The 243,261-nt window shown below is 43.3% G+C and overlaps 3 protein-coding genes and 1 long non-coding RNA gene across 7 annotated transcripts in view; all 4 read right to left on the bottom strand.

Moving 5' to 3' along the window:
* Positions 1-77,677: 77,677 nt before the first annotated feature.
* Positions 77,678-82,371, bottom strand: lyve1a (lymphatic vessel endothelial hyaluronic receptor 1a). Its single transcript, XM_034190853.1, has 6 exons — positions 82,203-82,371; positions 81,885-82,068; positions 81,657-81,796; positions 78,819-78,998; positions 78,636-78,708; positions 77,678-78,488 (listed from the first exon to the last, which is right to left on the bottom strand). Exons 1-6 carry the CDS (start codon positions 82,282-82,284, stop codon positions 78,344-78,346), a joined length of 804 nt encoding a protein of 267 aa, XP_034046744.1. The 5' UTR covers positions 82,285-82,371; the 3' UTR covers positions 77,678-78,343.
* Positions 82,372-114,262: 31,891 nt separating this feature from the next.
* Positions 114,263-178,105, bottom strand: mrvi1 (murine retrovirus integration site 1 homolog). 3 transcript variants are annotated; one of them, XM_034190821.1, is made up of 21 exons: positions 177,967-178,105; positions 170,938-171,113; positions 162,521-162,627; positions 162,361-162,422; positions 157,250-157,423; positions 153,825-153,902; positions 153,668-153,717; positions 153,477-153,533; positions 147,530-147,994; positions 147,343-147,421; positions 146,857-146,977; positions 146,540-146,570; positions 144,856-144,996; positions 144,614-144,745; positions 137,224-137,377; positions 135,788-135,837; positions 135,456-135,608; positions 134,641-134,702; positions 129,487-129,618; positions 116,391-116,516; positions 114,263-114,472 (listed from the first exon to the last, which is right to left on the bottom strand). In XM_034190821.1, exons 2-21 carry the CDS (start codon positions 171,007-171,009, stop codon positions 114,313-114,315), a joined length of 2,406 nt encoding a protein of 801 aa, XP_034046712.1. In that variant the 5' UTR covers positions 171,010-171,113; positions 177,967-178,105; the 3' UTR covers positions 114,263-114,312. The 3 variants fall into 3 exon arrangements, with proteins under 3 accessions (XP_034046712.1, XP_034046717.1, XP_034046725.1); XM_034190826.1 differs by having other exon boundaries at positions 177,954-178,080; XM_034190834.1 differs by lacking the exon at positions 177,967-178,105 and adding an exon at positions 175,736-175,747 and having other exon boundaries at positions 170,938-171,088.
* LOC117503936 (myosin-9-like) lies at positions 172,249-236,510 on the bottom strand. Its single transcript, XM_034163243.1, has 4 exons — positions 236,380-236,510; positions 235,446-236,133; positions 233,427-233,568; positions 172,249-172,436 (listed from the first exon to the last, which is right to left on the bottom strand). The coding sequence occupies exons 1-4, from the start codon at positions 236,406-236,408 to the stop codon at positions 172,249-172,251; spliced, it is 1,047 nt and encodes a 348-aa protein (XP_034019134.1). The 5' UTR covers positions 236,409-236,510.
* Positions 236,511-242,868: 6,358 nt separating this feature from the next.
* LOC117502692 overlaps positions 242,869-243,261 on the bottom strand; it is an 11,661-nt gene continuing 11,268 nt past the window's right edge. For both annotated transcript variants that reach the window (XR_004558388.1, XR_004558387.1), the window contains 3 exons: positions 243,184-243,234; positions 243,022-243,099; positions 242,869-242,923 (listed from right to left, as the gene is read on the bottom strand). This is a non-coding gene — a long non-coding RNA (uncharacterized LOC117502692). The remainder of the gene's footprint in view (positions 242,924-243,021; positions 243,100-243,183; positions 243,235-243,261) is intronic.

The following is a 243,261-nucleotide window of genomic DNA, read 5'->3' as shown; positions in this document are numbered from 1 at the left end:
CTAGCAGCAGCATTCTGTACCAATTGAAGACCCCGAATGCTAGACTGCGGCAGACCAGAAAATAAAGCATTACAATAGTCCAGTCTGGAAGAAATAAACGCATGTATCAAAGTCTCAGCATCAGCCATAGACAGGATGGGACGAATCCTCGCCACATTTCTCAGATGGAAGAAGGCAGCCCTTGTTATGTCTCTAATGTGGGGGCCAAAAGAGAACGTAGGATCAAAAAGTACTCCAAGATTCCTCACTTTGTCCGTATGATGCTCAACACACAAACTCAAATTAAGCGCCAGCTGGTCAAATTGATGCCGATGGCTGGCTGGACCAAGAACCATCATTTCAGTGTTATCAGAATTCAAGAGTAGGAAATTACTAGACAACCAACTTCTTACAGATATAAGGCAATCTTCTAAGGCTTTTATATGGACAAGATTACCAGCAGTTACCGGCATGTACAATTGAGTATCATCAGCATAACAATGAAAGGCAATCCGGTAATGCCGCAGAATATGCCCAAGGGGCGCTATATAAAGTGAGAAAAGCAAGGGGCCTAACACAGACCCCTGTGGAACCCCAAATTTCATTTCACCAAGGCCAGAAGTAGTGTTATTATACACAACACAATAAAATTGACTGGACAAGTATGATGTCAACCAAGCAAGAACACTTCCAATAATCCCAAAGTAATTTTCCAGCCTATCAAGTAAAACACGATGATCCACAGTATCAAACGCAGCACTAAGATCTAAAAGCACTAAAACCATCGTGGTGTCCGAATCTATTGCACACAGAAAATCATTCACCACTCTGATGAGCGCTATCTCTGTGGAATGATGTTTTCTAAAAGCAGACTGAAGTGGCTCAGAAAGATCATTCTCAGTAAGATGGTCCACAAGCTGCCTTTTTTTTCCAGAATTTTAGAACAGAATGACAGATTTGATATCGGCCTATAATTACTCAATACACCAGGGTCAAGACCAGATTTTTTAAGCAATGGTTTAATCACTGCAGATTTAAAACACCCAGGAACAGAACCAGAGCTTAATGAAAGATTAACAATTTCCAGCACAGTCCGCCCAAGAACGGGCCACAGGTCCTTAAACAATTTTGTTGGTATAAGATCATACGTATATGCAGGTTGTGCTTTTTGTAGACATCACGAGCTTCTAGTGAAACAGTATCAAATTCTGTAAATCTAGGTGTCACTTCATTAATAAATATGTATGTGTTTTGCGATAACTTTTTCTTAGGTAGTATGCCACAAAAAAGGCTAAAGCTGACATTTTCAGATGTTATTCCCCCCCAAGAAAAAACAAAAACAAACAAACAAACCAACCCATAGATCATAGTATATAGAGGAACTGCACTTTCCACCAACACTCACTGTGCTGTTGTTGTTTAGACATCATAATCAAATCAAATCCTTTTTCTCTTATTCAGTATTTACTGTGTTTTTGGAGGTCTAAAGTGCAACTGCTTTCTAGTGACAGATAAACTGAACACAGCAGCTTTGCTCCTGATCACAACTCATTGTTAGACAAACACGCCCAGGGGTGAATGAGTGTGAGTGCATTTAGTGTAAGAGTAAAAATAATGGTGTTGGGCCCGACAACTGTGCCTGGTGGAAAGTTACATCATGCACTTGTTTGTGCAGGATAGAAGAATGAACCCAGTATGGCAGCACTGTCAACACATCTTCAAGGCTTCGATCATGAAGTTTGGAATGTGATGCAGATCATTGTTATGGGTCAGAGCCTTATGCTAAACTGGAAATTCTATCATGTTTAATTTGTGTTTTTAATAAAAGTTTCCAGATTAATTCATCCACGTATAACAATTTGTCATGAGTACTACCTTAAAATTTATTTCGAGAAAGGATTTATTCTCGATCCGTTTTTTTTTTTACATTTTTTTTCATCAAAAGAGAAAACATCTGCACTGTGGCGGTTCCACCCAGTGGCTTGTTTTTGAGTTTTTCTACATGTTTGGATTTTCTTCTGTCAACTTGTCTGGGTTGTCTCATGTCTCTTGTATGTGTGTGGATGTGTTTCTTCTGTGTGCACTAGCCCCTACCACTGGTGTACAGTAGTGTTCAGAATAATAGTAGTGCTATGTGACTAAAAAGATTAATCCAGGTTTTGAGTATATTTCTTATTGTTACATTGGAAACAAGGTACCAGTAGATTCAGTAGATTCTCACAAATCCAACAAGACCAAGCATTCATGATATGCACACTCTTAAGGCTATGAAATTGGGCTATTAGTAAAAAAAAGTAGAAAAGGGGGTGTTCACAATAATAGCAGCATCTGCTGTTGATGCTACAAACTCAAAACTATTATGTTCAAACTGCTTTTTTTTAGCAATCCTGTGAATCACTAAATTAGTATTTAGTTGTATAACCACAGTTTCTCATGATTTCTTCACATCTGCGAGGCATTAATTTTTTTTGGTTTGGAACCAAGATTTTGCTCGTTTGCTAGTGTGCTTGGGGTCATTGTCTTGTTGAAACACCCATTTCAAGGGCATGTCCTCTTCAGCATAAGGAAACATGACCTCTTCAAGTATTTTGACATATCCAAACTGATCCATAATACCTGGTATGTGATATATAGGCCCAACACCATAGTAGGAGAAACATGCCCATATCATGATGCTTGCACCACCATGCTTCACTGTCTTTACTGTGAACTGTGGCTTGAATTCAGCGTTTGGGGGTCGTCTGACAAACTGTCTGTGACCCTTGGACCCAAAAAGAACAATTTTACTCTCATCGGTCCACAAAATATTCCTCCATTTCTCTTTAGGCTAGTTGATTTGTTCTTTGGTAAATTGTAACCTCTTCTGCACGTCTTTTATTTAACAGAGGGACTTTGCGGGGGATTCTTGCAAATAAATTAGCTTCACACAGGCATCTTCTAACTGTCACAGCACTTACAGGTAACTCCAGACTGTCTTTGATCATCCTGGAGCTGATCAATGGGTGAGCCTTTGCCATTCTGGTTATTCTTCTCTCCATTTTAATGGTTGTTTTCCGTTTTCTTCCACGCGTCTGGTTTTTTTTTGTCCATTTTAAAGCATTGGAGATCATTGTAGATGAACAGCCTATAATTTTTTGCACCTGCGTTTAAGTTTTCCCCTCTCCAATCAACTTTTTAATCAAACTATGCTGTCCTTCTGAACAATGTCTTGAACGTCCCATTTTCCTCAGGCTTTCAAAGAGAAAAGCATGTTCAACAGGTGCTGGCTTCATCCTTACATAGGGGCCACCTGATTCGCACCTGTTTGTTCCACAAAATAGACAAACTCACTGACTGAATGCCACACTATTATTGTGAACACCCCCTTTTCTACTTTTTTTTACTAATAGCCCAATTTCATAGCCTTAAGAGTGTGCATATCATGAATGCTTGGTCTTGTTGGAATGTGAGAATCTACTGGTACCTTGTTTCCCATGTAACAATAGGAAATATACTCAAAGCCTGGATTAATCTTTTTAGTCACATAGCACTACTATTATTCTGAACACTACTGTATGTGTGTGTGTGTATAAAATGGGTTTGCGTCCCTCCTTGCCCCCTGCGTGTGAGTGCATATGTTAATCTCTTGCTTTATGTACTTTTCAGTGCCTGGGTTATGTGCACTGCTCATTCTTTGTTCCATGCCCTTTGTTATCATGTTTTCATTCTTTTGTTGTTATTATGATTATTATAAGTTCTTGCACCAGTTTTGGTGTGTTCAGTTATTTATCTCTCTGCACTACTTTGTTGTCCACGTGAGTCTTAGTTCTGTCTCCTCGTTTATCACCCACCTGTTGTTAATTCCACCTATTATTTAAGCACCTCCTTGCAGGGGTGGTGGCCAAGTGGTTAATGTGCTTGGTTTCAGTTCAGTATGCTCCGGGTTCAAATCCCACCCCTGCCACATTTCTCCATGCAATGTGGAGTTGCGTCAGGAAGGGTATCCGGCGTAAAACCTGTGCTAATTCAACATGCAGATCCACCTTGGATTTGCTGTGGCGACCCCGAGTGCAAACAAGGGAGCAGCCGAAGGGACTTACTTACTATTTAAGCACCTCCTTGTTTAACAGTCTTTGCTGGTTCATCTCTGTTTTGCTCTTGTCGTCACTCGCTCCTTATGGTTTCCTCCATGAATATGCCATATCTGGTTTTGTGACATTTTGTTTTTTGGATCTTGTTTGCATTTGCTCTGTAGATGTTTGTGGTGATCGGGATATGTTCACATTTAAGACTGTTTTGGATTTGTGGTATTTGGGGAACAAAATAAATCACCTTTGTTTTTGGCACCTTATCCTCTTGAGTTTTCTGCCTGTAAAATTGAGTTCACCTTGACTTTGTAAAAAACATAAAGTGCGCATCATTTACAAAGTGCAAACATAATGAAAGTGCAATCAAAGCACATAAATGTGCCACAACCCAAACCTCCATAATTACACGCCACAAATATACCAATCATAATACAAAATGGTTGGTATAATAATAATTAAAAATTCTCCCATGACATCACACATATCAGACACACTGGGATAAATTTAGGGTCATTTTGACTTTGATAAGTGCTGCCCATGTACTACTTTAAACTGAATAAGTGTAGTCTTGCACAAGATGATGATGTATGAATTCTATCAAAAGCTTAATCCAGAAAGTTCCCCAAACTCCAGACCCAACTTTTGTTCCCAATTACTGATAGTTTTATTGACTGGATGATTGTCCGTTGAAAGAACAAGATTATATATCCATGATGTAAGAGCGTTCTTATGGGATATAAGTTCAACGAGGTCCTCCCAAAGGTGTTTAGGGGGCTGATAGGACAACTCTGTAAAAATAACACATGTACAATGTCTAATTTCAAAAAAAAAAATTAAATAAATAAGATGAGGGGAAGCCATAAGGAAAACATATTGGTACTCAACAAAAATATAAACGCAACACTTTTGGTTTTGCTCCCATTTTGTATGAGATGAACTCAAAGATCTAAAACTTTTTCCACATACACAATATCACCATTTCCCTCAAATATTGTTCACAAACCAGTCGAAATCTGTGATAGTGAGCACTTCTCCTTCGCTGAGATAATCCATCCCACCTCACAGGTGTGCCATACCAAAATGCTGATTAGACACCATGATTAGTGCACAGGTGTGCCTTAGACTGCCCACAATAAAAGGCCACTCTGAAAGGTGCAGTTTTGTTTTATTGGGGGGGGGGGGGGGGGGATACCAGTCAGTATCTGGTGTGACCACCATTTGCCTCATGCAGCACAACACATCTCCTTCGCATCATCCGTGAAGAGAACACCTCTCCAACGTGCCAAATGCCAGCGAATGTGAGCATTTGCCCACTCAAATCGGTTACGACGACGAACTGGAGTCAGGTCGAGACTCCGATGAGGACGACAAGCATGCAGATGAGCTTCCCTGAGACGGTTTCTGACAGTTTGTGCAGAAATTCTTTGGTTATGCAAACCGATTGTTCCAGCAGCTGTCCGAGTGGCTGGTCTCAGACGATCTTGGAGGTGAACATGCTGGATGTGGAGGTCCTGGGCTGGTGTGGTTACACGTGGTCTGTGGTTGTGAGGCTGGTTGGATGTACTGCCAAATTCTCTGAAACGCCTTTGGAGATGGCTTATGGTAGAGAAATGAACTTTCAATACACGAGCAACAGCTCTGGTTGACATTCCTGCTGTCAGCATACCAATTGCACGCTCCCTCAAATCTTGCGACATCTGTGGCATTGTGCTGTGTGATAAAACTGCACCTTTCAGAGTGGCCTTTTATTGTGGACAGTCTAAGGCACACCTGTGCACTAATCATGGTGTCTAATCAGCATCTTGGTATGGCACACCTGTGAGGTGGGATGGATTATCTCAGAAAAGGAGAAGTGCTCACTATCACAGATTTAGACTGGTTTGTGAACAATATTTGAGAGACATGGTGATATTGTGTATGTGGAAAAAGTTTTAGATCTTTGAGTTCATCTCATACAAAATGGGAGCAAAACCAAAAGTGTTGCGTTTATATTTTTGTTGAGTATATTATCCCTAAAAAGATCACGGAAACATTTAGTGTCATTCTTATCCGACAGGTGAAATGCAGTCTATAAGATGGAGGGAGGAAAGAGGTGATTCTTACATAATGGGCCAAGAGCAGAAGCAGATACACATTTGAAGTGAAGTCAAAGTTGATACCATATTTTAAGAGAGGCAAGTGAGTCCATATTTTTTTCCCTCTGCTTGGTCTAAAAACATAACCGTTACTGACTGACACAATTTTTTTTCCTGATTTCTTATAGTGTTTCTTAAAGCCAGATAGTTGCCATTTGAAATGACTTTAGTTTTGTGTCGTGTCTGTGATCTGCTTTTTTTCTACAAAATTAAACAACTGAATGAACATCCTCCGAGGCCAATGATTCCATAATTTTTGCCAGGGGTTGTACATACAGAAGCTAGGTTGGAAGTATGCAAGAGACAAATCCAAGAAATAAATCTATCACCAAAAGTAAATTTCTTCAGGACTGCGACAAGGTACTCCCATTCCACTCTGTCAAATGCTTTTTCAGCATCCAATGAAATTACCACTTCAGGGAGATTACTATGGTGTTTGGAGTACAATATATTGAAAAGGTTGAGTATATTAACCCTCAAACGACGGAGTGAGGTCATTTATGACCCTGGCATATATTTTTATTCTCCATTTTTCTAATTTTAATCGCAATGAAGTGTCCTACCATGAATTTGTCAATCTATTTGTCCTGCATTTATTCATAGAATTTTGCAAGGATCGGCCGATCAGTGTAGCATATTTTATCCACATTTGTGTGGGGTACACTTATGACCCTGGGAAGATCTATGAGATTGTCAACATTATAGCTTAAGATGGTACTGTAATTTACCAACTCCAATAATTATATTTTACTGTTTTGCAAGGAAGCATGGCCAACAGGCCTAGAATTTCAAACTGAATTAGATTTAAAGAACTAGATTTAAAGCTACACAAGCACTGAGACTGAATCTTGATGCCCTGAGTGAGGATGAAAAGGATGGACAAATACGTACATATATTAAAGAGTGAAATAAATATGAAGAACCTTAAAACAATCATTTATATAGAAGTATTACAATTTAAAGTCAAAGGGACCATAAATAACCCCACTCGGTCATGTTAGTTGCTAAAATAGCTTCGTCGCTTGAGGGTTAACAAAGGAATGCCTTCCTGTGATAAAACCAGTCTGTTCATTTTATATAATAGAAGACAGCATTCAGTCTATACGGGATGCTTGAACAGTTTGGCCAAAAGTTTTCTATCTACATTAAGGTGTTACAGTTTGAAGCCAAACGGAATGGAGGACCCAAAATACGGGAGACAGAATGAGGAAAAAGGAACAGGATTTATATTGTACAATGAGATAAGGCAAATATGCCAACAGAATTTAGAAATCGGTAGAAAGTCTGTAGCATGGAAGTGCTGAAATGGGGTTTATACGAGGTCTGGTAGAAAACTATCCAAACTTTATATTTTTTTTAAAAACTATATGGATTTGAATCATGTGCGCTTGCATCAGCAAAGCTTGAACCTTCGTGCGCATGCGTGAGTTTTTTCACGCCTGAAGGTTGCGTCATTCGCCTGTGGGCAGGCTTTGAGTGAGCACTGGTCCAGCCCCCTCGTCGGATTTTCATTGTCAGGAAAATGGCTGAGCGATTGGAGCAGCGCTGAATCAAATTTTTCCAGAAACTGTGAGAGACAGCCAGGTGGAAACCATTCGGAAGATTCAGATGGCTTTCGGTGAAGATACTCTGGGCGTCACACAGATTAAGGATCATTACAACCGGATTAAAGACGGCCCACAGCGGCACAGGGCGCGCCGCGCTCCGAGTGGCCATCGACAGGCTGAAATGACCAGATCATTTCCAAAGTGAAGGCTGTGTTGAAGTCGTGCGGAGGAATTCGCGTGTCGGGACGGAGCCGCTCATGGTGCACAACAAAAAGCACGTCCGTGTTGGAAATCATTCGGAAGATTCAGACGGCTTTCAGTGGCTTTTCAGTCGAGTGAGTATCCAAGAAATTGTGTAACAGCTGGGCATGTCACAACTTGTCCTGTGAGACTTCCAACACGGAGGTGTTGTTTGTTGTGCGCCATGAGCGGCTCCGTCCCGACGCGGGAATTCCTCCGTACGTCTTTCATTACAAAATCTCCTGTAACAGTGGAATGTGCCGCAAAAGTGCTGATGTACACCTCTTCCACAATTTCTCTAGTAGTCAGACGACGTCCCGGATCAACACAGCCTTCACTTTGAAAATGATCTGGTTGTTTCAGCCTGTCGATGGCCGCTCAGAGCGCGGCGCGCCCTGCGCCGCTGTGGGCCGTCTTTAATCCGGTTGTAATGATCCTTAATCTGTGTGACGCCCAGAGTATCTTCACTGAAAGCCGTCTGAATCTTCCGAATGGTTTCCACCTGGCTGTCTCTCACAGTTTCTGGAAAAATTTGATTCAGCGCTGCTCCAATCGCTCAGCCATTTTCCTGACAATGAAAATCCGACGAGGGCGGGTGGACCAGTGCTCACTCAAAGCCTGCCCACAGGCGAATGACGCAACCGACAGGCGTGAAAAAACTCATGCATGCGCACGAAGGTTCAAGCTTGGCTGATGCAAGCGCACATGATTAAAATCCATATAGTTTTTAAAAAAAATAAAAAGGTCGGCTAATTTTCTAACAGACCTCGTATACTGCTGAGTTGATGAGCCACAGATGAGATGATCAGCTTTGTGGCACGCCACCTGGAAACACAGAGAGAAGAGGCAGGACCAAGCCAGAACCAAGGCAGTACACAACATAAGGAGACTAATGTGTCTATAAGAAACACAGGAAGTTGAATCTTTTCCTTTTTGGAACAGTAATGAGATGGAGGCATGTCTCAGCATTGTGGGGATACAGAGAAATTATACTTCTTAACTGGCTATTAACAGATGAGCAGCTGAATGGATGGACAAACAGACAAAAAAGAGAGACGTATAGAAATTCCAAAATAATCTTCACAAGCACATAATATAGTCTGAGAGCAAAATGTACACCTTTAAAATTAACTACAGTTATTATTTTGTAACAGTACAGCATATACAGGGGTGTCTAAATGTAGGTGGCGCCACCTGCCACCAGGGGGCACTTTCAGCCTGTCACTATGTCTTAATATATTCAGTAGGTCATGCTCTATTACAGGGGTGGCCAAGTTCGGTCCTCGAGAGCCACATTCCAGACACTCTTAGTTGTCTCCCTGCTCCAACACACCTGAATCCAATGAAAGACGAGCCTTTCATTGGATTCAGGTGTGTTGGAGCAGGGAGACAACTAAGAGTGTCTGGAATGTGGCTCTCGAGGACCGAACTTGGCCACCCCTGCTCTATTACCATGCCAAAGACCATGTATTCTGTCCTGGACAATACGTGAGCTGTATTTCATGACAGATAGCTAACAAGAAGACCCAGCAGGCTTGATTCCAGGTTGAATGATTTACTGAAATCCTCTGGTGCCTTTTTTGTGAAAACTGCAACACAATGAAATACAAACGTTACAATAAAAAAAAAATATGTGCAAAAATACCGACAATAACTTTTTTTCCTTCCTTTTCAGATTGTAAATCAGGTAAGTATAACACTGTTACCTAAACTAAACCTCTTCCCACAGTATCCTATGCTCATACAGGAAAGTCACATGAAACAGGTTTGACAATAAACAAATTATTCATAGCAGCTTAGCTAACAGCTTAGCTAGCATCTTGCTAACGATTAGCATAGCAACTTAGCATTAGCTGTATTGGCACAATTTATAACTTAAAAATAAATGTCTTGAACACCACAGTGCCATTAAGCAACTAACATAACCAACTGCATTCAAAACTCACTGTTGGTTCCGCTCCAAGGCTCAGACAACCAGCTCTCTGTGGAGGAATACTTGCACACAATGTCAGAGCACTGAGACTGCCTGGTAATTAAAGCCGCAGTAACTCAAACCACCACAAGAGAGAACCAAAACTCTTCTAATCACTGACAGGAGTCAGAACACTCCCGGCTTGGTATAAATGTGTTATACCACTATTTACTCTTTCTTCTGTGGCATAAGTAAAATAACATCAGTAATGGGCATATGGAACTCCTTAATTACCCCTTGACTAAGAGTCTTCACTATGACCTTACAAACATTGCTGTCCGAGCTAGCAATGGCCTTGACTATTCGTCCAAGAGGCCACACATCCCTGCTCCTGCAGGTAGTTCTTGATCTCAGGGTCATCTGTGTTAATTTGAAGTTCTCTACATGCACCAACAAAATTCGTGCCTCTGTTCGAACGCAGGTGTTTGATAGGCCCAAGTATGGAGAGAAAGCGCCTCAGGGCATTAATGAAGCTCGAGGTTGACATCGATTCAATAACTTCAAGATGCACGGCTCTTGTACTTAAACAAGCAAAAATGACTGCCCACCTCTTGCTTTCAATAGCTCCACCTCATGTCCGCTGAGTGGTAACACTCCACAGGCCAAAAACATCCAGCCCTACATGAGTAAAAGGTGGGTCCATTGCCAACCTGTCAGCGGGCAGATCAGACATCTTTTGAACCTCTTTCCTGCCTCTCAACTTTTTACAGGTGACACATTTGAATATGATGCTAGTGATGAGTCTCTTCCCTCCTACTATCCAGACACCGGCTGTGCGCAAAGCACCCTCGGTGAAGTGGCGACCTTGGTGGGCTACTTTATCATGAAAGTGTTGAACCAGAAGAGTAGTCACATGATGGCTGGCTGGTAGGATGAGCAGATGTTTCTCTTCGTCTTCCAAAGCTGCCCTGTGTATCCAACCTCCAACTCTTAGCAATCCGCTCTTGTCAATGAAGGGATCTAGCCTTGCAAGGGCACTTTGGCAGTACACTTCAGTACCCTGTGTTAAGCATTTTTTTTTCCAATATTTATTTCATTCATTTAAAAGAAAAACAGAAAAGCAGAAATTAATATATTACAAGACATTGAATGAAAAGGAGCAGAGGGAAGAACAAGTCTTATATTTTCTGCCCCTTTTTACAATATAGTCTTTCAATTTTAAGCATCATTATTCAACATTATCTAACAGATTACATTTTTTTGACTTTGTCACATGCCACTGACTTATTTCACAATTTTAGCCATTATTTAAAAGATTACATTTTTAACAGGATACATTTTAGACTTAAAACATTTTAGACATTATTAACAGATTACATTTTAGACTTTGTCACAACCCACTGAGTTATTTCATAGTTTCATACTTACTTAATACATCTAGTTTAATACGTTTTTTAAATAATTTAAGCAACCTTGATTCTTTGATTTCGTTGTTGAGGTTGATCCATTGTATGTCCATTCCATCTGTTTTTAATGACACATCATTTTTTTTCCACTCTGTCATTAAACAATATGAAATTTGTGTTATTAAGATTTAGTGACAGTCTGTTTATACATATCAAACCAATGTTTAACTTTTTCCAACTCTGTATTTATCACTTGTACTACTTGCTATGTGCCGACGCGGGTTGAGGAGCGGACCTGCGTCTGACTGAACCCAGCGCTAAATAACCAGAAAGCGGTTCCAAAAACAAAACAATTTTATTTTCCCCTCTTGTGCAATACTTGGTGTACAACATAAAAGTGCGTTTGTCTGGCGGAGTGAAGGACGGCGCGCTCTCCAGCGCCCAAAGGGATCGAAGCCCGGCGCTTCTGGACTCACATTCACTGCCAAACACCCCCCAGGTGGACACGACAAACTGACTCTGTGAAGGATAGAAGAGGTGAGGTAAGTCAACAGCTACAACTAATATCCTTCAAAGGCACACACTATCAGCAACACATTCAGGTCTGAATTTAAGCTTTATGTAAATGAGCAGCCTCTCACAACAGGTGGAGGATCATCAGTCCGCACGCCACGGCCGTGAGAAGCGAGCTGCACAATTCTTATCAATGTTCAAATGTACTGCGTAACAAAATACCAAATTACTATTAACACTTATTCAGACAATCAATCACCTCTGATGTGTGCTGACAGCATGTGTCCCTCACCCGTCCTCCTTCACAGGCACGATGTGTCAAACCCAGGCGCGGTCCTCAGCGTCTCACAAACGAACGTCACAAGGTCGAGTTCCCGGCAATTCTGCTCGAATCACTCATGGCTTAAATGCAGAACGCCAGCTGAAAGTCTTTAAGGTTGCACGTGAGCATCATCCACAGGTGCTGCAAATCATGCTGATGAGGGTGAAGGACTCTTCTGCCAGCACCTTCTCCACAGACAAAAAAACAGTTTGCATACCACCTGGAGAGCAAAGAAAAGAAAACAACACCAAAATGTCCAGCCAAACCCCCCAACACACAACACTACTTCCTGTATGTCTGATCCAGAGTAAAATCATGTTGTATCATCAGCAAATAATATGCTGCCAAGTACTTTAGATACATTCACAAAGTCATTGATAAACAAAATAAACAGTTTGGGTCCAAGTACCAACCCTTGTGGTACTCCATAAATAATGTTACACAATTCTGATTTAGTATTATTTATCTGAACAAACTGTTTTCTATTTTCTAAGTAGCTTTTTACCCACTGATGTGGAATACCTCTAATTCCATATTGTTGTAACTTGTGAGGCAACCTTGAGTGGTCGATAACATCTAAAGCTTTTTTCAGGTTGATAAAAATACTTACAAAATAATCCTTATTATCTATTGTTGTTGATATTTTCTCTGTTAATTCCATAATTGCCATAGCTGTCGAATGTTTTGTTCTGAATCCATACTGAGCATTATTTAAATATGATGTTTTTCAATGAATTTGTCCAACCTTGTCACAAAAACTTTTTCCATAATTTTAGAAAACTGTGGAAGCAATGACACTGGCCTGTAATTTGAAAAATTATGTTTGTCTCCATTTTTATATAATGGGACTACCTTGGCAATTTTCATTTCGTCTGGGAAAATTCCTGTTGACAGAGACAGATTATAAATGTAAGTGAATGGTTCAATAACAGTTTCTAATATACTTTTTACAGTCATCATGTCTAAATCTTCATAGTCAGTTGATCTTTTGCTTACACAGTTTTTTACAATATTTCTTATTTCATCTTTTTCCACATTGTCAAGGAAAATACTATTGACCGTATTTACAAGTGTATTTAATTTATCTTCTACTATTAGTTTATTTCCCACCAGACTTGATCCTACATTTGAAAAATAATCATTAAACTCATTTGCAACTTCTTTTATGTCATATATCTCTTTATTTTCCTTGACAAAGTAATTTGGAAAAGTTGATTTCGCTCCATCACTTTTAATCACACTATTTATAATTCCCCATGTTGCCTTTATATTATCTTTACTCTTATTTAATTGTTCACTATAATAATCTTGTTTTTGTTTCCTAATTATTGTCAATAGTTTATTTTTATATTTTTTTGTATCTGTGTTCTGTTTCCTTTGTTTGCATTTTTAAAAAGCACCTATATAGTTTTTCTTTACACAAGCATTTTTTATTCCCTTAGTCAGCCATGGTTTATTTACTCTTTTCTTACTAATTTTTATTAATTTACAGTTTATTATATGATTTCATCAGTATTTTCATAAATGAATTATATGCTACATTAACGTCGCCGACATAAACTTCTTCCCAATTTTGATTTTTAAGGTCATAATTTAATGCCTCTAAGGCTTTTACTGACTTATCTCTTTTAAAATTTATAACAGTTTTTTTCTTGTACCAATGTTTGTATTTAAATACTGAAAAAACTGGTAAATGATCACTAAGATCTGTCATCAAGATCCCATTCTTGATAATTTCATCTGTTCTATTTGTGAATATATTGTCAATTACAGTTGCACTTTGCGATGTAATTCTGGTTGGTTTTGTTATCAAGGGGAATAAACCCAAACTATACATTGAATTCACAAAATCACTTGTTCTTTGGCAACTGGAGCTTTCTATATTAATGTTAAAGTCTCCACACATAAAAAGCCTTTTGGTTTTGATTTGATGGAATAATTCTATTATTTTATCTATAAATTTCACAACACAAGAATCTGGTGCTCTGTATACACAACTGATTAGAATATTCTTAGATGTTTCATGTACAATTTCCACTGTTACAATTTCTATGACATCATCCATAATTGTCATTTCTTCTACAATTGTACATATCAGATCTGTTTTTGTGTACAAAGCAATACCTCCGCCTTTTTTTTTTATCTCTTCTGTTTACAAAATACAGCTCATATCCCTCCATTTGAACATCAGCCATGAGGTCATCTTTAAGCCAAGATTCTGTGATTGCAACAATGCTGAATCTATTTTTAAACTGATTTAAATAATCTTTTATTTTTGACATTTTACAGTACAAGCTTCGGCTGTTTATATGTATAAGTGACAGGGTATCTTCTGTAATTTTTTCACTGTTTAGCTGTTCTTCCATATAATACTCACAACCAATTGGTTTTAAGTCAAATATACTTTCATCAATGTTGGTGTCTATGTCATATATTTTATCATCTGTTTCCATATTTGATCTGATTTTGTTTTGGTCAAATTACCAACTGGCGTCATACTCAATTGTCTATTCAGGTCTGTATTTTGTAAGGTCATCCATGTTTTTGATTTGTATGCCATTTGTTCCTTCTTTCACACTAATCCACACCTTACAGTTCCAGACCCATGTAGCAACGTGTTTCTGTTTTTTTTAGTAGTCTTGCTTCCCTAGCAATATCTGCATTTTTTTTCGTTAGATGCGCATTTATATAGACAGTTGTTCCTTTCACATTCTTTGCTTGTCTTAATACTTCATTTTTGTATTTTCTGATTGTAATTCCTATAATAATGGTAGATAGTTTATTTTTACTATCTTTGGATGGAATAGTATGACAGTCTGATATAGTGTCTTGATGGATGACACCTTTTTGATATAAAAAAATTGTAACTTGTTGTTCCAATGTTTGAAGTTCTTCAGGTGGTGCATCCTCCCCATTGGCTCTACTAGAATCCACTACCCTTGCATAAGACCCATGTTTTGTTTCTAAACCAGATATTATAACATCGTCTTTTCTAGAGTATTGTTCAAGTTCATCCGCACATTGTTCAAGCTTCTTAATAATCTTGTCCTTCTCTTTAACAAGATTTTTGAGCTCTTTAATCTCCTCCGTCAACTTGTCTAGATTAGACATGTCTTTTGATATACGTTTAATGAGGTCTTTATCTCCTCTATGTCTTCCTCAAGTTTATCCATTTTCTTAGGTGGTGCCATGTTGACTATTGTGGTTTAGTACTGGCCACTATTAACTGTGAAACAATTCTCACTTATAGTCTCCACCACCACAGGTCCGGTCGCCGCACACCGCCCCACCCCGATGTTAGCCTCGGATATAGCCGCCACCAGCTTCGGTCGTAGCCGGCGTTAGCCTCGGATGTAGCCGCCGCCAACCTCAGATGTAGCCACCGGTAGCCTCAGATGTAGCCGCCGCCAGCCTCGGATGTAGCCGTCGCCAGCCTCGGATGTAGCCGCCGCCAGCCTCGGTTGTAGCGGCCGTTAGCCTCAGATGTAGCTGCCGCTAACCTCGGATGTAGCCGCTGCCAGCCTCGAATGTTGCGGCCGCTAGCCTCGGATGTAGCCGCCGCTAGCCTCGGATGTAGCCGCCGCCAGCCTCGGATGTAGCCTCCGCAAGCCTCGGATGTTGCGCCGCTAGCCTCGGATGTAGCCGCCGCTAACCTCAGATGTAGCCGCCGCTAGCCTCAGACGTAGCCGCCGCCAAACTCGGATGTAGCCGCCGCTAACCTCGGCTGTAGCGGCTGTTAGCCTCGGATGTAGCCACCGCTAGCCTATTTCAACTCCTCTTTATACACATCTTCCTGCACAGCCTTGAATATATCCAACTTTGCTTGGGAACGCTCTGTTGTGAGTAGCTGACAGCAGTGATGCCATCCCTTACAACCATAACTCTTCTCTCTTCTTGACAATGACTTGACTACATGAATAAGAACTGCCACACCCCTTACAAGACTCTTCCAAGTAGAGAAGCGTTTGAATCTCGATGAACCAAGAGACTGCTTTGTGACCTTGGTTACAAGACAGGTGACTTGGGGTCTCACTTCTTTGTCTTTGTCAACAAGCTTGAATGTTTCTGCTTCACCGTCTTCATCTGTGTTTGACTGACTCAAAAAAGGGGGGCCAAGCAATCAACTGGATGATCAATCAATCAATTTTCAATTTTTTTTTTGTATAGCGCCAAATCACAAAAAACAGTTGCCCCAAGGCGCTTTATATTGTAAGGCAAGGCCATACTGTTGTGTGGGCCGCCAGAAGAGGTACTGCTGGCCCACCACCAGAGGGCGCCCTGCCTGAAGTGCGGGCTTCAGGCACGAGAGGCCGCTGCCGCCACGGACTCAGCCGGGAGTGACAGCTGTTACTCATTACTTCCTGACAGCTGTCACTCATTCTTCATCATCTCACTCCATAAAACCCAGACGTCATCTCCACCTCATCGCCGAGATATCATACTTCATTGGAGGTAATATCCTCAGCCTTTTGTAAATCTGTTTATTGTGAGTGTTTGCAGGAATACCGGTCCTTTTTGTGGAGGCTGTGCAAGACGGCACTCTTTTTCCTCTGAGGGATCGCTGCAACATATTGAGTGAGAGGTGGAGGTGGCATTCCCACCGCTGTTGTTACTGGGTGTACACACACCCACACTTGACTGTCTTTGTTCTTCGCCAGCAGTACCAGATCCGACAGTTGGGGACGGTGATCACCTGGGAATTCGGGACTTGGCGGCTCCAGTATTCACCAGGTTCTGTGGCTGGCGGAAATCGTGTGGTTCCGGCTCTTCTCAGGACGGAAGTCTTCTATCCTCGAGCCTGCCCACACGTCACCTTTGTGGATTGACTGTAATGATATTCTGAGATTGTCTGTATGTTCGTTGTGCACAATTCACAACATTAAATTGTTACCTTTTGGCTCATCTATTGACCGTTCATTTGCGCCCCCTGTTGTGGGTCCGTGTCACTACACTTTCCCAACACACAATAATTATGTAAAACCCCAACGGTCAAAACGACCCCCTGTGAGCAAGCACTTGGCTACAGTGGGAAGGAAAAACTCCCTTTTAACAGGAAGAAACCTCCAGCAGAACCAGGCTCAGGGAGGGGCAGTTTTCTGCTGGGACTGGTTGGGGCTGAGGGAGAGAACCAGGAAAAAGACATGCTGTGGAGGGGAGCAGAGATCGATCACTAATGATTAAAAGCAGAGTGGTGCATACAGAGCAAAAAGAGAAAGAAACAGGGCATCATGGGAACCCCCCAGCAGTCTATGTCTATAGCAGCATAACTAAGGGATGGTTCAGAGTCACCCGATCCAGCCCTAACTATAAGCTTTAGCAAAAAGGAAAGTTTTAAGCCTAATCTTAAAAGTAGAGAGGGTGTCTGTCTCCCTGATCTGAATTGGGAGCTGGTTCCACAGGAGAGGAGCCTGAAAGCTGAAGGCTCTGCCTCCCATTCTACTCTTACAAACCCTAGGAACTACAAGTAAGCCTGCAGTCTGAGAGCGAAGCGCTCTATTGGGGTGATATGGTACTACGAGGTCCCTAAGATAAGATGGGACCTGATTATTCAAAACCTTATAAGTAAGAAGAAGAATTTTAAATTCTATTCTAGAATTAACAGGAAGCCAATGAAGAGAGGCCAATACGGGTGAGATATGCTCTCTCCTTCTAGTCCCCGTTAGTACTCTAGCTGCAGCATTTTGAATTAACTGAAGGCTTTTTAGGGAACTTTTAGGACAACCTGATAATAATGAATTACAATAGTCCAGCCTAGAGGAAATAAATGCATGAATTAGTTTTTCAGCATCACTCTGAGACAAGACCTTTCTAATTTTAGAGATATTGCGTAAATGCAAAAAAGCAGTCCTACATATTTGTTTAATATGCGCTTTGAATGACATATCCTGATCAAAAATGACTCCAAGATTTCTCACAGTGTTACTAGAGGTCAGGGTAATGCCATCCAGAGTAAGGATCTGGTTAGATACCATGTTTCTAAGATTTGTGGGGCCAAGTACAATAACTTCAGTTTTATCTGAGTTTAAAAGCAGGAAATTAGAGGTCATCCATGTCTTTATGTCTGTAAGACAATCCTGCAGTTTAGCTAATTGGTGTGTGTCCTCTGGCTTCATGGATAGATAAAGCTGGGTATCATCTGCGTAACAATGAAAATTTAAGCAATACCGTCTAATAATACTGCCTAAGGGAAGCATGTATAAAGTGAATAAAATTGGTCCTAGCACAGAACCTTGTGGAACTCCATAATTAACTTTAGTCTGTGAAGACGATTCCCCATTTACATGAACAAATTGTAATCTATTAGACAAATATGATTCAAACCACCGCAGCGCAGTGCCTTTAATACCTATGGCATGCTCTAATCTCTGTAATAAAATTTTATGGTCAACAGTATCAAAAGCAGCACTGAGGTCTAACAGAACAAGCACAGAGATGAGTCCACTGTCAGAGGCCATAAGAAGATCATTTGTAACCTTCACTAATGCTGTTTCTGTACTATGATGAATTCTAAAACCTGACTGAAACTCTTCAAATAGACCATTCCTCTGCAGATTCCTCTGAGAGAAAAGGAAGGTTGGAGATTGGCCTATAATTAGCTAAGATAGCTGGGTCAAGTGATGGCTTTTTAAGTAATGGTTTAATTACTGCCACCTTAAAAGCCTGTGGTACATAGCCAACTAACAAAGATAGATTGATCATATTTAAGATCGAAGCATTAAATAATGGTAGGGCTTCCTTGAGCAGCCTGGTAGGAATGGGGTCTAATAAACATATTGATGGTTTGGATGAAGTAACTAATGAAAATAACTCAGACAGAACAATCGGAGAGAAAGAGTCTAACCAAATACCGGCATCACTGAAAGCAGCCAAAGATAACGATATGTCTTTGGGATGGTTATGAGTAATTTTTTCTCTAATAGTTAAAATTTTGTTAGCAAAGAAAGTCATGAAGTCATTACTAGTTAAAGTTAATGGAATACTCAGCTCAATAGAGCTCTGACTCTTTGTCAGCCTGGCTACAGTGCTGAAAAGAAACCTGGGGTTGTTCTTATTTTCTTCAATTAGTGATGAGTAGAAAGATGTCCTAGCTTTACGGAGGGCTTTTTTATAGAGCAACAGACTCTTTTTCCAGGCTAAGTGAAGATCTTCTAAATTAGTGAGACACGATTTCCTCTCCAACTTACGGGTTATCTGCTTTAAGCTACGAGTTTGTGAGTTATACGGGTCCGTACTCCTCCCAGTCCACCAAATACTGGAAGCCCCGGCCCATCCTACGGACATCCAAGAGCCGGCGCACAGTCCAAGCCGGCTCACCATCGATGATCCGGGCAGGAGGCGGCGCCGGACCCGGAGCACAGAGGGGTGAGGTGTGATGCGGCTTTATCCGGGACACATGGAAAACAGGATGGATCCGCAGTGAGGCCGGAAGCTGAAGCCTCACTGCGGCTGGACTGATGACCTTAAGGATCCTGAAGGGACCGATGTAATGGTCCTGTAGTTTGGGGGAGTCCACTTTCAGGGGAATGTCCTTGGTGGACAACCACACCTCCTGCCCTGGCCGATACGCAGGGGCCGGGGTCCGCCGACGGTCTGCATGGGCTTTTGCCCTCGTCCGGGCCTTTAGCAAAGCCTGTGGTACATAGCCAACTAACAAAGATAGATTGATCATATTTAAGATCAAAGCATTAAATAATGGTAGGACTTCCTTGAGCAGCCTGGTAGGAATGGCGTCTCATAAACATGTTGATGGTTTGGATGAAGTAACTTATGAAAATAACTCAGACAGAACAATCGGAGAGAAAGAGTCTAACCAAATACCAGCATCACTGAAAGCAGCCAAAGATAACGATACGTCTTTGGGATGGTTATGAGTAATTTTTTCTGTAATAGTTAAAATTTTGTTAGCAAAGAAAGTCATGAAGTCATTACTAGTTAAAGTTAATGGAATACTCAGCTCAATAGAGCTCTGACTCTTTGTCAGCCTGGCTACAGTGCTGAAAAGAAACCTGGGGTTGTTCTTATTTTCTTCAATTAGTGATGAGTAGAAAGATGTCCTAGCTTTACGGAGGGCTTTTTTATAGAGCAACAGACTCTTTTTCCAGGCTAAGTGAAGATCTTCTAAATTAGTGAGACGCCATTTCCTCTCCAACTTACGGGTTATCTGCTTTAAGCTACGAGTTTGTGAGTTATACCACGGAGTCAGGCACTTCTGATTTAAAGCTCTCTTTTTCAGAGGAGCTACAGCATCCAAAGTTGTCTTCAATGAGGATGTAAAACTATTGATGAGATACTCTATCTCACTTACAGAGTTTAGGTAGCTACTCTGCACTGTGTTGGTATATGGCATTAGAGAACATAAAGAAGGAATCATATCCTTAAACCTAGTTACAGCGCTTTCTGAAAGACTTCTAGTGTAATGAAACTTATTCCCCACTGCTGGGTAGTCCATCAAAGTAAATGTAAATGTTATTAAGAAATGATCAGACAGAAGGGAGTTTTCAGGGAATACTGTTAAGTCTTCTATTTCCATACCATAAGTCAGAACAAGATCTAAGATATGATTAAAGTGGTGGGTGGACTCATTTACATTTTGAGCAAAGCCAATAGAGTCTAATAATAGATTAAATGCAGTGTTGAGGCTGTCATTCTCAGCATCTGTGTGGATGTTAAAATCGCCCACTATAATTATCTTATTTGAGCTAAGCACTAAGTCAGACAAAAGGTCTGAAAATTCACAGAGAAACTCACAGTAACGACCAGGTGGACGATAGATAATAACAAATAAAACTGGTTTTTGGGATTTCCAATTTGGATGGACAAGACTAAGAGTCAAGCTTTCAAATGAATTAAAGCTCTGTCTGGGTTTTTGATTAATTAATAAGCTGGAATGGAAGATTGCTGCTAATCCTCCTCCCCGGCCCGTGCTACGAGCATTCTGACAGTTAGTGTGACTCGGGGGTGTTGACTCATTTAAACTAACATATTCATCCTGCTGTAACCAGGTTTCTGTAAGGCAGAATAAATCAATATGTTGATCAATTATTATATCATTTACCAACAGGGACTTAGAAGAGAGAGACCTAATGTTTAATAGACCACATTTAACTGTTTTAGTCTGTGGTGCAGTTGAAGGTGCTATATTATTTTTTCTTTTTGAATTTTTATGCTTAAATAGATTTTTGCTGGTTAATTGTGGTCTGGGAGCATGTTGGAGTTATTCTGTAGATACACTGTTTTATTTTATCATGCATGTTTTGTGTTGTCTGCTCTGGTAGAATGTAGTTCTCTCTGCTCTGATAAAGTGTACTGTACTGATGTGATGGGTGAAGGTTACTTAAGATATGTGACATGAAGTGTTTCTGCAAGTTGTGGTATCTCTGTGTGCACGCTAAGCTCTTTTTCAGGATATGTGAAGATGACCCAGGCAGAATGCAGCCGTAAGCGGAGCAGTGAGATAAAGAATAGAGAATTGAATGTTCCAACCACAGTGTGATTATGATACATTAGTCCTTGTGTCAGAAGAAGTGTGATTAATCGATAGATGTCTTAAACACATCTTAATCGAGCCCAAGATTAAAAAGGTTCTGAACGTCCTGAATGTATTGTGCAATCAGCGGTTCTGCGGCAACAGCTCACGCGCTATCACTCCTCCCCTTAGGAGCTGTACCGCCCATGTATGTAGGGAAGTCCTTAATAAAAAGAGCGGGAGCGCAGGCCAGACTTTAGTGTAGCTTTGGTGTACAGCCTGACTGCACTCCTCGCGAGCTAAAATTGACATTCTGTCTCACTGGTGTTTCTTGACTCTGTTTGTCTTATCAAGGTTTTAAGAATGTTTGGAGGTGAAAATACCCAACATTGACTGGGGGCTCGTCCGGGATCTCAACAACACCGGAGGTGTCCGGCGGAGGTCGTCAAGTCCAGACGTAAATCCTTGGCCAAGGTCCGATCGATTGATCGTGTCTGCAATTGTCGACCGCCGTTGGCATCATCTGGTTGACGAGATTTTCCCGAAGAAGACAGGCAGGAAGTCGAGTCAGTGAGTAGAATTTCTTTGTAAAAAGTACTGAATGAGTGGTGATCAGATCACATAAAACAGTTAAACTCCGTAAGCGATGGCGTGGAATCGTCTGTTAATGTAACACAGTTAAACTCCGCGGGGAGGTCGGACTCCTCTACGGTAGCGAGGAACGCACGTAGTTAAATTCCGAAGGAGGGTACGGACTCCTCTGTTTTAATACGTAAAGGAAATACCGGTTAGAAATAAGTGCACAGTGAAAAGGCAGTTAAACCTCGCAGGGACGGTGGAGTCCCCTAATGCAGGACATTAGTTAAATTCCACGGGAGGGCGAGCTCCCCTGGCCTAAGAATACGCGTACGGTTATTAAAAGTGTTTCTATGTATTTGTGTAAATAAAATAACTGTGTGTGAGTGTAATAAAGGTGACTGAGTGAGAGTGTGGAGTCACTTCGACTCCCCTCTATGAAAATCTCACAGGAAAGTAAGTAGTAAGTTTTGAGAAGAAGCAAAGGCAAGGCCTTCCCGTGCCCTCCGGGGTGGCGAAAGGGAACGCACTTCTCAGAATAGTTGATTACTACCCTGTGATTGTAACAACACCAGTGGATTAGGACCCTGTAGGGGCAAAACCATCACTGGTCTAAAACGTTCTGAAAACACAAAATGGGAAAATCTAACAGTAAAAATGAGAGACCTAAGTCCCGGGACGATCTAAAAACAAAAGATTGGATATACATGAATAAAATTGATCCAAATTCAACAAAACACTTAGATAAGTGGATAAAAGATCATGGATTTGATGGACGCCTGCAGAAAGAGTCATTAACTAAACTAAAGAACAGTATTGAGAAAAAGTGTGGAACAAGTGGAAAAAAAAAAAAAAAAAAAGGGAAAAAAAAAGAAGGTCAAGGTGAAATTGTAGCATGGGAAAGAGAAGTTGAGAAACGAAAGAAGGGCCTTAGAGAAGCAAAGGAAAGACAGAAAGAAACAGTAAATGATAAGAAGGAGCAGGGGAACGTGATGTTTCACAGACAAGAAGATAATGAGACAGGGCCTGCGGCTCCAAAAGTAGAAATGGTAGTAAAATTGGATACTACAAAACACAGTTAGCCAGAAGCTGAAATAAAGGAGAATAAACTCTATCCAGATTTACCACAGGGACAACCCCCATCATATGTAGACCCTACACAACACGTCATGAGAACACGATCCAAAACACCAAAAGATGAAGAAAAACAACCTGGACCATCAGCCCCACCGGCTGATCAGGAACCAGGTGGATCAGGAGTCTATCCAATGATTCATGTGGCAAATCCACATACGTCAGGACCAAGAACTATTCTTGTGTACCGAACTTGGACACAAGCAGATGTTAAGGCAGCTGTGGAAGGTGTAACTCCCCCACGAGAAGATGTAGCCCAGTACATTATTGACGTAACCGCTTTGGTTAAATCCTACAATCTTAGAGGGGATGAAGTTCAACAAGTCATAATGGCAACTGTGACAAAGGATTGGGCTGATGTAAAAGGAGATTGGGATCCTGCAGAGGCAGACCACACTCCATTAGCCCATGATAGTCAGGAATTGGAAGATCGATTGGCCGCACTATTGCTGAGAATTAAGCAGAAATACCAGCAGAAGTCAAATTACACAGAAATAAATCGCACAAAACAGAAAGATGATGAACCATTCGAAGACTATCGACATCGAATGGAAAAAGTTTTTAAAGTGCACAGTGGTCTTCTACCACTGAAAAATGATAGCGTGTATGAACAACAATTGAAAAATGCACTCCATGCCAACTCCAGATCAGATATCCGAGCATGGGTAGACAAACACATGATAACGCTCCCAACAGCTGGGTTACAAGAGTATGTAGACCACGCCATACACGCAGAAAGAAATCTGAAAACAAAAAAGGCAGCCCGCTACTGTATATACAAATTTGGCCCAGGCCTGGCAGTACTCTTTGGATCTGTCGGAATTGAGACAAACTGAACAATTATTGGAGGAAGGTCTGATGACCTGTGAAAACAGTGAACATGTAGTAATGATGTCACCTAAAGATCTACACATAACTATGCTATTCACTCCACGAAAGGATGAAAGGCATGGAGCAGGATTTCTGAAAATTCCATCAGAATTACAGACAGCAGCACACCTATACACAGACAGAAAAACCACCTCTGTGTGTAGTGTAGTGCTGACCCAAAGTGCAGACAAATGGTACAGAGGAAAACCTGAGGCTGTGCCGCATATTTCACTGATAAGGGCAGACACTCAGTCCTGGAAGGACCTTGGAAGAATTGTTAAAATAGCTGAGGAAGCAACTGATTGGCATGAAGCAGATGCAATGTCGGTGTGGGATTTCAGTCCATCCACAGGCTTGTATCGGAAATACAAGTTTGTAAGTGCTTGGACGACACCGGTGATACATGAAGTAGATCTGGATGATTGAAATTTAACAACATCTGTGTTGTTGACACAGGAAGATGAGACTTTATTGGCCAAACTGCCTCCTCATCTCTGGGTGAAAGCACCCACAGATGTAGGACTGTTGAAAAATATTCCGCCAGTCAAAATTAAGCCACGATCTGATTGGAGACCACGGATCAAACAATATCCGTTAAAACCTGAAGCAGAAAAAGGAAATGATGACTTTTCTAGGTATCTGTAATTATTGCAGAGCCTGGATTCCATGTTATGCAGAGATGGTGCAGAAATTGCAGGATTTAATACACTCTATACCAATGGATATGACTGACAAAATACAGTGGAATAAAGAAGCTGAAGAACAGTTTACAGCTCTTAAACAAGAACTTGTGAGTTCCACAGTATTATCTCTGCCCAATTATGCCAAGCCATTCACTCTCATGGTGGACACAAAACGGGGATTCATGTGTGCAGTCTTGCTACAACAACATGGTAATAAAAATAAACCAGTTGGCTATTATTCCAAACGTTTGGATACATTCTTATCGCCTGCCAGACAGACAATGAACCATTAATAGATTCTGACCTTTTATTGGATATGCAAAAACAGGCACCAGCGCAGGAACGACATTTGTGGTTGAAAAATGGGGCAACCCCAAACCCCAAAGGACTTTATTGTATACATAACAAACCCATCCTACCCAAAAGCTTATTCAAAGCAGCTGCAATTGCGACACATGGGTGTGTCGACAGGGGGGATGGTATATATGGTAGACCAATACTTTACTACCTATGGATTTAATTTATATTCAAAAAATTTTTGTAAAGCCTGTGTTACCTGATTGAAACACAACCCACAGGGAAGTATAAGACCCCGGAGAGGGCAATTCCCAAAACCACAGTATCCTTTTCAAATTGTTCATATGGACTTTATTGAACTAAATCGATGTGGACCTTATCAATACTGTCTAGTATTAATTGATGCCTTTTCAAAATGGGTAGAAATTGTTCCATCACAAAAAGCAGATGCTTTAACAGTAGCAAAAGCACTGTGTAAGACAATTATTCTGTATTATGGAATACCAGAGACATTGTACAGTGATAATGGAACACATTTTGTAAATGAAGTTGTACAAAGAGTAGCAGAACACATGAAAAATAACACACCATCAGGTTTAACACCATTTGAGATACTTTATGGACGACCATATCGTCTACCAATTTTTGACATGGATACTAAAACAGCAGATGAGGAACAAACATTAGCAGATTTTATGAAAAAGACATTAACACAGAAAGAGATAACTTAAACACATTTACTGCCGAATAATTTTGATCTTCCACAGGACGGCCTTCCAGTAGTCCAGCCAGGAGACTGGGTGTTCATCAGATTAAGAGGAAGAACTGGTCCAGTCCTCGTTGGGAAGGTCCATACCAAGTGCTGTTAACAACACCAAGTGCAGTAAAGATAGCGGAGAGATCAACGTGGATACATCTAAGTCATTGTAAGATACAGCGTGTGTTGGCTGCCTCCACAGTGTAAGGGGAAGTCTGGCTACAAAGGGAGTCTATTTAATTAGCAATAGATTGTCTCAATGCCAGTGAAGCAGGGAGATCCTTGCACTATTAGGTGAGGTTGGTTAACAACACTGTATCCTAGCAATCATGACTGAACTACAGCAGACCCCGGAGCAGCGTGCTCAGCGCCGCCGCTGCCGGACTGCTGGTAGGGCAGCCGGTTGCGTTGTGATCTTAGTGTGTTTCGTGCTCCTCGGATTCCTGGCCTGGTGGTTGACCCAAGAATTGCAGCTCACTGTGGACCGAGCCAGAGAACAACGCAAGCAACGTCAGAAGAGGTTTATTCATAATGTGAATGAGACAGATGGACACCCTCATATATACCATACTAATTTGTGGTACAGAGATGTTCATTTATTGGCTATGGAATTACGTTACTAATTGTTATGTTTGTTCGCAAATGCCTATATCCTCAACACACCCAGCTCTGACGGCTAAACCGTACCCTGCTAGGGTGACAGAATGTCTTATCATACGGATGCATAATCAAACTGTATTTCGGGGGCAACAGTTCTCAGCAAATCTGACAAGACGTAACACCACTTGCCTCAGTGCAACCACTTATATGATAGGGATTTCAACAGAGGACGTACAAGCGTGCCCAAGTGCTGCTCCATTGACTAGACTGAAGGGAAATGCAAAAATATCATCACGTTAAATTGTCATCACAACGGCCATTCCCGATTTGCTTTTACAGGACAGGGAATAAAATTGTAGGTAAAATTAAGAAACGTCTGTGTACCCAAACGTATGTTTTATCAAATAATTTAAGCCTAACCAAAACATAATATGTGGATGGTACTTATCTTCATCACATTGGACGGGGATGTAATTATACAGGCTCCTGTCCATGGGGAACGGATGAATCATGTGCTTATGTTAGTAAGTTTTTGCTACCACCTGTAAATGGTACTCCGGTGTATGATGACATCTATTGGCTTTGTGGTTCCAGACTGTACATGAGTCTCCCACCAAATTGGGGTGGTGTGTGTGCACCTACCCAGGTGACTGACCATACATATGTGGTAGTGCCAAGGACCTCCACAGAGAAGAATGGCAGCACCAGACGGAGGAGATTGATATACCCAGATGTGTTACCACATGATCACATGTGGGGCTCGGATGTACCAAAGGATCAAAAATTGTGGTCTGTAGGAGATAAAATAGCACATTCATTGTTCCCCTGGATAGGAGTGGAAAAAAAAAATTCATTAATGATTGAAACTCTGAATTATTGATTGGGTCTGTTCATGAATGTAACTGAGAAAATAGTAGCAGCTCAAAACACTGAAATAGATGCTTTACGTACCATGGTGATGCAAAATCGCATGGTTTTAGACTTGCTTACTGGTTCACAGGGAGGAGTTTGTGTTCTGCTGAACACAACATGCTGTACTTTCATCCCAGACTCCATTCATTCAGTGGATGTGCAGGACGCATTGGAAGAGCTGAATAAACTTCGTGATGCAATGCATAATGACACCCTAGCCGTGAACCGGTGGAATCCCTGGTCCTGGTTGACTTCAGGACCATGGTGGCAGTTACTATTGAAAATGGTGACACCAGTTATTATAGTCCTAATTCTGATTGGACTTTGCATGTGTTGTGTGATCCCTTATATCAAAACAATGGTTGGCAAAATGGTGTCAAATACATTTGTACAGTGTAATCTGGCTTTCCAACAAACTATGCCAAAATATCAAGCATTGAAACAGTCAGACCTTAGTGGAGAAAACTATAATGACTGTGTTGAGAATTATGATGATATTGAAAAGCTCACAACTCCAGTTCAAGCTTGAACTGTTGACGTGATGAGTTAACACTCTTAGCCTATGAAGCTTTAGCTGAAAATGTAATAAGACAAGTGGTGTAGTCGAATAATACAGATAAACGGTTCATTTATACCAGTCAGCCGAAGTGATGTCCAGGTGGTGTGGAGATAATAGAATTTTTGACAGATTGCCTAGGAATGTGTCAGGCTACTGTGCTTTAGTGTCCCTACTCCTCCCAGTAAAAGCCATTCCCGTTTTAGCCAAGGACTTGTTGACGCACCTAAAGTCTGTGGTGCCTGAAAATTGCAGCTGAAAATCTGAATAAGAAGTGGTTGCTTAGTAACAATTGTTTACTTTTAGGTGAAGATGTAATACCGTTGGAATGCATGATAAACAGTGGGGAATGTTGGAGTTATTCTGTAGATACACTGTTTTATTTTATCATGCATGTTTTGTGTTGTCTGCTCTGGTAGAATGTAGTTCTCTCTGCTCTGATAAAGTGTACTGTACTGATGTGATGGGTGAAAGTTACTTAAGATATGTGACATGAAGTGTTTCTGCAAGTTGTGGTATCTCTGTGTGCACGCTAAGCTCTTTTTCAGGATATGTGAAGATGACCCAGGCAGAATGCAGCCGTAAGCGGAGCGGTGAGATAAAGAATAGAGAATTGAATGTTCCAACCACAGTGTGATTATGATACATTAGTCCTTGTGTCAGAAGAAGTGTGATTAATCGATAGATGTCTTAAACACATCTTAATCGAGCCCAAGATTAAAAAGGTTCTGAACGTCCTGAATGTATTGTGCAATCAGCGGTTCTGCGGCAACAGCTCACGCGCTATCACTCCTCCCCTTAGGAGCTGTACCGCCCATGTATGTAGGGAAGTCCTTAATAAAAAGAGCGGGAGCGCAGGCCAGACTTTAGTGTAGCTTTGGTGTATAGCCTGACTGCACTCCTCGCGAGCTAAAATTGACATTCTGTCTCACTGGTGTTTCTTGACTCTGTTTGTCTTATCAAGGTTTTAAGAATGTTTGGAGGCGAAAATACCCAACAGAGCAGACACCGTCTCTATGGGGATGGGGTAATGAGGGGATGGCAGGGGGAGAGAAGCTGCAGAGAGGTGTGTAAGACTACAACTCTGCTTTCTGGTCCCAACCCTGGATAGTCACAGTTTGGAGGATTTAAGAAAATTGGCCAGATTTCTAGAAATGAGAGCTGCTCCATCCAAAGTGGGATGGATGCCGTCTCTCCTAACAAGACCAGGTTTTCCCCAGAAGCTTTGCCAATTATCTATGAAGCCCACCTCATTTTTTGGACACCACTCAGACAGCCAGCAATTCAAGGAGAACATGCGGCTAAACATGTCACTCCCGGTCCGATTGGGGAGGGGCCCAGAGAAAACTACAGAGTCCGACATTGTTTTTGCAAAGTTACACACCGATTTAATGTTAATTTTAGTGACCTCCGATTGGCGTAACCGGGTGTCATTACTGCCGACGTGAATTACAATCTTACCAAATTTATGCTTAGCCTTAGCCAGCAGTTTCAAATTTCCTTCAATGTCGCCTGCTCTGGCCCCCAGAAGACAATTGACTATGGTTGCTGGTGTTGCTAACTTTACATTTCTCAAAACAGAGTCGCCAATAACCAGAGTTTGATCCTCGGCGGGTGTGTCGTCGAGTGGGGAAAAACGGTTAGAAATGTGAACGGGTTTGTTGTGAAAGTGTAGGAACATGGACCCACAACAGGGGGCGCAAATGAACGGACAATGGAGGTAGCCAAATAACAACACTTTACTGTTGTGACAAAAAGCACAACAAACACAATAGATTACAACAATAGACAAGAAGTCAATTCACACAATGTGTCACGTGGGCAGGCTCGAAGATAAGAGATGTCTGTCCAAAGCAGAACCGGAACCACATGATTTCCTCCGCCACCGAACCCCGGGAATACTGGAGCCGCCAAGTCCCGAACTCCCAGGTGGCCACTGCCTCCGTGTGTCGGATCTGGTACTGCTGGCGAGGAACAAAAACAGTTAAAGGTGGGTGCGTGTGCACCCAGCAACCCGTATGGCGGGAAAACCACCTCCTCCTCTCGTCGGAAGAATGTCTGCTATTTCACGCACAAAAGTAACAAAGTGTTAATGTTGACAAAAGACAACACAGTCGGCTGAGAACAGTACCTTCAAGGTAGAGCGATATCTCAGCAAAGAGGTGGAGATGTCGTCCTGCTGATATACCACTGCTGATCAGATGATTGGTGACAGCTGTCATAGGCGATAAGTGACAGCTGTCACCCCGGCTGCTCCTGTGAGGCGGCAGCGCCCTCTGGTGCCTGGAGCCCGCACTCCAGACAGGGCGCCCTCTGGTGGTGATGGGCCAGCAGTACCTCCTCTTCAGCGGCCCACACAACAGGGTTGGTGGTGTACAGGGGGCTTCTGTTTAGAACTACGCTTCCTCCTCACAGTCACCCAGTCGACCTGCTTTCCCGGCTGCTCGGGATCTGCCGGGAGGGAACTAACGGCGGCTAAGCTACCTTGGTCCGCACCGACTACAGGGGCCTGGCTAGCTGTAGAATTTTCCACGGTGCGGAGCCGAGTCTCCAATTCGCCCAGCCTGGCCTCCAAAGCTACGAATAAGCTACACTTATTACAAGTACCATTACTGCTAAAGGAGGCTGAGGAATAACTAAACATTTCACACCCAGAGCAGAAAAGTGCGGGAGAGACAGGAGAAGACGCCATGCTAAATCGGCTAAGAGCTAGTAGCTGCGCTAAGCTAGCGGATTCCTAAAAACACGCAAAGTGAATAATGTGTAAATAATTTAGAGGTGATTCAGCAGAAGGAGTGCTTTAGTTAAGGCACGTGAAGATTACACTGTGAAACAAATCGTTATCTAGTTAACTAGATCAATCTAACTGCGCAGATTAAACAGCTAACAGATACAGCAAAACACCGCTGTGCTCCGGAACAGGAAGTGATACAATACCGCAGTGAGAGCCAACCACCAGTAGAGGTGGTTGGCTCTCAGAGCTGATGAGAGGTAAGCTGCTGGAATTGGTCTGGTTCCCTGGTCTGCAGGGTTTTGGTCAGTCAGCACATAGTGCCACTGTTTTGGTTCAGTAGTGCTTCGAAAGCGAGCTACACGGTTAGCTACATAGGTGTAGAACCTTCGTGAACTGTTGTAGATGTAGCCCAGCACAATGTGACTATCTGTGAAGAACTTGATTGCTTGCATCTCCACATCTATTTCAGATTGGATCACTTCTGCCATTTCGACCACCAAGACTGCTGCGCACAACTCCAGGTGTGGTATGGTATGCATGGGGTAAGGAGCAAGCTTGGATTTTCCCATAACAAACCCGACATGCCATTTCCTTCAGAATCCAAAGCACACAAGTAGGCTACAGCCGCTATTGCCAAAGTCGAAGCATCTGCAAAAACACATTTTCTATCCATTTACAACATGACATAGAGACTGGAATGTATGTTCGATGAATGTAAAACTGTTCCAGCTCTGTTAAGTAGTTGGTCCATTCTTTCCACTGCAACACTTTCTCTGGTGGGAGAGGCATATCCCACTCATACTGTTCTAAGGAAACGTCTCTCACCAACGCTTTGCTTTGGACTGTGACAGGAGAAGCAAATCCAAGGGGATCATAAAGACTATTAACAGTGGACAGCATGCCTCTCTGAGTGAATGGTTTAATGTCTCTTGACACTCTGAAGATGAAACTGTCGATCTGGAATTCCCAGTTTAAACCCAAACTCCTCTGGAGGGGCAAGGGGTCTGCTCCCAAAACTAGATCTTTAAAGTCACTTGCTTGTTCATCCACAGGAAAAGCATCCATGACCCTTGGGCTATTTGAGGCAATCTTGTGAAGTCTTAAGTTGGACTCAGCAAGCAGGGCCTTAGTTCGTTGCAGGAGATCGATAGCCTCGTCCTCCTTGGCCACTGAGGCAAGTCCATTGTCAACATCAAAATTTCTGAAGACTGTCAGGTCCGTTGCCCTAACTGGACCTGGCACTTAAACTGTGCCTGAGATCGTATCCTGCAAAACACAGTTTCTCAAAGCACAATCAAATAAAAAGAGACAACATTAGACAGAGATCTCTTTTGTGAGCTTTGCGCAAAGGGGAGAAGCTTCGGAGAGAGCGTACAAACCTAAGACCAACCTTGCTTTTTCCTGCTCCTCTCCGCCGCCTCTCTGGCACTTTGCTCTTTTATTAGAAAAGAAAAAAATCATAAACAATACAACGTAGCATCAGGGTACATTGTGTTTGGGGAAGGGAGGGGTGAATGGTTGCTTGTGAGTTACGGTTTCCTGTGAAACATGCTCATTTCTTTCACCGAAAGAAGGGAGTAAGCAGTTATGTTTCGATGTCAACAGAGTCCTGAAGCAATCTTTAGTTCATCACTGTGGCTGAGCAATCATTTAGCTTAAGTGCAGCATATATGAATGGGTACATAATTATTATGATTAAATGAGTAAATGAAGTATAAAAGAATATAATTCAGACAATAATAAATGTAGAATCCTTTAACATGTCAGCTAAGACACATATTCTTTCAGTCTTGTGGCTGGTTTCACTCCCACATCACACAGATAGTTGATACAGTTCATTTCACAAGAAACAGAAACTTAACTCAGACTACTTTTGATTACATTGAATATCATGTAAGCAGGCAATGATTAATTAAAGAAATGATAACAACTCATGAATGTCCATCATTTCCCTCCTCTTTTACCATTTATTTGCAGTTAGCTAGAGTAAAAATAAATGTATTTACAGTGTATGACAATAATTCAGCATAATTTCACTCATCCATCATGAGCACTTGTTTACACATTTTCACTCATAACTTCATTACTTTACACTTTCAGTTATCATCATAAGTGTCTTGTCCTTAGTCCACATTATCACATCCTTCCTGGGGCTCCTCGAGGTTCAAAAGTGTACAGGTTGGTGTGTGAGCCAATTGTAATTGCACAAACAGCTTGGTTGCCAGCCTGGTAACCATTGCCTTAATACAGGGTATGGCACAGCAGGAGAAAACAATCAAAACTCCAATCAAAATCAGAACCGGTGTAAAGAAGTTTAGCAATATTTGCCACCAGGAGCCGGAGGTAAACCACCCCCACAGGCTCCATCGTGCTGCTGTTTCCTGAAACTCGGTGGTCATAGTAGTTTGCATTTTTTCCAGGACCCTCATCGCCTGTTGTGCCGAATCAGAATTTATCTCATCAGATATATATGTACAGCACGTGGCATTTATCATTCCACATACTCTGCCTTGTGCCGCTGTTAACAAATCTAACACTAATCGATTTTGGAGGACCATCGTACGGATTTCAGTCAACATTTTGTTTTGGGCTTTGTTGACTACGAGAGACTTGTTTAGGAATACAGCCAATCGATAATTTACTGTTTCTAATCGAAACTGTAAGTTTGGAATACCCAACCAGGGCAACACGGACAGACCACCCCTCTTCCAATCTTTCCAGATCTTAAACTCCTTGGGCACATCATCGCTCTGCCAGATGTGTTTTACCTGGTGAATCTCCACGTCGTCTAAATTCCGCCTCACCCTTTCTGGCCTTTTGGGCTCGGCCGCGATGACAAAGGTGTGATCTGACACCTGGGTAGGGGCGCAAATTCCATCCCATCCCGGTGGGAGATTCAGGTACAAGTGTGTACCACAAACCCAGAACACGTCATCCACTGGCCATGTTCTGTTCCGGGCCGGTAACCATAATTTCGCTATCCTGAAGCAATTGTGATCTGTTGGACAGGAGGGTCTGTCCTGAGCCCACTTTCCACAATATAGGGTTTCAGATTTGGTTGTGTTAACTTGAATACACTCTCCAACATTTAGACGAGTCTCTACACATCTCTTAGCAGTCAACCGTCCCACTGATACGTTCTCTTCCTGATAATAACAAATTGGAAATTTAATTCCGTGGGGTATTATAACAGTTTTGGCCACAAGTACAGATGCCTTAATCCTACTCAAGGTTACTAACTGACTACACGGGTCATAAATTTTCCCCCAATGAGATCCATTCCATCCGCTGTATGCTTTGGACATATATACGTGATCCTCACCAGTCATTGTTACGTACATAGCTTGAACAATACAGTCAGTGACGCCATAACTAAATGGTCGTGCCCATAAAGTTGGTTGTGTGCTGGATATTGGGATGTATGAACAGACATAACAGTTTGTCTCATTAACTGATTGAGCTACGATTGTTGCATAATTGTACAGAGTTTTGCTGTAATGGATTGTCTGTGGTATCGTTTTTTATCTCATCGAGTAGTGCTAGCATCTGTTTAGGTATGTATCTTTTATTGATTTTTGCGAACGCTTTGCTTTGTCTAGCTGTCCCTTGTAACCGGAAATGATGAAGTAAATATATTACCCCTGCTAACAGAATCAACATTATCATACAACAAAAACAAGAGCATTTTTTTCTGCTATGAACCTCTCGGATTTCTCCCTCACGTCGTTTAACTCTTTCTCTCCTCAGCAGGAGCTCTTCGTCCTTCATGTTGACTGGTACAGGCGTCATCTTTAGTGACAGTTCAAAAGGTGCAGTTTGTGTGGGCTTAGGGGCTGAAGGTGACAGTTCACAGTCTCAGTTCAGTTCAGCAAGGGACTGAGGGACTCTGGAACCATTTTTTTTTTATGTTATTTCCCTTCAGTTGTAGTGCATAAATCTGTACTATTATCAGTGTGTGTAAGGCATGTTGCAAGTGGACTTAAGATAATGTGTCATGTACTCTGTCCTGTGCCCTGTTCTTGACGTTTCTTTTAAACACAGGTGCACAGGATTAGAACAGGATCATCTTGTCTCCTGTTTTCAAAGATGCAGCTTTGTCTGCTTCTGTCTCCTGGTCTGGTCACGTCAGCTTCAGTGCTCTTATTTCAAGCTTGTAGTACGTCTGCTTCTGATCCTGGTCTGAGTTGACAGGCCTCTTCTTGGTCACAGCTGGTTGGTTACTCATCTGCTTCAGGACTCTGATATTTGCTTCAACCTTTGGTCTTTGTCTTTGTAGTGGGATAGATGCACCCAAGATGACCTTTTCCTATGGGCTGGATGCCTTTTCCTATGGGTTGGATGCCTTTTCCTCTGGGTTGTCCAGGAGTTTTACCAGCTTACAGTGACTTAGGTGGATCCAACTCGACCTCTCAGTGATTTTAACTGCAGTTGGTGTTGTTAGTAACACTTGGAATGGCCCTTCCCACTTTGGGCTGGACCAGGATTTCCTTTTGATTACTTTAATGTAGATCCGATCTCCAGGGTGTACTTCCAGAGTCTGAAAGTCTGTAGGAAGTAAAGAGTTTGATGGCAGTAAATGTGTCTTTTGTATTTGTTTTTCTTGCAGCAGTTCTTTCATATAGTCTGCTAGGTTCTTTTCTTCAGTCATAGTCTGAGCGTCTGGTAGCAAGTCCGGAAGTTTAAAACTTTGTCCATACAATATCTCAAATGGTGTGAGTCCTGCTTGTGTGGGTGTTATTCTCATGTACATTTTGACTAAATCCAAGCATTCTGGCCAGGGTCTTTTTGTGTCCTCCATGCATTTTCTGAGTCTGCTCTTAATTGTCCCATTTGTTCTTTCTACTAATCCTGCACTTTGTGGATGATAAGAACAGTGATTTTTGAGGGTCATCCCCACGTTTCGTGCTACTTTTGTGATCACCTCATTGACAAAATGTGTTCCATTATCACTATACAGCATCTCTGGGACACCATATGCTGGAATGATCATCTTGCAGATGGCTTTAGCAACAGTTAATGCATCAGCTTTTGCACTTGGAACAATCTCAACCCATTTTGAGAAGGCGTCAATCAACACCAAACAGTATTGGTAGGGTCCACTTTTATTCAACTCAATAAAATCCATGTGTACACTCTGGAAGGGTTACTGAGATGCAGGAAACTGTCCCCGCTTTGGCCTCAAATTTCCCTGTGGATTATGTCTTATACATGTAACACATGCTTTACAGAAGTTTTTTGCGTAGGAATTGAATCCAAATGTCGTAAAATGTTTGTTCAATAATGCCACCATACCCCCGGTTGACACATGACTCCATGTGTCATGATAGCAGCCATTTTGAACAAACTTTTAGGCAGGATGGGCTTTCCTCCAAATTAAAAAAATTTATCAGCCTTCTGGAGGGCACCTTGTGTCGACCAGAAGGCTTTTTCTCGACATGGGGAACTTTGTTGGGTGTCATAAAGAAGATCCAAGTCCAAAACCGAAGAGTCAGCCATGTAAATGTCAGACACACCGAGTTCGCCCAAAGCAGCAGTTTTGGTCTGCAAACCTGTTTCCTTCAGACACAAAATCGGAACACTTGGTGTGTGCGGCACATTTACATAGAGCTAGCTTAGCGGGAAGCGTAACAGACTGCAAAAGATCAAGCAGCAAGCTGTGGTGGGTAACGGGTTTACCAGTTGAGGTAATCATACCCCGCTGTTCCCACTGCTTAGCAAAGAACCAGACCGTAGAAAAAGCATACTGTGAGTCAGTGTAGATTGTCACAGTTTTCCCTTCTGCAAGACGGCAACCTCTAGTCAAGGCAATTAGCTCAGCAGCTTGAGCCGAATGCCTGGAGGACACTTGTTTGGCCTCGATAATCGTGCCAGGTAGCATTATGACTGCATAACCTGAACGTGTTCTTCCTTTATCATCTCTTGAACAGGAACCATCCACGAACCAGTAAAGTCCATCTTGGAATGATTCTGTTGTGTGGGCCACTGAAGAGGAGGTACTGCTGGCCCACCACCACCAGAGGGCGCCCTGCTTGAAGTGCGGGCTTCAAGCATGAGGGCGTCATAGCAACCGGGAGTGACAGCTGTCACCCGTCATCAGCACCAGCTGTCACTCATTCACATCATACCACCACCACCATAAAGGCCGGACTGCAACTCCACCTCCCCGCCGAGAAATCAGCTACCTTGGAGGTAACTTCTCTGCTGTATTCAACTCTGACAAATAGTCTGAACTCTTTTTGCAGCCATTTTCCTGTGGTGTTGCCTTATTTGGGGAATTGGGGTTTGGTGTGATCAGCGACGGCTTCGCTTCACACTCCAACCAGATAAGTGGTTAGACAGGAGCTGCACGAGTGTGTGATTGGAGGTGGAGGTGCTCCCTCCCTAAAGAACACAGACGGTGGAATTACTTAGTGTGCGAACTCACACTCATCTAAACTGTTTCTGTTCTCTGCCAGCAGTACCCGGTCTGACAGCGGGAGACGGTGGCCAGCTGGGGCTCCAGGACTTGGCGGCTCCGGTGTTCTTCAGATCCGTTGGCGGTGAGGGCTGTGTGGGATCCGGCTCGGTTCTAGACGGACGTCTCCTATCCTCAAGCCTGCCCACACATCACTCAACATTTAATTGTCTGTGGTACCAAAACTGTGTTTGTCTGTATTCCGTTGTGCACTTCACAACATTAAATTGTTACTGTTTGGCTTATCCATTGTCCGTCCATTTTAGCGCCCCCTGTTGTGGGTCTGTGTTCCTACACTTTCACAACAGGATTTCTCGGCCAGCGTCATGGATCCCGAGGGGCGTCAACCATCGCTTGAACAGCCAATGGAAGAGCGAGGTGAACAGGCGTCAGCAGGAGGCGTGTTAGGTGAGCTGCAGCAAATCTTGACCGCTTTCACTGCTCGGCTGGACCGAGCAGAATGTGATTCTCAATCGGAGGATGGAGGCTCTCACCGCCCGGGTGGAAGCGCAGGCTCAGGGTGCTGCAGCACCTCCTCCCGCTGACCGGAGGCCTGAGACAGACATTCCGCTGGTCGTTCAACGAACCCCCCCACCATCCCCTGAAGCTTACATAAGCCCTCGGGAGCCCCTGGGAGCAGAATTCACGGCTCCTAACGACGTATACTGGGTTTGTGAGGGAGTTCAAGCAGGTTTTTGATCACCCCCATAGAGGCGAATCCGCATCAAACGTGCTGCTGTCAATCAGACAGGGGCGTCGGAGTGCAGCGGAGTATGCAGTCGACTTATGCATCGCGGCTGCGAGGTCCAGCTGGAACAACGTTGCACTCTGCGCCGCCTTCATAAACGGACTGTCTCCGGTCCTGAAGGAGCATTTACTGGCTAAGGATGAACCGCGGGATTTCGATGGGCTTGTTGATCTGGTTATACGATTAGATAACCGATTAGAGGAATACCGTCGGGAGCAGGGAGGGGGGCGTGGCCGGGCACGAGCCGTCCCTCTTCCTTCCGGGTTCGAAAGGGTGCCGTCTTCCCCACGCTCCACAGCCTGTGACTCACGTGTGGCAACAGCTCCCCCTGCTGACGAAGCTATGGTCCGCGGGGAGTGTATTTTCTGTGGCTCGACTGAGCATCTACAGAGGAACTGCCCCAAACGGTTAAACGACAACGCCCGCCCTTAGAAGCTGGGCTAAGGGTGGGCCATAATACGCACGCGGGGAGACCCCGTAAATCTGCACGCATCCCAGTTACGATCCTGAGTGGGGATCTGACCCTTCATGCCCCAGCACTGGTAGACACGGGGTCGGAAGGGAATCTGCTGGACAGCAGATGGGCAAGGGAAGTCGGGCTCCCTCTAGTGGCTCTACCTTCGCCTTTGAAGGTACGGGCACTAGATGGCACCCTTCTTCCATTAATCACACACCATACACAGTCAGTGACACTGGTGGTGTCTGGTAATCACAGGGAGGAGATTGTGTTTTATGTAACACCTTCTACCTCCCGTGTGATTCTGGGCTATCCTTGGATGATAAAGCACAATCCCCGGATTGATTGGCCGTCTGGGGTTGTGGCTCAGTGGAGCGAAACCTGCCACCGGGAATTTCTCGGATCCTCGGTTCCGCCTGGTGTGACAGCTAGTGAGGAGGTCAAAGTCCCTCCCAATCTGATGGCGGTGCCAAGTGAGTACCACGATCTTGCTGACGTTTTCAGCAAAGATCTGGTGCTCACCCTTCCCCCCCACCATCCGTACGATTGTGCCATTGATTTGATCCCGGGCGTTGAGTACCCGTCCAGTAGGCTGTACAACCTCTCACATCCTGAATGCGAATCAATGGAGACCTACATCCGGGACTCATTAGCTGCCGGGCTGATCCGGAACTCCACCTCCCCGATGGGTGCTGGTTTCTTTTTTGTGGGGAAGAAAGACAGTGGACTACGTCCATGCATTGATTACAGGGGGCTGAACGAGATCACGGTTCACAACCGATACCCTCTGCCCCTGTTAGATTCAGTGTTCACGCCCCTGCATGGAGCCCAAATATTCACAAAACTGGATCTTAGGAATGCGTACCACCTGGTACGGATCCGGAAGGGAGACGAATGGAAGACAGCATTTAACACCCCGTTAGGTCACTTTGAGTACCTGGTCATGCCGTTCGGCCTCACAAACGCCCCCGCGACGTTCCAAGCCTTGGTAAATGATGTCTTGCGGGACTTCCTGCATCGGTTTGTCTTCGTATATCTAGACGATATACTCATCTTTTCCCCGGATCCTGAGACTCATGTTACGCATGTACGTCAGGTCCTGCAGCGGTTGTTGGAGAACCGGCTGTTTGTGAAGGGCGAGAAGTGCGAGTTCCACCGTTTTTCTTTGTCCTTCCTGGGGTTCATCATCTCCTCAAACTCCGACGCACCCGATCCGGCCAAGGTAGCGGTGGTGAGAGACTGGCCCCAACCAACAAACCGTAGGAAACTGCAACAGTTCCTCGGTTTTGCTAATTTTTACCGGAGGTTCATCAAGGGCTATAGTCAGGTGGTTAGTCCCCTGACAACCCTGACCTCCATAAAAGTCCCCTTCACCTGGTCGGATCAGTGCGAAGCCGCGTTTAGGGAGTTGAAACGCCGGTTCTCGACTGCGCCAGTTCTGGTGCAGCCCGATCCAAGTCACCTGTTTATAGTCGAAGTGGATGCCTCTGACTCAGGGATAGGAGCCGTGCTGTCCCAGAGCAGGGAGTCTGACAAGGTTCTCCACCCTTGTGCCTATTTTTCCCGCAGGTTGACCCTGGCTGAAAGGAACCGGCCCCAAGAACAGACTGTACATCCCACCAGAGGCCAGAGCTGCAGTCCTGGACTTCTGTCATGGTTCCAAGCTCTCCTGCCACCCAGGGGTGCGAAGAACCGTGGCGGTTGTCCGGCAGCGCTTCTGGTGGGCGTCTCTGGAAGCAGACATCCGGGAGTACGTCCAGGCCTGCACCACCTGCGCCAGGGGCAAAGTGGACCACCAAAGAACCCAGGGTCTCCTCCAGCCTTTGCCCGTGCCTCATCGCCCCTGGTCTCACATCACCCTGGACTTCGTCACGGGCCTCTCGCTGTCCCAGGGCAAGACAACCATCCTCACGATAGTGGACCGGTTCTCCAAGGCGGCCCACTTCGTGGCCCTCCCGAAGCTCCCGACGGCCCAGGAGACTGCAGACCTCCTGGTCCACCATGTCGTGCGTCTGCATGGGATTCCATCGGACATTGTCTCAGATCGTGGTCCCCAGTTCTCCTCCCAGGTCTGGAGGAGTTTCTGCAGGGAACTGGGGGCCACAGTAAGCCTCTCGTCCGGGTACCACCCCCAGACGAACGGGCAGGCAGAGCGGATGAATCAGGAGTTGGTTCAGGCCCTCCGCTGCGTGACCTCCGCGCACCAGACGGCCTGGAGTGACCATCTGGCCTGGATCGAGTACGCTCATAATAGCCAAGTGTCGTCTGCCAGCGGCCTCTCCCCATTTGAGATATGTTTGGGGTACCAGCCCCCATTATTTCCGTTGGTGGAGGGAGAGGTCGGGGTGCCCTCGGTCCAGGCCCATCTGAGAAGGTGCCGTCGGGTGTGGCGTATCTCCTGCTCTGCCGTGCTCAAAGCCCGGACGAGGGCCAAGGCCCATGCAGACCGCCGGCGTGCCACGGCCCCTACATATCAGCCCGGGCAGGCGGTTTGGCTATCCACTAAAGACATTCCCCTACAAGTGGAATCCCAAAAATCAAAGGACAGATATATCGGACCCTTCACCATCCTAAAAGTCCTCAGCCCAGCCGCAGTGAAGCTGGCAGCTTCAGCTTCACTGCGGATACATCTGGTTTTTCATGTGTCAAGGCTCAAACCCTGCCACTCCTCTCCCCTCTGTGCCCCCGGACCGGCGCCGCCGCCTGCCCGCATCATTGACGGGGAGCCGGCTTGGACTGTGCTCCGGCTTCTGGACGTCCGTCGGAAGGGCCGGGGGTTCCAGTATTTGGTGGACTGGGAGGGGTATGGACCCAAACAACGCTCCTGGGTGAAGAAGAGCTTCGCCCTGGACCCGGTCCTCCTGGCCGACTTCTACCGGCGGCACCCGTACAAGCCTGGTCGGGCGCCAGGAGGAGCCCGTTGAGGGGGGTCCTGTTGTGTGGGCCGCTGAAGAGGAGGTACTGCTGGCCCACCACCACCAGATGGCGCCCTGCTTGAAGTGCGGGCTTCAAGCACGAGGGCGTCATAGCAACCGGGAGCGACAGCTGTCACCCGTCATCAGCACCAGCTGTCACTCATTCACATCATACCACCACCACCATAAAGGCCGGACTGCAACTCCACCTCCCCGCCGAGAAATCAGCTACCTTGGAGGTAACTTCTCTGCTGTATTCAACTCTGACAAATAGTCTGAACTCTTTTTGCAGCCGTTTTCCTGTGGTGTTGCCTTATTTGGGGAATTGTTGTGCACTTCACAACATTAAATTGTTATTGTTTGGCTTATCCATTGTCCGTTCATTTTAGCGTCCCCTGTTGTGGGTCCGTGTTCCTACACTTTCACAATAGATTCATCTGACAAGTCTGGCCGTGGGAGCTGGAGATCATGTGTCACTTGTTCATAATCATGCGGTGTTCCACTATCCTGTGTTGGTAACAGTGTGGCTGGATTCAATGTGGTACACCTTTTAATAGTTATGTGTGGCTGCGACAACAACACAGCTGTATAAGCTATTTGTCTAGCAGGTGATAAGAACGCCATTTTGGATTGGAGCAGCAACACACTAACTGCATGTGGAACCATAACAGTCAGAGGGTGGAACAAAACTAAATTAGCAGTGGCCTCAACAGCCATGGCTGTAGCACAAACTGCTTGGACACACGGTGGGAGTCCACGGCTAACAGGATCCAGTCTTTTAGAAAAACAGCCAAGTGGCTTTAGCTTATCTCCATGTTGTTGTAGCAGTACAGCACACATAAAACCGTGTTTGCAATCTGTCATCAATGTAAAGGGTTTACTGTAGTTTGGTAATGACAACACTGTGGAATTGACAAGTTCAACTTTCAGTTTTGTGAATTGGACTTCTGCCTCATGAGTCCATGTGATGGGGTCAGAGAGAGCCATCGGAGTTGAATAAATTAGATCCAACAACAACTGTGTCTTTTCTGCATAGCATGGGATCCATGACCGGCAGTAATTACAAAGTCCAAGGAACGCCATCATGTCTTTCTTGAGCACAGGTTTTGTAGCTTTGAGGATGGTGTCCTTCCGAGTTGTTTGAATGCATAGGCCATCCTTAGACAGAGTATGTCCCAGATACATCACGGCTGTTTGAACATACTGCAATTTAGACATTTTGACTTTGTTGCCAGTCACAGCCAAGTGTTTCAAGTGCTTCTCTACAAGAGTCAAGACAGAAGTCAGACTACCACAGCAAGGAATTTTAGCTGAGGAAGCTTCTGTGATTTGAAGCGAAACGTCCTCACGTCAAGCAACCCAGTCCAGTCGAAGATTCAAGCTTCTCTACTATTTCTTTTTCCAGTCTTTACAGTACTGTGTGGATCCCGGGGAGACCCTTTCCATATATTTGGGGTCGCCCTCGAGTTTTAATGTACCCTGTGTGTTTCCCATTTTAGACCACTGAGGGGGTTAGGCCTAGGGCCATCTAAATCAGTGGTATTTCAAATCCCCTTTAATGACTCTGGCACGTCCACGAGGTGCCGACCAAGCTTCTACCAAATCCTTAGATTGGTCGACCTTGCCTCTGCTTCCTTGTGGTCGCTGTTGAGTTTTTGTGCGTATGAAATGTCACGCAAGCTACACTGCAACCGGAGTTACAGGAATTCGCTTACGATCGTTCCCAGTCATACATTCCATTCATTCATCATTCATTACCCCTTCAGATAAACTTGGGTTTTCAGTACTTTTTTAAAATGTCCAAATAGAATTTGTGAAATCATTTGGACAAAAAAACCAATCCTACACGTTGTCACAGTTGTCTCTCTTTGACGTAAATAACAGTCTTAGAATTGCCCTCCAGGTCAAGTGTTACTGTCTTCCTGTGGCAAACATCACATCGGGTCAAGAATAAATCTGTCTTCCCATCACAGGTCACGTGTTAAACGGTCTTCCTATGTTTTAGTCACAGGTCACGTATTAAACGGTCTTCCTGTGTTTTAATCACAGGTCACATGTTGAACGGTCTTCCTGTGTTTTAGTTACACTGCAGTGATTAACTTAAAGTCCACAATCTCACACAAAAGACTCCTTACCTACGTCAAAATTGTGATTCTAGTGGCCTCGTAGAGCGTTGTCAATCCCTCCTCCGAGCCACAAGTCGACTTCAGTCTAGAACGCCGGCCACGTTTGAAGTGGTGGTCTTTTCCTCCGTCTAATGGGGTTGCGGCGCGTCGTCTTCTGGTTACGGAGGAAGGATGTGTCGACGCCCCACATTGGGCACCAGGAAAATGTCAGGTCCGTTGCCCTAACTGGACCTGGCATTTAAACTGTGCCTGAGATCGTATCCTGCAAAACACAGTTTCTCAAAGCACAATCACATAAAAAGAGACAACATTAGACAGAGATCTCTTTTGTGAGCCCCTCCGGCGCTTTGCTCTTTAATTAGAAAAGAAAAAAATCATAAACAATACAACGTAGCATCAGGGTACATTGTGTTTGGAGAAGGGAGGGGTGAACGGTTGCTTGTGAGTTACGGTTTCCTGTGAAACATGCTTGTTTCTTTCACCGAAAGAAGGGAGTAAGTAGTTAAGTTTCGATGTCAACAGAGTCCTGAAGCAATCTTTAGTTCATCACTGTGGCTGAGCAATCATTTAGCTTAAGTGCAACATATATGAATGGGTACATAATTATTATGATTAATTGAGTAAATGAAGTATAAAAGAATATAATTCAGACAATAATAAATGTAGAATCCTTTAACATGTCAGCTAAGACACATATTCTTTCAGTCTTGTGGCTGGTTTCACTCCCACATCACACAGATAACAGATAGTTGATACAGTTTATTTCACAAGAAACAGAAACTTAACTCAGACTACTTTTGATTACATTGAATATCATGTAAGCAGGCAATGATTAATTAAATAAATGATAACAACTCATAAATCTTCATCAAGACGAACTGTTTTGCATCTCTACCGTGCTCAGCTTCTCCATGCTCGGCAGCTTTCCTCAGTCCATATGTTGCTACTGCTGGTGAAGGGCTGTTCCCGAACACGTGCACAGTCATCCAGTAGTCTATGATTTCCTTCTTTGGATCTTTATCTTTATACCACAGAAACCGAAGGAAATGGCGGTGGTCCTCTCTGACCTTGAACGCATAGAACATCTGCTCTACATCGGCCATAACAGCAATTTGCTCTCTTCAATCAATTTCAATCAATTTTATTTATATACCGCCAAATCACAACAAACAGTTGCCCCAAGGCGCTTTATATTGTAAGGCAAGGCCATACAATAATTACGTAAAAACCCCAACGGTCAAAACGACCCCCTGTGAGCAAGCACTTGGCGACAGTGGGAAGGAAAAACTCCCTTTTAACAGGAAGAAACCTCCAGCAGAACCAGGCTCAGGGAGGGGCAGTCTTCTGCTGGGACTGGTTGGGGCTGAGGGAGAGAACCAGGAAAAAGACATGCTGTGGAGGGGAGCAGAGATCAATCACTAATGATTAAATGCAGAGTGGTGCATACAGAGCAAAAAGAGAAAGAAACACTTGAAGAGAGGCCAATATGGGTGAGATATGCTCTCTCCTTGTAGTCCCCGTCAGTACTCTAGCTGCAGCATTTTGAATTAACTGAAGGCTTTTCAGGGAACTTTTAGGACAACCTGATAATAATGAATTACAATAGTCCAGCCTAGAGGAAATAAATGCATGAATTAGTTTTTCAGCATCACTCTGAGACAAGACCTTTCTAATTTTAGAGATATTGCGTAAATGCAAAAAAGCAGTCCTACATATTTGTTTAATATGCGCTTTGAATGACATATCCTGAACAAAAATGACTCCAAGATTTCTCACAGTATTACTAGAGGTCAGGGTAATGCCATCCAGAGTAAGGATCTGGTTAGACACTATGTTTCTAAGATTTGTGGGGCCAAGTACAATAACTTCAGTTTTATCTGAGTTTAAAAGCAGAAAATTAGAGGTCATCCATGTCTTTATGTCTGTAAGACAATCCTGCAGTTTAGCTAATTGGTGTGTGTCCTCTGGCTTCATGGATAGATAAAGCTGGGTATCATCTGCGTAACAATGAAAATTTAAGCAATGCCGTCTAATAATACTGCCTAAGGGAAGCATGTATAAAGTGAATAAAATTGGTCCTAGCACAGAACCTTGTGGAACTCCATAATTAACCTTAGTCTGTGAAGAAGATTCCCCATTTACATGAACAAATTGTAATCTATTAGATGAATATGATTCAAACCACCGCAACGCAGTGCCTTTAATACCTATGGCATGCTCTAATCTCTGTAATAAAATCTTATGGTCAACAGTATCAAAAGCAGCACTGAGGTCTAACAGAACAAGCACAGAGATGAGTCCACTGTCCGAGGCCATAAGAAGATCATTTGTAACCTTCACTAATGCTGTTTCTGTACTATGATGAATTCTAAAACCTGACTGAAACTCTTCAAATAGACCATTCCTCTGCAGATGATCAGTTAGCTGTTTTACAACTACCCTTTCAAGAATTTTTGAGAGAAAAGGAAGGTTGGAGATTGGCCTATAATTAGCTAAGATAGCTGGGTCAAGTGATGGCTTTTTAAGTAATGGTTTAATTACTGCCACCTTAAAAGCCTGTGGTACATAGCCAACTAATAAAGATAGATTGATCATATTTAAGATCGAAGCATTAAATAATGGTAGGGCTTCCTTGAGCAGCCTGGTAGGAATGGGGTCTAATAGACATGTTGATGGTATGGATGAAGTAACTAATGAAAATAACTCAGACAGAACAATCTGAGAGAAAGAGTCTAACCAAATACCGGCATCACTGAAAGCAGCCAAAGATAACGATACGTCTTTGGGATGGTTATGAGTAATTTTTTCTCTAATAGTTAAAATTTTATTAGCAAAGAAAGTCATGAAGTCATTACTAGTTAAAGTTAAAGGAATACTCGGCTCAATAGAGCTCTGACTCTTTGTCAGCCTGGCTACAGTGCTGAAAAGAAACCTGGGGTTGTTCTTATTTTCTTCAATTAGTGATGAGTAGTAAGATGTCCTAGCTTTATGGAGGGCTTTTTTTTTATAGAGCAACAGACTCTTTTTCCAGGCTAAGTGAAGATCTTCTAAATTAGTGAGACGCCATTTCCTCTCCAACTTACGGGTTATCTGCTTTAAGCTGTGAGTTTGTGAGTTATACCACGGAGTCAGGCACTTCTGATTTAAAGCTGTCTTTTTCAGAGGAGCTACAGCATCCAAAGTTGTCTTCAATCAGGATGTAAAACTATTGACGAGATACTCTATGTCACTTACAGAGTTTAGGTAGCTACTCTGCACTGTGTTGGTATATGGCATTAGAGAACATAAAGAAGGAATCATATCCTTAAACCTAGTTACAGCGCTTTCTGAAAGACTTCTAGTGTAATAAAACCTATTCCCCACTGCTGGGTAGTCCATCAGAGTAAATGTAAATGTTATTAAGAAGTGATCAGACAGAAGGGAGTTTTCAGGGAATACTGTTAAGTCTTCAATTTCCATACCATAAGTCAGAACAAGATCTAAGATATGATTAAAGTGGTGGGTGGACACATTTACATTTTGAGCAAAGCCAATAGAGTCTAATAATAGATTAAATGCAGTGTTGAGGCTGTCATTCTCAGCATCTGTGTGGATGTTAAAATCGCCCACTATAATTATCTTATCTGAGCTAAGCACTAAGTCAGACAAAAGGTCTGAAAATTCACAGAGAAACTCACAGTAACGACCAGGTGGACGATAGATAATAACAAATAAAACTGGTTTTTGGGACTTCCAATTTGGATGGACAAGACTAAGAGTCAAGCTTTCAAATGAATTAAAGCTCTGTCTGGGTTTTTGATTAATTAATAAGCTGGAATGAAAGATTACTGCTAATCCTCGGCCTCCGCCTCCGCCCGTGCTACGAGCATTCTGGCAGTTAGTGTGACTCGGGGGTGTTGACTCATTTAAACTAAAATATTCATCCTGCTGTAACCAGGTTTCTGTAAGGCAGAATAAATCAATATGTTGATCAATTATTATATCATTTACTAACAGGGACTTAGAAGAGAGAGACCTAATGTTTAATAGACCACATTTAACTGTTTTAGCCTGTGGTGCAGTTGAAGGTGCTATATTATTTTTTCTTTTTGAATTTTTATGCTTAAATAGATTTTTGCTGGTTATTGGTGGTCTGGGAGCAGGCACCGTCTCTACGGGGATGGGGTAATGAGGGGATGGCAGGGGGAGAGAAGCTGCAGAGAGGTGTGTAAGACTACAACTCTGCTTCCTGGTCCCAACCCTGGATAGTCACGGTTTGGAGGATTTAAGAAAATTGGCCAGATTTCTAGAAATGAGAGCTGCTCCATCCAAAGTGGGATGGATGCCGTCTCTCCTAACAAGACCAGGTTTTCCCCAGAAGCTTTGCCAATTATCTATGAAGCCCACCTCATTTTTTGGACACCACTCAGACAGCCAGCAATTCAAGGAGAACATGCGGCTAAACATGTCACTCCCGGTCCGATTGGGGAGGGGCCCAGAGAAAACTACAGAGTCCGACATTGTTTTTGCAAAGTTACACACCTGATTCAATGTTAATTTTAGTGACCTCCGATTGGCGTAACCGGGTGTCATTACTGCCAACGTGAATTACAATCTTACCAAATTTATGCTTAGCCTTAGCCAGCAGTTTCAAATTTCCTTCAATGTCGCCTGCTCTGGCCCCCGGAAGACAATTGACTATGGTTGCTGGTGTCGCTAACTTCACATTTCTCAAAACAGAGTCGCCAATAACCAGAGTTTGATCCTCGGCGGGTGTGTCGTCGAGTGGGGAAAAACGGTTAGAAATGTGAATGGGTTGGCGGTGTACACGGGGCTTCTGTTTAGAACTACGCTTCCTCCTCACAGTCACCCAGTCGGCCTGCTTTCCCGGCTGCTCGGGATCTGCCAGAGGGAAACTAACGGCGGCTAAGCTACATTGGTCTGCACCGACTACAGGGGCCTGGCTAGCTGTAGAATTTTCCACGGTGCGGAGCCGAGTCTCCAATTCGCCCAGCCTGGCCTCCAAAGCTACGAATAAGCTACACTTATTACAAGTACCATTACTGCTAAAGGAGGCCGAGGAATAACTAAACATTTCACACCCAGAGCAGAAAAGTGCGGGAGAGACAGGAGAAGCCGCCATGCTAAACCGGCTAAGAGCTAGTAGCTGCGCTACGCTAGCGGATTCCTAAAAACACACAAAGTGAATAATGTGTAAATAATTTAGAGGTGATTCAGCAGACGGAGTGCTTTAGTTAAGGCACGTGAAGATTACACTGTGAAACAAATCGTTATCTAGATAACTAGATCAATCTAACTGCGCAGATTAAACAGCTAACAGATACAGCAAAACACCGCTGTGCTCCGGAACAGGAAGTGATACAATACCGCAGTGAGAGCCAACCACCAGTAGAGGGAGCTGTTGTATGTATCTCTTCTGAACCTTAGTAGAACACCTATCAGTGTGTTGTTCAGATTGGGTCCACTGAGGAGCATATCATTCAATGATGTCCCCTTGTACTCAGCGCTGGAATCAAAAACAACTCTTTTTTTTTCCAGGCTTCTGGGGGTGGTAGACCCCAAAAGTTGGCAAATACCAACACTCCTGTCCTGGCTGTAGTTGAGGAGCTTGCTGTGCTTGGTGATTGTCAATGACCAAAGAAGTGCTGTTTCATGTCAGGTCGCTTTCTGAAAGAGCGCTGGAGAGAGAGGAGTCTCTGCAAGGCCTTTTCTCTGTTATTTGGTAGGGGCTTATGAGGTAAATGAAAGGGTAGTGGTGCCACCCAGTGGTTTTCATTGTCCATATACACTTCCTTTTCCATTATCCTCAGAAACTCATTATCATCCACCGACAAGGCTGGTTTGTCATCTTTAGGCTTTTTCTGAAACACACTTTCTCCCAGACCATCTCTACATGTCTCTTGGAAGAACTCACTGTGGGATGGCATCTGAAGACTGCACATAGTTGGACCTTTGAGCCTCTCCTTGATATGGATATTGTTAGTGCATGGCTTTAGGAAGGAGGAGCGTCCATTTTGAAGGACATGTGTCTTGTAGGCATTGACTTCCTCTGCCTTGTGAGCACCACCTACGCACAACTCCCCCACTATGACCCAACCAAGGTCAAGATGTTGAGCGTATGGTGTGTTGTGAGGGCCATTATGCTGCTCATGTACCTTGTGCAAGCTCAAAATATCCCTGCATAGCAGCAGCAGAATTGGTGCACTGCGGTCAAGCGGAGGGATCTTATCAGCCATTGGTCTAAGGTGAGGAAAATACTGGGTGCATTCAGGAGTTGGGATCTCTGATCGGTCGTCCGGCAGGTAGTTACATTCCAACAACGTGGGAATTGTGACCCTGGTTTTCCCATCAAGCGATTCTACAATGATGTTGCATGCTTTCCTCCCTGCAGTCTCCACTGTGCCAGAGCATGTTTTTAGAGTGTAGGGGGATGCACTGCTGTTAATGTTCAATAGAGTGAAAAACTCTGATTTCACTAAAGACCGGTTGCTTTGGTCATTGAGCACTGCGTACACTCTGTGAGACTTAGTTGGTTGATCGGCATGGAAAACCTTGACCAAGCAGATTTTTGAACAAGATCTGGGCCGAAGGACATCGCCACATATCTCAGTGCACTTGGAGGTAACAACAGGGGGTGCAAGATCTTCACTCTCCTCGCTTTGCTCGTTCCCAGGTGAGTTTCCAGCCTTCCCACCAAGTGACCATGGGGCAGGACCAGGATGCATCACTGAAATATGTTTGACACTTTCACACTCTGTACATTTAAGCGTGGTCTTACAATCTTTAGCCATATGCTCGGTGCTGGTACAACATCGAAAGCAGATTGAATTCTCCTTTAAGAATGTTTTTCTCTCATCAACATGTTTTCCTCGGAACCCACGGCATTTTGACAGCGGGTGAGGTTTGCTGTGTATAGGACATTCTTTGTCCGGTTCATTTTTCTTTTCTTTCTTTGCAGCTGTGCTTTCCAGAGGTGTGTTAACTCTGGCAGTGACGTTAGTTTTCTTAACTGTTACAGCTGACTTTTGGAAGTGTTTTTGTTCTCTTTCAACCTTGTATTGACTGGGAGTAGAGAACAGGTTAAATGCAAAACTGGGGTCATTGTAGGGTTGCCAACTCTCTGAAAAATAAATAAGGGACACCTCACTGGCAGGGCTGACCGGCCCATGGAAATATAGACTGGAATGGACGTGCGCGCCTCTATCTATTAGCGTCACTCAGGACAGGAAGGCGCCATTACTAAGGGTGGAAATGTGCAGCTCATCAATAATAAACTGACCGCTTTTTTTGCACTAGCGTCACTATTTCTTAATGGATTGTAATAAATGTAGGCTTGTTTCAAAGCCCTTTGAAAGCTCTTTCCAATGCACCTATGCATGTGTGGGTGAAAAAAAAAACTTTTATGTAAAATGCAGAAATTTGGGGAAATTACGACAAACCGTGCTGCTTTTCTCACTTTATTGTCGCTATTTGTTAACAGATTTTAATAAAACTAGGCTTGTTTTAAAGCCCTTTAATTGCTCTTTCTAATGAACCCATACATGTCTAGGTAGAAAAAATGTTTTATGTAAAGTGTGGAAATTTGTGGAAAATATTCCATTCTGTTCATTTACTGTGATTTTTTTTCCTGTCATCATAATTCTCGATGGATTTTTATAAATGACGCTTGTAAATTGTATTCATGCTAATTAAAAGGTCTAATGAACCCATACATGTCTGGATAAACAATCCTTATGTATTAAAATATAAATCTGAAGTATGCCTTGCCATTGTGCTCATTTACCTTGCTGCTTTTTCCACTGTAATATTACTGCTAGACCTTTAATGACAACAACATATATATGATTTTTATTAACATTTTATTACAAGTAGATATAAAGCCATTCCGAATTTATGAATTTTGACCCTCAGTCAGGATAAAAAGTACCTCCTCCATCCCCTCCAACCACACTGTTCAAATTTAAATGCCTCCTGTGACCACCATGTACATATCATATTAAACAACAGCTGCAAGTATATATACATAAATATATTTAAACATTTTTGTTTCCGCATGTGAACGCAGCTTAATGAAAAGAACTTATGGCGTTGAGTTATAGTCTCAGTATATTGACATTAAATTGCGGCATAACGACTTTAAAATAGACATTTGTTTTACATAATTACATTAAGGCTCTTGTACAGTTCATTTTAGCATTGGAGAATTTGTTTTCGTGGTTCGTGCAGTTGATGGTGAAACACTGGCTTCATATCGCTTCTGTTTAACAGGATCAAGGTCTCTCTCCACCCTCAGTAATGGTCGCCGTGCAGCACGCCGCTAGTCACGTGACGTCCATTCCAGTCTCTATTTCCATGGACCGGCCAACTGACCATTGCCTTCACCCTTCCCAGCGTGTGTGTGAAACGATTTTTAACCATTTGACTATTGACTTGACCCTGAATTTAAGTAGATGCACACGTGCATTTGTTATGATATGAACATGCGGAAAACAAATTATTATTTAGCAATTTATTTTTAGTGCAAAATAAATTTTCACTCACAATTTCAATATGAGCATCCTGTCCTGCTTCAAAGTATATAAAAAAATTTCTTTAAAAATAAATCTTTCTCTGTCGTGTTATTGCTTAACTTAAAAGTGTATAAATTAACAAAAAAAATATCATCCAAAACAATGTAACAGTGAAAGTCTGAAAAAGTAAAGAATACTTACAATACTTAAAGCTGTTGTCGCGCACCTTTTCCATCCAGCCATTTTCCTTTTCCCATTTGCCCATGTACTTTTGCTTTCTTTTTGTTTTGTTTTTTCGAGGAGGAGTAACGACATTACAGACGTTGCTGTTCGTAGGCGTGTCTGCAGTGCCAGTGTCGGTGTCTGTGTCGGTATCAGCCATGCTGCTATGGTCGTCCGACGACCGTCGTCGGCTCATGATTCTCGTCCGGGATCTTCTTGCGAGCAGATGTCCCTCAACCAATGAGATAAGAGTGATTCTGTATCATCAACTCGTGTCTGTCAGCTCATTGGTGAAGAGCAGGAGAAAGGCTGGGATCACATTTACCGTAAGTTTCCATATAAAGTGCCAGTCAATTCCATTGACATTTTACAGACTTTTGATTCTCACAGAAATACGGGACAAACTGCGTCCCGTTTCAGGTCAGTACAGAACGCACACTTTTATTTCCAAATAAGGGACGATTCCGTTTTTCAAGGGACGGTTGGCAGGTCATTGCGAGTCTTAGCCTGGGAACATACAAAGTCAACAAAAAAGTTGAATGGTGGGAAAGGCACATGATAATGCTCTTTATATCTGGATCCCTCCTTGATCCAGCGTTCCTGCAGTGACAAGAGAAGCTTTTCAGCGATTGGATTCACACCTCTAGCTGTGTCTAGATACATAAGTCCAGGCAAGAATCCCTCTGCCTTTGCAGCTTGCAGCTCTTTTAACAAGTCACCTAACTCTCTGAGCTTGTGGGTGTCTTTGTTAGCGATAACTGGGAAGGTATCTAGTTTTTTCAGTAGAGCATTTTCAATCACCTCTGGGCTTCCGTAGGTTTCCTCCAAGGGCTCTCATACCATAGAAACACCTGCTCTTGGATTGTTTACATGCACTGACCTTATCCGCATTGCTTGAGCTGATGATTTGGGCCCCAGCCATTTGACCAGTAGGTTGAGCTCTTCCTGTTCAGATAGGTTTAGCTCCCTTGTGGCTGCTAGGAACGAAGCTTTCCATGCCCAGTAATTTTCTGGGCAATCATCAAAGGCCAGGAGTCCAGAGCTCACCATCTCCTTTCTCATAAGATACTGGACTAAGACATGAGTTTGAGATGTTGGAGAGGCAGGAAGAGCAGATGCTGTATTTTTCCCTTTAGAGCCAGGATTAACAGCTGAATAGTTTTGCTTTGGCAAAAATACCTTTGGGGCTGGGGGAGAATAATGGCATTCAGTATTAATCGGTCTGTGTGCATTTTCCTCTGGAAAGGACTCATATAGTGAACCTTGTGCCTTGTAGCTAAAGGGTTGGGTATTCACTGTTTCATGATGAACAACTGGTGGCAGAGGCATAGCACCTTGAAACTCTTTTGGCGCATGAGTATCAAATGACTGTGTTTCTATATAGTCTTTGGTATGTTTCATTGGATCGTCAAGAGCTAAATCCTGCAAATCACCAAGAGAGGTGATTTCTTTACGCTCCAGTGCTGCTGCTGCTTCTTCGAATATATCTGCCTCTTTTGATGCTGCAGCAGCTTCTTTCTCTTGTTTTAACACATGAAGACTTGCCTCAATTGAAGCCTTTTCATTCGTCATAGCTGCCTCCTTTTCTGCAAAAGACACTTTAATTTTTGCTGCTTCAGCCTTAGCTCTGGCCCTCGTTACCGCTGCACTGACATGTCTGGGTTGATGCTTTGGAGGACTTGTGTGAAGTTGAGGCCCGAGATCTTATCTCTAGCTGAGACTCGCGCTCCTCTTGGCTGCTGCCGCTCATCTTGGGAAGTTTTTTTTGCGTGCTGTTCACAGTTGTTCAGCTGTCTTGAGTGGGCAACATTTTACTATTCTGTCCTGGACAATACGTGAGCTGTATTTCATGACAGATAGCTAACAAGAAGACCCAGCAGGCTTGATTCCAGGTTGAATGATTTAGTGAAATCCTCTGGATTCAGACTCCGCTTCAGACACACCCTCATTTTATCATCTACACTAACAATGTTTTAAAAGATAGTGTTGATTGTATTGTGATATGCCCTTTAATGTCTTAAATGTCAGTTATTAATGGCTGGTGCATCTATTAATCAATCAATGTGTTGTGTGGGCTGCTGAAGAGGAGGTACTGCTGGCCCACCACCACCAGTCGGCGCCCTGCTTGGAGTGCGGGCTTCAAGCATGAGAGGGCGCTGAGACAGAGAGTGACAGCTGTCACTCATTTACACCAGCTGTCACCAATCACCAGCGTCCCTACAAAAGCCAGATTATTACTCCACCTCCTCGCTGAGAAATCAGCTACCGTCTAAGGTAACCTTCTCTGCTGAATTATCGTTGTATCTAACATTGTTCTGTGTGCAGCCGTGTTCCTGCTGGTTCTGTCTGAAGCTGGATTGGTGGATAGTGGGAGGGCGACGTTCTTCGCCTCTCACTCCATCCAGGGACGAGACTAACAGGAGCTGCACGGGTGAAATTGTTTCTGGAGGTGGAGGTTTTCCCTCCTTGAAGATCTGTAGGTGAAGGAGTACTGGGTGTGTGGATACACACTCACCATTGACTGTTTTTCATCTTCTGCCAGCAGTACCAGGGTCTGCAACAGAAGACGGTGACCACCTGGGGACTCAGGACTTGGCGGCTCCGGTGTTCTTCAGGCCGTTGGTGGTGGAAGCTGTGTGGGTCCCGGCTCTTTGATCGCCAGAGGTCTCCTATCTTCGAGCCTGCCTGCACGTCACCTTGTGTTTAATTGGCATTGTATCTTTGTCTGTATCCAGTTGTGCGTTTCACAACAATAAATTGTTACTCTTTGTCTTATCCATTGTCCGTTCATTTGCGCCCCCTGTTGTGGGTCCGTGTTATGACACCTTCCCAACAGGATTTCTCGGCCATTCGTCATGGATCCCGAGGGGCGTCAACCACAGCTTGAACAGCCAATGGGAGAACAAGGAGCGCAGGCGTCAGCAGGAGGCGTGGTAAGTGATCTGCAGCAAATCCTTACCGCTTTCACCGCTCAGTTAAATCTGGTAGCCGAGCAGAATGCAGTCCTCAATCGGAGGGTAGAGGCTCTTACCGCCAGAGTGGAAGCGCGCGACTCAAGCACTGCTGCAGTGACTCCTCCTGCTGGCTCTGGGCCACAGACAGACGTTCCACTGGCCGTTCAACAAACCCCCCCACCGTCCCCTGAAGCTTACATAAGCCCTCCAGAACCGTACGGAGGCTGTGTCGAAACGTGCGCAGACTTCTTAATGCAGTGTTCACTCGTTTTTGCACAGCGTCCAGTTATGTACGCATCAGATGCCAGTCGGGTGGCTTTTGTGATTAATTTGCTTCGAGGTGAGACACGCGCCTGGGCTACGGCACTTTGGGAACAGAATTCGTGGCTCCTGACGTCATACGCTGGGTTTGTACGGGAATTCAAACAGGTGTTTGATCATCCCAACAGAGGCGAGACCGCCTCGAGCATGCTGCTGTCAATGAGACAGGGACGCCGGAGCGCAGCTGATTATGCAGTCGACTTCCGCATCGCGGCTGCGAGGTCCGGCTGGAATAATGTTGCGCTCCGCGCCGCCTTCATATACGGGCTGTCTCCGGTCCTGAAGGAGCATCTGCTGGCTAAGGAGGAACCGCAAGATTTCGACGGGCTTATCAATTTGGTTATACGCTTAGACGGTTGAATGAACACCGTCGGGAGCAGGCCGGGGGGCGTGGTCGGGCTCAAGCCGTCCCTCTTTCCTCTGGGTCCGAAAGGGTGTCGTCATCCCCACGTTCCACTGCCAGAGGGCTCCGTGTGGCAACAGCTCCCCCTGCTGACGAAGCTATGGACACGAGCAGGGCCAAATTAAAATCAAATATCAGACAAAGGAGGCTGGCCCGCGGGGAGTGTTTTTCTGTGGCTCTTGTGAGCACAGGTTAAAAGACTGCCCCAAACGATCAAACTCCAACGCCCATCCTTAGGAACTGGGTTAAGGGTGGGCCATAATATGTACACGGGGAAAACCCATAAATCAGCACGAATCCCAGTAACAATCCTGAGTGGGGATTTAACCCTTCACGCCCCAGCACTGGTAGACACGGGGTCAGAAGGGAATCTGCTGGATAGCAGATGGGCCAGGGAAGTAGGGCTTCCTCTGGTGGCTCTGCCTTCACCATTGAAGGTGTGAGCACTAGATGGCACTCTACTTCCGTTAATTACACATCAGACACAGCCCGTGACCTTGGTTGTGTCTGGGAATCACAGGGAGGAGATCGTGTTTTTTTGTGACACCTTCTACCTCCCGAGTGATTCTGGGATTTCCATGGATGGTGAAGCACAATCCCCGGATTGATTGGCCGTCTGGGGTGGTGATGCAGTGGAGCGAAACCTGCCACCGGGAGTGTCTTGGATCCTCGGTTCCACCCGGAATCACAGCTAAAGAGGAGGTCAAAGTCCCCCCCAATCTGACGGCGGTGCCCGAGGTGTACCACGATCTTGCTGACGTCTTCAGCAAAGATCTGGCACTCACTCTTCCCCCACACCGACCCTACGATTGTGCCATCGATTTGATCCCGGGCGCTGAGTACCCGTCCAGTAGATTGTACAACCTCTCACGTCTGGAACGCGAATCGATGGAGACCTACATCCAGGACTCCTTAGCTGCCGGGTTGATTCGGAACTCCACCTCCCGATGGGTGCGGGTTTCTTTTTTGTGGGTAAAAAAGACGGCGGACTCCGTCCATGCATTGACTACAGAGGGCTGAACGAGATTATGGTTCGCAATCGATACCCGTTGCCCCTGTTGGATTCGGTGTTCACGCCCCTGCATGGAGCCAAAATGTTCACCAAACTAGATCTTAGGAATGCGTACCACATGGTTCGGATCCGGAAGGGAGATGAATGGAAGATGGCATTTAACACCCCGTTAGGTCATTTTGAGTACCTGGTCATGCCGTTCGGCCTCACTAATGCCCCCGCGACGTTCCAAGCATTGGTTAATGATGTCTTGCAGGACTTCCTGCACCGGTTTGTCTTCATATATCTGGATGATATACTCATCTTTTCTCCGGACCCTGAGACTCATGTCCAGCATGTACGTCAGGTCCTGCAGCGGTTACTAGAAAACCGGTTGTTTGTGAAGGGCGAGAAGTGTGAGTTCCACCGCACTTCTTTGTCCTTCCTGGGGTTCATCATCTCCTCCAAATCCGTCGCCCCGGATCCGGCCAAGGTTGCGGCAGTGAGAGATTGGCCCAACCAACAAGCCGTAGGGAGCTGCAACAGTTCCTCGGCTTTGCAAATTTCTGCCGGAGGTTCATTAAAGGTTACAGTCAGGTTGTTAGCCCCCTGACTGCCCTGACCTCCACTAAAGTCCCCTTCACCTGATCGGATCGGTGCGAAGCCGTGTTTAGGGAGTTGAAACGCCGGTTTTCGTCTGCACCAGTTCTGGTGCAGCCTGATCCTACTCGCCAGTTCATAGTGGAGGTGGATGCCTCTGACTCAGGGATAGGAGCCGTTCTGTCCGAGAGCGGGGAGTCCAACAAGGTTCTCCATCCATGTGCCTACTTTTCCCGCAGGTTGACCCCCGCTGAACATAACTATGACGTGGGCAATCGGGAACTCCTCGCGGTGAAGGAGGCTCTTGAAGAGTGGAGACACCTGTTGGAGGGAGCTACGGTGCCTTTCACGGTTTTCACGGACCATCGGAACCTGGAGTACATCCGGACCGCCAAGCGGCATGAACCCCAGGCAAGCCCGCTGGTCCCTGTTCTTCAGACGCTTTGACTTCCGAATCACCTACCGTCCCGGGACTAGGAACCAATGATCTGACGCACTGTCCCGGGTGCACGAAGAGGAAGCCAAGGCCGAGTTGTCAGACCCCATCGAGACCATCGTTTCCGAGTCCACTGTCGTGGCCACCCTTACATGGGACGTGGAGAAGACCGTCCGAGAGGCCCTGGCAAGGAACCCGGACCCGGGAACGGTCCTAAGAACAGACTCTACGTCCCACCAGAAGCCAGGGCTGCTGTCTTGGACTTCTGCCACGGATCCAAGCTCTCCTGTCATCCCAGAGTGTGTAGGACCGTGGCAGTGGTCCAGCAGCGCTTCTGGTGGGTGTCACTGGAAGCCGACGTCTGGGACTATGTCCAGGCCTGTACCACCTGTGCTAGGGGCAAGGTGGATCATCATAAGATCAGGGGCCTCCTCCAGCCCCTGCCTGTGCCTCATCGCCCCTGGTCTCACATCGGCCTGGACTTCGTCACGGGCCTCCCGCCGTCCCAGGGCAACACCGTCATCCTCACGATAGTGGACCGGTTCTCCAAGGCGGCCCACTTCGTGGCCCTCCCGAAGCTCCCGACGGCCCAGGAGACAGCAGACCTCCTGGTCCACCACGTCGTGCGTCTGCATGGGATACCATCGGACATCGTTTCGGATCATGGTCCCCAGTTCTCCTCACAGGTCTGGAGGAGTTTTTGTAAGGAACTGGGGGCCACCGTGAGTCTCTCGTCCGGGTATCACCCACAGACGAACCAGGAGTTGGAACAGGCCCTCCGCTGCGTAACCTCCGCGCATCCGGCGGCTTGGAGTGACCATCTGGCCTGGATCGAGTACGCCCACAATAGCCAAGTCTCATCTGCTACCGGCCTCTCCCCTTTTGAGGCGTGTTTGGGGTATCAGCCCCCATTGTTCCCACTTGTGGAGGGAGAGGTCGGGGTCCCCTCGGTCCAGGCCCACCTGCGGAGGTGCCGCGGGTGTGGCGGACCGCCCGTTCTGCCCTGTTGCAGGCCCGGACGAGGGGTAAGGCCCATGCAGATCGCCGGCGTTCCCCGGCCCCTACATACCAGCCTGGGCAGGAGGTGTGGTTGTCAACTAAGGACATCCCACTGCAGGTTGAATCACAGAAACTCAAAGACCGGTTCATTGGACCTTTTCCTATAATCAAGATCCTCAGCCCGGCCGCAGGAAGCTGAAACTCCCAGCTCACTGCGGATTCATCCAGTGTTTCATGTCTCCAGATTAAAACCATACCACGCCTCACCACTCTGCACTCCTGGACCCGTACCACCTCCTGCCGTATCATCGACGGGGAGCCGGCATGGACTGTTCGTCGGCTCCTGGAACGTCCGTCGGAAGGGCCGGGGTTTTCAATATCTGGTGGACTGGGAGGGGTACGGACCCGAAGAATGCTCCTGGTGAAGAGGAGCTTCATCCTGGACCCGGCCCTCCCTCCTGTCACAATTGTGATTGTTTAAAGTTCTTCTTAAACATCATTTTGATGGTAGAATAACTATTGTCAAATACAGCATGTGTGAATCTGGAAATTTAGTTTTGAATGCAAATTTGTATATTTACCGTAAATAAACATAAAACTACTAAATTAGCCATCCTCACCAAGAAATAAATCTCTGGTGTCTCCACTGGACAAAATAATAATGTGGGCCGCATTTATTGATACACAGTATGACATATTGCTGGCCGCAAACAACTAACATGTGGGCCTTGTCTAGTCCCCTGGGGAGCTAGTTTGCCACATCTGGCCTATAGATTAAAGTTATGACGGGTCAGACATGCATATGTCCACCATTTGTACTGTTATATACGAGCTCTTCCATATAATGTTCTTGTATGGTTGTAAAAAGTCAACATTTCATGTGCTGTGTGTTTATTATATGAGGACACATTAAGTCATTTTAATATTCCTCGGCAGGAGCAGACCCAGGATATGTAACAGTGGGGGGGAGGGAGTATGCCCCCCACACACACACCACACCATTCCTGCATTTTGGTGCATATTTCAACACAAAAATGCAACCACAGAGAAAAAATGCTTTATAACCTGTTTTTTTTAATTAATTTGAACTTGTATGGTACATCTTGAATGAGATGCTATGATGTTATGATGACAAGTAACAGAAAACATTTGAACTGTCTTTGGCCAAAAAGGTGAACAATCATGGTCTGGTACAAATGTATCTAGCTGACCACACTTGTTGCTGAATAGAAACAGCATTCAGCAGGTTTTTTTGGTCCATGAAAGGGGGAACCCCCCCCCCCCGGATCTGCCCCTGCTCTGTCTGTCCACTAGTTAGAGTTATTTAAAGAGGTTTTCTACAAAGACATGCTGTTCTTTTCAGTAGATACACAACTGATGACATGCTGTGATGAAAAATATTTGTAAATGGGGTTTAAAAAAAAAAGTAACCCACACATATTTCCTCACATGTTAAGTCAACATCTAAAACAGCTGATAAAATATGATTCTTTAGTATTCAGGTGGTTCTGCAAACAAACATGAACAGGAAAGTCTTTAATGTTGTTGCAAGGGTTAGCAACACTATAAAAAGGTACTACAAACACTGCAAAAAAAATAAAAATAAATAAAATACACATAAGTAAACACAACATGACAAACATCAAATTGAATTAAAGTTAAAGAACAGGATGTTAAGAACACATTACCACTCTAGATGTAGGCATTACAATATATCAGAAATTCATGAACGCCCCAGTCTGTGTTTGTACAGATACACTGTTCACTGACGTACACACTGAAATAAATACAATCAGAAACCACTGAGTTTCATACATGTAGCATTTGTGCACAAAAGTCAAATTTAAGCACCCAGCAATGTTATTTAAATTTATCCGAATGAATGTCAACACAGACGATCAAATACGAGCCACCTCGCCCTCAGAATTCATAAATCACAAAGACTATGAAGGTTTAAAAAATTAGTAATGACAGCTGTCACTGAGTACTGATAGTCTGATAGTGTAAACATGTAACCTTGAATTGAAATAGTAACCTTGAAATCATAGTCGGTTTATAGTGTCCACAAGAGCTGTCTTGGCATCAGTTTGTGTCATGACTTTAGAGCGCGCTGATGAACACGTTTCCATGGAGTGTTTCTGCAAAGCATCGTGTCAGAGTGACGTTTAACTTGCATCGTTGCACACATCTATCTGGTCCTGTTCCTCAGGACGTTCTGTCGTTTCCTTTATGGTCTTCATACTCTTGCAGTCTTCTGTCTCCATGCACTCCTCCTGTTTCACATCAGAGCTCGGCCATCGTCTCTTCTTCCTTCTCACACACACACGGAATCAAAATCAGACACCACATGTCAGGAGCTGTACTGTACTCTATGAAGCCTCATTTAACAACACATCAGCAGCGAATCTGGTAATAAATGAAAGTATTTCACAGTATTTTAAAGCTGAAAATAACTCACAGCTTTATGTATGCAAGGATGACTAAAAATACAAGGAGCACGGCACAGGAACAGATGATGAGCACAGTCTTTGCTGGGAAAATGAGGCATGGGAAGGAACAGAGAGAAAGACACAAAATAATTCAGATGCTGATGATAAAAAAGTTTCTTCCCCCAAATGTATTGTGCGCAAACCTGTTGTACCTCTTGTGCTTTTTGCATTGTCCATGAGCTTTAATAGTATTGTGTGATTTGATGATGAATCGGGGATGAAAGGATCCATGTAGGACTGAGACGTAGAGTCTGTGTAGACTGTTGCCTCAGAAGGAATCAGAGTTTGACTCACAGGGCGATCAGTTATGTTCTCTAGTTGTGTCACCATAACTGCATGGAAACAAAGATATCAGATAATTTTTTTTTTAGTGTTATGCAAAGTGCATGCAAATGTATGTTGGTATACTGTAGTTCACATTATTATTTACACCTCCTTGTAAAATAGGCAAGACATGATTTCAGATATTGCCGTATTAAACAATACATTTTTTTTAAAATAGAAAACACAGTTGTGGTTCGGCACGCCTTTCTTTTCCCTGGCGGCCTCCTGGTTGCCCCCAGTTGTCTCTGTGCAGCTCCTGCTGCTTTCCAGACAACCCAGAGACGTCTCTGTCCTGCGATGGCTACCCCAATCTCTACCTTGCTGCAGCTCTCTGGCCACTCTCCAGATGTCTCTGCCCTGTTGTGGTTTCAAGGCCACTCAGGTGTTTCTTCCCTGTTGCAGATATGCGGTCAAGCTACAGAGCACAGTCAATACTATAGTTTACAGGGGGTCTCCAAATGTTCCAACCCTGCATTCATAGCCACGCTCCAGACATCTCATCCCTGTCAAAGCTACCCAGCCACCTTCCAGATGTTTTATCGACACAGTGGCCACCCTTCAGATGTTTGGCCTAACAGCAACTTCCTGCCAACCACTGAAAGATCTTAACCTCATTGCAGCTGCTGAGGCAACTTCCAAATATCCGGTCCATGCCCGAGCGGCACAACTACCTTCCAGATGTCCAGCCCCTACCATAGGTACCCAGCCATCCTCCGGACGTTCATTTCTCACCACGGACTACCAGCTGCTCTTTAGAACTTCAGTCCCTGTCACCACCTCTCAGCTACGCTCCAGACATCTTCCTATTCCAGCTGTACTTCAGTTGGCCCGGATATGTTGCACCTATCTGGAACCCTCCAAAGGTCCAGCACCTTCTGCCGCCTCAAAACTAACTGCCCTTAGTTAGTTTGTCTCCTGGTCACTCTCACACTGTCTCTGTTCATACCCTCACTCCGGCCCTCTCTGCCTGCCTGTTTGGTGTTGCTTCCTTTGGTATTCCTTCCTTCCTTTTTGCCTGCTTTCTGGCGCACTTCTCCCACCCTGTTTGTTGAGTAGGAATTGTAGTTCCCAAATTATATGCATTCCAACCAAGAAACAAACACTTGTCTTTTATCTAGATTTATTTATTTAGTTCAAAAAGTTCTAATCATGGGCAGCACGGTGGCTTAGTGGTTAGCACTGTTGCCTCACAGCGAGAATGTCATGGGTTCAATTCCCGTGGTCTTTCTGTGTGGAGTTTGCATGTTCTCCCCGTGTCTGTGGGTTTCCTCCGGGTGCTCCGGTTTCCTCCCACATCCAAAGACATGCGGGTTAGGTGGATTGGACTCTTTAAATTGTCCGTAGGTGTGTGTGTGTGTGGTGGGTGTGAGCACAGAGATGAGTCCACTGTCCGAGGCCATAAGAAGATCATTTGTAACCTTCACTAATGCTGTTTCTGTACTATGATGAATTCTAAAACCTGACTGAAACTCTTCAAATAGACCATTCCTCTGCAGATGATCAGTTAGCTGTTTTACAACTACCCTTTCAAGAATTTTGAGAGAAAAGGAAGGTTGGAGATTGGCCTATAATTAGCTAAGATAGCTGGGTCAAGTGATGGCTTTTTAAGTAATGGTTTAATTACTGCCACCTTAAAAGCCTGTGGTACATAGCCAACTAATAAAGATAGATTGATCATATTTAAGATCGAAGCATTAAATAATGGTAGGGCTTCCTTGAGCAGCCTGGTAGGAATGGGGTCTAATAGACATGTTGATGGTATGGATGAAGTAACTAATGAAAATAACTCAGACAGAACAATCTGAGAGAAAGAGTCTAACCAAATACCGGCATCACTGAAAGCAGCCAAAGATAACGATACGTCTTTGGGATGGTTATGAGTAATTTTTTCTCTAATAGTTAAAATTTTATTAGCAAAGAAAGTCATGAAGTCATTACTAGTTAAAGTTAAAGGAATACTCGGCTCAATAGAGCTCTGACTCTTTGTCAGCCTGGCTACAGTGCTGAAAAGAAACCTGGGGTTGTTCTTATTTTCTTCAATTAGTGATGAGTAGTAAGATGTCCTAGCTTTATGGAGGGCTTTTTTTTTATAGAGCAACAGACTCTTTTTCCAGGCTAAGTGAAGATCTTCTAAATTAGTGAGACGCCATTTCCTCTCCAACTTACGGGTTATCTGCTTTAAGCTGTGAGTTTGTGAGTTATACCACGGAGTCAGGCACTTCTGATTTAAAGCTGTCTTTTTCAGAGGAGCTACAGCATCCAAAGTTGTCTTCAATCAGGATGTAAAACATTGACGAGATACTCTATGTCACTTACAGAGTTTAGGTAGCTACTCTGCACTGTGTTGGTATATGGCATTAGAGAACATAAAGAAGGAATCATATCCTTAAACCTAGTTACAGCGCTTTCTGAAAGACTTCTAGTGTAATAAAACCTATTCCCCACTGCTGGGTAGTCCATCAGAGTAAATGTAAATGTTATTAAGAAGTGATCAGACAGAAGGGAGTTTTCAGGGAATACTGTTAAGTCTTCAATTTCCATACCATAAGTCAGAACAAGATCTAAGATATGATTAAAGTGGTGGGTGGACACATTTACATTTTGAGCAAAGCCAATAGAGTCTAATAATAGATTAAATGCAGTGTTGAGGCTGTCATTCTCAGCATCTGTGTGGATGTTAAAATCGCCCACTATAATATCTTATCTGAGCTAAGCACTAAGTCAGACAAAAGGTCTGAAAATTCACAGAGAAACTCACAGTAACGACCAGGTGGACGATAGATAATAACAAATAAAACTGGTTTTGGGACTTCCAATTTGGATGGACAAGACTAAGAGTCAAGCTTTCAAATGAATTAAAGCTCTGTCTGGGTTTTGATTAATTAATAAGCTGGAATGAAAGATTACTGCTAATCCTCGGCCTCCGCCTCCGCCCGTGCTACGAGCATTCTGGCAGTTAGTGTGACTCGGGGGTGTTGACTCATTTAAACTAAAATATTCATCCTGCTGTAACCAGGTTTCTGTAAGGCAGAATAAATCAATATGTTGATCAATTATTATATCATTACTAACAGGGACTTAGAGAGAGAGACCTAATGTTTAATAGACCACATTTAACTGTTTTAGCCTGTGGTGCAGTTGAAGGTGCTATATTATTTTTTCTTTTTGAATGTTTATGCTTAATAGATTTTGCTGGTTATTGGTGGTCTGGGAGCAGGCACCGTCTCTACGGGGATGGGGTAATGAGGGGATGGCAGGGGGCGAGAAGCTGCAGAGAGGTGTGTAAGACTACAACTCTGCTTCCTGGTCCCAACCCTGGATAGTCACGGTTTGGAGGATTTAAGAAAATTGGCCATATTTCTAGACATGAGAGCTGCTCCATCCAAAGTGGGATGGATGCCGTCTCTCCTAACAAGACCAGTTTTCCCCCAGAAGCTTTGCCAATTATCTATGAAGCCCACCTCATTTTTTTGGACACCACTCAGACAGCCAGCAATTCAAGGAGAACATGCGGCTAAACATGTCACTCCCGGTCCGATTGGGGAGGGGACCAGAGAAAACTACAGAGTCCGACATTGTTTTTTGCAAAGTTACACACCTGATTCAATGTTAATTTTAGTGACCTCCGATTGGCGTAACCGGTGTCATTACTGCCAACGTGAATTACAATCTTACCAAATTATGCTTAGCCTTAGCCAGCAGTTTCAAATTTCCCTCAATGTCGCCTGCTCTGGCCCCCGGAAGACCAATTGATATGGTTGCTGGTGTCGCTAACTTCACATTTCTCAAACACGAGTCGCCAATAACCAGATTGATCCTCGGCGGGCTGTTGTCGTCGCGTGGGACAAAAAACGGTTAGAAATGTGAATGGGTGGCGGTGTACACGGGGCTCTGTTTAGAACTACGCTTCCTCCTCACAGTCACCCAGTCGGCCTGCTTTCCGGCTGCTCGGGATCTGCCAGAGGGAAACTAACGGCGGCTAAGCTACATTGGTCTGCACCGGACTACAGGGGCCTGGCTAGCTGTAGAATTTTCCAACGGTGCGGAGCCGAGTCTCCAATTCGCCCAGCCGGCCTCCAAAGCTACGAATAAGCTACACTTATTACAAGTACCATTACTGCTAAAGGAGGCCGAGGAATAACTAAACATTTCACACCCAGAGCAGAAAAGTGCGGGAGAGACAGGAGAAGCCGCCATGCTAACCGGCTAAGAGCTAGTAGCTGCGCTACGGCTAGCGGATTCCTAAAAACACACAAAGTGAATAATGTGTAAATAATTTAGAGGTGATTCAGCAGACGGAGTGCTTTAGTTAAGGCACGTGAAGATTACACTGTGAAACAAATCGTTATCTAGATAACTAGATCAATCTAACTGCGCAGATTAAACAGCTAACAGATACAGCAAAACACCGCTGTGCTCCGGAACAGGAAGTGCTACAATACCGCAGTGAGAGCCAACCACCAGTAGAGGGAGCTGTTGTATGTATCTCTTCTGAACCTTAGATAGAACACCTATCAGTGTGTTGTTCAGATTGGGTCCACTGAGGAGCATATCATTCAATGATGTCCCCTTGTACTCAGCGCTGGAATCAAAAACAACTCTTTTTTTTTTTCCAGGCTTCTGGGGGTGGTAGACCCCAAAAGTTGGCAATACCAAACTCCTGTCCTGGCTGTAGTTGAGGAGCTTGCTGTGCTTGGTGATTGTCAATGACCAAAAGAAGTGCTGTTTCATGTCAGGTCGCTTTCTGAAAGAGCGCTGGAGAGAGAGGAGTCTCTGCAAGGCCTTTTCTCTGTTATTTGGTAGGGGCTTATGAGGTAAATGAAAGGGTAGTGGTGCCACCCAGTGGTTTTCATTGTCCATATACACTTCCTTTTCCATTATCCTCAGAAACTCATTATCATCCACCGACAAGGCTGGTTTGTCATCTTTAGGCTTTTTCTGAAACACACTTTCTCCCAGACCATCTCTACATGTCTCTTGGAAGAACTCACTGTGGGATGGCATCTGAAGACTGCACATAGTTGGACCTTTGAGCCTCTCCTTGATATGGATATTGTTAGTGCATGGCTTTAGGAAGGAGGAGCGTCCATTTTGAAGGACATGTGTCTTGTAGGCATGACTTTCCTCTGCCTTGTGAGCACCACCTACGCACAACTCCCCCACTATGACCCAACCAAGGTCAAGATGTGAGCGTATGGTGTGTTGTGAGGGCATTATGCTGCTCATGTACCTTGTGCAAGCTCAAAATATCCCTGCATAGCAGCAGCAGAATTGGTGCACTGCGGTCACAGCGGAGGGATCTTATCAGCCATTGGTCTAAGGTGAGGAAATACTGGGTGCATTCAGGAGTTGGGATCTCTGATCGGTCGTCCGGCAGGTAGTTACATTCCAACAACGTGGGAATTGTGACCCTGGTTTTCCCCATCAAGCGATTCTACAATGATGTGCATGCTTTCCTCCCCTGCAGTCTCCACTGTGCCAGAGCATGTTTTAGAGTGTAGGGGGATGCACTGCTGTTAATGTTCAATAGAGTGAAAACTCTGATTTCACTAAAGACCGGTTGCTTTGGTCATTGAGCACTGCGTACACTCTGTGAGACTAGTTGGTTGATCGGCATGGAAAACCTTGACCAAGCAGATTTTTGAACAAGATCTGGGCCGAAGGACATCGCCACATATCTCAGTGCACCTTGGAGGTAACAACAGGGGGTGCAAGATCTTCACTCTCCTCGCTTTGCTCGTTCCAGGTGAGTTTCCAGCCTTCCCACCAAGTGACCATGGGGCAGGACCAGGATGCTCACTGAAATATGTTTGACACTTTCCACTCTGTACATTTAAGCGTGGTCTTACAATCTTTAGCCATATGCTCGGTGCTGGTACAACATCGCAAGCAGATTGAATTCTCCTTTAAGAATGTTTTCTCTCATCAACATGTTTTCCTCGGAACCCACGGCATTTTTGACAGCGGGTGAGGTTTGCTGTGTATAGGACATTCTTTGTCGGTTCATTTTTCTTTCTTTCTTTGCAGCTGTGCTTTCCAGAGGTGTGTTAACTCTGGCAGTGACGTTAGTTTTCTTAACTGTTACAGCTGACTTTGGAAGTGTTTTTGTTCTCTTTCAACCTTGTATTGACTGGGAGTAGAGAACAGGTTAAATGCAAAACTGGGGTCATTGTAGGGTTGCCAACTCTCTGAAAAATAAATAAGGGACACCTCACTGGCAGGGCTGACCGGCCCATGGAAATATAGACTGGAATGGACGTGCGCGCCTCTATCTATTAGCGTCACTCAGGACAGGAAGGCGCCATTACTAAGGGTGGAAATGTGCAGCTCATCAATAATAAACTGACCGCTTTTTTTTGCACTAGCGTCACTATTTCTTAATGGATTGTATAAATGTAGGCTTGTTTCAAAGCCCTTTGAAAGCTCTTTCCAATGCACCTATGCATGTGTGGGTGAAAAAAAAAACTTTTATGTAAAATGCAGAAATTTGGGGAAATTACGACAAACCGTGCTGCTTTTTCTCACTTTATTGTCGCTATTTGTTAACAGATTTTAATAAACTAGGCTTGTTTTAAGCCCTTTATTGCTCTTTCTAATGAACCCATACATGTCTAGGTAGAAAAAATGTTTATGTAAAGTGTGGAAATTTGTGGAAAATATTCCATTCTGTTCATTTACTGTGATTTTTTTTCCTGTCATCATAATTCTCGATGGATTTTTATAAATGACGCTTGTAAATTGTATTCATGCTAATTAAAAGGTCTAATGAACCCATACATGTCTGGATAAACAATCCTTATGTATTAAAATATAAATCTGAAGTATGCCTTGCCATTGTGCTCATTTACCTTGCTGCTTTTTCCACTGTAATATTACTGCTAGACCTTTAATGACAACAACATATATATGATTTTTATTAACATTTTATTACAAGTAGATATAAAGCCATTCCGAATTTATGAATTTTGACCCTCAGTCAGGATAAAAAGTACCTCCTCCATCCCCTCCAACCACACTGTTCAAATTTAAATGCCTCCTGTGACCACCATGTACATATCATATTAAACAACAGCTGCAAGTATATATACATAAATATATTTAAACATTTTTGTTTCCGCATGTGAACGCAGCTTAATGAAAAGAACTTATGGCGTTGAGTTATAGTCTCAGTATATTGACATTAAATTGCGGCATAACGACTTTAAAATAGACATTTGTTTACATAATTACATTAAGGCTCTTGTACAGTTCATTTTAGCATTGGAGAATTTGTTTTCGTGGTTCGTGCAGTTGATGGTGAAACACTGGCTTCATATCGCTTCTGTTTAACAGGATCAAGGTCTCTCTCCACCCTCAGTAATGGTCGCCGTGCAGCACGCCGCTAGTCACGTGACGTCCATTCCAGTCTCTATTTCCATGGACCGGCCAACTGACCATTGCCTTCACCCTTCCCAGCGTGTGTGTGAAACGATTTTTAACCATTTGACTATTGACTTGACCCTGAATTTAAGTAGATGCACACGTGCATTTGTTATGATATGAACATGCGGAAAACAAATTATTATTTAGCAATTTATTTTTAGTGCAAAATAAATTTTCACTCACAATTCAATATGAGCATCCTGTCCTGCTTCAAAGTATATAAAAAAATTTCTTTAAAAATAAATCTTTCTCTGTCGTGTTATTGCTTAACTTAAAAGTGTATAAATTAACAAAAAAAATATCATCCAAAACAATGTAACAGTGAAAGTCTGAAAAAGTAAAGAATACTTACAATACTTAAAGCTGTTGTCGCGCACCTTTTCCATCCAGCCATTTTCCTTTTCCCATTTGCCCATGTACTTTTGCTTTCTTTTTTGTTTTGTTTTTTTCGAGGAGGAGTAACGACATTACAGACGTTGCTGTTCGTAGGCGTGTCTGCAGTGCCAGTGTCGGTGTCTGTGTCGGTATCAGCCATGCTGCTATGGTCGTCCGACGACCGTCGTCGGCTCATGATTCTCGTCCGGGATCTTCTTGCGAGCAGATGTCCCTCAACCAATGAGATAAGAGTGATTCTGTATCATCAACTCGTGTCTGTCAGCTCATTGGTGAAGAGCAGGAGAAAGGCTGGGATCACATTTACCGTAAGTTTCCATATAAAGTGCCAGTCAATTCCATTGACATTTTACAGACTTTTTGATTCTCACAGAAATACGGGACAAACTGCGTCCCGTTTCAGGTCAGTACAGAACGCACACTTTTATTTCCAAATAAGGGACGATTCCGTTTTTCAAGGGACGGTTGGCAGGTCATTGCGAGTCTTAGCCTGGGAACATACAAAGTCAACAAAAAAGTTGAATGGTGGGAAAGGCACATGATAATGCTCTTTATATCTGGATCCCTCCTTGATCCAGCGTTCCTGCAGTGACAAGAGAAGCTTTTCAGCGATTGGATTCACACCTCTAGCTGTGTCTAGATACATAAGTCCAGGCAAGAATCCCTCTGCCTTTGCAGCTTGCAGCTCTTTTAACAAGTCACCTAACTCTCTGAGCTTGTGGGTGTCTTTGTTAGCGATAACTGGGAAGGTATCTAGTTTTTTCAGTAGAGCATTTTCAATCACCTCTGGGCTTCCGTAGGTTTCCTCCAAGGGCTCTCATACCATAGAAACACCTGCTCTTGGATTGTTTACATGCACTGACCTTATCCGCATTGCTTGAGCTGATGATTTGGGCCCCAGCCATTGACCAGTAGGTTGAGCTCTTCCTGTTCAGATAGGTTTAGCTCCCTTGTGGCTGCTAGGAACGAAGCTTTCCATGCCCAGTAATTTTCTGGGCAATCATCAAAGGCCAGGAGTCCAGAGCTCACCATCTCCTTTCTCATAAGATACTGGACTAAGACATGAGTTTGAGATGTTGGAGAGGCAGGAAGAGCAGATGCTGTATTTTTCCCTTTAGAGCCAGGATTAACAGCTGAATAGTTTTGCTTTGGCAAAAATACCTTTGGGGCTGGGGGAGAATAATGGCATTCAGTATTAATCGGTCTGTGTGCATTTTCCTCTGGAAAGGACTCATATAGTGAACCTTGTGCCTTGTAGCTAAAGGGTTGGGTATTCACTGTTTCATGATGAACAACTGGTGGCAGAGGCATAGCACCTTGAAACTCTTTTGGCGCCATGAGTATCAAATGACTGTGTTTCTATATAGTCTTTGGTATGTTTCATTGGATCGTCAAGAGCTAAATCCTGCAAATCACCAAGAGAGGTGATTTCTTTACGCTCCAGTGCTGCTGCTGCTTCTTCGAATATATCTGCCTCTTTTGATGCTGCAGCAGCTTCTTTCTCTTGTTTTAACACATGAAGACTTGCCTCAATTGAAGCCTTTTCATTCGTCATAGCTGCCTCCTTTTCTGCAAAAGACACTTTAATTTTTGCTGCTTCAGCCTTAGCTCTGGCCCTCGTTACCGCTGCACTGACATGTCTGGGTTGATGCTTTGGAGGACTTGTGTGAAGTTGAGGCCCGAGATCTTATCTCTAGCTGAGACTCGCGCTCCTCTTGGCTGCTGCCGCTCATCTTGGGAAGTTTTTTTTGCGTGCTGTTCACAGTTGTTCAGCTGTCTTGAGTGGGCAACATTTTACTATTCTGTCCTGGACAATACGTGAGCTGTATTTCATGACAGATAGCTAACAAGAAGACCCAGCAGGCTTGATTCCAGGTTGAATGATTTAGTGAAATCCTCTGGATTCAGACTCCGCTTCAGACACACCCTCATTTATCATCTACACTAACAATGTTTTAAAAGATAGTGTTGATTGTATTGTGATATGCCCTTTAATGTCTTAAATGTCAGTTATTAATGGCTGGTGCATCTATTAATCAATCAATGTGTTGTGTGGGCTGCTGAAGAGGAGGTACTGCTGGCCCACCACCACCAGTCGGCGCCCTGCTTGGAGTGCGGGCTTCAAGCATGAGAGGGCGCTGAGACAGAGAGTGACAGCTGTCACTCATTTACACCAGCTGTCACCAATCACCAGCGTCCCTACAAAAGCCAGATTATTACTCCACCTCCTCGCTGAGAAATCAGCTACCGTCTAAGGTAACCTTCTCTGCTGAATTATCGTTGTATCTAACATTGTTCTGTGTGCAGCCGTGTTCCTGCTGGTTCTGTCTGAAGCTGGATGGTGGATAGTGGGAGGGCGACGTTCTTCGCCTCTCACTCCATCCAGGGACGAGACTAACAGGAGCTGCACGGGTGAAATTGTTTCTGGAGGTGGAGGTTTTCCCTCCTTGAAGATCTGTAGGTGAAGGAGTACTGGGTGTGTGGATACACACTCACCATTGACTGTTTTTCATCTTCTGCCAGCAGTACCAGGGTCTGCAACAGAAGACGGTGACCACCTGGGGACTCAGGACTTGGCGGCTCCGGTGTTCTTCAGGCCGTTGGTGGTGGAAGCTGTGTGGGTCCCGGCTCTTTGATCGCCAGAGGTCTCCTATCTTCGAGCCTGCCTGCACGTCACCTTGTGTTTAATTGGCATTGTATCTTTGTCTGTATCCAGTTGTGCGTTTCACAACAATAAATTGTTACTCTTTGTCTTATCCATTGTCCGTTCATTTGCGCCCCCTGTTGTGGGTCCGTGTTATGACACCTTCCCAACAGGATTTCTCGGCCATTCGTCATGGATCCCGAGGGGCGTCAACCACAGCTTGAACAGCCAATGGGAGAACAAGGAGCGCAGGCGTCAGCAGGAGGCGTGGTAAGTGATCTGCAGCAAATCCTTACCGCTTTCACCGCTCAGTTAAATCTGGTAGCCGAGCAGAATGCAGTCCTCAATCGGAGGGTAGAGGCTCTTACCGCCAGAGTGGAAGCGCGCGACTCAAGCACTGCTGCAGTGACTCCTCCTGCTGGCTCTGGGCCACAGACAGACGTTCCACTGGCCGTTCAACAAACCCCCCCACCGTCCCCTGAAGCTTACATAAGCCCTCCAGAACCGTACGGAGGCTGTGTCGAAACGTGCGCAGACTTCTTAATGCAGTGTTCACCTCGTTTTTGCACAGCGTCCAGTTATGTACGCATCAGATGCCAGTCGGGTGGCTTTTGTGATTAATTTGCTTCGAGGTGAGACACGCGCCTGGGCTACGGCACTTTGGGAACAGAATTCGTGGCTCCTGACGTCATACGCTGGGTTTGTACGGGAATTCAAACAGGTGTTTGATCATCCCAACAGAGGCGAGACCGCCTCGAGCATGCTGCTGTCAATGAGACAGGGACGCCGGAGCGCAGCTGATTATGCAGTCGACTTCCGCATCGCGGCTGCGAGGTCCGGCTGGAATAATGTTGCGCTCCGCGCCGCCTTCATATACGGGCTGTCTCCGGTCCTGAAGGAGCATCTGCTGGCTAAGGAGGAACCGCAAGATTTCGACGGGCTTATCAATTTGGTTATACGCTTAGACGGTTGAATGAACACCGTCGGGAGCAGGCCGGGGGGCGTGGTCGGGCTCAAGCCGTCCCTCTTTCCTCTGGGTCCGAAAGGGTGTCGTCATCCCCACGTTCCACTGCCAGAGGGCTCCGTGTGGCAACAGCTCCCCCTGCTGACGAAGCTATGGACACGAGCAGGGCCAAATTAAAATCAAATATCAGACAAAGGAGGCTGGCCCGCGGGGAGTGTTTTTTCTGTGGCTCTTGTGAGCACAGGTTAAAAGACTGCCCCAAACGATCAAACTCCAACGCCCATCCTTAGGAACTGGGTTAAGGGTGGGCCATAATATGTACACGGGGAAAACCCATAAATCAGCACGAATCCCAGTAACAATCCTGAGTGGGGATTTAACCCTTCACGCCCCAGCACTGGTAGACACGGGGTCAGAAGGGAATCTGCTGGATAGCAGATGGGCCAGGGAAGTAGGGCTTCCTCTGGTGGCTCTGCCTTCACCATTGAAGGTGTGAGCACTAGATGGCACTCTACTTCCGTTAATTACACATCAGACACAGCCCGTGACCTTGGTTGTGTCTGGGAATCACAGGGAGGAGATCGTGTTTTTTTGTGACACCTTCTACCTCCCGAGTGATTCTGGGATTTCCATGGATGGTGAAGCACAATCCCCGGATTGATTGGCCGTCTGGGGTGGTGATGCAGTGGAGCGAAACCTGCCACCGGGAGTGTCTTGGATCCTCGGTTCCACCCGGAATCACAGCTAAAGAGGAGGTCAAAGTCCCCCCCAATCTGACGGCGGTGCCCGAGGTGTACCACGATCTTGCTGACGTCTTCAGCAAAGATCTGGCACTCACTCTTCCCCCACACCGACCCTACGATTGTGCCATCGATTTGATCCCGGGCGCTGAGTACCCGTCCAGTAGATTGTACAACCTCTCACGTCTGGAACGCGAATCGATGGAGACCTACATCCAGGACTCCTTAGCTGCCGGGTTGATTCGGAACTCCACCTCCCCGATGGGTGCGGGTTTCTTTTTTGTGGGTAAAAAAGACGGCGGACTCCGTCCATGCATTGACTACAGAGGGCTGAACGAGATTATGGTTCGCAATCGATACCCGTTGCCCCTGTTGGATTCGGTGTTCACGCCCCTGCATGGAGCCAAAATGTTCACCAAACTAGATCTTAGGAATGCGTACCACATGGTTCGGATCCGGAAGGGAGATGAATGGAAGATGGCATTTAACACCCCGTTAGGTCATTTTGAGTACCTGGTCATGCCGTTCGGCCTCACTAATGCCCCCGCGACGTTCCAAGCATTGGTTAATGATGTCTTGCAGGACTTCCTGCACCGGTTTGTCTTCATATATCTGGATGATATACTCATCTTTTCTCCGGACCCTGAGACTCATGTCCAGCATGTACGTCAGGTCCTGCAGCGGTTACTAGAAAACCGGTTGTTTGTGAAGGGCGAGAAGTGTGAGTTCCACCGCACTTCTTTGTCCTTCCTGGGGTTCATCATCTCCTCCAAATCCGTCGCCCCGGATCCGGCCAAGGTTGCGGCAGTGAGAGATTGGCCCCAACCAACAAGCCGTAGGGAGCTGCAACAGTTCCTCGGCTTTGCAAATTTCTGCCGGAGGTTCATTAAAGGTTACAGTCAGGTTGTTAGCCCCCTGACTGCCCTGACCTCCACTAAAGTCCCCTTCACCTGATCGGATCGGTGCGAAGCCGTGTTTAGGGAGTTGAAACGCCGGTTTTCGTCTGCACCAGTTCTGGTGCAGCCTGATCCTACTCGCCAGTTCATAGTGGAGGTGGATGCCTCTGACTCAGGGATAGGAGCCGTTCTGTCCGAGAGCGGGGAGTCCAACAAGGTTCTCCATCCATGTGCCTACTTTTCCCGCAGGTTGACCCCCGCTGAACATAACTATGACGTGGGCAATCGGGAACTCCTCGCGGTGAAGGAGGCTCTTGAAGAGTGGAGACACCTGTTGGAGGGAGCTACGGTGCCTTTCACGGTTTTCACGGACCATCGGAACCTGGAGTACATCCGGACCGCCAAGCGGCTGAACCCCAGGCAAGCCCGCTGGTCCCTGTTCTTCAGACGCTTTGACTTCCGAATCACCTACCGTCCCGGGACTAGGAACCAATGATCTGACGCACTGTCCCGGGTGCACGAAGAGGAAGCCAAGGCCGAGTTGTCAGACCCCATCGAGACCATCGTTTCCGAGTCCACTGTCGTGGCCACCCTTACATGGGACGTGGAGAAGACCGTCCGAGAGGCCCTGGCAAGGAACCCGGACCCGGGGAACGGTCCTAAGAACAGACTCTACGTCCCACCAGAAGCCAGGGCTGCTGTCTTGGACTTCTGCCACGGATCCAAGCTCTCCTGTCATCCCAGAGTGTGTAGGACCGTGGCAGTGGTCCAGCAGCGCTTCTGGTGGGTGTCACTGGAAGCCGACGTCTGGGACTATGTCCAGGCCTGTACCACCTGTGCTAGGGGCAAGGTGGATCATCATAAGATCAGGGGCCTCCTCCAGCCCCTGCCTGTGCCTCATCGCCCCTGGTCTCACATCGGCCTGGACTTCGTCACGGGCCTCCCGCCGTCCCAGGGCAACACCGTCATCCTCACGATAGTGGACCGGTTCTCCAAGGCGGCCCACTTCGTGGCCCTCCCGAAGCTCCCGACGGCCCAGGAGACAGCAGACCTCCTGGTCCACCACGTTGTGCGTCTGCATGGGATACCATCGGACATCGTTTCGGATCATGGTCCCCAGTTCTCCTCACAGGTCTGGAGGAGTTTTTGTAAGGAACTGGGGGCCACCGTGAGTCTCTCGTCCGGGTATCACCCACAGACGAACCAGGAGTTGGAACAGGCCCTCCGCTGCGTAACCTCCGCGCATCCGGCGGCTTGGAGTGACCATCTGGCCTGGATCGAGTACGCCCACAATAGCCAAGTCTCATCTGCTACCGGCCTCTCCCCTTTTGAGGCGTGTTTGGGGTATCAGCCCCCATTGTTCCCACTTGTGGAGGGAGAGGTCGGGGTCCCCTCGGTCCAGGCCCACCTGCAGAGGTGCCGCCGGGTGTGGCGGACCGCCCGTTCTGCCCTGTTGCAGGCCCGGACGAGGGGTAAGGCCCATGCAGATCGCCGGCGTTCCCCGGCCCCTACATACCAGCCTGGGCAGGAGGTGTGGTTGTCAACTAAGGACATCCCACTGCAGGTTGAATCACAGAAACTCAAAGACCGGTTCATTGGACCTTTTCCTATAATCAAGATCCTCAGCCCGGCCGCAGTGAAGCTGAAACTCCCAGCTTCACTGCGGATTCATCCAGTGTTTCATGTCTCCAGATTAAAACCATACCACGCCTCACCACTCTGCACTCCTGGACCCGTACCACCTCCTGCCCGTATCATCGACGGGGAGCCGGCATGGACTGTTCGTCGGCTCCTGGACGTCCGTCGGAAGGGCCGGGGTTTTCAATATCTGGTGGACTGGGAGGGGTACGGACCCGAAGAATGCTCCTGGGTGAAGAGGAGCTTCATCCTGGACCCGGCCCTCCCTCCTGTCACAATTGTGATTGTTTAAAGTTCTTCTTAAACATCATTTTGATTGGTAGAATAATCTATTGTGCAATATACAGCATGTGTGAATCTGGAAATTTAGTTTTGAATGCAAATTTGTATATTTACCGTAAATAAAACATAAAACTACTAAATTAGCCATCCTCACCAAGAAATAAATCTCTGGTGTCTCCACTGGACAAAATAATAATGTGGGCCGCATTTATTGATACACAGTATGACATATTGCTGGCCGCAAACAACTAACATGTGGGCCTTGTCTAGTCCCTGGGGAGCTAGTTTGCCACATCTGGCCTATAGATTAAAGTTATGAAGGGTCAGACATGCATATGTCCACCATTTGTACTGTTATATACGAGCTCTTCCATATAATGTTCTTGTATGTTGTAAAAAGTCAACATTTTCATGTGCTGTGTGTTTATTATATGAGGACAACATTAAGTCATTTTAATATTTCCTCTGCAGGAGCAGACCCAGGATTATGTAAAGTGGGGGGGAGGGAGTATGCCCCCCCACACACACACACACCATTCCCTGCATTTTGGTGCATATTTCAACACAAAATGCAACCACAGAGAAAAAATGCTTTATAACCTGTTTTTTTTAATTAATTTGAACTTGTATGGTACAATCTTGAATGAGATGCTATGATGTTATGATGACAAGTAACAGAAAACATTTGAACTGTCTTTGGCCAAAAAGGTGAACAATCATGGTCTGGTACAAATGTATCTAGCTGACACACTTGTTGCTGAATAGAAACAGCATTCAGCAGGTTTTTTTGGTCCATGAAAGGGGGAACCCCCCCCCCCCCGGATCTGCCCCTGCTCTGTCTGTCCACTAGTTAGAGTTATTTAAAGAGGTTTTCTACAAAGACATGCTGTTCTTTTCAGTAGATACACAACTGATGACATGCTGTGATGAAAAATATTTGTAAATGGGGTTTTAAAAAAAAAAGTAACCCACACATATTTCCTCACATGTTAAGTCAACATCTAAAACAGCTGATAAAATATGATTCTTTAGTATTCAGGTGGTTCTGCAAACAAACATGAACAGGAAAGTCTTTAATGTTGTTGCAAGGGTTAGCAACACTATAAAAAGGTACTACAAACACTGCAAAAAAAATAAAAATAAAATAAAATAACACATAAGTAAACACAACATGACAAACATCAAATTGAATTAAAGTTAAAGAACAGGATGTTAAGAACACATTACCACTCTAGATGTAGGCATTACAAATATATCAGAAATTCATGAACGCCCCAGTCTGTGTTTGTACAGATACACTGTTCACTGACGTACACACTGAAATAAATACAATCAGAAACCACTGAGTTTCATACATGTAGCATTTGTGCACAAAAGTCAAATTTAAGCACCCAGCAATGTTATTTAAATTTATCCGAATGAATGTCAACACAGACGATCAAATACGAGCCACCTCGCCCTCAGAATTCATAAATCACAAAGACTATGAAGGTTTAAAAAATGATTAGTAATGACAGCTGTCACTGAGTACTGATAGTCTGATAGTGTAAACATGTAACCTTGAATTGAAATAGTAACCTTGAAATCATAGTCGGTTTATAGTGTCCACAAGAGCTGTCTTGGCATCAGTTTTGTGTCATGACTTTAGAGCGCGCTGATGAACACGTTTCCATGGAGTGTTTCTGCAAAGCATCGTGTCAGAGTGACGTTTAACTTGCATCGTTGCACACATCTATCTGGTCCTGTTCCTCAGGACGTTCTGTCGTTTCCTTTATGGTCTTCATACTCTTGCAGTCTTCTGTCTCCATGCACTCCTCCTGTTTCACATCAGAGCTCGGCCATCGTCTCTTCTTCCTTCTCACACACACACGGAATCAAATCAGACACCACATGTCAGGAGCTGTACTGTACTCTATGAAGCCTCATTTAACAACACATCAGCAGCGAATCTGGTAATAAATGAAAGTATTTCACAGTATTTTAAAGCTGAAAATAACTCACAGCTTTATGTATGCAAGGATGACTAAAAATACAAGGAGCACGGCACAGGAACAGATGATGAGCACAGTCTTTGCTGGGAAAATGAGGCATGGGAAGGAACAGAGAGAAAGACACAAAATAATTCAGATGCTGATGATAAAAAAGTTTCTTCCCCCAAATGTATTGTGCGCAAACCTGTTGTACCTCTTGTGCTTTTTGCATTGTCCATGAGCTTTAATAGTATTGTGTGATTTGATGATGAATCGGGGATGAAAGGATCCATGTAGGACTGAGACGTAGAGTCTGTGTAGACTGTTGCCTCAGAAGGAATCAGAGTTTGACTCACAGGGCGATCAGTTATGTTCTCTAGTTGTGTCACCATAACTGCATGGAAACAAAGATATCAGATAATTTTTTTTTTATGTGTTATGCAAAGTGCATGCAAATGTATGTTGGTATACTGTAGTTCACATTATTATTTACACCTCCTTGTAAAATAGGCAAGACATGATTTCAGATATTGCCGTATTAAACAATACATTTTTTTTAAAATAGAAAACACAGTTGTGGTTCGGCACGCCTTTCTTTTCCCTGGCGGCCTCCTGGTTGCCCCCAGTTGTCTCTGTGCAGCTCCTGCTGCTTTCCAGACAACCCAGAGACGTCTCTGTCCTGCGATGGCTACCCCAATCTCTACCTTGCTGCAGCTCTCTGGCCACTCTCCAGATGTCTCTGCCCTGTTGTGGTTTCAAGGCCACTCAGGTGTTTCTTCCCTGTTGCAGATATGCGGTCAAGCTACAGAGCACAGTCAATACTATAGTTTACAGGGGGGTCTCCAAATGTTCCAACCCTGCATTCATAGCCACGCTCCAGACATCTCATCCCTGTCAAAGCTACCCAGCCACCTTCCAGATGTTTTATCGACACAGTGGCCACCCCTTCAGATGTTTGGCCTAACAGCAACTTCCTGCCAACCACTGAAAGATCTTAACCTCATTGCAGCTGCTGAGGCAACTTCCAAATATCCGGTCCATGCCCGAGCGGCACAACTACCTTCCAGATGTCCAGCCCCTACCATAGGTACCCAGCCATCCTCCGGACGTTCATTTCTCACCACGGACTACCAGCTGCTCTTTAGAACTTCAGTCCCTGTCACCACCTCTCAGCTACGCTCCAGACATCTTCCTATTCCAGCTGTACTTCAGTTGGCCCGGCATATGTTGCACCTATCTGGAACCCTCCAAAGGTCCAGCACCTTCTGCCGCCTCAAAACTAACTGCCCTTAGTTAGTTTGTCTCCTGGTCACTCTCACACTGTCTCTGTTCATACCCTCACTCCGGCCCTCTCTGCCTGCCTGTTTGGTGTTGCTTCCTTTGGTATTCCTTCCTTCCTTTTTGCCTGCTTTCTGGCGCACTTCTCCCACCCTGTTTGTTGAGTAGGAATTGTAGTTCCCAAATTATATGCATTCCAACCAAGAAACAAACACTTGTCTTTTATCTAGATTTATTTATTTAGTTCAAAAAGTTCTAATCATGGGCAGCACGGTGGCTTAGTGGTTAGCACTGTTGCCTCACAGCGAGAATGTCATGGGTTCAATTCCCGTGGTCTTTCTGTGTGGAGTTTGCATGTTCTCCCCGTGTCTGTGTGGGTTTCCTCCGGGTGCTCCGGTTTCCTCCCACATCCAAAGACATGCGGGTTAGGTGGATTGGACTCTTTAAATTGTCCGTAGGTGTGTGTGTGGGTGTGTGGGTGTGTCTGTGTTTGTTTGTCTATTTGTGGCCCTGCGACAGACTGGCGTAATGTCCTGGGTGTACCCCGCCTCGCGCTTCATGGCTGCTGGGATAGGCTCCAGCCCCCGCGACCCTTAATTGGACTAAGCGGTAGAAGATGAATGAATGAATGAAGTTCTAATCATGTTAAATACAGAAGGTAAAACAATTATTGAAGATGCTATACAGTAAAATCACCAGTGTTAAATTAACACCATCAGTGTTAGTTTTACACTTGGGATTTTAGATTCTGTCATTAGTCAACATTTGTATAAAGTCATATTTTAAAAATACTGTAGGAATGTGCTACGACTATCAAACGTTGTTTCCTAATAGTGTGAAGGCATTTATTGTAAGTTTTCTTTAATTTATTTTTCATTGTATTGTTTCACGTTCTGTGTTGTATTGACTTACAATAATCTATGCCATAATTCTACACACTTAGATACAGTAGGTGGTGGTATGCACTTCTAAAGCTGGATTGTGATCTGCCGATAAACACAAAGAAGAACATGACATTTTATTTTTATTTATTTATAAGTGTTAAGTTTATTTTCAACCTGTGGCAGATGACATGACCAAGATGAGCACCTTAAATCAGTGATTCATGATGGATTTAATTCTTCACACATGTTGAAATTGACCTCATCATTTAGAAATTGCTAACATGATACAGTGACATGCTAGCAGCTAACAGTAATATGACAGAATGTCGCCTTTCTTGTGACTTTATTTATTTATTACAAATATCTGTAATAATAAGGCTTGCCAGCAGGTAATTAGCATAAATGATCATCGAAGAAGCATGTGCTCCCGTTTTTCCGTTGAGTAAGGTGGCGGTTTACGCGAATGCCTCCTTCATGATGGACACACACAGACGCACACACACACACACACATATATAGATACAATAGAGGTGAATGAAAATTCACTCAAAAATAAATTACAATAATTTTGCAGGTAAAATCACTTAAATATATCCAAGTAATCTTTATGATATCCTCTCAAAATGTTTTTTCAAAGGAACTGAAGACTGAAATCATATTTTTGTAATTCAAATGTATGTTAAATCCAAAAATGAAATATCATATAATTTATTGTGAAGGGCCCTGTGACAGACTGGCATCCTGTCCAGGGTGTACCCCGCCTCACGCCCTGTGACTGCTGGGATATGCTCCCCCCCCCCCCCCCCCCCCCCCCAATGGAGTAAGCAGGTATAGAAAATGGATATATGAGTGTATTGCAAAGGAAAATGTACATATGAAAGGTGTCATACCTGATTCATTAAAGCAGAAAACATCAAATTTTTGTGTGACAGAAGCTCGCCATGTCACCAAGCCTGTCTTATTCTGACCACAATTTGACGCAGCATTGATGCGAGGAATCACTGCAAAATGTTCATCAGTCCATCCGAACCTAAAAACCCCACACATGACAACAGGAGCTGTCAGGACATTTCCAGCCAGACGACATGTGTTTGTCTGAGGTGATCATGGGATCTTACCTGCATGTTTCTAAACCTCTCGTGAGAGCTTGCTGTACGTGAGATTTGGATGCAATGTTCACGCCAAGTGACTGACAAATTTCGCGAGCTTCAGAGGTGTCAAAGGCATACTGAAGCTGCTGGACGTCATTTATGTGGGAAACCATGAACACTCCGGCAATACTGCGGTTTGCTGCTGGGAAAACTGCAAGTAATAAAAATTTGCAGGTTTAGCTTCACTGTAGTTCATGTCAATCCAGTTAAATGGGTTTTAATTGGAAATTATCCTGAAAATTCTCAAAAAAATTTTTTTATCAGTAAATATGTGGAAGGACTTACCCCTGACACGGCTTGTGTCAATGCTTCCATCACACATAACTGGACCAGTTGACAACACCACCATGATGCAAAACCAGATCATATTCTCTGCTGGTGACAGGAGTGAGGGATGAATGTCGGAGGAGTATCGCGCAGTTTATGTGTCTGTGAGCAAACTGACAGGGTTAAATAGAGGTGATTATGTTCACCGGGGTGTGAGGAGAGTGAAGGGGAAAGGGAAGAGGGAAGTCCAGTTCACAGGTTAGATCAAGAGCCATCATCTGTTGTCCAAACACGCCCCGGAGAAAAGAGATAAAAAGTAATGTCATCAGCAGAGAGCGCTCAGGAAATGCTGCAAACATGCTCATTTCATGTTGCAGGAACAATCAGACTTCAAACCAAAGTGTCACTTGGGATTCATAAAAACTCTATTTGTTGGGTGCAGAAGAACTTGTAGCTCATAAAGCTGAGAAGAGAGTGAATAAAAAGCAGCATGAGACAATAAAGAAGCTATATGTGGGATTATCGTTATCACACCGTTGTTCCTGATATCTGACAGGGTGCATGCCGTCCTAATGACTTCCTCCCTCGGGCTGTTGCTCGGTCATGAAAGTCTTATGATCTCTGGTATCCTCTGATGAGACTTTGGCACAGCGACATTCCACTTCCACAAAAACATCTCTGCACAGCCCTCACTGATAGGAAATGACGCAAAGAGCGCTGACGAACGCACAGCTTTGTTTTTGTCAAATGTCAGAGGTTTAAGGCGTCACTTCTGGCAAATGGAAGATATAAAAATGACATTATTTTCTTTAAATGGTGATGTATCAGTCTATTATGAGTTAATATGGATAAGATTATTTTGAGAAATAAATAAGTTACTCGCTGTGCAAAATCTGAAGCGCATTAGTTTTTCTGTATAAATGTCTACTTCAATGTTTTTTCTCCTCTTATCTCAGTGGTAATAAAAAGTTGGCATTTCCAAATATGAATGATCAAAATAAATAAAACATTGTAGAGAATTTTTTTTTCAGGTGAGTAATAAACTCTTGGTTAGAGTCATGGTTAGGACTCATTCTGTTTGAGAACAGAGTGAATTCTTGTCCTATGGGATGTGCCTTTTGGTGTAGAACTAGAAGAATAAGTCCTAATAAATATGTTAGGGTTGACTCAGGAGTGGACAGATAGGGCCCAAAGTGCAACCACAACCTGGAAACAGAACGGCTTTTTTACACTTTATTTTGGGTGAGATGCAGGCAGGCGTAGCTGGAGTGGTCTGATAGCAGAAGACGGGAACAGCTGAGCAGGGCAGGCAGGGGAGTCAAATATAGGTGGATCGAATGTGGCAGATCTGAAGCACAGAAAAAACAGGTAAGCAGAAGTTTAAGTACCAACAATACAAAACACGAAAACCTCTTCAGAGATGAGGCCTAGATGTCAGTACCACAATGAAGACTGAAAGATCTGACAGCATCTGGATGGCTGAGCTGCAGTTAAATCCTGCAGAGGCTTGATTGCAGGTTGGTTGCAGGTGAACATACACAGGTGAGGATCAGATGGGCCTCTGAGCTATATGCAGTGGCATAACCAGTCATAAAAGCTCACTAATACAGGCATTAAAGCAAATAAATAAATAAATAATTAAATCTTCTGACTGATTTTTTTTTTCATGGCCAAATCATAAGCTGTTCAGCATCTACCATTTCATAGAAATCCTTTTGTGATTGCATCTTAGGATTTAAGGTAAAACAAAGTGTAGACCGCTAAGAAAACAGCAAAAATGTTTTCCTGCTGAACAAGATATTTCACTCACTAACCATTGCTTTCTAATGCAGCATCATATTATAGAAAGACTTTAGTCGACACATTGTTTAAATACTTCAGGATAAACACATGTTAAGGGGACAGCTTTTCTGGAGCTTTTAATTCAATACCAATCAGGCCTGCAGCCACGAATTGAAATGGGGGGGGGGGGTTCTTTTTTTTAAAGTCGACCTTTGTTGGCAGGGGGTTTGGGGTCCCCCAAATACTGTTGGTTTTTTGATGTCCAGGGGTGCATTCTGGAGGGTTTTTTGATAACTATTTTCTCACCCTGATCCCCCAATTTAGTTGTACTGCGTATAGTATTTGTATTTTCTTTTGCACATTTCTACCTCTTCTTTGTCTTTAACCAAAATTGAAATAACAACCTGCATGTTTGTTTGATAAGATTACTAACCACAAGAACCATAATCATTTTCCTATTTTTGGCTTCCCTCATCCTAACTAACCTGATTTTAAAACTAGAACCCCAAACAGACCCAGTAATGCTCAAGCTTAGACATTACATTAAAAGACATTGCTTCACATCCCACTTTAGTTATGCAGAAAAGTTAAATTAAGTAAACATATTTTATATGGCTCATCAATTAAACTTAGTCCAGAACTGGAGTCAAACTCAGGCCATATTACACATGCCTACCTCCCATTTGACTCACCAAATCCTTCACCATCAAGGAAAAAGGTTAGTACAGTTAACTATTGCAGAGAGAGACGTCTCCCTGTCCTGCTTGGTTGTGATGCCAATGCGCACCATGTAGGCTCGGGGAGCTTAAATACAAATCCTAGGGGTAGGGCCTTGCTAGAATTTCTGGTGGCCAATAATCTCTTTGTATTTAATCAGGGCAATGAACCTACTTTCTGTGTTTCTAACAAAGAGGAGGTCATTGATTTTATAGTAGGTTCTATGGACCTAATAGATATAGTCAGTAACTGGTCTGTTTCGAAGGAGGAGTCAACATCAGATCATCAACAACTCCACTTCATACTGAAGACAGGAATTACAGAACTAGTAACCCATAGAAACCCAAGGTCTGGGATCTTCATTATTAAGACCCTGGATCCCTCGTGTCAGTAGAATTGTCAGAATTAAAACTGTACAAGATATAAACACTATTGTCAGAATTAAAACTGTATAAGATATAAACACTTTAGATGGTTTTATTTGTGCGTTATACTGTTGTTTGTTCTGCTGTGTTCAGATATTTTCTTTTACTGATTAATCTACATTGTCTCTGCTTGTCTTTCTTGTCTTTTTTTTTTTGGTATTTGTTGTATGGGTGTACATATATGTGTATATAGCAACTGGTGAAAGGGGGCACATTTATAAGCTTTTGGTTAAGCCTTCACCCTTTCGGCCGCACAAAACTGGGAAATTGTTTGAGTTTTTGTTTTCTTTTGTTTTGTATTATGAAGATTCTTTTGTTAAGTACGGTGGGGCCAGAAAGTGTTTAGTCAGTCCCTAACTGTGCAAGTTCTCCTACTTAGAAAGATGAGAGAGGTCTGTAATTTTCATCATAGCTACACTTCAACTATGAGAGACAAAATGAGAAAAAAAATCCAGGAAATCACATTGTAGGATTTTTAAAGAATTTGTTTGTAAATTATGGTGGAAAACAAGTATTTGGTCAATAATAAAAGTTCAACTCAATACTTTGTAACATAATCATTGTTGGCAATGACAGAGGTCAAGCATTTCCTGTAAGTCTTCACCGGGTTTGCACACACTGTAGCTGGTATTTTGGCCCATTCCTCCATGCAGATCTCCTCTACAGCAGTGATGTTTTGGGGCTGTCGCTGGGCAACACGGACTTTCAACTCCCTCAACAAATTTTCTATGGGGTTGAGGTCTGGAGACTGGCTTGGCCACTCCAGGACCTTGAAATGCTTTTTACAGAGTCACTCCTTTGTTGCCCGAGCGGTGTGTTTTGGATCATTGTCATGCTGGAAGACCCAGCCACGTTGCATCTTCAATGCTGTCACTGAAGGAAGGAGGTTTTGGTTTAAAATCTCATGATACATGGCCCCATTCATTCTTCTCTTAACACAGATCACTCATCCTGTCCCCTTTGTAGAAAAACAGCCCCAAAGCATGATGTTTCCACCCCCATGCTTCACAGTAGGGATGGTGTTCTTGGGATGCAACTTAGCATTTGTCTTCCTCCAAACACGGCAAGTTGAGTTTTTACTAAAAAGTTCTATTTTGGTTTCATCTGACCACATGATATTCTCCCAGTCCTCTTCTGGACCATCCATATGCTCTCTGGCAAACTTCAGACGGGCCTGGACATGCACTGGCTTAAGCAGGGGGACACGCCTGGCACTGCAGGATTTGAGTTCCTCTCTGCATAGTGTGTAGCCTTTGCTACTTTGGTCCCAGCTCTCTGCAGGTCATTCATCAGGTCTGGGATTTTTGTTCAACATTCTCATTATCATTTTGACCCCACGGGGGTTGAGATCTTGCGTGGAGCTCCAGATTGAGGGAGATTATCAATGGTCTTGTATGTCTTCCATTTTCTTACAATTGCTCCCACAGTTGATTTATTCACACCAACCTGCTTGACTATTTATTGTAGATTCACTCTTCCCAGCCTGGTGCACATCTACAATTTTTTTCCTGGTGTCCTTTGACAGCTCTTTGGTCTTGGCCATGGTTGAGTTTGGAGTCTGACTGTTTGAGGCTGTGGATAGGTGTCTTTTATACAGATAACAAGTACCAACAGGTGCCATTAATACAGGTAACAGGTGGAGGACACAAGAGCTTCTTAAAGAAGAAGTTACAGATCTGTGAGAGCCAGAAATCTTGCTTGTTTGTTATTCACTAAATACTTATTTTCCACCATAATTTACAAATAAATTCTTTAAAAATCCTCCAGTGTGATTTTCTGGATTTTTTTTTTCTCATTTTATCTCTCATAGTTGAAGTGTACCTATGATGAAAATTACAGACCTCTCTCATCTTTCTAAGTAGGAGAACTTGCACAATCAGCGGCTGACTAAATACTTTTTGCCCCCACTGTATGTGTGTGTGCGCCAAATAAAATTCATTCATTCATTCATTCATTAATTCATTCATTCATTCATTCAGAAACTGACATTTCCAGTTTACAGGTGACTGTGTTGACAGCCAGCGAGAGGGCTTGTCTGCAGACCTGGAAACCTGGTAAGAAGCAATCATGGTGGACACCAGAAATACAGGACTTCAGCAAGAAGTCAGGGCCAAGTGGCACAGATATAGAAACAGCTCAAACATCTGGAAAAGGATGGAAGCAATATGTGAAGACTAGAAATAGTTACAAAGCAGCCATTGAGAAAGCCAAAAGACTTTCCTGGAGAACCTTCTGTGGAGAGCTGGAGGGACAAAGTGCCTTCTCCAAACTGTACATGTGATTTAATGATAAAAAACCCCCTAAAATTCATTTTGTTGCACATTTTTGCAAACTGAGTACTGTAATATAACCGGCAGGAGACCACTGATGTGTTCAGTGAATGTGGTGACACACACACACACACACACACCACACACACACACACACACACACACACACACACACACACACACACACCACACACACACACACACACACACACACACACACACACACACACAGACACACACACACACACTCATTTTTAACCGCTTAGTCCAATAAAGAGTCGCGGGGGGCTGGAGCCTATTTCAGCAGTCATAGAGCGCAAGGCGGGTTACACCCAGGACAGGATGCCAGTCTGTCGCAGGGCCATAAACAGACAAACAAACACATTCACACCCACACTCACACCTATGGACAATTTAAAGATTCCAGTCCACCTAACCTGCATGTCTTTTGATGTGGGAGGAAACTGGAGCACCTGGAGGAAACCCACGCAAACACGGGGAGAACATGCAAACTCCACACAGAAAGGCCAAATATAAGGGTGATTCTTTAACTACGGGCACTATTGGCCTTGTAAATGTAATTTCCACCACACCATTGCCTTACAATATAAAGCACCTTGGGGCAACTGTTTGTTGTGATTTGGCGCTATATACATGTGCTCTGATGTCACTGTTTATCTCCACAGAAACTACCCAAACAATCTTTCATACAAACTGTTTAAAGGGACATTACAGTGTTGTGGTGGAAATTACGGCAATAGTGTGGGACAACTACATTTTGTTTAAAAAAAATCACAACAGTTGTATGACATTGAATACCCCAATTATGTTTTGATTATTTTACTGATATTTTATTCAGAGATATTTTAAAACATTAGAAAAAATGTTTCTTTACCATTCATTTTTCTCATTGAAGATCAAAAGTCTGGGTGTGGGACAAGCACAAAACGGCAATATTTGCATATAATGATGCTGAAAATGTTGTGTGGGCCGCTGAAGAGGAGGTACTGCTGGCCCACCACCACCAGATGGCGCCCTGCTTGGAGTGCGTGCTCCAACAACGAGAGGGCGTTGGAGCCGCTGGGAGTGACAGCTGTCACCTATCAGCACCAGCTGTCACTCATCACCATCACTATAAAGGCCGGACTGCAACTCCACCTCCTCGCCGAGAAATCAGCTACCACTCGAGGTAACCTTCTCTGCGGTAATTTATTGTATCTAAACATTGTTCTGTGTGCAGCCGTTTTTCCTGCGGACTTAGTCTGAAGCTCCAACTTCCAGCCTCTGCCCGTGCCTCATCGCTCCTGGTCTCACATCGGCCTGGACTTCGTCACGGGCCTCCCGCCGTCCCAGTGCATGACTGCCATCCTCACGATAGTGGACCGGTTCCCCAAGGCGGCCCACTTCGTGGCCCTCCCGAAGCTCCCGACGGCCCAGGAGACAGCAGACCTCCTGGTCCACCATGTCGTGCGTCTGCATGGGATTCCATCAGACATTGTCTCAGATCGTGGTCCTCAGTTCTCCTCCCAGGTCTGGAGGAGTTTCTGCAGGGAACTGGGGGCCACCGTAAGTCTCTCGTCTGGGTACCACCCCCAGACGAACGGGCAGGCACAGCGGGCGAACCAGGAACTGGAGCAGGCCCTCCGCTGTGTGACCTCCGCGCACCCGACGGCCTGGAGCAACCATCTGGCCTGGATCGAGTACGCTCATAATAGCCAAGTTTCATCTGCCACCGGCCTCTCCCCATTTGAGGTATGTTTGGGGTACCAGCCCCCATTGTTTCCGCTAGTGGAGGGAGAGGTCGGGGTGCCCTCAGTCCAGGCCCATCTGAGGAGGTGCCGTCGGGTGTGGCGTACCGCCCGCTCTGCCCTGCTCAAAGCCCGGACGAGGGCCAAGGCCCATGCATACCGCTGGTGTGCCCCGGCCCCTACGTATCAGCCCGGGCAGGTGGTTTGGCTATCTACAAAGGACATTCCCCTGCAAGTGGAATCCCAGAAACTGAAGGACAGATTCATAGGACCCTTCACCATCACCAAAGTCCTCAGCCCAGCCGCAGTGAAGCTGGTAGCTTCAGCTTCACTGCGGATTCATCCGGTTTTTCATGTGTCACACCTCAAACCCTGCCATACCTCTCCGCTCTGTACCCCTGGACTGGTGCCGCCACCTGCCCGGATCATTGACGTCCGTCGGAAGGGCCAGGGGTTCCAGTACTTAGTGGACTGGGAGGGGTACGGACCCAAAGAACGCTCCTGGGTAAAGAGGAGCTTTATCCTGGACCCGGCCCTCCTGGCCGACTTCTACGCCCGGCACCCGGACAAGCCTGGTCGGGTGCCAGGAGGCGCCCGTTGAGGGGGAGGTTGTCCTGTTGTGTGGGCCGCTGAAGAGGAGGTACTGCTGGCCCACCACCACCAGATGGCGCCCTGCTTGGAGTGTGGGATCCAAGCACGAGAGGGCGTTGGAACCGCTGGGAGTGACAGCTGTCACCTGTCAGCACCAGCTGTCACTCATCACCATCACTATAAAGGCCGGACTGCAACTCCACCTCCTCGCCGAGAAATCAGCTACCACTTGAGGTAACCTTCTCTGTGGTAATTTATTGTATCTAAACATTGTTCTGTGTGCAGCCGTTTTTCCTGCGGACTTAGTCTGAAGCTGGATTGGCGGATAGTGGGAGTGCGACGTTCTTCGCCTCTCACTCCATCCAGGGAAGAGACTAACAGGAGCTGCACGGGTGAAACTGTTTCTGGAGGTGGAGGTTCTCCCTCCCGGAGGAACTGATCAAGGGACGATTACTGGGTGTGTCTTCACACACCCACCATTAACTGTTTCTGTTTCTGCCAGCAGTACCTGGTCTGACAGCTGGAGACGGTGGCCACCTGGGACTTGGGACTTGGCGGCGCCGGTGTTCTTCAGATCCGCTGACGGTGGAAGCCGTGTGGGATCCGGCTCTTCTCTGGACAGACGTCTTCTATCCTCAAGCCTGCCCACACGTCACCTTGTATACGATTGAATGTACTCCTCTATTGTTATTGTCTGTATTCCGTTGTGCAATTCACAACATTAAATTGTTACTTTTTGGCTCATCCATTGTCCGTTCATTAACGCTCCCTGTTGTGGGTCCGTGTCACTACACCTTCCCAACAGAAAAAAGGTGAAAAAGTCATCATAGACTACTAGAACAAATTTCTTAACACACTTTCATTGTAAAGATAACTATAAAAGTGTGAAATTTCCCCTTTTTTCTGTTTTTCATACAATATGATCAAAGGACATAATAAGTGCCCATAGTCTAAGAATCACCAATAAATCCTGTTGATTACATTAAAGGTTCATTTCCTTCTATGGTTGAATTTAAACGCACAAATTCCAATAAGGTTTGTGAAATCATTGCTGGTCTGCGTCCATCTGCAGCTGGCCATGATGGAATAAGGACAGTAGTGTTCAGAATAATAGTAGTGCTATGTGACTAAAAAGATTAATCCAGGTTTTGAGTATATTTCTTATTGTTACATGGGAAACAAGGTACCAGTAGATTCAGTAGGTTCTCACAAATCCAACAAGACCAAGCATTCACGATATGCACACTCTTAAGGCTATGAAATTGGGCTATTAGTAAAAATAAGTAGAAAAGGGGGTGTTCACAATAATAATAGCATCTGCTGTTGATGCTACAAACTCAAAACTATTATGTTCAAACTGCTTTTTTTTAGCAATCCTGTGAATCACTAAACTAGTATTTAGTTGTATAACCACAGTTTTTCGTGATTTCTTCACATCTGCGAGGCATTAATTTTGTTGGTTTGGAACCAAGATTTTGCTTGTTTACTACTGTGCTTGGGGTCATTGTCTTGTTGAAACGCCCATTTCAAGGGCATGTCCTCTTCAGCATAAGGCAACATGACCTCTTCAAGTATTGTGACATATCCAAACTGATCCATGATACCTGGTATGCGATATATAGGCCCAGCACCATAGTAGGAGAAACATGCCCATATCATGATGCTTGCATCACCATGCTTCACTGTCTTCACTGTGAACTGTGGCTTGAATTCAGAGTTTGGGGGTCGTCTCACAAACTGTCTGCGGGCCTTGGACCCAAAAAGAACAATTTTAATCTCATCAGTCCACAAAATATTCCTCCATTTCTCTTTAGGCCAGTTGATGTGTTCTTTGGCAAATTGTAACCTCTTCTGCACATGTCTTTTATTTAACAGAGGGACGTTGCGGGGGATTCTTGCAAATAAATTAGCTTCACACAGGCGTCTTCTAACTGTCACAGCACTTACAGGTAACTCCAGACTGTCTTTGATCATCCTGTAGCTGATCAATGGGTGAGCCTTTGCCATTCTGGTTATTCTTCTATCCATTTTGATGGTTGTTTTCCATTTTCTTCCACGCGTCTCTGTTTTTTTTGTCCATTTTAAAGCATTGGAGATCATTGTAGATGAAGAGCCTATAATTTTTTGCACCTGCGTATAGGTTTTCCCCTCTCCAATCAACTTTTTAATCAAACTGCACTGTTCTTCTGAACAATGGCTTGAACGTCCCATTTTCCTCAGGCTTTCAAAGAGAAAAGCATGTTCAACAGGTGCTGGCTTCATCCTTAAATAGGGGACACCTGATTCACACCTGTTTGTTCCACAAAATTGATGAACTCACTGACTAAATGCCACACTACTATTAATGTGAACACCCCATTTTCTGCTTTTTTTTTTAACTAATAACCCAATTTCATAGCCTTAAGAGTGTGCATATCATGAATGCTTGGTCTTGTTGGATTTGTGAGAATCTACTGAATCTATTGGTACCTTGTTTCCCATGTAACAATAAGAAATATATTCAAGACCTGGATTAATCTTTTTAGTCACATAGCACTACTATTATTCTGAACACTACTGTACATCTGTTGTTAAATTTGTTATATGTGAAATTTCTGAACCACTTACACATATTTTTTCTTTGTCTTTGAAAACGGGCATAGTACCTTCTGATTTAAAGATCGCTAAAATCATACCTCTGTTTAAAAAAGGTGATTCTGCATCTTTTTCAAATTATCGCCCTATCTCAGTCTTGCCATATTTTTCAAAGATCTTGGAGAAACTTGTTTATAACAGATTAAATAGTCATTTGCTTAAGAACTAAATTTTATATAATTATCAATATGGTTTTCAGAAACATCATTCAGCTTATATGGCTTTGATCAAATTATTGGATAGAATTCATTTAGCTTTGGAAAATAATGAGTTTGGTATTGGTGTGTTTTTAGATCTTTCAAAAGCATTTGATATGGTAAATCATGAAATTTTGCTTTCAAAGTTAAACAAATATGGATTTAAGGCAATTGTACACACATGGCTTAGTAATAATTTATCTGAAAGAAAACAGTATGTTTCTCGAAACCTGGACTCGGATATCAATTGTATAAAGTGTGGAGTACCTCAAGGTTCAATTCTGAGACCGTTATTGTTCATAATATATATTAATGATTTTGCATCTGTTTCTACTACTACATTCCCTTTGTTGTTCGCTGATGATACTACTCTTTTTATTTCCAGCAAAGATATTGATAGTTTGGTTAGTACTTTAAATGATGATCTTTGTAATTATTCAACCTGGTTCAAAGCCAATAGATTATCATTAAATATAAAAAAGTCTAATTTTATGTTATTTGCTGGCAATAAAAATGTAATCATGGTGTAATGAAAATTTGCATTGATAATGAAATAATATCAAGGGTCTCATCTATATGTTTTTTGGGTGTGTGGATAGATGAGAAACTGTCTTGGAGAGAACATATTGATCATGTTTGTAAAAAAATAACCAAGTCAATAGGAATTATAAGCAAAATAAGATATTTAATACATCACAGATATCTCTTAACATTATATTATAGTTTAGTTTATCCATATTTAAGTTATTGTAATACTGTATGGGGAAGTAACTTTGCAAACTATATATATTTCTTCTACAAAAAAAATTTGTTTGAATAGCTATTCGTTTGAAACCTTGTGCTCCAAGTGCACCTCTGTTTTTTAAATTGCAGCTCTTAAATATTTTCTATATAAATATTTTCTTGACTTGGTTTGTTTTCAGAGCTCTGTATGATATTAAGTGGCCTTCCTTCATTAAATATTATTTTGTGCATAACCATCAAATTCATAATTATCCGACCAGGCAGGCTGCACATTTGCATTTACCTTTGCATAGAGCGACTCATCAGCATCACATCAGATATCATGGCGTTAAATCTTGGAATGATAATGTACATCTTATGAATCCATCTATCACCTTATATACGTATAAAAGTAGTCTAAAAGCGAAGGTCCTGCAGGAGTATTTACAATGATTTGTTTTAATCTGGAATAAATGGTGTAATTCTTTTGTATTCTGTTATGTTTGCTTTATTGGGAGTGGACTCTTTATAAGCCTTTTGGCTTCCACCACTCCCTTGCACTTTATTTATATTATATTTTTTTTCTCTCTCCCTCTCTCTTTGGTTGTTTTATGTATATATGTGGTACATTATTTTGTGTGTTTTATTTTGTGCTAAATAAACAAATAATAATAATAAAAAAAATCGAATCATATTGGGGGGTTTTTTGATGACTATTTTCTCACCCTGATTCGCCAGTTTAGTTGTACTGCATAATGTGTATAGTATTTGTATTTTCTTTTGCACATTTCTATGTCTTCTTTGTCTTTAGCCAAAATTGAAATCACAACCTACATGTTTGTTTGATAAGATTACTAACCACAAGAACTGTAATCATTTTCCTATTTTTGGCTTCCCTCATCCTGACTAACCTGATTTTAAAACTAGAACCCCAAACAGACCCAGTAATGCTCAAGCGTAGACATTACATTAAAAAAAACATTGCTTCACATCCCACTTTAGTTATGCAGAAAAGTTAAATTCAGTAAACATATTTTATATGGCTCATCAATTAAACTTAGTCCAGAACTGGAGTCAAACTCAGGCCATATTACACATGCCTACCTCCCATTTGACTCACCAAATCCTTCACCATCAAGGCAAAAGGTTAGTACAGTTAACTATTGCAGAGAGAGACGTCTCCCTGTCCTGCTTGGTTGTGATGCCAATGCTCACCACATAGGGGTAGGTCCTTACTAGAATTTCTGGTGGCCAATAATCTCTTTGTATTTAATCAGGGCAATGGACCTACTTTCTGTGTTTCTAACAAAGAGGAGGTCATTGATTTTTTAGTAGGTTCTATGGACCTAATAGATATAGTCAGTAACTGGTCTGTTTCCAAGGAGGAGTCAACATCAGACCATCAACAACTCCACTTTATACTGAAGGCAGGAATTACAGAACTAGTAACCCATAGAAACCCAAGGGCTGGGATCTTCATTATTAAGACCCTGGCATCCCTCATGACAGTAGAATTGTCAGAATTAAAACTGTACACGATATAGACACTTTAGATGGTTTTATCTGTGCATTATACTGCTGTTTGTTCTGCTGTGTTCAGATATTTTCTTTTACTGATTAATCTATATTGTCTCTGCTTGTCTTTTTTTCTTTTTTGGTATTTGTTGTATGGGTGTACATATATGTGTATATAGCAGATGCTGAAAGGGGGGAGGGGGCGTTTATAAACTTTTGGTTCAGCCTTCACCCTTTTGGCCGCACAAAACTGGGAAATTGTTTGAGTTTTTGTTTTCTTTTGTTTTGTATTATGAGAGATTCTTTTTTTAAGTACGGTGGGGCCAAAAAGTATTTAGTCAGTCAGTCCCTGATTGTGCAAGTTCTCCTACTTAGAAAGATGAGAGAGGTCTGTAATTTTCAACATAGGTACACTTCAACTATGAGAGACAAAATGAGAAAAAAATCCATAAAATCACATTGTAGGATTTAAAAAAATGTATTTGTAAATTATGGTGGAAAATAAGTATTTGGTTAACAATAAAAGTTCAACTCAATACTTTGCAACATAATATTTATTGGCAATGACAGAGATCATATTGTGTGGGCCGCTGAAGAGGAGGTACTGCTGGCCCACCACCACCAGATGGCGCCCTGCTTGAAGTGCGGGCTTCAAGCACGAGAGGGCGTCGGAGCAACCGGGAGTGACAGCTGTCACTCATCATCAGCACCAGCTGTCACTCATCCACGGCTCATCACCACCACCATAAAGGCCGGACTGCAACTCCACCTTCCCGCCGAGAAATCAGCTACCATAGAGGTAATTTCTCTGCGGAATCTAAACTGAGTCATAGTCTGATCTCTTTTGCAGCCGTTTTCCTGTGGTGTTTCCTTGTCTGCTGGATTGGCGTTTGGTGTGAATAGCGATGGCTTCGCCTCACACCCCAACCAGATAAGTGGTTAAACAGGAGCTGCACGAGTGTGTTATTGGAGGTGGAGGTTCTCCCTTCCTAAGGAACACAGACTGAGGGATTACTGAGTGTGCGTACTCACACTCATCTGTACTGTTTCTGTTCTCTGCCAGCAGTACCTGGTCTGACAGCTGGAGACGGTGGCCACCTGGGGACCCAGGACTTGGCGGCTCTGGTGTTCTTCAGATCCATTGGCGGTGGAAGCCGTGTGGGATCCGGCTCGTTTCTGGACGGACGTCTCCTAGCCTCGAGCCTGCCCACACATCACTCAACGTATAATTGACTGTATTTCCAAACCTGTTATTGTCTGTATTCTGTTGTGCACGTCATAACATTAAATTGTTACTGTTTTGGCTTATCCATTGCCCGTTCATTTACGCCCCCTGTTGTGGGTCCGTGTTCCTACACTTTCACAACAGGATTTCTCGGCCGAGGGGCGTCAACCATCGCTTGAACAGCCAATGGAAGAGCAAGGTGCACAGGCGCCAGCAGGAGGCGTGTTAGGTGAGCTGCAGCACATCTTAACCGCTTTTACTGCTCGGTTGGACTTAGTTACCGAGCAGAACGTTATTCTCAATTGGATGATGGAGGCTCTCACCGCCCAGGTGGAAGCGCATGCTCAGGGCACTGCTGCAGCACCTCCTCCTGCTGACCGAGTGCCAGAGACAGACATTCCACTGGCCGTTCAACGAACCCCCCCACCATCCCCTGAAGCATACATAAGCCCTCCGGAGCCGTACGGAGGCTGTGTCGCGGACTTCTTGATGCAGTGCTCGCTCGTCTTTTCACAGCGTCCCGTCATGTCACGCGTCAGATGCTAGCCGGGTGGCTTACGTAATAAATTTGCTTCAAAGAGAGGCACGCGCCTGGGCTACGGCGCTCTGGGAGCAAAATTCATGGCTTCTAACGACATATACTGGGTTTGTGAGGGAGTTCAAACAGGTTTTTGATCACCCCAATAGAGGCGAGACTGCACCAAACGTGCTGCTGTCAATGAGACAGGGGCGTCGGAGTGCAGCGGAGTATGCAGTCGACTTCCGCATCGCGGCTGCGAGGTCTGGCTGGAATAACGTTGCACTCGACGCCGCCTTCGTAAACGGACTGTCTCCGGTCCTGAAGGAGCATCTACTGGCTAAGGATGAACCGCGGGATTTTGATGGGCTTGTTGATCTGGTTATATGATTAGATAACCGATTAGAGGAACATCGTCGGGAGCAGGGCGGGGGGCGTGGCCGGGCACGAGCCGTCCCTCTTCCTTCCGGGTCCGAAAGGGTGCCGCCGTCCCCACGCTCCACAGCCAGAGACTCCCGTGTGGCAACAGCTCCCCCTGCTGATGAAGCTATGGACACGAGCAAATGAAAATAAGTGTCATTAACAATCACTGATTGGAATATTTAGTATATACTATGTAAAAATATTATAATAGATATTATACTTAAATCTAATCAATATTATCATTATTAATATTTGTCAAGAATGAGAATGAGTTTGCTTTGTTGGTTTTTGCCAGAAAGCCATCTGCAGAACCTTTACAGTATGGTATAGGGGTCAGACGAAACTTCATCAGTTCTGAAATGTCAGGTTTTGATACTGTGGATCACACAGTACTTGATTCCTGGTTAGAACATTTCATTCGCATTCAGGGTACTGCACCTAAGTGGTTTAGATTGTATTTGGCTGAAAGGAGTTTTGTAGAATGGTTTCAGGCAATTCCAGATTGCCACTATCTCCATGAGACTTTGCATGCTTCATAAAGGTCTCCTCCATAGTTTTGTCTACATCTGATGTTATTGGACATGAAAATACTAGTCTGTGTGTCATATTTGATTAAAACATTGCCCCACAGTACATTTAGTAGATAAAAATACACAGTGCCATATATGAGTACTAGAGAGTGCAGTTCCAATGATGTCTACTAAACGTGAATGTCCCTTCATGGAGAGCGGCGTGCCACTTTGTAATTGATGAAGTGCCCGGATGTGACATGTTTTCATGTGCATTTTCAATGTGGATACACAAGTGAACACACATGGGAAAAAAGCTTGCAAAATATGTGTTAAAATACCATTCTGACCTGGATATCGAAACAATAAAATGAATTTACATTAAAATAAACTTACTCTGACACTCACACATTCTGAAATGTTAGTGTTGAAAGTTTACACAGATCCATTCTGTTCCAGCTGCAATCAGCAGCTTAGCTGAACTGAGACGTCTCACCTGCTGCTGCGTTCAACACAGCTCATCAATCCATTAGAGCATATATTATAAATAATTACCTTTGAGAGGATTCCAGATGTGTTCTCCACGCGCAACGTGGACGAGACAACCTGCAGCTGCAAACAATTTCTGATTATTTTATTTTATTTTAGTGTTGAAAGTTTACACAGATCTGTTGTGTTCCAACTTCTGCAGACATGAAGGCACAATATCACACAATTCAGACTGGGCACTCAGGGTGCATTAATTAATTCCCGATGGTCCGCATTAATTAAATCCATTTTTGTATCGTACTGAATAAATTCCGCTTTGAATAAAATTCCATTGAAGATGGTTTCTAAATCCTTAGATTTGGTACACAGACATGACACTTTGGAACATACACCAGATTATCAGCCAAAAGTCATGGAAAAGTAACAAGAATAAGTAAAACTACTTACTTATGGAAGGAAATGTTGTCTCCCTTTTTCCTCCGTTTGTGGTATTGCCAACATGTGCAGCTTTCTGGCATTTTCCATCTGTCTCTTGATGAGACTCTTTGACCATCTGTGTGTGCTGCCCACTGAGTTTCCCTCTTCCAAAATGGTGACCACGCCCCCTTGTCGGGATGCGTCTCAGTGCAACTGCGGACTGTAGTACTCATATACGGCTCTGTGTAAAAATATAACATGTTTTCTTTAAATTTTTACCCCTACCCATAAAGTGCCGCAACTGATGTGGTTTGACACGGTTTAGTTCACTCACTCATCTTCAACCGCTTACTCCAATTAAGGGTCATGGTGGGCTGGAGCCTATCCCAGCAGTCATAGAGCATGAGGCGGGGTACACCCTGGACAGGACGCCAGTCTGTCACAGTGATCTAGTTTTTGCCTCGAAAATGTGGATGGTGACTGTTTATTTGTTGGCAGCGTCTCTAAAGCTTTCATTTAGAATTTAAAGATTGGGAAAATCAAAGTGGCGATGGATTCTGAAGAGGGTGCATGGTAAGCCCTTCTGCCTCCCTGACTATTGGGATATGTGTCCACATATTTTGGCCAAAAGTATGTTTTTGACTCCACAAATTTCAGCTATGGAAACTTACCATGTTGAGTGACTTTGTTGAATCACTTCATCAATTGTGGAACAGTTACTCAAATGGGGGTCAAATTTAAAACTCCTGCAAATGCTATGGAAGCTGTTCTTGAGGAATAATGCATTTTGGGGTTATAAAAGGCACCAGTTCATGATCATAGATGCAAGACTGACTAGTGATGGTGAACTGACATAAGTTGACTGAGCAGGAGCGCCACCTAGATGTTGCCTTTAGACAAGTCGATGTTTGCCAATAAACTCAGTGTGTCTGAGTGTCATTACTGGGCTCATTACACGGCATTGGGACCCTGGACCGGTTGGTGAAAGGCCAAGAAGTGGTGTTCCACATGTCACAAAAGGTCTAACGACAATATTTGAGGACCTGTGCCCTGTGCAACAGGAATAGCAATGCAGCCCAACTCAAGAGGCATATGAGGTCTGTTAGGGCTACCCACGCTTCTATGCAGACCATCTGGAACAGGCTCCAGCATTATGTCACTTCACTTCATAAACTGAGGAGCAGAACACAAATCAAACCTAGCATCTCTAATTTTGAGTCGTATACTTTTTTAAAATCTATTATCAATTGCTAATTGATATGGATATGTTGAATATGTTAATTTCATTTGCTATTCAAGTTTGTGATTTATTTAAACTATGAAAGTTAATGTGTGGTTTATATATTTTCACAACACACCCACCTGTACATCCACAATATATGAAGGACTGAGCATGTGTTGACTGTGTGGCAGAATAAAAGCAATTAAGAAGTAATGCTGGTTTGTTCTTATTGGACAACTCTCAATGGACCTCTGGAATTCATGAGTAATCATCACCTCCAGTGTTCACTACAGAGGAAACTACATTAGTGACCCCATTTTTATCCAAGGCCATCAAATATGGCCATCAGGTATTGCAAAGACTTTGCATCCGTCTGTCTGTGCTCAGCATCTTCACATTCACAGGGAACATTCTTGGGACACAGACCTTGGACAAGTTCAGAGATGGCTAACGACTTATTTTAAGAGGTAGTTTAAGAGGTTAAAAAGTCAGATTCTGTTACATTCTCTTCCATTTTTATTAAAAGTGTGGGGGGGGGGGGGGGGGGAGGGGTGACAGCCAATCAGACTAAAGTGGCACTGTGATGTCAGTGGCTGGTCTAGGTAGCTGCAAACTCTGTTTTGTTTGTGTGTAAATGTATCCACTTTGTCATATATTATGTACAAGCTAATGACAAATAAACACTTTTAAAACTGAAAACACTGTTTTTTGAACCTGATAACACCCCTGAAGTGATTTACAAGACATTTCGTGGACGTTAGCATGATAATGTCACAGGCTGGACTAGTTAGCTGCAAATCTGTTTCATTTGTGTGTAAATATAATCTCGTTGTCATATATTATGTGAAAGCTTGCGAGAAACAAACACTTCTAAAAACAATTCTAAAACTGAAAACACTATTTTTGTAACCTAATTGCACCTCTGGAGTGATTTAATTGGCAGATAATTGGCAAAGCTTCTGGGAAAAACCTGGTCTTGTTAGGAGAGACGGCATCCATCCCACTTTGGATGGAGCAGCTCTCATTTCTAAAAATCTGGCCAATTTTCTTAAATCCTCCAAACCGTGACTATCCAGGGTTGGGACCAGGATGCAGAGTTGTAATCTTACACACCTCTCTGCAGCTTCTCTCCCCCTGCCATCCCCTCATTACCCCATCCCCGTAGAGACGGTGCCTGCTCCCAGACCACCAATAACCAGCAAAAATCTATTTAAGCATAAAAATTCAAAAAGAAAAAATAATATAGCACCTTCAACTGCACCACAGACTAAACAGTTAAATGTGGTCTATTAAACATTAGGTCTCTCTCTTCTAAGTCCCTGTTAGTAAATGATATAATAATTGATCAACATATTGATTTATTCTGCCTTACAGAAACCTGGTTACAGCAGGATGAATATTTTAGTTTAAATGAGTCAACACCCCCGAGTCACAATAACTGCCGGAATGCTCGTAGCACGGGCCGAGGCAGAGGATTAGCAGCAATCTTCCATTCCAGCTTATTAATTAATCAAAAACCCAGACAGAGCTTTAATTTGTTTGAAAGCTTGACTCTTAGTCTTGTCCATCCAAATTGGAAGTCCCAAAAAACAGTTTTATTTGTTGTTATCTATCGTCCTCCTGGTCGTTACTGTGAGTTTCTCTGTGAATTTTCAGACCTTTTGTCTGACTTAGTGCTTAGCTCAGATAAGATAATTATAGTGGGCGATTTTAACATCCACACAGATGCTGAGAATGACAGCCTCAACACTGCATTTAATCTATTATTAGACTCAATTGGCTTTGCTCAAAATGTAAATGAGTCCACCCACCACTTTAATCATATCTTAGATCTTGTTCTGACTTATGGTATGGAAATTGAAGACTTAAGAGTATTCCCTGAAAACTCCCTTCTGTCTGATCATTTCTTAACATTTACATTTACTCTGATGGACTACCCAGCAGTGGGGAATAAGTTTCATTACACTAGAAGTCTTTCAGAAAGCGCTGTAACTAGGTTTAAGGATATGATTCCTTCTTTATGTTCTCTAATGCCATATACCAACACAGTGCAGAGTAGCTACCTAAACTCTGTAAGTGAGATAGAGTATCTCGTCAACAGTTTTACATCCTCATTGAAGACAACTTTGGATGCTGTAGCTCCTCTGAAAAAGAGAGCTTTAAATCAGAAGTGCCTGACTCCGTGGTATAACTCACAAATTCGCAGCTTAAAGCAGATAACCCATAAGTTGGAGAGGAAATGACGTCTCACTAATTTAGAAGATCTTCACTTAGCCTGGAAAAAGAGTCTGTTGCTCTATAAAAAAGCCCTCCGTAAAGCTAGGACATCTTACTACTCATCACTAATTGAAGAAAATAAGAACAACCCCAGGTTTCTTTTCAGCACTGTAGCCAGGCTGACAAAGAGTCAGAGCTCTATTGAGCCGAGTATTCCTTTAACTTTAACTAGTAATGACTTCATGACTTTCTTTGCTAATAAAATTTTAACTATTAGAGAAAAAATGACTCATAACCATCCCAAAGACGTATCGTTTGTTGTGTGGGCCACCTGAAGAGGCGGTACTGCTGGCCCACCACCACCAGATGGCGCCCTGCCTGGAGTGCGGGCTTCAGGCACGAGAGGGCGCTGCCGCCATGGACACAGCCGGGGTGACAGCTGTCACTCATCATCTCATGACAGCTGTCACCCATCAACACTTCTTCATGCTGCTCCATAAAACCCGGACGTCATCTCCACCTCGTTGCCGAGATATCATCGACCTGTGAAGGTAACAATCTCAGCCGTATAAATAACTGTGTCTAGTAAACTCATTTTTTGCAGCTGTTTTGTCCTGTGGAGTGCACTATCTGGAGATTGGCGTGACCAGCGACAGCTTCGCTTTACACCCCACCAGATAAGTGCTGTGTGACAGGAGCTGCACGAGTGTGGATGAGAGGTGGAGGTGGAATCTCCACCATTGCTGTTACTGGGTGTGCACACACCCACATCTTGTTGTTTCTGCTTCTTGCCAGTAGTACCAGATCTGACATTCGGAGACGGTGGCCACCTGGGGACTCGGGACTTGGCAGCTCCAGTATTCTCCGGGTTCAGTGGCGGAGAAAATCGTGTGGTTCCGGTTCTTCTCAGGACAGACATCTTCTATCCTCGAGCCTGCCCACACGTCACCCTTGTGATTGACTGTTTGCAAAATTTCACATTCCTCTGTATTGTGGCTGTGCTCATTCACAACAGTAAAGTGTTCATATTCGACTCTTTCATTGTCCGTTCATTTACGCCCCCTGTTGTGGGTCCGTGTCACTACACTTTCCCCAACATCGTTATCTTTGGCTGCTTTCAGTGATGCTGGTATTTGGTTAGACTCTTTCTCTCAGATTGTTCTGTCTGAGTTATTTTCATTAGTTACTTCATCCAAACCATCAACATGTCTATTAGACCCCATTCCTACCAGGTTGCTCAAGGAAGCCCTACCATTATTTAATGCTTTGATCTTAAATATGATCAATCTATCTTTATTAGTTGGCTATGTACCACAGGCTTTTAAAGTGGCAGTAATTAAACCATTACTTAAAAAGCCATCGCTTGACCCAGCTATCTTAGCTAATTATAGGCCAATCTCCAACCTTCCTTTTCTCTCAAAAATTCTTGAAAGGGTAGTTGTAAAACAGCTAACTGATCATCTGCAGAGGAATGGTCTAATTGAAGAGTTTCAGTCAGGTTTTTGAATTCATCATAGTACAGAAACAGCATTAGTGAAGGTTACAAATGATCTTCTTATGGCCTCAGACAGTGGACTCATCTCTGTGCTTGTTCTGTTAGACCTCAGTGCTGCTTTTGATACTGTTGACCATAAAATTTTATTACAGAGATTAGAGCATGCCATAGGTATTAAAGGCACTGTGCTGCAGTGGTTTGAATCATATTTATCTAATAGATTGCAATTTATTCATGTAAATGGGGAATCTTCTTCACAGACTAAGGTTAGTTATAGAGTTCCACAAGGTTCTGTGCTAGGACCAATTTTATTCACTTTATACATGCTTCCCTTAGGCAGTATTATTAGACGGCATTGCTTAAATTTTCATTGTTACGCAGATGATACCCAGCTTTATCTATCCATGAAACCAGAGGACACACACCAATTAGCTAAACTGCAGGATTGTCTTACAGCCATAAAGACATGGATGACCCCTAATTTCCTGCTTTTAAACTCAGATAAAACTGAAGTTATTGTACTTGGCCCCACAAATCTTAGAAACATGGTGTCTAACCAGATCCTTACTCTGGATGGCATTACCCTGACCTCTAGTAATACTGTGAGAAATCCTGGAGTCATTTTTGATCAGGATATGTCATTCAAAGCGCATATTAAACAAATATGTAGCACTGCTTTTTTGCATTTACGCAATATCTCTAAAATTAGAAAGGTCTTGTCTCAGAGTGATGCTGAAAAACTAATTCATGCATTTATTTCCTCTAGGCTGGACAATTGTAATTCATTATTATCAGGTTGTCCTAAAAGTTCCCTGAAAAGCCTTCAGTTAATTCAAAATGCTGCAGCTAGAGTACTAACGGGGACTAGAAGGAGAGAGCATATCTCACCCATATTGGCCTCTCTTCATTGGCTTCCTGTTAATTCTAGAATAGAATTTAAAATTCTTCTTCTTACTTATAAGGTTTTGAATAATCAGGTCCCATCTTATCTTAGGGACCTCATAGTACCATATCACCCCAATAGAGCGCTTCGCTCTCAGACTGCAGGCTTACTTGTAGTTCCTAGGGTTTGTAAGAGTAGAATGGGAGGCAGAGCCTTCAGCTTTCAGGCTCCTCTCCTGTGGAACCAGCTCCCAATTCGGATCAGGGAGACAGACACCCTCTCTACTTTTAAGATTAGGCTTAAAACTTTCCTTTTTGCTAAAGCTTATAGTTAGGGCTGGATCAGGGGACCCTGAACCATCCCTTAGTTATGCTGCTATAGACTTAGACTGCTGGGGGGTTCCCATGATGCACTGAGTGTTTCTTTCTCTTTTTGCTCTGTATGCACCACTCTGCATTTAATCATTAGTGATTGATCTCTGCTCCCCTCCACAGCATGTCTTTTTCGTGGTTCTCTCCCTCAGCCCCAACCAGTCCCAGCAGAAGACTGCCCCTCCCTGAGCCTGGTTCTGCTGGAGATTTCTTCCTGTTAAAAGGGAGTTTTTCCTTCCCACTGTCGCCAAGTGCTTGCTCACAGGGGGTTGTTTTGACCGTTGGGGGTTTTAACGTAATTATTGTATGGCCTTGCCTTACAATATAAATCGCCTTGGGGCAACTGTTTGTTGTGATTTGGTGCTATATAAATAAAATTGATTGATTGATTGATTGATTTAATGACTGGCACCTCCCTACCTAGCTGACCTAATTAAACCTTACGTACCGGCCCGGGCTTTGCGTTCTCAGGGTGCAGGACTACTTAGTGTCCCTGGGGTGAATAAGAAGTCTGCGGGTCATAGAACTTTCTCTTTTTGTGCCCCTGTTCTGTGGAATGCTCTCCCCGCGTCAATAAAACAGTCAGATTCTGTGGAGACTTTCAAGTCCAGACTTAAGATGCACTTATTTTTCCTTTCGTATGGCTAGCATACTGGCGTAGTATACTTCTAAGCTTTTTAGTCTTTTAACTTTATTAGGAAATGGAGTGGGCCGCGGCTGCAACTTTACCTAAATTCTGGGTCTTTTAGTGAAGCTTAGGGCTAGTGGCCGGCGATCACTTTAGTATCCTGTTTTTCTTGTTTAATGCTGACAAATTATACAGTATTTTTTGTCTTTTTGATGCCTGATTCTGTTTTTTCTCTCTGTTTAAGGTGCAGCTCCATCCAGAGATGGGTGTGGTATTTGTGCTGAAAACCCTCCTGTCCTGTGCACCAACAACATTTCTTGTATATTTGTTTTTGTGAATTGTTCTGTAATTTGTGTCTGTAGCATGGCCCAAGCAGAGGGTCACCCCTTTGAGTCTGGTCTGCTTGAGGTTTCTTCCTCAGAGGGACTTTTTCCTTACCACTGCTGCTCTGGGGGTTGGTAAGGTTAGACCTTATTTGTGTGAAGCGCCTTGAGGCAACTCTGTTGTGATTTGGTGCTATATAAATGAAAATAAATTGAAAAATTGAAATTTATGAGACATTTTGCGGGCATGATTGTGCACTCTAACTTTTGCTAACTCAAAGATAACTTCCACTGTCGTCAAAAGATCATGTATGTGCACATGCATGCCTTCCTGCAGATACCGTTAAAATGTAAATATTGTTTATGTCTGATTGATTGATGGGCTTTATTGAACATGTACAAGTTGTACATAAGACAATCGGATCTTAATGGCTAATGTAAATAACAAATGAGGAATTGATTTTATACACACACACACACACACACACACACACACACACACACACACACACACACACACACACACACACACACACACACACACACACACACACACATATATATATATATATAGTCTTGTAATAGTTATGGATGAGGCTCTTTCGGCCACTGAATATGTCTTGGACTTTATTTACATAAGTTACAAAGAGATACAAACAATATGGCACTCTATGGTAAATCTGTGGAGTAGACAGTTCTCAAAAACTGAGTGACTATGCAAGAAGGAGAAGAGTGAGGAAAGCCACCAAGACACCCAGACAACCCAGAAGACCTGTCAAGGTGCACATTGCCTCTCCGTTTAGCATTTCTGGAAGTGTTCAATATTTGACATTTCCTGTTTCACTGTGGCCTCAAAATTTGGCACTTCCTGTTTCAGTGTCAACTTTGCCACTGAACTGCTATGAGATCCCACAAGATCTCCTCTATAATCCAGGAAATGTCGATCCAGGAAGTGGTCAACATTTGACATTTCCTGTTTCACTGTGGACTCAAAATTTGGCAATTCCTGTTTGGGACTCCCTGTACCATGAGCGAAGTCGTGCCACTTGCGCGGCACTTCGCATGTATTATTTTTACTTGTTATTCCTCATTTGCTTACCTCATCTATTTGTATTGCAAAAAAAAACAAAACAAAAAAAAAACAAAAAACAACACCCATTGTTCTCAAGATCTCAATGGTTCAGGGGGCCAATCTTGAAATGGTCACATTTAGAATCATACTCGATCAGAACTTGTCATTCCATTTGCATATTGAAAATCTTGTCTCAAAGTTGAAAGTTAAATCGGGTTTCTTCTTTAGAACCAAATCCTGTTCTTCCTTGAATGCAAGGAAACACTTGATCGCTGCAACATTTCTTCCTTTGTTGGTTTCTGTGGTGAACTCTTATGAGTGCATCTGATGAGTGTCTATAGATGTTGGATACTGTGTACCATTGTGCTCCATGTTTCATTATCAGTCTTCGAAATCATGGACACCACTGTGCTTTGTATGCTGATGCTGCTTTGCCTGCTCCGTATGTTTTTAGATTTAGTCATTGGATGACCTTTGTCTATAAATCTCTCCTTGGTTTGATACCTTCATGCCTGTGTTTATACATGGTTTGCAACCTAAATCCTCATGACCTGTGCTGATATTGCTCCCTTCTCTTGGAATAACTTACAGAAGGAGCTGAAAGAAACTGTCAGAGTTGATCACAATGGGGGATTTCAATAAATAAAAACAAAAATGGAGAAAAAAAAACCCCCACACTTGGTCAATGTACATGTATGTTTTTCATTTTTCTTTTAATCACTTTTAAAACTGTGCCTCCCAAACTTAAAAAAAATCTTGATCTCTTATTGTATATTAACTGGATATTTGACTCTAAATTGGCCGTAGGTGTGCGTGTGTGTTAATGTGTTTGCTCATCTATATGTGGCCCTGTGACAGACATCCTGTCCAGAGTGTACCCCGCCTCACGCATAGGCTCCAGCCAAACATCCTCCCTCCCGGTGACCTTTGATTGTAGTACAGGCATAGAAAATGAATGAATGAACAGGATATTTGTTTTTACTCTTTCTGGTGTTTATTTATTTTATGTATGTTGTAATTATTGTTATGATCCAGTATGGATCTGCATGTTGATTTTGCATGTGCTATGCTTGATGCCATGCCTAACTCAGCGCCACATTACATGATGAACGGGCACAGGCGATCTTGAAACAGGAACCTTTTGTTTCAGAAGCAATTGCACTGACCACTTGGCCACCACACTACCTACTGACATTAAGGTGGATTGGTTATTCATTTTTATTCTGTTGTTTATGTGAGCTCCAGGCTGATAGTGATGGTGTGACCATGACTGTTGCTCTCTTGCTGGATGGTGCTGATGTCCCACATGGGACATGTTGGACCCTGTGGGTGTACACTGGAGCCTTATTGGAACTTCAGAAATGCTTTACCTTTGGCTTTGTTGCATAACAGCTATTGATGAATGTGAGTGTTAACAGCTGGGGACGGGCTGAATATGACATTGAATCTAAATATTGAATACATACATAAATACGAATACTTATGAGATGAACTCATGGTTAACCCATTCACAAGTGGTTGGAAAATTAGTCAGTGTATGTATGTGGTCTACATTGAAACTTTTGAACACAGGAACTTATATATTGCTGGATCATGGGGAAATTTGGTTCCTGGTTTGAGTAACCTGTGTGGAGATCTCTTTTCTCACTGACTGGTCTGGCATCAGTACATTCGCTGACTTAACGCAGTGCATTTCTAATCTCTAATTCTTGGAAGTTCTGATCTACACCCTATTGTTGTCTTTTAGGTTATCCTGTCATTGAGAAGACTGGACTGTGTGGTTGATAAACTGCAACATTTTTGTCAATCTTGCATTGCATTTTTATTTCTTAGTATGGCCATAGCAGATGGCCATACTGAGTCTAGTCTGCTTAAGGTTTCTTCTTTTAATCAAAAAATGCTGAAGGAGATTCTTCCTGTTACTGTCAGCAGTGTGGTCGCTCATGAAGTGGGTAAGGTCTAGACCTTACTTATGTATAGTCCTTAGACTTAAGTCATGAATGTATAAATAAACTGAATTGAATTTGAGAATTTTAAACTCAAAACCACATACATATTCAACTGTTAAAGGTAGAGGCAAAGAGTTTTCCACAATACAGCCCTTCAACCAGTGGTGTGCACAGGTCCGCTAATCCGCTAATTAGTGAAGCTAATTTAGCAGATTATCTTTTCAGATAACTTCAAAAACCATCAGCGGACCAATTAGCTTCCGATAAATTTAGTTCCAATAACTTTTAGACTGCTAACGTTTCTTTACATAGTAACAGTGAAAAACATTTTGCAGCAGCAAGGAAGCTGAGAGGAGCTGAACTCAACTCTACCTCAGCAGAAAGAACCTGGCTGCCATGCTGCCACAAAAACAAAAGTCATTTTCCTTGACAGCATACAGTGATACAGCCATGAGGCAGACATCTTGAAAAGGAAAGCAGGTTTGACTTATGGTTTTGATTTTTAAATCAAATTAATCCAGATAGAATAACTACATTAGTGCCAACTCTGTCATTTGTACAAAGTGAAAATATAATGCATATCTTTTAATTTTAAAATAATGCACTAATTCTAAAGTTTTGAACATTTAGCACACACAGATGCCCAAAGGGATTATGGGTAAACGGAGCTGTTTCCCAATGCCTCCAGTAGGTGGGTCAAAATGCATAGGACACTGCCATCTACTGGCAGCCGGTTATATCACACTGTTTTCAAATCATAATATAACAGACTTTTCAGTTTTGCAAATGCCTTTTTTACAGATGAAAAAATTACATATTTTACAAAAGCACATTTATTTATACACACCAACACACGATACATTAACTTGTGTTGGTTTTTACATAGAATGAATGAGTCAACCAATCAGTGTGAGAGGAGGCTCAGTTTACCCATAATCCCTTTGGGCATCTGAATCAGAATCAGAATTCTTTATTTGTCATTGTTCCTCAAGGGCTCAACGAAATTCAAAAGCAGCTCTGAGAAAAACAGTGCAACAAATAATGCATAATGCATATAAAAGTTATAAAAAGACATAAAAAATGTTAAGTTATAAAAAGACTATTACAGTAGGGTTGAGGCGTTCAGGGCAACAACAGCTCTTGGAAAGAAGCTGTTTTTCAATCTGTTTGTTTTACTCATTATTGTTCTAAAACGCCTCCCAGAAGGTAAGAGTTCAAATAGATAGTGACCGGGGTGTGAGGAGTCCCTGACAATGCTGCGGGCTCCCCTGAGACAGCGGGTATGGTGAATCTCCTCCAGAGATGGGAGAGTGCAGCCAATCAGTCTCTGGGTGGTGTTAATGACCCGCTGAAGCTGCTTCCTCTCTACTGCAGTGCAGACTCCACAGAGCAGTGATAGAAGGACAGCAGAAGCTCAGATCTCAAATTATTCTTCCTGAGAGTCCTCAGGAAGTAGAGTCTCTGCTGCGCCTTCTTCAGGATCGCTGTGGAGATAATAGTCCACGTCAGATCCTCACTGATGTAGGTGCCCAGGAACCTGAAGTCTTGTACCATCTCCACCCTATCCCCATTGATGGTGATGGGCTGAATGTCTGGTTTACACTTCCTAAAGTCAACGATAAGCTCCTTTGACTTGGAGGTGTTCAGGGTAAGATTATTATCCGTACACCAGACAGACAGACGCTCCACCTCCACCCTGTAGGCAGTCTCATCTCCTTCTGAGATGAGCCCCACCACTGTGGTGTCGTCCGCAAACTTAATGATGGTGTTGCTCGGGTGGGTGGGGATGCAGTTATGGGTGCAGAGGGTGTAGAGCAGGGGGCTTAGCACACAGCCCTGAGGAGAGCCGGTGCTGGTTCTCAGTGATGAGGACAAGTGGTGGCCTACTCTCACCCTCTGGGAGCGGTCCGTCAGGAAGTCCATAATCCAAAAACAGGTGCTGTCGGGGAGACCCAGGTTCCTCAGTTTGCTCACCAGCCTGCACGGGATAATGGTGTTAAAGGCAGAGCTGAAGTCCAGGAAGAGCAGCCTAGCGTAGCTCCCCCGCTGCTCCACATCTGTGTGTACTAAATGGTCAAAACCTCGGAATTAGTGCATTATTTTAAAATTAAATGATATGTGTTATATTTTCACTTTGTACAAATGACAGAGTTGACATTAATGTAGTTATTCTACAAGCCAGTCTCACGGATTGTCATGATTCAGCAGCACAAAATACACATTAATCTATTGGTTCATCATATTGTCACAAAAAGTGCACAATTTTCGTCATGACAGCACAAATTCATTCTAATTAATTCCGTGATTGCTGCACGTAATTAAAAGTGCAGCGGGGGAGGGGAGGTCAGGGCTGGTTATGGTTAGGGCTAGGGGAAGGAGTAGGGTAAGGTTATGGTTAAGGTTAGGGTTGGGGGTAGGAGTAGGGTTAGTAATAGTGAGTTAAAAAACCCCATCACGAAAATTTGAATCATTTTGTGAAGGGAGGATGAAAAAAAAACCTGAGACTGAGCTGTTATTCTATCTGGATAAATTTGATTTATAAATCAAAACCATAAGTCAAACCTGCTTTCCTTTTCAAGACATCTGCCTCACAGCTGGACCACTGTATGCTGTCAAGGTAAATGACGCTTCCCTACAGCAGTGAGCAGGGCGCACAAAGACAGAAGTGCTAACTCATTGGCTGTGTTTGGGTTTGTGATCGAAGTGTTGGCGGTGTTTAAACTCAAAATCAGCTTGTTAATAGCTGAGAGTGTACCGGAGACAATACTGAAAGTTATCGGTTAGCGATAGCTTCCGATAATTTTTTTGGTGGTTTAACGGTTTAGCGTTATAAAAGATAACTTTTCAGTTAGCTGATTAGCGGTTATAGAAGCTAACTTTTTGGTTAGCTGTGCCCACCACTGCCTTCAACTGATGTCAGTTACGGAATGTAACTGTACGAGGTCTGTCAATAAAGCAACGGCCCTTTTTATTTTTTTCAAAAACTATATGGATTTCATTCATATGTTTTTACGTCAGACATGCTTGAACCCTCGTGCGCATGCGTGAGTTTTTCCACGCCTATAGGTGACGTCATTCGCCTGTGAGCACTCCTTGTGGGAGGAGTCATCCAGCCCCTCGTCGGAATTCCTTTGTCTGAGAAGTTGCTGAGAGACTGGCGCGTTGTTTGATCAAAATTTTTTCTAAACCTGTGAGACACATCGAAGTGGACACGGTTCGAAAAATTAAGCTGGTTTTCAGTGAAAATTTTAACGGCTGATGAGAGATTTTGAGGTGATTCTGTCGCTTTAAGGACTTCCCACGGTGGACGTCGCTCAGCGCTCTCAGGCGCCGTCGTCAGCCTGTTCAAGCTGAAAACCTCCACATTTCAGGCTCTATTGATCCAGGACGTCGTGAGAGAACAGAGAAGTTTCAGAAGAAGTCGGTTTCAGCATTTTATCCGGATATTCCACTGTTAAAGGAGATTTTTTTAATGAAAGATGTGCGGACGGGTCCGCGCGTCGGGACGCAACCGACGCGGTGCGGCGGCACAGGAAAAACACCTCCGTGTTGATAACCATTTGTAAAATCCAGGCGGCTTTTGATGGCTTTCAGTGGAGTGAGTATATGAGAAATTGTTTAACAGCAGGACATGTTCCAACTTGTCCTTAAGGCTTTCAACAGAGGTGTTTTTCCTGTGGCGGAGCGGACCCGTCCGCACGTCTTTCATTAAAAAAAATCTCCTTTAACAGTGGAATATCTGGATAAAATGCTGAAACCGACTTCTTCTGAAACTTCTCTGTTCTCTCACGATATCCTGGATCAATAGAGCCTGAAATGTGGAGGTTTTCAGCTTGAACAGGCTGACGACGGCGGCTGAGAGCGCAGCGCGACGTCTCGCACCGTGGGAAGTCCTTAAAGCGACAGAATCGCCTCAAAATCTCTCATCAGCCGTTAAAATTTTCACTGAAAACCAGCTTAATTTTTCGAACCGTGTCCACTTCGATGTGTCTCACAGGTTTAGAAAAAATTTTGATCAAACAAAGCGCCAGTCTCAGCAACTTCTCAGACAAAGGAATTCCGACGAGGGGCTGGACGACTCCTCCCACAAGGAGTGCTCACAGGCGAATGACGTCACCGACAGGCGTGGAAAAACTCACGCATGCGCACGAGGGTTCAAGCATGTCTGACGTAAAAACATATGAATGAAATCCATATAGTTTTTGAAAAAAATAAAAAGGACCGTTACTTTATTGACAGCCCTCGTATATGTTGTGAGAAAACATTTTGCGCAACCTATAATATACATAATTAATAAAAAATGTCAGCTATTTTCAGGCACCTTTATTAAAGGTGAAGTGGAACAGCATAAAATCCACAACCAGCACAGGTACCTGGATGTGTGGCAACAAATAAATAAATAAAAAATAAAAATAAGAAGTGCCATCAATAGAGTTTACATAACACGTTTCAGTGCTGCAAAAACCCAATCCAAAATGGCACAAGCACAAATCATAAAATGGAAACTATTGCACATAACTATGTTACAATGTGCTCATAATTTAATGATCAACCACATGTTTATATATAATAGAATTAAAAGTATAATTTTTTTTTAAACATCAGGGAATCTCTTATCTATAGAGGGTTTTCATGTGACGTATCGGTCACGTCATTTTGTGTCCCGTGGCCATTCTGGATTACGATGCAGTGGCCGCTGTGATACGCTACGTGCATTTGGTGAATAATTGCAGAAGCTTCAGCGTCGGTGTGAAGAACCTCACGGCACTGTGGCGCTGAGAGAGATCCGTCGCTACCAGAAATCCGCTCCCAGAATTTTATTTTATTTTATTTGGCAAGAAAATTATATAAGAAAACATAAAAATACTGCAGAGGATAACACAAGAACGCTTCCAATACGGATGCTTATTTACATTGTGGTCCTTGAGCACCGAGCTGCTGATCCTCAAGCTGCCCTTCTAGCGCCTGGTGAGAGAAATCGCTCAGGACTTCAAGACGACCTCCGCTTTCAGAGCTCCGCTGTGATGCTCTGCAGGAGGCCGGCGAGGCTGACCTGGTCGGCAGCTTCCTAGTTCACAATATCGCGGTGTGACACTGTCAGCCAGTTTGTTACATCACCACTAAATTCACTATCTGGTATAAGATACGGATCCACTGAACCAGCTGCTACACATCTATCACGATAATTAGCTTCATCTCAAGGATTCAAAGCATCGTAATAACTGTACATTCTCTCCATTTTTCTATCACGCACCAGGCTCCTTGTAATCCAGAATGGAGACGGCACCTGTCCTGCAGCAAATCGGTCACGTGATTGAAAACCCTCTATTGGACCTGAAATAATTCAAAGTATACTTTAACTTCTGCTTGCTCTGACTTTTGATGGAAAGTGTTATATTATTAAAAAGCATCACAAAATAACAATACAATTAAATATACAACTTAAATATATGCTAATATCATCACACTATGTAATTGGTCCCTAAACATAAATTATCTTTTCTTCTCAATGTAACAAGAAATCTGTCAACTTTTCAACTTTCAACAAAGAAAGAAAGAAAGAAAATAAAAAACAACAACCCAAGAACAAAACAAAAATAAATCAAAACAGACTGAAAAAAAAGCATTTGTATCCATGAACCGTCCTTGATCTTCTACGGTTACGATCGTGTATTCATGTGAATCCTTGTGAATCCTTGAGTCCACTGGTAAAATATCAGAACAACTGGACTCTTCTTTGGTTGTTCAAATATCTTCTCCTTTCTTTGGACAAAGCATTTTTCTGCCTACGTGTCCTCATGGCTGCTGTAGTCACTGAAGTATGTATAAATGCTAACAAGAACAAAAATCACCAGCAACAAGGTCAAAGTGATCCTGAGAAGTCGACTGCTCCAGGAAATCTCAGGACAATTCTGGTTAAGGAGAGCCAGGACCTTCTCCAACCTCCTGCAGAAAAAAATGACAGCACACAGGACAGAGTTGATCTTTATGTGTTTGGTGTCTGTACTTGTAATCCATCATCAGTCGGTGCAGGGCCTGAACATGTACTAGCACTAGGCATGTGACCCTTTAGTTGTTACAGTTCTGCACATCACCCTTATTCTTAAAAATCAATACAAGTACACTCCTCCACTCCTGAGGCATCCCCTCTCTTGGAAAGTGAGAGGATGCCTATCTAATTAACAAGCAGTAGTAACCACCAGGACAAGCAATGAGACTTCACAAGCCTAAACCTGTCTGCCCTTATTCTAATGTGCATGTTAGAACAAAAAAAAGGAGGGTTCACTGGTAATCACCTATACCTGTCTATGGGAGCTTAAAATGTCAGAGCTGAATTTGAGTTACTGATGAAAATTTTGTAGGACTGTCGTCTCAGGGCCTGACAGACTCCATCAATCCTATCACAGGGAAAAACACCACCATCTTTCCTAAACCTCTCCAAGCCTCTGCTGGTATATCATCAAGACCAACTGCCTTTCCACTTAACTGCTTCATAGGGGTCTTCATGTCCTTCTTACTAAGGGCCCTGTCCCACTGGCGTTTAGGAGGATTTGCGTATGGATTGCGCACAAAATTGGCTCATATTCGCTTAACATCCGCAATATGCGTGAAACATGCTTGTATGCGTCGGCCGACACCAGCACACATCCGCAATTATCCGCAGAGGCATGTTTTTCCGTTGCCAGGATTTTTGAGCTGCACAAAATTTTGGCTGTGGATGACATCCGCCTTACATATGCAATACATACTCAATCTATGCACTGTATATTCGCTGTCATCTGCTGATATCCGCAACTGACAGGGATTTGCGGCTTGAGAGCGGACTGGGACAGTGTGTAAAACAGATATTTTGCATGCCCATCATGTCCACATCACAAACTAAAATAAGTTGTAGCGACTGCATACAGACTGGCCATGGATAAAGCGTTTTTATTATGTCTGCTTTGCATCTGATTTGCTGCGGATGCAAATCAGATGTGCTGTGTTCACAGCTGGACGCCGTTCTTTGTTCTACCGGCTACCACCCGCTCTGAGTTGGATGCTGCATATATAAAATCATTACAGTATTTCGTGGTGGATTAATCATTTTATTCTGCAAATTGGCTGTTGAAAATGGCTCTAATCAGAGAAAGCTGCAGAAAGCATTTTGAGCCATCTAAAAAGGTAATTATTTGACTTGTTTACATTGTCAAGTCTTGATAAAACAGCTGCGTATTTTACCTTCTTGTCTGCAGCTGTTACAGTATTTATTCCTATGTTTATAACAGATTTAACTTCTTGTTATAATCGTTCAGACAAGCTGCGCTCTGATGTGATCCGCTGACGTCACCACTCGCCCTGTTCACTGCTTGTTTACTCCAGTCAACTTGTCCAAGTCCAGCAATTGCTCCAGAGGCTGTATTGTTGGTGTGAATAGTGATGCCGACGGCCCGAGTGCGCTTCTTTTATGACCGCAATGCAGATGCCGTGCACGCACAACACGTGCGCGATGCATTCATAATACACCCGAAATACTGCCATGATAATCGCAATGCATCAGATCCATTTCCTCACTACATGCGTTATACAACCGTGATTGTTCATTATATATTCGCTATACATTATTAATCTATCCATAATTCATTTGTCATTTTTGGCCATTTTTGTTGTGGATGACAACGAATGCCCGTACTTTGTATACTCAATTCATGTGCAATTAATCCCCTCCCCAGTGGGACCGGGCCCTAATCTGTTGCATTCACTGATTCACTTTCTCCACATCATCCAACATTCATTCCAGCTCATTTTCTTGATTCATCAGCTACTCAAAGTACTCCCTCCACCCTTGTCAGCATAGATAGATAGATAGATAGATTCAATGTACCTGCTAATCCTCTTCTTTCCACTCTCTTCGTCCATATTTTTGGATTCCACAGATATGTCTGCATTAGCCCCCTCTTCATTCTTCTCTTCCTGGATTGCTTTGCACTGCTTTAGTCCATCTTGGAGGCTGGATAAGAAATACTCACATTTAGTTTGTATCTAAAAATCTAAGAACACACTGTAAAAAAATGACTCACAGTACTGATGTCATGTAATCCTGTAATATAAAGCGCCTAACGCGGGGCGGGCAATGAGGGCTGAGACACTGCAGGTATTCCTTGCAACCCATCACTTCAGCAGGTGGGTTTGCTGATGAGCTTCTCCCCTGAACATAAACACCTGATCATTCATGAAATTACCTACTGAGGTGATGGGTGGCAAGGAAATCCTGCAGTGTCTCAGCCCTTCATGGCACATGATTGCCCACCCCTGGAACGTGTGTATTTGTGACTCTGTGTCTGTAGATCCAAACATACAGTATATGGGTATCGAGGCGGAGCTTGGGTGAGATCGTGGATGACCCGGGATGGGTACCAACACCAGGTATTAAATGGCCTCTGGGGCAAGATTATTACTATTTGTCTGTCTGTCTATCTCTCTTGGAGTCTGTCAGCTGACAGCCTTCTCACACATAGAGAGCCAATGATGGCGGAGAGAATTAAAGTCTCTAAAGTGTGCTTGCACTTCATCATTTGTTAAATGTCTATAGAAGTAACTTCCTGTAATGGCCGCCTTGGATAGCCACGCTAATCCAAGCTTCGATATTTTCTGTACAATAAACCTGTTTTGGACCGTGGACTTGATATTTAGGAGCACAAACAATACTGTTTTAAGGAGAGAAAATGCCAGGATCTACGAAAAATAGCAAGGATAAAGCAAAACTGGGTAGGCAAACGAAACTTTCTGACTTTGGAAGATGTTTGGAGCAGAGACCGAGCACTGTTAGCTCCATAGACGAAGCTAGCAAGAGCGTTAACAATGAGGCTAGCACAGAGATGGCTGAAATGCTCACTGAAACCTCTGGGGTACATGGTAACAGCGAACTCATGCTTGTGAAGGAAGAGATTCTGAAGGTGGTGGGTGATCTCCGGTCTGAGGTTACAGGCAAATTGAATGGTATACGGAGAGCATCGGAAGAAACAACAAAACACTAATCATGAAACAGAAGACGGCTGTGATTAATGCCGCAAAGCAGAAGAAAAATATTCTGTACAAGAATGTTCGCGTTCAGCTTCACTATGACTTGGCTACAGAGGTGCACAAACAGCGGAAGCAATACGACATGGTGCGTAAACAACTTTGGGAGCTGGGACTGAGACACAGAATAAGATCGCCTGCTACAATGTTGGTAACGTACAAAGACAAGACTCTGACATTTGATAAACCCGCGGAGGTGGAGGAGTTCATATACAAGGTCAAAGAAGAGAGATGATTCAGATCAACAATAGTTTTTATTGTAAAGTTAAAAAAAATGAGCTAAACAGTCGTGCTATTTTACGTTAATTTGAGTTAAACAAATCTGCGTCATGACTTGATGCAAATTCCAGAAATTGTTTTTTTTTTTTTTTTTATCTCTTTCTTTCTTTTCTCTCCAATAAGGTAAACAGGTCAATAACGTTGTACAATATTATATCCTCTCCACCACAGGTGGGACTGGAGTTTCAAATGGCTTGCAATTCCTATTGTTATTATTAAAATATACATTCTTTTTTCTTCTTCCCTATTTCCCTTAATTTTTATTTTATTTAATTCTTCATTATTACTTTTTATTTTTTATTTTAATATTATGTTCTCTTAGCCTTGCTTAGTTTAATTATGTTTATTATCTTCGTGATATTGTGTTCACCATGAGAATGTGCACATTGACTTGCTAAACAGGTTTTTTTTTTTTTTTAATATCTGATTCGGAGCAGGAGAGCTTGGACTTTACTTTTCTGTGTATTGTTAAACCGAGAGGATTGATTTTGAATGTATCCCTAAAGGTTAGAGGAAGTCAACATTACTCAGATCAATAGCCAGCTGAAGTTATTTTTCTTTTTAAATGGCACAAAAGGTAAATCTTAAATGTATGTCCTGGAATTGCAGAGGTTTACAGAAAAAAAAAAACAAGTTATGAATAAACTTAGGGATTCAGGTTCAAAAATTATATTTTTACAGGAGACGCATACAGTTGATGAAGACCATATAAAAATAAGTAGAAGATGGCAAGGAGCTATGTATGCAGCCTCATTTAATTCACAGGCAAGGGGAGTCATGACCCTTATTCATAGCTCAATCCCCTTTCAAGTTTCCATACTCAAAGATAAATCTGGCAGGTATTTAATTATCCAAGGCTCATTACTTGCAACTAGATTGAACCTTGTGAATGTTTACGGTCCGAATGTGGACGATTCCAGTTTCTTTACTGATTTTTTATTTATTTTTTATTTTTTTACTCTTTCAAAGTGACAAAGTGACAAAGTTTTTTTATTCGGCACACAAAATATTCAAATAGAAAAAAATGAACAATTCCACAAACAAACACAGACAAAACTAGTGAGTCTGAAAGGGTGTGGGCTGAAGCAAAGCTTATTAGCACCCACCCCTGCTAGTACAAGTCCAACAATTCTAATCAGTCATATTTACATAAATACAAATTCACTACTACATGTCGACACACAGACATACACATCAATATACTATTCACTTATAATTATATTTATATAGTACCAGATCACAAGAAAGTCAAATCAAGGCACTTTACGCCAGTAAGGACTAACCTTACCAACCCCCAGAGCAAGCACTAGGCAACTGTGGTGAGGAAAAACTCCCTATAAGGAAGAAACCTCAAGCAGACCAGGCTCTTGGGGGTGACCCTCTGCTTGGGCTGTGCCATATATACCTATATACATACGTATATACTTTACAAACATAAATATATATACATATACACAGTCACTTATATACATATACACCTACCCATATCTATATATCTACATACGCATATACATACCCACACATTCAAATATACAATAAGTCCCACTTATAAATTGAACATTCCATATAAATCAAATTATATTTGCTTCTTTATGATACTTAGACATAATGTTCTTTTTGAGTAGTTTCTTAAATCTTACTAAGGTACTACTCATTCTAACCTCTGTTGAACATTTGTTCCATTTCCTCACCCCAACCACAGACACACAAAAACCCTTTACATTTGTTCTTACTGGTGGTTTCATAAAAATTGCACAACCTCTTAAACTATATCTGGATTCCCTCAATCGGAACAGACTCTGGACATGTCTCGGTAAGGCTTGGTTTTTCGCTCGAAATAAAGTTTGAATTGTAATGTAATCGACCAAATCTATGAATTTTAATAAATTTAAAGACACAAATAGAGAATGAGTTGGTTCACAATATTGTTTATTGCAGATGATTTGTATGGCTCGTTTTTGCAAAAGGAATATTGGATTGGTATTTGATTTGTAAGTGTTTCCCCATGACTCAACACAATATGTCATATATGGTACCATCAGAGAATGATATAAAGTAAGTAACCCTTCTTGCGGCAGTAGGTCTTTGGCTTTATACAAAATGGCTATAGTTTTTGACAATTTTGATTTCACATAATTTATATGTGGTTTCCAGCTAAGTTTATTATCAATTATAACACCTAAAAATTTATTCTCTGTTACTAACTCAATTTCCTTATTGTTTATAGTTAAATTTTTACATTTGGGTGCCTGTTTATTTCCAAATATAATACATTTAGTTTTCCCAAGGTTGAGTGACAACTTATTAGCGTCAAACCAAACCTTAAATTTTTCCAGTTCTTTCTCCACTATGTCCAGAAGCTGTTCAAGATTTTCACCGCTACAGAACACAGTTGTATCATCCGAAAAAGGACACATCTCAGTGAACTCCACACCCAACTTATATCATTTATATAGATTATAAACAACAAAGGACCCAGCACTGAGCCCTGCGGCACCCTACATGTGACATCCCTGAGTTCAGAATTTGTATTATTGAATTGAACATACTGAAATCTGCCTTGTAAATAACTAGCTATCCATTCATATGCCAGACCTCTGATTCCATATTTCTGCAGTTTAATTAATAGTATTCCATGGTTAATTGTGTCAAACGCTTTCTGTAAATAAAAAAAAAACACCTATTGTGTATTGTTTATTGTCAATTGCAGTTGCTATACTTTCCACAAAGTCCATCAAAGCATGTGATGTAGTTCGAGACCTTCTGAATCCATATTGTTCTTCACAAATGATGTTATGCTTCAGTAAATAATCATATAATCTTTTAGCAAATATTTTTTCCAAAATTTTGGAAAATTGTGGCAGGAGTGATATAGGTCTATAATTAGAAAATGTGTGTTTGTCACCAGTTTTAAACAGAGGAATTACTTTGGCTATTTTCATTTGAGAAGGAAATTTACCAGTACTTAGTGACATATTGCAAATATAATTGAACAGTTTTACTATACAATCAATAACTTTTTTTTAATAAAGCCATATCCAAATTATTAAAATCAGTCGATTTCTTACTTTTTGAACCATGAACCAGATCAAGTATTTCCCTTTCATGAGTACCACCAATGAACATTGAAACAGATTTGTTAAACGTTGAATTATTTACCCAGAAGTTATTAGTTGATGAGTCAGTTTTACTGGCAAGATTTTTACCCACATTAACGAAGTATTCATTAAAGTGTTCAGCAATAGACTCGTCATTATCAATCGTGATGTAGTTGTTACTCTGAAAAAATGAAGGATAATCTCTAGTTACTCTATTCTTTTTTACTATTTCATTTAATATGTTCCATGTGTTTTTGATGTTATTTCTATTTTTGATAAGTAACTCATTATAATATATTTTTTTACTGAGTCTCATGATATTGATTAACTTATTCTTATATGTTTTATACTTACTTTCAGCTTCCTTAGTTCGTAGTTTTATGAATTGTTTATATAGTACGTTTTTCTTTTTACATGCCCTCTGAAGCCCCTTAGTTATCCATGGTTTGTTGCTATATTGATTTCTATATATTTTGTCAACAAATGGACAGTGTTTATTATACAAACTGGAAAAAATGGAAATGAAAGCATCATATGACCTGTCAACATCATCAACAAAAACATCTGACCAATTCTGACTTGATAAATCCTCCCTTAAATTATCAATTGTTTCAGGTGTTACTTTTCTACTCATGAATTTGATATTGCTTCGATACATACAACAACCCTCCAATGCAAAGACTGAGAAAACTGGCAAGTGATCACTGATATCACTGACCAGTAGTCCCCCACTAAGATTACCGGATATAACGTTAGTTAAAATATTGTCAATGAGAGTTGTTGTATCCATAGTTATTCTGCTAGGATGAATGATGGTTGGAAACAGTCCTAAACAGTACAAGGTGTTTATAAATGAGGTAATTTGTGGATGATTGTGAGGGTTTAAAAAATCTATATTGAAATCTCCACAGACAAATAAATGCTTATTTCTGTTGATTTTGTTGTACATTCCTAAGATAATGTCTTCAAAGGTGTCAATATTTGTCCCAGGAGCTCTGTAAATGCAACTAACATGTTGTGTGGGCCGCTGAAGAGGAGGTACTGCTGGCCCACCACCACCAGAGGGAGCCCTGCCTGGAGTGCGGGCTCCAGGCACCAGAGGGCGCCGCCGCCCCACAGGAGCAGCCTCGGTAACAGCTGTCACCCATCACCTGAGACAGCTGACGGCAATCATCAGTGGGGTATATCAGCAGGACGGCATCTCCACCTCATCGCCGAGATATCGTTTCTACCGGAGAGGTAACATATCGAAGCAAACAGAGTACATATTGTTTGACTGAGCTAGTTTATTGGATTACTGTTCCAACGAGAGGTGGAGGTACCTTTCCTGCCGTTCGGAGTTCTGGGTGCAAACGCGCCCCCATCTAACTGTTCTTTGTTCCTCGCCAGCAGTACCAGGTCCGACACGCGGAGGCAGTGGCCACCTGGGAGTTCGGGACTTGGCGGCTCCAGTATTCCCGGGGTCCTGTGGCGGAGGAAGCCGTGTGGTTCCGGTCTTACCTTGGAGAGGCGTCTCCTATCTTCGAGCCTGCCCACACGACACTTTTGTGAATTGACTGTTGTCCATTTCTGTAATTGGTTGTATTCGTTGTGCACATTCACAACAGTAAAGCGTTGTTATTTTGGCTTACTCCATTGTCCGTTCATTTGCGCCCCCTGTTGTGGGTCCGTGTTCCTACACTTTCCCAACATAACAACTATGTTTTTGGAGTTTATAGATGTAATTTCTATGGTAACACATTCCATGATGTTGTCCACTGTAAATGACATGTTGTTAACGAGTTTACAGTTATAATCTGACCTTACAAACAATGAAACGCCTCCGCCCCTTCTCATCTGCCTATTAACCAGGAACAATTCATAACCATCAAGATATACCAGATCTTTATTATCCTCATTTAACCATGTTTCTGAAATTGCAATAACTGAAAAACGTTTTTTGGATGTTTTCAAACAATCATTAATAGTGGACAGATTACGAGAAAGACTTCTGCTGTTGAAATGTATAATTGAAAAATCTTCATCATTGATTTTATAATTTTTGAATTGTTCTTCTGTAAAATATTTGCACTGTCTCACAATATTCTCACTGAAAAAGGTATCAGGATCATTTTCAGATTCGAAGGGGTGGTTAGCAGAGTTATTATAATTAAATGTATCTAGACAGAGCTCCTGGGCAGAAATAAACGGATCATTATCCTTAGTCATTATGTCTCTCTTGTCTCCGGGTGTAGATGATGTGGATGAGTGGGTTGCTCCAGTCTGCATCATGGTGCTGTGATGTGTTTGAGTCCTCATACCTATTGTTCATATTTGTCCAGCTCCTCGATGTTCCTTATTGCCACAACCTTTGCTTGTTCTGGTGATCCATTCAGTTTGATGAATATTTTACAGTTTGAAGTCCATGTGTGCTGGATTTTTCCCTGTTTCTTTAAGAAGCGTGCTTTCCTGGCGATGTCGGCATTCCGTTTGGTGAGATGTTCATTGATGAATACGTTTGTCCCTTTCAGTTTTCTTCCTTGTTTTAACAGTGCTGTTTTGTGTTTTCTGTTGATGAATCTCATGATGACGGTTCATTTATCACCGTCATTTCTCCGGGGCAGAGGGTGGCATGCTTCAATGTTATTTAAATCCATTTCTATACCTTTAGATAGGAGGAAATCAACAACCTGTTTTTCCACAGAGCTGACCTCCTGTTCACTGGGATCCCCTCCGCTCTCATCTGTTACCGCCCGTGTGTAGGACCGTGGTTTGACGTGAAGACCTGTGATGATGACGTCGTTAATTCTGGTGTACTGCTACAATTCAGCCACTCTATTTTCCAGCTGCACCAGATGCCGGTCTTTCGCGGCGTTCTGGAGCCGTAATGCCTTCACCAGATCCATGATTGATTTCTGTTGTTGCTTCACAACAGAAATCTCCTCTGATAGAAAGTCCAGAGATTTTTTAATATCGTCACCTTCCTCTGCTGTCAGAACCTTCTTAGGCCCCATGATCGGCTTATGGGCAGCTTGACGATCGCCGATGTTAACAGCCTGCGTTGTTTGTCACCGGGATGGATCTGCACTGCGGTGGTGCCGCGCGGCCTCGGTGTTTCCGCGCTGATGGATCCGCGATGGCTGCACGAGGCCTCGGGGAAGCGACACTCGTGACGCGCGGCTTTAATGATGCAGCGCGCGGCCTCAGTGAATTCACCACGTTGGGCGGGCCTCGGACGTTGTTGCTGTCCAGTCGCGGGGCTAAGTTGCCGGTTGAGGTGGTATTCCCCCTGTCCGGCTTGGCAAACACCGGCGTGGCAGATGGCAACTACAAACACCACCTCTGAAAACTCGTACAAAGTTTTTGCAGCTCGCTCTGACGACACGCAGCTCTCTAGTGGTTTAAACAGCTGTATCTGTCGCCTTACCATTGTGCACTTTCTTCACTTCCAGTCTCATATATAATAGCAGTGGACTGGAATTGCATGTTATGTGTCGGACGCAGCTCGGAGAACCGACCAGCGTTTGAAGGACCCAGTATGAAATAAGCAGAGCACGGTACAAAGGCTAACTGAATTTAATACATAACAGTGATAATACAGAAAGGTGCGGTCTGGCGTGGTGCGCTCCCAGCAGCGCTAACGGTCCGGAGCCAGAAGCTGTTTCGGACCCAAGGACCCCGCCGACACCCCCCAGGTGGCCGCAACAACCGAGTCTGTGAAAGAAGGAACCATTATGTGAGTCCACACTCTACACACAGAACACTTAAAGGTGTACAAACAGCAAACACTTCCTGGCTTGATTGCTGATCAGCTTCCAACCTGCAGGCATGGAACATCCAGTTCACAAAACTCCACCGCAGTGGAAGCTGATACATGACTAACAAACAGCTCAATACAATAAGGTGTGAGGGACACCACATTTACTGACTGTATAACTGTTAGTCACAAAATCTAACGTACCTCAGGAAGTGTGCTGACGAGCGTGAGACCTCACCCCCTCCTCTTTCACAGACTGTGCATCAAACCTGGACGTTTCTCAGCATCCGCTGCTGATGAGATGGCTCCCGAGACGACGATCTCACCCGTCTGGTCACAAGGTCGAGTCTCTGGCAAATACACACTGTGCACTCCAGTCTTAAATGCCAACATGCTCCAATCCATCCAGATGCACCTCAGCTGTGAGTCCTGACGAGTCGCAGGTGATCAGGGTGAGGTCCTAACAGCCTCAGCAACACAGCCACTCAGTCCCAAATGCACGCCACCTGGGAGGAAAACAAAAAGACAAACAAACCGGCAGCCAGGCCCCCCCAGCCATATAACATTGCACTCTAGACCCAGTTGTGGAGCGTTCCACAGGAGTTGACCAAACACATAAATAAAAGTAGGGCAACTATTAAACATTTCATTAGAGAACTGAACCTTATTGATGTATGGAGGTATTTTAAACCTGATGAAAAGGCATATTCTTGTTATTCTGAACTGAAACAACTGCTGCAATTAGGTGGGACGCCTTTAAGGCTGTTCTGTGTGGAGGTATAATAAGCTATACCTCATGGAAAACAAGCGATTTCCACAAAAGAAGATTACAATTAGAGGCAAAAATAAAAACTGTTCAGAATCTTGTTATTAATAATTACTCAAACAGTGTAGAAAAAGAATGACTAATTTTAAAAGCAGAATATAACAAAATGGCTGTAGACAGGGCAGCCGCTGATATCATTAGGCTAAATCAAATGTTTTATGAACAGAGTGAAAAATCTGGAAAATTATTAGCATGGCAAATCAAACACTTGGAAACAAGAAAAGCAATCACTTCAATTAGAAGAAGTAATGGAGACATAGTAACTGATCCAGTTATATAAACAGTGAATTTAAGAACTTTTCTGAAAACGTGTATGACTGTCAAATACCAAATGATCCAAGTACTCAAAATGCATTTCTAGACAGTTTGGAAATTCCACAAGTACCAAATAAGTTTGAGGAACTTTTGGAAGCGGTGGCATGATTGCAGGCAAGACACCAGGTCCTGATGGACTCCAGATAGACCTTTACAAAAAATATAAATCTAAATTACTTAAACCTCTTGTGGATATGTTTTTAGAAGCATTTCAGTGTGGGAGTCTACCAACATCAATGACTGCTGCATTAATAACATTATTGCCAAAACCTGGAAAGCCAAGTGACTCTTGTGGAAATATGAGACCAATAAGCCCATTGAATGCTGATTTAAAAATTCTTTGTAAAGTCTTGGCAAGGTGACTTCAAGAAACATTACCTTATGTAATACACAGAGATAAAAATGGATTCATACTTGGACGGCAGGGTTTCCACAATGTTAGGTGCATCCTTAATATTATTGAAGGTCTAGAGGAAACAGGCAAAGCTCTCTTATCTCTGGATGCTGAGAAGGCGTTTGATGAAGTTGAATGGCCTTATCTTTTTAATGTCATGAAAAAGTTTGGATATGGGAACAGATTCTTAAAATGGGTTCAATTATTGTACTTAAACTCAACAGCAAAAATAATTACAAACAAAAACATTTTTGCAATCAATTATAATAAAAAGAGGATGTCGTCAGGGCTGCCCTCTCTTGCCTCTATTGTTTACCTTAGCAATAGAACCTGTGGCAATTGCTATAAGGAAAAATACTGAAACAGGTGGAATAAGTCTTTACAATACTGAACACAAAATTGCACTTTATGCAGACGACATTATTCTGTTTATTTCAAACATGCACTGAAAAAAGAGCATGTTTGAACCAACAATTTGTCAGTACTCAGTTTAGATTCCTCCAATATAAGTGGCTCATGAGAACCTATGTGACACCACAAAAATTGAACAAGTTTAATCCAAACATACCTGATGCGGGTGCAAAATGTAACAATGCTAAAGGAACTTTGTTCCATTGTGTGTGGCAATGTCCTGAGGTTGGACTTTTTTGGGATGAGGTCAAAAGAGCCGCAGAGACTATAATCCAAAAAGACATTCCAAAAGATCCTTTATTTTAGGCATTTATTCTGAAAAAAGCAAATTCACGAAGATTGGGCAAATGTTAATCAAAATGTTTCTTACAAGCAAAAAGATCAATTGCTCTATACTGGAAAAAATAACAGGCCCAAGCTGGCACATTGGGTAAAACAAATGCTAGCAGTGTTTCCTCTGGAAAGAATAAGTTGTTTTAAAAAAGGGAAGCTGTTGCTTTTTTTTTAAAAAAAAATCTTTGGACCATTTAAAAACTTTGTGGATAATTTAAATATACCAATAGGCAATGAAAATGAATGAGTAATGTATCACTGTAAACCTAGGTGCGTATAAGATTTCCTGGATTCATGACAGTTTGTGAACAGAATGTATAACTGGGAAGGTTTTCCTCATTTTTTTTATGTATTGTTTTTTTGTTGTTGCTTTTTTGCATGTTTTGTTCAGGTTCCATGCAATAAGCACAAGAATGTGTTTTTCTTTTTTTTTCCTTACTTTTGAAATGTATAATGTGACAGGATAGTCTGTACTTTTCACATTGAAAGAAAAAGTCAAACACATTGTTAAAAAAAGTCTATAGAAATAAACCATTGTTAATTCTATTCTTAATTAGATTTTTTTCTCCCAAATATACCAATAAAAATACCTTTAACGAACCAGATTGAAAAGCAGTATTGCTAAGAATAGCAGTACTGTTAAAATCTTAACGATACCCATCCCTAGGCAGGACACATTAAGGCCAAACATTACCCCTTTTACAGATTATCAAAAGCTCAGTTAACATATTAACCTCTGAATGTGGGTCTCATAATGGTTTTGCTTTGATGTGCGCATTACAAATTACGACAATTATTTTTTCAGTAATCGTGGATTAACAACTTGTACTAAAACCACAGATAGCTGCTAACAGTGCAAACACTATTACCATCTTACCAACAAAGTCAACTAACATGCTAACTTCAGTTTTGGTGTTTTTTAAATAATACTTTCGGGGGCTGAGTGGTGGTTCTCAACAGTTTTGCTTTGGTGTGGGCATTAAAAATTATGACCTGTTTATTTCCTCAGTAATCGTGGATTAATGACTTAACGTCATAAAGCTACAGATATCTGCTAAAAATGCTAATGCTGTTAGCATCCAACATTACACCACACAATACTTTCACTCGATGCAAATACTGGCACAAACAGGTCATAGATGATCTGTTTGGAGAATCAGCCACACAACATGCCACATTATTACAGATAATTGTAAAAAAAAAATAAAAAATAAAAAGGAAAATGCTCAAAAAAGACTCTTTCACAGTAGCATTCGCAGCTAGCAGCCTCTGACCAACCATTGCTCTGAGCTCAGCTCAGTGGTCACTCAAAGCAGCCAAACTGGGCTTTGTTACATAGTGAACATGACAGTGAACAGGATGATATCTGTGAGACAATAAATACATATTTAAAGTATACCACTGGCTGAGGTGTTACATGTACTTTGATCTAAGTTGTTTATTTGGCTATCACTGAAAGCATGTGCCATGACGCGCCACATCGAATGTGTTGGACTTGCACATGACACTAAACAGCTGCTGAAGTAATTACAACCCGATTATTGTTATGACGACAACCGATAGCATTAACTAACTGAAAAACTGTAACCATGTCAGACAAAATGAGCTAAATATTCAATTAATCCTTTTCTACACTCTCTATACAGTGCGGGCTCGTTGTGTTTTTATCTTGTGCGCGCATGTTCGTGCACGAACATTTTTCCATTATTGTGCTGTCAGTGATAGACACGGGCGGTGCACATCTAAATCAGCAGAAAAATGACAACACTGGATAATTAACTCCTTTCACTGAGACTTGCAGGTCATGCAGGTACTGTCAGGTGCACAGCAGAGGAAACAAAAAACACACAAACACAAGAGATAAATCCAAACTGAATGTGTACTGTATAGAGTGTGGAAAAGGATTTATTGAATATTTAGCTCTTTTTGTCTGCCATGGTGTCAGCTTGTTAGTTAGTTAAGGCTAGGGGTGAATTCCTCACATTCACCCCAATCTCAGGATGCTGCCATGCAAGGCGCCCAGTACACACCGGGAGCAACTAGGGGATTAAGGACCTTGCCCAAGGGCCCTTAGTGATTTTCTGGTCAAGCTGGGATTTGAACCGAGGTTTCTCTGGTTTCAAGCCCAACGCTTAACCACTAGACCATTACCTCCCCTAAGGAGGTGATGGTCTAGTGGTCTTGCACAACAGTACATTCAAAGACAATGTCAATAAGTATTGTTTTCCCACAAAAATGACAGCACTCATGGTCAGTTGTTTTCAAACAGTTGATTGTCAAACCAATATATACGGTCACTGCTTTTTGTTTTTTTGTTTTTTGTTTTTTTGCATTATGCATTCCAACCAATCGGTATTTCTGCGACTCTGTCAAATACATAATTAAAGTATAATTCCTCATCGCTGCAATTGTTTCTGCTAAGAAATTATTTATTACACAAATGTTATTTCAGTGTTTTTATGGTGTTTTTCATTGTGGGCAGATGACATGGAGGAAAGAAGGTCTCACCCTTTATTGTATGCCTCCTCCTCGATCTTTGCCTTGATCTCGGCTCTGATCTCAGCTCTGATCTCCTCTAATTTGGCTGAAGTCTTGGCTGGTGCAGATGTTTCGCTTTCCTGCTCAGACATGTTCTTTCCACTGTATTGTTTCAGAGAGGAAAGAACAATCAGACTTGGCCACCAGAACTATCAAAGTAGATTTTATGTGAATGAGAAAATTGTGCATTTGCATTCCATCACAACACCGTGGCCTTGTTTTTACGGACAAGCATTAGGACTAGCTGAGTGGGAACATGCACAAGACGCCATCACAAAGCTGGCCAAGTCCAAGAAAAATAAGCACAGGCACTTTAAACATTTGTTACTAGAAAAGCAGGGAGGACATGTAGCGCAGACACTTCAGAGCTCAGTTCAGGCTCACTTTAAACCCAGGATGGAGTCCTGTGCCTGGACTTTATCAGACTTTTTCAAAAACTGTTTACATTAAAATCCATAAAAGCACATTCCCCAAATGCAGCAGTTTAAAAAAAAAAAATCATTGGTGCTCTTTGTATCCTGTAAAACAGTGTCTTTCAAACCAGGGGTAGTGCAGAAGGTTTGTGGTTCAAACCCCACCCCTGCCACATTTCTCTATGTAATGTGGAGTTGCATCAGGAAGGGCGTCCGGCGTAAAACTTGTACATGCAGATCCACTGCTGATGGGACTTACGAAAACAGGGTTATCCAAAATGAGGAGGCGGTCCCTTAGGATGTGCACAACCACTCTATGGGCATGTGTATGTATCAGAGGGGCAAGGAAATGACAGAATTTAATATGATTTCTGTTAGAACAATAATCAAGATGGATCTGATGTGAGGTTCTGAGAATCAGAAAAGCACAGTTTTTAAGAAAGAAAATGACATGCAAAGCAGCAGGAGTTTTTGAGAAAATGAATAAAAAACAGGTGATGATCGTCATGGTAACATGTCAGTTAATACCAAAATAGGATGTAATTATGTTCATTGTTTGCTGTTGCTTGTGTGAGAACCTTATTTGCTTTTCTGCCAAAAAAAAAAAAAAAATCTGCCAGTTTTGATACCTTTGAAATTTTAATGTTTAACAGTAATTTGTACATGGTAAAAACAGTTATCAAGGATATATGGGTGATGAAGTAACTTCAACAAAATTAAACCTGTATGGTGTAAAACATAACATTTTGATCTACACTCATAAATAAACCAAGAACTGGTGTTTTAATTGCTAATTGATCACATATAGAAATGTATGCCCTTTTACAGCTATTACTAATGGAAACACACCTTCAGATTCTGATACAGTCATCCAGAAAGTATTCACAGGGTTTCAATTTTTTCACATTTTTTTTATGTTACAGCCTTATTCCAAAATGCATGAAATTTCATTTTGTCCTTAAAATTCAACATAGAATACCCAGCCCTGTCTCCGTTTTTTCGTGCTCCCGTCAAGAAATGAGTTAAATTTTCGTGACAGGGTTTTTTGTTAACTCACTATTACTAACCCTATTCCTACCCCCAACCCAAACCATAACCATAACCTAATCCTACTCCTTCCCCCAACCCTAACCATAACCACCCCGACCCCCCCATACAATGCAGCTCCTTCTCACCTTCTCTACACTTCTCCATCAGCACTCTCAGAGCAAACATTGCATCTGTAGTGCTTTTTTTTGGCATGCTTACAGATTTTCACCTATTTTCTCAGCCTAGCTTCTACTACTCTTTCCCATAACTTCATGCTGTGGCTGAACAATGTTATACCTCTCTAATTACTGCAGCTCTGCACCTCACCCTTGCTCCTGAAAAATACACTGGTATCCTCTCACTTTCCAAGATTTTATTAAACAGTCTGGTTAGAAACTTCACTGGCATCTCTCCTAAACATTTCCATGCATCCACTGGAATATCACCTGGACCGACTGCTTTCTACTCTTCATCCTCCTCATAGCTGTCTTCACTTCATCCTTACTAACTCCTTGCACTTCCTGATTTATTCACCACATCATTCAACCTTCTCTCTCTCATTTTCTTCATTCATCAGCTCCTAAAAATAATCCCTCCACCTTCTCAACACTCTCCTTGCTTGTCAGAACATTACCTTCTGCATCTTTTACCACCCTAACCTGTTGCATATAATTTCCAGTTCTGTCCCTTTGGCCAATCAGTACAAGGCATTTTCTCCTTCCTTACTATTCAACTTTATGTACAGCTCACTATATGCTCTTACCTTAGCCCTTCCCAGTTCTCTTTTCACCTTACACTGTATCTCCTTTCATTTTTGTCTACTTTCATCCTGTGTGACTATCCCAAATCTTTTTCACCAACCTTTCTCTTTATACTTTCCTGAACATCTTCATTCAACCATTAAGTCTCCTTGTCTTCCATCATCTGTTCAGATGTTGTAAATTGTGTCACTAGCATGGCCCAAGCAGAGGGTTACCTCCTTGAGTCTGGTCTGCTTGAGGTTTCTTCCTCAACTCATCAGAGGGAGTTTTTCCCTTACCACTGTCGCCTGTGTGCTTGCTCTAGGGTTGGTAAGGGTTAGACCTTACTTGTGTGAAGCACCTTGAGGCAACTTTGATGTGATTTATGACTATATAAATGAAAATAAATTGAAAAATTGCTTCCTGTGTTATTGTTGTATGGCTGGTGTGCCTGGCTGCCTTTTGTTTCTGTCTTCTGTTCTGTCTTTTGTTTTTCCTTCCAGGTGGCATGCGTTCAGGACTGAGTGGATGTGTGGCTGAGTTATTAGGACTTCACCCTGATCACCTGAAGCTTGTCATGTGCAGCTCGTCAGGACTCACAGCTGTGGTGCATCTTTATGGATTGGGGCATGGTTGCATTTAAGTCTGGAGTACACAGTGTGTATTTGCCAGAGACTCGACCTTGTGACCAGACGGGTGAGATCGTTGTCTAGAGAGCCATCTCATCATCATGGATGCAGAGACCGTACCAGGTTTGATGCCATGGTCTGTGAAAGAGGAGGGGGTGAGGTCTCACGCTCGTCAGCACACTTCCTGAGGTACTTTAGGTTTTGTGACTAACATGAGTACAGTCAGTAAATGTGGTGTCCCTCACACCTTATTATATTGAGCTGTTATGTTAGTCGTTTAAATCAGGCTTCCACTGCAGTGGAGAAAGTGAACTGGGTGTTCCATGCCTGGAGGGTGGGAAGCTGATTGGTGATTAAGCCAGGAAGTGTTTGCTGTTTGTGTACACCTTTGAGTGGTCTCTCTGTGTGTGGAGTGGTGGACTCACATGATGGTTTTTCCTTTCACAGACTCGGTTGGTCGCGGCCACCTGGGGGGGTGTCGGCAGGGTCCTTGGGTCCGAACTGTTCTGGCTCCGGACCGTTTGTGCTGCTGGGAGCGCACCCTCTCTCCACCTCGCCAGACCGCGCACTCATTTGTTATTATTGAGCACTCACTGTTATGTTATTAAATTCTGTTATCCTTTGTACCGTGCTCTGCTTATTTTATGCTTGGGTCCTTCAAACGCTGGTCGGTTCTCCGCCTGCGTCCGACACATAACAGTTATGGTCACATTAGCTGCAAACAACCGAGAAAAACAGCTGGCTATGTCACTTGATGGGCATTCCCAGGACATGCCCACTACATCGCCATAAGATGTCTTGTAAATCACTTCAGAGATGTTATCTGGTTACTATAACAGTGTTTTTTTAAGATTCAGAAGTGTTTCTTTCTTGCTAACTTTTACAAAATATATGAGAAACATATTAGATTGATACAGAACCGCAGCTGTTTCAGAGCATTTTCCGCCATCTTGGACAAATTTGTTCGAGGGAACAACCAGCTGACGTAATCCTGCAGATTCACTGGGATTGGCAGCTGGCGTGTCACATTGCTCAGTATTTGCATAAAATAGACTTCAAGTCTATTTTGGCCCCACCTAGCTGGCAGCAGAGCAACTGTTTCTTTCTGCTACAAAATGCCCACTCTCATTGAAATGATGGTAGTTGCTGCTTGGCCTCTGTTGCTTGCTGTCGCTTGTAGCTAAAGTGGCCGTGCCTTACATGTTTCTCTGTAAAGGCACGGAGGCCGCCTTCTTAAAATAAGTATTCCTTCTTCTTATATTCAAGACAGCCATTTCCATCCTTTTGGCAACATCTAACACAATCTGCCCTTCCACATTACCCCCCCGATCCCATATTTCACCTACCCATTTCTTCCTTATTGCCTCTATTGCCTTGACCAACATGTCCATTGATGTCTGCTCAAATCTCCACTCTTTCATCCTTGAGTACACTACCACCTCATCTAACACACTCCAGCTGTCTTTCTCCTTCATCTCACAAACTACCTGTGGAACATATGCACTGATGACATTGATCATCACCCCTTCAATTTAATTTTCACTCTCATCACCCTTTCAGACTCTCACTTAATCTCAAGACACTATTATATTTTTCATTTAGAATGACCCCACAACCATTTCTCCTCCCATCCACATCATAAGACAGCAATTTCAGCCCACCTCTGATGCTCCTGGCTTTGCTTCCCTTCTATTTGGTCTCTTGCACACACAGTATATCTGACTTTCTCCTTTTCATCATACCAGCCAGCTCTCTCCCTTTACTTGTCATACTGTCAACATTCAATGTACCAAATGTTACTTACAGTACACATTTATTTGAACTACACTATACAAGGAGTAGTTCATGTTGATCTCTGCAAAGGCCATACAGAAAACAATGGCAGGTCCACCTTCACAACCCATCTCGTTAAGTATCATATGCAGTCACAATTACACCTTTATGTTACATTTTTATTTTTCCTTGAGGAAGTAAGAAACTCAGAGTTTTAACGTCAAGTCAGATATGCTATAATGGGTGCGTACGGAAGAAAAAGCATCCCACTGCGGCAGAAAATGCCTTTGATAAGCATGATTAGGTTTTTTTTGGCTTAGGGTAACCATGAGAATGAAGCTGTGCTACAGAATGTAAATACAGAATGTGCAAAAATGTGTTTGTGGGTGTTTGTGTGCAAGCCAAAGCATGTACATACAGAATGTACAGAAATGAGTGTGTGCATGTTTGTGCATGGATTAAAGTATGTATCTATGGTATGTGCAGTAATGTGTAAGTGTGTGCTTGTGTGTAATTTAAACACTGTTAAAAGTAACATACCATTCTGTTGCTGGTGGTGGTATCTCTCCTGAAGTGTTGCCTTTCCCATCACTTGCTTCACACTATACAAGACACACACACACACACACACACACACACACACACACACACACACACAACACACACACACACACACACACACACACACACACACACACACACACACACACACACACACACACACACACACACACACACACACACACACACACACACACAGAGACAACGCAGCAATAATTTGCTGACATAAATTATAAACCTTTCAACTTTAAATTTTTAGAGCAAAACTACCACTATTCTATTCACTCAAATCCTCATTTTAAAAAGTTCATGCCAATTTATCAGGCAATAATTAAAACATCACAACCCAGGCATGGTAACTTAGTGGTTAGCACTGCTGCCTCACAGCAAGAAGGTCTTAGGATCACTTCCTGCCTGGGCCTTTCTGTGTGAAGTTATCATGTTCCCCCTGTGTTTGCATGGGTTTCATCACACAATCAAAAAATTATTTAGAGTTTGCTCCTTTCTCTGCCCCTGACCAGGCAGCGTCTCTACATCTGGAGTTGGTACCCTAGTGGATAGATTGTGTGTAACTGTAATTAGGATGGGTTAAATGCGGACAAATTTCATTGTATGTACAATAAAGGCCCTTGGTCTTGTGTCCGCATTGAAAACATCACATGATGATGCTGAGTTTCTTTGGAAACCTAAAACCTTGCATAGTTTTCATTTTGCAAGAAATATGAGACCGTATATGATGTTTCCATATCTTATTTTGGAAAATTTGCAGTTCTTCACAGGAAAGAAAGACCTACTAGAACAGGAAGAGCAGCACTGCTGGGTGGTCCCACGTGGGGGCCCGGGCCTGTGTTGGGGCCTGGTCCAGCCGTGGCTGGGGTCTGACCTGGGATGTTGAGAAGGTTAAACTTAGGCACCACCGCGACACTCACTCTGCGCCTTGGCAGAGCCTGTGCAGGAAAAAGAGAAAGAACATCCAGCACTAGTGAACAGAATGAGTAAGAAACGATGAGTCACTTACATAAACAGAAGGGTGTGATGATGGCACTGAAAGAAGGAACTATTACATAAGATGAAACAACGCAAAGGTTATCCAAACAGTACTTTATGCCGTAATGCAGCGTGTTACCTTTCCGAGGGTCAGTGACATCGATCTTGACGGCCGTGGAACTCCATCATCTTTTATACCAACAAAGAAACAGAACATATCATTGTGGAACCACCAAGATCAGCATTTTTAGGCAACTACTGTTGCTTTCTCTGAAGCGAAACTGCTCGTATGAGCTGATTATATTGGATATGAATGAAACCATAGGTAGTAGACCCTTGCCCTGCTGACCTTCAGACAGATGAAGTATGTTGCTCTATTTGAATGCTACAAATTGATCTGTAAGACACTTGTAAAAACTCAGTCCTGCAGATCCAGCTGCATGATTTAGAATCATTTAATGCAGAACACCAGATATCAGTATGAACCTCTTATTTAAAGGCCAGTGTCATGCCTGTAACTGGAGACAGAAAAAGCCTCAAAAATTATTCTACCTCTAAAAACAGTGATAAAATCCGAACTTACATCCTGATAATCAACAACGCTACTCGACCTCATTGAAAACTCTCAGATGAGTCAGATCGATCAATTTTAAATACATGTAAAATTACAAAGCAGGGGTAGTGCTGAAATGGTTTGTGCTGTATGGCATCAAATTATAATTTGAGACACATTCATTTGTGTGTGTGCGTGAGTACATGCATGTGCGTGTGTAAGCATGTGTTCCACTACTCTTCCAAGGGCCAATATCTTTGGCCAATTTCCATCAAACCTGCTGTGTGCAGGTATTTAGAACCCAAAGTTGCCTTTAGGGGTTTGTATTGTCAAAGATCGGGGACAGTGGGGTTGATAAAAACTTTCATTTATCTATCTGTTTTTTCACCAAATCCTCCCAACTCCTTTGGCTGATTTCCACCAAACTTGATGTGTGGATAACAGTCAACCCCACAATTGCCCTTAAGGGGTTTGTTTTTGCATAGGTGAAGGTATTTGGGGATAAAGGTCAAAAAAAGATTTATTTTTTCATTCTGATGTCCACAAAATTTGGCACACAAAAGTAGGATGGGTTCTGAAATTGCTCAGGAGACATCTACTTCAAAGGTCAATCACTGAGGTCAAGGTCATTGTGGTTAAAGGTCCAAATTTATGATTTTCATTCTGATTTACATCAAATGTGGCCCACATATGGTGGTTGATCCTGGAATTGCCCAGCAAGGTCAAATTTGCCAAAGGTCAATCACTGAGGGTCAAGATCATCTATGTCTGTCTGTTTGTTTGTTTGCCTGCTCCTCCCAGATCCTTTTGCTGATTTCTAATTAACTTTGTATGTCAATGAAAACTGACACCGAAATTGTCGTTAAAAATGAATTTTGGCAAAAAAATTTTTGGCAAACTCATTCCTGGCCAAGGGTACCATACCCAGTAAAGTATAAAGTGCTTTGTATTTATTGTATTGAAACCTGTCAGCACGAGATGTGACATGAAGCTCTGCACAGTGTGATCATCCATAGTTTTACCTCCAGTGTCTACAGAAGTGCCATAACAGCGGTTTGAATTCTGGTTGGCCAGTTTCTTAAACTCCATCAACTCAGCGTGATCCTTCTCATAGGTCCGCTTCAGGTTTTCCACATATTGCATCATGACCTCAGTGGCCTTGTTCATACGCTTCTCCTGTTGTACAGAGGAACTAAAATCAATACGAGCACTGAAGCAGTCAATGCTAAAGGGTCACAAATATCCGTTTTACTCAATTTCTGACCATAAAAACCAGCATGAACATCTGCAAATCAGACACAGCAGGGTTATTCCCTAATTTAAACTATTTAAAAAATTTAAAGCATTTTCAGCATTAAAGGTGTTGAGAAACTTACAACCCCAAATGCAATGAAGTTGGGATGTTGTGTAAAATGTAAATAAAAACAGAATACAATGATTTGCAAATCCTCTTCAACCTATATTCAATTGCATACACCAAAATGACAAGATATTTAATATTCAAACTGATAAACTTTACTGTTTTTGTGCAAATATTTGCACATTTTGAAATGGATGCCTGCAACACATTTCAAAAAAGCTGGGACAGTGGTATGTTTACCACTGTGTTACATCACCTTTCCTTCTTACAACACTCAATAAGCGTTTGGGAACTGAGGACACTAATTGTTGAAGCTTTGAAGGTGGAATTCTTTCCCATTCTTGCTTGATGTATGACTTCAGTTCAACAGTCCAGGGTCTCCATTGTTGTACTTTGTGCCTCATAATGTGCCACACATTTTCAATGGGCAACAGGTCTGGACTGCAGGCAGGCCAGTCTAGTACCCGCACTCTTTTACTACAAAGCCACGCTGTTGTAACACGTGCAGATTGTGGCTTGGCATTGTCTTGCTGAAATAAGGGATGTCCCTGAAAAAGACATTGCTTGGATGGCAGCATGTGTTGCTCCAAAACCTGGATGTACCTTTCAGCACTGATGGTGCCATCATAGATGTGTAAGTTGCCCATGCCATGGGCACTAACACACCCCCATACCATCACAGATGCTGGCTTTTGAACTTTGTGCTGGTAACAATCTGGATGGCCTTTTCCCCTTTTTGTCCGGAGGACACGATGTCCATGATTTCCAAAAACAATGTGAAATGTGGACTCATCAGACCACAGAACACTTTTACACTTTGCATCTGTCCATTTCAAATGAGCCCGGGCCCAGAGAAGGCGGTGGCGCTTCTGGATGTTGTTGATGTATGGCTTTCGCTTTGCATGGTAGAGTTTTAATTTGCACTTTTAGATGTTGCGACAAACTGTGTTACCTGACAATGGTTTTCTGAAGTGTTCCTGAGCCCACGCCGTAAGAGCCTTTACGCACTAATGTCGGTTTTTAATGCAGTCCCGCCTGAGGGATCGAAGGTCACGGCCATTCAGTGTTGGTTTTTGACCTTGTCGCTTACTTGTAGAAAGTTCTCCAGATTCTCTGAATCTTCTGATTATATTATGGACTGTAGATGATGGAATCCCCAAATTCCTTGCAATTGAACATTGAGAAACATTGTTCTTAACCCTCTGGGGTCGGCGCTGTGCAGGTTTTACTCAATGATACGCCATTTTTAATGACATTAGATATAAACTTATTCTTTTTTTTTGCTGAAAAGTACACTCCTCAGACTTTCAGTTCAGCCGTCCACCATGCTTGTAGTCCTAATAGAAGCTGTGTGATGACGTGTGCAATGTGAGTGTCCATTTGGAATTGGTTCACCGTCACATAGTTTTCCAATATCCAATTGTAGGGCAGAGCAGTCTCACATGGTAGGCCAAAGATTGTTAGGAGCAGCGATGTGTTACTCTTTGGCATGTGAATGCTGTTTGAATAGCCCTCTGGCTGCTGGCTCCATGCGTAAAAGTGCAGCGTTGCGCATATGAATGGAAGTGATCAGCGTAAGAGGGCCTCATACAACCTCACGTGGTGGAGTGTCACTGGAACAAATGATTCACTACTTGGCCAGTGAATATTGTTGAATAAGCCTCTCTCGCTCTCACTTTAAAGTGCTGTTTACGCATATGAATGAAGGGGGGGAGGGGTGTTAACAGGGCCTCAAACTGTGTAGATAGGTTGTTTACAGTGCAAGAACACATTCCAAGAGGGAGTCAATGCCACTGAAATAAAAAGTTTGTGTTGTAAGCCTTTGTGTAACAGCAGATAGAAATTGCTTTGAGATGTGGCATAAAGACAAACAAAGTGCATAGACCATTTTGTATATAATGTTCAAAATGTGCATGTGTTTATTGTTAGAACCTTTATTTTGTACATTCTTTTGTACAAGAACCCAAACTACCTTTATAAAGTGTCAAAATAGTTGTTTATTATAGTTTGCTGGGTGTTTTGAATAAATGTGTTAGAAAATTATTTTCCGCTTTATTTCTTCCTTTCTTATTTATGATTGCAAACCTTTATTACACTTATAAAACACAACTACAGCATATATATTCTAAAAGTACAGGCTGGCCTGAAAAAAAGAGACATACAAGGTCTGTTAGAAAAGTATCGGACCTTTTTATTTTTTGCAAAAACCATATGGATTTGAATCACGTGTGATTGCATCAGCCAAGTTTGAACCTGCCTGTCGGTTGCATCATTCACCTGTGAGCAGGCTTTGTGTGAGCAGTGGTCCACCCCTCTCATCGGATTTTTATTGCGAATAAAATGTCTGAACAATTTGGAGCTTTTTCCAGAAACTGTGAGAGAAACTGTGAGAGAACTCCAGGTGGACACCATTCAGAAAATTCAGATGGCTTTCAGCGATGATTTTATGGGGATTACACAGATTAAGGAGTGCTCCAGCCGGTTTAAAGACCCACAGTGTCTGAGAGTGGGGCGCGCTCCAGCGCCGATCGACAGGCTGAAAACCCGTTCAAACAACCAGAATCATTTCCAACGTGAAGCTTTGTTGACCCGGGACGTCGTCTGACTTCCACAAAAAAAGGCAGGAAAGCGTTGGACATCAGCACTTTTTCAGCACATTCCACTGTTACAGGAGTTTTTTTCATGGAAAGAGGAGCGGAGGAATGCGCCACCGTGCTGCTCATGGCGCGGCAAAAACCACCTCCGTGTTGGTCTCACGGACGGCTTTCAGATGGCTTTCAGACGGCTTTCGGTGGCTCTTTTCAGTCGTGTGACTATCCGAGAAATTGTGGATGACCTGGACATGCCAGAAATGTCTGTGAGGCTTCATCACAGCGTTGGCTTTGAGCATGCGGAAACGTCACGAATTCCTCCGCACGTCTGTCTCAATGTGCCGAAAAAGTGCTGATGTCTACGTCTTCCGCAATTTCTGTGTCAGTCAGACGACGTCCCAAATCAACAGTGTCCGGTTTGGAAATGAACGGCACATTCCACTGTTACAGGAGTTTTTGTCATGGAAAGAGGAGCGGAGGAATTCCACGCGTCGCCGCGGAGCCACATGGCGCAAAGGACCAACAATCCACAGGCCACAATCAACAATCTGATTGACTATGCGAAGGAGATGTGTTGTACTGCATGAGGCAGGTGGTCACACCAGACACTGACTGTTTTTCTGACACCCCCCCCCACCCCCCAATAAAGCAAAATGCACATTTCAGTGCGGCTTTTTATTGTGGCCAGCCTAAGGCACACCTGTGCAATAATCATGCTGTCTAATCAGCATTTTGATATCTGTGAGGTGGGATGGATTATCTCAGCAATGGAGAAGTGCTCACTAACACAGATTTAGACAGATTTGTGAACAATATTTGAACGAAACAGGTCTTTTGTGTATATAGAAAATGTTTTAGATCTTTCAGTTCAGCTCATGAAAATGGGAACAAAAACAAAAGTACTGCATTTACATTTTTGTTCAGTATATAAGTTAAACTGGAGGCAGAGAAAAGGCATGATTGTCCAAAAAAAAAAAAGAGAAGAAATGTGGATTAATCCTCTGTTTGTTTTTCTTCAATTTCCTAATGAGAAGACGCAGACAGACATACAACCCCAATTCCAATGAAGTTGGGACTTTGTGTAAAATGTAAATAAAAACAGAATACAATGATTTGCAAATCTTCTTCAACCTATATTCAGTTGAATACACCACAAAGACAAGATATTTAATGTTCACACTGATAGACTTTTTTGTTTTTGTGCAAATATTTGCTCATTTTGAAATGGATGCCTGCAACGCATTTCAAAAAAGCTGGGACAGGAGCAATAAAAGACTGGGGAAGTTGATGAATGCTCATAGAACACCTGTTTGGAACATTCCACAGATGAACAGGTTAAGCAAGAATGGGAAATAATTCCACCTACAAAGCTTCAACAATTAGTGTCCTCATTTCCCAAACGCTTATTGAGTGTTGTTAGAAGGAAAGGTGATGTAACACAGTGGTAAACGTACCACTGTCACACACAAACTTACATCTATAAAATTTGAAAGAAAAAAAAAATCTTTGCAGCAAATAACATGCATTAAATCTACAACCCCTGGCAATAATTATGGAATCACTGGCCTCGGAGGATGTTCATTCAGTTGTTTAATTTTGTAGAAAAAAAGCAGATCACAGACATGACACAAAACTAAAGTCATTTCAATGGCAACTTTCTGGCTTTAAGAAACACTATAAGAAATCAAGAAAAAAAAATTGTGGCAGTCAGTAATGGTTACTTTTTTAGACCAGCAGAGGGAAAAAAATATGGACTCAACTCAATTCTGAGGAATAAATTATGGAATCACCCTGTAAATTTTCATCCCCAAAAACTAACACCTGCATCAAATCAGATCTGCTCGTTAGTCAGCATCTAAAAAGGAGAGATCACACCTTGGAGAGCTGTTGCACCAAGTGGACTGACATGAATTATGGCTCCAACACGAGAGATGTCACTTGAACCAAAGGAGAGGATTATTAAACTCTTAAAAGAGGGTAAATCATAAACAATGTTGCAAAAGACGTGGTTGTTCACAGTCAGCTGTGTCTAAACTCTGGACCAAATACAAACAACATGGGAAGGTTGTTAAAGGCAAACATACTGGTAGACCAAGGAAGACATCAAAGCGAAGACAGAAAACTTAAAGCAATATGTCTCGAAAATCAAAAATGCACAACAAAACAAATGAGGAACGAATGGGAGGAAACTGGAGTCAATGTCTGTGGACGAACTATAAGAACACCGCCTAAAGGAAATGGATTTACATACAGAAAAGCTAACCGAAAAGCCATCATTAACACCTAAACAGAAAAAAACACAAGGTTACAATGGGCTAAGGAAACGCAATCGTGGACTGTGGATGACTGGATGAAAGTCATATTCAGTGATGAATCTCGAATCTGCATTGGGCAAGGTGATGATGCTGGAACTTTTGTTTGGTGCCGTTCCAATGAGATTTATAAGGATGACTGCCTGAAGAGAACGTAAATTTCCACACTCATTGATGATATGGGGCTGCATGTCAGGTAAAGGCACTGGGGAGATGGCTGTCATTACATCATCAATAATGCACAAGTTTACGTTGATATTTTGGACACTTTTCTTATCCATCAATTGAAGGATGTTTGGGGATGATGAAATCATTTTTCAAGATGATAATGCATCTTGCCATAGAGCAAAAACTGTGAAAACATTGCTTGCAAAAAGACACATAGGGTCAATGTCATGGCCTGCAAATAGTCTGGATCTTAATCCAATTGAAAATCTTTGGTGGAAGTTGAAGAAAATGGTCCATGACAAGGCTCCAACCTGCAAAGCTGATGTGGCCACCAGCAATCAGGAAAGTTGGAAGCCAGATTGATGAAGAGTACTGTTTGTCACTCATTAAGTCCATGCCTCAGAGACTGCAAGCTGTTATAAAAGCCAGCGGTGCTGCAACAAAATACTAGTGATGTGTTGGAGCGTTCTTTTGTTTTTCCTGATTCCATAATTTTTTCCTCAGAATTGAGTGATTCCATATTTTTTTCCCTCTGCTTGGTCTAAAAAAAGTAACCGTTTACTGACTGCCACCAATTTTTTTTCCTGATTTCTTACAGTGTTTCTTAAAGCCAGAAAGTTGCCATTTGAAATGACTTTAGTTCTGTGTCATGTCTGTGATCTGCTTTTCTCCTACAAAATTAAACAACTGAATGAACATCCTCCGAGGCCGGTGATTCCATAATTTTTGCCAGGGGTTGTAGTAATTAACAAAGAAAGTTCCCAAATTTCTATGAACGGGGATAGCTTGATATGGGGATAACCAACCTGGTCTCATGGCTTGTCGTGATTCAGCAGCACAAAATATACATTAATCTATTGGTTCGTGATATTGTGACGAAAAGTGCCTCATTTTCATCACGGCAGCACTAATTCATTCTAATTCATTCCGTGATGGCTGCACGAAATTAAAAGTGAAGCAGGGGAGTCGGGGTGATTATGGTTAGGGTTGGGGGAAGGAGTACGGTTAGGTTATGGTTAAGGTTAGGGTTGGGGGTAGGAGCAGGGTTAGTCATAGTGAGTTAAAAAAAAACCCGTCACGAAATGATTTAAATTTTCATGACGGGGAGCACTAAATAAAAACACGAGACTGGGCTAGGATAACTTGATCTGTAAAATCATGGGCCATGTCGAACCCTGGCCAAATGGCACACAATCAAGCCAGCCTCCACACCAGTGGCCGAATGACGGCAAGTGGCAGGCGAGTACTGATTCAACCCACTCTCGGCCAGAGTCCAGCTGCCACTCACGAACATCCAAGACCACTCATGGTGAACCCAGAAAAAGTGGGGACATTTGCACGGCCAGCATGAATGCAGAGCGCAGGCACCACTTTCGAGCAGCTTTCCAGGTGGTGAAAGCTGAAAGGGTGGTCAGTGTGTCGTGTTCCCCCCCGAGCAACACGATCCAACATTGTTGAGGTGTGGCTGAGGTGCCGAAAGCTCAAGCGGCAGCTGGAGTGCAGTGCGATCACTGTCTAGCACAGCGCGCACATCTGGACGGCTGTCATATCTATGATGGAACAGCTGACAGCTGTGGAACACCCATCATGGCATATCCAGCATGTCCTGCTGGAGATGGAATCACCAGCCAGCAGTGTGCCAACATCACCACAACAGAGATAAAAAATAAAAACTCAGCTGCTCCAGCTGCATGTCACAGCGCCAGTGTGCCTTCTGACCAGACAGCCATGTCATGTGACACGCGATTGCTGATGATCACGGCCCAGGTGCGCCCACCAAAGCAATCAGATGATGCCAGCGTACACAGTGCTACCACCCTAATCATGATAAGGTCTATCGGCCTGTATAGGACTTCCTTCCACATTATCACTGTTGATGCTGCTATGTTTTATGGAAATCAGATCAAATTCTCGCTCTGTCCTTCTACCGTCCTGTGGAGTCTAACTTGAAGTGTCCACATGTGTGTTTGTGTAACTGTACCTGTCGAACTGCTCCGACTATTTCAGCTCTGCTGGACAGCCTTGTGGCCAGTCGGTGGAGCACTGCTACCGTCTCTATGAGGCGCTGGTAGGCCTCACGCTGCTCCAAGTTCTGCCACTGAGGTGCCGTCTTCTGCATCAACAGATCGGATAAATCCTCAATATGAATCAGGCACAAGAAGGAAATAAGTAATTTCTCACAAATTTATCTAAATCAGCTGATTGTCTTTTTTGCACCCTGACCTTCAGTGCACCTTTGAACTCTTCCAGCTCTTTTTCAGTGTCCTCCTCGGTGAGGTTCCGTTCCCTCTCTGCTTGTTTGAGACGGGTCTCCAGAGTGTAGTTGTCATTTCGAAATGCCAGTGACAGCTGGACAAATGCGTTCTGTGGGGACGATGCATCATAGCACATGAAATACACATCATCTGCTCATGAAGACAAAACAACAACTGTCCATAGCAACAGCTCACATAGCACGACCCACACAGCACGACCCACACAAACAGACTCAGCGAGAGTTAGGGGGTTTGTTTATTGGCGACTAGACTAACACACACTTTTATCTGCGATGAGCCTGGGGATCTGGTCTTGCCCTGCTGACTTCCTGATGATCAAAGCCAGTTTGCACTGAACTCTAAATGCTGTCTGAAGATGCTTGGGCCACAGCTGAGAGGAAACACGTGACCTATGGCTGTCCTAATCCAGACACATCCCCGTGGGAGCAGTATAAGGGCCTACAGTCTGAGCTCAACAGTGTCACTAATGTGTGCTTTTTCTCTACAGGAAGATATTGGTACAGTCCTGATCAGGAAAAGAAAACCGTTTTCCTGAGGGCAGAATACCTCCAAATCCAGAGAGATTGTTTTTACAACTTTGTAATTACCTGCTCTGGTAAACAGAAGCCATTATTATACGTAAACTCAGGGCACTGATTGCACAACAAACGAATGTACTACTTAGAGTCATACGAGTAACACTGGCAGTAATGTTCACACCTTTTTCCATGATGAATATGCAGTAAATCACATTGCTGAACCACATTCTGTATATGGAGCATAGTGGTTTACCAAAGGACATTCCCTATAGAATTCACATCTGGAAGGTGAACAACTGGTCATCCACAATTATGTTCCAAACATGAGAGAACAATAGATTGGAAGGCACTAGACTAGAACCTCGTAGCTGAGGGGCAAGATAAATGGATTCAGACTGCAGAAGACAAATGTGCACAAAGAAATTAATGCAACAACTCCAACAGACCAGAGAGTAATCACAGATGTGACCTCTGAACTAGCCACCGTCTGTTCATCTACAAATGCTGCTGCTCCAGCCAAACAACAACTATGTAGGATGTCTTATGAGTGGTCAACCCTGGCCAATCCACCTAATCTACTACAAAGTAGATAAATACCGGGGTATGTGGTCCTGGTCAAAATTATCGGCAATTCTGGTGTTTAAGAAATAAACGCAAAAGACTCAGTTTTGCACAATCAGAATATTTACGAAAATGCACTTTTTTATTGTGAAATAAAAAACGTTTTTTCAAAAAATGGGGAAAAACAAACTTGATTTTTTTTTTTGTACGTGTAGTGATAATGACAGCACAGAGATCATTTCCTGATGAAATTATAAATAAATGATATAATTTTATCATGTATAAAATACGAGGGTAGGCTGAAAAGTTCTAAGGCTCCCCATGAAGGAGTAATGCATTAACTGCATTATAGTGAGCCTTAGAACTTTTCAGCGTACCCTCGTATGTAGTTTTAAGATTTTACTATTTATATTTATTTCTAAATAATAGATCTTTAGAAGCTTTCATTATGTTTTGGCACATTAAGCAAAATTAAAACATTTACACAATATTGTACAGTGTCAATAAACAAACAAAAAGCCATTCAACAACTTGCACAGATCCAGTACCCACCTCAACTTCTTTTTCCGTAAGAGGTAGCGCACTGGAAATAAAACCAAAGACAAACTGTCATTCCTGTAAGCAATGTGAGTTTTTGTACACAGTCTAATTCAAATGTATAAAGGCTAATCAGGTTACAGACTTATGTACAGTAGGCATTTAGAAAGAAATAGACAATCAGGAAGAGCATAGGTGTCAAAAAATTAATTTAGTAGTGCCTGTATGCACGTGAGCTGTTCTGGACGTCTGGATGGTCTCAGGTAAATCACAGGCACTACACCTGCCATGAAAATGAGAGAACAAGTAAGAAGATGTGGTTTGTTACGCACCAGCCTGGTAGACCCCGGTGAAGTTTGAGTTTTCTAAGCATCACATCTGAAATGTTTGGCATGGCATCAGACTTTTCCTTACACTCCTCACCATCAGCTGGTGCTGAAAACGATGCAGCACCTGCACACACATGGCTGCATGTGAGTCAAAAAATACCCTGAACTGTTCTCTTAACCAAAGATGAAGGTACTGACTGGCATTGGCTTAGATGGAAAAGTGCTGTAGAAATACAGTCCTTCTTCCTTCTGAAATTCATTTGAACATTTTTTTTTCTTTGGCAGAGTGAGACACACACTCTTAACAATCATGCCATCTGCTGATGGTGAGTTAGAACAGCAGGTTGTGAGTAAATGGGTGGCACACAGGGGGAAAATTAAACAGTTCAACATCATTCAGCGCCTGGAACAGATGTTCCTTCAGACAGGAAGTGCACACCCTCAGTCACACACTGGACTGTACACACGAGGGCAAACAAGGCCTCCTACCTTTGTCCTGTTCAGCAGTTTCACTCAAGTCCGGTAGCTTGGATCCCACTATGCTCTGATTCCGTATCAGCTTGTGCTCCTACACACACACACACACACACACACACACACACAGTGCAGAGAATTTCCTTTCTGACTGCATTTCAACAAAAGTCGAAATGTTGCTACCGACGTGTTGCTTCTCTACCTCTCTCAGCTTAGAAAGTTTCTGCGCACTGCTTGGCTGTCCTGAAAGGTCCTTATAGAATGAAGACTTGAAGACACCATCCCTGAGCTTGTCTGAGGAGACGTCATCAGCTGTAGGAGGGAAACTAGTGCTGCCATTTCGAGAGTTATGGCTACCTACAGCGTCCCAGGAAACAGCTCTCATAAGCGGAGGGAAGGCCCCAATGGTCTTGATCTCAGCTGTACAGGGGGCCTGTTGAGTCGGAGGGCGGGGAACAGGCTTGGCCACCCCTGTGGCCGGGGTCTGGTTGGTATTTCGACCTAGACCTGCTCCTTCATCTGTTTTATTGGTTACTAGAGGAGCAGGACTCTTATTAGGCACACAAGGATCACAGTTCTCCTTTTGAACTGCAAAACGGGGTGTTAAAATTCCAGAGGACACTTTCCTTTTCTCACTGGGCTTCCAATCCACCAATAGTTTGTTGCCCTAAAAGTCACAAGAAAATTAATTCTACTTCTACTGTATGAATAAACTTAACCATATAATTGTGTATGTACATTTTAGTCTGTATGTCAGTATTTCTGATGACATTGTCCAGGTTTTGTCATTTTAGGTTTATATTAAAGTGCATTACCGCTGAAATCAAGTATAAAATATTATCTCAGTGTATATTATCAGCTGTAATTTGAAGGTAATTAGTTCAAAATTTTGTGAATGGTGTCAGAATTACTGTGCTTTTTGTGTTAAACCTCCCATTTTATGTAACCAAAAGTAATAGGGCAGTTAGGTGTGTCTTCATCCCTCATTATTTCATTGACAGCACTCTAATAAATTAAATATTATATAAAACTGTTGCAATTAACTGCATATTATGTTTCCATAATTTTGGTTTTAGATTGAAGTCAGCAAATAAAAGGTCCAACCTTGCAGTCCAATTAAAGCCGATCACAAAGAAAGAGTATGACACAGATACCACAAACGTAGAATAAAGAGTCCTCAAATACAGACGGAGAGTCATTAGGGAAGCCACCAAAACACCATGACAACTCTGAAAGAGTTACAGGCTTCACTAGCTGTGATTATAGAGCTCAGGCTCTGGGAATATTTGCTTGTCACCACATCCTTCACAGTATGGCATCACCCATTGTCCCGGATTGCAACGAGGCAAACAACTGGCCCATCCCATACTTCTTGATAGTAGCTATCTATCTGCCACATCCAGGTACTAAGGGATGGAATTTCTTGATCTTTACCAGCTGCTAGAGTCCTCAAAATTGAATTACCTATTTGCTGAATCATGCCCAGACAAGTGCGCAACATGGCCAAATGAAAGTACAATGAAAGTAGTACGCTTCATCTGAGTCCCCTGAGTACAAACTGTTCATTTCATTTGACACAAAGGGATCAAAGGATCCTTGGAAGAGACCTGCTGTAGTAACAAAGGCATCCAGTCATTGCCTTAAGTTGCTGATTACTGGACGAATCTCACAACCATACACTAATTGAGGAAGCACCAGGACCCTGAATTGACTATACTCTTCTACGTTCTCCTGCAAAGATATCACCATCACCAAAGACCTCTGTCCAGGGACCTCATGACTCCAGAAGCTCTTCCAAGATGTTTCTTGATGTCAGAGACCATGGACCCAGAGACATGTCTGGAAAGTATTCATAGCACTTCACTTTTTCCAAATTTTGTTATGTTATAGCCTTATTCCAAAATGGACAAAATTAATTTTTTCCCCTCAAACTTCTACTCACAAGACCCCATAATGACAACATGAAATAAGTTTTCTTTTAAATTTTTTGCAAATGTATTAAAAAAACAAATGCAGGGTGGTGGCCAAGTGGTTAATGCACTTGGTTTCAGTGCAGAAGGTTCCGGGTTCAAATCCCACCCCTGCCACATTTCTCTATGTAATGTGGAGTTGTGTCAGGAAGGGCATCTGGCGTAAAACCTGTGCCAATTCAACATGCAGATCCACCTTGGATTTGCTGTGGCGACCCCGAGTGCAAACAAGGGAGCAGCCGAAGGGACTTACTATACTATTAAAAAAACAAACAAACAAACAAAAAACCCAAGAAATCACACGTAGATAAGAATTCACACACTTTGCTCAGTACTTTGTTGATGTACCTTTGTCAGCAATTACAGCCTCAGGTCTTCTTGAATATGATGCCACAAACTTGGTGCACCTATCTTTGGGCAGCTTTGCCCATTCCTCTTTGCAGCCTATCTCAAGCTCCATCAGGTTGGATGGGAAGCATTGGTGCACAGCCATTTTCTGATCTCCCAGAGATGTTCCATCAAATTCAGGTCTAGGCAGGCCCTGGCTGGGCCACTCAAGGACATTCAGACTTGTCCTGAAGCCACTCCTTTGATATCTTGGCTATGTGCTTAGGTCATTGTCCTGCTGAATGATGAACTGTTGCCCCAGTCTGAGGTCAAGAGTGCTCTGGAGCAGGTTTTCATCCAGGATGTCTCTGTGCTTTGCTGTATTCATCTTTCCCTCAATCCTGACTAGTTTCCCAGTTCCTGCGGCTGAAACCGATCCCCACAGCATGATGCTGCCACCATGATGCTTCACTGTAGGGATGGTGCCTGGTTTCTTCCAAATATGATGCCTGGCATTCACGCCAACAAGTTCAATCTTTGTCTCATCAGACTAGCGAATTTTGTTTCTCATGGTCTGAGGTCCTTCAAGTGCCTTTTGTCAAACTCCAGGCGGGCTGCCATGTGCCTAAGGAGTGGCTTCTGTCTGGCCACTCTACCATACAGGCCTGATTGGTGGATTGCTGCAGAGATGGTTGTCCTTCTGGAAGGTTCTCCTCTCTCCACAGAGGAATGCTGGAGCTCTGACAGAGTGATCATCGGGTCCTTGGTCACCTTCCTGACTAAGGCCCTTCTCCCCAATTGCTCAGTATAACTGGGCAGCCAGCACTAGGAAGAGTCCTGGTGGATCCGAACTACTTCCATTTATGGATGATTGAGGTCCCTCTGGCTCATTGTGACAGTCAAAGAAGCAGAAATATTTCTGCACCCTTCCCAAGATTTGTGCCTCAAGACAATCCAGTCTCAGAGGTTTACAGACAATTCCTGTGACTTCATGCTTGGTTTGTGCTCTGACATGCATTGCCAACTGTGGGACCTTATTGTAGACAGGTGCGTCTTTCCAAATCATATCCAGTCAACTGAATTTACCCCAGGTGGACTCCAATTGTAGAAACATATTAAGGATAAACAGTGGAAACTCAGCTCAGTGCACCTGAGCTCAATGTTGAGCTTCATGGCAAAGGCTGTGAATACTTACGAGGTCTATTAGATAAGAAACCGACACTTTTATTTTTTTTGTTTAACTATATGGATTTGAATGACGTGCGATTACACCAATCATGCTTGAACCCTCGTGCACATGCGTGAGTTTTTTCAGGCATGTCAGTGACATCGTTTCCCTGTGGGCAGGCCTTGAGTGAGATGTGGTCCAGCCCTCTCAGCTGAATTCCTTTGTTTCACACGCTGCTCGAGACGGCGCGCGTTGCTTTATCAAAATTTTTTCTGGACCTGTGAGGAATATCCGAGTGGACACTATTCGAGAAATTTAGCTGGTTTTCGGTGAAAAGTTAACGGCTGATGAGAGGTTATGGGGTGTTTCTGTCGCTGTAAGGACTTCCTATGGAGCGGGACGTCGCGCAGCGCTTCCAGGCGCCGTTGGCGGCCTGTTTCGACCTGACAACATCCTAATTTAAGGCTTAATTCACCCAGGACGTCGTGAGAGAACAGAGAAGATTCAGAAGAGGCCGGCATGAGGACTTTATGCGGACATTCCACTGTTTAAGGACATTTTTTAATGAAAGACGTGCGCGCAAATTCGCCGAGTCGTCACGGAAACGTCACGGAAATCTGTGTGCGCCGCGACAGGAAACACCTCCGTATTGAAAACCATTTGTAAAATTCAGGCGGCTTTTGATGGCTTTCAACAAGTGAGTAACTGAGAAATTGTTTAACAGCTTGGGCATGTTCCAACTTGTCCATTAAGGTTTCCAACGGAGGTGTTTTTCCTGTAGCGACCCCCCGCGGTCTGGTCCGGCCCGACATGCAACTCTTCCCGCACTTTCTTTCATTACAAAATGTCCGTTAACAATGGAATGTCCGAATAAACTCCTCATGCTGACTTCTTCTGAAAGTTCTCTGTTCTCTGACGACTTACTGGGTCAACAGAGCCTGAAATGTGGAAGTTTTCAACTTGAAACGGCGAGACGCTGCTGCCTCGAAGCGCAGATCGCCGTCAGGCGCCGTGGGCTGTCCTTAAAGCGACACTACCAGACCAAAATCTCTCATCAGCCGTTAAAATTTTTACCGAAAACCAGCTGAATTTATCGAATGGTGTCCACTCAGTTGTACCTTACAGTTTTGAAAAAATTTTGATCAAACAAAGCAGCAGTCTCTGAGCCATTCCTAAACAATGAAAAAAATCGACGAGAGGGGGGGCCACTCCTCACTCAAAGACTGCCCACAGGCGAATGACATAACCGGCAGGCGTGAAAAAACTTTCGCATGCCCACGAGGGTTCAAGCATGTCTGATGTAATCACACGTGATTCAAATCCATATGGTTTTTGAAAAAAATAATAAGGTCGGATACTTTTCTAACGGACCTCGTATGTACATGCGATTTCTTAGTTAAATTTACTTCTTAAAAAGAAACTTTTATCATGTTGTCATTTTGGGGTATTGTGTGTAGAAATTTGAGGGACAAAAAAGGAATTCCATCTATTTTGGAATAAGGCTGCAACATAATAAAATGTGGAAAAAGTGAAGTGCTGTGAATATTCCAAATTCCAGATGCACTGTATGTCAGTGCGGACTGAGGACAAGTGAATCTGTCTGCATGTTTAACACTTTCACTTTCATTCCAGAGACTGTACATAGAGTTGCTTTACCAGGCACAACTTTATGAATGGGGCAGCACAGTGGCTTAGTGGTTAGCACTGTTGCCTCACAGTGAGAAGGTCGTGGGTTCAATTCCTGTGGTCTTTCTGTGTGGAGTTTGCATGTTCTCCCCTTGTTTGCGTGGGTTTCCTCCGGGTGCTCCGGTTTCCTCCCACTTCCAAAGACATGTGGGTTAAGTGGATTGGAATCTTTAAATTGTCTGTAGGTGTGTGTGTGGGTGTGTCTGTGTTTGTTTGTCTGTTTGTGGCCCTGCGACAGACTGGCGCCCTGTCCTGCGTGTACCCCGTCTCACGCTCTATGGCTGCTGGGATAGGCTCCAGCCCCCCGCGACCTTTAATTGGACTAAGCGGTAGAAGATGAATGAATGAATAAACTTTATGAAAGATGACATATAATGATCACTGTTTTTTTTTTTTTTAAAAAAAGGACAGGACATACAAAACCCAGGCCTAGCTTTCACAATTTCTTTCCAACGGTCCAACATAAAGCTGTGACTAGTGAAGCAGCAGGATAACCACAGTCTCTCTAAACACAGCCACTGATGCTTGTATCTCCTTCTGAGTTGCCATGGTGGCTTTGCCTCCTTCATACATGATCACTCAGTTTTTGAGGATGACCTACTCTGCATACAGTAACATGCCAATTGTTTTTTAATGACTCATTTAAAATGCAACAAGATAAATAACACAAAACATTTGATTTGCTGACATGCCAGTGAAAAGAATGAGTGAATAATAGACAGCTGGATGTGACAGAGTGCATTAATAATTGTCCAGTTACTTTTAGGGGCCACATATAAAATCAGTTCTAATTTGTAACTGCTCGATCTATTTTATTATAATTCCCTTCATAGCTGATTCTACACTATGAGCTGAAATCCATTATATATATATATATATATATATATATATATATATATATATATATATATATATATATATATATATATATATAAACCTTACTGTACAATGATAGAAGGATTTGCAGTGAGAGTATGTGGTGTCTGAGAAAGTCTTACCTCCTGATCTTGGGTCATTTCAACAGACTGCTCCCTCCCCGATGGAAGTTCCAGGTGCTATAAGAGATGACATTGCCGGGGGTGTAGGTTTGTTAGGAAGTGATAACTGGACTCATAACTGTTTGAGTGGTTGATGTTTTTCGAAATCAAGCACAGCGTATTGGTCTGTCAGTGTCTATCAATAACAATACCTCCTTTGTGTGACCAGCAGACTGTGAACTGATGTAGTCTGACTCCACAGCTGAAACAGCACAAACCAACAAACACAATGATTCATGTGGTAAGAAGCTACTGATCTGTAGTGGTTTACAACACTGTCGAGGAATACAAATACAGGGCAAAACCTACGACTCGGAGGGGCCACAGTCAGAGAGCTGCTTCTGGATGAACATGGTGAGGATGACGGAGTGAGAGTTGGAGAAAGACCTGTGGATAAAATACAGTACACTTTGTTAACCACTGTTAAAGTACCAAATACAAAGGGTGTGAATTCACTGGAACATCCTCAGAAAGCAACCTAACCCCAAAATTTTAAATACTAAGCAAAAAGATTAAGACAATGTCATTCCTGTTGCATCAGATCTGCAACTACTCACTGAATGTAAGCACAAATATCAGCAGTGCTTCTTTATTGCCTGTGTTCATTTCCACAAAGTGTTTAATGCAGATGACCGGGCTGTTCTCTGGGACATCATGAGAATTTGTGGGACATCAAGATGTTGCTGGACCAGCCTATATACAAGAATGATAAATGCTGTGCGGATCAAGGGCAGAACAGTTTTCCCAGTGAAACCTAGGGTTCCTCAGGGATGGGTTCTGGCTCTTAATACCCGCATGGACTGGATGTTGGCTAGGGCTGTGGAAACTAGTGTTTTAAGTGCATCTATTGGTGAAGAAAGGTTTTCTGAGCTTGACTTTGCAGATGATGGTGTGATCTCTTTGGAATCAATAGATACCCTGACTGCAGTTCTTGAGAAGCTGACTGAAGAATTGGAGTGCCTGGGTGTGTGATTGTCCTGGAAAAAGACCCAATCTCATCTTGAAAGGCCCAATCTCAATTCTCTTTTGTACCCCTTCCCCTTCCCCTTGGCCCTACCCCTACCCCTACGCCTACCCCGTTAAAAGTTTCTGTGTAGGCTCTCAGTTGTCCAGGTGGTATCCATAGTAGAGAAGCTTGAATCTTCAACTGGACTGGGTTGCTTGACGCGAGGACGTTTCGCTTCAAATCGCAGAAGCTTCCTCAGCTAAAATTCTTGCTCTGGAAGTCTGACTTCTGTCTGACTCTTGTAGAGAAGAATAAAACAGAAGCCAACAAAAGCTGGAGTTTTAAACCTAACCAGACCCCTCCTACTGAGAGGCAGACTGCTATAGGCTAGTGACTAAACAATAGCTCTAATTAGCAACTATTGTGCTGTAGTTAGCACACCTAATGGCAGGACAGCTGTCCATCCCATCATTAGATGGGAAGTCAGACTTCCAGAGCAAGAATTTTAGCTGAGGAAGCTTCTGCGATTTGAAGCGAAACGTCCTCGCGTCAAGCAACCCAGTCCAGTCGAAGATTCAAGCTTCTCTACTACGCCGTTAAAACAAAGAGTAAGGCAAAGGGGTATGCCTCTAGCCCTATGAATTGAGACACCCCTCCGCCTTAGAGAGAAAAAACTGCCCGTCTCAAACTGCCGTCTTCACTGTTTGTCACCATGGGAACCGAAGCGAAACTTGTTGCAGTAGCCTGTTTGCTCTTTTTTATTTTCTCGCCTTTCTGCGTAAATGCAAAGAAATAGAAGTTGCAGATTTCTTTGACACATCGCAATCATGTTGGAGAATTTTGTGGTATTACTAATTAATTCAATTAATTTGTAATTTATAATAATAATTAATAGCATTAATAATTAATTAATTAGTAATTAATTAATGTTAATACTGATAATAATTAGTCATTAATAATAGTAATAAGTAATATTGTTAATTGATTAATTATTAATTGATTGATTAGTAATTAATTAATGAATTAATTAGTAATTAAAAATAAACAAACACTTGAAATATATGAGTCTGTGTGGAATGAATGTATACATTATACAAGTTTCACTTTTTGAATGGAATTACTGAAATAAATCAACTTTTTCATGATATTATAATTATATGACCAGCACCTCTATATATGTATGTTATGCAGGGGTGGTGGCCAAGTGGTTAATGCGATCTCCGAGTTCAAATCCCACCCCTGCCACATTTCTCCATGTAATGTGGAGTTGCGTCAGGAAGGGCATCCGGCGTAAAACCTGTGCCAATTCAACATGCAGATCCAACTTGGATTTGTTGTGGTGACCCCGAGTGCAAACAAGGGAGCAGCCGAAGGGACTTACTTTTACCTGTATGTATGTTATGGGCTGCATCTATTTCTGTTAACCTTATATTTCTTTTTTAAATTCTCCCATTTTTTTGCATCCAGCCCTATTTCCTTTATAAATTTCCTTGACAAATAATAGCAGTCTATTAGGACGTCAGGTTATGTGTTAAACATATACGTGTACATGTGTGTATATATTTTCCAACTTACTCCCATTGATGAAACTTCTCATTTTCTGCTCGAAAGCTTATTAGGAGACGAGTGTGCTCAGGGCTCCCTGTTTGTTTCCAAAGTACACACGTGTTACAGACCTTGAAATCCAACAGCAGGAATCGCTATTATCCAAAGATTTATGAACATACATATTAATGTGCTTATCCTTTATCACGATTTTCTCCATTGTGAGATATAAAAGTGTCTTATCGTAGTGTTCATATGTATATGCATTATAACGCCTCAGCGCACAAGCAAAGTTACGATATTCTTCAGAACCACAATATAAGCCAACATGCTTCCCCTCCGCCTCGCTCCAAAAAGAGAATTGAGACACCCCTCTGTCTCTCGTGCCCGCGCAAAACGGAGGGGAAGGGGTAAGGGGTAAGGGGTAGAATTGAGATTTAGACTAAGATTCAGGCTTACAATGACTCCCTGTACTCAGCCATCAGAAGTATATTTGTATGCAGTGAAAGTATCAAGCTTGTCTTGACATTCAATTATCTTACCACTGATATCCATATCTGCCAGTTGCTGGCCTTTGAGACTGGGAAATACCTGGGAAGAGCTTATGGAGTCATGAAGCTGCTGGACAGAGGTGTTTGGCACTGTCAGCATCTTTGCAGGAGAATGCAGGGCCAAAGCTTTAGGGTCCTGGTGCTTCCTGTGAGACCTGATTGCTAACCGGTGACTTAAGGCAACAGCTAGATGTCTATTGTATTAGGTTTCTTCAGGTTTATCCTTGGGTACCACTGAAATTAATTATTTATTGTGTTAAATGAATGGTTACTTAGGGAGACTAAGATTAGAAGGATCACTTGCATTGTGAGGGTACATCAGCTGTAAAACTCCGGCCATGTGGTTCATTTCTCTGTTGCCTCAGTGTTGAGAACACCAGTAGCTGAAGAAGGCCAAGGGGACACCCATATTTCACCTAGCTACTGCAGGTAAATGGCTACTTGTGAGACATGGGGATGGACCGGTTGTCTGCCTAGGTGTCTGCCATCCAGCACTAAAGCCAGCTCTGCTGTGCGGTGGATTCGGCCACACAGGGCAACAGCTCCCAAACTAGACTTGACCTGAAAGCCTTTTGCATCAGCTTTACTGAACCTTTAATGTCCTAATGACACTTACTGTATAAAATACTACAGTAATATCTTTACAGGGCTGTTTTAATATGTGTGTCTATGGGTGTTTATGTGTGGACTACCTGTGGGTGATTCATTAAGGCTGCTGGTGGACCTACGTCCACGGCGTGTCAGGAAGCGATCGCTGACCTTCTTGGCTTGTTCCAGCAGGTCCAGATTCTTCTGTCGATCCTCTTCAGAGAGCTGCAATTCTGGAAGCTGATCCTTCACTAGATCGATTACATTGCCTGTGGTGTCTGAGAAAGGCAGCACACACTTCAACACATACTGAAGACAGCAGAAGTGTAATATCACCAGCACAATATCATGTGAATGATTCAAGACTATCATCTCTCAGTAATTACATTATCTCTAAGCCTGATAGAATGATTACTCTTATGAACAATTAAAAACAAATACCCGACTAGTTTGGAAATATATTCCCCCCAAATAGAAACTCAGTGCAACAAAAGTCATTTAAAGCTTATCATTCAACACATCTACATAATCATCTTTACAAGTTTTTTAGCCAGAGAATGTTTATGTTTATTCACCTTTGTCTTTAGTTAGCGTTATAGTTATGTCATTTTTTAGTCAGCTAACTGTATGTTCAGCTGTTTTTGTATTTTGTTGGCTTCTTAGTAACTTCATACTTCATTTGGTTAGGTTTATAGTGAATTAGCTTTAATTATGTTCAGTTTTATATCCAGCTAGCTCCTAGATCCAGGCTCCTAGCTTCATGGTGATGTATCTTTAATTGGCTTTGTAGTTAGGCTACTTCATTTTTTAAAATTCAGTGTCAATTAGCTATGAGTTGGCTTGATGTTGAATGTGAACAGAAATGATCATAAATCTGTGATTTTGAATTTTTCAACATTGCCGTGGCAACAAGGCTCCTCCCAGTATGCTCCCAGAGCCATTGCTGGTGTCCTGCGACCCTCTGAATGTACTGCTGTGTTTCCTAATGCCTGGTTTACACGGTAAGATTTTAAAATTGTCAGTAGGTTTTCAATACCTGAGAGTTTTGGTCCTACAGTGTGTGGTGTGCAGCCACATGGCAAAGTTTGTGTGTGGTGTGTTGCACACCACACACAAACAGATTTCACTCATGAACCTCTCGAGATTTCGGCATAAACAAACACGGTGAAGGAGGAAGAAGCTATGTCAGTAGTTTATGGACTATTTCTAACAGGAAAAAAAAAAAACGATACAACAAGAAAAAGAAAAGGTGATGGTTAAAGGGGGTGAAACAGCATGAGCACCAGAGTTTCTGATGCGCAAGAGGCCAAGACAATCCAACATGTTGAATATTCACGATTTTAGGGCTGACATCCAGCATCCTACCGAGCAGTCTAGAGCAGGGATGGGCAATCATGTGCCATGAAGGGTCGAAGCACTGCAGGTTTTCCTTGCTACCAATCACCTCAGCAGGTCATTTCATTAATGTTCAGGTGTTTCAGCAGGTAATTTCATTGATGACCAGGTGTTAATGTTCAAGGGAGAAGCTCATCAGCAACCCACGTGCTGAGGTGATTGATTGCAAGACTGGTCTAGAGTGCTCTTAACACACCACACACAGCAGGAATATCTAAGATTATCTTTAGAGCTATCACGATAGTCGGGGCGTCCTTAAGATTGTTGGAAGGGGAAGATCAGGTCCGCAATCAGCATATTATCTTGAACCAGGCATAACATGGTCATGATCCCTGTCTGTGTCTGTCTTTGACCTCTGGCTCCCCCTTGTGACTGTTCCTAGTGTTGGTATTGTTTGGGGTCCCTGTTGGTTTTCATGTCTGTGTGCTGTCTTTATCCTTGTATGTCTTTGGTGTTTATTTAAATGTTCTGCAGTTTAGTTCCTGAGTTATTGTAGTCTAGTTTTATTCTGTATTCCATTCCTGGGTTTATTTTGTCATGGCTTTGTTTCTGTATATACTGTAGTTAGTTCTTCCTGTTTTGTTTTGGTAGTCTTGGTTTCCTTGTGTGTATTATTATCTTACTCCCCGTGTCTCTCCCCAGATTGTTTCTCTCGTTTTTGAACCATTCTCTGCCTCCCTGACCTCTCGCCTGCCAATTCCCTAATGGACACTGTTGCCAGTTTAGGACTCCTCTGCCTGAGTGAGTCACTAAAAACTGTGTTTCTGCTCTTGCTGGTGGTCTGAATCCATCCACTGGTGACCTTTCATTCAGGCCGAACTAAGACCCAGCAGAGCACCAGTAGGACAAAGTGATAAAAATGAATCCAGTAGGTGCTACCTAAGCCTTTCCATAGATCAAGAGGATTTTCAGCAAACTGAAATCTTTTTTTCTTTCATGCTATCACACCTCTAGCCTTGCTCTACGTGCTCTGGGTGATGCTTGGTCCCGCTTTGATAACAATCAGCAGCTGGCTGTTTTTTCTCTGGATTTCAGGACCTGGACTATCTGTTTAGCCAGAGCACCCTTCCTGTGTGGACCCATGATCCAGAGCTTATGTTTATTGCCCGCTCAATTGGTAGTAGATCTATGGCAACTTAATGGCTTTGGCCACTCTGTAACCTCCTTAAACACCCATATCTGTGTACTCTTATTCCTGAACTTGCTAGAATAAGGATAATTACCTCACAGAGAGGTGTCCCCTTGCAGGTTGAGGACCCAGACAATGTCTTAGGACCTTATTTTTCAGACTCTCCTGTTGCAGTTCCTGGGTCTATCCCAAAGGCCACACTGGAGTTTTCCATTTCCCCATTGACAATTGCTTGTCTGTCTCCAGTGCAATCTTCATTTCAGTCTCCAGCACAGATGTCTCTTTAGTCTTCAACGGCGCCTTTGACTCCAGAGTCTCCAGAGTCTTCAGTTGCGCCTTCACCTCAAGAGTCTTCAGAGGTGCCTTCTCCTCCAGAGGCACCTTCTGCGGCACCTACATCTCCAGAGTCTTCAGTGTTGCCTCCAGAGTTTTCAGCAGTGCCTACTTCTCCAGAGTCCTCAGCAGCACCTCCACAGTCTTCAGCAGCACCATCAGCGGTGCTCATGTCTCCAGAGTCTTCTGTGGGACTTTCAGTGGTGCTTTCAGCAGCACCCATGTCCCCTCCTTCAGAGTCCTCAGCAGGTGCCCAAATCTCCTCCAAAGAGTGCCTTCTGTTGTGTCTCGTGCTTATGTTACTTTGTTGCTTTCCATGCCTTTTGTGTTATTCTGGGAAGTGGTATGGTTCCTCGTGTCGTCATCGTCATCATCCTTTTGTTGGGTTATCTGTCCCTTGTTGCCCCCACTATTGTTGTTGTTCAATTGGTCCATTTGCTTTTTGTCTCCCCGATCTCCTTTCTTGGTGTCTGTCCTTTATCTGTGTCTGTCTACAACCCCCAGTTCTGCTGTCCTCTCTGTTTCCTCTCCTGTTTCATATGTGGATTCCTTGTTGTTTTCTCCCCTGTCAGTGTTCCACGTAACTGTCTGTTAGTGTATGTCCATTGGTTTCCCCGCAGTCTGTCCTCTGTTTTGTCTGTCCTGTGCCACCCTCACTGCTGCTCCTCTGACCTTCTGTGTCTCTGCTGTTGTCTGCATTGCTGACCACCTGATGTTCGCCCTGTCCTCTGTCATCTCTGTTATACGTCCACTGTTTGTTTGTCTGTCTCCTCATAGGCATCCTCCTGAGGGTCTGGTTGCCCCCTGTCGGCCACATGGCAGGCCCCCGGATCAATCAATCAATCAATCAATTTTTTTTATATAGCGCCAAATCACAACAAACAGTTGCCCCAAGGCGCTTTATATTGTAAGGCAAGGCCATACAATAATTATGTAAAACCCCAACGGTCAAAACGACCCCCTGTGAGCAAGCACTTGGCTACAGTGGGAAGGAAAAACTCCCTTTTAACAGGAAGAAACCTCCAGCAGAACCAGGCTCAGGGAGGGGCAGTCTTCTGCTGGGACTGGTTGGGGCTGAGGGAGAGAACCAGGAAAAAGACATGCTGTGGAGGGGAGCAGAGATCGATCACTAATGATTAAATGCAGAGTGGTGCATACAGAGCAAAAAGAGAAAGAAACAGTGCATCATGGGAACCCCCCAGCAGTCTACGTCTATAGCAGCATAACTAAGGGATGGTTCAGGGTCACCTGATCCAGCCCTAACTATAAGCTTTAGCAAAAAGGAAGTTTTAAGCCTAATCTTAAAAGTAGAGAGGGTGTCTGTCTCCCTGATCTGAATTGGGAGCTGGTTCCACAGGAGAGGAGCCTGAAAGCTGAAGGCTCTGCCTCCCATTCTACTCTTACAAACCCTAGGAACTACAAGTAAGCCTGCAGTCTGAGAGCGAAGCGCTCTATTGGGGTGATATGGTACTACGAGGTCCCTAAGATAAGATGGGACCTGATTATTCAAAACCTTATAAGTAAGAAGAAGAATTTTAAATTCTATTCTAGAATTAACAGGAAGCCAATGAAGAGAGGCCAATATAGGTGAGATATGCTCTCTCCTTCTAGTCCCCGTCAGTACTCTAGCTGCAGCATTTTGAATTAACTGAAGGCTTTTTAGGGAACTTTTAGGACAACCTGATAATAATGAATTACAATAGTCCAGCCTAGAGGAAATAAATGCATGAATTAGTTTTTCAGCATCACTCTGAGACAAGACCTTTCTGATTTTAGAGATATTGCGTAAATGCAATAAAGCAGTCCTACATATTTGTTTAATATGCGCTTTGAATGACATATCCTGATCAAAAATGACTCCAAGATTTCTCACAGTATTACTAGAGGTCAGGGTAATGCCATCCAGAGTAAGGATCTGGTTAGACACCATGTTTCTAAGATTTGTGGGGCCAAGTACAATAACTTCAGTTTTATCTGAGTTTAAAAGCAGGAAATTAGAGGTCATCCATGTCTTTATGTCTGTAAGACAATCCTGCAGTTTAGCTAATTGCTTTTTGTTTGTCCCATCTCCTTGCCCATCCCGCTTGTTGTTTTGGTGTGCATTCGTGGTCCTTTTGTTTTTGTGTGTGTGAACCTGCAAATTTGTTGGCTAAACAAGCCACTTTCACATTTTGCACATTGGACCATATGGGAAAAGTTCATATCTGCATGTTGAACACTACCGTAGGTCTGATTCAATTTATTTAAATTTATTTTAATGGTGCTGCTCAAAATTTGATGATGCAGCTCCCATGATGTTGTAGTTATTTCTAGATAATTCCAGTTGCAATGTTGTGTCAGTATTCATGTTCTACCCACCCACTGTGGTGATGGGTCCTCCACAGGAGTTTCTGGCCAGGCGAGCTCTGGGACTGTGTGGCCTAAAAGAGGGGACAGTCATGACACAGGAACCCTGACCATGTTTACAGCCAAAAGTAAAGAACACAAGACTCCTGTGTTCTGTACATGAGAGGATTACCTGGTCTGCTCTACTGAATGTCCATCTTGTTGGATAATAGTTGCCTGCTGTGGATAGATGATTGTGGGGGCAGTCAAGACAACAGCTCGACTTTCATATTGTCCAGACTGAAAAAACAAACAAAAAATCAAATCCACAAATAAAAAATAAATGTTTCTCTAAAAATGGCTTCTTTATAGTGCACACCATGTTTTCAGTCAGTGGTAACTGCATGGTTCTATGAGAGTTTGTGTCTTACAGAATGGCCCCCTCATCTGCCTCAGCGGAAGTGAAAGCTAAGGTAAGTGTCTAATTTTAATAAAAGCAAGTAAGCCCCTTTGGCTTCTCCCTTGTTCATCCAGGGACACCCTAGCAGATCCAACGCCAGATGGCCTTCCTTCTCCACATTACATGGACAATGGGCAGGGGTGGCCTTGAAGACTGGAAACAAACGCACTCTGTCGCTTGGCCAACACCCCGCCCCCTTAATTATATGTATCATTTTAAAATGTTTATTTACATTTACATTAGTGAGGTAATCATGCACACATTTACTTCCATAGTGATCCTCTCCATGCTACCAGGTACTTTTAATGATGTTTTTACTTGTTTGAGGGAACAAGATGCAGTTTACGTTGAGTGTTTTGGTTTATGCCTTATAGCTGGTTTTGTTTGATGAATCAATACAGTGCCAATTAAATTCATTTTCATCCAGAGTGAAATGATGACACACAAAACATCTAAAAATATAGCCTAGGTTGAAAAATGTTGGAGTTCCCCCTTAAAGAACCTTAAAACCCATCATGGGAGTGCTTTTCAGGTGTGTCCAATTACACGTTACTATTTACAGGGCACATAATCTGTGTGTTTTTGGCACAACATAAAATCCAACAATTATATTGTCATTTGTCTATTTTTTCAGTGGTGACGTACGAGGTCTATTAGAAAAGTATCCGACCTTATTATTTTTTCAAAAACCATATGGATTTGAATCACGTGTGATTACATCAGACATGCTTGAACCCTCGTGGGCATGCGAGAGTTTTTTCACGCCTGTCGGTTACGTCATTCGCCTGTGGGCAGTCTTTGAGTGAGGAGTCGTCCACCCGCTCGTCGATTTTTTTCATTGTTTAGGAATGGCTCAGAGACTGTTGCTTTGTTTGATAAAAATTTTTTCAAAACTGTAAGGCACAACTGAGTGGACACCATTCAATAAATTCAGCTGGTTTTCGGTAAAAATTTTAACGGCTGATGAGAGATTTTGGTCTGGTAGTGTCGCTTTAAGGACGGTCCACGGCGCCTGACGGCGATCTGCGCTTCGAGGCGGCAGCGTCTCGCCGTTTCAAGTTGAAAACTTCCACATTTCAGGCTCTGTTGACCCAGTAAGTCGTCAGAGAACAGAGAACTTTCAGAAGAAGTCGGCATGAGGAGTTTACTCGGACATTCCATTGTTAACGGTCATTTTGTAATGAAAGAACGTACGGGCAGAGTCGCATGTCGGGCTGGACCCGACCACGGGGGGTCGCGGCAGGAAAAACACCTCCGTTGGAAACCTTAACGGACAAGTTGGAACATGCCCAAGCTGTTAAACAATTTCTCAGTTACTCACTTGTTGAAAGCCATTAAAAGCCGCCTGAATTCTACAAATGGTTTTCAACACGGAGGTGTTTTTCCTGTCGCGGCGCACACAGATTTGCCGAGTCGTCACGGAAACGACTCGGCGAATTTGCGCGTACGTCTTTCATTAAAAAAATGTCCTTAAACAGTGGAATGTCCGCATAAATTCCTCATGCCGGCCTCTTCTGAATCTTCTCTGTTCTCTCACGATGTCCTGGGTGAATTAAGCCTTAAATTGGGATGTTTTAAGCTCGAAACAGGCCGACGACAGCGCCTGGAAGCGCTGCAGGACTTCCCGCCTTACACCGACAGAAACACCCCATAATCTCTCATCAGCCGTTAAACTTTTCACAGAAAAACAGCTTAATTTCTCGAATAGTGTCCACTCGGATATTCCTCACAGGTCCAGAAAAAATTTTGATAAAGCAACGCGCTCCGTCTCGAGCAGCGTGTGAAACAAAGGAATTCAGCCGAGAGGGCGGACCACATCTCACTCAAGGCCTGCCCACAGGGAAATGACGTCACCGACACGCGTGAAAAAACTCACGCATGCGCACGAGGGTTCAAGCATGATTGGTGTAATCGCATGTCATTCAAATCCATATAGTTAAAAAAATAAATAAAAGGGTCAGTTTATTATCTAAGAGACCTCGTATGCTGGAACCTTGCTCACTGTTATTTTGACACTGGACTCAAGTGAGAGGTTTTCTGGCTAGTTGATGATCCTGCACACAATGTGGCACAGAGGGTGAGTGGAGAGCAGCCACCAAACCTCCCTGAGGTGAAGCAGTGATGCAGTAATGTGACGTTTTGTATTTATCCATTAGTTTAATTTTAATTAGTTAAATGACTGCTTTTAATTCAATTTAGTTGTGTGTACATGCAGAGTGCCCACACATCTTCAACCTGCCTATGCAAAGTGTATCTGAATATTACACCATATGAATAGTAAAACACACGGCAGCACGGCAGTGCAAGTATGAAACTGAAACTTGCCTCCTAATGGGAAGGTCCCCAGTTAAAGGTCACCCATGCGCCATTGTATTTGCACATCTCCAGTTATTGTATGGCAGAAAGGGCATCTGGTGTAAAACCTGCGCCAAAGCAACATGTGGATCCATACTGGATGTGCTGTTGCAAAAATGGTAGAAGCCACAATAAATTTTTTGGCAAAAAGAGCATAAAACCTCCACTTTAGACCAGGTTTTTGTTGTTCCATTGTGCAAGCATGATCTACTGCCACACAAACAGCGACGCACCAACAATAAGCTGCATTTACATGTCGGGTGTAAGGGGAAGATGGTAAACTGGATGTTCCATTGTTTTCAATGAAACCTTGAGATAAAAATCCCACCACCTCTGGCAGTGAGTGCAATAGCTGCGCACCGGGAGGGCATTTATCGTCAAAAGTTATTTTCACAGCAAAAGGACAAACAGGATTATGTTTTATCTTTAATGAGGAAGAAAAATGGACACCAACAGATGGAATATTTAGGTGCAGAGTGTTAAGCAGTTTTAATCAGGTAAATGTGAATAATTTGTGATAATTTGAGGAATTAATCTCTAACCTCACAAATACATAACTTTATAAACTGCCATCAGAGTCAGGGCTTCCTATTTAATAAGCTGTGCCAAAACACTAAAAGCTCTGTTGTATCTTTCAGTGAAGTAAATTATTGTCCATGTGGTTAGCACAGAAATAAATGATGGTGCATCATGTTATCACCTACAGTCTGCCACAGATGACAGATGATGAAAATGACAGGAATTCTACTGTGATGGTTTTCCTGCCACCGACATGTGAATGCAATTTAAGTGTGATCACCCCTCATTTAAGACCAGCATGCCAATGGGCACACAAACAAGCACACTTGCACTCGTTGCTTGCTTGCAGGTGTCCATTGATGTTTTTGATGGCATCTCTCTCTCCGGGAAATTCAGAAAGCTAAGGAGGAAGGGGATATCTTTGGTGTCTTCTTTGATGGCTTAGGAGCCCAAAATTGGAAACACAGCGTTTCCTACAGGTGAGGCATGGCATACCCTCCCCGGGAGGGAGAGACCAGTGTTCAAATGCTCGTGACTGCGTTGTTTTTCTTGATGTTGAGTGCGGTTGACCTCACAGATCTGAACAGCTCTGTGGCATAGTAAGCACCATTCGGCTCATTTAACTGGTGAGTCGCTCCAGGTTAGAGGGAGGGATGGCACACTTCTTTAAAGTCGCCTTGAGGTGATCTTTGAAGCACTTTTTCTGCGATGACTGATGGCGAGTTCACCAAAGACCAGTTTTCGGGGCAGGCGATCCTCAGGTATTTGACTGATGTGACCTACCCAGCGAAACTGCTGTTGGACGATGTGGACCTCTATGATCATACAACCTGCAGACTTGAGGATTGTCACACGAGGAACCTGATTGGGCCAAGTGATGCCTAGGATCTGTTGCAAGCAACGGATATGAAAGGCCTCAAGACTCCTGATAAAGGCCCAGTAGATGGTTTAGGCCTCACAGCCATAGAGCAGTGTGGAGATGCAGATGGCTTTATAGACTGAGACCATGGTGGATATATAATAGTGAGGCCATGACTGAGAAATACATGATGTGAGAGGTGGCACTTGTAATTTAAAATTTGTGAGTGCTGGGTGTGAAAATGACAAGCACATTGGTTGGAAAGTAGCAACTTGCGTGCACTGTGTGCTGCTTTGTGCCGGGTAGCAAATAATGCCAAATATGCAAAAGATTTCAAAACCAAGTTGTTGTGTGATTGTTTTCTTCCAGAAAAGTCCAACATGCTATAGTTCTATTTGAACATGATCTTAAATTTTCATGTTCAACAACACAATTGCTTTAAAACTGAGACATGAACTTAAAAAAACAAACAAACCTGAATGTCAGCAAATAAAGACATTTGGCAGACAACAGTAATGGGTTACATAAAAAAAAAAAAATAACTGAAACATGAGTGGGTGAAAACATGAACTTAATTTTTGTAAGGTCTACTGAGAATTGTATGTCTTCTTTCAGTAATTTATCTGTGGTCCTATTACAGCTGATTTACTGTAACAGTTGAGCAAAGGGGCCTTTAGTGATTCAGAGTACATCCTCAAATCAGATTATTATGTTTGTAGAGTCCTTTACAAATATTTATTAATATTTATAAGAGAGCCAAAAAGTTAAATGTATCCTCAGAATATCTTGAATCCATGCTCACCATATTTTGTGGAGCATATGAGGGCTGTCAATAAAGTATAGGTCCTTTTTATTTTTTTCAAAAACTATATGGATTTCATTCATATGTTTTACGTCAGACATGTTTTAACCCTCGTGCGCATGCATGAGTTTTTCCACGCCTGTCGGTGACGTCATTCGCCTGTGAGCACTCCTTGTGGGAGGAGTCGTCCAGCCCCTCGTCGGAATTCCTTTGTCTGAGAAGTTGCCTGAGAGCGCTGCGCGACGTCTCGCACCGTGGGAAGTCCTTAAAGCGACAGTATCACCTCAAAATCTCTCATCAGCCGTTAAAATTTTCACCAAAAACCAGCTTAATTTTTCGAACCGTGTCCACTTCGATGTGTCTCACAGGTTTAGAAAAAATTTTGATCAAACAAAGCGCCAGTCTTTCAGCAACTTCTCAGACAAAGCAATTCCGACGAGGGGCTGGACGACTCCTCCCACAAGGAGTGCTCACAGGCGAATGTCGTCACCGACAGGCATGGAAAAACTCACGCATGCGCATGAGGGTTCAAGCATGTCTGACGTAAAAACATATGAATGAAATCCATATAGTTTTTGAAAAAAATAAAAAGGACCTATACTTTATTGACAGACCTCGTACGTTGTTCTTTATTGTTTGTTTTGTTTTACTAGTTTGGGAGATCCTGTGATTTATACTCTGGTGTGAATTTATACCGGAAAATCATGTCAGATTTTTAATAATAATTAGAATAACTACACTAAAGAAAGTAATCCCACACTAAAACAAGGCACAAAAACCCAAAATTAATGTTTTAAGATTTAAGTTATAAAAAAGAATTATCTTTGGTACCACTGTAATTTTATTGCTTAGCATTTAAATAAGGGATTCATATTATGATATTGTCAGTATGATCAAAATTCTTGCTGTCTGGAAAAAAATTTAGAATTCTCCCCCTGAAGGGGTCTTTTAGTGAAGCTTAGGGCTAGGGGCCGGCGATCACCTTAGTATTTCTTCTGTTTTTCTTGTTGCTTAATACTGACAAATTATACCATATTTGTTGTCTTTCTGCCGCCTGATTCTGTTTTTTTTTCTCTCTGTTTGAGGTGCGGCTCCATCCGGAGGTGGGAGTGGTTGTCTTCTTTTGCAAGCCTCCCATCCTGTACAGCAGCTTGGACTCCCAAAATTTCCTGTATACAGTATTTGTATTGTCAATTGTGTCAGTAGCATGGCCCAAGCAGAGAGTCACCCCTCTGAGTCTGGTCTGCTTGAAGTTTCTTCCTCAAATCATCAGAGGGTGTTTTTCCTTACCATTGTCGCCTGTGTGCGTGCTAGGTTAGATCTTACTCGTGTGAAGCGCCTTGAGGCAGCTTTGTTGTGATTTGGCGCTAAATTAAATAAACTGAATTGAAGCTAAACATGTTTTTGAAACCAGATAACATCTCTGAAGTGATTTACAAGACATCTTAAGGATGTTAGTGTGCATGCACCAGGAACTCGCATCAAGCAAGTGGGTCAGGTCATAGGTAATCTCAAAACCTCACGCATGCACACACGCGCTTCCTCCTACAGTTAGTCTGCACAAAAAGACAATATTCAGTGTATTCAGTGTGCAATTCGCCTCAGGTAAAAATGTTCTGTTCATTAAAATGAGCTATACTGTTGCAACATGTTACAAAAATAAACCTATATTATGATGCTTGGATTTTGGTAGAAGCCAAATTTTGTCAGTTTTGTGAAATTTTAAAGGGCTGTATTATCAGCTTTAAAGAGCTTGTTAATACAAAACCAACAACAAAAGTGACTGTTTTTTTTCCTCTTCAAGAGGCTTTTTTTTGACAAGCTAAACTGAGCATTTGCAAAAGGAGAAACCAGAATTGTTTAAAAAAAGCAAAATAGTAGGAGGAAAAAAAGTAGCATAATTTTCTGATCAGGATCATATACACTCAACAAAAATATAAACGCAACACTTTTGGTTTTGCTCCCATTTTGTATGAGATGAACTCAAGATCTAAAACTTTTTCCACATACACAATATCACCATTTCCCTCAAATATTGTTCACAAACCAGTCTAAATCTGTGATAGTGAGCACTTCTCTTTTGCTGAGATAATCCATCCCACCTCACAGGTGTGCTATATCAAGATGCTGATTAGACACCATGATTAGTGCACAGGTGTGCCTTAGACTGCCCACATAAAGGCCACTCTGAAAGGTGCAGTTTTATCACACAGCACAATGCCACAGATGTCGCAAGATTTGAGGGAGCGTGCAATTGGCATGCTGACAGCAGGAATGTCAACCAGAGCTGTTTGCTCGTGTATTGAATGTTCATTTCTCTACCATAAGCCGTCTCCAAAGGCGTTTCAGAGAATTTGGCAGTACATCCAACCAGCTTCACAACCGCAGACCACATGTAACCACACCAGCCCAGGACCTCCACATCCAGCATGTTCACCTCCAAGATCATCTGAGACAGCCACTCGGACAGCTGCTGAAACAATCGGTTTGCATAACCAAAGAATTTCTGCACAAACTGTCAGAAACCGTCTCAGGGAAGCTCATCTGCATGCTCGTCATCCTCATCTGGGTCTCGACCTGACTCCAGTTCGTTGTCGTAACTGACTTGAGTGGGCAAATGCTCACAATCGCTGGCGTTTGACACATTGGAGAGGTGTTCTCTTCACGGATGAATCCTGGTTTACACTGTTCAGGGCAGATGGCAGACAGCGTGTGTGGGTGAGCGGTTTTCTGATGTCAATGTTGTGGATCGAGTGGCCCCTGGTGGCGGTGGGGTTATGGTATGGGCAGGCGTCTGTTTATGGACGAAGAACACAGGTGCATTTTATTGATGGCATTTTGAATGCACAGAGATACCGTGACGAGATCCTGAGGCCCATTGTGTGCCATACATCCAAGAACATCACCTCATGTTGCAGCAGGATAATGCACGGCCCCATGGTTGCAAGGATCTGTACACAATTCTTGGAAGCTGAAAATGTCCCAGTTCTTGCATGGCCGGCATACTCACCAGACATGTCACCCACTGAGCATGTTTGGGATGCTCTGGGCCGGCGTATACGACAGCGTGTACCAGTTCCTGCCATATCCAGCAACTTCGCACAGCCATTGAAGAGGAGTGGACCACATTCCACAGGCCACAATTGACAACCTGATCAACTCTATGCGAAGGAGATGTGTTGTACTGCATGACGGCAAATGGTGGTCACACCAGATACTGACTGGTATCCCCCCCCCAATAAAACAAACTGCACCTTTCAGAGTGGCCTTTTATGTGGGCAGTCTAAGGCACACCTGTGCACTAATCATGGTGTCTAATCAGCATCTTGGTATGGCACACCTGTGAGGTGGGATGGATTATCTCAGCAAAGGAGAAGTGCTCACTATCACAGATTTAGACTGGTTTGTGAACAAGATTTGAGGGAAATGGTGATATTGTGTATGTGGAAAAAGTTTTAGATCTTTGAGTTCATCTCATACAAAATGGGAACAAAAACCAAAAGTGTTGCGTTTATATTTTTGTTGAGTGTAGATTACTTCACTGCTAACTACTGTTTCTTGCAAAAAATAAACAAACAAAAAAGTGCCAAGTAACTCAACTTAATGTTACTTAACTGTACTGGGAGAACTGGAGGAGCTGTCCATCTCCTCAGGGGAGTCTTCCTCCTCCTCAGGCAGCGTGGGCATGGCAGGTAGCAGCGGGGGCCGTGAGCGAGTGTGGGGGAAATAAAGGGCCTCTCTGCAGTTTGTTCACTGGAAGTCTTCTCTAGTAAGTTCTTCTCTTCTAGTCTCTAAACATGTGGAGACACATCAGCATGACCAGACACACAGGTCCAGTGGCAGAGCATAGCTAGGTGAGGTTGAAATTCACAGAAAATAACTGTGGTTTTAATACTCATCTAATTTAGTTAAGTGAATTGGTGACACTAATAACCACACATGAAAGTGTGAGTAAGCTGGTGGACAGTCCAGGGTACACCCGGCATCTTGTCCATTCCACCACCACCACCCTACCCCGCGTGACCCTCAACTGGAAATATGCGGTTTAGAAAATGGATAGATGGTATACTGTGGATTCATGTCACTTCAAGGTCTGCTGCAGGAGGTGATTCAGTTAAAAATATAATTGCCTTCAAATCCAATGAAGTTGGATTTGATGGCAACTGAATAAATGGAAGAAATCTATCATTTACACTCACTCTGCATGACCTTCGGTCCAAAAACCACAGCATGTGCAAGGCCTTTGCAATCTTTGTCTATCGCTGCCTTGCGAGAGTAGTCAGTATGGGATTTTTAGGGTATGATGACAGATAAAACAATAACATGCTATTATGGTATTGCACACCTAAATCAGCATGATGCTATTTTATTGGACAATATGTTGCTTGAGAAATAATTCTGCAAAGCGGTGATATTCATGGACAGGATATTGAGGGCGTAGTCGGTGGGGTGGTTCCAGTTTTGTGGGCTCAGGGTCTCATCACTGCTTTTTGCAGATGATGTGGTCCTGTTGGCTTCATCGCCGTGACCTCCAACACTCACTGGATTAGTTTATAGCCGAGTGTGAAGTGGCTGGGATAGGATCATCACCTCTAAATCTGAGGCCATGGTTTTCAGCAGGAAACTGATGGATTGCCTATACTCCGCGTAGGGAATACGGCCTTGCCCCAAGTGAAGGAGTTCAAGTACCTCAGGGTTCTTCTTCTCGAGTGAGGGACAATGGAGCCTGAGATTGGCTGAGAATCGGTGCAGCAGGGGCGGTATTGCATTCACTCTATCATACTGTTGTGATGAAAGCGAGCTGAGCCAAAAAGTGAAGCTCTCAATTTACTGGTAAATCTTCATTCCAGTCTCACCTATGGTCATGAGGTTGGTCATGACCGAAAGAACGAGAATTGCCAGTACAAGCAACCAAAATGGGCTTCCTTAGGAGGGTGGTGGTGTCTCCCTTTGAGACAGGGTGAGAAACTCGGTCATCCGTGAAGAGCTCAGAGTAGAGCCGCTGTTTCGTTCGCGTTGAAAGAGCCGCTGAGGTGGTTTGGGAATCTGGCAAGGATGCCCCATGGGCGCCTCCCATGGGATGGTGTTCCCACGTCCATCTTTGGAGGAGCCCCCTGGGAAGACCCAGGACTAGGTGGAGAGATTATATCTCCACACTGGTCTGGGAACAGCCTCGGGACCCTCCAATCACAGGTGTCAATGTGGCACAGGAAAGAGAAGTCTGGGGTCCCCAATGAAGCTGTTTGCCCCTGCGACCTGATCCCAGATAAGTAGTTGAAGATGAGTGAGTGATGAGTGTTATTGACATTTTATTCAACAAATAATGTAATTCTTAAGAATATTCAAACATTAGAATTGGTATGCTGAAAATATTATTAAAATATCCCAAATAAATCAAGCAAGACTGGCGTCCTATCCAGGGTGCACCCTGCTTCATGACTGCTCCCTGCTTTATGACTGCTGGGATATACTCCAGCCCCAGTGATCCCAAACACACAGCCAAGGAAACTCTCAGTTGGTTTTAGCGAATGAAAATAAAGCTGCTAGAATGGCTCAGCCAATCACCTGACTTGAATCCAATAGAAAATCAATGGAAAGAACAAAAGATCAGAGTTCAAACAAGAGGTCCACAGAGCCTTCAAGATTTGAAAACCGTTTGTGTGAAACAATGGGCCAAAATCTCACCTGAGCAATGCATGCGACTAGTTTCTGCATACAGGGGTCATCTTGAAGGTGTCGTTACCAACAAAGGCCTTTGTATGAAATATTAAATAAATTTCAGCAAGTGTGTTCAATACTTTTGCCTGTGTCATTTCACATTATTACACATAACTTAATTTTTGGACTTATTTGCTTTGGTTTCTTTGCATGTGTGGATTACTTTGGTTGTTATCAACATCTGGTGAAAATTTCATGTTGATAGGACCTTTGGAGATATATGTACTGAGAAAAATGGTGACGTGTTAGATACTTATTTTACCTGCTGTAAATAAACAAAAAGTAAAATGTGCTCTCAGGCTTTTTTAACAAAAATCACGTCAATTACACTCAAATAAAAAGGGGGCTTTAAATTCACAATCATAGTAATGTGTTCTGTTTTCTCATTGGGCTTAACCCTAAAGTGTTTCCACAGCGGAGAACTGTGGATTGCAACTTTGAAATCAGCTTCATTTGGACCAATTCTTGTTGTTATGTTCTATCCTGACTTTTCATTCCAAACATTTGTGACCCTAAACATGTTTACTCTGTTGGAGTGATAAGACAGAAGCGGACAAGAGCAGTGAGTGCCATCCAGAACAGTGAAAAGCAAACAAACCAATTATACTATGGATGGAACACAAAACATATGTAGAATGATCAGCCAGTCCATAAATGATCCAACTCAGCCATCACTACACACATTTGCCATAATTCTACATAGTGAATATTTTCTCAAATACTCGTAAACCATAACACGTTTAATAGGCTGCTGTGCCAATCTAGTAATATTATTTAATTGGATCAAATTCATGTGTCTGAGCATGCCAACAATGTGGCTGAGCACAGCAACAGTGTGAGTGAGCATAACAACAACGTGACTCAGCATAACAACAACGTGAGTGATCATAGCAACAACGCGAGTGATCATAGCAACAACGTGACAGAGCATAGCAACAACATGTCTATGCATAGCATCAATGTGACTGAGCATAACAACAGCGTGACTGAGCAAAGCAACAACGTGACTGATCATATCGACAATGTGACTAAGCATAACAACAATGGGTGAGCATAACAACAACGTGACTGAGCATAGCAACATGACTGAACATAACAACAACGTGATTGAGCATAACGACAATGCGACTGAGCATAGCGACAATGCGACTGAGCAAAGCAACAACATGACTGAGCATAGCAACAATGTGACTGAACATAGCAACAATGTGATTGAGCATAACAACGTGTCTATGCATAGCATCAACGTGACTGAGCATAACAACGTGTCTATGCATAGCATCAATGTGACTGAACATAACAACAATGTGACTGAGCATAACAACAGAAGTGAGCATAACAATGTGACTGATCATATCGATGTGACTAAGCATAACAACAACGTGATTGAGCATAACGACAATGTGACTGAGCATAACGATAATGCGACTGAGCATAGCAACAATGAGACTGCGCATAGCAACAACGTGACTGAGCATAACAACATGACTGAGCATAACAACAACGTGACTGAGCAAAGCAACAATGTGACTGAGCATAACAACAGGAGTGAGCATAACAACGTGACTGAGCATAACAATGTTGTTGAGCATAGTAACATTGTGGCTGAGCACAGCACTGTGATTTGAATTAATAATGACAGAAACAAGAAACCGGCAATGGAATATACAGTATAAAACAATTTTTAAAATGTTTCAAAAGAAATGCTATAGAAGTTCAGAGTTCTTGCTGAATTGAATAACAGTGTAACACACATCATTATGAAAAGTTTATTAAAGAGGCGCACAAGCTGTCCATGTGGAGAGTTAGACTGGCCACTGATTACAAAGTATGGGTAATGTACAAAGCCATTATAGGGATCATATGCAAAATGCAACAAACCTTAAATGTATGTTTTGTGTTGCCAAAAAGATGCTCACTCACTCTGTAAATGGACTGATTGGGGGGGGGCCTGTCAATCTAACCATCTTTAATGTATAATATACAAAATAACATCTATAGCATCTGAATTTGAGTTACAACAAACAACAAATGCTATAACCATTCTTTACCAGACCCATCTGGAAACGGAGCTGGGAGTTGGAATTATTAACAATTTTAAAGCAGGTTTTAGCTGTGAAACCAATTAATACAACTGACAAATCAGCAAAACTAACAAAGATTAAAAACCTCTCTTGCTGCTGTAACAGAGGCTGAGAGTGCTCATATATTCTAATCATTAAACTGGGGAGGAGACACTGGATTTCATTTTAGCAAATGTTTTGTGAGTGTATTGTGTTTGAAGCATTGTTCCTGCCCTCGTCAGCAGGAAATATATGCAAATCTGATTACAGTGTGAGTGTGACCCTCTGAAGAAGCACAGTCCATGTTCAGACTGCACCAAAATACTGTACCTCGCTTTATTTAGTCTTATGTAAAAAGAGTTTAATAGAATCAACAAGACCAACACAGGGATTAACTGTTTTTTGGGGGAGAAGGGGGGGTCTGACAGCACTTGCAGTCACATTATTCTCTGACAACACAAATAAAGGTGAACAAAGGCAGCGTGCTGTACAGTGTCATGACAAACATGACAACGTTCTGGGAACATACAGGAAGAGAACAGCTGGGAATCACTGGGGAGGAAGTGGGTTGTTTAACTGTCTCTCAGTCAGCTCGCAGCATATTTCCTGACTACAGAAATACTGAAATTCACTTTTCCTTTTCCATCATAATCTGCTATACTTTTCAACTCTTGTGTTGCTGTTGGGCTAAGTTATCACAGAAGCAGCATTAAAGCTCTTTCTTTCCTTCATACTTTACCATATGTTTCCTTGTCTGTAGCAGAACCTTTTTGTTTGTTTGCTTGTTCTTTTTTTACACTTGGTGGAAACATTGGTAGTTGTAAAAATGCACTAAATGTTGATATTAATGCATTTGTAGTTACACCAGTTTAACAAGAGGACACTCGGAGAGCACATCCGTCTACCAAAGCAGAACGGCCCTCTGTTTACAGATCCTTCACCTAGCAGATAGACAACCAAACCAACCAAGCTTAACTAATGATCCAATCTCTCATCAGTGATATTTACTACTTTATATACCTTATAACTTTCTATGTACAGTTAGTTAAGTTCACAGCAACGCACACCAGCAAAAGTGTTTCTTTTAGCCCAAAAGATAATTGCAGCCTCGCTCTACTGTGACAGGCTAAGTAGTTTATCCATATGTCTCTCATAAACACACATTTTCTAGACGTAGGGATGTTTTTTATGTTTCCGAGCTTCCAAGGGTTTTTGAGTGCAGCATTAAGCATGGCATTGTTAGAAGGAAGCAGTAGTGACTTTGACAATGCCAAGCAGGGTGACTGTTAGTTAATTTCTATCTTCTGCCTTAAACTACAATTAAACTAATTAACTTTAGCTAGCTAAAGTTAACATTTGACAATGCTAAGCAGGGCTAATGTTAGCTTATTTCTAACTTTTGCCTTTAAACTACAATTGAACTAATTATCATTAGCTAGCTAAAACTAACACGACAATTCCAAGCGGGTCTAATTTTAGCTAATTTCTATCTTCTGACTTAAGCTACAGTTTAACAAATTAACTTTAGCTAGCTAAAGCTAACATTCGACAATGCTAAGCAGGGCTAATACTAGCTCATTTCTATCTTCTGCCTTAAGCTACAATTTAACTATTTAACTTTAGTTAGCTAAAAAAACAAACAAAAAAAACTTTAGCTAACTAAGTTAACATTTGACAACACCGGGTAGGGCTAATGTTAACTAAGTTCTAACTTCTGCTTTCAGCTACAGTTTAACTACTAACTACAGCTAAAGCTATATATGTGCTTGACCTAACACTACCTAAATAATATTAGGTAAGGACCCCCCCCCCACACACACACACACAACAGACTGTCATTGTATAATTCAAATTTTGTGTCTATCTGTTCACTTACTGTATTTTAGAACGCACACACCTAGGCTTTTCCAAAGCAGAGGAATTTATTTACACATTTGTTTATCTCAAACAATACCGCAAAACATGAATAAAATCATATCAATCTGCACTTCTTGTATTTGACATGACTGTGTGTTTTTTTTTAACCAAAGCCATGAAACACCTCGTGACTGCATCTCTTGTTAAGAAACATCTTGTGATTGTTCTACTTTCTGGTAAAGTACATGGAGCCAGAATACGTCAAAGTGCTGACATAAGCTTTCGAGACTGACACGGCCTTAACCTGCACTACAGGATGCTTTGTGGCACAGTGTTTCGCGGGCACACCGGGAGACTGAGATAAATACTGCAGAGTAATTGAATCACTCAGATTATTTCCTGCGAGGGAACAGAATGCACTGTCTTCAAGTACAGACAGACAGCAGCTCTTCCAAGATGCTGTTTGAGTCTTGTTCCTGCACACACAAACCCGCCCTCTGAAGTAAAATTTAGATGGTGACAAGCAGCATTCCTTCTCACCCCTGCACTGTTGTCCTCCTAAAAGGGAGGTGAGGGGAACCAACATGTCCTCTCTCTCTTCTCTTACATAAGCCTACTTGCCTCCTGCAAAAATTGTTTAAAGTTTGGTTGCGTGAAAGAGTGCAGGGCCAGCATAGGAAGCAGCTTCAGTGTACGATAACGGGACAGAGGAAGTGTGAGAAGGAAACAAGATAGATAGAGACATCTATACTTATCAGAGAAAAGTGACTTAAAAAGGACATTATTTTTTCTTAAAGTACACAAATGAAAGGAAACAAAGGAACACTATAATGCACACTCATCACAGCATTTGCAAAGCAGAGGAATAACAGTCGTACAACCAAACTCTGGGCTCGACACCTCACTGTGCAGTGCACTGACAGAGGCCCGACAGCTCAACCTGCACCTCGTCCAGAGAAACCTTCAGTCCCCCACAAAGCCAGTCATCCAAACCTGTTCACGTTACCTGAGTCCACTGCTGTCAGGATGCACACTCTTTCCCCAGTCGCACCCTCAGCCTTTTCCTCAGAAAACTCTCCTATCCTCGAGCTTCTCCTTCCCTCTCCCGTCTCTGCTGTCTTTTTTCAGCAGCAACTTCTCTTTCACTCCTGGGAGCTTTGACCATTTAAGGAGAAAGGCTCTGTGTTGCTGTGCAGTGTGTGTGTGTGTGTGTGTGTGCGCGCGCGTGTCTGTTTTAGGCTGCTGCTCCACTGATCATCCCTCAAAGTAAAACAAATCCCAGAGAAAGTTAGTCAGTGTGATTAAACATGGAATGACGTTTGGGCACATGGAACCTGTTTGCGTGTTTGCAGGTGACAGGACACTTGAAGAAGATGGATCTGCAAATGCAATCTATGTTTATGCTGCCGGCTAAGAGGCAGACACAGGCCCACTTCTGAGCTCTTGAAGTTCATTATTATTTGGTAAACGGTATTGTCAAACCTTGCCCTGCTTGTACTGGGTCTTATTGGTACAAGATCTCAGACTTTATTGGTGCAGCTACCCTGAGGTTTTTTGTGATGGTGGTAGTGGGGGTTACAAATCACAATTTAACATCACACCATGATGTTGTTCATTAGTTCAGAGCCAACTTAAGGCTTTCTTTTGTGGAGATTCATTTTAGGCTGTTAAAGGCTGTCTAAAGTGATTCACAGCCTCATACACACTAAGGGGTTAGGTTCCTAATATGTAGACCTGGTTTCGATTCTCAGTCATGCCACCTGTCTGCGTCCTTGGACAACACACTTCATCTGCATTGTCTCGGCACCACCCAGATTTAAATGGGATGGTGAATTAACCTGGGTTAGACTGGCATCGCCTCCAGGTGGACTCATAGACTCTCATCCACTTCATTATATTGTGGGCAGAGATAATTTCAATTTATTTTCATTTATCCATCCATCCATCCATTTTCTTCCGCTTCATCTGGGGTCAGGTCACGGAGGCAGCAGCTCAAGCAAAGCCGCCCAGACCTCCCGATCCACACACACCTCCCCCAGCTCCTCCGGGGGAACTCCGAGGCATTCCCAAGCCAGCTGAGAGACGTAGTCCCTCCAGCGTGTCCTGGGTCTTCCCCAGGCCTCTGCCAGCGAGGCGTCCAGGGGGCATCCGGAAAAGATGCCCGAGCCACTTCAACTGGCTCCTTTCGATGTGGAGGAGCAGCGGTTCGACTCCGAGCTCCTCCCGAGTGACCAAGCTCCTCACCCTATCTCTAAGGAAGCGCCCAGCCACCTTGCGGAGGAAACTCATCTCGGCCGCTTGTACTCGGGATCTTGTTCTTTCGGTCATGAGCCAAATCTCATGACCATAGGTGAGGGTCGGAACGTAGATCGATTGGTAAATCAAGAGCTTTGCCCCCCTGCTCAGCTCTCTCTTCACCACGACGGTCCGATACGCGACCGCATCACTGCAGACGCTGCCACCGATCTGTCTGTCGATTTCACGCTCTGTCCGTCCCTCATTCGTGAACAAGACCCCGAGATACTTAAACTCCAAGATATATATATATATGTATACGAGGGCTGTCAATAAAGTATAGGTCCTTTTTATTTTTTTCAAAAACTATATGGATTTCATTCATATGTTTTTACGTCAGACATGCTTGAACCCTCGTGCGCATGCGTGAGTTTTTCCACGCCTGTCAGTGACGTCATTCACCTGTGAGCACTCCTTGTGGGAGGAGTCGTCCAGCCCCTTGTCGGAATTCCTTTGTCTGAGAAGTTGCTGAGAGACTGGCGCTTTGTTTGATCAAAATTTTTTCTAAACCTGTGAGACACATCGAAGTGGACACGGTTTGAAAAATTAAGCTGGTTTTCGGTGAAAATTTTAACGGCTGATGAGAGATTTTGAGGTGATACTGTCGCTTTAAGGACTTCCCACGGAGCGAGACGTCGTGCAGCACTCCCAGGCGCCGTCGTCAGCCTGTTTCAAGCTAAAAACCTCCACATTTCAGGCTCTATTGATCCAGGACATCGTGAGAGAACAGAGAAGTTTCAGAAGAAGTCGGTTTCAGCATTTTATCCGGATATTCCACTGTTAAAGGAAATTTTTTTAATGAAAGACATGCGGATGGGTCCGCGCGTCGGGACGCAGCCGACATGGTGCGGCGGCACAGGAAAAACACCTCCGTGTTGATAACCATTTGTAAAATCCAGGCGGCTTTTGATGGCTTTCAGTGGAGTGAGTATATGAGAAATTGTTTAACAACTGGACATGTTCCAACTTGTCCTTAAGGCTTCCAACGGAGGTGTTTTTCCTGTGGCGGAGCGCCGCCGCGGCTGCGAGCCGACGCTGCAATCTGCCAGCACGTCTTTCATTAAAAAAAATCTCCTTTAACAGTGGAATATCCGGATAAAATGCTGAAACCGACTTCTTCTGAAACTTCTCTGTTCTCTCACGACGTCCTGGATCAATAAAGCCTGAAATGTGGAGGTTTTAAGCTTGAAACAGGCTGAAAACGGCGCCTGAGAGCGCTGAGCGACGTCTCGCACCGTGAAAAGTCCTTAAAGCGACAGAATCACCTCAAAATCTCTCATCAGCTGTTAAATTTTCACTGAAAACCAGCTTAATTTTTTGAACCATGTCCACTTCGATGTGTCTCACAGGTTTAGAAAAAATTTTGATCAAACAAAGCGCCAGTCTCTCAGCAACTTCTCAGACAAAGGAATTCCGACGAGGGGCTGGACGACTCCTCCCACAAGGAGTGCTCACAGGCGAATGACGTCACCGACAGGCGTGGAAAAACTCACGCATGCGCACGAGGGTTCAAGCATGTCTGACGTAAAACATATGAATGAAATCCATATAGTTTTTGAAAAAAATAAAAAGGACCTATACTTTACGGACAGCCCTCGTACTATGCCAGTATGTTAGCCATACGAAAGGGAAAATAAGTGCGTCTTAAGTCTGGACTTGAAAATCTCTACAGAATCTGACTGTTTTATTGATGTAGGGAGATCATTCCACAGAACAGGGGCACGATAAGAGAAAGCTCTGTGATAAGCACCAGAACCAACAGGCCTCAGGTCTATATAGAGACTTATAGGGAGGTGGTGGTGCAATGATTTGCATGTTGGACTGCGATGCCAGAGATCCGGGTTCGCTTCCAGATTGCAGCCACACTCCCAACTGCCACTTTCAACAGGAGTGCCAGGGAGGAGTGAGAGACACGTGCCGTGGACCCTTCTGGAAACAAGCTTGGGGCTTTCGTTGGCGACCCACGTTAAATAAGAACCTCTTCTTCTACTTCATGCATACTACATATCCAAATAGGCTAAAGAGAAGAGGACTCAGCTTTAAAAGGTCGACTGCACTAGTGAGGCTGAGAGGAAGTGGGAGATCTCAACCAGGCATTTCATTTTGTTTAATTTTTCTCTCTAAATATTGGCACATACAATGCAGTCATTTCAGTCTGTTCCTTGTTGCATCAGTTTTGTTAGAGTAAAAAATATCTTCATGTTGATGCACCTGAAAGATCATCATCTGTAGGACATCCACACAAAAATAATATTTCCCACATACCAGTTTAGACACAGAAAGAATAATTTAAATGTTTTGTTTGAAAGTGACTAAGTCTGTCTTACCTTCCTGCAGCTGCCTTGTTCTGTGTGACCTGCTGGAAGGAGAGCACAAACAGAATACTGTTGATTTGCATTTAACAGGAAAGCATGTGCAATGCAAATGTCTTCGAAATGTTAAAAAAATGAGAGAGAGAGAGAGAGAGAGAGAGAGAGAGAGAGAAGAGAAAGAGCGTAAACAGGGTTTGCTGTCCTGTGAAGCATGATATTTATCTCAGTGGTGGAACTAACTCTTGTTTCAAACCCCATCTCTCCCACCGCTGCCCTACACCACCTTCTCTCCAACCACCACCTATATAACTACACAGTAAAATCACCAGTGTAAAACTAACACTGACACTAACATGGCAACCTCGTCTAACTCGGGCGAATATCTGTCATTTTGGGTGACTGGTCATGAACGTCGGGCCTCTGAAAATGCATACCGCCCTCCAAAAGCATGTTATTGTATTAATACCCCTTGGTAAAAAGTAAAAGATCTTGTATGATCTGTTTTAGACATTTTTAGAAAAAAAAAAAAGTCAATAATACGCGCTCTTATGGTAGACAAAGGCACAAACCGGAAATGGCACAAAACAATCTGGAAATGGCACAAAAAAATCTTCCCATAGGGGAAAAAGCCACAAACTGTACAACATTGTCATAAAAAGCCATAATGGCTCCGCTTTGAAGCTTGGACCAACGAAGCAGTGCTCCAACCCGCTGCTTCGTTAGTTCTCTTCTTCATTGCTTTTCAGAAGCGGCAAGTCCGCTTCTTAACCCCCCTCAAAGCCATTTAAAGATGTCAATCATGAGTCACTTTTGTGCGGATTAAAGTCACTCTTGTCTTGTTGCAGGCAAGAAACAAGAATCGCCCTCCGTTCCATTCGCACAGTTCCAAACACTACGCCGCTCTGTGCCGAGTCAAGTTAGTCAACCCGGAATTAATCATTTCAAAGTGAATCACCATTTTAAATGAAATGACACCTCTTTCCAAATGCTGTAATACAAACAATAAACTACAATCAACCAAAATGTTTTTTCCTCCCAAAATGAGACGTCATCTGTTCCTTATGAATTACGTTGATGATGATGTGCAGCGCAGCCGGCTGAGCTCAGCTCAGAGGTATGGAGTGACATTTATGCCATTAATGTCTAAAAGAGAGTATAGCATAGAGGGTGAAGGGCTAAAAACTTCTTTCTTTACATTATTACAATATTGTCATAAGAAAAAGAATCGTAACGAGACTTGTGAAGTAGCCTATTATTATTTTGAGGTTCTGCAACCATTATTCAATTTTAAACATTGTTTGATGATATATACACATATAGTGAAGAGCTTCACTCATTAATGTCAGCGACATAGAACATATTATTATGACACCAAGCAAAAGGCTGAACACCACAGACTGTACATATATGGGACAAACCATGATGTCACCCAAAGGTTGCCTGAAGAGCAGTTTTCAAACTCAAATAGTACAGCTCTGGGTGCCATCATCTTGGCAGTATTTATTCTGCCTAAGTCCTGGACAACCCATAAACACGTATGTAAAGATGTGGAGTATGGGCAAGTTCAAGGATGACCTGAGCAAGACAGATGAGGCGTGAACACACCTCCATTTTAGAATTACCAAACAAGCTAAAGCTAAGAGGCTAAAGAGTGGTTTGGGTGATTTAATAATACATGTTTTTGTGGACTTGGTTTTCATAATAGGTGGTTTAGGTGTGGGCATTAAAAATTATGACCGACGTATTGCCTCAGTAACTGGAGCAAATGTGATGAAGCTACTGACACCTGCTAACTATGCTAACAGTGCTAATGCACAAACTAAATAACATGAAAATTTCACTGCCTGGAAATACTGGAGCACAGACTTCTTAGATGGCACCACTGCCAGTCTGACAGAGGCCAGCAGGAGTTGCTGTGCATGTGCTAGTCAGTAGGCCTCACTCCTCCAACAGTTAAAGGATTCTATGGCCACTCAGGTCAGAGCCCGGGTCTTAGACTGGACAGAGCGTCTGCCTCTCATGTCAGAGAATGTGAGTTGGTGATGTCCTGAGGGGTGCGAGTGAGAGGAATCAAAAACACAACACAGATGAGAGAGAGTACAGACACTACACCAGCCATTTAAAGAACAAGATTGTGATACCAGCAATGCAGGGTACTGTGGCCTTTTTGTTCACACAAGCTATACCATAATGACAGCACTACTGGAGGTAAATGTTGCTATTGGGTTACAAAGTTGACTTTTCAAAACTGATAACTTGTCAGAATGGTGAACTTTTTTGAAATGCCACGACTGTTCGCATGAGGAAAGGAGTTAGATTTTACAGTTTTTCTGCTTGGAAATGACACCGAGGAGCACAGCTCATTGAGCTAGCAAACAGGAGTAGAAACAAAGAAATGACAGAAAAATAAGAACATTATGAACAAGTCACTTTGTTGTGTTTAAAGTGGTTACAACAATAACATGTTTGTGTGTGCCAGTGAGAGACAGAGAGTGACTGGTGACCTGTGTTTGTCTACACGATGGTCTTGTAGTTGCTGTATTTAAAATTTGCAGAGCCTGCGCCCAGCCCACTGGTGAATCAAACGACGATTTATAATTCCAAAACTGCTTGTATGTGTAAGCGCAGGCACCAGAAACAACATAGAAGAAAACGTCGGGTAACAGTAGCATTGGTAGCTCGTCAAAATCAGCAGATCACTCCATGTTTATACATCTCAACTCCTCATATGGCTCTATTTTGGCCAAATAATGCTCTTTTGCCTTCTTGTTGAGCTTCTTCTGTAATGTAACTTGCTGTGGATTTTCTCACCCAACACTGCTGGGTTTTGTTTCTGTTCATCACCTGTCGTTTTTTTATTCACCTGTTTTTATTTCATCACCTGTTTTTTTTATTTTTTTTTTTAGTGTGTGTATATAACTATTCAATGTTCACCACATGGAAATACAGCGCACAAAAACACAGAACTAAAGAAGTAATAACATAAACATGTGAAAAACACACACCCAGCCACTGCAGGTTGTTTTGGTGAACATGACTGTGGACATGGCACCATCAATCCCAGAATACAATGCGTCGTGACATCGTTGCCCATTCTCTATTTGTAATTAAATGCTCAGAAAGGACAGACCAGGTTGACCCACCACAACTAGCAGCCTGTTCTAGCGGGGCTCTGGACTTTGCTCAGTGGCACATACAGCCATCACTCAAAGCAACCACACCCCTAATTATTCATACCTTTATAACTTAAAATACCTTAAACTGATGATTTAATACAAGTGAAGCGACGCGCAGCGGTGCAAGGCTCACTCATGGTACAGGGAGTCCCAAACAGGAAGTACCAAATTTTGAGTCCACAGTGAAACAGGAAATGTCAAATGTAAACCACTTCCTGGATTGAGAGGCGAGATCTCATGGAATCAAACGGGAATGTCACGGCAATGCATGTCTGGTTGAAAAGAACTACCTTTTGAAATCAGTGAGTCATATTGACTGCTAGGTTCCTCCTGTCCAGTAGGTGGTGCTGTGTACCACAAAAAGTTCTAATCCACCTTAGTAGAAGAAGAAAAATGTTTGCCTCAGATTTGAGCTGAGCACGTCCTTTGAACCATGGACTAATAATGACACCAAAGTTACACTCAACAAAAATATAAACGCAACACTTTTGGTTTTGCTCCCATTTTGTATGAGATGAACTCAAAGATCTAAAACTTTTTCCACATACACAATATCACCATTTCGCTCAAATATTGTTCACAAACCAGTCTAAATCTGTGATAGTGAGCACTTCTCCTTTGCTGAGATAATCCATCCCACCTCACAGGTATGCCATATCAAGATGCTGATTAGACACCATGATTAGTGCACAGGTGTGCCTTAGACTGTCCACAATAAAAGGCCACTCTGAAAGGTGCAGTTTTATCACACAGCACAATGCCACAGATGTTGCAAGATTTGAGGGAGCGTGCAATTGGCATGCTGACAGCAGGAATGTCAACCAGAGCTGTTGCTCGTGTATTGAATGTTCATTTCTCTACCATAAGCCGTCTCCAAAGGCGTTTCAGAGAATTTGGCAGTACATCCAACCAGCCTCACAACCGCAGACCACGTGTAACCACACCAGCCCAGGACCTCCACATCCAACATGTTCACCTCCAACATCGTCTGAGACCAGCCACTCGGACAGCTGCTGAAACAATCGGTTTGCATAACCAAAGAATTTCTGCACAAGCTGTCAGAAACCATCTCACGGAAGCTCATCTGCATGCTCGTCGTCCTCATCGGGGTCTCGACCTGACTCCAGTTCGTCGTCGTAACCGACTTGAGTGGGCAAATGCTCACATTCGCTGGCGTTTGGCACATTGGAGAGGTGTTCTCTTCACGGATGAATCCCGGTTCACACTGTTCAGGGCAGATGGCAGACAGCGTGTGTGGCGTCGTGTGGGTGAGCGGTTTTCTGATGTCAATGTTGTGGATCGAGTGGCCCATGGTGGCGGTGGGGTTATGGTATGGGCAGGCGTCTGTTATGGATGAAGAACACAGGTGCATTTTATTGATGGCATTTTGAATGCACAGAGATACTGTGACGAGATCCTGAGGCTCATTGTCGTGCCATACATCCAAGAACATCACCTCATGTTGCAGCAGGATAATGCACGGCCCCATGTTGCAAGGATCTGTACACAATTCTTGGAAGCTGAAAATGTCCCAGTTCTTGCATGGCCTGCATACTCACCGGACATGTCACCCATTGAGCATGTTTGGGATGCTCTGGACCGGCGTATAAGACAGCGTGTACCAGTTCCTGCCAATATCCAGCAACTTCACACAGCCATTGAAGAGGAGTGGACCAACATTCCACAGGCCACAATTGATAACCTGATCAACTCTATGCGAAGGAGATGTGTTGCACTGCATGAGGCAAATGGTGGTCACACGAGATACTGACTGGTATCCCCCCCCAATAAAACAAAACTGCACCTTTCAGAGTGGCCTTTTATTGTGGACAGTCTAAGGCACACCTGTGCACTAATCACGGTGTCTAATCAGCATCTTGATATGGCACACCTGTGAGGTGGGATGGATTATCTCAGCAAAGGAGAAGTGCTCACTATCACAGATTTAGACTGGTTTGTGAACAATATTTGAGGGAAATGGTGATATTGTGTATGTGGACAAAGTTTTAGATCTTTGAGTTCATCTCATACAAAATGGGAGCAAAACCAAAAGTGTTGCGTTTATATTTCTGTTGAGTGTATATGGCTTTGATTGAATTATTGGATAGAATTCATTTAGCTTTGAGAAATAATGAGTTTGGTATTGGTGTGTTTTTAGATCTTTCAAAAGTGTTTGATACAGTAAATCATGAAATCTTGCTCTTAAAGTTAAACAAATATGGATTTAAGGCAACTGTACATACATGGCTTAGTAATTATTTATCTGAGAGAAAACAATATGTTTCTCTAAACCTGAACTCCATCCATCCATCCATCCATTTTCTTCCGCTTTATCCGGAGTCGGGTCGCGGGGGCAGCAGCTCAAGCAAAGCCGCCCAGACCTCCCGATCCACACACACCTGCCCCAGCTCCTCCGGAGGAACCCCAAGGCATTCCCAAGCCAGCCGAGAGATGTAATCCTTCCAGTGTGTCCTGGGTCTTCCCCGGGGCCTCCTCCCAATGGGACGTGCCCAGAACACCTCTCCAGCGAGGCGTCCAGGGGGCATCCGGAAAAGATGCCCGAGCCACCTCAACTGACTCCTTTCGACATGGAGGAACAGCGGCTCGACTCCGAGCTCCTCCCGAGTGACCAAGCTCCTCACCCTATCTCTAAGGGAGTGCCCAGCCACCCTGCGGAGGAAACTCATCTTGGCCGCTTGTACCCGCGATCTCGTTCTTTCGGTCATGAGCCAAATCTCATGATCATAGGTGAGGATCGGAAGGTAGATTGATCGGTAAATCGAGAGCTTTGCCCCCCTACTCAGCTCTCTCTTCACCACGACGGTCCGATACAGCGACTGCATCACTGCAGATGCTGCACCGATCCGTCTATCGATCTCACGCTCCATCCGTCCCTCACTCGTGAATAAGACCCTGAGATACTTAAACTCCTCCACTTGAGGCAAGGACACTCCACCGACCTGAAGAGGGCAAAGCACCTTTTTCCGGTCGAGAACCATGGCCTCGGATTTGGAGGTGCTGATTTTCATGCCGGACGCCTCACACTCGGCTGCAAACCACCCCAGTGCACGCTGAAGGTCCTGATTTGACGAAGCCAACAGAACCACATTGTCCGCAAACAGCAGAGACGAGATTCTGTGGTTCCCAACCCAGACCCCCTCTACACCCTGGCTGCGCCTAGAAATTCTGTCCATAAAAATAATGAACAGAACCGGTGACAAAGGGCAGCCCTGGCGGAGGCCAACGTGCACTGGAAACAGGTTTGACTTACTACCAGCAATGCGAACCAAGCTCCTGCTGCGGTTGTACAGGGACCGGATAGCCCTTAGCAAAGGACCCCGGACCCCATACTCCCGGAGCACTCCCCACAGGGTGCCCCGAGGGACACAGTCGAACGCCTTCTCCAGATCCACAAAACACATGTGGACTGGTTGGGCGAACTCCCATGAACCCTCGAGCACCTGATGGAGCGTGTAGAGCTGGTCCAGTATGCTGCGACCAGGACGAAAACCACAATGCTCCTCCTGAATCTGAGGTTCGACCATTGGTCGAATTCTCCTCTCCAGTACTCTGGAATAGACCTTACTGGGGAGGCTGAGGAGTGTGATCCCCCTGTAGTTGGAACACACCCTCCGGTCCCCCTTCTTAAACAGAGGGACCACCACCCCGGCCTGCCAATCCAGAGGCACTGTCCCCGATTGCCATGCGATGTTGCAGAGGCGTGTCAGCCAAGACAGTCCCACAACATCCAGAGACTTAAGGTACTCAGGACGGATTTCATCCACCCCAGGATCCTTGCCACCGAGGAGCTTTCCAACCACCTCGGTGACTTCTGCCTGGGTAATGGATGAGTCCGCCTCTGGGTCCCCAGTCTCTGCCTCCTCTTCGGAAGATGTGACGATGGGATTGAGGAGATCCTTGAAGTACTCCTTCCACCGCCCAACAACATCCCCAGTCAGAGACAACAGCTCCCCACCCACTGTAAACAGTGCCGGTGGAGAGCTGCTTCCGCCTCCTGAGGCGTCGGACGGTTTGCCAGAATCTCTTCGAGGCCGACCGATAGTCCTCCTCCATAGCCTCCCCAAACTCCTCCCAGACCAGAGTTTTTGCCTCTGCGACCGCACGGGCTGTGGCACGCTTGGCCTGCCGGTACCTGTCAGCTGCCTCTGGGGTCCCACCTACCAACAAAGATAAGTAGGACTCCTTCTTCAGCTTGACGGCATCCCTTACTTCCGGTGTCCACCACCGGGTTCGGGGATTGCTGCCGCGACAAGCACCAGAGACCTTGCGACCACAGCTACGAGCGGCCGCATCAGCAATGGAGGTGGAGAACATGGTCCACTCGGACTCCATGTCTCCAACCTCCCCCCAGATCTGGGAGAAGCTCTCCCGGAGGTGGGAGTTGAAGACCTCCCTGACAGAGGGTTCCGCCAGTCATTCCCAGCAGACCCTCACGATACGTTTGGGCCTGCCAGGTCTGATCGGCTTCCTCCCCTCCCAGCAGATCCAACTCACCACCAGGTGGTGATCGGTCAACAGCTCTGCCCCTCTCTTTACTCGAGTGTCTGAGACACGTGGCCGAAGGTCAGATGATACGACTACAAAGTCGATCATCGACCTCCGGCTCAGGGTGTCCTGGTGCCACATGCACTTATGGACACCCTTGTGCTCGAACATGGTGTTCGTGATGGACAAACTGTGACTAGCACAGAAGTCCAACAACTGAACACCAACGCCACTCAGGTTCAGATCGGGGAGGCCGTGCTTCCCGATCACCCCCCTCCAGGTCTCACTGTCGCTGCCCACGTGGGCGTTGAAATCCCCCAGGAGAACAATGGAGTCCCCAGTCGGAGCGCTATCTAGTACCCCTCACAGGGACTCCAGGAAGGTTGGGTACTCTGCACTGCCGCTCAGCCCGTAGGCCGAGACAACGGTGAGAAACCTGTCCCCGACCCGAAGGCGTAGGGACGCTCTCGTTCACCGGAGTGAACTCCAACACAAGGCGATTGAACTGGGGAGCAATAAGCAATGCAACCCCAGGTCTCAACCTCTCCCCGTGGGCAACGCCAGAAAAATGAAGTGTCCAGCCCCTCTCCAGGAGTTGGGTACCAGAGCCCATGTTGTGCGTGGAGGTGAGCCCGACTATCTCTAGTCGGTATCTGTCAACCTCCCGCACAAGCTCAGGCTCCTTGCCCCCCAGCGAGGTGACATTCCACATCCCAACAGCCAGGGGCTGTGAGCATGGACCGGGCCGCCGGGCCACCCGCCCTCGACCGCCACCCAATCCTCTCTGCACCCGACCCCCATGGCCCCCTCTGCAGGTGGTGAACCCACAGGAGGGCGGGCCCACGTTGCTCCTTCAGGCTGAGCCCGGCCGGGCCCCATGGGCTAAGACCCGACCACCAGGTGCTCGCGCGCGAGCCCCAACCCTAGGACTGGCTCCAGGGTGGGACCCCGGCTCAACCATACCGGGCGACGTCTCGGTCCTTGATCTTTCACTGGTCATGGAGGTTCTGAGCTGCCCCTAGTCTGACCTGTCACCTAGGACCTGTGTGCCTTGGGAGACCCTACAGGGAGCACAAAGCCCCCGACAACATAGCTCCTAGGATCATCCGGGTACGCAAACTCCCCCACCACGATAAGGTGGCAGCCAGAGGGGGAGTAAATCTGAACTCAGATATCAATTATATAGAGTGTGGAGTACCTCAAGGTTCAAGTTTGGGACTGTTATTGTTTACAATATATATTAATGATTTGGCATCTATTTCTACTACTACATTCCCTTTGTTGTTTGCTGATGATACTAATCTTTTAATTTCCAGCAAAGATATTGATAGTTTGGTCAGTACTTTAAATGATGATCTTTGTTATGTGTCGACGCGGGTTGAGGAGCGGACCTGCGTCAGACGGAACCCAGCGCTACAAATAACCAGAAAAGCGGTTCCAAAAACAATATATTTTTTTCACCCGCTGCATAAAAAGTGTAAAAACAAAAATAGCGTCCTTCTGGTGGAGTGACTGTTGGCACGCTCTCCAGCGCCCGCAAGGATCAAAGCCCGACACTCCTGGACCCACTACCACCGCCAAACACCCCCCAGGTGGACACGACAAACTGACTCTCTGTGAAGCAAAGAAGAGATGAGGTAAGTCAGCAGTTCAACAATATCTTTCAAAAGACACACGCTATCAGCAACACATTCAGGTCTGTATCTTTTTTAACTTTATGCAAATGAGCAGCTTCTCACAACAGGTGGAGGATCACTTATCCGCACGCCACAGCAGTGATAAGCAAGCTGCACAATTCTCATCACAATTCAAGTATACTGTGTAACAAAACACCAAGTTACTATCAACAATTAATCAAACACTTAATTACCTTTAATGTGTGCTGACAGCATGTGTCCCTCACCCTTCCTTGCTTCACGGGCTCGATGTGTCAAACCCAGGCGCGGTCCTCAGCGTCTCACAAACGAACATCACAAGGTCGAGTTCCCGGCAGTTCTGCTTGAATCACACATGACTTAAATGCAGAACGCCATCCAATTATCTGCTTCAGCTGAAAGTCTTTAAGGTTGCATGTGAGCACCAGTCACAGGTGCTACACATGATGTTGATGAGGGTGAGGACTCTTCAGCCAGCACCTTCTCCACAGACAAATCAGTTTCCATGCCACCTGAAGAGCAAAGAAAAGAAAAGAACACCAAAATATCCAGCCACACCCCCCAACACACAACAATCTTTTGAATTATTCAACCTGGTTCAAAGCCAATAGATTATTGTTAAATATAAAAAAGTCTAATTTTATGTTATTTGCTGGCAATAAAAAATGTAATTGTGGTTTAATTAAAATTTACATTGATAATGAAATAATATCAAGGGTCTCATCTACATGTTTTTTTGGGTGTGTGGATAGATGAGAAACTGTCTTGGAGAGAACATATTGATCATGTTTGTAAAAACAAATTATCCAAGTCAATAGGAATTATAAGCAAAATAAGATATTTAGTACATCACAAATGTCTTTTAACATTATATTATAGCTTAGTTTATCCATATTTAAGTTACTGTAATATTGTATGGGGACGTACCTTTGCAACTTATATAAACAAAATATTTCTTCTACAGAAAAAATCTGTTCGAATAGCTACTCATTTGAAACCTTGTGCACCAAGTGCACCTCTGTTTTTTAAATTGCAGCTCTTAAATCTCTTCCATATAAATATCTTCTTGACCTGCATGTTTGTTTTCAGAGCTCACTATGATATTAAGTGGCCTTCCTTCATTAAATATTATTTTGTGCATAACCATCAAATTCATAATTATCCGACCAGGCAGGCTGCACATTTGCATTTAACTTGGCATAGAGCGACTCGTTATCAGCATCACATCAGTTATCATGGCGTTAAATCTTGGAATGATAAGGTACATCATGTAAATCCATCTATCACCTTATATACATATAAAAGTGGACAAAAAGCAAAGATCCTGCAGGAGTATTTACAATGGCTTGTTATAATCAGGACAAAATGGTGTAATTCTGTTGTATTCTATTGTTATGTTTGCTTTGTTCGGGAGTGGATTCTTTAAGCCTTTTTGGCTTCCACCACTCCCTTGCACATCACCTATATTGTATTTTCTTTTTTTCTCTCTCTCTTTATTGTTTTATGTATATACATTATTTTTGTATGAGTTTTATTTTGTGCTAAATAAATAAATCAGAGAGTCAATGTGGCTTCAGAGCCAACAGAGGCACAACAGAGATGGTGCTTATATTCTGTCAACTCCAGGAGAAGTGCCATGAACAAAATAACAAAAGGTTTTGACACTGTTAGCAAGAAAGGTCCATGGCAGATTCTTGAGCGCCTTGGCTGTCCCGGAAGGTTATTCAACATGGGGATTCAAATGCATGAAGTCCAATGCAGCCAAATCAGACTCAATGGAGACCTGTCAAAGCCCTTCCCCATCTTCAATGGCGTGAGGCACAGTTGTGTCCTGGTGTCAAACCTCTTCAGCATCTTTTTCAACATGATGCTTAAGCAAGCCATTGAAGATCTGGATGATCAGGACGGCGTGTGCGTCAGGTACTGCTGGATGTACCTGGATTTCAATTCAATTTATTTCATTTATATAGCACCAAATGACAACAAAGTTGTCTCAAGGCACTTCATACAAGTAAGGTCTAACCTTACAAACCCCCAGAGCAAGCACACAGGTGACAGTGGTAAGGAAAAACTCCCTCTAATGATTTGAGGAAGAAACCTCAAGCAGACCAGACTCAAAGGGGTGACCCTCTGCCCGGGCTATGCTACTGACACAACTGACAATACAAATATACATGAAATTTTGGGAGTCCTGCAGAAGAAGACACAGACTCACATCTCTGGATGGAGCTGCACCTCAAACAGAGAGAAAAAACAGAATCAGGCATCAGAAAGACAACAGGCATGAAGCAACAAGAAAAACAGAAGGTGATCGTCTGCCACTAGCTCAGACTTTAGATAACACTGAGGCCGCGGCCCGCTCTGTTTACAAATAAAATGAATTTAAAGGGTACAATGCATAGTAACATACTACACAAGTATGCTAGTCATACAAAAGGGAAAATAAGTATGTCTTAAGTCTGGACCTAAAATTCTCTACAGAATCTGACTGTTTTATTGATGCAATGAGATCATTCCACAAAGCAGGTGCATGATAACAGAAGGCTCTGTGACCCGAAGACTTTTTATTCGCCCTAGGGACAAAAGTCTGGCAGTAGTATTTTGAACCAATTGGAGACCTGTAATGCTGGACTGTGGTAAACCAGAAAATAGAACATTGCAGTAGTCCAATCGAGAAGGGATGAATGCATGAATCAGGGTCTCAGCATCAGCCATAGACAGGATGGGACAAATCTTCATGATATCATAACATCTCTAATGTGGAGGTCAAAGGACAATGTAGGATCAAAAATTATCCCAAGGTTCCTCACTTTGTCAATGTGATGTATGACACACAAGCCTAGGCTAAGCGTTAGCTGATCAAATTGATGCTGATGTCTCACTGGACCAAGAGCCATCATTTTAGTCTTGTCAGAGTTTAAAAGTGGGAAATTGCTAGACATCCAGCTTTTCAGTGATGCAAGGCAATCCTCTAAGGATTTTATGTTGATGAGATTATCAGCAGTTATCGGCATGTATAACTGAGTATCATCAGCATAGCATACCATATCATACCATACCAACTTTATTTATAAAGCACCTTAAAACAGCCAGCGCTGACACAAGGTGGTATATACTACAAACATAAGACAAATTAAAATACAAAAAGTTAAAAAGAACCACTAAAATGCAATTTAAAACATTATCAAACTAAGCCTCATTTGTGTCAAAAGCCAAGGAAAAAGATACGGTTTTAAATTAACTTTAACAATGACCAATGAGGGTGCCTCCGTAACACCCAGAGGTAAGCTGTTCCACAGTTTGGGAGCAACAGCAGAAAAAGTCATATCTACCTTGAGCTTTTGCTTCAGCCTAAGCACTTGCAGGAACAGCTGGTCAGCCGACCTGAGAGACAGACTAGGTGCATAAGGCTGAAGACGCCCAGAGAGATACAATGGAGCTAGACCATGGAGGGACTTGAAAACAAACATAAGAATTTTAAAATGGACCCTAAAATGAATAGGTAGCCAGTGAAGTACGGCCAGGACAGGAGTCATATGCTCCCTCCTCCGAGCCCCTATCAAAAGCCATGCTGCAGCATTCTGGACCAACTGCAGATGGGAGAGAAGTGCCTGATTTGCTCCCAACATAGAGCAAATTGCAGCAATCCAGACGAGATGATAAAAATGCATGAAGAACCAACTCAAAATGTTGCCTGGAAAAAGAAGGTTTCAGTGTTGCCAAATGCTGCAAATGACAAAAACCAGATTTCACCACTGCTGTAATTTGACTGTCTAATTTAAGATTACCATCCATCTTAAAGCCAAGATTAAGAATAACTGGTTTAAAATATGCTTCCAGGGCTCCCAAATCGACAGAGGAGGACTCACAAAGACTACTAGGTCCAAAAACTGCCACCCCTGTTTTCTTTTCATTAAAATGTAGAATATTCAGGGCAAGCCAGGCTTTAATATCTTCTAAACATGCCAGGAGCCGTTTCAATGACTGACCATCCCTCTGAGTCACAGGCAAATAAATCTGGCAATCATCTGCATAGCAGTGGAATACAATCACATGACTTCTAAAAATAGTCCCTAGAGGCAATAAATATAGAGAGAACAACAGAAAATAGAGCCCTGTGGGACACCACATGTCAAAGGGACTCCAAAAGATTTGAAGCCACCAGCATTCACAGAAAATGTCCTGTCTGTCAAATAGGACTGGAACCACTCAAGCACAGTACCACCAATGCCCACCAAGTGATGCAGTCGAGATAGTAAAATACAGTGGTCAACCATATTGAAAGTAGCCGTTAAATAGAACAAAACCAAGATAAGAGTTCCCAGTGTCATATGCGAGAAAAATGTCATTAAAAACCTTAAGTAACGCAGACTCTGTGCTATGAAATGGCTTAAAACCTGACTGAAACGCTCCCAAAATCCCATTTTCATTCAAAAAAATTCCTTAATTGACAAAAACATTTTTTCTAAAACCTTAGACAGAAAAGGTACTTTAGAAATGGGCCTAAAATTTGCCAAAACCATGTGATCGAGACTGTGTTTTTAAAGCAAAGGCTGGACCACTGCGTGTTTAAATTTTGCCGGAACCACCCCAGAAGACAAACTATGATTCAGCAATAAAAAGTATTCCCAAAGGGTGAAAAGCAGACGGACCACTGTGGAACCCCATATTTCATATCACTATGGTTAGAGGTCGTGTTATTGTACAAAACACAGTGAGAACAACTGGTCAGGTATGTTGTCAACCATGCAAGGACATTCCCAGTAATCCTAAAATAATTCTCCAGCCTATCGAGTAGAATATGGTGATCCACAGTATCAAACGCAGCACTAAGATCGAAAACCACCAGAACCGTAGTGGTGTCTGAATCCATTGCAAGCAGAAGATCATTCACCACTTTAATGAGAGCTGTCTCTGTGGAATGATATTTTCTAAATGCAGACTGCAGTGGCTCAAAAAGATTATTCGCAGTAAGATAGTCCACGAGCTGCTGTGAAACCCCCTTTTCCAGAATTTTAGAGCACAATGATAGATTTGATATGGGCCTATAGTTTTTCAATATACTAGGGTCAAGATTTGATTTCTTAAGTAATGGTTTAATCACTGCAGATTTGAAACATACAGATCCAGAGGCTAATGAGAGATTAATCATTTCTAGCACAGTTGGCCCAAGAGTGGGCCACAGGTCCTTAAACAGTTTTTGTTGGTATCGGATCAAATAAGCAGGTTGTGCTTTTTGTAGACGTTACAAGTTTCATCAGCACACCCAGTGAGATACTATCAAAGTCTGTATATCTAGATAATACCTCAGTAATGGCACCCACCTCAATAGCAGGGTGTAGTGGCTGGATTAAGGCATGCTGGGATATGTTTAACCTAATGTTGTCTATTTTCTTCTCTAAGTAATCTAAGGGCCCTGTCCCACTGGCGTGTAGGAGGATTTGCGCATGAAATGAGGAGACAAAAGCAAGAGCGTCCGCAACAAAGGTGGGCGGAAATGACAAATGTCCCGGGGTGGATCAGCGAATACATGAGGAAGAAAAGCGGATATAACAGGGAACAGAAGCGAACGCGACTTCGGAGGCGCCCCCATGAGGGGCACAGCGGCTGTGATGCACTCGCTTCATCCGTGCCCACTCTGTCTGCATGTGCGACATACCATTTGTGACCGTGATGTGGCCGTGCTGGGCACGCATCAAATCTGTTTTGCATGCTGTCCCGGTCTGCCGCCAAGCCGCGCCAACCCGTCGGTTGCGGATATCAGCGGATGACAGGGGATTTGCGGCGTGTTGGTTGTGTATGTCCTGCGTATGTCTTCGGTATGTGTTCAGGCAGTGATGCGGATCTCATCCGCAGCAGGATTTTTGAGCCACTCAAAAATCCTGGCTGCGGACATGCGTGCCTCTGCGGATGATCACGGACGTGTTCGGATGGTGGCCAACTCATACAGGAATATTACACGGTTATTGCGGTTGTTTGGCGGATGTGGGCCACTTTTGTGCGCATTCCATCCGCAAATCCTCCTAAACGCCAGTGGGACAGGGCCCTAAGAAATCTTGTGCTGTAAAAGAACAGAGACTTACAGGTGGTTATCTATGAATAAGTGTTCCCACTATGTCAAACAAGAACTTTAACTTATAAAAAAGTGTTACAATTTGCAAAAACCTGAATGAATTATGTTGTTTGAACTTAAGTTTGTAAGTTAGAGTTCATTTAACTTTCAAACTTAAGTTCAAACAACTTCATTCAGGTTTTTACAAATTGTAACACTTTTTTAAGTTGATTAAAACATTCTCTTTTTTCAGTGCAGTTACTCAGAGTTATGTCCAGTATTGTTGAACATCTTGTGCAAATGTCTAAAAATGCACAATTGAAAAGAGTTATTTAGTTACTCAGTTATGTGCAATATTGTTGAACATTTTGTACAAATGTCTTAAAAAATTAAAACATTGCTCACTGTTTACTGTTACTGTTTCAGTACTCTGGCAAAATAATTTCTTTCGGGATAAATAAAGTTGATCTTATTCTTATTTTTATTCTAATATTCATATTATCATATCTTTCAAGTTGGACCGATTTCACCAGAGTTACGAGTATGTATGTATTCGTTTGTCCTTTATTAACAAATCTAGACTCCATCAGTTTCATCAGTGGGTGCCTCAGTTCTGAAATCAACTCCTCTCACATTTTTAATGGGAATTTTGGGAAACTGTACTCCTTGTTATAGGTTGGTAATACGCATATTGTAATATTGTACAAGTTGGGCCCATTTTACCAGAGTTACTGCCCTTGATTAACAAATCTAGACTCCGTCAGTTTCATGAGTTGGTGTCTGCATTCTGAAATCAACTATCACATACCTTGTAATGTTATCAGAATGTGGCAAGGACTTGTACCAAAGCAACATTTGCCAGTAGGGGATATTGTCATCTGCTTCAGCCTGGAAGTGTTCAACCTGACCATTTATTTTATCAACTACTTATCTTCCTTTTGGGTTTCTCTCATTTATGGAGATCCCTGTTAAAGAGAATCTTGTTTCCAGTGAGGAATACAAACATTCATCGCATACACACAAAAGCATAAGGAATGCATTTGGATGTTAACTCATCAGAACCACACACGATGAGCATTACCTGTCTGAAAGACCAACATAAAACATCTGATGAAGTGTTATTCCTTTGTAATTTTATGGTTGCATGCCCATGGTACTTTTATTGCTTTTTATTAATGATTTACTGCTCTAAGGTTCACAGCAAAGTAATATTAAAAAGCTTTAAAAGCTTTATTGAAAGCAGATGGATCTTCTGAACTAAAGATTATGTTAACACACTGGCATTGGTCAGGGTGCTGCAACCATGCCATGCATTTATGGTGTATAATTACAGTTTATGCTCAATGGCTCAGGTGTATGTTTGATACCAGTGTTGACAAGTCAATCAACATGTTACTTTGTGCCGGAAAATGCCACATAAAATGCAGCTCTCAGTTACTTCAGATCCAGAGTGCAGGCTAAGGACCTGATTTAAAAACAGTTTATGTGTGTAAAATCCTGCTCAAACACCATTGCACTTACAAACAATATGAAAAATAATGTATGGTGTCCATTTCTTGGTGGAATACAGTATTGCATTCTCACAAAATGATCATCAAATAGGTGTAAAGCCCTCAGTGGTTTGATTTCTAGGTATGTTTTAATATGACAAAAATGTAAAAAAGAAAAAAGTTATCTTATCTTTAATGTGTCCATGTGTTTTTATTTTATTAACTGCAGTACACAAACTATCAGTACGCCCGTCTGTGTGAATGAATTCCCTCTTCATAAATATGAACAATGACTGATCTGTATTAAATAAAGAAATAAATAAAAATCCTTGACTTCAGTTGCTTGTTACTGAGTGGTGCACCTTTGGTAAGTAAACTAATCATACCCATTTGGTAAGCAAATAATACAAGCTAACACTGTCATATTGTGCAGTGTGTTCTTTATAGAAGGTGATACTTTCCAGCTAAACTGTTGACCAAACAGTAAAAGGGGAGAAAATAAATCGTCTGTTTAGGATTCCCTAGGAATCACCCCCCACAGACGACCAAAATGGGGAATACACAATCGTGTTGCTATTGTTGCACAAAAAACAATTTACCTGAAGGTGATGTCAAATTTATGATAAAATGCGATCCAGAAGGACAGAAATATGTGGAAAAATGGAAGAGAAAACACGACTTCAAGGGCAAACTGTGTCGGAGTGTGAGACACTATCTGACAAAATAACTGCGGAGGCAGCAAGAAAGAAGGAGGGGGTGAGAAGAGACAGAAAGCTGACAGAATTAAAAAGCACCAAGAAGTGGTTAGAGCAAGCTAACAAATGACAGGATGCAATTAAAAACAAAAGACTTAAAAGAAAAACAGACACTTTATTTGTGAGACCAGAAGACAATGAGACTGTGGTCCCTCCAAGACAACAACAACAACAAGCAGGTCAGGTCCTCCCACCGCCGCTGGACCTGCCTGATCAACAGGGCCAGGCTGCAGGCGGAGACAGCCAACCGCCACCTCAGGGAGGCCCTTCACAACACACGAGGCTCAAAAAGAAACAGGACACAAAGCAAGAAAGTGAAAACATGTATCATGGGCATGGTAGGGTCCCAGAACAAGGTCGACCAGGTTATACAGAATACATATCACCACCGGGCCCGAATTCAAATTTGTATCCATCATTAAAAGGCATGTACCCCATGGTTCAAGTACCAAATCCCCATGGGACAGCAGGAAATCCATTCACATATGTCTTTCGTCCTTGGACAAAAGACGAAGCCCATAAGGCTACCAGTTCCCTCATTGACCCAAGCGTCGATGTGGACGAATGGATCGCCCAATTCAACGATCTGGTTCGAAGCTACCGATTAAATGGACAAGAAATTGGGGAAGCCCTTCAATGTGCTCTTGGACGGAATTGGGTGCATGTCCGAGGTACATACACAGGCCGCGATGCTCAGGGCACTGTATGTCAATATACTGACGACATGGCTGAACCACTAAAGGCTCAATTTGACGCAGTCATGGCCAACATGAAGACAAAATTCAAGCCAAAAGCAAATTATGAAAAAATAACTGCAGCAAAACAGAAATCTGATGAGGACATAGATGATTTTCTAGTCCGATTAGAAAAAGTGTTCAGAGTCCACAGCGGCATTCCACACTCAGATGATGCAGATGGGCCATATTAGAATCAATTGAAGCAAGTTCTGATACGAAATTTTAGTCCCGCCATCAGCTCCTACATTACTAAACATTGTGTGAAAATGGACTCAAAGAATGTTTCAGGAATTATGGATTGGGCACGACATGCTGAAAAATTATACAAAACCAAGAAATTGAAAAATACTCCTCCTGTTACTGTATTCTACAGCAAAGATGACATGTCAATCAAATCAGATAGTAACAGTGAGATCTACTTCCAAGGAGGCTTCACTCCTGGACGTGGACGTGGTCGTCTCCGCGAGAGGTCGGGGTACATCAGCACCACCCCCGGACACCTCCAGAACATACAAACCAAATGATGTATGTTACAATTTTGGAGAACCAGGTCACTGGGCACGGGATTGTCCCAAGCCACTACGTGCAGGCAAGCGTGGTCCAGCCCGTCCTTCAGCACCTCCATACCCACAATGACTAGAAGGTCCTGTAGAGGCTTCAGTGGATCACCAAAATGACAACCAATCACAGCATAATCCTACTAACATATGTGGTGCCTTCTCTCTCCTGGGCCTGAAATTTAAACCAATGATTACTCTGACTCTAAATGGCACAAACATGGAGTTCCTTTGTGACACAGGGGCATGCCGCACAGTTGTCAATTCAATGCCCCATAAAGGAACATATTTGGACAAAACCATCTGGGTAAAATCTGCTGATGGGTTAGTGAAAGAATAAAAAATTCTAAAACCTGTGCACATCGTGGACCCAATAACACATCAGGAGCTGTTCAAACCAGTAGTTTATGCTCCCACATGCCCAACCATTTTGTTAGGAAGAGATTTGATGCAAAGTTTGAAAATTGGAGTGCTACCCACGACAGATGGCATGAAGGTGGTCCATGTGATCCCTCCTCATGTTCTAGCAACCTCACCTGTTACTTTGCGATATTCTCTGGATCTTGCTGATCCAGAACAACAGGAATGGTTAACTGACAAGGCAGAGGCCCATGTGACAGAAGAAACACCGCATGATTCCATGCTAGCACCTGATTTGCACATCACAATGAATTACACTGACTCTGATGATCCCAGATATGATTCTGACTTTATAAACATGACACTTGGACCACAGAACATTCACCGATTCTACACTGATCGGTCTGCCACTGCTGTGTGTGCAGTTGATTTGTTACCAACCGCCTTTAAAATGTTTAGGGGTCATTATCCCCCACACATCTCGTGCAAACCACCTGGGGCTGAGTGGCAGGATTTGGGACTGATTGTCCTGAATCTGCAATTGGCCACAGATTGGGAAACTGCGGGTCCACAATGGGATTTCAGTCCATCTACAGGCTTTTACAGACAGCTGTTAAACACTGCAGTATCAGTCCATCCAGTTGTGCATGAAACTGGTTCTGAAAAGACTTGACTAAATCCTTCTCCTCTTTTCCTCTCGGAAACTGAGGAAAAAGCATTGCTCTCCAAAGTATCACCACAACTTTGGGTACACTCACCCACAGATGTGGGGCTACTTGATTGTATAGATCCTGTTCAGATCACACCAAAATCTCAGTGGAGACCCTGTATTAAACAGTATCCACTGAAACCAGAAGCAGAAGCAGGAATTAGGCCTGTGATTGAAGAATTATTGCAAGCTGGAGTGATAGTGGAATGCCCTGATTCCCTATGTAACACTCCTGTTTTCCCGGTGAAAAAGCAGACGGGGTGAATTGGCGAATGATACAGTGGAAAACCGAGCCCCATGGTTCCGGATCCACATACGCTGCTGAATTCTTTATGCCCTAATAACACATTCTTTTCTGTGATTGACATAAGTAATGCTTTCTTTTCTGTTCCAATACACAAAGACAGTCAATTTTGGTTTGCATTCACCTTCCAGGGAAAAAAGTACACCTACACACGCCTTCCACAGGGATACGCTGACAGCCCCACTATTTTCACTCAGGCTATCTATCACTCGTTGTTTGTCATCCTTTGATCCACCGCCTGACTCACAGATCCTTGTTTACGTAGATGACATCCTGGTTGCAGGGAAAACGTGGATTGCATGTGAACAAGCCACTTTATTGCTTTTGCAGCACTTGGCTAAAACAGGGAACAAGGTCAAACAATCAAAACTGCAGCTTATCTCACCACAACTGAACTATTTGGGTCACACACTGTCTGCAGAGGGACAACGGTTGCAAGACACACGTAAACAAGCCATAAAACAGGCTCCCAAACCAGTGACGAAGAAACAAATGATGTCTTTTTTGGGTTTATGTAATTATTGCCATTCGTGGATTCCATGTTACGCTGAAAAAACACAACTCCTGCAAGATCTGATTTACTCAACCCCCATGGCAATGACTGATACTATCATTTGGACCTTGGAAGCCGAAGCCCAATTCGAATGTTTGAAACAAGAACTAATGGATTCCACCGTTCTCTCTCTGTCGGACTATGCTAAATCTTTCACCCTTATGGTGGATTCTTTAAATGGTTTTATGTCTGCCGTCCTGCTACAAACACATGGAGGCAAATACAAGCCTGTGGGCTATTAATCCTGCCGTTTGGACCCTGTAGCCCGAGCTTTGCCTCCATGTGTACAAGCCATTTGCGCAGCTGCTATGGCAGTCACAGTAACTGCAGACATTGGGCCTCATGTATCAACGTTGCGTACGACGATATTTGAGCATATATGGGGTGTATGCCAAAACGGCTGCGCTACTTGGCATTTATCAATGTGGTCGTTGGCGTACGCTGCGCTGAAAATATACACCAGGTCGAGAGGTGGCGTAAATTATACACCAAAATGAACCAGCGCTGGAATCCACATAGAAATGAAGATGATCAACATGATAAACAGTGCCATTATACAAATCAATGCATATGTTACATAAATAACACTTTCCTGATTATACTACATAATAATCAATACAAATCCCGCTGTTGCGGGATTGTTATGGAGCACGATCCATGGCTACAGCACTGACAGGAAGGAAAGCGCTGCTTGCCTTTTTCTCCAGATGTCAAGCCTGGAGCCAGAGCAGCACTGAGCTTAACTTTATGTGGTGTGATTGTTTTAGACTATGAAATTGATAATTACAACTGTACTGATGTCATTCCCTTAATTCGCCCGTGCTGCAATCAGGTTTTGTCGTCTCCATTCGTTTGTCACAATACAATAAATAAAGAGGTACATTTTAAAAATAAAGAAATCTGACAAATTAGGCGTGTCTTATTAATTGAGCGAGCAAATATCCACATGTCAAGAATTATTGACATGTGAAAAGAGAATACAGTGGTCCCTCGCTATAACGCGGCCTCGCAGTCCCGCGGAGTATTTAGTCCAATTTTGCATGCTATTAATTTTTTTACAGTGTTCTGTGTTCTGCGTGTCTGTTTATAAGAATCCTCTCACCCAGACGAAGAAAGAGCGCCAACAACTAGGCCTACTCATAACTGTGTTTCTCACACGGAAACAGCACCTGCTGCAGTGAGATGTGAGTGGAAAAGGCGCGGTACCAGGACGCAGGCCCGATCTGTGGAATACTGGTCAGTCACTATTAATAATTTCTTATGTGTCCAACCTCGTTCATTGATTGTTATAATTAAATTTGTTAGTTCTAAATGCCATCATAATTATTTATAGGAAAACGTTCTATTTTTATTTCTCAAACAAATGTTTGGGCCTGAAAACAGTTTGGTTTTATTTTCCTACTAAGGTTTGAACTTTGAGAGTGTTTACACACAAGAGAAAAGTGAGAAAATGTTCATGCCTGATTGTGAAAGTGTATAATGTGGGTTTACAGCGGTTTTGCAGCTTTGAAACGTCTATAATACACTCAACAAAAATATAAACGCAACACTTTTGGTTTTATCACACAGCACAATGCCACAGATGTCGCAAGATTTGAGGGAGCGTGCAATTGGCATGCTGACAGCAGGAATGTCAACCAGAGCTGTTGCTCGTGTATTGAATGTTCATTTCTCTACCATAAGCCGTCTCCAAAGGCGTTTCAGAGAATTTGGCAGTACATCCAACCAGCCTCACAACCGCAGACCACATGTAACCACACCAGCCCAGGACCTCCACATCCAGCATGTTCACCTCCAACATCGTCTGAGACCAGCCACTCGGACAGCTGCTGAAACAATCGGTTTGCATAACCAAAGAATTTCTGCACAAACTGTCAGAAACTGTCTCAGGGAAGCTCATCTGCATGCTCGTTGTCCTCATCGGGGTCTCGACCTGACTCCAGTTCGTCATCGTAACCAATTTGAGTGGGCAAATGCTCACATTCGCAGGCGTTTGGCATGTTGGAGAGGTGTTCTCTTCACGGATGAATCCCGGTTCACACTGTTCAGGGCAGATGGCAGACAGCGTGTGTGGCGTCGTGTGGGTGAGCGGTTTTCTGATGTCAATGTTGTGGATCAAGTGGCCCATGGTGGCGGTGGGGTTATGGTATGGGCAGGCGTCTGTTATGGATGAAGAACACAGGTGCATTTTATTGATGGCATTTTGAATGCACAGAGATACCGTGACAAGATCCTGAGGCCCATTGTTGTGCCATCCAAGAACATCACCTCATGTTGCAGCAGGATAATGCACGGCCCCATGTTGCAAGGATCTGTACACAATTCTTGGAAGCTGAAAATGTCCCAGTTCTTGCATGGCCAGCATACTCACCGGACATGTCACCCATTGAGCATGTTTGGGATGCTCTGGACCGGCGTATACGACAGCGTGTACCAGTTCCTGCCAATATCCAGCAACTTCGCACAGCCATTGAAGAGGAGTGGACCAACATTCCACAGGCCACAATTGACAACCTGATCAACTCTATGCGAAGGAGATGTGTTGCACTGCATGAGGCAAATGGTGGTCACACCAGATACTGACTGGTATCCCCCCCAATAAAACAAAACTGCACCTTTCAGAGTGGCCTTTTATTGTGGGCAGTCTAAGGCACACCTGTGCACTAATCATGGTGTCTAATCAGCATCTTGATATGGCACACCTGTGAGGTGGGATGGATTATCTCAGCAAAGGAGAAGTGCTCACTATCACAGATTTAGACTGGTTTGTGAACAATATTTGAGGGAAATGGTGATATTGTGTATGTGGAAAAAGTTTTAGATCTTTGAGTTCATCTCATACAAAATGGGAGCAAAACCAAAAGTGTTGCGTTTATATTTTTGTTGAGTGTAATTGTAAAAAATAACGCTGACTACGTCGCAGTTTCGCGTATTATGGGCTATTTTTAGAACGTAACTCCTGCGATAAACGAGGGACCACTGTAACACTTTATTGATTATATACTACAAAACAATTGATACGACGGCCACTTTCGGTGCTCTATTGGCACACATCGTGATTGGTGGAGTTCTTTTTCATTGCCGTCTTCCTGGCTTCCATGTCGTAAAACGAGGGTGTGTCTGAAGCAGAGTCTGAATATTTATGGGCGTGTTCCACCCGCCGCATTTATCAAGATCACGTCAGGCGTACGCCAGAAATGAGCAGGTGCGCACTGCTTGATACATGTCACGGCAACGTTGGTGTATTTCAAGTTTACTTACAAGAGCCTGCACACTTGCACAAGGACAACCAGTCACTATTTACACTGACAGTCAGTATGCTTTCTCTACTGTACATTTCTTTGCTAAGCAATGGGAACGCCGTGGTATGGTTACCTCCACAGGCAAGCCCGTCACACATGCCAAACTTTTAACTGATTTGCTGCATGCGATCAATCTGCCTTCTGCTCTTGGACTTTGCAAATGTGCAGCTCACACTAAAGGTACTGATTATGTTTCCAATGGCAACCGCTTAGCTGACTTTGTTGCAAAAGAAGCTGCTACTGGCCATCATGGTGTTTCTAACATCTACTCTAGTACCCTAACATCCACACCATTCACTGACATTGATGTACTCAAATCATGCCAACATGACGCCTCACACAATGAAAAACATTCATGGTTGACAAAAGGTGCTCTCTTTCGTGATGATTTGTACATTTACCAGGACAAACCTATCCTGCCAAAATCCTTGTTTGATACCGCTGCTATGGTTACACATGGGCAGAGCCATGTGTCAACGGCAGGGATGGTATCACAAGTAAATCGTGTTTTTTCAACTTTTGGATTCAATGTTTATGCACAAACATACTGCAAGAAATGTTTGAGCTGCATAAAAAACAACCCACAAGGCACCTGAGACCAAAACGGGGCCGTTTTCCTATGCCTCAATACCCATTCCAGGTAGTACACATGGACTTCATTGAGCTGAATCAGAGTGGTCCATACAAATACTGCCTGGTTTTGATTGATGCATTCTCCAAATGGGTTGAAATTGTTCCTGCAAAACATGCAGATGCCCTGACAGTTGCAAAGGCACTGTGTAAAGTGATTATTCCTGCATATGGAATACCTGAAAAAATTTACAGCGACAATGGAGCACACTTTGTCAACACCATGATACAACACCTGACACAAACATTGGGCATTCAGTTAAAACATCATTATGCATATCACCCACAAAGTGCAGGACTCGTGGAACAAACTAATGGGACTATCAAGTCCAGGCTCAGGAAAACCATGGCCGAAACAAAACGACCCTGGCCTGAATGTCTGGACCTGGTAAAATTATATATGCACATCACACCCACGCCACAAGGGCCGTCACCTTTTGAGATTTTGCATGGTAGACCTTATCGCCTCCCACTCTTTGGATCAGATTTACAAAAGGCAGATCACGAATTGACCTTAGCAGATTTTATGAAAAAGATACTCTAGGAAAAGGATGTGTTAAAAGCACAGTTACTGCCGACTGATTCTCTGTCTCCACAGGATACCAAAACGGTGAAGCCAGGAGACTACGTGTTTATCAAGGTCATAAAAAGGAAAAACTGGTCCAGCTTACGGTGGGAAAGCCCGTTCCAAGTATTGCTGACCACACCAACAGCCATGAAGATCGCTAAAGACCATCATGGATACATCTAAGTCACTGTAAGCTGCAGTGTGTGCCTATTACCACAAACAAGTAAGGGGAAGTCTGACTACAAAGGGGATTCACCGTATAGTGGTGTCTCGTCTCAACGTCAGTGAAGCAGGGAGATCCTTACTCACTTAGAGTGGTCTATAGGTGGCGCTGTGGCCTAGCACCAATGACTGATCCGCAGAGTACACCCAACCCACGTGCCAGGCGCCGCGGCTGTGGGCGAGTCTGGCAGACAGTCTGGTGTGTTGTGATCTTAGCATGTTTCTGTCTACTGGGATACCTACTGTGGCAGACGTGGGAACAACCTCCCCCGTCTGAAACTGCTCTCGATGAATCAACCCCTGTTCAACGTCTCACCCGGAGGGAAATACGATACATCAACCACCCTGATGAACCACAACATCCTTACCACACCAACATGTGGTGGCGCTACGTGAATTACACTTCACATCTAGTGAACCGTACCAACTGTTATGTCTGTACACATATGCCTGTTTCCACCATACATAATGGACTACATGCTACTCCAACGTCTCAAGCTAATACTGATTGTTTGATAGGCCTGTCAACCTACCCAGGAAATTATTCTGTACCTCTGAACAAAACCACTGCATCTCCCTTGGAGGGAAAGAACTGTACCGGTTCTGGTTTACCTCCTATGTTATCATAGCCCCAGGTGCAGGACCCCCTACTGATAATTGATTTAACGCCTTATCACAGCTTTGATTATTGCGTAATTGGGAATGGCTCAAACCTGCTTGGGTGGCTTCCACCTCACTCCTGCAATTTTACTTACACCTTCTGTGATTATGTAAATCGAACAGCAAAAAATGAATGCGACAGAAATAAAACCTGTAAACAGGATAAGACCCAGTGGAACAAGGCCCACCTCGTCAGGGACGCAGACCGTTTCTGGTGTAACACCACCCAGGCCCCTTACATTAAGCGATGTTACTGTGCAGCCATAGCACCAACTCAGAAGGGATTATTATTGGCTATGCGGGACCAACGTTTACGCTCACCTTCCTCCCAATTGGGGTGGAAGATGTGGAATGATTAATTTACATGAACCAGTAGTACATATTCCTAAAGATCAATGGTCCAAAGCCACCATCAAGTTCCATGAACCACATAATGTTTGCATTAAACGAGAACTGGCTGATACCAGCCATATACCTAGTGATAAAAGAATATTCAACCAGGGATGGAGGTCACTATTCGGCATACTTCCACATGTTGGGGTCAACCTCGTAGCTCTAGAAGTTGAGTTCACCCGCTGGAAGTTTCTGCAGTTCATGAACTCCACACTTGAGATGGCCAACGCAACCACCGAGGAAATTAGGGCCCTGCGACTGATGGTACTACAAAACCGTATGGTTCTTGATCAGCTGACTGCACCCTCCGGTGGAGTGTGTGCTTTGGTGGGCACAGCGTGCTGCACCTTTATCCCGGACAACACAGCTAACGGAGGTGCCATCACCCGAGCCCTACAAGAGATGACAGAGGTCCGTGACTCTGTCCAAGCAACAATGTCATCGCCTAGCTGGGGTTTCTGGTCGTGGTTTACATCAGGAAGTTGGTGGTAACTTCTGCTACGAGCTTTGACCCCATTATTGATCATTGTTGCAGTTTTTGCACTCTTATTTTGCTGCATAGTGCCTTGCCTCGTTCCATGATTGTAAAATTAGTCTCCAACGCCTTTGTCCAATGTAATGTCGTACCGCGAGTCCTCCATCGAGAAACTACCCACTTCCAACCATTGTCGACCGATGATATTGAACAGGAACCAGAGTATGATGTCTGCTAATTGCCATATGCAGATGCCCAGCCTATCAACCACCTGATTACGAGGTCGATATTCCTCAGTGTTTTGACACCGCCCTGGAAACAATCAAAGACACCACATAAATGATTTAAATTCTTTATCATTGGTTCACTGTCATTTTGTCTTCCTGTTTTTGGTTACTATATTCATCTCCGCATTCGTCTATGATGTTACAACTGAAAATGTTCTTAACAAGTGGTTGTGATTAATGTATTAGATGTGGTTGAGATGTAATAAAGGATAAAACAGGAGGGATATGTTAGATAAATTATACTGTAAAAACATGTTTATCATTTATTATCATCTATTACGTCTGCTCATTTTAAATTGTTCTTTCTGTATCTTAAAATCTGCAAACTGTTTCTCTCAGATATTCACAGCTGCAGCCTGTTTATAGTTTTTTAGCAAGCTTCAGCAAAATCGCTCACTCTGTACCTAAGATTGGAATGATTCAGTTGTTTGCAAACGTATCTGCACATGACTAATAGCACATGTTGCAACCATGGACTCATGTAGCCACACTTATCTTTTGTTTTCTTTACACAATAAAAGGGCCTGGCGAGGACGTCACAGTTAGAGAACTGCACGAAGCTGCCAGCCTCTGCTGTCTCTCCTTTGCAAAGCTCACTAAAGACATCTCAACTCTCTGAGTTATTTCTTGTATGTCTAGGCGAGGTCAAACCTGACAGAAGGCTAAACACACGGAGGCAGAAAGACAGCACACACTCACTGAGACAACCTCAGCACTGTCCATGTAACAAAACACACAAATCTTTACAGATATATTGACCTGAAACTAAAGCTTCATAATTTTTAATCTCATAACAGGTGGTCATAATCTTTGTATGACAATCTTTAACAATTTTTTTTTTTTTTGGAAACAGTCTCATATCCCTACATTGGTGTACCAAATGTGAGCTATTGCACGGATGGACCCTGCACTGACTGACTATAGTCAGCACATTATTTACAAAGGCTACAGCCTTTGAAAAAAAAAATTAACTTTTACTTATTTTTCCATTGGTATGTAATACAGGATTATTAACCAAGCAAGTGAGGCTAATAATTTGTTTATTATATGTCTATTATATATATATAAACACACAGACTTACAGTATTGTCCAAATATGAAAGGTTCTGATGGTTTTGGGCTCGTAATCAGACCTGTTCACGTCCATGAAGAACTTGCTAACAGATGGTTCAGTCGTTAGCTGGTAAGCTTTCAATCTGTGTGGTTTTTCTGATGAAAATGTTCTGTATGTCTTCAGGCTCTGGTGAGATTATTTGGCTCCTTCTTATCTCAACCCACAAAGACAATAAACTGTCAGGAAAGATGACTTTAAGCTTGCTTTCAGCTTGTTTTCATCTTGGAATATAATACGTGCCATGGGATTAATATACATGCTGTTGGATTAAACTGCACAGTGTTTGGTACCTTACAGGAGTAAGTGAGCTCATACCGGACTTTTCCATTGCAAATGGGGAGGCCCACGGAATGAACTCAGTAGTGAAGACGATGGAATATGTCTAAGAATGATTCTAACATGACAAGTATGATCAAATGAAGTATTAATGTGTTAAAATTAAGAGTTGATTAGAAAAAGTATGTTACAAATAAGTGAAATGAATGATTATATGAGTTGCTTTTCATAAAGAGTGCAGAGTCAGAGAAAAAAGAGGAAGTGAAGATGATGTCGCAAGCAGGGCAAGAAAAGCTGATGTTAAACAACTGATAAAATGATTAAGATGTTGGTAAAATATGAAATGAATAATAAGGAATGAAAATGTTTGTATATGATCATATGAATTGTTTTTATGTGAAAGAGAGTTGTAATGAAATGATTGAATATGATTGATGTGATTCTAAAGAAATGATTTAAAAGAATGAATTCTCAGAAAAGCTGAAGTGTTAACAAAAAAGAGGAACTTGAGAAATAAGTTACTGGTAACAGCTGAAGAAATTTCCAGTAAGTGGAAGGAGAAGGGAGGAGGTTTTGAGTCAACAGCGTCCCCATGGTAACTGTGAAACACCAGGAAACGGGGTTATTCTTCCAGGGAGAGGTGCTGTTGCCACTTCTCCCCTGCTACGAGGAGATCACAAGACTTGACCATCTTGTGAGCATCAATTGGAATTGTGGAGTGAGAGGATTGGAGCCATAAAGATCGTTTGAGAGAGTTTGCAACTCCCACTCAGGCCGTCCAGTCACAGAGTAGCAGAACATTGGAGAATAATCACTGGCCTTAAGTCTGAGTGGGGAATGTTCAACGATTTCTCTCTCAAGGAACATCACTGCATACCAGAATGGATTAGATCAACTTTTGGTTGATTGAAGATGGAATAAACTCTTATGTGGACTAACTTCCCGAAGGATTATAACATCACACAAGGATCGTGGTCAGCTAACGATTAATAGCTGATGAAGAGGAAATCAAATTCATCGAGTTGGGGACCCTAACCTCAAAAACCTTCTTCCCTCACTCATAGAAAAATTGTTAAGAAGTCAATCCAGTCCCAGTCAAAGTAAGATCAGACAGAATTATTGAATCAAAAACAAAAATCTCTGCCAATCATTATTCTAATTATACTTGAATTACTGTTGTGAAATTATCACCATATAATCTGTGTTAATTATGTTATTGGCACTTACAAAACCTGCAATAAATTTCCAAGCATGCAGTTAAAGTGTTAAGGCTCGGACATTGGATTATTGATGCTTCTTAAGGTGTAAAAGTTAAAGTTTATTGGGTGTACAACATCAAAAAAGGCTCTAAAAGGTTAGTCTGGTTTTTTAATGAAAATAACACATCCTGGGGACTCGCTGTACGAGTCACTAAATTCAAAATCTAGCAACATTCCAAGAGCCCTGATCCATAAGAGGAGAGCTGCCGTTAACGGGCGTGGCCGGTTCGTATCCTGGTTCCTGAGAAGGCTATTCGACCGGGGTGCGAGATCAGCTTCAGCGGGGTGGACGTCCGGATGGAGGCAGTGAGCAGCTAGACGAATCTCCTCGCCACCAGCTTGAACAGCCTTTGTGCAGCCCTGCCGGGTAATACCCGTGGAGACACGAAAGTCGGACCCCAGAGACGGAGAGCTGGTTTTGTACACAAACACACTCATAGGAGGGTGAGCGTGTGCCGTGTATCTAAAAAAAAGCGGGATCTGACACGTGGCGCCTGAACAGGGACCTGATGAAGTGTAGTCGGGTCCAAGGAAGAATCCTGGCCAAAGGAGAGTCTTTGCCATTGCGTAGGTGGGAAGCCCCTGAGTGGATCACCAAAGGAGACAGTGTTGTGGAGAGTGTCGGCTGATGGCCTGTATAGGTCCAGTAACGGCTTGAAACATATCTGTTTTCCAGAGGTGTGAAAATTTGGAGGCGACCACCAGAAGGACGAAGTAAAGACAACAGGAGTAAGTATCCCAGGGAGCTGGGATCAAGGACGAGAAGCAGACGTGTCACTGCTGGATCGCCTGGACTGGGACGAGAAGCAGACGGGGATAGCCTGCTGGATCGTCACGAAATGACGAGGAAGGGAAGCAGGCGAGGGAGCCTGCTGGATCGGATCATCAAGAGAGCAGGTATGAGAGTATACCGTGCAAAATGGTGATCTACAAGAGAGAATAGGATCATCAACCTGTGAGGTTCCTGAGGGGAGAAGCGGGAAAAGGAGCAGCTGATTTGGAATTAACCTCTGGAATTAGCACTGAATAGCCAAGTAGTCTGTCATTCATCCCTGACTCAAGGCGCCAAGAGAGGCTTTAAGGGGCAGAAGACTCGAGACGACAAGGACCATAGCTGAAGTCAAGGAGACGACAGTGGTGGAATCGACAATCTCAGCAACCGAGAGAATAAAGGGAGGACAATTATTACGAAACAGTAAGGTTAGTATTAAAAATAAGCAGTGAAAATATGGCTGAAGAAGAGCCAGGACCCGTAGCAAACCCTGAATCCGAACATGAAGGGGGAAAAGAAGTGGATTTTCGGCCACACAGAGTGGTATTGTATGGACGAGGATATGATACTTGGGCAGAAACGGTTCAAAAATATGTCATAGATCAAAGTGTGGAAACCGATGAAGAATGTTTCAAAGAAGATATGGCAGGAACTATACGTACATTAGGGATATATTATCCAGGTAAGCATAAGGAGGGGCAGATCCTGGCCGTTTTGAGGAGCCCACCAGTCCCAAAGGACAAGATGGGGACCAGAGAGTGGCTTGAATGGTGGTCCAAACTTCTCAGAGAAGAGTGGAAAAGAGGACAAATCACTACCTTAATAAGTCTTGAGAAAAGTTATGACTCAGTAGTAAAAATGACAGCTGGGTTGTTGGGAGTAGAGACGGTCCTGGTTGATGTTAAAGCAAAATCAGCGTCCGTATATGCTGAGTTTAAGTCCATAGCAGAACGGCTAAAAGGGTTAGGAAGAATGCTTAAGGAACAATATCCTATAATGGAAGATATGAGTGGAAGTCAGATCCTCGATAATGAAGACGAAGGCAAGATAGACTCCCAGGCCGAATCTGAACAAAGTGATGAGGAAAACAAGCCAGAGGGAAGTGAAGATGAATCGATATCCCCGGGAGGTCCTAATTCTGGGGGAAATGGTCAAGAATATAAAAGCCCGGACCAGCTCCACACAAGCTTTGACCCAGTGTGGCAAAATTTGCCCTTGGGAAGTGTGAGAGGAACAACCTCAACAGTTAAAAAACAGACAGAACGCCTGGTTGAGCAGGATAAAAGACGAAGAAGTCTTCAGGGAGTGTCTGGACAGATATTCCATCAATCGCCGGAATGTGGGCCCAGAAGCTTGGGACAGCTTAAAGCTGAAGAATGTGTTGCCGGACCGAGTTACCATATTAAAGAGGAAGGGCGTTCGCAGGAGATCTTTAGAAAATCTAAAGCAAAAACCCACCATGTATACATTGAATCTGACTACATGGAACTAAAAAAACTAAACTAAAAAAATGGTGACCCAAGATGGAAGACGGGCATATCATTATTTTGGCAGTCCTTGGGATATAGATGGAGATAGTCTCATTGTCTTCACAAATCCCAGACTGAAAATTGCCAACCGAAAATTCTGAGCAAATCTCAAGGAGCGGGCAGGCAGAGAATACCAAGAAGAGCTTAAGAGTATAAAAGGGAAAGATCTGGACAGAAAATCGATGGTGATAACAAGCGCACCACAAATGGCTTATCATGCACTCATACATGTGCCCTTTGAAAGCTACCCAGGGAGAGAAAATTCAATTGAATACATGGAGGAAATGCTGAAAACTCTGGGAACAGCTATTGATTTGGCTAAAGAACGCCAGCATCGGCGGGTAGTGATATGTGTGGACGGATTACGATCTGGACATATGACATGGGAAGAGGCAGAAAAGGTTGCCATGGCAGCTGTGAACCTACACATGCGTACCCCAGGAGTATGGGGATCAATGAGAGAAATTGTGGTGGTCACTAGCAATGAGCAGGAGCAAGATCGAGTGAGAAGGGCACTTGAAGCGGTGAACCTAGGACCAAATAGAGCAGGTCCAAAGAAGGGTGCAGTTGGAGCTAGTGGAGTGGCAACTAGTCCCCCGCTAGTGATGCAGTCCATCCCCACGGCGACAAGTGATAAAAGATCAGTTCATGCTGTGGGAGTGCAGCAATTAAGGATTAAAACCCCACGACCAACCTTAAAACGAGTTACAAGTGGGCTCCAGACTATCATACATCCCACAAGCTCCCAATCTCGGATGAGAGAGCCTTTCCAGGCTCCTCCACTGGATAATGGAGAAGAGGATCCTATACTCATTCCTCTACCTGTCGGAAATACCGAAGCAACCGGTTCACCCCGAAGGTCAGAACAAAACGGGGACCCACAATCACAAGACCCACGTCCTTCCCATGAATCTGATATGGATGAGGACCAGGAAAGAGAGTCTGAAGAGGAGATCAATCCACCAGACTCGGAAGAGGATGAACCGCTATCTGTGGTAGGGGAAAGAGAAGTCTCACGCCCAGAACTACGAACTGGACGCTACAGAGGACGAAAGAAAGACGTTGGGGTGTATACTGTGCGTGTAGCCTCAGAGAGAATTGCAAGAGATGTCAGGGTCAACCCAGTGGAGACCCGAGATAAGCGACAAACCTATGCTCCAGAAGTTGGACAAACTGGGTATGACATCCCAGAAGAGTGGATTGAGCGACAAGATGAAAAGAAAACTCTCGAAGTAACAGCTACTGTTGGAGAGTGGGCTAATATACTAATGTGGCCCTTCTATCCTACACTGACTGCCTGTAAAGAGTTAACAAATAACTTCAGAGTCGCCTATTTAGGCGTTGCCCATGATGTGATGTTGAGAAAACTAAAAACAGCAGCTTTACGCTGGTCACGGCAAGTGTTGAGAGAAACCAATGAAGAAAATCTGGATGATGAGGGAGAAACAATTCCACCATCGTCAGGATTACAAGCGAGCCTCCCAAATCAGGACTTTCCTGCTGGATCTAGAGAACAAAGTCTGCCAGCAATTCAAGCTGAAATTCAAGCAGACGGCAGGGAATTCCATGAATTCAAGAAATTAAAGATGCTGGTGAGAGAGAAAGAACCAAATGAAGACCTAAAGGACTATTTGAAAGAAGTGTGGCCCCTTATTGACAGAGCTTCTAACAGCGAAGAGGGTAAATCTATGTGGCTGGCCCAAGTTACCAGTCAACCCATCAGTCGGGGTGAACCAGCATGAAACCATTATGCCAGGTTAGTGTTGGAAGATCCCAATGATGAAGATTCGTATATTGCTCGAGCTAAAGCTGGACTAGACAAAGGTCAAACATTAGTTCAAGTTTGGCATGGGCTGAAACAGACGATTTTGCCACAACGCTATGTTAGGGCACTGAGAGAGGTCACTAAAGGAAGAAGAGGGGAGATAACCTTTGTGAAAATGCCCATAGACGGCACTACAGTTCCACAAATGGACGCGGTGGTAAAGAGCTGAGATTTGGAGCAGCAGTTCTATGAGGAAAAGAGAAAGAAGGAGAGCACACCGAGATCAGGACAAAAACTGGTGGGAGTGGAGAAAAGAAATTCAGTGCCAAAACCACCACCTCCTCAGCCGCATCAAACACCTCAGAGGAATAATCAAAGGCCTCCAGTTGGACAATGGAGCTCTCGACAGAGAGGTCCACCACCTCCACCACCACAACCGCGACCTACACCTGCACCTCGTAGTGGTGGCTATCTCCCTAAAGAGGAGTACGACAAATTAACTCCAGAACAAAGGAAAGCCCTCCAGGAAGTCCGCCAAGCCTCAGCGGCGGCTGGAGGGCAGAAGAAGTAATGGCTTCGGAGGCGCGGGTCACGCTAGACCATGCCTACTGGGAGGGGGACAATATCTACATTGATGTGGATGGAGAACCGTACCTGGTGGACACGGGAGCAGAGGTGTCCATGACCTGCAGAAGCCTCGAGACCAAGGGATACCTACTGATCCAGTATGCAAATGCGGCAACGGAGAAAAGACCATTTGGAATATGGAAAGGGGTAGTTTGGATAAAAGGCCCCTTTAATTTGATAACAGTCAAGGATTTGAGAGAATTGCATCGGCCCAAAAGGCTTCGAACTCTAATAAGATGACGAGTGAAAAAATTACAAGCAAGAGTTGTACGTATGGATATGACTCCAACTGGAAAGAGTCCAGTAAGCTGGTACAAAGAAGTGGATGTACCAGCTGTCACAGAAGAAAAGATTGAAGAAAGTGATTTCTCTGAAGCAGGGAAAGAAAAATTGAGGGAAATTATCTCCGAAGCTAAAGTAGCACGATTTAAAAAAATGATTGTGGAGATTTGGGGGCTAAATACATTCATGTCATCGAAGGAGGAGTACATCCACCGGTGCGACAATATCCCTTGAACCCTGGAGCGGTTGAGGAAATGGATAAAATAGTGAAAGAATTGGAAGTTTTGGGGATTATTCTAGTGGAATTGAATCCGATTACTAACAGCCCCATCCAAGCAGTTAAGAAGCCAGAGTCGGCAGGAGGAGGCTGGAGACCAGTAATCAACTTCAAGGCTCTCAATCGACGAACAATAGCCAATAGAGCGAGCTTGATAAATCCCCAAGGAGCACTGAAAACGCTCCAAATTAATAAATACAAATCATGCATTGATCTGGCAAATGGATTCTTTTCCCTGCGATTAGCAAAACAGTCACAAGGGAAAACAGCATTCACACATAAGGGGAAAAGTTATGTGTGGCAACGACTCCCGCAGGGATACAGAAATTCACCAAATGTGTTCCAAGCAGCAGTAATGGAAATATTAAAAGATCTGGGAGTAACAGTCTACATCGATGATGTGTTTATCGCAGATGATGATGAAAATGAACACCTAATGCGGCTGCAAAAGGTGATTCAGAAGCTCACAGAAGCTAGATTAAAACTTAACCCGAGGAAATGTCAGTTTGGACAATTCAAGGTTAACTATTTGGGATTCCAGGTATCATCAGACCTGGGACTCTCAGAAGTATACCGAGAAAAATTGAGTCAGATTAAACCACCGCAATCTGAGAATGACCTACAGAAAATATTGGGATTGTGTAACTATGTGAGAGATCACGTTCCACACTATCAGAGATACGCAAAGCCCCTTTATGCTCGTCTCAAGAAGAAACCTAATGGACAAGAGCAAAAGCAATGGATTTGGACAACTACAGATCAGGATTGCTTGGAAAAGCTAAAGAAAGCCATTCAAGACGCAGTTAGGTTGGAGCCGCGTAGTCTGACTACTCGTCTGCTAGCCGAAATAAGCTGTGAAGAAGAGGATTCGGTGGTAAAAGTGAGCAACGAAGGAGGGGGTATGGTAACTTTGTGGAGCTATACTCTGTCTTCGATTGAGAGAAAATATCCACCGGAAGAAAAAGAACTAGCAGTCCTGGCTAGATATTGGAGTGCATTAAAAGAACTTGCACAAGGTCAGGGAATAAAAGTTATCACTCAAAGCCAAGTCCACCGGTTTCTAAGGAAAGGAACTATTGAGAGTACTAAAGCCACAAATGCCAGATGGGGAAGGTGGGAGGACATCCTGCTAGACCCTGACCTGGAAATTGGGCCAAAACAGTCGGCGACAAAAAAGTTGCCGAAGGAGAGGCAACTCCCTATGGAGCCATACGACTGGACTATGTACACTGATGGGTCAAAGAAGGGTACAGACAATATAGCTTATTGGGGCTATATTCTGAAGTATCAAGATAAGGAGAAATATCGTCAAAAAGGTCAAACGCCAGGGAGTGCCCAAGCCGGAGAAGTTACAGCAATACTGGAAGGACTCTTGGAGTTAAACAAGAGGATAGTAAAAAGGGCTAAAGTGATTACAGACAGTCATTACTGCGCACAAGCCCTGAAAGAGGACTTATCCATTTGGGAAGAAAATGGATTCGAGGGAGCTAAGGGGAAGCCTGTAGCTCATATGGACTTGTGGAGGAAAATAGCCAAGTTGAGGCTAACAATGGACTTAGATGTGGTTCATCAGAAGGCCCATGTAAAAGAAGGAGCACATTGGAGCGGGAACGAAGAAGTGGACCGCTATGTGCAGCTGAGAAAAGTCGCCGTTGTCGGGATCGAGAAGTGGGAACAGACACCCAAGGGAAGGGTAGTTCCAAAAGAGTCCGTAAAAGAGGTGGTGCTGGCCGTACATGAAGTGCTTGGCCATGCAGGCACCATTCCCACATGGAAGGAGCTGGAGAAGCTGCAACTTTGGATTCCGAGAAACCAAGTCTGCCGAGTCCTCAAAGACTGTGAAGTATGTGGTCGATACAATGCAGGACGATGAGGACAAAGGGTGGATGGTTTCACCATAAAGAGTACTGTTCCATGGGGATCAGTATGCATGGATGTTGCCGGGCCCATGGGGGTGACCGGTAAGAAAGGAGAAAAGTATCTGTTTAGTGCTTGTGGACTCTATGTCAGGCTATGTGACTGTTAAGCCTGTGAGAAAAGCCAATGGCAGCAGTGTGATCAGCATGTTGGATCAAGTGTGTTCAAATCTGGGGATACCTAGGGAGCTGAGAACGGAAAATGGGACACATTTCCGTAATGCTCAGGTCGACCAGTGGTGCCAGAAAAATGGAGTAATGAGAATTTACTCGCCCCCATACACCCCACAAGCAAATGGAGTTGTGGAAAGGGCTACTGGACTGGTGAAAAACTGGATTGGAAAAAATGCTAACACGAAGGAATAGAGTACTAAGGCCCTGGAAATTGGACAGGCCCTGAATGACCGCCATCGTGCCGGCAGGCCCACCCCTTCGCAAGAACTAAACCAACGCCCATTTTCGACACCGGAAGTGGGGCGGAGTCAGACTAAAAGGGACAGAGAACCAGAACCAAAGATCCCATTTAAGGTTGGGCAGAAGGTGTGGGTGAGAGCTCGAGATCACCTAACCAACACTGCTGTTAAACCTAAGTATGAGACCACAGATACAGTAGTGAAGATACTGGACAGCAACACAGTAGAATTGAAGAAGAAGGGAATCCAAGGAGTGGAGCAGCTGAAGCCAACTCCTAACTAGATGAAACCAGGAGCTAAACATGGCCAAAAATACCCAAGATCTTCCACCCTTCGTCAGAATGGCCACTGTCAATGGGGTGGTTGCCTTAAGAAGAACAATAAATGACCTCTGGGCAGGCAGAGCCCTGAGGAAACTATATCATGCAAAGAAAGGTGTGCCTGGTGTGTAAAGCAAGAACTCATATGGGAAGACTACTGCATGTGGCAAGAGCAGAAGGATGGCAAGTGAGAAGGTTTTTGGACCCCCTGAGGACCTTTCACACCGATGAAGCCTGCTGGGCTAATCCTGCAGCAACAGTTGCACTTGATCAAGCAGAAGGGAATCAAGGCAGCGGTGACGTGAGTCCAATGGCACCAAGTGTCTATTTGATGTTAGAAACAACTAGAGCAGGAGGAAGTGACCAAGCTGCAGGAGGTGGTGAGCGAAAGCCGTCTTTATTGCATGAAGCTATACATCAAAGTTGGTCCCATGGTTCGGAGTATGGGCAAACTTATGACCCTCCAATAGACACAGTGCAAATTCCACTGGTGTTCAGAGTGTATAGAGATCCGGAGCGACCCGGATATACAGACATGATGGGAGGACTGACCGATGATCAACAGCAAAAAGCCCAAGAAGAAGGATGGATCGGCCCTTGGGAATTGACAACTTGGGCCAAATTGATAGAAGTTCTAAAAAACCCAGAAGTTCTACTGGAAGATGCAGAAGAGGTGCCACAAGAAAAAGGGGGCAGAGAAACCCTCATGCATTATTTTACCACTGGACTAGACGCCTGGGGAAATAAAGCAGCAAAACCGAAGAAGAAGTCAGCCGAGTACCACGTGACACCCGAAGAATGGGTGAGAAAGAGGAGGATACAATCTATGGGGGGAGTGGCTAGCAGAGCAGACACTCCTAGTAGGCCGGACCAAACGATTAAGGTGCGGCTCACAGTACTGATGGTGTTGGTCCCCTATGTGGGGGTTTATTCTGTCGGAGCACATGTTGACCTTCTGGAGGAACAGCAGCAGTCATTACACCAACCGACTCAAGGTGAAGAAAAATCAGGAAAGCCTCGGAGTCGCTGGATGTTTCCATTTTCCGTGGGACAAGGAAGAAGTAAAAAGAAGCGGCTGTTTGCAAAATGTCGCAAGGACCAGATGTAAATAGAGTACCCATTATTAATAATCGAGGAAGACTTGGACCCTACATACAATGTGGCCTTGGTGCTGAGAAACTATACTTAAATTGGCCAGAAAAAGATTTTGAAGAAGACTGGGAACTAGCATCTAAAGGATATTATGTCTCAAATTATGAATATAAAAGACATTCCGACTTAACAGAGACAACAGGACAAAAATTACTTGCTGAACGAGTGCTGAGTGAGGAAAGTCTGCAGCATTGGTACATAAATGGACGCCGAAGAATACCCCAATCGGTTCCAAGATGTCCAGATACCTACCCCTGGATATTAAAAGTGGTTTACCTACAACTCAACGGCCTGAGATTCACATTGAGATGGGGGATTAATTACGTTGAGCCACTCCAAGGAGTCTATGTTGAAATATACCTTAACCAGTGCTTGATCTGGACGACAAGCCCCAACATGCGACGTCAATTGAACAGACGACTGCAAGACCCAAGATATTACGTTTTAGATAACCAGACATTAAATTTGAGAGTTACTGATCAACCCCTGGCCTGTATGAGCTGCCTACCCCCAACCATACCAACGATTTTTGTAAATCAAGACTTCTTCTACCTGTACAAAAGAGGAGTCTGGAACTGTTGTCAAGCAAGAAAAATTCAGCTTCAAATTGAGCCTAAGGATCAAGAAGAGAAGCCTATAGTTCCCCTTTATCTAGCCTTATCACAGACCAGGTATTCTGGAAAAGAGTTTTGGCAGCATTGGCAAGATCTATGGAACTATGTACCCCCACATCAGGTACAGAGGATCCCTGAGGGACCCCTCCCTAAACCTGACAGAATAATTGTTACGATGTGGAAGTGGGCGTGGAAAGGAATGGATTCAGAACTTAAGCACCCATCTCCCATCTACACTCATCTCTTTAAGAGACAACGACTGTTCCCTATGGTGGTGCATCTTGGCAGAAAGAGAAGGAGACCGATGGCGGAGTGACAACTCACTCTGAATCATGCTGCGGACCTTCAAACTGGATGAAAATAATGTAAATAGTCTACGATCCGGGCCTGGAGGACTTACCCCATACTTGGAATTACCCTACAAGAAAATATGTTTAAGTTGGCCACAAAAGGATTACAAAGAAAAAAGGATGGTTGCTGGGAACAGGAGGATACTTTGTAGATAATGACTCATATAAAAGGACTGCTGACTTTGCAGAGCCTGGAATATACACTCCTCTGGAAGCTATCGTGAACAAAGTTGGACAACACTGGAATTGCCCTGGGGTCGGATGGAAGTTTTACCCAATTCCCCGGTGTCCAGACTCATACCCCTGCATCTTGAATGTATTGTATGTACAGAGAAGGGGCTACAGATTTAAAATAAGGTGGGGACCTAATTATGTTGATCCTGTTGTGTGGGCCGCCAGAAGAGGAGGTACTGTTGGCCCACCACCAGAGGGTGCCCTGCCTGAAGTGCGGGCTTCAGGCACGAGAGGGCGCTGCCGCCACGGACACAGCCGGGAGTGACAGCTGTTACTCCTTACTTCCTGACAGCTGTCACTCATTCTTCATCACCTCACTCCATAAAACCCAGACGTCATCTCCACCTCATCGCCGAGATATCGTACTTCATTGAAGGTAATATCCTCAGCCGTTTGTTTTGCAATATATCTGTATATTGTGAGTGTTTGCAGGAGTACCGGTTCCTCTTTCTGTGGAAGCTGAGTGAGTGCAGGACGGCACTCTTTTCCCCTGAGGAATCACTGCGGTACTCATCACATATTGAGTGAGAGGTGGAGGTGGCATTCCCACCGTTGTTGTTACTGGGTGTACACACACCCACACTTGACTGTCTTTGTTCTCGCCAGCAGTACCAGATCCGACAGTCGGAGACGGTGATCACCTGGGAATTTGGGACTTGGCGGCTCCAGTATTCACCAGGTTCGGTGGTGGCAGAAATCATGTGGTTCCGGCCCTTCTCAGGACAGACATCTTCTATCCTCGAGCCTGCCCACACGTCACCTTTGTAATTTGACTGTAATCATATTCTGAGATTGTCTGTATATTCGTTGTGCACATTTCACAACATTAAATTGTTACTTTTTGGCTCATCTATTGACCGTTCATTTGCGCCCCCTGTTGTGGGTCCGTGTCACTACACTTTCACAACAGATCCATTACAGGGAATGTATGTGGATATTTGGCTTGGATCTTTCCAGATCTGGACCAGTAGTCCCTATATGTTTAAAAGACTTCAACTACAAGAGGCACGTTCAACTTTTTATTTGATTGAAAACCAAACTTTTCCAATATGCACGACAGTACAGTACCTTGACATCGAAAAAGGCGGAAGTCTCCCACCTATTAGAAGTGGATGGCGAACCAGAGTACTAGTGGGGCTTTGGCAACCCCCAAGGGCTATACTGATACGACTTAGCATAAAGTCGGGAAGAGGACTATTTCGGAGATCGACTCCTCTGTACTCTGTGATGGCGCAGTATGTCTAAAGTGGAACGGCATATTGGGACGCCTATGAGGACATCTTGCACCTACGTAGAGAATTGAATACTGCATCTTCACAGTGTTTCTACACACCCCAGGGACCACCGCCTGAAATGAAGGAGGTGACAGTTGTCACTTGGAAATGGGCGTGGCGAGGACTAGATATTAGACTCCCATGGCCATCTCCTTTGTTAGTCACTCTTCTTCAGCAACGAGCATCAAGCGTCTCTGTTGGGAGCACGAAACAAACAACAGCACCTAAGATCATCTATCTCCGAGATGGAAGAACCACGGGAAGACAGCGTGATCACCACGCAACCTCAAATAATCAACGAAAGACCAAGAGAAGGGGAGTTTGGCATAGAAATGCCACTACTGCAACAACCCCAAAAGATGGAGCCGCTGCCACCAGTACCAAGTGAATTCTACTACGAAAATGTTGGAAGAAAGCAGCAGCAACAAAGCCAGCCGCAAAAGAAAAAGTGCCTCCAATGTTGGAGTTGGATGGCCAGAATTACAGCATTATTAGTCAGCGTTGCTGTACTTCTAGCTATCCTGTACCACTATGGTAGTACGCCCTGGACCTTAACCCATATCAGGGTCCAGTACGCAACAACTAAAACGTTCCAACAGACATGTTGGGGAGTTGAATCAAGAAACACATACATGATATGGGACCAGAATTCTACAGAGAAATGGGCAAAGATGAAGAACCTAACCCAGCAAATGCTAAAGAATAAGTGGCTGCAATATTTGAACGACAGTGGGGAATTTCCAACCGTCACCACCAATTACAACCTGACCACCGGAACAGACATCCTTCAAAACTTACAAGTGAGGGATCAGGAGATTATCGTGGCAACCATCTTACGGTTAAAACAAAGAGAGCGAAGAGAAGTAGGCTGCACTTGGATAAGACCTGAACCTGGTGAGCCAGCCTGGTATTGCTCATGGGGATGCAGAGTACTGCTGGGCCATCGAGCAGGATATTGGGAAAAAGAAGCTGTTTTTCCAGCATCACCAAGACATGATGTTTGCAGAATGATAATGCCTACCTGGAAACATTGGGGTAATTATAACCTCACCTGTGACAACACCCGCAGCAGAGTGCCAAAAGTGGATATTACATCTACAATGGTCCCTCCGTTGAACAACGCTACCGACATGGGAACAGGAATACCATATTCCAAACCAACCGCCATCTCACCAGTAGCATTGGTGGGATCCACAAAGATATCACCAACACAGGGAAAAACCAAACCACTCCCTACATCGCCAACACAAGATACCCAGCAAGTATTAGAACCAAAAGTTAAAAGTATTGATAACGCGGCTAAAAATAGAAGGAAGAAGGTTCATGATTATTGTGTAAAAGAAAAAGTAGCAAAATTAGATAGATGTTATTGGAATCGATGTAAATCGATGTAAATCTCAAAATTACATGGTGCTTGCACCAGTCACCGATTTGATAGACAGGATTACTTGGTAACAAAAACAGGAGGCAAAATATGATGAATGGCTTAACGACACCTTTCCGTGGGTCTGGAGCATTCCACTGATACATTTTGAGGGGAATTTTCCAAGGGGATACACGTGGACTGGGCATAGTTTGCGGGGTCCACATAAAGCAAAATTCTATGTGCAAAAACTACCAAAGCCTGATGAGCTAAGGTCAGTACCTCAGGAACACTTTAGCAAAATTGATCAATGCGTGGCGAATAAAATCTATGGAAGCTTACATGAGACAGAATACCATAATAATTTGGCTGAAGGTTCTGGTAAATCCCCCCGATGTCCCATAGACCAAATTAAGACAGGGAATTGGCTGAGATGGGTATATAACTGTACGCGGTTATTACAGATTCCAACCATTAAGGGGACCCTTCAAGCATGGCAGGAAGGAGTTAGATGTAGTAAGGACGTCACCTGGTGGGGAATGGAGAAATATGAAGTTGAAGATTGGGTATTCCCCTGTTTGGATCAAAGTAATAATTATTGGGTTAAATATCAATACATCGCCACGGTCTACTCCAGAGACAGAGCTACTTGGTCCAGTGTACTCTGGAGACCAAACCCTTATGTTACGCCACGGCCCTGGAAAATGATTTGTAATAGACTTAATACCACATGCACGATAAGCCTTGCCCGCCAAAATTGTAGAAATGTTCCTGACTGGGAAGAGTATTGTGACGCTTAATATGACGGCGAGTATGACACTTACGGCCATCAAACAGTTTGGGAGAAGAACAGTGCTGGCACATGGATAAGAGCTTTTCCACCCAACGTTGGATGTGCCAAGGCTGTCCTGGGACATGGAATGTCAAAAAGGAAGCAGGTCCTAGGCCACATAGTGCCATTTGTTGGTGATGCCTTGATAATGCTTGAGGAAGGATACGCCTTCAAGAAAAGTCTATGTGAAGGACGAGAAATTGTCGGTTACGAATGGTTGGGACCCAATCGGATTTACAATAATGGCACATGTGAATCGCCTGCAGAACATTGGTTGAGCTGTGGAAAAGGAAGAGGTCGGCATGAATGTTCTTGGTGGGAAAGAACGCAAATAATAGCTGGAGGAATCATCACCACTTTCGCTGCAGAGACCGGAGAAGTCATTAAAGAAGGTCTCGAAGTGGTGACTGGTTGGATTGGACATTTGTTTGGATATCTTTGGCCCTATCTGTTAATCATAATAGGACTTATTATTGCTGCAGTGATTGGATATGTTTTGTTAAAAGGAAGTTTCGCAGCCGCCCTGCGCTTGTGTGGGAGGAGCACACAACGCAGTGATATGGAGCCCCTCCTCTGTTAGGGGAGGAGCGATGAAGCCTACAAAGCCTGACGCCGAGACACACCCTGTTCATTCTGACTTGGGGGAGTGAAGGAAGAGGAAGCATCTACATAACAGCGTACAAACTTAAGGAGATAAGTAAAAAGAATAAGAGAGCACAATGTCCAACAATACTGGCGGCATAAATGACACCATCTTCAAAGTGAGTAGAGTGGAGTTTATTGCACTACTGTTAATATGGCTGCTATACTGCTGTGTCGGCCGTTGGGACTTACGACAACCACTGTGCAAAGTAACGCTACTACATGGATGTGTCAGATTGGCAATTATCAATCTGCACTACGGTCAGAGTGACTTAGGGTTGTCTTTATTCATCACTCACGTCCTCGGTCGCTTTACTCTCCAGTTTGACTGTTGGGGAATATGGCAGTACACATCAATTACAATTTGGATGGTGATAGATATGGCAGCAATCTTTTACGCCCCGGCAGTGATAGCTGACATTGTGTGCGAAGCTGTGATGGCCTTGACCCTATTGCCGTACATAGCTACGTTAACTGGAGCCACACAACGCAGGAAACCCTGGCTCTACAAACTTGGACTTATAATTTGGGCCTTAGGATAGGGAATGTTATCAGCTTTATACTGGCTGTCCATGGTTAGTCAACTACTCCTGCTGTTATGGTTTACGACCTATGATGCTTGCTTCCCGCGTACGGCTCCTTCAGCTACAGCAGGAATATCAACGTCACCACAGTCCCACTCTCCTACGGTGATCATGAGGCGTCTCTGGCGTACATCTGAATAATCCCGACGAACACTTTCGCTTGCTTACAATATAATAGTTAAAAGACTAATGTTTCCTCTTACACTATAGGGGGATATAAGATGTATTCATTGTTAAGCCACCCTGGAACAAGCGCTCTACTTCTGGGAGATAACACCGACTCTGTGGTGCCCGACGTGTTACGGCAACAACTTCCCTGTTCAAGTGGCACGGGGAATAGTGGGACGGAAGGATACTTCTTTTCTGCCCCAGGTACCAACAGAAGCATACCTAAAAATTGAGGTCGAGGCAGACATGATTTGGCATTCACTTTTGGGTGATCAAATACGAGCTGACACTGTAGTGTCTCCAGAGGGATATATGTATTGCCCCGTGTTTACCAAAATGTGGATGTACCCTACGGGAATAAGATTCTCCACAGCTCATCTTGCCGATGGCCGGATCGTAGCTATTGGTCCTTCATTACCACCAGTTCCACGTTCATCTCCACAGCGCACTGCGGCGGTTGGGGTGCAAACCGAGGATATGAACTGGTGTTTGGAGGCCCTCACGCAGGTGTTCCTGGATGAACACATTCAACAGCCCGAGCCTGAGGATATTCTCGCTGAAGCTTCACCTCAAACGAAGGTTACATCACCGCGGCCATCTACACCAGTTACATCGTGTTATACACCCGTCACCCCCACTTCACCATGCGCACCATCGTTCCCTGACGGAGTATCATCTCAGGAATATGAGGCAACTCTGTCTCCATTGGGATTACCATCACAATCACCACAACTGGACGAGCAGCCTCCTGACGGCGACGACAATATACAGGTGGGCGAAGAGGAGTACGTGGTGCTGGATGAGTGTCGTTCAACTCCAGCTCCTCCTGTTCTGTCTCCGATGGTGGATGAAAAAGAAGTGCTCACCCTTCATCCTGTCGACGATGACGAGGATGTTTTTATGGAAGTATAGAGAGATCAGCGGAGCTTCAAGTCATGGAGGGGGTGTCAGGAAAGATGACTTTAAGCTTGCTTTCAGCTTGTTTTCATCTTGGAATATAATACGTGCCATGGGATTAATATACATGCTGTTGGATTAAACTGCACAGTGTTTGGTACCTTACAGGAGTAAGTGAGCTCATACCAGACTTTTCCATTGCAAATGGGGAGGCCCACGGAATGAACTCAGTGGTGAAGACGATGGAATATGTCTAAGAATGATTCTAACATGACAAGTATGATCAAATGAAGTATTAATGTGTTAAAATTAAGAGTTGATTAGAAAAAGTATGTTACAAATAAGTGAAATGAATGATTATATGAGTTGTTTTTCATAAAGAGTGCAGAGTCAGAGAAAAAAGAGGAAGCGAAGATGATGTCGCAAGCAGGGCAAGAAAAGCTGATGTTAAACAACTGATAAAATGATTAAGATGTTGGTAAAATATGAAATGAATAATAAGGAATGAAAATGTTTGTATATGATCATATGAATTGTTTTTATGTGAAAGAGAGTTGTAATGAAATGATTGAATATGATTGATGTGATTCTAAAGAAATGATTTAAAAGAATGAATTCTCAGAAAAGCTGAAGTGTTAACAGAAAAGAGGAACTTGAGAAATAAGTTACTGGTAACAGCTGCAGAAATTTCCAGTAAGTGGAAGGAGAAGGGACGAGGTTTTGAGTCAACAGCGTCCCCATGGTAACCAAGATCATCTGAAGACAACAAGAGTCAAGCACATATATAAACTGTGAAACACCAGGAAACGGGGTTATTCTTCCAGGGAGAGGTGCTGTTGCAAGACTTGACCATCTTGTGAGCATCAATTGGAATCGTGGAGTGAGAGGATTGGAGCCATAAAGATCGTTTGAGAGAGTTTTCAACTCCCACTCAGGCCGTCCAGTCACGGAGTAGCAGAACATTGGAGAATAATCACTGGCCTTAAGTCTGAGTGGGGAATGTTCAACGATTTCTCTCTCAAGGAACATCACCGCTGAAGATGGAATAAACTCTTATGTGGATTAACTTCCCGAAGGATTATAACATCACACAAGGATCGTGGTCAGCTAACGATTAATAGCTGATGAAGAGGAAATCAAATTCATCGAGTTGGGGACCCTAACCTCAAAAACCTCCTTCCCTCACTCCTAGAAAAATTGTTAAGAAATCAATCCAGTCCCAGTCAAAGTAAGATCAGACAGAATTATTGAATCAAAAACAAAAATCTCTGCCAATCATTATTCTAATTATACTTGAATTACTGTTGTGAAATTATCACCATATAATCTATGTTAATTATGTTATTGGCACTTGCAAAACCTGCAATAAATTTCCAAGCATGCAGTTAAAGTGTTAAGGCTCGGACATTGGATTATTGATGCTTCTTAAGGTGTAAAAGTTAAAGTTTATTGGGTGTACAACATCAAAAAAGGCTCTAAAAGGTTAGTCTGTTTTTTTAATGAAAATAACACATCCTGGGGACTCGCTGTACGAGTCACTAAATTCAAAATCTAGCAACATTCCAAGAGCCCTGATCCATAAGAGGAGAGCTGCCGTTAACGGGCGTGGCCGGTTCGTATCCTGGTTCCTGAGAAGGCTATTCGACCGGGGTGCGAGATCAGCTTCAGCGGGGTGGACGTCCGGATGGAGGCAGTGAGCAGCTAGACGAATCTCCTCGCCACCAGCTTGAACAGCCTTTGTGCAGCCCTGCCGGGTAATACCCGTGGAGACACGAAGGTTGGACCCCAGAGACGGAGAGCTGGTTTTGTACACAAACACACTCATAGGAGGGTGAGCGTGTGCCATGTATCTAAAAAAGCGGGATCTGACAAAACTGACAGACTTACACATGGACAAGACTGAAGCATGCTCCATTTTCCCTTTACCTCCCTTCCTGCTCCCCCATCACTCACCCCAGCCCGGCCACCACTCACGCCACCCCTTCCCCCTCCGGGGGCTGCGCAGTTTTTAGCTGCGGCAGGTCCCCATTCCCCCTCAAGCTAGCGGCGGCGCAACTCCAGTTGCAGCGGCCTTCACCCACTTTACCTCAATTCAGATGACGGACTGCTTCAAGTTTAGTACACATAAACAATGTCAAATGTATATGTGTTGTCTCTAATTTTGATGTGTGCCATTATTACGGTAAACAAGTAATAATTGTGGATTAATTGCTGTATCTTGTCTGAGGTAATTGGAGTGTAAACGTAATTGCCCTTTTTTGGGATCAATAAAGTTGTCTGAAGCCTCTGAAGTATCCTGTTGACTATATGTGATCACTATATGAGAATTTATCTCCACTGGGAAAAAAGGAAATTAGTTAAAGTAGTCATGGTAATCAGTCTGATATGGGAAAGTATTGGACTGGAAATCAGCCAATCAGAGCGCGTGCAACATCAGAGCCATATAATAAGTACTGTTTATGAATCAAAATATTGCAATCTTAGTTCAGTCACTTGTGTTGTATTGTGTTTCAACAGCAGGGGGAAAATCAACTAGAAAATTTCAAAGTATTTGTTTTGAAACAGTTGGTAATGTAATGAGGGCCCCATTTAACTTAGCACGTAATGTCTTCCTTTTGTTACAGATTTCAGAACAATACTTCTAAACACATATTGCAAAGATTTTGACAGTTCTGAGCAGTATTTTGATTTCCCATCACTAATTTGCAGTACTGACAAAGGGTCTGCAGAGATTAGTAGTCATCCAGATCATGAAATCCAAGTAGGGTGAGTCAGGCCAACTGACTCACCCTACTTGGATACTAATGAAAAGTATGTACATGTAACCATTCTTTAATTCCGGTTTTGGTTTCTTCCTTCTGTGGCATCATCTTTGTCCCAGCAGTTGCTAGTTTGTTAGCTTATGTTCATGTAAAGGTAGGCAGCTGTGTCTAGTTTTCCATAATCCATCTAGTGTTATGTTTCGGATGCGGTCGGAGGACCGACCCAGCGTTTGAAAGGAGCCAGCATAAAATAAGCAGAGCACGGTTCAAAAGATAACAGAATTTAATAAACATAACAGTGTAGTGATGCTAAACAACTAAACAGTCCACGGTCTGGTGAGGTGAAAACACGGCGCGCTCTCAGCAGCGCAAACGGTCTGGAGCCAGGGACCCCGCCGACACCCCCCAGGTGGCCGCGACAAACCAAGTCTGTGAAGAAAAAAAACATGAGGTGAGTCCAACTCCACACAGAGAGACACAGCTCAAAGGTGCACGCAATCAGCAAACACTTCCTGGCTTAAATCTATACATCAGCTTCTCACCCTGCAGGCACGGAACAACTCAGTTCAAATCTCCACTGCAGCAGAAGCTGATTAGACAATTAGCATAACGTGACAGCTCACTAACACAAGGTGTGAGGGACACCTAATCCACTGTCATTACTTCATAAAAGTCACCAAAACCAAATTACCTCAGGAAGTGTGCTGAAGAGCGTGAGACCTCACCCAATCCTCCTTCACAGACTGTGGCGTCAAACCTGGAGCGGTCTCTGCGTCCGTGATGGTGAGATTGTTCTCCTGACGTCGATCTCACACGTCTGCTCACAAGGTCGAGTCTCTGGCAATCACACACTGTGCATTCAAGGTTTAAATGCAGCAATCTCTGATTAAGACAAAATACAACACAGCTGTGAGTCCTGATGACCTGCACGTGATAACAAGCCTCAGGTGTTCAGGGTGAGGTCCTGATGCTCAGCCACTCAGTCCTGAATGCATACCACCTAGTGGGAGAAACAGAAAACAAAAACCAAGCCAGCCAAACACCCCAGCCCACAACAGTACCCCACCCTCACGGGAAGCCTCCTGGCGACCACACGGTCCTGGGCCAGGAACAACAAAGCCCCCCTCCAGGGACCATGGCTGGAATGCTGGCTGGGAACAAAAAACGCCTCCTGTAGCTTCAGCTCCCCGTGCTGACGATCCAGCTGGGAAAGGCCCGTCTCCAGGAGCTGTGCGTTACTGTGCTCTGACGACAGCTCCATCATCAGCTGCTCCACCTGCAACGTTAATCTCTTCATGCAGTCATTGATCATCTCAATGTTGAGCCTCTCCAGCTCTTCCCTCAGCTGGATAACGCACGCTCCCAGCCGCCTCTTCTCTGTCAACAGGGAACTCCGTGTCGAGACCATCACTCTCATCCTGGAGCCCATCCTTTCCCATCCTGAGCCTGTCTGCAGCAGACTGCTCCGCAGCTGACACTCCAGTGCTGAGACATCCTTTGTTGACTTGAATGGTCTTGCCCTCTGTTTCGTTTAGCAAACCTATTAGAGTCTCCACCTTTGCGTTCATTCCTGTCGACTCTTGCTTTAGTTCACTTTGCATAAGTTTGGCCAGGAGTTCTTAAACCTGTGTATTCAGCCTTCTTCCGACTATGTGTTAAAGTCTGCTTAGTCATAAACAAAAAAAAAGACAAACACAAACAACCATACCAACCCCCCCTCCCCAGAGGACCGTTCCATCAAACCCCGGGTAGAGGAGAAAAGAAAAAACACAACCCAAACTTAAGCTTGCAAACACACACACACACACCCCCCCCCCGGACGACATGTAGGGACCAACACCCCCCAGAGGACATCCCGCCAGCTCCAGGAGTAATAACCACAGCCGAGGTCCCTCTGGGATCCAAAGTCACCCACGGGGACTCCCAGCGCCTCCCAGAGGACCGTTCCATCAAACCCCAGGAGACGCCCCCCCTCATGACTAACAGACCCAGCCCCAGCCATCTACGGCTAGATGGACCCACAGTCCTTTCCCCCCCAGAGGACACCACAGTCACACCCTGAGGGCGGAAACTGGGGGAAAAACAAAAAAAAACATACAAACAAAACAACAACCCCACCCCCTCAGTGCAGTGGAAACTGGAAATATGTCCAGTGTCACCAACCATGACTATACCCCAAAAGTCAACCGGGAGGAGTGGAACAGCGGTAATGGCATACGGCACAAGAAGGCGCCACCCCTCTGACTTTTAAACCAGCCACCAGCTGCGGGTATATTCCACTGCTCCAAACCTCAGCTACGCCGATGGCGTACGGCTCAAAGGCGCGCTGAAGCCGGAGGTGAAACAGGGAAGTAACAAAAAAAAACCCTAACCCCCCCCCCACCCGGGTGCAGAGGTTACCTGGGAAACGCCCAGCATAACCGAACTGCACCACCCCAGCAACGCCAATGGAAAACGGCACAGAGGCGCGCCAAGGCTGGAGGTTGCAAAGGGAATTAAAATCCCAGTGCTGGTGACAGCATTAGGGCAGTTATTCTGAAGGAGGCTACAGCAACAGAAATGTTGTCAATATCCAGATATATCTAAACGTAACTGTATCTTGTGTATCTGCAGTTTATTGGGTTTAGGTTTTCGACAATGACTTTGGATGAAGTTTCTCAAAATCATGTATAAAATGAGCTCTTCTCAGGCGGAAAGGAAAGGCTAGTGTAGTGATTTTGTACTAAAATGTAACTTGCCAATCAATTAACTACTGCATGTAGTTAGAAATACTTGACCCTGCCAGGATTTACTGAAATAAATCATTTAGACCTCCCCTTAATTTTCCCTGTGCCCCTGTCACAAATAGCTTCCACTCCCTAGAGTTTTCTTTTTTCCTCCTCACTGTACCAGCTGACTGTAGAATGTAAATATCAAGAGTCTATTCTCAGACATCCCCAGGGATTACCATTAGAAAAAGATGGTTTAATTCATCTCTGTCTCACAACATGGACAAAAATCACAACTTCACTGTAGCTGTAGTAGTGCTGTCATGATGCCATCATACCACTCATGGGTGACTGTGGATGCTCAGTGGCTTCCAGGATCACAGGACATGGGGTTTTCTCCACTCTGTCCCCAACTTTCAGCTCACTGTCCAAATGTATCGCCTCTGCTCCTGGATCACATGACTGTCTGGGATCTGGAGACTTCAGAGATGCAGAGAGAAATAAAATCAACCAGCTCCATCTCATGTGTTGCATTACTACGAGCACTACTACTACTACTACTACTACTACTACTACTACTACTACTACTACTACTACTACTACTACTACAACAATGTATGAACATTAACTGTCATGAGTTAAAAAGTTCTGTATCCTATTGTCTATAGGTGATCACTATATGAGAATTTAACTCCACTGAAAAAAAAAGGAAATTAGCTAAATATGCAAATTAGTTGCACATATCCAAATAATGTAAGTTTCTTGTGTTTCTTATGCTATTTGGACACATTCTGATCAGATCAGATATACATATTTAAATCATGTAAATACAACAGATTTTTTTTTACAGTATACCCATCTGTAAGAGCAAAACTTTAGGTTTTGCAGACTACCAAGTATGACAGTGATTTAACTGATTATAAAAGCAGCAAGTGGTTGTTATAGTTCAAAAATTACACATCTGTTGTGCAATATTTCTGCAGACTGACACAAGGCAGTAGTAGTACAAAATGCACATTTGCACAGTTCTTCATTGATGGAAGTAAACATTTGCTTACTGTGTGGAAAGTTTGCTGTTAGGTTTTAAAGCAGTGGCTCTCAGACACTTTTCTTTCATAACCTTCTTACCAATATATTGATTTAATTGTCAAATATGCCCTGTGCTGGTAACAGCTGAGAGGTTATATAACAAAAACATAGATGAGTGGCTGTGTGGGTGACAGAGTGAGTGGGATAGTCCATTCAATCAGCTTGTGTAGGCACTACCTCAAAAAAAAAAAAAAAAAAGGTCATCTTGTACCTCACCAAATTAAAAGAGCACACAATGAGACAACATTATGGGGCAGTAACGTTGATGCACCAGACTTTGGTTTGCCTATATAATATCCCATAAACATGTATGTCACCTGCTGGATGTGGCGCCTACCTTTATGTGTACATACGCAAACACGTTAAGCTAACAGCCATGGAGAGAAACATGTTGCCAAATACAGGATGAAATATACAACAGAATGTGAAAGTAAAACCAGAATGAAAGAATGCATAGAACGTGTGGCTAGGGATGATACAAAAACTTTTCATCTGTACTACAAATTAGTGATAGCACAGTCGAGACGCTGTTATGCAACGTTTCAAAGCTTTTGTAACACTGTATCGAAATGAAGACATGCTGAACATTGCCACCAGCTAGATTTACATATCAATGAGGATACTGCTGGGATAGGATCGGGCAACACCCCCCCGTGAACCTTAACTGAAAAGTACAGGTACAGAAAATGGATGGATGGCTGGATCAGTGAGGACAACGTCATTACACAGTGGTTAATTATTAGCCCAAGACTTTGTTTTGCTGATGTAATATCCCTTAGAAATTACACATATTACAGTCTGCCACCTGCTGCATCATCTAACAAGTTACAAGAGAATTAGACATTTTTTTTGTTAATTGTGCCCACATGAATCTGTTTCATTTAACAGATTCAAGTTTTCTGCACCTGTTCTATAGTTTGAGAATCAATTCTTTTTTTAGAAACAGGGACCACACAGTGGCACAATTGAAAAACTATTTGTTTGCACAATGCAACCTCCCGCCCCCCAAAAAATTATTTGACAAGTAGTGTGATACACTATCTCAATACCAAATTCCTTAGGTTATTAAGAAAAATGTGTTCATATTCACATAAATTTTGCCTATTATACCGAATTGGCCCATATAAAGATGGACCTGATTATAAGAAGATGTTTCCCAGCAGTACTTTTCACAGTAATTTATGAAACCAAAGTTTAAGGTACACCTCAAGTGTCACAACAATTTCCACAAAGGTCATGAGAAAGATTGATTTTTAACACAGACAAACCTGGGTTTGTGGTTTTTCTGACATCCTGACCTCCAGATCCCTCAGCAGATTGTGTGTGTCTGCTGCTCGCTGCAGAGCCTCCTCCACCCTCTGACTGATGCTCTCCATCCTCATGCTCACTTGGCAGACTCTCTGTTCACTCTCTTGCACCTGCTCAGCAGTTCCCCAAGTGCTACTCACCATTGCCTCCATCCTTCTAAGAGCTTCCAGAAGTCCATCTGCCATCACCTGAAACTGGGTTTGTCGCTCGTCACAAGCTGTACCACGTATGTCCTCGACCTCGTCTGTGGCCACAGCTACGTCCCTCTTAGTCTTCACTGTCGTTCCTCCATCACTGTCCACCTCTTCCCTCTCAGTATTGGTTCCCTTTTCTATTTGAAGAACTCGACCACTATTTTCGTATTCGGCAATGCGCTCCTGTGCAGATTTCAGTGACGTTTGCAGGTGGCAGACCTGCTCTCTCATATCAGTGACAGTCTGCTCCGTGTGCCGGAGTTTGGCTTGTGTCTCTTGGCGCGACCGGGTTTCTGTTGTCTGAGCCTTCCACCAGTTCACCACAGCCAGTTTCTTTGCCTCATTTATCTGCGTCTGGCTTTGCTTTTGCTCCTGTTCCCAAGCTCTCCAACACTCCTCCACCTTCTCCCCTTTCTCCTCCCACATGCTCTTCTGCAGCTCCAGCTCCTGCAGCCTGAAACCACCACCAGCGTTATAAACATCTCTCTTCTACACTTTCATGTTTGTCCTTACCAGTGGCTCCTAAAACTGCACTTATCCCTGATGCATTCTCAGAAAGAGAAGATAGTAACTCTGGTGGATTGCTAATGGCGATGCCATAAACACAGTCAAAGTGAAACATCCCTGTAGATCAGAGACTACATCAACTAAATCCACTTTATGACCATAACAGAAGAAAGGAAGCTTAAAACTCACATACACAGTGACAAGCTGCTGCTTGATGCCCATCTGTTGCTGGTGGTGAAGAAAAAGCCTCTCTTGTGTTTCAAAAGAAGCCGTATCCTGTGACTGACAAACCAGACATAAAAGCTCACATTTTTTTTTAACATTGTGTGTCTTAACTCATTTAAAATATCTACTTTATTTCTATATAATGTTATTTTAAAATTCTAGTTACAAGCAGTGGTGGCTACAGTTTAGCTCGTCAGTTTGCAGCTCATTAGCGAAGCTTTTCATTAGCGGATTAGCTTTTCAGTTAAGTTTGAAAACCATTAGTGGTCCAACTAGCTTCCACTAAATTTATTTCAGCTAACATTTTTTTAAATAAAGTTTAATGGTCAAAAACATGTGTAATCCCTAAAATCATACATGTTTGTTCCTGTTGGAGCTTATACACTAATCCAATATCAAAATGAACACATTGTGCAAACACAACAAGCATCGCTACAAAGAGATGGAGGAGCACAAGGGGAAGCCAGAATAAATGCATTTAGATTATTAAGATTATTTTCCAATGTGTATTTTAATTTCTTAATATTTGTTATTTGTTTAATAATGTGAATAGACCATATGCTAAACGGAAATTATTGTTTAATTTAATTTGTGAACTTAATTATTTATGTACATCTTGATAACACTGGTCTACAGCCAAAATGCTTCTGAAATAAAGACAGTCAAACTTTACTCATTTTGGGCCACGGAGAACGAAAATGTTGTTTGAAATTGTTGATTGGCTGTAGTTTTGCTTATTGTTAAAGTGTTACAAAAAGAGAACAGGTGAAATATTATACAAACAGTCAGAGAAACATAAAAAAGACCTATGTTTATGATTTTTCATGAAAACTGTACTGTTAAAACAATATAATTATGTAGACGCAAAATATAAAACCTTGTATATCTTGGAAACAGTAGCCAATTTGCCATTGTTATTGTCATATTTGAATTCATCATGCCAAAATCCATGATAAATAGCACATTTTATTTCTGAAGCAGACAACTTTTAAATATTTGTATACCAGTGTAATATGATCTTGGCATGGCAAGCCTTTTTTGAATCCTCCATGTTGACATGTCAACATATTAAAAATCAGCTCTTTAATAATAATAATAATAATAATAATAATTTCCTTTATTTGTCATTGTACAGCCCTGCAATAGACTGGCATCATGTCTAGGGCCTACCCTGCCTTATGTCCTATGACTGCTGGGCTAGGCTCCAGCCCCACAGGTGACACTTAACTGGGTAAAGAAAATGGATGGATGGATGTCATTGTACATACATACAATGAAATTTGTCCTCTGCATTTAACCCATCCTAATTACAATTCGGATAGGTTAGGTTAGGTCTGTTTTTCAGGGTTTTTTTTGGAGGGTTTTATATAATAAAAGTTAGTGATTATCTGTGTTTTAGCAGTTTATCACATTAGTATTATAACAGTTAAAGGTGCATGAGCTCACATTTCTATCTGAAGCTTCAATCTCCATTTAGTTCTTAGTTGTCATTCTGAGGTTCTCATGGACATTTATAAGTACCAGTATATTCCTGACTGTTAATTTGGGCCTCTTTCCTCAACTGTGTAAAGTCTGCAGTCTGAAGCGTCTTAGAGTTTTGGATAATAGGCATTATAGTTGTTCATGGAACCCTAAATAAGTAATTCCATCTGTGTCTATGATCTCATGGACACTTCCATGGTGTGTAAGGAGACATTCATGCTCGTGTATGTAATCTGTTGACCCACTGTAAATCTGACATAGTGAAGAGATACTAACATAAATCTAGTAACTTTTATTGTTTAAAAACCCTTATATGGAAATGAAGCAGACAGTATAACTGACTGAACACAAATTTAAAGTGCAGAATTGGGTATTTGAAGGTTCTTTTAGCCAAGATGTACGTAAACATATGTCCACTACTGTATGTCCTTTGATTGGTGCTTGTATCATATGCTTAGATGCCTGGTTAGTCTCTCCTCACCCGTTCGGGATACTTATTGTGTAAAAGATGAGCTAAATCAGCAGACTTGATCCTGTTAATGATGCTCTGAAAACCATCACTGTGCTTGTGAAGGACGGGAGGCTTAGGTCATCCAGAGCTCTGTGCTGCTCCTGCAGACAAAAGCACAGTAACAGTGATCATGGATACACAATCAACACTATGAACTGCCAACCTGTAGACATCATTACCTACCTGTTGTATATCCTCCATCTCACTGTGCAAAGAGCAGTGGTTTGGAGAATCTCGACTGTAGAGACTCTGAGGGCTGACACAGTGTCTGTCGTACCTGTTAGGAAGAAAACCAAAGACCGTTAAGGCTGGAAAACAAAATATTTCATTTGTAAATCAGTTCACGGTGGTTCTTTATTCGACAAAACATAAATGGAACATTTGAGCAGATCATTTAGGTTCTGTATTATTTTTACTTGAATGAATGAATCTGTCACCTTTGCTCACGTTATGTACATGGACAGTTATATTTGTGATTCACAAATGTACTGATGTTACAGATTACAGTAAAAATAACCGAGAAATACCTCAGAAGAACTTGGTGTGAATGTTTCTGTAGCCTCATCAGCTCCAACTGCAGACCCTGCAGTGCCAGGTTAGAATTGATGTAATAAGTGAAAACAAAGTAAAATCACTGAAAGAAACATATTTGATATACGCAAAATCTTTCATTGTTCCTTTCCATGTTCCAGTGTTATAGTGCTTATAGTGATTTCAGTTAACTTATTCCAGTCCATTTTCTTTACAATTGTAACAAAGTATTTCAGAATGGTTCTTTTTTTAACACCGTGCAATGTGGCGATTACTACATTTTCTAAATAACCTTAAACTTAATGCTTTTACTAAACTGCCATTTATGTCAGTTAAATCAGAGATTTTTGAAGTTCTGAACTGCATCATCAAATATTTCCATGGTTTTGCCCTAAAATGAAACTTTGATTTCACCCAATCAAATGCGAGTTGTGCAGTTCCCCAGCCCATCACGTACATTTCCATTATCTTCTTGACAGCACACTACCTTTTAGTATTAGAGGTGTGACTTTGAGTGTCAGTGGCCAAAACTATTACTCTTCAAAGTAGCTGTGAACTAAAGGAGATTAGAATCAGAATCAGAATCAGAAGAAGTTTATTGCCATTGCCAATGAACAGGATTCACAGACTAGGAATTTGCTTCGATATAAAATGCTAAGATAAAATATAAAATATGTGCCAAAATAAGACAAAATATAAGATAAAAAAATGACATATGAAATATGAAAGGCTGTGTGCAACAGAAAAACAGAAAGGAGAAACCAAAAGAACAGTGCAGTGGGAGGAGTGCAATTAAAACCAAAGTACATTGTCTAAAGTGACCCGTGATAAAATGATAAAGTGACAGAGTTAAGCTTAAGATGACTGAGTTATGAAGTGTTCATGAGTCTAACGGCAGAGGGGAAGAAACTGTTCTTATGGCGGGAGGTTCTGGTCCGGATGAACCGTAGCCTCCTGCCCGAGGGGAGTTGTTTGAATAGACTGTGTGCAGGGTGAGAAGGGTCAGCTGTGATCCGACCTGCTCGGCCCAGAGTCCTGGAGACGTGCAGGTCGCAGAGAGATGGAAGGCTACAGCCGATCACCTTCTCAGCAGAGGCCCCAATGCGCTGCAGTCTGTGTCTGTCCCTGGCTGTGGCCCCGGCGTACCACACCGTGATGGAGGAGCAGAGGATGGACTCGATGATGGCCGTGTAGAACTGCACCATCAGCTGGGCAGGCAGCTTGGCCTTCTTCAGCTGCCGCAGGAAGTACATCCTCTGCTGGGCCTTCTTGATGAGGGAGCTGATGGTTGACTCCCACTTGAAGTCCTGGGTGATGGTGGTGCCGAGGAAGTGGTGACAGTCCACAGTGGTGATGGGGTTGTTGGTGAGGGCAAGGGAGGGCGGGGGGGCTGTGGCTTTCCTGAAGTCCACGATCATCTCCACTGTTTTCTGGACATTGAGCTCCAAGTTGTTGCTGCTATACCAGGTCACCAGCCGGTCCACCTCCCTCCTGTAGGCAGACTCATCCCCATCCGAAATGAGTCAGATGAGGGTGGTGTCGTCCGCAAACTTGATGAGCTTTACGAAGTCTTGGCTGGAGGTGCAGCAGTTAGTGTACAGGCAGAAGAACAGAGGGGAAAGGACACAGCCCTGTGGAGATCCTGTGCTGACAGCCTGAGTGTTCGAGACATTCTTTCCCAGCCTCACATGCTGACTCCGGTCCGTCAGGAAGTCTGTGATCCACCTGCAGGTGGAGTCGGGCACGTGGAGCAGAGAAAGCTTGTCCTGGAGCAAAGCCGGAAGGATGGTGTTGAATGCAGAGCAGAAGTCCACAAACAGGATCCTAGCGTAGGTTCCTGGGGAGTCCAGGTGCTGCAGGATGGAGTGCAGGGCCAGGTTTATGGCGTCATCTACAGACCTGTTGGCTCTGTAGGCAAACTGCAGGGGGTCCAGGAGGGGGTCAGTGATGGACTTCAGGTGGGATAAAACCAGGCGTTCGAAGGTCTTCATGACTATAGACGTGAGAGCCACAGGCCTGTAGTCATTAAGTCCAGTGATGCGTGGTTTCTTGGGGACTGGAACTATAATGGAGGACTTGAAACAGACTGGAAAAAGTATTTATATGGAGGTCGATCAATCAACAGAGGTGAGGCAGGTGTGGGTGGTGGAACTATCACTCCTACATAATTCAAATATAACGGTGGTACCTGTCACTTTGTTCCTCCAAGCTCAAGAAATGCTGTCAATGGTCAATCTGCTCCATCAGCCCTGATGTGAAGTCTCAAGTAAATTCTGGAATTAGGTCACTTCAGGGACATTAGAGGTGTCCTTATTGTCATTTTAATAGTGCTTTAAGTTAGAATTCAATTTATTCCAATCAAAAAAATATGTGCCCATTCCTCCTCGTGATTAGTATCCCTGGTAAACCAGACTCATAATTCAATTTGTGAATAAATTGACTTTCCAAAAGGTCTACTCCCCCTCCCATTAACAGCCATTTCCTCTGACAGGCTAGGCCAATGGCTACTGTTTATCTCATATGGGGTGGCCTTTATGAGATGACTCATCGAGGAGTGACGCTGATATGGAGCGATTATTTGAAGCAGCTCTCCCTTCTGTTTGAATTAACTGGACAATATGAAGTCTCTAAAACTAGAACAATGAACACCTCTGAAAGTTTTCCTTCGCAAGAAAGATGTGTTTGCTTTATGCCCAACTGGATGTGAGCAGAGCTGTCTCTGCTGCTTGCTCTGCCTACATCACATGCTTTGTTGCTCTGATTGGTTGTATGTCTGTCCAGTAGCATCAAGAGACACTTTTGTCTGTGTCCAACGGCCCCTGGAAATGAAACGTGAATGCAGAGGTACCTGACTAATCCTCTGTTTGAAATTTAATACGGTTGTGCTAGGTAAAGTGACTAGAAGAAGTTCTGTATAAATGCCCTGAGGCCCACTGGTGCCAGTGGTTATCCCAGGATTCTGTTGCATGAAGTGGATAAGAGTAATCCTGGATGGGATGCCAGTGCATTTCAGGTTACTTCCCCAGCTAAGGTTGGTACCCATGTACAGCTATGACAACTGAGGCAATGTAGTTGTAAATGAAAAGTCTTGTCCAAGGACACAAATGGGAAACTTCAGCGTGAACTGAACCATAGTCCTTTGAGTGGCAGTTCAACTCTTTCGCCACTGATCTACCTGTTCTGCTGGTCGTTACACTGTGACAAAATGTAAATAAAATGCTAACCATTAATGGCACATGACATTCCTTTTGGACAACTTATCTTCTGACACCACTTCCACCATGCTCAGTGTCATTGTTACAGATTGACAGCTGATTCAAGCAATTCTGCTTAACTTGAATAAAACTCAGATGATTCAAAAAAGTACTTCTGACATTGCATTCATGTTAGTGGAATGTGGCAGACAGTAAAGCGGATGTTCCACTGTTTTCAAAGAGAATATAATGAAAAACTATGCCACAAACAAGGATAACAGATGCAAATTGAAATGTTTTCAATATTTTCCACTTGTCCCAGTGATACTTTGCTCATATATTGTTACTACATGTTAGATAACGAACATTGGTTGGAGAAAACCTTTTCAGGCAGGGGTTAACTTCATTCTTTGCCTGTTTGCAATGAGGGCGAAGTGGCTCATCACCATACTGCCCCAACTTCCACCAAGAAGTCAGTTATTTTCTGTCTCCATTACATGAACTGGAATCTTAGTAGAGCCTAATTTTCCAGTGACAACCAATGAAATATGTCTTAAGATGTTGTGCCAAACATACCTCAATGATGTTGTGACTTTCCATATGGGAGCTTTTCATCTTATCCAAAAGAATGTCTTTCTATAAAAGGATAAATGAAAGTTATTTTTGAAGTAATATATTTGATGAAACACAATAAAAATGTGAACAGCTTTATTTATGAAGATGCCACGATGGAGCAACCTTGTGGATTCTTTGTCCCTCTGAGTCAACATAACGAGGGTTTCCTCAAGTTCAGCCTGTGGAACGTTACCATGTTTAAATCGCAGTACAGACTTGAAACACAGAGACATGTAAGCCACAACCCTGCAGAAAGTTTTTTGTAATCTGTTCCTACCCTGAGTTCCATGTTAGCCTTTCTCAGTTTATTGATGCCATCTTCAGCACATGTTCTTTCAAAGGTGAGTTTTTCATTCTTTGTGGCAAGAAAAGAACATCAGGTTCATTTTATGAAAGCAACCATTAACATTTGGACTTGGAAAGTTACGACCTTCATTACTTTGTCTTCTAGCCTCCTGATGTGACCCTTCAAGCGCTCAACCTCACTGCTCTGAAAGCAAAAAATTTAGATGTAAAC

The sequence above is a fragment of the Thalassophryne amazonica genome, chromosome 2, assembly GCF_902500255.1.
Source record: "Thalassophryne amazonica chromosome 2, fThaAma1.1, whole genome shotgun sequence".
Taxonomy (NCBI): domain Eukaryota; kingdom Metazoa; phylum Chordata; class Actinopteri; order Batrachoidiformes; family Batrachoididae; genus Thalassophryne; species Thalassophryne amazonica.
Note: the sequence above shows the minus strand (reverse complement) of the source record. Positions and strands in the feature narration are given on the sequence as shown.

What these genes read in the sequence shown, in the direction of transcription:
- lyve1a (XM_034190853.1), bottom strand. Translation starts at nt 82,284, where the DNA reads ATGATCTGGTTTTGCATCATGGTGGTGTTGTCAACTGGTCCAGTTATG. An exon ending in TTTCTGCTTTAATGAATCAG is followed by an intron (nt 78,999 to 81,656) that starts GTATGACACCTT and finishes GTTTCCATGCAG; the next exon opens with TTATGGTGACACAACTAGAG. An exon ending in ATCCTTGCATACATAAAGCT is followed by an intron (nt 78,489 to 78,635) that starts GTGAGTTATTTT and finishes GTGTGTGAGAAG; the next exon opens with GAAGAAGAGACGATGGCCGA.
- mrvi1 (XM_034190821.1), bottom strand. Translation starts at nt 171,009, where the DNA reads ATGCCCACGCTGCCTGAGGAGGAGGAAGACTCCCCTGAGGAGATGGAC. An exon ending in CATTCAGTAGAGCAGACCAG is followed by an intron (nt 162,423 to 162,520) that starts GTAATCCTCTCA and finishes CCCCTCTTTTAG; the next exon opens with GCCACACAGTCCCAGAGCTC. An exon ending in GAGGAGGCATACAATAAAGG is followed by an intron (nt 116,517 to 129,486) that starts GTGAGACCTTCT and finishes TTTCTTATCCAG; the next exon opens with CCTCCAAGATGGACTAAAGC.
- LOC117503936 (XM_034163243.1), bottom strand. Translation starts at nt 236,408, where the DNA reads ATGGGCATCAAGCAGCAGCTTGTCACTGT. An exon ending in CAGAAAAACCACAAACCCAG is followed by an intron (nt 233,569 to 235,445) that starts GTTTGTCTGTGT and finishes GCATCTCTGAAG; the next exon opens with TCTCCAGATCCCAGACAGTC. An exon ending in TCCACAGTCACCCATGAGTG is followed by an intron (nt 172,437 to 233,426) that starts GTATGATGGCAT and finishes GGGTCTTCCCAG; the next exon opens with GGGGCTCCTCCAAAGATGGA.